Source organism: Clarias gariepinus, chromosome 16 (assembly GCF_024256425.1).
Source record: "Clarias gariepinus isolate MV-2021 ecotype Netherlands chromosome 16, CGAR_prim_01v2, whole genome shotgun sequence".
NCBI classification, from domain to species: Eukaryota; Metazoa; Chordata; class Actinopteri; order Siluriformes; family Clariidae; genus Clarias; species Clarias gariepinus.
The window spans coordinates 20,619,874-20,908,231 of record NC_071115.1 but is presented as its reverse complement, the minus strand read 5'-3'; the positions used below and the strand labels follow the sequence as shown (position 1 = coordinate 20,908,231).

The following is a 288,358-nucleotide window of genomic DNA, read 5'->3' as shown; positions in this document are numbered from 1 at the left end:
TTTTAATCTTATTTACCTAAAGCACAACATGACCTTTCATAATGTGGGTAATGTAAATATGTTTAATTAATGCGCTACTTATGTCAAAATACATGCACAAGAAAATACATTTTTGATTATTGATTATGAATGCGTCTGGAAAAAACAGCAAGAAGACTGACTCAAATTTAAATTGAAATTTTATTTGTCACATACACAGTCATACAAAGTACGGTATGCAGAGAAATGGTTGGTCAACTGCCCGTGACCTTAAGATAGAGACAATGAATAGAAAATAAATATGAAAAGGAAAACAATGTTAATTTGACTAAGAAAGAATAAAAATAAAATATAAAATTAAAAATAAAACAACACTATACAGTACAAAACATACAATATAAGAAAAATGTATAAAAAATAAGAGACAGCTGTACTGTACAGGACAAAATATACAATATAAGAAACATATATGAAAAATGTCAAAAATAAGAAACAGTTGTACAATACAGAGATATAGAGTTGATGGACTTTTGTGGAAATGAAGTTGAATATAAATTGAATATAAACGGAAATGCCACATATTTAAAATGTTTAAAGTGACTTGTGCATCCGAGTAACAGAACGTCCAGGGGGTGTGCAAATATGCTTGAAAGTAACATATTTAAAGTGTTTAAAGGGTAATTGGGTAATTTAACTAATATCCACGAATATGTTGTGCAGTGGCCACTAGTGTAAGTGAATGTCCAAAATGTCCACAGTGAGTGCAAAAATCATGTGTGTGAATGTGCAAAATGGGTCAGTACTGTGTGGTGTACTGATTAAGAGACTGTATCGCCTGCGGGAAGAAGCTCCTCCTCAGTCTCTCTGTGTTGGTCTTCAGGGAGCGGAATCGCTTTCTTGACCTCTACAGAGAGAACAGTCCATTGCTGGGGTGGCTGAGATCCTTCACAATTTTCCTGGACTTGGTTCCGCACCGCTTGCTGTAGATTAAGTGCAGGTCAGGGAGCTCGGTGCTGATGATGCGCTCAGCTCACAATATTAATAATTTATTGATAAATTTGTGGTTTTATTATATATTTTTTGCACATTAATCTGACAAATGTGGCACATTCACTTTTTCTGGTGCATACCCATCTGTTTTCTGGCTACGCGAGTGTTACACATGATAAAATTTAAAGGCTCATTGTATTAATGTTTACTTTGCATAAATTCGAAATGCAAATAAGAAATGCCTACATTTAATTAAAATTTTAAATTTGTACTGTGAATTTTTGTGAACTGTGAACTCTGATGATTCGTTCCACAACCCAAAAATATTCATATAAAAATAATTAATACAAAAAAAATAAAACAAATTTACCTGCACTTTACCTTTGAAAAGAATCGTGGCTGTAGTGATTGAGTCCATAGAGAGAGAATGAGGAAGAGTGATGCACACACAGACACGCACACACCAGTTTACTTATTATTATTAATTCAGTAAACTGGTATGTGTGAGCGTTGTCCTACACACACAAACATGCATACAAACACAAAATAAAAGCTGCTTTACGTGCACACACATGGTCACAGTGTTCTAGTAAACAGTACAGGTGCGCACGAATGTTGACTGAACGAGTTACACACGCGCACTGAGACCGAGTATGGAAGACGATCACCCACGAGAGAGAAGAACCATTGGCTCAGTTGTGATCACGTGATACTCGGCACCCTTCCTGACACAACTCTCCCATTTTACCCAGGCTTGGTACCGGTACTGCATCCAGCAATGGCTGGCAGGCAAAACACCTAACACTGAGCCACCATATATACAGTTCCACAATCCAAAAATATTTATATGAAAATAACTAATACAAAATGTAAAGTAAAATTAAAACAAATTAACCTGCACTTTTTTTTTTAGAGACAGGAGGGAAGCAGGGCGAACTGCGCATGGATAACCTTACCAACCTGCACTTTACTCTTTAAAAATAATCACTCCCGGCAGGAGACAAGGAGGAACGGGGTTATTGTGTAGGCGCACACGCACGGATGTTGACTTTACCTAGACTGTAAACCAAGCTTGCGAGGAGATTCCAGGGGTCTTCGTACGTCGATTGACACATCCGAGATGAATTGACACATCTAAGATGAGATCATCGTGCTAATTACGATCTGGTTAAGTCGGTTCTTAGAACTCACCTGTTGTTGATGATTAGTATAGCTGGATTGAGTTGTCTAGGATTATTGCGCGTTCGTGCGTTGGTTTAAAAGGCGATATGCATCGACAGTAGAAACACTGATCACAACCCCTTTGATTGGGTAACGAAATGGAAAAAGAGCGGCTCAACTTTTTTTTGTAACACGTGTTATGTGCTGAAATGCCCCCCTGCCATGGATTGCCCCCCCTACATAATCGCTATCAAATATTATATTAGAACATAAATTTATAGGGTAATGGTTTACAAATTACATGAGACAATAAAATAAAATAAGCAATATGAAAATAAATGTTGTATATAAAAAAATAGAAATATTATGTATACTTTTATATTGTTTATTTCGTCCAGTTTATCATTATAAAATATTTATTTTTAATATACATAAATATTTATTTGCATATTTTTGACAAACCCATGAGAAATAAATGTTACAAACTAAACATTATACAAGAACTTGTATTAATGGTCTTGACGGCTGTCTCGTGCCTAGGGTTTATTATAATAGTAATATCATATTTGATAACAATAAACCTATGAATTTATGTTCATACAGTAGTTAATCAATTGGAATGGTTATTACCGTCGCGCTTATTTTAAAGTCATTCGTAAAATGGCCGCCAGGTGGCGCAAAGTGACATTTTCGCTTGTTGCAGTAAATACAATAGTGACTGTTATATAGCGCATCTCTGTATCTATTTATTATTTAAGTTCTGGATTATTAGGTACTTTAAACACATTGTTGGGTTGCTCATGTTGGCTCATATGAGATTTTTACAAATGAACACCTGGTTGGGTTATTTTGACCCAACAACTGGTTTATTCATTATTCTTTTGTTTCTCCAAATATCAGCCTGCAGAATGTTCGAAATGTTACCGTTATTGTGCCACAGGTGTAGTTTTAAGAGCTGTTTAGGCAGGAATGCGTGTGTATACAGCTCAAAACCTCCATCAGTTATTAAAGATAGCGTCTATTTTAAAAAAATGCCCAGCGATTTCGGAACTTCAGGAAATCTCCCGGTGCTCTGCGCATAACACCGGGCCAACTCATGTCGGAAAGAATTTATAAATGGTTTCTAAACGTGGGCTATTGTTTTTTACTTATAATATTTGTTAATTTAATTTAAATGAGGTTTGGGCTCAGGACTTCGATTCGGCGTTGTGATTCTCCTCTTTAATTTACTCCATAGTTTTAATTAGCGCTCAGCCGCATGCATTAGGTTTTTCAGAGCGCACCGGCAGAAGTAGACTAATGATTATGAACGTGTCGGGAAAACAGCAAGCAGACTGACTCTGACCAATTAAAAAAACGTTTGCGTTCATTTTCTGACGCGCTCAAGTTCACCAAAAACAATACAGAACAGCGCACCTTATTTGCTTTTAAACATTTACAATATCATTAAGTTTTTTCGTTATTGTGAGTGCGCTTAAATAAAAGTTGAGTCTTATAAAGGCCATGTAGTCTTATATAGTTTTATTATATAGTTTTTGCACATTAATCTGACAACAGTTTTTTCAGCCTGTCACGGCATGCGCCCAAATCAATATCGCTCCTCGCTCACTAGTTAGGCGGCCTCCCCTTCAGACATGCGAAGCAGCAGGACCGCAGAATTACACACGACTGGTGAGCTATCGAGGACAAATGGAAAGCGCCCCAGGGACTTCAAAGGAGCAAGAGGTGGGAGGAGCCGGTCCTCAACCGCACGCATAGAATTTTTTTGTGCTAAATAATATTTATGCAGTATAATAATTCCTATTAATCCTGGTTCTTTTAGTGTCACTATAGTGCTTTACAATGCCAGACAACATTCAAATACAAATTATTCACCCTCCCCAGGTGTGAATCGGCTGTTCTCACCCATACATTCAGAGAAACTGAAATGCACTTCTCCCCACTTTAAAAACCTCTTGAATCTGAGGCTCTTCTGGAGACTTTCAGTGATTTTAATTTGTGTAATTTTAATCTTCTGGATTCTAGATTCTAAAGTTGACATTGTTACCTTTAATCCTTGGAATGGAAGAACTTGAGATTTTCCTTATGATAGCGTAAATTGCATTGTTTTTAATCAGTCTATACACAATAATATTCTTTGGTATTTTTATTTGTTTTTAAAAACAGGTATGGGGGCTATCTTGGTTTATTAATCTCCGTGCCTGGTTTAGGTTTAGTATTCAGTTGTAATATAACAGATGCGCACTATCATCACACTTAAATACCTTTTATTGGGGGTTAAGTGACTGATGTGCCTAACATTTTGCAGCTGAGCCTTTCTTTCACTGAAAACGACCGCGACACACCTCTCTCTCTCTCTCTCTCTCTCACACACACAGAGCCGACCAAATCATTAGCACGTCCCTTCCCCAAACAGCACAGACATTTACTTTCTATCCATTTACTTAGGCTACATCTGAACTGAGTCGTTTGCATAACATGGGTCGAACCCGTTACAAATCATAACAGCATACTGCATTTCATTCTCATAATAATGCAAAAACACAAGCAGGGCTGAATGACCGACATCTGCTGACGAAGTAGAACGTCCTAACACTGTTTTAATTTTATGGTCATTTCATTCAGTTAATAAATCTACTATAAATTTAAAGAACACAAGAAATGAGATGACACAAATCTCTACACGCTTTTTTTCTAATTACAAGTAATAAAATCTAAAGGCTCACTGTGTTAACATTTATTGTGCCTAAATTTGATCCTAATAAGATTTGATTTAATTTGAATTCCAGTGGCAGCTAGAACACCTAAAACAGATGCAGGATTATTTTTTATAATCTAAATAAAATGCTTTTTTAAACGTGGGCTATTGTTATTTACTTGCAATATTTGTTAATTTAATTTAAATGGGGTTTGGTCTCCGGAATGTTGAGCATCATGATCCTCTTCTTTACTTTCCTACGTAGAATCAGCGTTTAATCGCACACATTTTTGTAAATTCGTTTAATGTTTAATAGTAAATAATGACCCCCGTTGCGCTGTACCTCCGCTGGGGAAACTTTATGAAATACAAAAGTTTAGGACAGTTATAATGATCTGCCACGGCGTGCGCCTGTGATGGGTGTGCGCCCAAATCTACTATCGCTACTCGCTCACTCCGTATGCTCCCGGAATAGGCGGCAAAGGGACGGAGCCGCCTATTCGTGCCGGCTGGCGATAATTAACGTTAATATGATCTCGGGCTTGCTCAGCATTATAAAAGCAAGGCGCGGAGTTTTGTCTGAGGTCTGGGAAGTAGATGATGTGATGGAGAATATGAAAGAAGCATGTCAGTGGGGCGATGTGACGTGGCCCAGGGACTTTAAACAAGGACACTAAAATTCCGCCCTTTGATCTCCGCGCTGAGGACGGCGCGAGAAAGAGCTGCGCGAGCTCCCGCGGCATCTTCACTCCCGCACCGTGCCCACCTTTGCAGCCCCGCTGCCGAAAAGAGAAAGGCTGCAAGGACGTTTTATATATATATATATATATATATATATATATATATATATATATATATATTTGTTTTATTTATTTATAGTTTTTGCATTTTTTTGGAAAAATTTAGTAAGGACGTAGAATTTCAAGAATGTTATTAAAGACTGCAGGAAGAATAAAACAGAGCCGCTTCCAGTTTTTTTTTTTAAAGCATCTTAAAATTAAGATTTTATGTCTATTTTAAAAACAAAAAAATTCTTCATTTACATGTCTTTTCATGTTTTAATTAGTTTTTATATGCAAAAATATAACTCAATTGTTGAAAATCGTCAATATTGGTAATATTTTTTGGGATGGATTATCTGCATTTACATTATTTTTTATGGGTGAATGTGTTTTGCAATCTTAAATTTCTCCTTAAGAGCACACCTCCAAAACGGATTAAACTCATATCAAGGTACTCCTGTATGCAAACCTATTAGGTTTTTTTGCTTTTTTTTTTTTTACTCAAAAACTTTGTTTGATTTTGACAATGAAAAAAAATATATAGTTACCATTGGACCAGGAGTGTGAAGTTGGCTTGCTTTCACTAATTTGTATATATCATTATTTTTCTGGCACCACTAAAGAAGCATTTTAAGGTGGATAATCTGAAAAGGAAACTGATGTGGTACCAGCAGTGGTATTTTTGTTATACGACAGTATAATGCTATTTTTTTTATTGATACAAATTATAAAATCAGATGTTTCTTGTCCCTAACTTTTTCAAAAATATTTCAGAAGCAACACGCAGAGCAATAAAACAGGCAGAGAATGAAGACTGTGTTGCGGTGGATTTGGAAAATGTTGAGAAAATATTGCCTCAGCTGGTAAGTACTGTATATTTCAGGTCACAATAATTTTCAACGTTAAAGAGGTTATAACAACAGTAAAATACATCATCTTATTTTTTCTCTCTATACCATTATTAAACTTTAATAACGAAAAATTATGACTACTACTACTGTTAAAGATGCAGAATTACGTTTTGCTGCTCTATCAAAATAAACATCAGTCTTAAATGTGTTTTGTTTAAATATGTTAAGTGTAGACATGAGAAGACCAACTTAATTTTTTATGGTAAGCTGATGTAGTAGACCAGCTTCAGTGGCCTGGGTTTTCAGGTTTTGTTCACAGTTTGGTGTAAAGTTGCATTTGTTCACACCACTATTTCCATTAAAATATTTGAGAATGACATTAAAAACATTCAATTTCACTTTTGTCTTAATACTTTTGGCAATATCGTAATTGAAGAAATGTATGGGAAGCCAATTAAGTTTATTAATAAGAGTGAAAGCTAAGTAATGTGATTGTTTTTCTAGCAAAGTAAGTAAAAGTTATTACAGTTTGAATTGATGGATAATACTTCAGTTGCACTTTGTATTTTTTTCATGGGACTTGACTTGAGTATATCCTGTATTTGATACTTAAATATACATCTTACATTTTTTTTATAAAAAATCTGTACAGTGGTACCTTCACACAAACTTTTTGTTTTAAAAAATTTCAACTTAATATTTGAAATTTTGCAAGAAATTAGCATGGGCATGTTAAGCATTTTTTGGCATCTATGAGCAACCAAGCTGAACCAAGCCAAGTTAACCGCTTTAGCATCATGGGCATTTTGTGAAGCTTTAGCATCATGGGCATTTTGTGAAGAGCAACAAGTGTCTATCACCACAGACAATGGAACTTTTTTTGGTTTTGATTTACGTTAGTTTTTATTTATTGTTATGACTGGAATTAAGGTTAGTTAATCTTTATTTTTTTCATGTTGTCTGTTTTTAGGATAATTTATTATAGTTTTGTTTTTCAAGCAGTTAGTAATACTGTGTACAGTATGCTATTAACTAGAGTTGAGGTTAGTTAATCTTAATTTATTTTGTTTGTTTTAAAGACAATTTTGCTACAGTTTTGTTTATTAAACTTAATACTATGTTATTTCATATTGATCAGTGAAATGTTTTGTTATGCACTTCTTGTGCACTGAATACATTTAGAATGTATGTATGTTTGCTTGAAAAAGCAAAAACAGTTGCCAAAATCGCAATCGCAATATTCGTTCAAAAAAATCACTATGATTTTGTCCATATTGCACAGCCCCATTGGAAAGCCAAGCAAAGCGAGTTAATGTATTTTTTGTTCATTTATTTTTTTTTATGTATTTTTTTGTTTATTTTTTTATGCATTTTTGTATGCAAAATGTTTTTTTTTTGTTTTTCTTTTGCATTTTGTGCAAGAAGCAAGCACAGCTGCAAGAGGAAAAGGGAGCCACTATCACTTTTGTTTTTAAAGCAGCTGGTGCCAAGAGGTTTAATGTCTATTTATTTCTTATTTTACTTAATTTACATGTCTTTTCTAAATGTTTTGATAGTTTTTTTTTTATATTGAAAAAATATATGAATATAGTATTGAAAATTGGTAATATTGGTAGTATTTTGGGTAATTATTTGGATTATCTGCATTTACGTTATTTTCTATGGGAAGATGTGTTTTGCGAAATGAAATTTCAGTATTCACCTCCAGAACTGATTAAATTTGTGAGGTACTTTTACTCCTGACATTTTACATAGAGACTTTATTTTTCAGCTAATGATCACACAACATTGCGTTCATTTTCTAATCTAATCATATGTGTTTACACTGTTTTTTTTATTTATTATTATTTATTTATTTTTTATAAATTTAGTCCTGTCCAACCTCCAAATGGCACAGTGGTAAAGTAACACTGCAATTACAGCACCAGTTTGTTTATGGATGTATTATAAATTCCGGGGGTTTTTTTAGGAATAGGAAATAAATATGAAAATTTAAATAAGGGTAAGTTTAACTAGGGAAGAAATATAAAATATACAAATAAAAGTTAAAAATAAAATAACTGTACACAATATAGAAAATATATGGAGAATATATGAAAAAATTTAAAACAATAAGAGCAACCGAATAAATGGTAATAAAAGAATAGTTGTCCACAAAACTGTTTTGTGACAAAAAATTTAAAAAGTGTGAGTTAACTACAATTCATGTAATTTATTAAATCCAGAAAAGAAACTTTATTAACATTAATTCTAAAAATATAACCTTATAAAACCCATTAAATGCGTTTAAATGCACTAAAATTTAAACTCGATTTGTAATAATGTACATTTGTTACAAAACAGTTCCTGAAGTGGTTGGCAAGCAAAGACCAATAAAAGATGCCTTGCTAATCTTGTTTAGCAACACAGACTTGAGAGAGATGCACTGCAACCAAGCACACCAACTTATCCTTACTTTCAGTTGGCCTTAAACTTATAGAGAACAGCTGAGATGGTGGCACAGCAGTAGCATGCAGCAGCTTCTCTGGAGCCAAAATGGTGCTACTTTGTGTTGTAGCATGTTTCTTTTACACGGTATATGGACATCGGTGTTCGTATAACCACCGCCAGGCAAACATCTCCCTGGAGAAAAAAACATAATGTCTTTGTTTTCACGACTCAGCGGCAAAGTCTGCTATTCAATTATTTTCCATGGTCTTTGTCTCAGTGCACCTATACAGAATTAAAAAGTTATGGAAATAAGTTTTGTAATATGTGAGGAACTATATATAACTTACAAATATCAGTTTGTCACTGATGAGTACACACAGAGCGACGGTGGCAGGGGAAAAAAATCCCTGAGATGATCATTGATTTTTCTCAAGATTTCTTCCTACTGAAGGGAATAGGGAATCCATTCTCACCTGGATATGTCAGACCGATCGTTGGCAATTCAGGAGTGCCATCCGTAGCTTGACAGAAAGAGCAAGAAATAAATAAAAGTTATGTATACTATGTCTCATAACCAATATGGTCAATGTATATTTTGTGCAGATGCAAGCTTTTCTTAATGCAATGTTCCAACAAGGAGCCTGCACCCTTTGACCAAACAAGGCATGACAGATTATAAAACACTACCAGTTCACTCCGGGTACCATGGTGAGAGACCATGTTGTGCTTTAAAGTTCAAAAGTATTAGTAGTATAGTAGTATTTTAAAATCATTTTGAAATTTTACTGGGAGCAGGTGCACTGTGGACAAGATAGGAGTGATGTGCTCATATCTTCTTGTTCTTGTGAGAACTTTGGCTGCTGCCATCTTGACTTACTGAAGATTGTTACACACTTCCAAATATTTTCTTTTCTTTTCTTTTCTTTTCTAAAAAAAAAAAAAAAAAAAATCTTTAATTTTTTTTGTGAAGCTGCTTTGGGACAATGACTATTGTTAAAAGCGCTATATAAATAAAATTGAATTGAATTGTTAATGGACTTAGTAGAACGTCTAAACAGTAAGGCATTAGTTCATGCTTTAGTTACCCGTTTGTTGGATTACTATAATGCCTTACTGAATCTTGTTGATGCACTTAGTATAAAGTTCAAACATTAAGGCATTAGAGTAATTCAATGTACAGGTAACTAATGCATGAACTAGTTGTTCTTTTTTATATACTGACAAATTTTTTATCTTGGCAATATTTCTGAGATTAAATACGACTTATAATAGTAATATCTAATGAGCTACAATCGAAGACTGGAATTAATAATCACACAAGGTATTTTACTGTTGCACATGAAAAAACAGGGCCATTCAGATTTGCTGTATAATCAGAAAGCTACCATCTAGCTGCATGTGGTCCTAGCACAAGTACTTCTGTCTTGCCAGAATTAAGTAGAAGTTAATTAGCATCCAGTGTCTAATGTCTTTCATGCATTCAACTTTGTTAAACTTGTATCTCTCTTGGCTTAGCTGGGATAACTGTCATCAACAGTGGAAACTTTTTAAGTTGAGTTTTTAAATTTGGTGACTGTGGACTGTCATTCCAAATATTTTGAATGCGATTTAAGTCTGAGTGCTAACTAGGACGTTCAGAGACAGTGACCTTTTTATCCTGTGTACTTTGGGTCATGTGGAAAGGTAAACCTTTTTCTCATTGACAACTTTCTGGCAAAGGGCAGCTTTATTTTGCCTCACCCATTTTTCTTCTATCCTTACAAGTATTTGAGTCCCTGCTGCCGGGGAAACCCCATAACAGGATATTACCTCCACTATGCTTTACTTTAGGAATGGTGTTATATGGGTGGTAAGCTGTATGGCATTTCCGCTAGGCAGGGTGTTTGGTGTTGTAGTCAAGCGTTTTTGCAAAGCTCTGTCGTGATTGCATGTGGCTTATTTTTTTAAACCCTCTTGTACAATCCATATTTGTAGAACATTTGTAATATTTTTACAACTATACAATGACCAGTCCAGTTTGGAGTGACATACTGATCCAGGGAGGGTCTGTGTTGTAACAACTACAGTAGTTGATCAATTGGAATGGTTATTACCGTCGCGCTCACCGCCGTGTAAAAACGTCAGCAGCCAAAATAAATCAGTTGCATTTTAAAGTCATTCGTAAACTGGCCGCCAGGTGGCGCAAAGTGACATTTTCGCTCGTTGCAGTAAATACAATAGTGACTGTTATACAGCGTATCTCTGTATCTGTTTATTGTTATTTAAGTTCTGGATTATTTTAGGTACTTTAAACACATTGTTGGGTTGCCCATGTTGGCTCATATGAGATGTAGTTTACAAATGAACACCTGGTTGGGTTATTTTGACCCAACAACTGGTTTATTCATCATTCTTTCGTTTCTCCAAATATCAGCCTGCAGAATGTTCGAAATATTACTGTTATTGTGGCACAGGTGTAGTTTTAAGAGTTGTTTGGGCAGGAATGCGTGTGTAAACAACTCAAAACCTCCATCGAAATGCAGATAATCCAAATAATTACCTCCACCAAATGCAGATAATCCAAATAATTACCCAAAATACTACCAATATTACCAATTTTCAATACTATATTCATATATTTTTTCAATATAAAAAAAAAACTATCAAAACATTTAGAAAAGACATGTAAAAGAAAAGTCGGAGTTATTAAAGATAGCATCTATTTAGAAAAAATGCCCCGCAATTTCGAAACTTCAGGAAATCTCCCGGCGCTCTGCGCATAACACCGGGCCAACTCATGTCGGAAAGAATTTATAAACGGTTTCTAAACGTGGGCTATTGTTTTTTTACTTATAATATTTGTTAATTTAATTTAGTTTAAATGAGGTTTGGGCTCAGGACTTCGATTCGGCATCGTGATTCTCCTCTTTAATTTACTACATAGTCTAAATCAGCACTCATGAAGTTTTCCATGAAGTTTGATTATGGATGCGTCAGGAAAACAGCAAGCAGACTGACTCTGACCATTTAAAAAAACGTTTGTGTTTATTTTCTGACGCGCTTAAGTTCACCAAAAACAATACAGAACAGCGCGCCTTATTTGCTTTCAAACATTTACAAAATCATTAAGTTTTTTCGTTATTGTGAGTGCGCTTAAATAAAAGTTGAGTCTTATAAAGGCCATGTAGTCTTATATAGTTTTATTATATAGTTTTTGCACATTAATCTGACAACAGTTTTTTTAGCCTGTCACGGCGTGCGCCCAAATCAATATCGCTCCTCGCTCACTAGTTAGGCGTCCTTCCCTTCAGACATGCGAAGCAGCGGGACCGCAGAATTACACACGACTGGTGAGCTATCGTTGCTAATGGTCCCGGGCGTGCACCCCGCGCTATAAAATACTTGGGGTTTGTTGGGTTAAAGTGGATTTTACTACGCTCTGTGTATGCAACACGCGTGCAACAACGCGGAAGTGCGGCATGCAAGTGGGGCAAATGGAACGCGCGAGAGGTGGGAGGGGCCGGTCCGGCCATCCGCGGAGAGCAGAGTCAGCGCGAGCGGACGAATGGCCATTGCACTTACACCGCGTAGTAAAATCCACTGTAACCCAACAAACCCCAAGTATTTTATAGCGCGGGGTGCAAGCCCGGGATCATAATAAGCCGTGCCTTTATTCCGTCATGCCATGTGGGCATTATAAGATTTGTATTGAAAACTTCTAACTAAAAAGTGGCAGCTGGCACGCCTAAAAATAGACGCAGGTTATTTTTTTTATAGTCTAAATAAAAACCCTCCGCTTTAATTTCCTAAAGTCTAATCGACACTCAACCGCACGCATAGTTTTCCCGAGCGCGAGGAATTTTTTTGTGCTAAATAATAATTATGCAGTATAATAATTCCTATTAATCCTGGGTTGTTCTTTTAGTGTCACTATAGTGCTTTACAATGCCAGACAACATTCAAATACAAATTATCCACCCTCCTCAGGTGTGAATCGGCTGTTCTCACCTATACATTCAGAGAAACTGAAATGCACTTCTCCCCACTTTAAAAACCTCTTGAATCTGAGGCTGACTTTCAGTGATTTAAATTTGTGTAATTTTAATCTTCTGGATTCTAGATTCTAAAGTTGACATTGTTGCCTTTTTAATCCTTGGAATGGAAGAACTTGAGATTTTCCTTATAATAGCGTAAATTGCATTGTTTTTAATCAGTCTATACACAATAATCTTCTTTGGTATTTTTATAAAAAAAACGGGTATGGGGGCTATCTTGTTTTATTAATCCTTGTGCCTGGTTTAGGTTTGGTATTTAGTGTGCATCTGTTATATTACAACTAAATACCTTTTATTGGGGGTTAAGTGACTGATGTGCCTAACATTTTTCAGCTGAGCCTTTGTTTCACAGAATAATCAACCACCGCGACACCCCCCTCTCTCTCTCTCTCTCTCTCTCTCTCTCTCTCTCTCACACACACACACACACACACACACACACACACACACACACACACACACACACACAGAGCCGACCAAATCATTAGCACCTCCCTTCCCCAGCACAGCCATTTACTTTCTATCCATTTACTTATATCTGAACTGAGTCGTTTGGGTAACATGGGTCGAACCCCTTACAAATCATAACAGTCTACTGCATTTCATTCTTATAATAACGCAAAAACACAAGCGGGGCTGAAAGACCGACATCTGCTGACGCAGTAGAACATCCTAACACTGTTTTAATTTTATGGTCATTTATTTCAGTTAATAAATCTACTATAAATTTAAAGAACACAAAAAATAAGATGACACAAAACCCTACACGCTTCTTTTCTAATTACAAGTGATAAAATCTAAAGGCTCACTGTGTTAACATTTATTGTGCTAAAATTTGATCCTAATAAGATTTGATTTAATTTGAATTCTAGAACAGTGGCAGCTGGAACACCTAAAATAGATGCAGGATTATTTTTTATAATCTAAATAAAAATGCTTTTTTAAACGTGGGCTATTGTTATTTACTTGCAATATTTGTTAATTTAATTTAAATGGGGTTTGGTCTCCGGAATGTTGAGCATCAGGATCCTCTTCTTTACTTTCCTACGTAGAATCAGCGCTTAATCGCATGCATAAAGTTTTGTAAATTCGTTTAATGTTTAATAGTAAATAATGACCCCCGTTGCGCTGTACCTTATGAAAAAAGGAAAACCTTATGAAATACAAGTTAAAGACAATTATGATCTGCCACGGCTTGCGTCTGTGATAGGCGTGCGCCCAAATCTACTATCGCTACTCGCTTACTCCGTAGGCTCCCTGAATAGGCAGCAAAGGGACGGAGCCGCCTATTCGTGCCGGCTGGCGATAATTAACGTTAATATGATCTCGGGCTTGCTCCGCGTTATAAAAGCAAGGCGCGGAGTTTTGTCTGAGGTCCGGGAAGTACGTGATGTGATGGAGAATATGAAAGAAGCATGTCAGTGGGGCGATGTAACGCGCCCCAGGGACTTTAAACAAGGACACTAGAATTCCGCCCTTTGATCTCCACGCTGAGGACAGCGCGAGAAAGAGCTGCGCGAGATCCCGCGGCATCTTCACTCCCGCACCGTGCCCGCCTTCGCAGCCCCGCTGCCGAAGAGGAAAAGTGTGGTTAGGTTTTTGCGTCAGCGAGAACTCGCGCCGGCCATCGACAGCGGGAGAAGCGCTGCCTCCGCGTGCTCAGTTCTGCCACTCCGCGCACCAACACTTATCGTCAGCTGTGTGCCCGCATGCCAGTGTGGCACAGCCCCCGGAACTGCACATGCACAACCTTTATCCCTTTCTTTCCATTCTCCCTCCTTTAACCCTTTCCTTCCCCATTTTACCTAAATAATTTAGCTTTTTCCCCGTAAGACCTCGCCTCGTGTCCGTGCTTTATGGTGCCGTCTGTGCAACATGGGTCGAATCCGTTACAGATCATAACAGCCTACTGCATTTCATTCTTATAATAACGCAAAAACACAAGCGGGGCTGAATGACCAACATCAGCTGACGCAGTAGAACGTCCTGACAATGTTATAATTTTATGGTCATTTACAGTGGTTAATCAATCGGAATGTAGGTCCTACCGTCACCGCGCTCGGCGGTACCGTTTCGCTTTGTGCGTTTGCTGGCTTTTACCGTTGAGTGGCGCTATATAACTACAGGCTGACGCCTCATGCCTTAGTTCATTCTCTGCTGGATTAATGAGACACAGAGTTTTAGAACTGCACGTAGTAGCGGATAAAATCAAGTAAAACATTGTAGTTAAACAAATTTATAATCACAGAACTAAAATGACGATACAAATGTAGAATTTAAATTAAATTAAATCTTATTAGGATCAAATTTAAACAAAATAAATGTTAACACAGTGAGCCTTTAAATTTTATCACGTGTAATTAGAAAAGACGCGTGTAGGGTTTTGTGTCGTCTTATATCTTGTGTTCTTTAAATTTATAGTAGATTTATTAACTAAAATAAATGACCATAAAAATTATAACATTGTCAGGACGTTCTACTGCGTCAGCTGATGTTGGTCATTCAGCCCCGCTTGTGTTTGTGCGTTATTATAAGAATGAAATGCAGTAGACTGTTATGATCTGTAACGGATTCGACCCATGTTGCACGGGCGGCACCATAAAGCACGGACACGAGGCGAGGTCTTACGGGAAAAGGGTAATTTATTTAGGCAAAATGAGGAAGGAAAGTGTTGAGGGAGGAAGAATGGAAAGAAAGGGATAAAGGTTGTGCATGTGCAGTTCCAGGGGCTGTGCCACACTGGCATGCGGGCACACAGCTGATGCTAAGTGTTGGTGCGAGTGGCAGAACTGAGCACGCGGAGGCAGCGCTCCTGCACGCTCCCTCGTGACGGCGCTTCTCCCGCTGTCGATGGCCGGCGCGAGTTCTCGCTGACGCAAAAACCTAACCACACTTTTCCTCTTCGGCAGCGGGGCTGCGAGGGCGGGCACGGTGCAGGAGTGAAGATGCCGCGGGAGCTCGCGCAGCTCTTTCTCGCGCTGTCCTCAGCGCGGAGATCAAAGGGCGGAATTCTAGTGTCCTTGTTTAAAGTCCCTGGGCCGCGTCACATCTCCCCACTGACATGCTTTTTTTTTTTTATATTCTCCATTACATCACGTACTTCCCAGACCTCAGACAAACCTCCGCGCCTTGCTTTTATAATGCGGAGCAAGCCCGAGATCATATTAACGTTAATTATCGCCAGCCGGCACGAATAGGCGGCTCCCGTCCCTTTGCCGCCTATTCAGGGAGCCTACGGAGTGAGGGAGTAGTTATAGTAGATTTGGGCGTACACCCATCACACGCGCACGCCGTGGCAGATCATCATAATTGTCCTAAACTTGTATTTCATAAGGTTTTCCGAGCGGTGGTACAGCGCAACGGGGGTCATTATTTACTATTAAACATTAAACGAATTTACAAAACTTAATGCGTGCGATTAAGCGCTGATTCTACGTAGGAAAGTAAAGAAGAGGATCCTGATGCTCAACATTCCGGAGACCAAACCCCATTTAAATTAAATTAACAAATATTGCATGTAACAAAGGCTCAGCTGAAAAATATTAGGCACATCAGTCATTTAACCCCCAATAAAAGGTATTTGAGTGTTATGATAGTTGTAATATAACAGATGCGCACTGAATACTAAACCTAAACCAGGCACGGAGATTATTGAACCAAGATAGCCCCCATACCCGTTTAAAAAAAAAAAAATACCAAAGAATATTATTGTGTATAGACTGATTAAAAACAATGCAATTTATGCTATCATAAGGAAAATAACAAGTTCTTCCATTCCAATGATTAAAAAAGGTAACAATGTCAACTTTAGAATCTAGAATCCAGGAGATTAAAATTACACAAATTAAAATCACTGAAAGTCTACAGAAGAGCCTCAGATTTAAGAGGTTTTTAAAGTGGGGAGAAGTGCATTTCAGTTCCTCTGAATGTATATGTGAGAAAAGCCGATTCACACCTGGGGAGGGTGAATAATTTGTATTTGAATGTTGTCTGGCATTGTAAAGCACTATAGTGACACTAAAAGAACAACCCAGGATTAATAGGAATTCTTATACTGCATAAACATTATTTAGCACAAAAAAATTCCTCGCGCTCGGGAAAACTATGCGTGCGGTTGAGCGCTTTTTAGACCATAGGAAATTAAATCGGAGGGTTTTTATTTAGACTATTAAAAAAATAACCTGCGTCTATTTTTAGGCGTGCCAGCTGCCACTTTTTAGTTAGAAGTTTTCAATACAAAGCTTGGGTTACAGTGGATTTTACTATGCGGGGTGAGTGCAATGGCCATCCGTCTGCTCGCGCTGACTCTGCTCTCCGCGGATGGCCGTACCGCCCCCCTCCCACCTCTCGCTCATTTGAAGTTCCTGGGGCGCGTTCCATTTGCCCTGCTTGCATGCCGCACTTCCGCGTTGTTGCACGCGCGCTGCATACACAGCGCGTAGTAAAATCTACTGTAGCCCAACAAACCCCGAGTATTTTATAGCGCGGGGTGCAACGATAGCAACGATAGCTCTCCAGTCATGTGTAATTCTGCGGTCCCGCTGCTTCGCATGTCTGAAGGGGAGGCCGCCTAACTAGTGAGCGAGGAGCGATATTGATTTGGGCGCACGCCGTGACAGGCTGAAAAAACTGTCAGATTAATGTGCAAAAACTATATAATAAAACTATATAAGACTACATGCCTTTATAAGACTCAACTTTTATTTAAGCGAACTTACAATAACGAAAAAACTTTGTGATTTTGTAAGTGTTGTGATTTTGTAAGTGTTGTAAGCTGCGCTGTTCTGTATTGTTTTTGGTGAACTTGAGCGCGTCAGAAAATTAACGCAAAGGTTTTTTTAAACGGTCAGAGTCAGTCTGCTTGCTGTTTTTCCCGACGCGTTCATAATCATTAGTCTACTTCTGCCGGTGCGCTCTGGAAAACTCCATGCATGTGGCTGAGCGCTGATTAAAACTATGGAGTAAATTAAAGAGGAGAATCACGATGCTGAATCGAAGTCCTGAGCCCAAACCTCATTTAAATTAAATTAACAAATATTATAAGTAAAAAACAATAGCCCATGTTTAGAAACCGTTTATAAATTCTTTCCGACATGAGTTGGCCCGGTGTTATGCGCAGAGCGCCGGGAGATTTCCTGAAGCTCCGAAATCACTGGGCATGTTTTCTAAATAGCCGCTATCTTTAATAACTGATGGGGGTTTTGAGCTGTATACACACGCATTCCTGCCTATACAACTCTTAAAACTACACCTGTAACACAATAAACAGTAATATTTTAAACATTCTGCAGGCTGATATTTGGAGAAAGTAAAGGATAATGAATAAACCAGTTGTTGGGTCAAAATAACCCAACCAGGTGTTCATTTGTAAACTGCATCTCATATGAGCCAACATGAGCAACCCAACAATGTGTTTAAAGTACCTGAAATAATCCAGAACTTAAATAACAATAAACCGATACAGAGATACGCTGTATAACGGTCACTGTTGTATTTACGGCAACGAGCGAAAATGTCACTTTGCGCCACCTGGCGGCCATTTTACGAATGACTTTGAAATGCAACTGATTTATTTTGGCCGCTGACGTTTTTACGCGGCGGTGAGCGCGACGGTAATAACCATTTCAATTGATCAACCACTGTATTTCAGTTAATAAATCTACTACAAATTTAAAGAACACAAGATATAAGACGACACAAAACCCTACACGCGTCTTTTCTAATTACATGTGATAAAATCCAAAGGCTCACTGTATTAACGTTTATTTTGTTTAAATTTGATCCTAATAAGATTTAATTTAATTTGAATTCTACATTTGTACTGTAATTTTAGTTCTGTGATAATAAATTTGTTAAACTACAATGTTTTACTTGATTTTATCCGCTACTACGTGCAGTTCTAAAACTCCGTGTCTCATTAATCCAGCAGAGAATGAACTAAGGCATGAGGCGTCAGTCTGTAGTTATATAGCGCCACTCAGCGGCAAAAGCCAGCAAACGCACAAAGCCAAACGGTACCGCCGAGCGCCGCGACGGTAGAACCTACATTCCGATTGAGTAACCACTGTACCTTTCACTTCTTAATAATAGACTTCACTGTGCTTCTAGGCAGTGATACATCTTTTTAATTTTTCCTTGACTTGTATCCATCTCCTAATGTTATCCCGGAGAGTTTTTGACAGTGCCTTCCACCTATAGTTGAATATTGTGCTTCAGTTTGTGACATGGAGCCTGCCACAGTCAGCAGCACGCATAAGCAACCCATTGCAATCAAAAAGCTAGCGTGGATGGGTGCACACAGCTGCGCTACAAACTCACGGCTGCATACTGCAGTTGGTACACACGCATCATATGCTGTCTTGTTAAAAAAAGGTTACTGTTTGTGTTTGATACGGCATTATATTGACTTTCTTACCAGAGTCTTCCGGATACTTTGATTGCGGCAGCATGCATCATCACCAGGGCATATGGGGGAAATTAGGGGAAAGAGTCCTGAGTGCTTTTGGTTTATTATACGCGGTTTTCCCACCCTGAGCGTGCGCATTGCTGAATCAAGAAAAAAACATTGTTTATAACCGAAGGGGTGTATATACTCATATTTGTGCATTGTCTGCATATTGATATATTCTGCAAGTGTATGAAGTGGTGAAAGTATGATTTTGCAGAAATCAGTGTTTGCAGTTTAAATATGTTTAACTGTCTCTGAAATGTGTGTGTGGGTAAATGGGGACAGTGTGAAAGCAATTAGGCTTGGTGATGGTACATTTAAGGAGGCTGAGCCTCTTACATATAAGGCCATTATCGACTGATGCCTCAGAGGGGTCTTTGGTTGGAGTTAGAGATGAGAAACTGGGATTCATTGACGGATTCGACTTCTTCTGAATCACTCACTAAACGAATCCGGGTTTTTTGAGTCCTTAGTCACTTGAGTCAGTAGGGATTGTGACTGCATTTTTCAGTGGAGCGGTCCCTCCACTCACTAGAGCTAGCAAGTGTTAAGTATTTGAGTGTCTTTGACAAGGGCCAAATTGTCATGGCTAGATAACTGTTAGAGCAACTCCAAAACTGCAGCTTTTGTGGAATGTTTCCAGTCTACAGTGGTGAGGACCTACCAAATGTGGTCCAAGGAAGGAAAACGGGTGAACCATTGGTGGTTCATGGGTGGCCAAAGCTCAATGATACAACTGGGAAGTGTAGGCTGGCCTGTAGTCCAATACAATGAAAAAGCTCATATGGCTCAAATTGCTGAGAAGGCTTGTACTGGTTCTAATAAAAAGGTGTCAGAACACAGTACAACGCCTGTGTATTCCATGCTTCAAAGAGTCCATTATAGTTCCTGTCTCAAAGACCTCATCCTGGTTCTGTCATCTATTATCGCCCTGTAGCCCTGTAAAGTTGTGATGTGCTTTGAAAGGATGGTCAAAGACTTAATCATCTACTCATTACCTGACACACTGGACCCTGGACACAGGCCACTTTTGTGTCAGTGGATCTCCTACTTCTTGAGTGCCAGCCTACAGGTAGTATGGATGGCCTAGGATGTGTTGTGTCCTACGTGGACTACTAGCTTCACCAACATTATTAAGATTGCTGACAACACTGTTGTGGGTAGGCCTGATCATTGACACCAATAAGACGGCCTACCTGGAGGTGCTTTAAAATCTGTAGAACTGGTGACAGAGGAACAACCTCCTCTCAAACATCAGCAAGACAAAGATGTTGATAGTTGACTTCAGCACAAAGCAGGAAAAGAGCTAACAGAACCTTTATTATTGAGATCCCATTGGAGAGGTTGCATAGCTTCCGGTACCTCAGTACTCACATCATTGAGGACCTGTCATCATTCTCCCACATTTAACACTGTGGTAAAAAAAGGCCCAGCAGCATCTTCTACTATCTTTGACACCTGAGAGAATTTGGAGTGCCATCCAGGGTTCTCAGGAACTTTTATTCCGGCAACATAGTGAGCATCCTGACAAAAAACATCACAACCTGATTTTGAACCAGCATCTTGCAGGATAGACAAGCTCTACATAGGGTGGTGCGATCAGCTAAGCACCTTTTCTGCACAGAGCTCACTGACCTGCAATCAATTTACAGCAAGCAGTGCTGGACCCTTCATGAAAATAGTGAATGACCTCAGGAAGGAACTGTTATCTCTGTTGCAATCAGGAAAGTGCTTCTGCTTCCTGAAGGTCAACGTAGAGAGACTCAGGCACTCACCCAGAAAACAAGATAGGACTAAACAGTTTGGACTTGCTTTGTTTCCTTCACATCTGTGTTGGAGCACATAACATTACTCACCACATTGCACATTTGCAAATGGCTTATATACAGATGTGGCCATTAAGAATGCGCGTGTTTTCCCGCGAGATGCTGCAATTTAGCAGGGCGTGCCACAACTTGCCGCAAGCAACATTCGGGAATTTAAATAAATGTGTTGTGCTTCACTAAATATCCGCCAGATGGCGCATGGAAGGACTTTATCCAAAAGCCAGACCAAGTACAACGAAGAATTGTGTATAATTAGTTAGCCTAAAACAATATTTTTTCCAATGCTGAAGCAAACATGAATTTTATTTTGTTTTACAACAGATCTTTAATGATGAATGTGTGTATATGTGCTTCATATTATTTTTTTTATGTATGATTTATTTATAACAAATACACAACACAAAAAAAAACACAATCACACAAGACAATAAAAAGATACACTACAATAAAAAGTTATGGAGAAAATTACAGGAACAATAATATTGGAATGAATAGCATTATAAGGACAAGTGAAACAGAGTACAAAGGAGGGAAAAAGAAGAAAAGAAAAAAAAGAAATAAAAATAAGGGGGGGGGGGAGCACAGACATACATGCCAAAGTCTTCCTAAACTACTGCAGAATCGGAAGAGAGATTCAACATAATTAAGAACAGGTTGCCAAATTTTAGAAAATTTAACCTGAGTACCACGTAGTGAATGTTTAATCTTCTCCAACTTCATAAAAGTAAGGGCATCTTTTATCCAGAGAGATCGAGTAGGGGGGTTAGAGCCCTTCCAGTGCATTAAAGTAACACGGCTTGCCAGGAGAGTAAGAAATGCAACAAGTTCAACAAAGTAAGAGGGCATGGAGTATCCACTGGGTAAACCCCCAAACAGGCCAATCAAAGGTTCCGGAGGATCTTAACTGAGGTAATGACTGACAGAGAGTCAAAGACAAATGTCCAAAATGAGAATATAACCGGGCATGACCAAAACATATGGATGAGATCAGCAGGATCACAATGACATTTATCACAGTTAGAGACAGTGCCAGGATATATACGAGCCAGTTTACTTTTGGACCAGTGGATTCTGTGCACCACTTTGCACTGCAGAACTCCATGACGAGCACAGATAGAAAAGGTATGTATTCTTTTCAAGACTAGCTGCCAGACCGAAGGACTAATATCAATACCAAGGTCTATGGATCAAACATATCGCAGACCATCTGAAGCAGAAGAATGAATTGAGAGGGCAATAGAATATAATTTTGAGATCGCACCATTAATGTTAGGATCCAACGTAAGAACAGAATCAAGTGGGTTAGAGGAAGGAATAGCAGGGAATGTGGAAAAGTTAGTTCGAATAAAATCCCGGGCCTGTAAGTATCTGAAGAAGTGAGTGTTCGGTAGATGAAAAGCATCTTTTAATTGGTCAAAAGAAGCAAAGATACCATTAATGTACAGATGCTCTACTGAAACAATCCCGTAACCTTTCCAAATTCCAAAGGTTTTATCTGTAAGAGAGGGAGGGAATAAAGGATTTAAGTGTAGGGAAGATGACAAAGGTATGGCCTGGAGTCCAAAATGTCGCCTAAATTGGGTCCAGATCTTAAGACTGGCTTTAACTATAGTATTTGTGGAATATGATGGAGCATATAGTGACAACGGAAGACACAACAGAGAAGTAAGAGACGAGGGAGCACAAGAGGCAGCCTCAATTTGCAGCCACGGTGGTGGTTTATTGCTAAAACACCACCAGTACAAAATGGAACGAATGTTTGCAGCCCAGTAGTAAAATAAAAAGTTAGGTAATGCTAAACCGCCCATATCTTTAGTTTTTTGAAGGATATCTTTCCAGATTCGGGGGACCTTTTTATTCCATATAAAGTGAGAGATGCAAGAGTCGAGTGAACGGAAAAAAATGTTTAGGTATATAAACAGGCAGGCATTGAAAAAAGTATAGAAATTTAGGGAGCACATTTATTTTGATACAGTTTATGCGGCCGGCTAAAGATAAAGGTAAAAGAGACCAACGTTGGGTGTCGTGAGTCACTTTGGCCTGAAGTGGGGAGAAGTTAGCTTTAAACAGATCCTAATATTTTCTAGTGACTCAGACACCTAGATATTTGAATGTTTCCAGGGAGACCTTAAATGGTAATAAAGAGAAAGTATAAGACAAAGCTGTGTCATTAAGGGGCATAAGTTCACTTTTGTGCAGATTCAATTTGTAACCAGAAAATTGGCCAAAGTTCTTCTGCAAGTCCAGAAGTGAAAGAATGGATCGATCCGGGTCTGAGATAAACAGTAAAAGATCATCTGCATAAAAAGACAATTTATGCTCAGTACATCCTTTGAAAACACCCTGAATCTGACTGGTTCTAATGGCAACTGCTAAAGGCTCAATGGCCATGGCAAGGCAAGGGAGAAAGCGGGCACCCCTGCCTGGTTCCACGCTTCAGAAGGAAATAGTCAGAGAAATTATTATTTGTACGAACCCGGGCCAGGGGGGATGAATATAAGAGCTTTATCCAAAAAATAAATACATCACCGAAGCCAAACTTTTTAAGAGTAAAAAACAGATATGACCACACGGTCAAATGCCTTCCCTGCATCCATTGAAATAATAAATTCGGCTATGTTTAAAGATGAAGGCGAATAAAGAATATTTAGTAGCCGTCTGACGTTATGAAAAGAGTGGCTGTTTTTAACAAAACCAGTTTGATCTGGGGAGATGATTGATGGCAAAATAGCCTCTAATCGTCTTGCCAATATCTTTGCTAATAAATTTACATCAGCACAAAGCAAAGAGATAGGACGAAAGCTACTACAAAGAAGGGGGTCTTTATCTTTTTTAAGTAAGACGGAGATGGTGGCTTGACGCAGTGTGGTGGGCAAAATGCCAACCTGTAACGATTCATTAAACATCCTTAACAATAAAGGGGAAAGTTTGTCCGCGAATGTCTTATAAAATTCCGCAGGGAAGCCATCAGGTCCAGGACACTTTCCATTTTGCATTTCCATTAGAGCGCCTTTAAGCTCCTTGACTGTTAATGGTTCATCTAGTCTAGCTGACATTACAGGATCAATAACAGGAATGTCCAAAGGTCCAAAAAAATTGTTCAGCTGACTCTCATCAAATAGGCACTCTGAGGTATAAAGTTAAATGTAGAAGTCCCTAAATTGGTTATTAATGGCTTGAGGATTTAATGTAATACCAGTATTAGTTTTAATTTGCGTAATATTTCGTGATGAAGCTGATTGACGAATTTGATGAGCAAGCAGCTTACTGGGCTTGTCTCCAAATTCATAAAAAGTATGATGTGTTTTTTAATCAATTCTACAGCCTTTCCAGAGGACATAACATCAAACTCCGCCCTTTTAATGAGCACATCTTTAAGATCGGGGTCCGGTAAGTGTGCATATCTAGTTTGTAGCTCTGATATAGTCTTAGTGAGAGAAGCATGTTTTTCTGCTGTGAGCTTAGTTTGAAAAGCAGAATAAGATATTATCCTCCCCCGTAGAAAGGCTTTACATGATTCCCAAATTGTCGATGCAGGTGTATCAGAGTTAACATTTGTGTCAATGAAGAGATCTACACTGTCATTGATAGCTTTGATAAAGTCAGGGGTAGTGAGAAGTAAAGGATAAAAGTGCCACGGGGAGCGTGACAAAGGTTTGCCTGGGAGTGAAATGTCCATTACGACTGTAGCATGGTCAGAAATTACAATGGGATTATAAAAGCATGAACTGACTGCGGAGAGTAATTTATCATCAATGATAAAGTAATCTATTCTAGAAAAGGTGTGATGAACCCGAGAGAAAAAAGAGTACTGCCTGGCATTAGGGTTAAAATAACGGCAGACATCAAAAACTACATACTGCTCCATGAACGTTCGAATAATTTTAGCAGATTTTGATGCAACATTTTTACTAGATGTGCGGTCAAGAGTAGTATCAAGACAACAGTTAAAGTCTCCCCCAAGAATAAGTTGACTGGATTTCAGATTGGAGAGAGCAAAAAAAATTTTTTTGAAAAAGCATTCATTGTCCCAGTTAGGGCCATATACGTTTGCCAAAGTCAAAGAGAAGCCATCTATTTTACCTACAACAATTATAAACCGTCCATTCGGGTCAGATATAACCTTGGAAACAGAGAGTGGAACTGATTTATGGACGAGTATTGCCACACCTCGAGCCTTACTTGTGGAAGAAGAATGATACAGCTGACCCACCCATCCAGTGCGAAGTTTAAGATGATCTGAAACCTTAAGGTGGGTTTCCTGTAGAAAAGCAAGTTTAGCGTTCAGGTGTCTCAGGTAAGATATGATTTTAACATTCCAGCTAACACATCTCAAAGCACCGCCTGGAGCCATATAGGTATGGGGGGCAAAGATAGTATAATGCTGCTTAGGCAGAAAATATGCCTACCTGACTCGATCTTTTAGAGAGATACCCTAGATCTAAAGACTGGTGTTGCAAGAAACACAAAGGAAGGATACATGGCTAGGTTAGACATAATTAAATCCAAATGAAGCACACAAACAACAATTGACAAACATAACACAAAGTACCTAATCAACCAACAAAAATAATCTACCCCCCACCCCAAACCCTTCCCCAACCCCAAGTTTCCAAACCACTGACAAAACAGTATCCAACAACAGGAACGAAAAGAGATCCACTGACACAACCGTCAGTAAAACTTACTACTTCCTAACTTTAAATGCTCTATACCCACATTTCAGTAAATTTAGATAATTAAGTTAAACCTTAGTAAACATTATTGAACATCAAAGTTGAAACTGAAACCTCAAAAAGAATAAAAAATGAGAAGGAAAAAAAAGGGGGCCTCAACATCAGCACTCCTGGAAAAAGGATAGAAACCATTTAACTTGTTAACTTAAAATTGTAACATGTTATGAATTAAGTAAGGCAAAAGCAGTGAAAACACTTGGCCCCAGTGAAAAGCCCCAAGGAGAAGAACAGAAAAAGCAATGTTAATGTGAAGGCTCTCACATGTTCTTAACAAATGTAGCAGCTTCCAAAGGGGAGAGGAGCCACTTCTGCTCTCCATTGGGCAGTGTGATGCGAAGTCTAGCTGGGAAAAGTAATGCTGGTTTATACCCGCCCTTGTACAGCTCGTTAATGGAGCTTTTATACTCGGCCCGCTGTTTGACCACCTTAGGACTGTAGTCGTCGTAGATGCGAAGTTTATGTCCGTTGTAGGTCAGATTGCGTCATCTGCGAGCTTCGCGAATAACCAAGTCTTTGGCTTGAAATCGGTGGAATCGCAGGATGACAGGTCGAGGCCTCTCTCCTGGAGCAGGTTTCGGGGCAAGGCTCCGATGAGCTCGATCCAGTTCAGGGGGCGAAGCAAGAACGTCCTTGCCGAAAATGTCAAAAATAAGCTGGGAGAAAAATATGGTTGGGCGCGGACCTTCAATCTGCTCAGGTAATCCAATTATTCTAATATTTTGGGGCCTGCTGCGACTTTCCAGATCCGCTAGTTTAGCTTTAAGAAGGTCATTTTCTGCTTTCAAACTACAGCTTGCGCTTTCAAGTTTTTAAAGACGCTTATCAGTTTCAGTTGTGTTATCCTCCAGCGAAGTAATTTTTTTGACCAAGATCAGAAATTGAGGATTTTATACTGACCAGTGTAGATGACAACGAGTCAAAAGATGACTTGAAATCAGTTGCAAGGGCCGTTCGATGCTCGTCTAGCAACAGGCTAATCTCGGCCATGGTAATGCTACTGGATGGAGGAGAATCCCCGTCCTTTTCTGCAGTTTTCGCCCTCGTCTTCGACATATTCTCAAAAAAGAGCGAACTAGAAGAGCCTGGTACTGGTTATTAGGAACTTAATACGTAAAGTGTTGAGGTTTTAATAGGTTAACTGAAAACTTATTTGTGGGAGCGAGCAAAACGCACGCCGCACGCCTCATACCGGAAGTCCCCTACTTCACATTTTTATAATGATAAAATGAGATGCCCAAAATCGTGCTTTAAAATTCCTAATAAGTTTCTTATATAGTTTTTGTAATGTCTTAACAGGGACAAAACAGGTAAAGACATGGTAGTGGTCTTGAAATTAATTTAATTTTCTGCTAGTAGGCTATCTGATAGTGTTAACTATGCGAATGTCCTGATTCGTGAATATTCAGTTCAATTAAATTTTATTTGTATAGCGCTTTTAACAGTTGGCATTGTCCCAAAGCAGCTTTACACAATCAAAAGAATTATTTAAGTTTGTATGGAATTTGAATGTGTATGAATCAAAATGGTCAGATAGTCCTTAATGAGCAAGCCGAGGGTGACGGTGGCAAGGAAAAACTCCCTGAGATGGTAGTAGGAAGAAACCTTGATAGGAACCAGACTCAACAGGGAACCCATCCTCATCTGGGTGAAACAGAGAGCAGGAATTGATCCTCATTCATACTGTGTTAGTTGGCAGGCAGTTCAGCAAACCAGTTGATGTTAATATGTCCAGTTAGTTATTGAAAACTCAGGTAGACTTGAACTATCGAACTGTCAAGTCCTCAGAGAAACAGCTGCCAACACCAGTCGAGGCCACAACCGTCTTCTAGGTAGCGAGGACCGTCCCCAGACACGAGACGCATCCCAAAAAGACACACGGGGCATCCATACGACGAGATCTCCAACCAGAAGCGGGGCACCAGGATGGGTCAGACAGGTCCAGAATGCAGAGGGAGTCTGGATCACTAGCAGCTCAGGAACGACATGTGTAGCTCGACTGAGAAAGGAAAAGAGAGAGAGGGAAGAGAAGGAACGGGAGAGAGAGCAGAAGAGCAGAGACAAGTTAGGTCTGGTCACAGTCACATAATGTATAATGTAAATGTATATTTACTGTAGAGTGCAAGCAGAGGCTCCGGCAGGACTAACTATAACAGCATAACTAAAAGGGAGAGCCAGAAGGAAACGCTGACATGAGGGCTCCCTGACATGAAAGCAACTAATCGCCTCACCGTCAACAAACCTGAGTGATCAATGAGAGTGGGGAAGACAGCTTCTAAACATACCAGTTCACCATAATACTCTACGTCCATGAGTCCCCCAGATCTGCTCTTTTACCTAAGGCAAATCTATTTATAAAAATGCTTAATTAAATAAATAGGTTTTTAGCCTAGACTTAAAGACTGAGACTGTGTCTGAATCCCAAACATTACAGTGGAACCTCGGATTACAAGCATAATTCGTTCTGGAAGCGGGCTCGTATTTCAAAACACTTGTAAGTCAAAGCACATTTTCCCCATAAGAAATAATGGAAATTAAAATTATTCGTTTCACAGCCCAAAAAAAATAAATACATAAAAATAATTAACACAAAATATAAAGTAAAAATAAAACAAATGAACCTGCATGTTATCTTAAAAAAAGTAAAAAAAAATCCCGACCAATAAGTGTTTCCATTTATGCGCACAGACGCTGTGTTTTTTTTTTTTTTCTCTCTCCTGCTCTGCTGAGTGTGTGTTGTGTGAGCATAATTTGTGAGTGAAGCACCCCTTCCCTGTTTCTCTCACACGCACACACAAACACATTAAAGGTGAAAGAGTGTGTGAGAACCGGCACGGTGTCAAATTACGCGCAAGCACACACAACACACACACTTAAAAACTGACACACACTAACGACGAGTGTGTATGTGCGAACCTGCGCGGTGTCAAATTATGTGCGCGCACACAACACACACACTCTGCAGCGCAAGACAAAGAAAAACACATAACACACATACTCAAACACTGACACAGTATAGGCGAGAGAGAAAGAGAGCGTGTGTGTGTGTATTAGAGAGAGAATCGGCGGTGTCAAATTATGCGCGCACACACACAACACACACACTCTGCAGGGCAAGAGAAAGAAACACAAACACACAGATTGATTATACCAGTAAGAGACGAGCAATAAGACCCAGCAGGGGAGATGAATACCCGCAGCGCCAGAGAGAGAAAAACCGTTGGCTCAGTTGTGATGACGCGACGCTCGGTGTTAAAACAAGAAGCGCATGCATTATACATGATACTCGGAGCTCGTAAACCACGACAACGCTTGTTTTTTAAGTAAAAATTTATTTAAAATCTTTGCTCGTCTTCCGGAACACTTGTAAACCGCATTACTCGTAATCCGAGGTTCCACTGTATTTGGAAGACTATTCCATAACTTTGGGGCTTTGTAAGAAAAAGCTCTGCCCCCAGCAGTCGTTTTCATAATACGCAGTACTGATAAGCAGCCTGCATCCTTTAATTGAAGTAGGCGTGGTGGATCGTAAGACACTATCAGCTTACTCAGATACTGCGGCACGAGACCATTTAATGCTTTATATGTCAAAATTAGTATTTTAAAATCAGTGGGAAATTTCACAGGGAGACAATGAAGTGAAGATAAGATAGGCGTGATGTGTTCGTATCTTCTAGTTCTAGTGAGGACTCTCACTGCTGCATTCTGGACTAGCTTGTTTATGCACCTAGTTGAACAACCAGACAGTAGGGCATTACAGTAGTCCAACCTAGAAGTGATAAAAGCATGAACTAGTTTTTCTGCATCGTTAAGCAACAATATATCCTGGTATATATATCCTGGTAATAATATCTACATGAGCTTCAAATGAAAGACTGGAATCTATAATCACATTAAGGTCTTTTACTGTTGCACTTGATTGAACAGAAAGGCCATTTAAAGTTACAGAGTGATAAATGGTTGCCATTTGTAAAAAAAAAAAAAAAACATTAGAACCTTTCAGTGTATTTTTCATCTTTTCTAGCTTAAAATTTTTTTTTTTTAATCTTTAATCCACTGAGAGATTGATGGACAATTAACGGACTTCCAGTGTAAAAGTATTGTATGTCTGGCCAACAAAGATGAGAAGGCGACGACGTCTTTATGTTTAGAACTTAATGGAACTGAAGCATCTGTAATGCCAAATATAGCAGTTAATGGACATGGCCTTAACTGTACCCCAAGTATAGTGGACGTGAGATAAAAAAAAACCTGTTCAAAAGTTGTGCAGGTTTGGGCAGAAAAAGAACATGTGACTTAAGTTACAGGGAGAGGCATGGCACCGGTCACATCTGTCCTCAACATCAGGGAATATTTTAGCCAGCCTTGATTTGGAATAATGGACTGGAATAATGTGCAAAACCTTAAACTAAATAAGACTGAGACGGGCACAGGAAGAGCTGGAGCATATTCTGTCTATAGCCTTCCCCCAACATTGAACTGCAATCCCAGTTCATTTTCCCAAGCAGCTCTGGTTTTAGCGATTTTACAATCACCATAAGATAAAATAAAATTATAGATTCTTAATATCACACTTCGCTGAGATGGATTAAATGTGATCAGATTTTTCCAGGGCTGCCTGGGAGGTATAGAAGGAAAATTAGGAAAACCATTGGATACAAAGTTGCGAACTTGCAGGAAAAAAATTAAATGCAGGCAGCTCATACTCCAAGGACAGACTAGCAAAACTTTTAAATACTCCATTTTCATACAAATTATAAAAATTTGTGATGCCTTTGTCGTGCCATGATAAGCACTGGGTTATCAGTGTATTGAGCGGGTTTGATCGGAAATGAAGTGCAAAGTAGAGCTAATATACAGGATGGTTTACAGGATAGTAACTCTAATTTGCACCATGGGGATTCAAATGAGTTTATCCAAAAATTAAATTTTATTAATTTATAAATTAATTTTTTTAATAAAATTCAAGTGCAGCCCAGTAGTAAATTTGATAATTAGGCAGAGCTAGTCCACCACTAAGTCTACATCTCTGTAGTAAGGTCTTACGGATTCTAGGAGGTTTCCCAGCCCAAAGAAAATAGATTATGATTTTATCTAAGGAATCAAAAAAATACTTAGGAAGAAATAAAGGAAGTTATTGAAAAAAATAAAGAAATTTAGGAAGAATGGTCATTTTAACTGCATTGATTTTTCTGGTTAAAGAAAGAGGCAGATTGCTCCATCTCTGAATATCAGATTTAACATCAGCAATAAGAGAGGAGAAGTTGGCATGAGAAAGGTCAGACAGAGAACGAGTCACTGTAATACCGAGATATTTAAAGCCTGAACAATTGAATTTAAAAGGCAGGTTTAGATGCTGAAGTTGTAAAGCACTATTATTAACCGGGTAGTATTCACTCTTATGCAAATTTAGTTTATACCCAGAGAAGGAACCAAAATTATCCAAAATGGTTAAAATAACAGGAATAGGGGCTGCAGGATCAGTCACATATAACAACAAGTCATCGGCATATAGGGATAATTTATATTTTAACCCATTAGAGGGGGATGGGTTAAAGATCTAAGCTTAATAGACAATGGTTCAATAGCAAGGGCAAAAAGCAGTGGTGACAGTGGGCACCCCTGCCGGGTACCACGCACAAGAGTGAAATAATCAGAGCTTATATCATTTGTATGAAGTCTAGCTTGCAAGGATTTGTAAAGGAGGCGAATCCAAGAAATAAATTTATCACCAAACCCAAATTCCTTTAATACTGCAAACAAGTATTCCCACTCAACTCTATCAAAAGCTTTCTCAGCATCCAGTGAAATTACAACCTCAGGAGTTACAGATGTTTGTTTGGAGTAAATTATATTAAAAAGTGTACGAGTATTAAAAAACAAATGCCGTCCTTTTATGAAACCGGTTTGCTCCTCAGATATAACATGGTAAAACATCTTCTAAACGGGATGCAATTACTTTAGCCAAAACTTTCACATCAGCATTCAGCAATGATAATGGCCTATATGATCCACACTGAAGGAGAATCCCTTCCCTTTTTAAGAAGAGGAGCAATTGAGGGTTGGTTAAAGGTAGATGGTAATGAGCCCTGATCAAAGGATTCATTGAACACACCAAGAAGCAATGGTGCCAATTTCTCTTGAGCAAGGCCCTTAACCCTCAACTGCTCAGATGTGTAATGAGATAAAGAAATGTAAGTCGCTCTGAATAAGAGCGTCTGCCAAATGCCCAAATGTAAATGTAAATTTATCTATAAACTTTTTATAAAATTCAATTGGAAAACCGTCTGGACTTGGAGCTTTATTAGACTGCATTGCCTTAATTGAAACTATGATTTCTTCAAGAGATAATGGAGAATCCAAGTCCCTTACAGATATTGTATCAATAACAGGAATATCAATACTTCGAAGGAGATCATTCAATTTTATATCATCTTTAAGGCATTCAGATTCATAAAGGGAGGGGTAATATGATTTAAAAACTGCATTGATCTCTATAGGACCAGCAGTAATAATATTTAAGTAATTTTTAATTTGTGGTATTAGGCGTGAGGCATGCTGTTGTTTTAGCTGTTGTGCTAACAATCTACTTAATTTATCACCATATTCATAATACGTTCCCCGAGTCTATAACAACATACGTTCTGTTTCTTTTGTTGAAAGAAGATCAAAGATCAAAGTCAATGCGTTGCTTGTACAACTCGGGAGAAGGATTAGATGCATAAATATGGTTGAGTTTGCTAAAAGCTGATGTGAGTTCGTTGAGCCTAGTCTTGCGACTTCGATTTAGAAAAGCAGAGTATGAGATGATTTGCCCTCTAAGATAAGCCTTGATAATAATAATAAATAAGAAGTGGACTCAGGATGGTTAAACAACAAAAATTCATCAATAGTGTTGGAATTGAATGTACAAAACTCTTTGTCCGCTAAAAGTAGTGAGTTAAACCGCCAAGACGATGGGGTCTGTTTATGCGTTGATAATTGGATATCCAGTGATAAGGGAGCATGGTCAAAAATCACAATACTTAAATAATCTGAAGAAACAACAGAAGGATTAAGATGACTGTCAATGAAAAAAAAATCAATTCCAGAGTATGAATAATGCGCCTGAGAAAAAAAAAGAGAATATTTTTTATCTACAGATAAAATTTATCATTACGGAATCTCCATGGGTCTACAAGGCCATTCTGTGACATAAAATCAAAAAATATTTTAGACATGGCAGACTGGGACACAACACGAGAGCTAGACCGATCCAAAACTGGATCAGAAACACAGTTTAAATCTCCCCCAAAAATTATCAAGTGGGTGTTTAAGCAGGGAAGGCTACTAAGTAATTTATTCGCAAAATCTGGATCATCGAAGTTTGGAGCATATATATTTACCATCAAAACCTTGGTCTGAAATAATGTGCCTGCAACAATAAGATACCTGCCATTTTTGTCAGCAATTATATGGCTGGGTGAAAATTTTTTGTTAACTATTATGGCCACACCCCGTGACAAAAATTTTACCTACCCAGGGATGGAGAAGCCTATGATGATCCTTAACTTAAAGATATGTTTCTTGTAAAAACACGATCAGTTTGTAAACATTTCAGGTGATTAAATACCCTAGATCTTTTAATTGGGTTACCCATACCTCTAATGTTCCAGCTAAAAAAATGGATAGGTGTACAACTCACAGCTAAACTTGGGCCTACATAGGAATTAGCCATTTATCCAAAAAATGTGAAAATGATAGAAATTCGCAGAGCCAGAAGGATGACACCCCCTCCCCTCACATGCACACACACTCACAAACGCACACAAAACACAAATCTAAAGTCTCCATCCTAACAAACCTTAGGAGACAGCAAAATAAACTAGCTAAAAGAAAAGTCGCTCTCACAGTAACTGTGACCACGACTCGGAGAGTGAGCCCGATGTAGAAGGGAAAAGAAGAAAAAGAAAAAAACTAAGGAAAACATAAAGGCTCCCACAGATTAAATACAGTAGAACAAAAATAATGCGCAAATGGACGTATCCTCATCCCCAGCTTATAATAATGTATAGGTAAATAATAACCATCTTGAAAGTAAAAGAAGAAAAGAAAAAAAAAGAAGATGGAAAAAACCAACAACAACAACAAAAAAACCCTAGAGGTGAATGAATACAATATATTAATCAAAAAACACTAACTTTGCAAAATTAGAAGCTTGTATAGATAGAGGTAGCATCAGAAAATGTAAACAGATCACACATTTAGCTTTTTTAAAAAAGGAGAAAGAAAAGAAAACCCCTATTTAACAATAAAACAGAATTAAGGTTTCCCATAATGACGAACTATTTAAAACACCACGAGTGCAGATCACGCACTCAGTTTGGGTAGTTTTAATGTAGTCCTTTGCTTCATCGGCCGAAAGAAAATCTTTCCCTACACCATTGTAGGTTATCCTCAGCCGCGTTGGATAGAACAGACCGTAGCGCACACCCTCAATGCCACGGAGTTGTCGTCGGACTCCATTAAAAGAAGCACGTGCTTTTGCAATTTTTGCTGTGTGGTCGGGAAAAACAGAAATACTAAATTCCTTTAATAAATCTGCCCTATCAGTGGCGGCCTTGTCATTAGCCAGTTGTGTCTTTACAGCCTGTAATTCTGATTTAAATGTGAACAAGTCATCACCCAATGCAGCACGCAGTTCTGCCTTAAAAATTTCGTTCCTGAATGAGGACAATATTTTGAGCTTCAGCGCACCCGTGTCTATCACAGAGACTGCCTGGTGAACCGTGGGGTCAGTGCGCGGCGAATTACGCGAAGGTGAGGCCGTGACCTGTGGATTAGGCCTCAGTTGTGACTGCGTTGTGCTACGGGTTTTAGTGTTTTTACCGGACATTGTAACCACCTTTAGAGACAAATGTACAAATAAAACTGTTATCAGGGAAGAATGACAGTAAATTTAAAACTGGAAAGCGCAATTTAATAACAATTTTAACAATAATCCTCCGGAGCCTCCCAAAACACGTCCTACTCCATCACAAGCTCAACAGCGCCCCTAGCATCCAATTTCTTATGTCCTGCACACATTGCTCAACTTTTTTATTCTGGTTTATCTCATCAGGTTTTGCTGAGATGTATAACTGTGTGTCATCAGCAAAACAGTGAAAACTAATACCATGCTTACGGATTATGTTGCCCAGAGGAAGCATGTAAAGGCAAAAAAGCAGTGGGCCTAAAACCGAACCCTGTGGAACACCTAACTCCACTAGAGAACATGCAGAATAATCACCATTTAAGTCTACATACTGATACTGATCGGTCAAATAGGATCTGAGCCAGGAGAGGGCTGTACCCTTAATTCCTACTACATTTTCTAATCTGTAAAGAAGAATACTATGGTCAATGGTGTCAAAAGCTGCACTGAGGTCGAGTAATACAAGCATGGTTACACAACCTTGATCTGAGGCCAATAGGAGGTCATTTAATACTTTAACAAGTGCTGTCTCTGTGCTATGATAAGGCCTAAATCCTGACTGATACAGTTCATGTATGTTATTTCTATGTAGATATGAACATAGTTGCTGTGCTACTATCTTTTCCAGAATCTTAGAGATAAAGGGGAGGTTTGATATTGGCCTGTAATTGGACAGCTGACAGGGGTCAAGGTCAGGTTTCTTAATAATCGGTTTAATAACTGCTAATTTAAAAGATTTTGGAACATACCCAATGCTGAGTAAAGAATTAATTATTCTCAACAGGGTTCTGTTATTGCTGGTACTATCTGTTTAAGAAAATGTGTCGGTATAGGATCTAATATACAGGTTAATGAGTTTGCAGAAAAGAGAGATCTAATATTTAACAGTCCTAGCTTCAGATCAGAGGTGCCGGCTGCGCATTCAGTATGATCTGAGTTTGTGGTCTTAATGTTAATTAAATTACTAAAACAGACTTTCTGAGTCTTTCTAAATTTGTTTTTAGCTCGGGGAACAGACACAGTCTCAATATGATGAACCTTGAGTGATGACTCTATGCAGCTAGCAATTCAATTCAATTTTATTTGTATAGCGCTTTTAGCAATTTTCATTGCCGCAAAGCAGCTTTACACAGTCAAAAGAATTATTTAAGTTTGTATGAAATGTGAATTTGTATGAATTAAAATGGTCAGTTTGTCCCTGGCGAGCAAGCCGAGGGCGACAGTGGCAAGGAAAAACTCCCTGAGATGGTAATAGGAAGAAACCTTGAGAGGAACCAGACTAAACAGGGAACCCATCCTCATTTGGGTGAAACAGAAAGCAGTAAATGATCTGCATTTATACAGTGTGTAGGGTGGGAGGCAGTTCAGCTATAATAGCTGATGTTAATTGATGTTAATATGGAGTCCAGGTAGTTATTAAAGACCCAGGTAGACTTGTAAGAAGTTCCAGTCATGAACTATCGAACTGTCAAGTCCCCAGAGAAACAGTTGCCAACACCAGTCAAGGCCAGAACCATTTTCTAGGTAGAGAGAATCATTCCCAGACACCAGACGCATCCCAGAGAGACACACGGGGCATCCATGTGACGAGATCTTCAGCCAGAAGCGGGGCACCAGGATGGGTCAGACAGGTCCGAAGGGGAGAGGGAGTCTGGATCACTGGCAGCTCAGGAACGACATGTGTAGCTCGACAGAGAGAGAGAGAAAGAGTGAAAGGGGAAGACAGGAGGAGAGAGGAAAGAGAAAGAGGGGGGGAGGGAGAAGAAGAGGAGAGATGGCAGTTAGGTATGGTCACAGTCACACAATGTATAATGTGAATGTATATTAACTGTAGAGTGCAAGCAGAGACTCCGGCAGGAGAGACTCTATGACAGCATAACTAAAAGGGAGAGCCAGAAGGAAACACAAACATGAGTTCAAGTTCAAGTAGGCTTTATTGTCACTTCAACCATATACAGTTAGTACACAGTGAAACGAAACAACGTTCCTCCAGGACCAAGGTGCTACATGCAACATAAACTTACAACATAAATTAACAGAGAAGCTAAACTAGCTAGCTAGGAGGCCTAGTTAGCTGGCTAGCAGAGACAAGACAGATATTCCTAACATAAATTACAACATAAATTAACAAAAAAACTAACTAAAGACTAACTAACTAAAAGACTTTCTACAGGTTTTTTTTTTTCCAGACAACAGACAACAACATAAAGTGCACGTGCAAATGTGCAAAACGAGCAACAACAAAGTGACAGTGCGACAACAACGACATATCAGGACATAAAACATAAAATATGGTGTTGAGGTAGTAAAACATAGCAGCAAGAATTGATATTTGTGCAAAAAGTAATGAATATTGTGCAGAAGAGATAAACAGTGAGACATTTACAGATGTGTGTACGATAGTTTGTGTGGGTCAGTGTGTCTGCGCTTGTGTTGATTTGTCAGTCCAGTCACAGTGTTTTGATGTATTGATGTAGTTGAGTTGTAGTAGTTAAGCTGAGTGATAATGTTTGTGTGTGTGTGTGTGTGTTTATCAGTTCAGTCCCTTTATGTTGAGGAGACGGATGGCTTGTGGAAAAAAGCTGTTGCACAGTCTAGATGTGTGTGCCCGAATGCTTCGGTACCTTTTTCCAGATGGCAGGAGTGTGAAGTGTGTGTGAGAGGGGTGTGTCCGATCAGCCACAATGCTGTTGGCTTTGTGGATGCAGCGTGTGGTGTAGATGTCTTCAATGGAGGGAAGAGAGACCCCAATGATCTTCTCCGCTGTCCTTACTATCCGCTGTAGGGTTTTGCGGTCCGATATGGCACAATTCCCAAACCAGACAGTAATGCAGCCGCTCAGGATGCTCTCGATAGTCCCTCTATAGAAGGTGATTAGGATCGGTGGTGGAAGCTGGGCCTTTCTCAGTCTTCTCAGAAAGAAGAGACGCTGTTGGGCTTTCTTGTGTAGGGAGCTGGTGTTGAGGGACATCTCCACAGAGGAGCTGTTGATGCTCAGCGGAGAATGGTCGCCTCGTGTCCTCCTGAAGTCAACAACCATCTCTTTTGTCTTGTCAACATTCAGAGACAGGTGGTTGTTGTTGCACCAGTCCGTTAGCCTCTGCACTTCCTCTCTGTACGCTCACTCGTCATTCTTGCTAATGAGACCCACCACGGTTGTGTCATCAGCGAACTTAATGATGTGATTTGAACTGTGTGTTGCTACACAGTCGTGAGTCAGCAGTGTGAACAGCAGGGCACTGAGCACACAGCCTTGTGGGGCCCCAGTGCTCAGTGTGGTGGTGCTGGAGGTGCAGTTCCCGATCCGTACTGACTGAGGCCTTCCGGTCAGAAAGTCTAGGATCCAGTTGCAGAGGGAGGTGTTCAGGCCCAACAGGCTCAGCTTCCCGATCAGTTGTTGGGGGATGATAGTGTTGAATGCTGAGCTGAAGTCTATGTACAGCATTCGAACGTATGCGTCCTTCTTGTCCAAGTGTGTGAGGGCAAGATGGAGTGTAGTGGAGATGGCATCGTCCGTTGAGCGGTTAGGACGATACGCAAATTGCAGTGGGTCCAGTGAAGGGGGCAGCAGCGTCTTGATGTGTCTCATGACGAGCCGCTCGAAGCACTTCATGATGGTGGGTGTAAGTGCAACGGGACGGTAGTCATTGAGACAGGACACAGTAGACTTCTTGGGCACGGGGACGATGGTGGTGGCTTTGAAGCACGTGGGAACGACGGCGCTGCTCAGAGAGATGTTGAAGATGTCGGTGAGAACATCTGCCAGCTGTTCAGCACATTCTCTGAGCACTCTGCCTGGGATGTTGTCTGGTCCAGCAGCTTCACGTGGGTTGACTCTGCGTAGAGTTTTCCTCACCTCAGCTGTAGTGAGACACAGCACCTGGTCGTTCGGAGGAGGGGTGGACTTCCTCGCCGCCACGTCGTTCTGCCTGTCGAACCGAGCGTAGAAGTTGTTTAGCGCATCTGGGAGGGAGCCGTCACCGTCACAGGCAGGTGATGTCGTCCTGTAGTGAGTTATGGCTTGTAAGCCCTGCCACATGCGCCGTGTGTCGCCGCTGTCCCCGAAGTGATTGTGGATTCTCTGGGCGTGTGCGCGCTTTGCCTCTCTGATGGCCCGAGATAGTTTGGCCCTTGCTGTTCTGAGGGCCACCTTGTCTCCCGCTCTGAAGGCACAGTCTCGGGTCCTCAGAAGTGCACGCACCTCCGCAGTAATCCACGGTTTCTGGTTGGGTCGTGAGATGATGTTCTTGGAGACAGTGACGTCATCGGTGCACTTGTTGATGTAGCTGGTCCCTGATGACGTGTACTTCTCCAAGTCAGTGAAGTCACCGTCAGTTGCAGCCTCCCTAAACATGTTCCAGTCAGTGCTCTCGAAACAGATGGCTCCTGCTGGCCAGGTTTTCACCTGCTTCAGAACCGGTTTTGAGCGCCTGACGAGTGGTCTGTATGCTGGAATTAGCATAACAGAGATGTGGTCTGAGTAGCCGAGGCTCTGCCCGATATGCGCCGGGGATGTTTGTGTAAACAAGATCCAGCGTGTTTTTCCCTCTTGTTGCAAAGTCCACATACTGATGGAATCTAGGAAGCACTGACTTGAGATTTGCATGGTTGAAATCTCCGGCATCAATAAACAGTCCGTCCGGGTGTGTATTTTGCAGTTCACTGATCTTTGTATACAGTTCCCATAGCGCTTCCTTAGCATTAGCGCTATGTGGAATGTACACTCCGATAATGAAAACAGTGGAGAATTCCCGTGGTAAATAAAAAGGTCTGCATCTAACAATCACAAACTCCACTAGCAATGAGCAATAACTAGAAACTAGCACAGAGTTCTTGCACCATTTTGTGTTGATGTAAACACACAAGCCGCCACCGCGAGTCTTACCGCACAGAGCTGCATTCCTGTCGGCGCGAAACGAGGCTAGCCCGTCTAGCTGAATAGCGGCGTCCGGTACTCTGTCGCTAAGCCATGTCTCCGTGAAAACAAAGACACAGCAGTCTCTAACCTCACGCTGTGTAGCCTGCTGAAGTCGGATGTAGTCCAGTTTATTGTCCAGGAAGCAGACGTTGGATAGGATGATGGACGGGAGAGCCGGCCGGCTAGGGTTTGTTTTTAGCCTAGCACAGACTCCCGCCCGCTTGCCGCGCTTCCGCTTCCTCGCGCACCGCTTCCGATGACCCTTCCTCCGGCCGCCGGCATCAGGCAACGCCGAGGCTTTGAGGCCTGGTTCGCGCAGCAAGCCGAGGTCGCGTAGCTTTTCCCGCAGCTCATCGTGGATGTTGTTACCCGGGTTGTTTAGGAACAAAAGTGTCTGGCTGTTGTATGAACGGACACCAGTCGCGACGGTATCCATACACGGAGTAAAATAAACGCGTTACACACAAAACGTAAACAAGCATGAGGGCTTCCTGAGATGTAAAGCAAACAATCACCTCACCGTCAGCAAACCTGAGTGATCAATGAGAGTGAGGAAGACAGCATCCAAACAGCATCCAAAAGCGAGGACTCTCGCTGCTGCATTCTGGACTAGCTGAAGCTTATTTATGCATCTAGCTGAACAACCAGACAGTAAGGCATTACAATAATCCAACCTAGAGGTGATAAAAGCATGAACTAGTTTTTCTGCATCGTTTAGCGACAATAAATTTCTTATCCTGGCAATATTTCTGAGGTGAAAGAATGCTATCCTGGTAATATTATCTACATGTGCTTCAAATGAAAGGCTGGAATCAATAATCCCACAAAGGTCTTTCACTGTTGCATTTGATGGAACAGAAAGGCCATCTAAAGTTACGGTGTGATCTAAAATTTTACTCCTAGCTGTATGCGGTCCTATGACTAGAACTTCTGTCTTATCCGGATTTAGCAGAAGGAAGTTAAATAGCATCCAATTTCTTATGTCCTGCACACATTGCTCAATTTTAGTAAGCTGTTTTTTCTCATCAGGTTTTGCTGAGACATATAACTGTGTATCGTCAGCATAACAATGAAAACTAATACCATGCTTACGGATTATGTTGCCCAGAGGAAGCATGTAAAGGGAAAAAAGCAGTGGACCTAAAACTGAACCCTGCGGAACGCCAAACTTCACTAGAGAACATGCAGAATAATCACCATTTAAGTCTACATACTGATAACGATGGGTCAGATAGGATCTGAGCCAGGAGAGGGCTGTACTCTTAATTCCTACTACATTTTCTAATCTGTGAAGAATAGCGTGATCAGTGGTGTCAAAAGCTGCACTGAGGTCAAGTAATACAAGCATAGTTACACAACCCTGATCAGAGGCCAATAGAATGTCATTTACTACTTTAACGAGTGCTGTCTCTGTACTGTGATGAGGCCTAAATCCTGACTGATACAGTTCATGTATGCCATTTCTATGTATATATGAGCATAGCTGCTCCGCTACTATCTTTTCCAGAATCTTAGAGATGAAGGGGAGGTTTGATATTGGCCTGTAACTGGACAGCTGACAGGGGTCGAGGTCAGGTTTCTTAATTATTGGTTTGATAACTGCTAATTTAAAAGATTTTGGAACATGACCAATGCTGAGTGAAGAATTAATTATTCTCAACAGGGGTTCTGTTATTGCTGGTACTATCTGTTTAAGAAAATGTGTCGGTACAGGATCTAATATACAGGTTGATGAATTTGAAGAAGAGATGAGTGAAATTAGTTCATTCTCTTCAAGGGGAGTAAAGTATTCCAGGTTCTGATCTGACATGGCTAGATTAACATCTGCATCAATTACATTGTTCGGTTTCAAAACCTCAATTTTATGCCTAATATTTACAATTTTATTATTAAAAAAGTTCATGAAGCTTACTATTGCATGATGATGATGTGGAGATTTCTGCAGTGGTCTTATTTCTGGTTAATTTGGCTACAGCATTAAATAAGAATCTAGGATTATTTTTATTATTTTCTATAAGAGTGGAGAGATATGTTGATCTAGCTACACTAAGAGCTTTTCTATAGTTCAGGATGCTCTCCTTCCATGCTATTTGAAATACTAGTAATTTAGTTAGACGCCATTTACGTTCTAATTTCCGAGCGGCCTGTTTTAAAGTGCGCATGTGAACTAGCAGACAGTTGGTTTAGCCTGTCTGTCTGCTCCCTTGCCTGGGCTTAGAATTGTCACTGATTAACTAGGCCTCTTCTGAAACTATGAGCTATACTACAAGAAATAAGAGCAGCACCTTTTCGAGTGGGATGGACACCGTCCCACCCTAACAGGCCAGCTTTGCCTTCAAAGGTCTTCCAATTATCTATGAAGCCCACGTTGTTTTGGGGGACCACCTGGACATCCAGCGGTTGACATATGCCAGCATGTCTTATGTAAAACGTAGAAATGTGTCGTCATCATCAGAAGACATAAATGAACAATATATGTATTATCATTATGTAAATATTATTTTATGAACACAAAGTGCTTTAGGCTTTTTAAATAATCATCTTTTTTTGCTGTTTTTGTCCAGCATTAAACAATTATTTTATCCATTATTTAACCACGGCTGGAAATAATAGCTGGAATATGATGTGATTGTGAATTTATGACTTAAATAAAGCGGTTCGGCTTTTTTAAAGTACTTTCACTTTACAAAAGGAAGCGTTTTGATCGAAAGGCAGTATATACAACGCGACAGCGCGCTCAGTTACCGTAATCCCTCTTCTCACCTTTCATGTAGGTCTGCTCGGTCTTGTTAATTCGTTTTAAACCCCTCAAGTCTGTGAATTCCCCCATCAGCGAAACCGGTTTGATAACTTTACACCCATCATGAATATAAGGTGAGAAGGGGGATTACAGTAACTGGGGGTTCTGTGGGTGTTCACCTCAGAGTGCGCTGTCGCGTTGTATTCAGCGAATAGACTAAAATAATCATATTTGCTTCAGCATTGGAAAGAATATTGTATTAGGCTAACTTAATTAAAGATTATTTACTTATGTATTCTTTGTTGTACTTCGGCTTTTAGCACACTTGCGCGGGCATCTTTAAATTGTAACAGAAAATAATAGTGGGCTGGTAGGCACGTTATTTTTTATATATTAAACTTAAATGGCTGAATAAGGTTAAACATAAACAATAAATTAATAATTGCATTTGCTTTACATTTGAGCACTCGTGTACATAGCTTTTTCATTGTATATACGTACATATCATATATTTGTGTCTAGTACTGTTTTATTCATATTTTACAACATTACATGCAGTTTGTAATTTACTTGCGATTGTACTTTTAAAATGTAACCTACGTATCTACAGTATAAGCATATTTAACTACTTCAGCAGTGAATGAGAAATTTGGTCGGTATGGCTTTTAGATAAAGTTCTTATTTGATATAATTTTATTATTTAATTCATTACCTTATTATAAATATGATTCTTATTCTCTATATTATTGTCGAGTAGTCCTCCAGAGCAAGGATTGTGTCAAAATTCTGTCAAATCTCTTCTCACCTTAATTTACGATGCGTGTGAAGTTATCAAACTGTGCGTGCTGTTGGACTTTTTAGATGAATTTTAAATTTATTTTTATTAATGGCAAGGTGTATTATAAAATAAAGACCTGTTGTTCAGTTGTTTCCTGCATGGTGTATCTGCACAAAGAGATTGTGTGTGTGTGTGTGCACGGAGAGTTTGTTTGTGTCCGCGCTCGCGTCTTATACTGTACTGTAAGTGTGTATGCACGGAGAGTTTGTGTGTGTGTTTGTGACGTTATCTTCTCCTTTAAATGTGCTTCCAACCAACCAACCCTGGCCTCCAAACCCAGAAGGCTACTTGTCATAGCCAATTCAATTCAATTCAATTCAATTTTATTTGTATAGCGCTTTTAACGATTTACATCATCACAAAGCAGCTTTACACAATCAAAAGAATTAAGTTTGTATGAAATGTGAATGTGTATGAATCTAGTAGCCTGTACAAGCCAATCCCTTCCCTCTCCAAAATAATGTGAATGTCTGCAACAATCACTAACCATTAAAATGTCAAGAATGTAATTAAATACGAATATATAAATTAGATTTTCTTTTTATACATAATATTTTCATTATATAAACTCATGTTAGGATACTTTTACTAAGCTGAAGTACCATTTAAAGCTATTTATTCATCTATCTCTTATTTGCTTGCTTACTTACTTACCAACTAGCAAATGCTTCAGTAAAGGGCTCTAAAACAACGGCAATATGAATGTCAATGGAATATTACAGAACGTGCTAGTTGACGCCTATGCAGCAGTCACTGACCATTAAAATGTTGAATTTGAATTTTTTTTTTGTTTGTTTTTCACATTGAGTTAAATTATGCAGCACTTTTAGTATTTATAGCAAAAGCAACCCAACAGTGTGATTAAAGTACCTGAAGTAACAGATTTTTGACCCAGCATAAACAACCCAACGATGTGTTTACAGAAACCCAGCATTTTTTTAGTGTACCACTACTACTAATGAATGGAGAAAGCGCAGTCAAAGCCCGGGGATTTTGCGTGCTGTTTCATCTGCTACGTTGTATTCAGCGAGTAGCATATATATTTGTTTGTTTGTTTCATTTCATAGTTTTATCGATAAATCTGCACATATCTGCGCACACGTTTATCAGCCTTTTGATCAAAAAGCCACACCCGTAATTTACTTTCACTTTGCACAAGGCAGTGTTTATTGTTTAGTGTATATTTAAAGCGCATAAACAGAATAAAACAATGTTTTAGGCTACCATATCATACATTTTTGTATTATTTGTTGTACTGTGCATTTTTTGCACACACGTGGGTGCGTTACAATATTAATAAGTATAATAACAATAATAAATTCGGAGCACTACTACTACTAATAATAATACTGAATGAAGAAAGCGCAGTCAAAGAAGTTTCATCATTGAAGGAGACAAGAAAATAAAGAATAAATACATATCAGTATTTACAGTTTGAGCTCGACACGTTTATGAGCTCTGCTGCTTGCTGTCAAGCTGTCTAAGAGAGATAACACATTTTCAGCTTCAGTAGACACACAATACTTCAGATTGAAACACAACTGCCCCCTACAGGTAATGAATGGCATTTTCACAGCTTGCCGTGCGCAGCCGTGGCAAGTCGCAGGTTCCCTTTTCTCGAAACATGCGTTCTTAATGGCCAGATCTGTACAAATATTTCTGGTTCTTGTTTACACATAAATGACGACCAACATGACCAATAACACTACTGCAGTTATTTCATTTTATAATTTATCATACCCGCCCACCATGTTTAACCTCTTTTACCTTTTAATATTGCATATTGTCTGTTTTGCACATTTTGTTTAATTTATACATTGTATACATTCCAATTTTAATTTTGTAATTGTAACTTTCTTATTGCAGTAAAATCTTTATCTTCTTATGTTCTATCTTCCTTTCCCACACAGTCATTTCACCGCATATTCACAGCATTTCACCGCATATCATACTGTGTATGGTTGTGTGCGTGACAAATAAAATTTGAATTTGCAGTAGTGACCAGTCACTTTCGAAAGTTTACGACCATTGTTGTGTAATTAAAAATATTGAAAACCTTGAATTTCATCTACTTTTTCATTGTTTTTGTTTCATTTTAAACATGGGATCAAAATAACATGAATTTAAAATCTTCTTGCAGCTTTTGGATTTCTGATTCCCAGCTAAAAGTTGCATAAATTACACCATTCAAATAGCCTGGACGTTTGGGATCAACCAGAGAGCCTGGACGTTTGGGATCAACCAAAGAGCCTTTGGAAATAAACATGGCTGTGACAGATGCAAAAGTATTTTACTGTAGTTGTTGTATATACACAAAATATTAATGAATGTAAACAATACAGTTAATCTGTTGTAAATTTGTCCATTAGGCTAAACCTTCTGTGGCTAAAAATGCAGCTATTATATTATTTAACCCATTGAGCTCTAAGTTTAAAAATCACTTTAATAGATTAACTGTGCTTGTCTTTAAACAGGTGCTTTTGCCAGCCTTTGCATATTAAGTCCTTGGGGAAGAATTTATAGCAGTGTAAATTATACCTAGTGTTGCTAGGGTTCAGTTTTTTCATGTTGTACATCTATAGGAATAATTTTTAAAATCTCTTTGGAAACTGACTTTCCAGCCTGCCAAAAACAATGTAAATAGGGGTTAGCAAATGTTTAGTCCATGTACAAATAAAGTTTAAGTTATCTGTGTCAGGCCTATTTGCTTTGGTTGGAATTTTGTATATACACCATGTTTAAGCAAGTCCTCCTAGTCGTTCACTGTGTTGGGCCACATTGCAAACTATATAATACTATGATAAGTAATTTATTTGTGTACCTTGCGATAACTGGTGCAACATTTTTTGTTGTTGCAAAAATCCAACTCTTAATATCTTACAAAAACCAAGACTTGATTTACAGCTATTACATATGAATATACTGTATTTTATGCATTAACAATCAGTAATGGATTACTTAACATTGAAAAGCAGAATTTACACATTCCAGTGGCAAGATTTCTATTTGCCATGAAATTATATTTAAATCATTTAATAACCATCAACACAGTTACACATGGTATAATGCATGTAAAGTTTTAAAGTTGCGTAGTTAAATAAAAAAACTTAAAAACAAGTCACTGTCTGTATGGTAGTAATTTCTATGTGATTTCACTTACTTTTAGGTACCCATTGGAACATAATAGTCATTTTCTGTAGTCAATTTGAGAAGTGCTTGCCTGGGAATCCAAGCTATACATAGGATGGGGAATCGTACGTGCAAAATCTAACCATATAAGGCCTCCTGGAATGTGCTTGCCCAGGAAGGTGAGGTATACATAGAACGGGGGAATTTAAAGAAACTCAGCTGTTGTGGAACATCACTGTATACTGAATACTCCATTGTATCAGAGGGTATTTAAACGAAAAGCGTTCAGAGTTCAGTGTGACACTGCAGTCTCCCCCGGCCGTTATTGCATGATAAATAAAGGTCGTTATCTTCTGAAAACCAAAGCCTGAGTCTTCAATTAATTTCCACGACATCTGTCAGCTGTGCTATGATAAGCTTTTTTTTTGGTGCCAGGAGAAACACAGTCAAAAGCACATATCTGTCAGAAAGGTCTCTGTTTACTTACAGCAAAAAAAAAATTGTGTTGGGGGAGAGGGAGAAAAGAGAGAATGAGAAGGTGAGCATAGGAGCGTTAGCACTTTAAAAACAGATGCAAGAGAAGACAGGAAGGTAGCAGCATGGAAGATTTAACACATTAATTTTAGATCTATGAGGAAGAGAGTAGAATTAACTACTTTTTATATAAAAGAATTCATGTTTAACTATACAAAACAATCTGGAAATTTATCAGTTAGAGACTGATAAATTAATACAGTAAGTGAATAATTCAAGTTATTGCTGCTAAATATTAACCAGTCTGGGTCCTTGGTATTATTATATTATGTTAAATAAATCATGGCACAGTAAAAACAAAAAAAAAGTATGTGTTTGCCTGTGGTTGTGATCGGAAAGGAAAGATCGGAAGAGGGCCGCAAATTGTTTTAAAGAAAAAACAGACAATGCATTATTTGGGCACTGGGTGTATTTTATTTCATTTCATTTCACCTTTTAGGTAGAATACTTATGGAAAAATGGAAAAACCCTGCTTGATTTGGAAGGAAACATGCTCAGCTTGGGGTGAAAAATGCGCTTCTCTCTCTCTGCATTTTTCTGTCCTTCTGGAGAGGCGGAGCTTATTAGCCTGTCTTTTATCCAGCTGTCTGTTAGTGCAGACACGTTCAGATTGTCATAAGCAGCAGAATTAAGTTTGGGAAGATAATGGATAAATTCATTACACAAATTGTGTCGTTGTGACAATGCGTCGTCAGCTCCTCCTGTTAAGAAGTGTAAAATACGAAAGTATGACATTGGCTATCTTCAGCTTGGCTTTAGGGTGGCTGGGACAGATGCTAAACCGCTGCCCCAGTGTGTCATTTGCGCAGATCTACTGGCAAATGATAGCATGAAGCCATGCAAGCTGAAGCGCCATTTAGAAACTAAACATCCAACACTTAAAGACAAATCTTTAGATTTTTTCAATTTTTTTTTAAAGTTATCTGGCCTTGAACAGCAGAAACGCAACCTCAGCAAACACACATCAGTGTCCAACAAGTGTCTAGAAGCATCGTACTACGCCTCTAAACGTGTGGCTAAATTAGGAAAACCTCACACCATTGCCGAGGCGCTAATCTTACCTGCTGCCAAAGATATGTCAGGTTATGTTTGGAGAAAATTTCGCTCAGCAGATTAGTGACATCCCCCTTTCTAACAACACCGTTAGCCGCCGCACATGTGACATGGCAAGCGAAATTAAAGAGCAATTGCTAGTTAACATCATGCAAAGCCAGTACTATGCCCTACAGCTTGATGAGACAACTGATGTTGCAGGACTAGCACAGTTGCTTACCTATGTCAGATATGTAAAAAAATGCTAATATTGAGGAGGACATTCTTTTCTGTCGGCCCCTTCCAGTGCACACTAGATGAGGCATTGTTTAAAGTTCTGGATGGATATTTACGAGATGCAGGCATGTCATGGAATAAATGTGATGGTATTTGCACGGACGGGCCCGCTCAATGACTGGGACAGTTAGCGGCCTTGTCACTCGTGTCCAGAATATAGCTCCATTAGTTAAGTGGACCCACTGTCTTATTCTTTGTGAATCTTGCGCATCAAAGAAAATGCCTGAGTGTCTTGAAACAGTTTTAAAGCAGGCAGTGCAAATTGTCAATTTCGTTAAAGCACGCCCATTAAACGTACGCTTGTTTTCCTTGCTGTGTTCAGGAATTGGGAGCCGAACATGAGCAGCTCCTTTTTCATACTGAGTTCGCTGGCTCTCCAGAGGTCGGGTTTTACATCGCCTCTATGAATTACGTTCCAAAGTAAAGACATTTCTTGTAAATGTGAAGTCCGACCTTGCGCGGTACCTGGATGACCCCCTTTGATTAGACATTTTCGATAGGCTGAATTCGCTGAACACATTTATGCAAGGGAGAGATGCCTTGCTTCTTTCAGGAAAAAGTCAGTGCATTTGTTGGCAAACTAGATCTTTGACGTGATCGTCTGATTAATAAAAATGTTGACATGTTTCCCAACTTCGCTGACTGTGTGCAAGAGACAGTAATAAATATCTGAACCGCGAATTGCGCTTCTTTGTAAAAATAAGCAAGCGCAGGTGTCCCACTGATTTCTTTAACGGTGTCATGGCTGAGACTCAGACGCACCCTGCGTCCCAATTAGTATAATATCTGCCTACTGAATAGTATTTAGGGCGGATAGTATGCGAATACTTGTAGAATGCAACGAATTAAATGCAGCATACTTCACACTTAAAATAATACTTACACGTTATTTAGCATTTACATGTTACAACAGATACTACTTTTAGTTCTGTTGTTCAAAATAGTTACAATATTAACATGTTCCATAACTGTCTAGCCATCTGTCATTGTATATAGTTGTATAAAACTCATAAACGTTATTTTAAAAATCATAATTAAGTATAAAAAAACAAAATACAAAAAGTAATAAACAATTTGTCTCTGTCTATTTATATAGTTTTCTTAAACTTGTAATAGTTATTTAAAAAATTATAAAAGCTAAGAATAGTACAGTGGAACATCGGATTACGAGCATAATTCATTCCGGAAGCGGGCTCGTATTCCAAAACACTCGTAAACCAAATTTTCATATCCATAGGAAATAATGGGAACTTAAATTATTCGTTCTACAGCCCAAAAAAATAAATACATAAATATAATTAATACAAAATATGAAGTAAAAATAAAACAAATTAATCTGTACTTTACCTTAAAAAAATTAAAAATAAATCCAGACAGATAAGTGTTTTCGTTTGTGCACGCAGGGTGTGTTTGTAAAATGTGCGCACACACACACATTAACGGATAGACCGTTTTTAAAACCGTTTAAAAATTAGCAAGGAACATTTTAAGTCACACTCATTTGAGCGCATACTAACAGGATCACTGTTGTAAAGTAAAACAACAACAAAAAAACAAATTAAACAGCTCCTTACCTTTAAAAAACAATCGCGACAGAGAAGAGTTTGTGTGTTTGTTTGGCAACCTGAGAGGAGGGGGGCTGAAGGGGGGCTCGCTCGCGTTTACAGCCCCCTTCTCTCAGGTTGCCAAACAAACGCACAAACTCTCTGCCTTACGCAGACACAAACACGCACACTCAAAAACACTGCAAGCACTAAGACCCAGCAGGGGAGACGATAGGTCTCGGCTTTACAGCTCCCCTCCTCTCAGGTTGCCAAACAAATACACAGACTCTTCTCTGTTGCGACTGTTTTCAAAGGTGACAAGCTGTTTAATTTGTTTTTTGTTGTTGTTTTACTTTACAGTAGTGATCCCGTTAGTATGCGCTCAAGCGAGTGTGACTAGAATAAACAATTTAAAAAAAAGGTCTCTCCGTTAATGTGTGTATGTGTGTGGGTGTGTGCATGCACATTACACACACACAGCGTGTGTGTATGTGTGTATTCACCCAGCAGGAGAGACCATTACCTACAATTCCGATGCAAAAGAGAGAAAAACCGTTGGCTCACTTGTGATGACGTGACGCTCGGTGTCAAAACAAGAAGCGCATGCGTGAAACATGATACTCGGTGCTCGTAAACTGAGACAATGCTCGTTTTTCAAGTCAAAATTTATTTAAAAATAGTTGCTCGTCTTGCGGAACACTTGTAAACCGCGTTACTCGTAATCCGAGGTTTCACTGTATAATAAAAAAATACAAAAAAGTTAAAAAAAATATCTATTTAATCAAAGGATTTATAAGGTGTGTGTATGCGGTGGGATGATGGGGCTTTAGTTCCAAAAGGTTGAGAATCTCTGCTTTAAGGGTTTTGCAAATGCACTTGAAAATACTGTTTTTGCAAGAACTATTCCAGAAAAACTGACTTCCATGTCTTGAAATAACAACTGACTGTTGTTGTAGTTGTTACATAATTACCTAATTCCATATGTGTTATTTCATAGTTTTGAAATCCCCAGTCAAGACTAGTGCTGGAACCATTAACTTTGTAGAAATAATGTGGACAGGCAAAAATCATGAATAAAGATCACTTAAACACTTGCATGGTAAAAAAAATCACTAGTAAAATAACATAGCTTTATAGTGTAACTAAGAGCATTTCCATACATGCTAATTCTAAAAAAGGATTGAGACTAAACAGTTCCTTGGCCATAAGAAAACCCCTGGTTATAGTGAGGCTAATCAGAAAAAAAGGCTTAAATTTGCTAGGGCGCATAAAGATGAACTTTGGAGCAATGAAAAAAGCTGTGGTCTCAGTCCAGATTGACCGTATTCCAGATTGCATGTACCCGGTGCATAAGATCTCTAGCAGTGTTGTAATCTCACATTCTCTATTTTACACTGTAAAACACTGTAAATTTGAACAGCTGTATAAACTTAAGCAATCATGGATTTATTACAACCTCCATTTACGTTTGAATAAATCTAGTATGTTCCAAAACTTCAATAGATCATCATCATGAAGATCAATAGCATCTGTACAAACTGTTTACTGTAGGTCAAAAATAATACATTAGACTATCTACACAGATGTGCGTTTTCAGATTAATACCACTGGAACACATTTAACTTTTTTACAAGTACAACTAATTTGTGAATAGGGCGTTCCAGAATAGATGGATTAATAAGTTGTTGACCCCTTTTTCTATTTGTATCATGGCTTTTATCACCATGCCATCATCATCTATGCAAACATCAAGGACTCTTCCAAGTCTCCACACATTATGATGGATACCTTCTTCTTTGATGATAAAGTATATCTCCAATTTCCACATTTTGTCTTGAAGAATGCCAGCATTGCCTGAGGGTGAGGTTTTCCAGATATTCTTTCCTTCATCTACCCCAGAATTGTTCCGTTAGATACTGGAGTCTGCGCCACCTTTTCCTGGCATACAAATCTTCAGCCACAAATTTTCCTGGTGGAGGCAGTGGGATAGAGTAACATGGTTAGTAAGTGGTTTGGGGTAAGTGGCTCTGGACTTTTGGGGTCACTGATACTGTCAGTAGTGAGTGGGCAGTTATTTACAATTGACATGGCTTCAAGGGTTATTTATAATTGACATCGGGTGCATTCATCATGAAATCACATTGCGTTTCTGCCAGATAAGCAGTTAGTCTGTCTTTTTTGTAGTTAGTGGCTACAGTTGAGAGTTTACCTTGCTGCGTCGCTGGTTTCTCATCTAGGGTGACCTTAAAGGGGTCATCCAGTCCCATTTTTCATTAAATGTTAATATGATTCTTTAGGGTCCTAATGAAAAGTTTGTAATATACCTTAATTAAAAATTCTCAATGGTTGTGTAAAAAAAACACTACTTTTACCTGGTAAAAAATAGCTTTGTTCTCAGCAACCTGTTTCAGTACATGCTCCTTTAAATGCTTATGATCTCTGCTGAGCCCACCCCCTAGTTATGTGGGGCGTGTCTTCACAACACACGTGGGGTATAGCCACGGGAGTGTAGTCCAGTGCGGGCAATGCGTTGGACTGCATTACCCACAAAGCAGTGCGGGCAATGCTTTGTGGGTAATGCAGTCCAAACTGCGAAACGCTGAAATATAGAGCCTGAGCCTGTTTTCTTAAGTAGTTTTTGGTTTGATTTAAGTACGGAACCCACCCGGAAGTTTGTAATATCGCCTGACAACGCAGAAATTAAAAGAATGGACATGCATCGACTCGATTTGTTTTTCTCATCACTGCATGGGCATTAACGGAAATTAACGGACTGTTATGCTGAAGTGGGCAACAACAAAAAAAGCGGAGAAGGTTACTAGAGATACGAACGTGTTTTATGTGTTTACTGATGTGTTTACATGACTTCTTAATCTTTGACAGACATCGTTATAAACCATCTAACGTTACAAAGGTAAGCATAATATAGTTTTCCGACTACGTACACAGTTTGCAACTAGACAACAATGCATTGTTTATTATAAACGTGCAATTAGGAATTATATAGAGACGGATGTACACAGAGAAGACGACATAACCATGTTCTATGAGAGTGTAAGTTAACTTACACTCCGCATTCATCGTGATTATTAGAAAAGGCGATCTGCAAAGATTCATAGAAAAAGAAATTACACTCACCGAGCCTGGTGAAGATGAAGCAGGAACACGAAGCGTTAGTACAGATCCATTTTTTAGGAGCTGCTTCCTAGTAAAACCTGCTTTATATTGACCTGCATTTATAAAGCAGTCTGGTGAAAAATGATTAGCGAAAACATAAACGCATTTAGGTAGATCGGCGGAACCGTTAGCTTCAAAACAAAATTCAGTGGCGCAGATGTCGGTAGTGAATGTTCGCTATTACACCCAACAACTGCACACCACACTCGCTTAGGCGACATTTTGCTCCATCGGCGAAAAACAATGGGCGACAGCTTTTTCTCACTCGGGGCGGGTCTTTGCTAAAACACCAGTGTCAATCAACTATAGTAGGAGCGGCCTCTGTCGGTGTGGCGTCACATCGACAGGCATTTGAGATTGGCCTGATTTCAGAAGGGGCATCTTATTTTAATAAATGAAAATAAAATCACTGGGCAGCTCTTTATCATTGTAAAGTGGTAGTGTACACACTCTCCTAACACACATTTCAGTCCAAACAGCTTGAAAAATGCAAGTAGGACCGTATGAGCCCTTTAAAGGAAAGGGTGTCACATTCCACTTTATTCCCAACACATCTCGACTGGGAATTTCTCATAATTCAGATCTACATCATGAATTGCTCTTTTAGTGTCAAGAATTGACTCCAAGATTTTTCTGTTGTTGGAGATGAACTTGCGGAGGCGTAATTTCCCTTTCGCATACACACTTCGCGCTTCTTTTACTAGTTGGATGACTTTGTCCATAAAGTCTACACTGATGAGGCCATCATCAACAAAGAAATTCTTTCTCATAAAGCTGGCTGCTGACGGAGACTTTTTTATTTTGGCTAGCAAGATATTTTATTCCAACATTTGCACAGCCTGAAGAGGATGCTGCTCCGAAAAGGTGGACCTTCATACGATATTCCCTTGGCTCTGAAGTTGTATCACCATTTTTCCTCCACAGGAATCGAAAGTAGTCTCTGTCTCCTTCGTTTACATGGAACCTGTAAAACATTTTTTTTTTTTATATCACAGATAACTGCAATCGGGTGTTTGCGCCTCTGCCAGAGTGTGTCATCAGACCTGAGAATTTTGTTTTTCATGGTTTGAGAGTCCTTCCTTCCATGAGCTTTTTACTAAGGAGAGCCTTCCGTCTGGCCACTCTACCATATAGGCCTGATAAGTGGATTGCTGCAGAGATGGTCGTCCTTCTGGAAGGTTCTTCTCTCTCCACAGAGGACCTGTGGAGCTCTGACACAGTGACAATTGCGTTCTTGGTCACCCCCCTGACTAAGGCCCTTCACCCCGGATCGCTCAGTTTAGATGGCCGGCCAGCTCCAGGAAGAGTCATGGTGGTTTCAAACTTCTTCCACTTACGCATGATGGAGCCCACTGTGCTCATTGGGACCTTCAAAGCGTCAAAGATCTTTCTGTAACCTTCCCCAGATTTGTGCCTTGAGACAATCCTGTCTAGGAGGTCTACAGGCAATTCCTTTGACTTCATGCTTGGTTTGTGCTCTTTGTAAACTTTTTTCATGTTGTCATTATGGGGTGTTGTGTGTAGAATTCAGAGAAAGAAATGAATTTAATCCATTTTATAATAAGGCTGTGACATGACATAAAATGTGGAAAAAGTGATGTGCTGTGTATACTTTCCGGAGGTACTGTGTATATATTGTTGAAATTTTTGCAGATTAATTAAAAACTTACAAAGAAATGAAGGGTCTATAATTTTTATAGGTTTATGGTAAAGGATTGAGACAGAATATTAACCCAAAATCCAGAAAAAGCACATGATACAAATGTTATAATTTAGGTTGCATTTCAATGAGGGAAATAAGTGTTTTATCCCCTACCAACCAACAATAATTCTGCCTCTCACAGACTGGTTATGTGCTCTTGTGGTATACATATTACATACTAATTTAAGAAGGTGGTATGTGTATAAAAGCCACCTGTCCACAAAATCTCTATCTTCCATTCAAACTTCACCACCATCGGCAAGACCAAAGATCTGTCAAAGCATGTCAGGAACAAGATTTTAGACCGGCACAAGGCTGGAATGGGCTACAAGATTATCAGCTAGAAGCTTGGTGAGAATTAGACAACTGCTGGAGTGATTATTTACAAATGGAAGAAATACAAAGTAACCATTAATGGCCCTATATGCAAGGTTTCACCTCATGGAGTAAGAACAATCATGAGAAAAATGAGGGACCAGCCCAGGACTACACAGGAGGGGCTTGTGAATGATCTCAAGGTAACACAATAGGCCTGCATGGATTTAAATCCTTCAGTGCAGCAAGGCTTCCTCTCCTCAAGAAGACACATGTACAGACCCGTCTGAGGTTTGCCAATGAACAGAGAAGGACTGGGATAAACTGCTGTGGTTAGATGAGACCAAAGTTGAGCTCTTTGTCATCAACTCGACTTGCTGTTTTTCGAAGGAAGAAAAATGCTGACTATAACATTAAGAACACAGTCAAGCACAGAGGTGGAAACATTATGCTTTGGGGCTGTTTCTCTGCTAAAGGTACAGATTGATTTTACTGCACTGAGGGGCCAATGGATGAGGTCATGTGTTATAATACTTTGGATGAGAACCTCCTGAAGATGGGTTGTGGATGGGTCTTCCAGCATGAAAATAAACCCAAATATACTGCCAAGGCAACTAAGGAGTGGCTCAAGAATAAACACATTAAGGTCATGGAGTGGTCTAGGAAATCTTCAGATCTTAATCCAATAGAAAATTCACAGAGAAAGCTGTAACTTCGAGTTGCCAAGCGACAGGCAAGAAACCTTAAACATTTAGAGAAAATCTGTAAAGAATAGTGGATCAAAATGCAAAGATGTGTGCAAACCTGGTAAACAACTACAAGAAACATCTTCCCTCTGTGCTTTTCAGCAAGGGTTTCTCTACCAAGTACCAAGTCATGTTTTGCTTGGGGATCAAATACTTATTTCCCTCATTAAAATGCAACTTAATTCATAACATTTGTATCATGTGCTTTTTCTGGATATTTGGATGATCAATCCTTCGGATTGACATCTCAATCCTTTACCATAAACCTATGATAAAAATTATAGACCCTTCATTTCTTTGTAAGTAGGCAAACTTAGAAAATCTGTAGGGGACCAAATAGTTTTCCCCCCACTGCATAAAAAAACCTATAAGATATTAAATTATATATATATATATATATATATATATATATATATATATATATCAAATTAATAAGATCCTAATTGGCAGTGACAAGCATAACATAAAAGCTGATAATCGCTTTCAAATACCTGTGAAAACACTGCCGTCCACCGGCCATACACAGTCTGTTGCCCAAACAAATAAACAGACTTTCTGTTTTATATATGGATGTAAACACCATCAAATATGCGTCAGGTAATAATTTTTGGCTTTTATATATCTATTTTTTTAGATAATTGTTTCCACAATTGTGTATTTGAATTGTAAGTATTTGTTAATTCTTTAAATTGGGTGACTACTGTTTTTAGGTAACAAGAAAGGATATATATGTTTTGTAATAACTTTGAGCGATTTAGTTTTTATTCTAATTAAATACTATCAAAAGCATGCATTAAATTTTGACAAAACATGACAAAAACACCCCTTTTATTAGACAAAAAAGTTTTTAAAAATAAAGTGTTTTTTTTTTGTTTTGTTTTTTTCAAATTAAAAACGTTTGTCCCAATTCTCAAAAAAGACTGAAATGTGTTAGCATGGCTATAGTTCAGTAAAGGAAAAGCTAAAGAACCAAGACATTGTAGAGATAGCAGTAGAAATTCATAGGATTAAAGAAGAAAAGGCTAAACTGATCCAACATGTGATTTTTACCAGATAAAGTCTGCATTCAGGAAAGATGGTTAAGAATTAAAGAAATTTGTCATCCTAGGATACAATCAATTAGGACTGGATATATGATAGACTTTCAGTATTTACAGCAGAAATAATTGCAATAATTTTGGGCTTACAGTGGATCGAAGAAGTAAGTCCAGAAAGACTAGTAATATGCTCAGACTCTACTGTGGCACTCAGTAGATTGAATGAGAAACCAAAGAATGCTACAATAATGCTAACGATTCACAGAGCTGTGGGATGTAAACCAGGGATGTAAAGTGCTACAAAAGAAAAAAAAAAAAAAAGTTCAAGTGAAGGAAAAATGTGAAATGTGAAGTTAAGTGAGAACACATATAGTACTAGGAATAGGGATGGAACAAGAATATGTAGTGATATGGACAGACATAAAATAATTGACAGTCATAATTTATTATAACCCTTATGAAAAATTATGGGTATGGAGATTTTAATGGGCATGTAAAAACCATTCCTAAAAGAAAATGTGAAGGGTAAAAAGAGGATAATCTTGTAGGGATGACAGAGACATGTAGAGACATGAACAGACCTTTTAGATTAATGAAAAGTTCCCATAACCAGTTTTGTGGAACAACAGGAAGAACAACAGAAACAGGAGAAGTATGCGGGATTAAGTAAGGAAAGAGGATAAGAAAAGTATGGAAAATGTACTTTTGAATTGTCTTTATGAATGCCCTTTTCACCTCTTCCAAATTAAAAAGAGAACAGCTCAAGGCAAGGGTGGAATAAGGGAAGTCTTCCTATACCAACTACATTAACTGTGAATAAGTGGGAGGTTTTTAACTGGGTCACATATTTCCAAAAAGACAGAACAATACAGGTCAGATGAAAAAGAAATGTCACTACATGTAAATACATTATAGAAAAAGGGCCACCACCAGAAAGTGTAATAAGACCAACCAGGTCAAAAGAAAAAAAAAATCACCCACCTAGAAAATTATGGCAGTAGTGCTGGTAAAGAGAAGGGACTCAGAAAACGAACTTTGGGTAGGTGGGGGATAAGTTTGCAGATAGCAAAGGGGGTCAAGGCATTAAAGGTTATGACAATCACAGGTTTTAAGGTATTTCTGGGTATCAGAAATGAGAAAGTAGATAAAATAGCAAAAGGAGAATATGATATTGACATTGATCTGTGAAAGTCTGATGTATGGTATGAAGTTTTAAGTTTTATTGTCATATAGAAACATGTTCCCCCGTACAATGAAATTCTTCCTTTGCTGTCCCCCTAATAAATGCCACTAAAAAGTTTTTAAAAACATAAGCATAAAATAGACTCAAATAATACAAAGAATAGGTATATAAACAAAGATATATATATCAAACATAGAATGTAAGCCAGAAATATGAATAAGTATTAAGTATTACTGTTTATATATAAGTGGTAAAGTCCGCAGTATGTAAAAAAGAAAGTTCGCAGTGTGTGTGCAAAAGGAATACTATGAGGAAATGGCAGGAGAAACAAGAAGACAAAAGGAACAAAATAGGAGATACCTGTATAAGTTGCAAAAGAAATGAACAGAGTGAGGATGGGCCACATTAATCTCAACAGTACATCGAACGCTACAGGTGGCTGCCAGGAAAAGGAAACTATAGAACATGTTCTTATGTAATGTAAGAAATACAGTACAGAAATAACAAAGATTATCAAACAGCTACAGCAAGCAAAGATGGTAGGAAGTAATTTAAAACTTATCCTGTGTACTAGAAACTGGGAGCAGATGTGTGGATGTAAATATACTATTGGAATATCTAAGAGATTCGGTTTAAATTTTATAAAAATGAAGAGACAGTTAAAAAATAATGTCACAAGGGGGCGCTAATGCAACAAGATGCCAACCACCGTTAAAGACGAAGAAGACCACGCTGATAGAGAAGTTGTTGCTAAAATGGTCAAAGACAGTCGAAATAAATCTTCAAATTTCTCCCATCATCAAACAGAAGACCGCAATCCAAGGTATGAACTGCAATCCGTAGACAATTATCTAGCTATAATGAGAGATGGTGTTCTGAGTAATATCCGAAAAGTTGGCACGTGTTTGATCTCTTCAGAATTGCGCATTATGTAAGGAATTAACGTAACCACAAAACGGATTGTGCAATTATATGAAAACGACTCAACACGCGAAACATTATTTACGATATTTAGTTTATTATTAAACAATGTTGTAATTTATTGATTTGTATTAGTAAATATTTAATAATCTGCTACATATTTAAGACTCCTTGCGTAAAATTCTTGTTTAGCGTTGCTATAAAAACAATAACATGTTAGAACAAGCATATTATTATTATTATTATTATTATTATTATAAATCAGGGTTCGTCATCTCCAGTCCTAGAGGGCCATTGTTCAGCACAGTTTGGTGATTCTTTGCTCATACACAAATGATTCAACTAACCTGGGCCCGGTTTCCCGAAAGCTTCTTATCGCTAGGAAGTATGGGGCGATATCCCGGACAATATTTAAAATGAATTGCAAATTACATTACATTTGCAATTGCGTTTCCCATATGTGGCCTCACAAAAGTGTGCTATGAGTTAAATGCAATTGCAAACTTTGCATTACCGTTTGCTGTTTCGCCTTCGTGAACGCACTCTGACTGCCAAATATTAAATAAAAAAGAAAAGTCCATTTGTATTTCCCATGTCTTACAAGTCACGAACCTGTCATATTTAAATACCAAAATCAATGACCCCGTTTGCTTTTTCACTTTCTCTGCGTCGCGCGTCAAGCCGGGCCAAAATTCGAACGCAATTCCTAATCCATTTGCAATTGCATTTCCAACACGTTACACGGAAACCTGTCAATCAGCGTCAGGGGCGGGATTGTGTGGGGAGTGACGTCACTCGCAGTCGCCGAACAAGAGAGGGGGGATTTGAGCAATGGAGGTGAACCGCAGTAAAGTGTTATGCGCTAAAATGCCCCCTGTCACTGATTGCACACCCACAAAATCTCTATCAAATATAATAGGACATCATAATCAAATTCATATTATTATTATCAAAGCTCGATATTATCAAAGTCTATGGTAATGGACTTTTTATTTGAAATTTGGCAGTCAGTGTGCGTTCACGAAGGTGAAACAGCAAACTGTAATGCAAAGTTTGCAATTGCATTTGAATTATGGCACACTTTGTGCGTCCACATATGGGAAACGCAATTGCAAATGCAATTTGCAATTCCTTTTGAATATTGTCCGGGATATTGCTCCATAAGGAAGTTCTTGAATTATACCTTAACCTCTCTCCTAACGTTATGGCGGGATTCCCGAAACGTTCGTACTCTAAGTAAACCTTAGGTAAGTCTAAGTCACACGTTCGTATGGTTGGTCTGGACCAACCTTAACTCACTCTTAGCGTTGTTTCAGCTCAAGACGCTAGTCGCCGCCAATGTGCAGCAGTCTTTATAAATCACGTTATCAAAGTAAAATTAATAATGGAATATATACTGTAGGCCTGTTTAAGCATTTTATTTTATATCAGAACTAATAGTGGTTTTTAATTAGCCTATTTCATAATGTGACTAATGCATTCAAAATTAATCACTTTTAATATTGAACAGGTGGCAAGCAATTTGGCTCTAAGTGGCTAAGATCGTATAAATGGGTAATCATGGTGGCGTCCAGAAAGCAACAGATATGGCAGCGATACAGCATGTTGTGCTAAACCGAAGACTGTGCCGCCAGCGGAGCCGTGTGGTTCATGTAAATCTTTTCATTAGGCAAAACTTCAGCCCTTTTCATATTTTGACTGATGTGGCTATTTTTAAAAAAGTTTCTATATTTACCAGGTTCTCGCTACAACGGCATGGTGACAACTTACGTACGATATATCTTAAGAGTCTTCTTAGCGCACTAAGAGTGCATTATTGGGAAACCGGGCCCTGTTAATTACCAGGTTCAGTGGGTGTGATTAGGTGTTGGACACTGGCCCTCCTGGAATGGAGTTGAAGTACATTGCGATAAACCATTGCTTCACTTAGAGCAAATGTCTGTTTGATTAATTCTGATTCTGTTCACCAGGGAAAAATTTTATTGTGATGACTAATAATAATATATAATAATAATAGTAATACATGGCATCATAACTCAGCAGTCCAAGGATTACAGATCTCGATGCACTCACAATCTTGGACTGAGTGCATTCACTTCACATTTGCAGGTTATACATTTGAAAGTTATAAAGTCCTAAAAGCTCATGAACAGTTATGAAGTTGTCTTAAAACTTTAAGTCACGCGTGCACATGTCAAGTGGCACTCGTCTATTTTGGCTTAGTTATCAAGCACAACTAGGTCTGCAGCTAATAATTTTTTTTGATTGACTTATCTGTCAAATTTCCCCCTATTAGTCTTATTATTTTTCATGATTGAGGAATAATTTTCGAGGTGGATGATTAATCCTTTTATTAACTGGCCAGTAAATCATAACCCTATCTTTGATGTTTAATCTTTTAAACATTTATCCAAACATTTTGTCATAAAATATTTATTTTACAAATAAAAAAATTCACACATAAAAAGAAAATAAGTAATTACCTTTTTATTTTAAAAGAAACACAGACACAGAAATGCCTCTTCATGGAAAAATATATTTAAAAAAAATCTAATGAATATCTACTGCTTTGTTAATTGAGTCATCGGCAGTGGCATGGAGAATGACAACATTTTGGGCAAAGACCACTTTAAATAAATGTTTTCATTAAATTAGGTCAGCACCTTAAAACAGAGTATACACTCACTCACTTGGACTTCAGGGGCTGTTGTTTTTCAAACTTCAGGAGATCAGCAGTTTCTGGTGACAATATGGAAGTATAATAGTGCCAAAATTCCTCAAAGCAAAATAGCAGATTGAATTACATGAACTGAAAAAAAAAAACTTGTTGCAATAAAAATGTTTGAATTTTTATGCATTGCAATCTGATCTGAATTGAAAAAAATCCTCTGCGCTCGGTAATGTACAGTCTGTGGAAAAATTCTGTACAGCAGCAGAAACAAATTTAGGAAGCAGTCAAACAGCATGGGTTCATCGAGTGACACCAGAGTAACTGCAAAAGTCCGACTTTGTGCAAATATAACTGGTTATAGATTGCACACTGTATATGTTACATACAGTCAGTATACACAGGGTAATGTGAGAACTGACCAGAGTTACTTGTGCAATGATGGACAAAAACTAGATATATAAAAAGGATATAAATATAAAAAATATAAATTACAATAAAGAGAAATGGGGTTCAAACTTCACTCATGCACACACATATGAAACGCTGACATACACATATATGAAACAGTCACACATACATATATACTACTAACTGTTCAAACAACTACATGAAGACTTATGACTTCATACTAAATATTAAACTGAAATGTTGTAATTGCGTTGCATAAAATAATTTGAGAATTTTTTTATTTTATTTTATTCAAACTGACATTAACCGTACTATCCACACTTTACGTTTTTCTTAATAACAAAGTTTTTATGTTTACCTTTATTTATAAGCAATATAAATTTAACAAAGTGTAAACAGCATGTATGTTGTTGCTGCTGCTGAGGAAATTAATCCCATCTGGTTACTGAATGTGAGTGTACTGTACATTACCGAGCGCAGGGGCGGGAAACCCATCGCTCTCGCGTGTGAATGAAAGAACGCCAGCTTTGCTTTAGCGTTTACAGCAGAGGGGTATTTTTAACACATTATACTTTTTATTGTGCAGCTGGCAACCCAGCCTGTTAGTTAAGAGGTCTGCGTTCCGATCGGTAAGTAGTTTCTGAGAAGTAGACTGCACAGGGAGCGGGAAGCACACTTTAAAGTACACTGCGGCACGGACAGCAGCAATCGGCACTCTAGTGCTCTTCCTGTGATATCCCTGATGTGAAGACCTAAATTTTAGCGACTTGAATTTTATTACCTGAATTTTAGCGACCTGAATTTTGTAACCTGAATTTGTAAGATTAAAAAATAATGAAGATTGTATTTTTAAAACTTTTAAAACTGCAATTTAGTAACTTGAATATTTTTGCATTGAATTTTAAATGCTTGGATTACATTTTCACTTTTGAAATATACAATGACAATAAATTGCAGTGGCAAAAATTGCAAACATTGTAAATGCTCTAAGAATTTTTTTTTAATTCGGATTCAATTGCAATGCAGAAAAATTCAAACATTTTTATTGCAACACATTTTTTTCCGTTCATGTAATTTAACCTGCTATTTTGCTTTGAGGAATTTTGGCACTATTATACTTCCATATAACAACCACCATGCGGCAGAGTCGGAGAGATTTTTTTTCTTTCCAGTTGGTCCTTTGATGTGAACATTACCTGAATCTTTTAACTGTATCTGCATGATTTTATGCTTTGTGTTGCTGCCACATGATTGGCTGTTTAGATAACTGCATAAATGAGAAGGTTTAAAGGTTATGGGCAGGTTTATAATAAAGTGGGTGGTAAGTGTAAATATATAATTTTAGGAGTATATAATTTTTAAAAGTATTCCCCAGCAGCCTGAGACTGTCTATCTTGTCACCTATATCCTCTGACAATTCATATAATCATGGTTTTATGGGTTTTACATATGCTAGACCTGGATGTATTAAAAATGCAGATTAAAGGTGAAGAAAATTTTATTTGAATGGTTAATTTTCTTCCTGTATGATGGTGTCATTTACTGTACTATGAAGTGGTAGCACTGTGCTACCATTAGGGTTGGGTATTGTTTTTTTTGTGATATTGGTGCCAAACAGTGCAGTGGAACCTTGGATTGTGAACACTTTGCAAGACAAGCAAAATGTGTAAATTCATTTTAACTTGGAAAAACGAGCGAGGTCCTAACATAGTAGTACGCATGTGCTTTGTCTGCCAAGCGTCATGTGATCACAACTCAGCCAATGGTCCATCGCTAGCGAAGCAAGATGGTGGGTAATTATCTCTGTTTATTATAACATTGTGACTGTGTGTGTGCTGGCTCGTAAAAAGTAAAAGCAAGTGTCATTAGGCAAAGGGTTTCTTTGTTAAAGATCCAGTTTCCAGAGTCTTTAGAAAGGTTCGTTGTTAAAGAAGTTTCTCAACAGTGCAGTGTTTCCCTTTAAGGAGATATAACAGTTGGGTATGGTCACAAGCACACATTGTATAAGGTGAATGTATATTTAGTGCAGAATACAAGCAGGCAGGATTATGATGGCATAGTCATAGCATAGTCACTACTGTATGTTATTGATGTGGAAAATTCTGTTGTGGTCCTATTACTGGTTAATTTTGCTATGGTATTAAATAAAAATCTAGGATAATTTTTGTTATTTTCCAGATTGGCCGAAAAATACATTGATCTAACAACACTATGAGCTTTTTAGAACAATTTAATTTGATGCCATTTCTGATTTAATTTTAAGCAGTCTTTTTTTAAAGTGCTTATGTGATCATTACACCAGGGAGCGAGTTTATCACTTATAATTTTTTTTTTAATTGGAGCTACATTACCTAAGGTATAACGGAATGTTGACTAAATGTTGATGAATCTCTCTGTGGTGGTCAAAAGTAAAATTCATTTATGGCATACTTAATAAAACAACAGAAGTTGCCCAAAGTGCTGTAAATGATAGGAATAAAACAACCAGAATTAAATAAGATCAAATGAAAGCAGATAAAATTAAACTTAACCATGTAAAAAGTAAATAGTTAGTTAGTGATGGTTAATAAAAACTGTAATAAAATAAAATCATACATAAGTATTTGAATTAAAATAAGTAATAAATAAAACAAACTAAGAAGTAAAATGAATTATAAAAGAATAAAAGAATGAAGGCATCGTCACAGATGACCCAAATCTCTCTGTGATTTTGCATCCTCAGTGTCTTGAGATCACATAAGCCCAGTTTGGTGGCAATCGTATAAATTCCCTAGGAGAAGTATATCAAAATCCATTGGGTGCATTCTGGAAATGACCCAATGTAACTTCCTACTGAGAAGAGCCCATGATATGCAATGTGAAGGTTGTTCAGCTCAATGAGGTCTAAATATGTACCAGGTTTTGCATGTATATGTGCAAGTGTGTATGATGTATGCAACAAAATCTTGTTAGGGCTGGGTCATGCCCAGGGCCCAGCTGCTCAGGCATCCTAATGGCAGCAGATTCCACCCTGTCTACAAATTTCATGACTTTCAGACATCAACACTATAATAGCAATTATAATGACATAATAGCCATGACATCATAGTGCTAATGTGATAGTGGTTGGGCCCTAGTAAACATCATGTTAAAAGTTTAAAGTTCATATTGTTGTTGGTCTTCCGGCTGCTCCCAGCAAGGGGGTTACCAAAGTGGACCACCCAATCTGCACAAGTAGATACAGAAAACAACAAATTTACATAACAAATTTCACATAATACATAACCAAAGTACAACAAGTAATAACAGCCTCTCTATTAAGTAATTGGTATTCGTGGTATGATACAAACCAAATTTACATGGAAAATTGTAAAAAAAATAAAATAGATTTTTTTGGGGGGAGACGGATTTGAGCATGTTCACTGGGCAAAACTGTTTCTCTGCAGAGCATGGTGTCTGCCCATCAGTATGCCCTTCTCATTCTTTATATAGCATCTGCCATCCACTGCATTTACTGCCTCCCAACAGTAGTAAAATAAACTGGTTAAGAAGCAGTAGCATGAGAAGGACCTGTACGCTACGGTTATTTGATTGCTGATGACCTCATTCTCCCATACAGATTTTCAAAAAGGGTGGGTGAATATACTTGGGCGGCCTGCCCAAGTATGCTCTTATGTGTGGGGTACACTGCCACTTTTTGTAAATGAAATTATATTGTTGAGACTCAGAAAAAATATGTACACAAATGGAAAATTTTCTTTTCAAAAAATGTATTGCCAAATAAATGTTTTTATTAAATAAATGATAAAACTAAATACAGACGTATTTATATATATATATATATATATATATATATATATATATATATATATATATATATATATATATCTGATACATACATTCAGTTAATTCATAACTGTCCGCTACAGAATTGATTGGCGATGGCCTCATTCTTCCATGCAGATTTTTAAAAATGGTTGGTGAATATACTTGGGCACATACTTTGATTTTTGATCAAACGGCAGATGAAAGCATGCACCAGTATGAGCAGATTTATTATAAAAATGTCGACATTGCATGAGCGTATGCAAGCAAGGAGGCCTACAAACCTTACTCAGTTACACTAGTTCTGTCAGGAGAAATGGGCTATAATTTAAATCATTGTAAGATGTTTACGGAAGGCTACCTGATTTGACCCATGTTAGGCAATTTCAAGGCAATTCTACTAAATACTTACTAATTGTACGTAAATTTCTGCCCCATCGGAAATGTAATGAAAGAAATAAAAGCTGGAAAAAATATTTTTCTGTACTGTTAGCCTGAAATCACAGATCTTTACAAACAAGGGGGATGTGCAGAGCTGTGGCAACTACAGAGGAATAAAGCTGATGAGCCATACAATAAAATGGAAAAGAGTAGTGGAAGCTAGGTAGAGGTGAGCAGCAATATGGTTTCATGCCTAGAAAGAGTAGAGCAGATGTAGTATTTGCTTTGAGGATACTGATGGAGAAGTACAGAGAAGGTAATAGGGAGTGGCATTGTGTCTTTGTACATTTAGAGAAATCGTATTACAGGGTGCCGAGTGAGGAGCTGTAGTGTTGTATGAGGAAGTCTGGAGTGACAGAGAAATATTTTGGAGTGGTGCAGGACATGAGAGCTGTAAGAAAGTGGTGAGATATGCTGTAGGTATGATAGAAGTTGAAGATGGGTCTGCACCAAGGATCGGCTCTAAGCCCCTTCTTGTTTGCTCTGATGATGGACAGATGAGGAAAATCTAGGGAGGTGAAGGTACGCTCTGGAAAGCATAGAAATGAAGATTTAGACAGAATACGTGTGTGAATGAGAAGGACCCAAATGGAATGGTGAGGCTACAGAGGTAAAGAAGCTGCAGGATTGAAGTACTTAGGGTCAATGATCCAGAGCAATAGAAAGTGTGGAAAGGAGGTGATAAGGCATGCACAGACAGGTTGGAATGAGTGAAAAAAAGGATCAGCTGTGTAATGTTTGTGAGCATATTGGTAAAAGAATGCTGAGGTTAAAACTGCCAAGCAGAAGGTCTAGAGAAAAACTAAGGAGGAGATTTGTGGATGCGGTGAGAAGGGACATGAAAAGTTGTATTGGTGGGGAGAAGAGGATGGGGAGGGTAGGGTTGGATGAAGGCAGAGGATTTGCTGTGGCGACCCCTGAAAGGGAACAGCCGAAGAAGTTGATTAGTGTAAAATCTCCACTTCCTAAAGTAGTGATCCTAACTGATCAAATACAAAGAATTTCTTAACTTTGTATAAACCATTCAACAAAAAAAAGAAAATGACAATCCTTGGTAAAGTGTTTGCCCTATCATCCGGAGATCGCTGGTTCGGGTTCCGGTGATGCTGTAACCTCTCACAGCCGGAGGCCTCGAGAGGGCTAAATTGGCCGAGCTCGCTCGGCTGGCAGGGATAAGGGGTATTAGTGCTCCCACATTAATTGCACGGCTCTACACCATTCGGGGCGTCTGAAAGCTCGCGCACGCAGAGGGAGCGGATAGCCCCAACGGTGTGTGAGCGAGCAGATCGAAAAAAAGAGGTCGACTGGTGTCACGTGGTTCGGAGGAAACGCGTGACAGCCCCTGGCCCTCCTGGCGAGATGAAGATAAGTAGCCTTAATGTGGAAAGCCCCCCTAATGACGGGAAGGGAATTGGACATGACTAGATTGGGGAGAAAATCAGGGAAAAAGAATTGGACAAGACTAAATTTATTTAAAAAAATGTTTAAAAATGACAATCCTTATTCACAGTCTATAATGTAATGTAAAAATGTCATCACAGTGTAGTGCGGCCACATACGTAGGTCATTGTTTATACAGCGGGGAAATAATTAAGGGCTTATAAAGCACACCTGCGCCGGGAAATGAAACCAATAGGTTTTAGTTGGGTCCGGGGGTTAAGCTATCGCAAGCATGCATGGCCACTGCGCGAGGGAATCTCGATGACATGTCGGGTCATGTGATCCGACACTAAAGAGGAACCGGGAAACTCCTCTGGGAGGATTCATTAAAGGGACAGCGCTTTGTTTATACAAGAGAGAGAGTGATTTCTATGGATTATCCCATTTTCTGGATTTATCATTGCCGGACTCCGTCACAACGCCTCTTGCTCCGTTTTCGTGCTCCCTGACTGAATCGATCATACCGTTAAGACCGAGCCATCTCTCCCGCCACACACACTCAGTAATAAACCGGACTATCGACATGTACCTTCATCCACACACACTATATATTGTTTTTTTGGTGCACCTTTTTTGTTTTTTGTCACTTAATACACTTTGGGTTTTGTTTAAAATTTTCATTTGTCTTTTCTTGTTCCGCTAGGTCTACACCACATCAGAAGTTAGATTCTAGACCCCGTTTTAGTGTAACTAGGGTTTTAAACAAAGCTGATTGTTACAACAGTGTTTTAAATGAGGACAGAGAAAAGTACAGAGATACTTTTTTTTTGGTCACCTGTCATTTCTTGTTGCCTTTGTACTGTTCTCCTTGCATCTACTCATGCAATTTAGCAGCCAGCCAAACTCCATCCAGAAAGTACAGAAGAGTCAGGATTCATCTTAGACGTTTGATAAGATGCCAGGTACCATATGAATTAAGAGTAGAACTAAAAAAAAATAGCAAATAGACAATAATCAGTAGGCAAAGAAAATGGCAAGAAATATTGATATAGTGGGCTAAGCTAATAGTTAATGACTATCCCCATATTACATAAAATTTAAGCTTTGAATAAACGTGATATTACAAGTATATGTTAATATATATAATTAAGCATTATATAATAAAAAAATTAACTTACAGATGATGTGTTTATAAACACAAAACAAAGGATGTCATCCAAACATTGGACTGAAACTAACCGCATATAGAACTGGACTGGTCTTTTTTCTCTCTCAAGCAACTGCCACTAGGGGGCAGCAAAATCGCATCAACACAACAAGTCTGGAGCAGGACACTCCCAGCCGGACATCCTAAGGACGTCCTATCTAATTCCTAATGTCCTTAGACAACAGAAGAATAACCTCTGTAATAGGTCTGAGATCTTCTCCCATGCTCGGTCTCAATGCGTGCATCACTCGTATAGTCAACATTCAACTAGTACTAGTTGAAAATAATACACACACACACCAGTTTACGGTAAGTATGAAAGTCGTTGTACACACCAAGCTTAGGTTGCTTTGACAGCAGCCGCCTTCCCCACCCCCTTGTCTGCAAGCTAGTGTTTGTGTGAGCGTTTGGTTGAGTGAGGGTCTCTATCCGTAAACTGGTGTGTGCATGTTTGTGTGCGCACGCATGTGTGTGTGTGAGAAAGTTGTCCTACACAGCAACCCCCTTTGTCCTCTGCTCTCTCTGGAATTGATCACTACAGCCATGTTCAATTTCAAAGGTAAAGTGCAGGATAATTAGTTTTATTTTTATGTTGTGGAACAAATCGTCTAAGTTTTCATTATTTCTTATGGAGAAATTTGCTTTGATATACAAGCATGCTTCCGAAATGAATTATGCTCGCAATCCAAGGTTCCAGTGTATTTATTTTATAAAATGTAATTTAGGTCTGCAGCTTGCACTTTACCATTCCCTCATAATTTGCTAGAACAAACAGAACTTGTAAAGACTAGTAAATGTTTACACTTTATTAATCCCAAAAAAGAGCATAATTTAAATATTACATACATGAAAAAAAACTAATTCTGTTAAAAATAAGTAAATAAATATGAATTATGTACACATCCTATGTATTAATCCATGCTTTTAAAGAGGTCATGCTTTGTGCTTAATCATTATTGTTTAAAACTGTCAAAGTAAGGTTGAAGTGATGTAGCTCATGCCACTGTGCATCATATCATGGTCCAATTAATTGATTATGAATTTGGTATACTGTTCATTACTTTTATCTAAATCGTTTTTAAGGGTTTTATTTTTAAACTTCAGCAAGACATTGAAGAGGAGAGATGATGTACAACCTCGACTGGAAGAACATCTGGAGAAGATACCTTTTCGACTCCGTGCAATAATGAAAAGTAGAGAGAAAATGAATATGGCATGCAGTAAACAGAAGAAAATCATAAGAGGTATGGATATATGGATTAGATGCCCAAGCAATAACTTTTGTTTAGTTTGGTCTCCTCATTTTATGTTCCTAGATAGTTTCCTTAAATGGTCAAAAAAAATTAAATGGCCACCTTCATTTTTGGCAAATCACAGGTATTAAAAGTTGTACACTTGGCATCTTTGTTAGAAATTAGCAGAAAGAATAATCTTAAATTGATAGTGGTTTAAAAGTTTAAGCTGTTTTCTAAAACTGTTTGACAAAATACAAAATTACTATACCTAAAACATTAAGTACTTTCCAGAAAACTGAGCAAAAGACGGAGCTTGAATATTCAGCACTTTCCAGGAATTCATGATTTAATTCTCAAAAAGTGAAACTTCCATACATACTAGATTCAGGACTAGTAAAAGCTAAATATTTCAAGGCTTTTCGGTTTACTTTTGGTGAATACGTTTTACAGCTCATAAAAATCAAAAATCTAATATTACAATACATTTTGTGATACATTTATTGCATTAATGTTTCATGCAACAGAGGTGATCAGCCTGTGGCACTGCTGAAGCTTTATTGAAGCTTAGGTTGCTTTGATATTAGCCTTCAGTTAATTTGTATTTTTTTGAGAGCCTGGTGTCTCCCATTATGTTCTAGACAATACCCCATAGAGAATAGTGTCAGGCAAGTTGACAGAGTAATGACTGATCAGCAAAACAGTTAGTGGGAGTCCTACTAGAAAAGAAAATTGGTATCTCCATAAAGCTTGTCAGCAGACAGAAGCATTGACTTTAAACTTGGTAAAACACAGTGGGCTAACACCAGTGGATGACATGGTACCTCAAATCGTCACCAACTAAAAACTTCACACTGGACTTCAAGAACTTTCTACACACTCTGGGGCCTTGATTTTTAAATGATGTGCAAAATTTGCTTTGATTTGACAAGAGGACATTAGACTGTTCTTCTCCTTGTCCCAGGTATGAGGATTTTTACCTTGTCTCTGGTTTAGTAGTGGCTTGACAGTTGTTGTCCCTGAATTCATCCGTAAGTTGTGGTTCTTGATTCTTGAAGCACTGATTCCAGTTTTGCCTGTACATTGGTTTGAGCTCACTTTTTCAATGATATGACAGTAATGATATTTTTAATTCTACATGACGTATCAGAAAACATAAATGCACAGTTTAAGTACTGTGTATGCATTGGGGAAACAAAAAAATATGTAAGTTGCACACAAGCTGTATATGAAATCATCTCTGAAACTTAGAGGTAACATTTGAGAGGAAGAAGAAAACGCTTAAAACCTCAAAGACTTGTTTCTGTCTAGGAGAAAAAGAAAAAATTAAGAATAAAAGAAAACTGTTGTCAGTTGCAACTGTTTTGAAGTATGATATGCAGTGAAATGCTTATACGACCACCAGTGACCTTAAAAAGAGAATTAAAACTTATAATAAGAAATAAATATGAATAAAGGAAATAAAAGAAATACGATAGAAAATAAAATTTAACTAGGATAAAATAAAAATTTTAATAGAAATATACTGTACATAAAAATAAAAATAGAAATATACTTTACATAGAACATTAAAAAAAAAAATTAAATTTGGTGAAAGAAAGATGGTGTGCAAATGTGCATTAAAAGTGACTTATTAAGGTGCCTTATTAAAGTGTCTTTGTGCAATGGTCCAGAATGTAAACATAAACATGTAAGTGTAGATGTGAGTGTAGATGTGTGTGAATGTGTCCATAGTGTCCATGGATGTTAAAAGATTGTACTAGATCTGCATGGTGATGTGGTTGAGAGACCTTATCGCCTGCGGGAAGATGCTCCTACTCAGTCTCTCTGTGTTGGTCTTCAGGAAGCGGAATCGCTTTCCTGACCTCAACAAAGAGAACAATCCATTGTTGGGTTGGCTGAGGTCCTTCACGATTCTCCTGGCCTTGGTCCAGCACCGCTTGGTGTAGAGTGAGTGCAGGTCAGGGAGCTCGGTGCAGATGATGCGCTCAGCTGATCGCACCACCCTCTGTAGAGCTCGTCTGTCCTGCATGGTGCTGTTCCCGAACCAGGTCGTGATGTTTCCCGTCAGAATGCTCTCTATGGTGCAGGAGTAGAAATTCCTGAGCACCTTGGAGGGCAGTCTAAAGTCTCTCAAAGAGTACACCAGGGGGCTCAGAACACAACCCTGGGGGGCTCCAGTGCTGAGAGTGAGTGAGGCTGAGACATGTCCGCCCATCCTTACTGCCTGTGGTCTGCCAGTTAGGAAGTTGGAGATCCAATGACACATAGATGAGCTGAGTCCCAGGTGCTCCAGCTTGGTGGTGAGTGTGAAGGGAATTATGGTATTAAATTCAGAGCTGTAGTCGATGAAGAGCATTTTAACATAATTCCCTTTCCTAGTGTCCAGGTGAGTGAGTGATGTGTGTAGGAGATGGGAGATTGCATCGTCTGTGGAGCGGTTTGGGCGGTATGCAAACTGTAGAGGGTCCAGTGTGTTGGGTAGTAAAGAAATGATGAAGTCTCTGACCAGGTGCTCAAAGCACTTCATTACTACTGAGGTGAGGGCTACAGGGTGATAATCGTTGAGAGAAGCAGGATGAGGTTTCTTCGGGACAGGAACAATGATGGACTCTTTGAAGCATCTGGGGTATCACCGACAGAGATAAAGAGATGTTGAAAATCTCAGTGAACACAGGTGCTAGCTGGTCTGCGCAGGCTCTGAGAATACGTCCTGAGATGCCGTCTGGTCCTGCTGCTGTCCTGGTGTTCACTCTCTTGAAGGCTCTCCTCACGTCATGCTCGGAGATGATGAGTTTCCGGTGCTGGCAGTGCCTTCCTGTCTGCAGCCGTTGGCACCACTAGCATTAGCACCACTAGCATTAGCATCGCTAGCGTCTTTAGCTGCAGCCTCGAAGCGAGCATAGAAGGTGTTGAGCTCGTCTGCCAAAGTCGCATCTGCGTTCGTCATACCGGATGTTGGTGCTTTATAGTCCATTATTGTTCTTAGTCCCTGCCACAGGCTCCTAGAGTCACTCTGTTGGAGTTGTAACTCTAGTTTTCTCCCTTAGCGCTGCTTCGCCTCTTTTACCGCTTTTCGGATGTTATATGATGCAGCCTTGTATGGTTCCATGTCCCCCCGATACAAGTCTGTTGTAGGCAGCGGTGCGAGATCTCAGAGTGTCGCGGATGGTTTTATCCACCCACGGCTTCTGGTTGGGAAACGTTTTAATAGTCTTTTTCTCCACGGTATCATCCGCTAGTTTCCCGATAAATCCCACAACCGCTTCTGTAAACACGCTGACGTTACATCAGAGCTGTTTCTGAACATGCCCCAGTCTGCGTCATCGAGTGCGTCCTGTAACGCGGCCACTGATTGGTCCGTCCAGCGCGCGACCTCCCTCTGAACCGGAACTTCCTGTTTCAGCCTTTGTTTGTATTTTGGCATGAGGAAGATGGCGGCGTGGTTGGATTTACCAAACGGTGGACAAGATTGTGCCTTGTAGCCGTCCTTGACTGTAGTGTAACAGTGGTCCAGTGTCCTTTCGCCCCTGGTGGGGCAGGTGATATGCTGATAAAAGTTCGGCGCTGCGCGTTTGAGGTTGGCACGATTAAAGTCCCCCGCCACAATAAGCACAGCGTCCCGGTGTTGTGTCTGGTACTGTGTGAGTGCTTGTTTTCCAGTTTCCAGTAAACATCATTTATACAGTGTCAGTGAAAAAATAGGTTGCTTACCATCTACATCAGTGTCACGTTGGTCTGTTAGGTCAGACACAGCGCCGATGGATTCAAGTGGCGAAAGAGTTGAGCTGTCATTCTCCACAACATCCACAGGCTCAACGATAGATTTTGTCCTGAGTATTTCATCCAAAGCGTTATACCAGGGAAACTTGTCTTTCTCTTTCCCAGAACTTTCCGTCTTGCATATTGTGCAACTGTACGAGGATAGCCTTTCTCCCTTATCTGCTTACTGAACAGCGCGTAAATACAGTGTTGTGGACAGTTGCTTTTGGATATGCTCATCCCACCATATATCTATGAGGCACTTAATTTCTTCGGCACTCCACGTTTGTCCGCGGTTTGATTTAATCGCGAGTCGATAGCTTGAAAAATTTAATGGAGTCAACAGGAAGTGAAAGGAATTTTACCCACAACCCCATATCTCTTATACCCAAAGTGCATTAAACTATACCATTTTGTCAGATTTGGTTTGGTTGCTTTCACACCAGACGAACCGTACCAAAGTAGAGCAGATAAAGTGGTCCGCAACCACCCCTTCAGGCAGGTCTCGGATTGATTGATTTGATGCACACCAAAGTACCGAGATTGCATTCACATCAACGCAAACGAACCAGATTGCATTCACATCAACGCAAAGGGACCAAACACGTTTGGTGTGCACCAAATCCAGTAGGTGTGAAAGCACTCTTAGTTCATTTAGTCATTTTGCTAAACAGATTTAGTAAAGTACACATCTGACATGACATGAGGAAAAAAGTGATATTTATTCTTTTTTGTAGCTTTTAAGCCCAAAGCACGGACAGAAATCTGTGAGCAGGAACACATCAGAGTTCCACACTTTCGGAGGGGAAAGCAAGAGTCAGAGACCGCTTATCTGCGGCGCATGTCACAAGAAACACAGTATGTTTCCTTTCTTACCAAAAATCAGCCAGAGAGACATCCTGAACGACATCTGGGGAAGAAGGCGACAACTTCAACCAAACAAATAAAAAAAAAGTTAGTGGCATACTGATTTTTTTGTCTACATCGGCTTTTTAACATTTTCCCTCACTTTTGTTGTTAAAGTCTTTGTATTGCTTGAGGGTATTTATTTATTTATCCATTTATTTTTTTTGGAAAAAATATTGTGTGCTCATTCTAAAGGTTTAATGAAGAAAGACTGCTTAATGTGAAAAAAGTCAAGCAACCAGAGAATGTGGGGAAAAAAGCAAAATTTGAAGGCAAGTACACACAAAAAAAGCTCCATAACATTACATTAATGTAATATACAATCTGATTTTATGTCATTTTTTTCCCCCTTTAAAGATAAAGTACAGTTTGGAGAGGTTGCCTTGGCACCTCCATCTCTGACTGTCAAACCAAAGAAGGCTCATGTAAAGTCTCAGGTAAGCCACAACAGAAGTCTTCATTTATGGGCCTGTAATACCAAAAAAAAAAACCCCACTGTGTGTATGAACATATTTAATGGTAGTATTTTAATTAGTTCTTTTTACCATATATATTATTTTTAATATTTTATGCTTGGTACATTTCTCCAGAGAGCTTCCAGTGGCGTTCTTCTGAGCTCTCTATGTGGCCCCACTGATGTTTCAACATCCAAGTGCTCTATGCCAAGGCAGAAGATAATTGAGGAAGAACATGAAAGAGTGGTCAACATTTACCGTCAACTAAAGAAACAGAAACTAGAGCAAAAAAAGAAACAAAAGACCAGGATAAACAAATTCTTACACCCTCAATAAATTTGTAAAAAAAAATATTTATAGTTATAATGTTGCATTTCAGCTGCTGGTACTCCATGTGGTTTGGAAAATTTCTAGTTTCCATGTAGACCTAGTGTAATAAAACATGTATATGCTTAAACATTGTAATTATTATAAAAATATTGTTTAAAAAAAAACATTTGCCTCAAGTTTTTGTTTTAATTGCTAGGGATGCTAGGAACTGGATTTATGAGTCAAAAATACTCCTGTTTTAATGCTGAGTGCACGTCATCACAACTGAACCAATAGTTATTCACTTTCTCACGCTGCTGAATTCTGGGCAATCGAGTTGTAAACATCCAAACGTGTGTATGCTGTTTACAACTGCGCCGAGACCCAGTGAGCGCATAATGTTTTATTTAATTTTAAAGTGTTTTACAGTAGGTACTCCGAATGCCTATTACCACCGTAAGTAGAGTCAAAAATCATATGTTGTATCAACGAAATACTACATATGATGAATTTCACATCCGAGTACTTTATCCAACAAACATGAAAATTATATTCACGAGTTAAAAAACATTGGTTTAATTTTGTTTAGATAGACTCTGTATCTGCTTGTTATTATTAAAGAATAACAGCACAAACAACAGCACAAGGGCTTGTAAAAAATATATATATTTCGACAAGAATTAAATTTGTTACAGTTAAAGGAATCACATTTTAATTATAGAAATAACTAACAACAAATAGAGGAAACTGTCAGAATAGAAAATAAGAAAGAAACTAATGTTTTACATACTGTACATACTAATTATGTATAAATAAAGTGTTAGAAACTAACAAATTAAATAAAATAAAACAAAATGTAATAGTGTAAATGTCTGTGTGCAACAGTGGTCCTCGGTGAGCGTAAAAATTTGTTCACTCTGTCCTTGACCCGCTTGCTGTCACCGTTAGTCAGGAAGGGAAACTTCTGGGCCACTTTCACCATCAGGAAATGTCTTAAGTTCACTGGCAGTCCACGTTTGCCTCTGGAATCCAGTTTGTTGTAGACAGCCTGCGGTACCACAGTGCAGAACAGCAAGCAACCGAGCCGATCTGGCCGCCCTGAAAAATTTCAGCAACTCAAGAAGCTCCATAGTGGGAGAAGTAAACGGAGGTTCGGGGTGGCAGCTTATAATGGAAGCTGTGGCTAAAGACACCAACCGAGTATGGTTCTTACACCCTGTGTTCCATTATTTTAGATGAACTGGAATTTGCTTTTTTTAGACTATTTTTATACAAACACTCTTCATTTCAGGAGCTCAAAAGTAATTGGACAAATAAACATAACCCTAAGTAAACTGTTACTTTTCAATATTTGGTTGAGAATCCTTTGCAGGCAATGACTGCCTGAAGTCTGGAACCCATGGACATCACCAAACGCTGGGTTTCCTCCTTTGTGATGCTTTGCCATGCCTTTACTGCAGCTGTAAATCAATAAACACAAGTGACCCAGTGCCATTGGAAGCCATGCATGTTCATGCCATCACTCTGCCTTCACCATGTTTTACAGAGGATGTGGTGTGCTTTGGATCATGAGCTGTTCCAAGTCTTCTCCGAACGTTCTTTTTCCCATCATTCTGGTACAGGTTAATCTTGGTCTCATCTGTCCAAAGAATGCTGTTCCAGAACTGGGCTGCCTTCTTCAGGTGTTTCTTGGCAAAGTCAATTCTGGCCTCTCTATTTTTGAGGCTGATTAATGGTTTGCACCTTGTGGTGAATCCTTTGTATTTACTCTCATGAAGTCTCCTCTTTATGGTAGACTTAGATACTGATACACCTACTTCCTGGAGACTGTTCTTCACTTGAGTGGATGTTATGAAGGGGTCTTTCTTCACCATGAAAAGGATTCTGCGATCATCCACCACTGTTGTCTTCCAGGCCTTTTTGAGTTTTCAAGTGCACTCTATTGTTCTCAGAATGTACCAAACTGTTGATTTGGCCACTCCTAACATTTCTGCTATCTCTGATGGATTTTTTCTTTTTTTTTCAGCCTCAGGATAGTCTGTTTCACCTCCTTTGAGAGCTCCTTTGACTGCATGTTGTGTGTTCACAGCAACAGCTTCCAAATGCAAACGCCACACCTGGAATCAACTCCAGACCTTTTAACTGCTTAATTGATGACAGGTTAATGAGGGAAGAGCCCATGCAGCCTTATTTTTTTTCAGCCTTTTGAGTCAATTGTCTAATTACTTTTGGTCCCTTGAAAAGAGGCGGCTACGTCTTAAAGAGCTTAAGTTCTACATGCTCCAGGTTGGATGTGAATACTCTCACATTACAGCTGAGAGTCTGCACTTTAATCCCAATTTTTGCTTATATAATTGTATCTTGAATATGTTTTCTTAAACAGCTAAAATAACAAAACTTGTGTCACTGTCCCAATATTTTTGGGCCTAACTGTACTTCCTGACCACTGGGTAGGGTCCCAAAGTCAATGTGAATGCTAATCTCAAGGCCAGGCTGTGCCTTTGTCTCTATAATAATGTAAAGGTTTGGGTGATACTGTCAGGCTAATTTGATCAGTACCTATGCATTTGAAAGCCACTGTTATGCTAATGAGATCAGGGGAACTTCCATTACCAGGCTGATTCCTGTACATTTACATTTAGGCATTTGGCAGACGCTCTTATCCAGAGCGACTTACAAAAAGTGCTTTAAAGTTTACATCATTGGATACATACTTACACTGGGTTAACTAGGTTAATAACTAAGTGCCATTAGTCCAACACAACTGGGATTTTTTTTTTTTTTTTTTTTAGTTCAAGTACTGGAGAAGTACTACACTATGCTTTGTTTAGATTGTCTCTACGTCTTTGTATCCCTCCCTCTTGTAAAGTATAAACTCTCCAGAGCGTTTTTAGTCAAGACTTGGATGACGACAGCAACGCTCGGCGAGTTCTCAATAAAGAGTAACTTTTGCTTGAATGATATCCCAACGTCTCCTGGTCTCTGAAAAAGTTCCCAACATGATCATCTTTAGAAGGTTTTGCCGAAGGTGGTACAGCGCAATGGGGGTGCTACTAGAATGTAAAAATGTAGTTTGTTAAAATGTTATTATATTATTTATTAAAGAAAATTATGATGAAGATAACAGCCTTCTGCATTTCATTCTTATAATACCGAAAAAATAAGCGCTGATGAATGGCATCATCTGCTGACGCAGTAGCACATTCTGACAATGTTTGAATTTAATAGTCATTCTGAAAACTAACGCTGGCTGTGATGTCTCTGTAGTGGTTAAAACAGCGGATATAATTTATTTTGGGTATTTCGAGCAGGCGTTCTTAGTACAGTTATAGTATGGTATTGCGGCTGTGTAACGCATCCTGTACTGTGTTCCAGACTCTGGTGGAGGCTGTTGATGTTTATTTTAAAGGTTTTCTAGTCTTTGAACTACAACAAAGTCTTCCCACCTGGGAGTTTCTCCAGCATACTGTATATCAGATTGATGGACATGAGTTTTTCAGCCCACATTTAATCAATAATATTTTACATTTTTTTCTTGTTCTTAATGTTATTTTGAAGTAAATTAAATGGTAATGGTTAAAATTGTAAAATAAGTAGTTTAATGGTTTAAATAGTTAAAATAAATAGTTAAAATATTAAGATGGGGAATGTTTGATGTCATGTGGGCATTATAAGATTTGGATTGGAAACTTCTAAATAAAAAGTTTCAGCTGGCACGCCTAAAAATACATGCAGCAATGAGCATTTACTAGCATCTGAACAGAGTCATTTTGTAAATCACTGATCAATAGCTCATGATATTTAAACAATTTATTGATACTGATGTTTAAATTTACAGGCTTGTCACTGAATGATTTACCCTGATAAAGAGCCATATAAGAACAGTGGCAGCTGGCACTATCTACAGGGTTCGTACGGTCATGAAAAACCTGGAAAAGTCATGGAATTTTAAAATGGCAATTTCCAGGCCTGGAAAAGTTTTGGAAAAATGAATAAACTCAAAGTTTTGGAAAAGTCATGGAAATTTGTTTTTAAAAAATATCTGTGTACTTGAATTTGTTTAATTGATAATATTGGTTTTCAAATTGCAATAATTTCTTCGTTCGGGCGATCAGTCACATCACGTGTTCTCTGCTTGGGGCAACTCGGCTGCAGCTGAGCAAAAATAAACAATGCCGGGAAAATGTCACTTTAATAATGTAAGTATAATGCATGGCTTGAAAAAGACCAGGACCCGGGACGAGCAAAATGTAGACTTTGCCATAAAACGTTCGACATTTCGAACATGGGAGAAGCAGAGATATCTAGCCATGCTAAATGTGCAAAGCACCAGTCTGCTGCTGCAGCTGCGCAACAGTCAGAATTGAAAACCTCACTGCAGAGGTATTGTGGGTGCTAAAAGTGGCTAATTCTCCCTATTCTTACAAGTCTTGTGAAGACATAAGCCAGCTTTTTCCGGTCATGTAACTGTAATTTTGGACTGGCTCCTTATTTTAAGAAACTGACTTTGGCTAGTGTATCAAAGCAACGAGTAAATGTCATGTTATTTGATGAAAGCCTGGACCACTATTTACAGGCTAAACAGTTAGACATGCATGTCAGGCTATGGGACGGGTCCGAGGTGAAGACTAAATACATCGGCTAAGAGTTTATGGGCCATTCATCACCTCAAGGCATCGTTGAAAAAATCAGCAACTTGCTTTCTGAGACCGGAATCAAGAATCTTGTCTAAATCTCAATTGTCGGGCCAAACGTAAAGTTTATGGGCCATTCATCACCTCAAGACATCGTTGAAAAAATCAGCAACTTGCTTTCCGAGACCAGAATCAAGAATCTTGTCCAAATCTTATTTGTCGGGCCAAACGTAATGTGGGAAAGTCACTAATCAACATAGATTTGTGCAGGTTGCACATACTACATAATGCGTTCAGACATGGATGTAAATCCGCTGGATGAGAAGTTGAACACGGACTCTCTAGTCTGTATTGGCGTCGTGTGTGAAGAAAAAAAAAAAGTGAAGTCGTTTGATGAGGTGAAGATGCGATGTGCTGATCATCTATTTCCAGTAAAAGTGGAAATATTTAACAGCATTGCGAGAGAAATCGACCCCTTCCTCACCATGTATCAGTTGGACCAGCCCATGCTGCCTTTCCTTTCTCATGACATGTACAAACTGATCAAAGGTAAGGATAAACACATTGCAGTAATTAGAAATACATGCAAATATATTAAATAACATTGTCATTTTTTTCATTTTGCAACTTATCTAGAGCAAGATATTGCATAAGTTTAAGTAGGTTAAAAAAAAGAATAGCATGTTTTTGTGTTTCGAAATGCGAGACACGCGGCAATGGAATGAATTAAACTCAAAGTCTAGAGAAGTTTTTTTTATTTTTTATTATTGAGCGACACCAGCAGACATGACTTTAAATACTCATAGAGATAAAAATGTATGTGTGTATATATATATATGTTATTATTTAAATTAATGTAAAAAAGTAATTGTTTAGACTATATTTCATTTGTCTAGTGTTAGTTATTGTAATGTTCCTTCTTGAAGTCCAATAAATTAATTGATATTTAAATGTTTACAAAATGAAACTGTTTAGCTCAAAAGATCATTTAGAACATTTAATTTGATTGTAAATTTGCAAATTAAGTGATCAAACTGCATAATAAAACTCTTTTTTTTTTTTACTTTTTTGCAGGCCTCATGGGATGATTTCTGAAAGAAAAGCACTTGCAAGAGGCCACATCTACACTAATTTAACAGCATTATTTTTGCCCTGAAGAAGGCCAGAGAGGCCGAAACATGTTGGCATGTTTTTAATGGATAGCCAAGTTTAAAAAAAGGTTTTTTAAACTTATATTCCTTGTGAGTGCCTCAGAACTACTGTTTCTTAAGTCATGAATATTTACATTTAAGTCATGGAAATGTAATGGTAAAAATGTGTACGAACCCTGTATCTAAAAATAGATGCAAGATTATTTTTACAAACTAAATAAAAATGCTTTTCTAAACATGAGCTATTGTTTACTTACAATATTTGTTAACTTAATTTAAATAAGGTTTGGGCTCGGGATGTTAAGCCGTAATCCTCCTCTTTAATTTTCTGCGTAGTCTAATCAGTGCTCAACTGCATGCATAAAGTTCTCCAGAGCTCACCAGCAGAAGTAGACTAATAATTATGAATGCGTCAGGAAAAACAGCAAGAAGACTGACTCTTATCATTTTATTAATCCATTGATAAGTGATATTTTTTTTCTAAATTCTAAATTGGTACTGTAATTTAGTACTGTGATTGTAAATTCGTTTAAGGTTTCACTTGTATTTTAAATAGTTTTGCCGGCGGTGTTACAGCGCAACGGGGGTGCTACTGGGATGTAAAAATGTAATTTGTTAAAATGTTTTCATTATTAAATAAAATTATGCTGATTGTAACAGCCTACTGCATGTCATTCTTATAATAACGCATAAATTATTAATATAATATAAATTAACGTCCTGACAATGTTTGAATTTCATGGTCATTTGGTTTCATTTATTCCATTTAATAAATCTGCTACAAATATATATATTTTTTTCTAATAATTTTTGGGGTTTTTTAAAATTTTCTCCCCAATTTAGTCGTGGCTAATTTCTCCCCGTCACTAGGGGGCTCCCACATTAAAGCTACTACTACCATTTAGTCGGGAGGGCGAAGACTATCCCGTGTTTCCTCCGAACCGCGTGACATCAGCCGACCTCATCTTTTCGAACTGCTTGCTTCACGCACCATTAGGGGCGGAGTAACACACTCGGAAGAAAGCGCTAGCCGCTCCGCGTGCGCGAGCTCACAGACGCCCCTGATTGGCTGTAGTGAGCCCCCTGAGAGAGCTCGGCCAATCAGCTCTCTTTGGCTGTGAGAGGAAAACAGCATCACCAGCGAACAGGGTTCGAACCAGCGATCCCCGAGGGATAGAGCAACACTTTATCACTGCGCCACTTGGAGACCAAAGCTGCTACAATTTTAAAGAACAAAAAGTATAAGATGACATAAAAAAACCTACACATGTAGCTTTTCTAATTACACATGATAAAATCTAAAGGCTCACTTTGGTAACGTTTACTTAAATTTGATCCTAATAAGATTTAATTATATTTTAATTTTAAATTTGAACTGTAATTTTAGTTCTTGATCATGAATTCATAAATGTTTCACTTTTCACATGCTACTACGTGCAACTCTAAAGAAACTGTGGCTCATTAATTCTTGAGAGAATGAACTAAAGCCTGAGGCGTCAGTCTATACTTATATAGCGCCACTCAGCGGTAAGAGCCAGGAAACGCACAAACCCAAATGCTGCTGCTGTGAAGCGCGGTGGTAAAACCATTATTTCGATTGGGTACCTACGGTATTTATTTTTGTTTCTTTACTGCGCTTTAGTACTTTAGTGTACTGCAACAATGACTCCTGCGAAGAAAATTTTGAAAAAAAAAGGTGGTAAAAAGGAGATGATCACGCTGGAAGTTAAAAAAGAAATCATTAAGAAGCACAAACAAGGCTTGTGAGTGGCTGACCACACAAAGTTTTATAGAAAGTCTATGACAGCGATATGCAGTATTAAAGCAAAAAAAAAAAGATGCCGGTCTAGCTGCAGCAAAAGGAGTCACGCAGATATCAAAGCAGCGGCCACGTCTCTTGGATTGTGTAGAAAAGTTGCTTCTTGTGTGAATAAATGAGAAGCAGCTCGCTGGTGATACCGTGACTGAGCAACTTATCTGCTAAAAGGCAAAGATTGCCGACCTCGTAAGCAAACTGTCATGTACGTCGACAGAAAATGTAGACGGCTTTAAGGCGAGCAGGAGCTGGTTTGATAACTTTAAGAGGAGAAGTGGCATCCACAAGTGTTGTAAGGCACGGAGAGGCTAAGGCAGACGCTAAGGCAGCTGACGAGTTCGTTTCAGAGTTTCATAAACTCATGGTTTGTGTGTGTTACTGCTCATCCTTCAGGCCTTAAGGACGACTTACTGGAGAAATTTGAGTTCATTTAAGTCAAGTTCCTTCCTCCCAACACAAGTCCACTACTTCAGCCCATGGATCAGCAGGTCATTTCAAATTTTTAAAAACTTTACACTAAAGCTTTCGTTTCAGCGATGCTTTGAAGTGACAGAAGGAACAAAACTTACCCTCAGAGTTTTGGAAAGATCATTTCCACATCAAACACTGCCAAAGATCATTAATAAAGCTTGGAATGGGATCACCAAGAGAACACTTAATTCTGCTTAAAAAAAAAAAAAAAACTGTGGCTTGATTGCATTCTTCGACATGACCCTGAGATGTTTGTTTATAAACAGGTGTTCCCAGTTGTCGTTTTTTTGTCCTTAGAAAAGACTATGGGACTGGAGGTGAATGAGGACGACATTGAGCTGAACTGATGGATCTGCACTGTGAGCAACAGCAAGAGGTTATGGAGGAGATCTCGTCTGAGGAGGGAGATAAAAATACAGAGGAATCCCTAACTTCCAGTGAGATTAAGGAGGTGTGTAAAATGTGGGAAACTGCTAAATCACCACCCAAATAAGGCTGTAGCAGTGCGCACTCTGTTTAATGACAATGCAAAGTTCCATTCCCGTGAGATTCTCAAAAGGAGGCAAAAGCAGGTAGGTTTCTGGTAAGAGTTACCCAGAAAGAGAAAGAGGCTGGTGAGCCAACAGACAGCAGTGATGAGTAAATAGTAATAGTGAAAGTCTTGGTTTTATTTACAGTATTTTATTTTTACATTAAAAGTGGAGCTTATTTTTGTACTTAATTTTTAAACTGTATTCCTGGGTCATACTTCATTAATGACAATCTTATTTTTAAAAAATACTGTAGATACAAATTATATATCACATGTTTTGGGCTTCACTGACAGAATAAGTAATAAATATTCTTTAAATTATACTAAACTGTGCTTAGGCCATGACAAATCAAGTCATGGTCAAGGATTGCCTTTTATTGTACACTACATCTAACCAATAATAGAAAATACTAAATTATCATACCCAGTAATGATGCAGAAGTAGGATTTGCACAAAACAAAACTAAACATATTTACACTAGCAACATAATCAACATTTAATGACAGTTATTTAAAAAAATGGTATATAACCATTTTTCTTTTGACTCTGAAACTGAGTGATCAATAGAAAATCATCAATAAATATTGAGCTGTATTAAAAACACAATGTTTAAATTTCTACCTTCATGTTATAGGATTTCAACTAACCTTTAATTATTAGATTAGACTGAATTGGGTGGAAATTCTTAACCTCTCATCAGCTTTCTAACAAATTTTCTATAGTTTCTTTAGTATAAAGAACCAAACAAAAGAGAAGAGTACTTTAAAGAAAAAACTATTTAAAGATGTGAATAAAGAAATTGTTTACCCGTAACTGTAATTACTGTAATGTAATGTAAATGGGTCATTCTACAGAAAAGGTTGAATTTGTCATAAAAATCTCCTTAATGTTTTTTTTCTTTCACACCTAGAACTTAATTGATAGCAACAACTTTTAAACTTTATAAACCCACAAAAAATAGAGCATATTCATGTTTTTTAGACATTTAAAGAATGTAAGTCTTAAATATAATGTAAACAATAACAACTATTTTTAATATAAATTTCTTTTAACTACAACCTGGATATTTAGTTAAAGGCAGAATAGAGAAATAAAACCAAAAAGTAATATATAAATATTTTAAGCATGTTTTAAATACCACCGTATCAACTATTCATTGTAATTTTTTCAAACAGTAATTGAAAAATATTCAAACAAAAAATAAATGATATTACCTTTAAAATTTTATTAATTGCATGACCAATCAACTGAATATATTTTTTTTTTTTACTAAATTAAAAGAAATACATTTAAACTGTCATAAAAACAAACTATATAGTAGCACCAATGGTTGTGAAACACTAATGGCGAGCAGGTAAAGATTATAATATTGGGTATTAACTGGGGCAATTTCAACTACTCTTTTCAAACATTTAATAAAAAAAAAAAAAAGGATATATAACCTGTATATTCAAGTTAAATTCCCTTTCTGTTGTTTTTGAAATCATGTTCCAGGTCTACCTAGGATCTTTCTGGTTCAGACTAGGGGTCAAAATTAGTTTCAGTGTTTCACTTATTTGATAAGGTATTGATATTATTGTGAATGAGCTGAACATGAACTTGGCCTTTAACCAAATGCTTTCTTACATTAAAGTAAGAAAATGTTCAAGTTATGTGTCTATTATGCTAATTTAAATGATTTTGACATCAGCAAAACCAAGTGATTGATTGTTCTTTCCACCATATTTGTACAATGATCCAGATATAGTCACTGACTCACCTAAAATGGACATGAGATGTGGTAGGTTCTTAGAGTTGTTCTAATTTTTTATCAGTTTGTTTCATGCCTTAGACTTTGTTGTGGCCAAAATAGAAAAAGCAAAAATAAGTTTACAGCTCTCGCTTAAAGGTGATGGTATTCCTTGGTGATGGTATTCTGTTCCAAAAAGAGTACAGGCCGGTTTTGACAAAAGACAGCCTTAAGCTCCTATCTTATAATAGGTAAAGTAGCCTAGTTTCCAGTTCTTTGGACAGAGCAATCTCTCATTAGCAGCAGTGATAACAGAAATAAGGTACAAACTCCACAGAGTACTGTTATCATCTGCGAGGTAAGGTATTCCATGAATTTCTCAGAAAGCTTTTTAAAGAGAAGGAAGCTTCCATTTGTGACATCAATTTTTTACTTGAAACCTTAAAAGGAACCAGTTTCAACAGGGAATCCATCCTCATTTCGGTGATAACAGATAGCAGAGATTGTTTTGCAGTCATACTGGGTGTTAGGTGGCTGGAAGTTCAATTCAATTAAATTTTATTCATATAGCGCTTGTAACAATGGTCATTGTCTCAAAGCAGCTTCACAAAATGATAATGGAAAGGTTATGGAAATGTGTAGGAGAAAGTAAAAATGTGTAAAGATCATAATGATCAGATAGTCCCTGCTGAGAAAGTCAAGGGCGACGGCGGACAGGAAAAACTCAGCAATAGAAAGAAACCTTGAGAGACTCACCAGGGAACCCATCCTCATTTGGACCATAACAAATAGCAGAAATTGATCTGCAGTCATACTGAGTGTTAGACAGCTGGAAGTTCAATGTCTAAGTTAACATGGAGTCCAGTTCAGTTTGACACCAGCATGATACCAGGATAAGTCAGATAGGTGCAGTGAGCAGAGGGGGTCTGGATCACTGGGAGCTCAGGAGCAGCATGTGTAGATCCAAACCATCATGAAGCAGAATCCAGCTGGAGGTAATTCTTCTCTGGATGCCTTAAGATACTTGCAGGGTTGGCCTCTGTGTACTGGAGCTGGCACAATCTCCAGATGCCTCGGGTTGGTAGAGAAAGGAAGAACAGGTGGAAAAGAATTAGCGTAGATGCCGTTCAGGATATTAGCAGCACTAGATGAAAGTGTGCATTTAAAGTACAAGGTCATGGACCAATCACTTAACTGTCAACTAACCTGAGTGATCAATGAGAGTTATACTGCTCCGGAGGCAAATCCGTTTACAAAAATGCTTGGCTAAATAAGTAGGTTTTTAGCCTAGACTTAAACACTGAGACTGTGTTTAAGTCTAGGCTAAGAACAATAATTGAAAGACTATTCAATACCTTTGTAAGAAAAAGCTCTGCCCCTGCTGTAGTTTTCATAATACGTGGTACTGACAAGCAGCCTGCATCCTTTGAAAAAAAAGAAAAAACAGAAATATTTCTCTGTATCCTGGCATACACATAATTCATCCCATAACCTCATACTCCAGTACATTTAAATGCACACACTCATCTACGCACCTCCTGACTCATCCCTGTGCTGACCTGGACTCCATGATAACTTGGACAACTTCTGTTATACTGAACTTCCAGCAGCCTAACACACATGATGTCATTATATAATTTCTGTTATCTGTTATCACCCAAATGAAGATGGGTTCTCTGTTGAGTCTGGTTCCTCTCAAGGTTTCTTTCTATTGCCATCTTGGAGTTTTTCCTTGCAACCGTCGCCCTCGGCTTGCTCATTAGCTGTGTTGAGGGACTAATTACATTACATTACAAAACTACTGTCTTCAAAAAGAAATCTGTTACATTACAGCGTTACTTTCTGATAAAATTAACTAGTTAGAGTACTTTTCCATTGCAGAAAAATAAATACTACTTTGTGATTCCTCATGCATGTTGTTTTAGTCAAGACCTTTGTAATTATTCTACCATCACTCAGCGAAGTTTGGCCCATAATCTGTTAAATACTAATACCCCATCTCACCTACGCGCAGTAACCATAAGTATGGTTCATCAAGATTCACCGCGAGTTTTGCCGCTGTGGTTAGGTTTTCATCTTTCTGCGCGTTGGTCCTCGCATAGTCGAACCGAATAGGTGAGTATGACCCTAGTATGACAGCAGGTATAACAGACGGGGGCGGGTTATCGAGGACAGGGCTTGTAGGATGACTTTCACACACACAAACACAAATTGTCTGAATAACGGATTACATTTTTGAAAAAGCAACCAAGTAACCAAGCACTTAAATGGCGTACTTAACGGGTTAGATTACTTTTAAAAAGTAATTCAAATACTCTAATGCATTACTTTGCTTATTAGGGGCAATCTCACAATCTCATTATTATCTAAACACATTTTTTTCACTCATACACATTTCCATAAATTTTCTTTTTATTTTGTGAAACTGCTTTGAGACAATGACCATTGATAAAAGCACTATATAAATATAAGAAGCTAAACACAAATCATTTGCGATTTTAAGATATTGTTTTCCTGTAAGAATGCGCATATTTGAGCTGACACCACTTTTCTAATATTTTTTTATATAAACAGAAGGTTTGAAATCGGTGTGTAATTAGTTATTTTATTTTATTATGATCTAGGGTAGGTTTTTTTAAGAATAGGATTAATAACTGCCAATTTGAGAGATTTAAGTACGTGACCTAAATATAGTCAAGAATTTATAACGTTTCGAAGCGACTCTCCAGCTATACGCATCACTTCTTTTAGTAGTCACTAAAGTTAGAATTGGATCTAACAAATATGTTGTTGATTTAGCTGAGGTGATACGTTTGTACAGCTCTTTCTGTCCTATACCTGTAAAGCATTGAAAGCGGTTGGACATCCAATATTTTCTTATATACTTAGATACTGTAGATTTTTTTTATTTAAGTTTTCACTACTAAACTGTGATGGAATACTATCTGCAGATACAGTTGTGTTTAAAATAATAGCAGTGTGTTTAACAAAAGTGAGTGAAGCTTCATATTCATATAATAACTTTAAATTTAAATCACACAAATGCATTGGACACCCTGCACGTTCTATTCTGAATCACAACATGAAGAAAAATGTGCTAAATGTATTATTAGTTTACAGAAAGTGAAGAAAAACAAATATTATTCTGTTAAAAAAAAACAGCAGTGTCATCATTCATCTTTACAAAGTGATGAATTTACAGTTTAAACAAAATTTTTTGAAGTTTAATCTTTCTTGTGCATCTCTAAACTAATATTTAGTTGTATATCCATGGTTTATGAGAACTGCTTCACATCTGTGCTGCATGGAGTTAACCAACTTCTGACACCTTTGAACAGGTATTCCAGCCCAGGAAACACCTTCTCCGCCTCCATGCTTCAGTGTCTTCACAGTGTATTGTGGCTTGAATTTAGTGTTTCGCGGTCACCTAATAAACTGTCTGCAGCCTCTAGACCCAAAAAGAACAATCTTACTTTCATCAGTCTACAAAATATTGCGCCATTTCTCTTTAGGCCAGTCAATGTGTTCTTTGGCGAACTGTAACCTCTTTAGCACATCTCTTTTTTTTTTTTTTTTAATTGGACTTTGCGGGGGCTTCTTGCTAATAGCTTTCTGGTTTTGGTCTCTATTTTAAAGCATTTTATATCATTTTAGCAGAGCAGCCTATCATTTTCTACACTTCTTTGTACGTTTTCCCATCTCTAATCAACTTTTGAATCAAAGTACGCTGTTCTTCTGAACAATGTCTGGAACAAACCATTTTATTTCATTTCAATTAGGCTACGTTTACACTGTTAGGTAAATGTGACCCAATTCAGATTTTTTGCTCATGTGACACATATCGGATATGTTCTATGTCCGTGTAAACAGGAAAAAAAATGCATGCGTTCCAATATTTCAAGATCGGTTTCAGGCCTAATTCATATGTGGAAATAAATCAGATATGTGCTAATGTGATTGTTGTGTAAACAGACATCGGATTTCCTGAGGCATTGTGTTCTGTACATCATTAAAACTGCGACTTCTTCACGGTTTAATGATGTAATGTTATTCTCTGGTGGAAGCGCGTGTGGAATTATAACATCGCAGGTGACATGGAAAAGGGAAAGCACCCAGGCCTCCTCCCCTCCTTTTTTAATGCTTATTAGGGCTAAATAAAATTAAGAAATCAGTATTTGGTGAATGAAGCATATGCGCAGGCTGCAATTATGCCTTTTTTTTCTCCTCCTTCGTTTTAAAACCATGGTAAAGTTTCGCGAACTTTGCATATATCGCAGAGCGTCAAGCATACTTCACCTTTGTCTATCTTGGCTAGTGTGTAGCGCAAGAATCTCCATTTAAATATGCTCAATGCTTCAGATGGCATGGCAAGTGTAAACACGTGTATCGGATATGAGTCATAGTTGAAAGAACGTGTAAACAGATGGTCAAAAAAAATCATATATAGGCAACAAATCAAAATTGGGCATCGAGATCTGCAATGTAAACGTAGCCAATGTAAACCTGCATATCTTCGGACTGTGGGAGGAAACCCACCAAGCACGGGGAGAACATGCAAACTCCATGCACACAGAGACGGAAATCGAGCCTGGCTGGGAATCGAACCCGGACCCTGGAGGTGCAAGGCGACAGTGCTAACCTTCAAAGCAGCAGAAATTATTCGTTAACCTTCCCCAGATTTGTGCCTCGAGACAATCTTGTCTCAGAGGTCTACAGACAATTCCTTTGACTTCATGCTTGGTTTTTGCTCTGACATGAACTGTCAACTGTGGGACCTAATATAGACAGGTTTGTGCCTTTCCAAATAATGTCCAATCAACTGAATTTACCACAGGTGGACTCCAATTAAGCTGCAGAAGCATCTCAAGGATGATCAGGGGAAACAGGATGCGTTTGTGCTTAATTTTGAGCTTCATGGCAAAGGCTGTGAATACTCATGTACATGTTCTTTCTTAATTTTTTTATTTTAAATAAATTAGCAAAAATCTCAAGTAAACTTTTTTCATGTTGTCATTATGGGATGTTGTGTGTAGAATTCTAAGAAAAAAAGGAATTTAATTTATTTTAGAATAAGGCTGTGACATAACAATATGTGGTAAAAGTGATGCGCTGTGAATACTTTCCGGATGCACTATATCTGTGGGAATACAAACCATAAAGAGACACCTGTCTGCCAACGTCAATGAATGGCCATGCTTTTATTTTATTTTAGACACACACACACACATATAATATTATATATACAGTGGTGTGAAAAACTATTTGCCCCCTTCCTGATTTCTTATTCTTTTGCATGTTTGTCACACAAAATGTTTCTGATCATCAAACACATTTAACTATTAGTCAAAGATAACACAAGTAAACACAAAATGCAGTTTTTAAATGATGGTTTTTATTATTTAGGGAGAAAAAAAATCCAAACCTACATGGCCCTGTGTGAAAAAGTAATTGCCCCCTGAACCTAATAACTGGTTGGGCCACCCTTAGCAGCAATAACTGCAAGTAAGCGTTTGCGATAACTTGCAACGAGTCTTTTACAGCGCTCTAGAGGAATTTTGGCCCACTCATCTTTACAGAATTGTTGTAATTTAGCTTTATTTGAGGGTTTTCTAGCATGAACCGCCTTTTTAAGGTCATGCCACAACATCTCAATAGGATTCAGGTCAGGACTTTGACTAGGCCACTCCAAAGTCTTCATTTTGTTTTCCTTCAGCCATTCAGAGGTGGATTTGCTGGTGTGTTTTGGGTCATTGTCCTGCTGCAGCACCCAAGATCGCTTCAGCTTGAGTTGACGAACAGATAGCCGGACAGTCTCCTTCAGGATTTTTTGGTAGACAGTAAAATTCATGGTTCCATCTATCACAGCAAGCCTTCCAGGTCCTGAAGCAGCAAAACAACCCCAGACCATCACACTACCACCACCATATTTTACTGTTGGTATGATGTTCTTTTTCTGAAATGCTGTGTTACTTTTACGCCAGATGTAACGGGACATGCACCTTCCAAAAAGTTCAACTTTTGTCTCGTCTTTTTGCTTAAAAGTGGTTTGCGCCTTGGAAATCTGCCATGCAGGCCATTTTTGCCCAGTCTTTTTCTTATGGTGGAGTCGTAAACACTGACCTTAATTGAGGCAAGTGAGGCCTGCAGTTCTTTAGATGTTGTCCTGGGGTCTTTTGTGGCCTCTCGGATGAGTTGTCTCTGCGCTCTTGGGGTAATTTTGGTCGGCCGGCCACTCCTGGCCGGCCTTTACCAGGCTGATAGATCTCAATTACTTTTGTTCTCATTTGTTCCTGAATTTCTTTGGATCTTGGCATGATGTCTAGCTTTTGAGGTGCTTTTGGTCTACTTCTCTGTGTCAGGTAGCTCCTATTTAAGTGATTTCTTGATTGAAACAGGTGTGGCAGTAATCAGGCCTGGGGGTGACTACAGAAAAACTCAGGTGTGATAAACCACAGTTAAGTTATTTTTTAACAAGGGGGGCAATCACTTTTTCACACAGGGCCATGTGGATTTGGAGTTTTTTTTTTCTCTTAATAACGTAAACCTTCATTTAAAAACTGGATTTTGTGTTCAATTATGTTATCTTTGACTAATAGTTAACGGTTTTTGATGAGCAGAAACATTTAAGTGTGACAAACATGCAAAAGAATAAGCAATCAGGCAAATAGTTTTTTCACACCACTGTATATATATTATGTGTCTGGAGTGACTGGATAACCTTACCAAGCTACCTACTGCTGATCTTTATTGCTGACGTAACTTAATTTCTTCTTCACTGGTGTGTAGGACTTGCTTGCTTTCAGCATGAATTCAGGGCTTAAACCTTTTTTTCAAAGAGGTTTTACTTGCAACTTTATTGGCCAAGCTAAATTAAATAAGTAAACAAAGTATTTAACAAAGTAATATTTTGTATGTATTTATTTTGGTTTAATCTATTATTAACCCTGTACTGCTACTATTACTACTACTAAAATAATAATAAGCTCCTATGGGTCTGTAAGGTTCCATCTGCAAAAAAAAAAAAAAAAGTAGTGGAATACACTGAAGAAAAACCGAGGGCTATACAACTATCGTTTTATTTTGTCAACCAAGTGCTCTATGACTGAGAAATTGGGTAAAAGGAAAATTAAATTGTGTGAAATTTTACATTTGTAATACGCAAAACTAATTATTACATTAAGTGTAAAGTACACTCTAACCAGGGGCGTTTTTAGGATTTTCAGTTAAGGGGGATGTTTAACACATATTTAGCTTGTTCAGAATCAGTACTCAAATGAGTCTTCTTGATCACACGTTGTTTACCATATAAACATTTTTCTATGTACAGGTACAATCAGAAAAATGGTACCAGAAAACAGCATATACCTTTAAACTTGCATTGATTAGCAATATAAACAACACACCTTTGAGGCTGGACAATGGAATAAATTGTGTAGGTGCTAATAATGTTAAACATGTATCTGTTAATTCTTTGACAATACTGCTGCTTTTTGTTGGAAACTGGCAAACATAAAAAAATGTGAAAAATAGTTTCTGATGCAATGACTTCAATCAATGTTGGGAACACAGTGTTAATGTGCCCAAGAGGCTGCCCTTTCAGATAGTAGAACTGAACAGAGAACTGTAGATGGAAGGTTTTTTTATAAGAAAAACTTGAAAAACCTTCCACCTACAGTTAAATATAAATTTTTAAACTTTGATCATTATGTTATCTAGTTTAATTTAGTATTTTAGCTACATAAATCAGACAGTAGGTTCTCTATTCAACTTCTTAAAATTTTTTAGCTACTACTAGGCAATTTTTTAGCTACTACTAGGCTATTTATTCAAATTCATTAATATAGACAAACATTGTTATAATGTAATTAAACAAAGCATCTTTTTAATATCATTCTTTTTTGTTTCTATTCCTCAAAAAAAGTAAGTTTTTCTAAATCAAAGTGACAAAAAACCCTACTCTAAGAGTAACATTATTTAATACAATACAATATTTATAAAAAAAAAAAAAGAATTTTTCTATCTCTGTAAATCACATTGCTATGCAGTTAAAACGAGTGCACTGAATGCTGTCTGTCACTATTTTAATCAATTATTTGCATAACTCCATGGTAGTTAATGCCATATGCACTGTGCAATGTTTTATATAGACAGTTAGCTTTTCCAATTAAAACAGCAACGGCATAATTGTTTTATAAAGTAGACTATAGGTTCATAGAGTGTATATTAAGGGCTTCATTTTCACCAGAGGAAACAGCTAGTGTGATGAGGGTGAACACAACGAAGATTTAACTGATGAATCCCTCATGACATTTTGTAAACTGTGTTTATGAGACAGGACTGAACTTATACAGATATAACAATTTATCGAAAAACACACACCTTGCCTTAATCCTTGCTCTGTGACGGCGAATTGAAGACGGGGAGGAGCCGAAAGAGCCGAAGTCTGCCGCCGACGCTTTCATATCAAATTAATTAAGTAATTAAAAATGGCCTAGCGACGCCCATGACTCTAACAGATGGATGAAGAGAATTTTAAAACAAGTCAATTGTTAACATTAGATACTATGCTTGCTAGAAAGCAAATTGGTGACTAGAGATGCATTTTTGCAAGTAAATGTAAAGTTTAATTGTGTAATAAAGGACATTCTGTCCAATGTCATACATTGATTAAAGCTGGGTCTCTTGCTTAGTAAGCAGCGACACTAATTGCTAAACCACAGCTGTATTGCTATGGCCATGGACATGCTGTGAAATCCTTGCACATCATATTGTTTATTCACTCAGTTCTTTTCATTCATTTGTATTTGTAGTTTAAATTTATTAAACACAGTTGAACCTTTGATTGTGAGCATAATTCATTCCAGAAGTGTGCTTGTATATTATAGCACTCATATTTCAATGTGAATTTTCCCATAAACTCTGATAATTTGTTCCACAACCCAAACATATTCATATGAAAATTATTAATACAATATATACAGTAAAAAATTAAAAAATTAACCTACACATTACCTTTAAAAGAATCGTGGCTAAAGGAAGACGAGAGAGGAGAGAAGGGTTACTGTGTAGGATGACTTTCACAAACACATTCACTAACGAAAAAACTGCTCTGTCAGGAAATTTCTTTAACAAGGAACCTCTCTAATGCTTTATGCGTGCACACATGGTTACAATGTTAAAATAAACTGTACACACGCGCATGGATGTAGACTATACAAATGATGCACACGCACTGAGACTGAGCATGGGAGATGTTTACTCATAATCCTGCAGCGTGCAAGAGAGAAGAACCATTAGTTAAAATGTATTTTAAAATTTTGCTTGTCTTGCAAAACTTTGCAATCCAAGGTTTACTGTACAGTAAAAAAAAATGACACAATAGCTGTATAAAAAAGAAGCATGTGGGATCTCAATGAGCACAATAGAGCTGGAATGATATTGACATGTTAAAAGAGATAGGAGATAAAGCAGATTTATATTTATTGTAAAATAATATAATAAAACAGATAAAACAAGAACAATAGTGTGCTTATGCAATCACAGTCATTAGTTATGTTAATGTTACCATGCTACACTACATCAAAAATCATCATTTGACTTATAAGCTCCCCTCAAAGTTTTTATGGTAATTGCATTTATTTAAATTTTCTCCTTACCTCCTGGACTTTCAGCAGGTATATCCTGGTCCTTGTGGCCACCAAAATACTTTTCAAACCAACTGTAAAAAATTCCTTTGCTGATTTGATCCATAAACCTGCATCACTGGCTTGTTCTTTACATTCTGATCAGAAACTGCATAAGCCATTCCAATTGCCCTTGGCAAGAGGGCAAGCATTAATGTTGAGCACCGAGTGAGCATAAGTTTATATGATTGATTTGAAAAAGTGGCAGAGAGAGCTACTAGTGTGTCACACAGTAATAACATAGTCTGTATATGAACTGGACAAACATTCTGACATACCCAAAGGTTGTCTGAAAAACAACAAAAAAAAGTTACATAAAATACATTTGTTATATATAGAAATCTAGCTATAGAGACCAAAACATGTTTATTTCTGTTTCTAGTTGGCTTCCAGTAGTGTTGGTCATTTTAACACTGGGGTCTATGGGGACTGACTCACTTTTGGAGCATGTTTCCGAACTTCCACACTGGCCTCATTAATCGCCAATCAAAGGTTTATGGAAACCAGTAATTCAATTCAAAAAGTGTATCATATATTCATTGCACACATTCAGAATAAATATTACATATATTAATTAAAACCTGAGCTTCCATAACACCTCAGCTGTGCCACAGACTGATTGCCTCCATGTCCGCTGCATTGCTGCAGTAATTCATGCAAAGGGATCCTGATCAAGTACTGAGTGCTGTACCTGTTGTCTTCAATATTCTAATTTTCTGAAATACTGAATTTGCGTTTTCATTAAATGTAAGTCATAATTATCAAAAATTTAAAGAAATATACACTTAAAATATATCAGTCTGTGTGTAATGAATGAGTTTCACTTTTTAGGTTGAATTATTGAAATAAATCATATTCTAATTGTTTGAGAAACACCCATATATATGTGCATCATAGTGTGCGAAGACAGTTGTGTTTGCCAAGGACCATGGATCAATGTGCTTGATTGGCCAACAAACTCGCTGGACATAGACGTAACAACGCAGAAGAGCTGAAGGTTGCTATCAGAGCAACCTGAGCTTTCGTAACACCTATACAGAATATTCATACATATGTCTTTGTGCACTGTACAATTACAATATCTTTCATTGGAATTAGTGGGCACGAACATGTTCCAGCATGACAATGGCCCTGTGTACAAAAAGTAAGGTCTATGAATAAGATCAGAGTAGGGAGAACTTGGGTGTCCTACTCAAAGCCCAGACATCCTTTGCCAGGGCTTCCAGATGGCGACTAAAATGGTCACCAGTAGGGATGCACCGAAATTTCGGCCGCCGAAAATTTTCGGCCGAAATAGCATTATCGGTTTTGGCCGAAACGTAAGAAACCGCGAAAATAAAAGCCGAAATTGTCGCCACGCCTCTTCCATCCTCCCGTCTCGTTCGCGCTGTCATTACGCATCAAACACGGAGTATGTCGGCGGTTTGGAAGCACTTCAAAGTTTCAGATGAGGACAGCAAAGTTGCAATAATTTTAATTAATTTGTAGTTTTTTTAATACAAACAAAAAGAAAATATTTTAAACATGTTTTTTAATGAAGACATTTTCGGTTTCGGTATCGGTTTTTGGCCAAGTGCATCCAAAAATTTCGGTTTTGTTTTCGGCCCAGAATTTTCCTTTCGGTGCATCCCTAGTCACCAGTGCGCATAGTTTTTAATTTGCGACTAGTTTCATTCAGTTTCATGCGGTCACCATCACAAAAATACCCCACAAAAATACAGCAATCTTTAACATTTTAACCTGTTGCATCCATTTAATCCTTTTGTGTCGCCCTGCCTTGAATGAGAGTACAGGAGCGTGTAAACATAATACAGATCTAATGACCTACAACTGTCATGCACTTGTGAACATTTTGCAAGCATTTGCTACTAAACACAACTCTTCTGTACCATCACCCGCACTCCTACTGTCGACTTAGCAGTTGGTGAAGTCAATTACAAAAGAACAGAAGATATTATTTTACCACTTAATTTGGTAATATTTTTTGATTGGTGTTGGAATGATGTTATAAATATCCCTTTTTACTTTTTTATTCTCTGCAGGTTTTGAAACTTGCTCAGTGCCATGATAACTAACCAATGTGACATAGCTTAGCCAACGTTAGTCATGGAACATCGAAAAATGACAAATTAAATTTCTGACTTTTCCCCCACTTAATGCCCATGTCCAAACCCTGCACCCTCTACATTAAAAACCATTGACACAGAGACTGGGTCAACCAGGTAAATATCTTCTGTATATTCATCCCAGCCAAACTCAGTCAGTATTTAGTCATCATTATTAAATGATATAAGCACAGCACTTCTAATTATGCTTTGTGTACCCAGTTCCAGTTTAATCAAGCTTGGCTCCATAATTTTGCTTGGTTACATTATAAAAATTATTACATTTTAGCTATAGAAACTTTGATTTTGCTTATAAATATTTTGGATCTACAAGCCAAGGGCTCTGTTTTTTTTGTTTTTTTTTAACTGGACTAAATGCCAATTGTACACAAGGTTGTGCCATTAGTGCCAGACCAGCTATTAGCAACTAAATTGGCAACTTCTCACACCCATGTTTCCATTCTAGTGAAAAACCTTTCCAAGGGTGTGTTTTTTTTGTTTATTTGTTTGTCAACAGGTTTTTGAAGGGGGATTCAATTTAAAATAGGTCATAAATATGGATCTGGAGATCAGACATTCACTAATTCGGCCACATGGTGTATACTTAATGCTGCAGAGTGCAAATTTAAAGAGAATCTATTGTTTTGTATGTAAAAAATAAATAAAACAAACAAATGCAAGTTTTAGTTACAAAAAGTCTGCAGGCAAGAGGTAAGTAAGTCTATCAAAATGAATGTCCATTTCCTTTGCTATCTTGCTTCATATGGCTAGTAGCTCTGAAAAACACTTTCTATTTCATATTAGGTTATCACCTTTTATTGCTAATATTGTGTTTTGTGATCCAGCCTCTACTACAGTATTCTATTTGTTTACAATAAAATATTATGTATGAAAGAAAACATCTGTTTATCATTGTAGTGGTAAGGACTGAAAATGGGATTGCCACACCATTTTAGTGTTAAGCTGTAGAAATGGAATCCTGACTAAATCACACCAAGACCTTTAAAAAAATGATAATCTGCAAATTCAATTTAAAAAGCATTTTTTAAATTTAAATATTACATTTCATGAATCACTTTATCTTTGCTGTATCGTAATGTATACAAAAACTCAGTCAGGTTTTATTTTGCTTCCATAATACTAAACTTGTATTTGCTCATTAAGGTAAAAAGGCATATAAATGATGAATTAAATAATCAACAGTACCACAAATCACTCAGCAAGGAAGATCAGAAATACAACACAGTGTATGTTCTACTGTCTTTTAAACAGTTTCTATTTTAACAATTGTCAGCTGGGTATCGTGCAAAGGAATTGTCTCAGTGGAAGACTGACTTGAAGATCTGCAGGCTTGAATAGATCTCTCTGTGTTTGATGAGCCCATTTCCACTGACTTGCTGTCCATCCCTGCATAAGTGTCTGTGTGTGGCTGTGTGTAGCTGACAATCTCAGGTGTGAATGTTTGTGTGTGAGTCTGTGTAAATGGTGGTGACTGTGTCTGGGTGAATGAAAGAGGGTTAGACGTTTGAAAGCCATTTACCCCAGCAGAACTCAGACTGTCCAGTGAAAATGGCTCAACGTTACCTAAAGTGGAATCATTGATTTCATTGTACCTGGATTGGGCTTGGCTGCACAAACTGTTGCTTTGGCTGGGGGTGAAGGTGCACTGGCTGTAGGAAGCTGAGGACAATGGGCAAGGGGGCACTGTGGAAGCTGTACTGTGCTGAAAGGCACAGGGTCCTTGCTTAGATGCTAGCTGCTGCAAGGTGCTGAGGATCTGTTTTTGGACCTGAGTCTGTTGGTTCTGTTCCCTTTCCAGGCGGCCCTGCTGCTCTACCATCATCCTGAGAGCCAAGCCAAGGCTGCGTACTTCAGATGCCAGAGATTTTATATGTTCCTGCAATGCATTTATTGTTCCAGTGTCCATATTGCTGTGCTGGCATGGAGAGGACTGCTGCTGACTGGTTAAAGCCTGGGCCCTTATGGATGAACTGGCATTCTGTGCCCCAGTATTTGACTGGCCCGGCACTGGAATTCGAATACCAATACGGGGTGACTGTTCTGTAGCGCGGGTGGGCATATTTGTCCGTTGCTGAAATCCTTGTCGATAAAGGTTCGTTCCCGGTTGGAGTCCCCTCTGGAAAATATAATTACGTTTGAAAAAATATCAAATTAAGAAGCATTCCATAAGCATTAAAGAAAATGGGGTTATTTGTTAATATTGGGATAAAATATGTCTTTACTCACCACAGGTCGGGCAGATGTGGGGCTGAATGAGGTTGTTTGAGGTAACATGACCTTCTTCTCTTCTGAATAAGGGAAACATGACTGATCTTTTCTTGCTAACGGCGAGGTTTGTTGGGCTGATTGAGTGCCACTGTCCCGTACCTAAAAGAAAATTCTTAGGTTTGTCACTATACACATAATTTAATAAAAAAAAAAAAAATAAAACAGCCACTGTCCTTCTGAGGACTGTCACACCTGCTTCCCTTTATCATGCATGCAAAACCCAGAAACATTTATTTTGTTTGTTTGTTTTTTTGTCTATAAAGTGATCTTTTACATGACATGCTGCTTTATTTTCTGGCCTCCAGATATTTTCCTGTAAGATTATTATTATTTTTTTTTTTTTTGCTGGAATACTAATTCAGAATTCCTGAAATTCAGTATGTACATAATGAAGTCAGTAAAAAAAAGAAAGACTTTCGCACAGTACTATGTGCTCACATGTGTCTTTAAATGACTAGCAAATGACAAAAGAAAGTGTAAGGCATTCTTTACCACCCAAAAAGCATGGCAATTTAATTTAATTCAATTCAAACGTTATTTATATAGGACTTTATAACTACCAAGGAGAACCTATGTGCTGGATAAATTGCAAAATGCAAATAAAATTTTAATCAACATAAAAGTAATAAAATATGGTAATATAGAAGTAAATAAAAAAAATGCTTCAAAAATTAAGCATTAAAACACTACAGTTGATTTAAACATAAAAAGCAGGAGACTAATACCCTCTACTATAAAACAAGGGCCTTGGTTAATAAATATGTTTTCAATTTAGTATTAAAGGTAGAGAATTCCTTTGAATGAGTAGGTTGGGAATTCCAGAGCTTAGGAGCTGCCACTGAGAAAGCATAGTAACCTCACAAGTAATATCTTGTTAGGCAATTTGAGCAGTCCATGATTAGAGGACCTCAGAATTCAGCCATGGGTGCGTAGATGGATAAGTTCGTTTAAATAAGTTGGGGCCATACCAGACAGAGATTTAACAACAAATATTAAGATTTTGTATTGAATTCTGTATTTTAGTGGAAGCTAGGGGAGAGAGGAAAGGACCTGGGTAATGTGTGCATGCTTATTGGTACAAGCCTGGCTGCAGCATTCTGAACCAGCTGTAGGCGATGGAACGAGGACTAAGTAATGCCTAAATAAAGAGAGTTGCAGTAATCCAATCTGGAATTTATATAAGCATGAATGGGTTTTTCCATGTCTTTTATCGGAATAAAAGGCTTCACCTTTGATAAAAGATTGAGTTAAAAAAAGCTTGTTTTTACAATTGACGTTTCTTGCTTAGCGAAATTGTCATCAAATATGACGCCTAGGTTTCAAACCTCGTTTTTAAAATCTGGTACGAGACCCCTAAGGTTAAAATTTAGCTCCTCCTGCGTACTTAAAAGTATGCATTCACACTTATTTTCATTAAAACATAGAAAATTACTAACCAACCAATGTTTATTGATTTTTTTATTTATTTAATTCCTTCCCATTACTAGGGGGCTCCAACATTAAGGCTACTACTACCACTCAGTCAGGAGGGCCAAAGTCTATCAAATGTTTCCTCTGAACCTTGTGACGCCAGCCAACTGCATCTTTTCGAACTGCTCGCTCACGCACAGAGTGTGTTTTGACCGGCAAAACGCACTCGGAGGACAACGCTATTCACTCCTTTTACTTGCGTGAGCTCCCAAACGGCCCTGATTGGCTGTAGAGCCATGATTAATGTGGGAGCACTAAGTACCTCGTATTCCTCCCCTCTAAGAAAGTTCGGCCAATCAGCTCTCTTTAGGCCTCTGTGTGCGAAAGAGGTTACAGCATCACCCAGGAATCGAATTTGCTGGATGATAGAGTGAACACTACCACTGCGCCACTCAGAGGCCCACCAGCCAATGTTTAATGTCAGTTAAACAGCTTAACAAGGAGTGCACAAAGTGAATCTGGTGTTACAAAAAACATATAAATTCGATGACATCAGCATAGAAGTGAAATCAAACATTGGATTTTCTAATGATATTAAACCGGAGGTAGCAGATATAGGAAAAACCACACCAGTCCAAAGTATCGATCCCTATGGTAAAACATAGAGTTGCAAGACCCTCAAAAATGAGATGTGACCGAATCTCACAGAAAAACTTCTGTATGACATAAAAGATGTGAACCAATCAAGCACTGCACCCCGGATTCCAACCTGTTTTTTTAGCAGAGAGATAAGTATCTTGTGGTCTATGGTGTCGAAGGCTACTGTGAGGTCAAGGAGGATTAACACATAACTGGGTAGCCATTATCCTCTTGCTAGCATTATATCATTGTGAATCTTTAATAAAGCACACTCAGTGCTGCGACGTGTTCTAAAATGATATTGAAATTTCTAAAGTATTGGATTTTTCATTAAAAAAACTGTTGCAAGTGATGAAATATAAACTTCTCTAGTATTTTAGAGAGGAATGGTAAGTGTGAAATAGGTCTAAAGTTGGTTTAAACAGAAGGATCAAGATGGGGCTTTTTAAAGAGGGGAGTGACAACAGCATGTTTAAACACATTTGGAACATACTCCAACTTAAGATGGTCTTTAAAAAAGGCTACCAGGCAAGGACCCATACAACTAAAAACCTCCTTTAGTAGTCCGGTCGGTACTACATCTAGAGGAGATGATGTCGGCCGTAAGGATAAACCAATGTTGTATAGATTGGAAAGAGAAACCGGACTGAAATATTCAAAGACAGTTGAGCTCAAAGAAGCCTCTGTGCTCTCAGGGACCTATCCTCTAATATAAGAATATATACGCATCACTGATGCAGAGCATCCCCAGAGGGGAGAGAGTAGTGATTGGTGCAGACTTCAATGGACATGTTGGGGAAGGGAACAGAGATGATGAAAATGTGATGGGCAGGTTTGGTTTTCAGGACAGGAATGTAGAAGGACAGATGGTGGTGGACTTTGCAAAGAGGATGGAAATGGCAGTGGTAAATACTTTCTTCCAGAAGAGGCAGGAACATAGGGTGACATATAAAAGTGGAGGCAGAAGCACTCAGGTCGACTACATCTTGTGTCGACGTTGTAACCTGAAAGAGATCAGTGACTGCAAAGTGTTGGTAGGGGAGAGTGTAGCCAGACAACACAGAATGGTGGTGTGCAAAATAACCCTGGTGGTGAGGAAGGCGAAGAGGACAAAGGCAGAGCAGAGGACAAAGTGGTAGAAGCTGAGAAAGGAAGAATGTTGTGAAGTCTTTAGGGAGGAGTTGAAACAGGCTATGGGTGGTCAGGAGGTGCTTTCAGTTGACTGGACAACTACAGCCAATGTGATCAGGGAGACAGGTAGGAGGGTACTTGGTGTATCATCAGGTAAGGGGAAAGTGGACAAGGAGACTTGGTGGTGGAATGAGGAAGTCCAGGAGTGTATACAGGGAAAGAGGCTAGCTAAGAAGAAGTGGGACACTGAGAGGACTGAAGAGAGTAGACAGGAGTACAGGGAGATGCAGAGTAAGGTGAAGGTAGAGGTGGCAAAGGCCAAACAAAGAGCATATGAGGACTTGTATGCTAGGCTAGACAGTAAGGAGGGAGAGGGGGATCTGTACAGGTTGGCAAGGCAGAGAGATAGAGATGGGAAGGATGTGCAGCAGGTTAGAGTGATTAAAGATAGAGATGGAAATGTACTGACAGATGCCAGGAGGGTGATGGGAAGATGAAAGGAGTACTTTAAGGAGTTGATGAATGAGGAAAACGAAAGAGAACAAAGAGTAGAAGAGGTGACTGTTGTGGAACAGGAAGTAGCAAATATTGGTAGAAGTGAGGTGAGAAGGGCGTTGAAGAGGATGAAGAGTGGAAAGGCTGTTGGTCCTGATGACATACCTGTGGAGGTATGGAAGTGCTTAGGAGAGGTGGCAGTAGAGTTTTTGACAAGTTTGTTTAACAAGATCTTGGAGAGTGAGAGGATTCCAGAGGAATGGAGGAGAAGTGTATTGGTGCCAATTTTTAAAAACAAGGGAGATGTGCAAAGCTGTGGCAATTATAGAGGTATAAAGCTAATGAGCCAGACAATGAAGCTGTGGGAAAGAGTAGTGGAAGCTAGGTTAAGGGCAGAGGTGAGCATTTGTGAGCAGCAATATGGTTTTATGCCTAGAAAAAGTACATCAGATGCAGTATTTGCTTTGAGGATGCTGGCGGAGAAGTACAGAGAAGGTAACGGAGTTGCATTGTGTCTTTTTAGATTTAGAGAAAGCGTATGACAGGGTGCCAAGAGAGGAGCTGTGGTATTGTATGAGGAAGTCTGGAGTGGCAGAGAAGTATGTTAGAGTGGTGCAGGACATGTATGAGAGCTGTAAGACAGTGGTAAGATGTGCTGTAGGTGTGACAGAAGAGTTTAAGGTGGAGGTGGGTCTGCATCAAGGATCAGCTCTAAGCCCCTTTTTGTTTGCTCTGGTGATGGACAGGATGACAGATGAGGTAAGACAGGAGTCCCCATGGACTATGATGTTTGCAGATGACATTGTGCTCTGTAGCGAGAGCAGGGAACAGGTGGAGGAACATTTGGAGAGGTGGAGGTATGCTCTGGAAAGCAGAGGAATGAAGGTTAGCCGCAGCAAGACGGAATACATGTGTGTAAATGAGAGTGACCCAGGAGGATCGGTGAGGCTACAGGGAGCAGAGGTAAAGAAGGTGCAGGATTTTAAGTACTTGGGGTCAACGGTCCAGAGCAACGGGGAGTGTGGAAAGGAGGTGAAGAGGCGAGTACAGGCAGGTTGGAATGGGTGGAGAAAAGTGTCAGGTGTGTTGTGCGATAAAAGAGTATCAGCGAGAATGAAAGGAAAGGTGTACAGGACAGTGGTGAGACCAGCGATGCTCTACGGCTTAGAGACAGTAGCGCTGAAGAAAAGACAGGAGGCAGAGTTGGAGGTAGCAGAGCTAAAGATGTTGAGGTTCTCTTTGGGAGTGACAAGGATGGATAGGATTAAGAATGAGTTTATCAGAGGGACAACCCACGTTAGATGTTTTGGAGATAAAGTCAGAGAGGCCAGATTGAGGTGGTTTGGGCATGTTCAGAGGAGAGATTGTGAATATATCGGTAGAAGGATGCTGAGGTTGGAACTGCCAGGCAGGAGGTCTAGAGGAAGACCAAAGAGGAGATTTATGGATGCAGTGAGAGAGGACATGAAGTTAGTTGGTGTGAGAGAAGAGGATGCAGAGGATAGGGTTAGATGGAGGCAGATGATTCGCTGTGGCGACCCCTGAAAGGGAACAGCCGAAAGACAAAGAAGAAGACTGATGCTATTTTGTCAACAAAAATCTGTAAATGTTTCACAACAATCTTTGGAATTTAAGGCTGGACAAGTTAGTTGATGGTGAATTACAGGACTTATTACATTAAAAAGCACTTGTGGGTGATGACAGTTATAGTTGATGATTTTTGATAAGATTTTGCAGTTTTTACGCCTTCCTGGTTCAAAGCCAGAGAATTTTGATGCATTTGGAGATGTGGAGCCTGTCCTTTTTCCATTTATGTTATGCTTTCCTGCAGTGTCTCCTTAGGGTATAAATATGTAATTTATCCATGGGTCCTGTGATGATTCGTAGGGGCAATTTTGTCCACAATATTATAGCAAGTGGAGTAAAATGAGCGAAATGAAATCATCTGGGTTCAGAGACAGATCTGTGCCAGTTTAAAAAAGCCATAGAGAAAACACCTGGAATTTGCGTTGAAATAAAACAGCCATACTAAGCAGGTAGAGTCGACATGTTGGGTAAAGAATGAGAAAGGACATTAAACAGAACTGCGAAGTGAAACAAGAAGAATATATCACCCACGTCCCTAATAGTGGGAGAGAGGCCTAATGAGATCAGCAAGTCCAGGTTGTCCCATTACATGTACTGGCACTGTAACTGACTGAGTGAGGTTAAATGAGTCTAAATGAGGTTAAAATCAGATAACAGAAAAGTTATTTTTCAAACAGCAGACATGAATATTAAAATCCCTAAAAAATAAGCAGTTTATCATATTTTATAAGAACATTACTATACCTCCTCTTTGGCCCTTCCATTTGCCTCCTGACTGGAAGCTTCATGTCCGAGATTCTCCTACCAATATACTCACTCTCCCTCCTCAGAACATGTTCAAACCATCTTATCCTAGCCTCCCTTTGTCCCCCAAAGCTCCAACATGAGCTGTCGCTCTGATGTACTCTTCCTAATCCTGTCCAACAATGTCATTTTCGAAAAAAAAAAATCTCAACGTTTTCAGCTCTGCTACCTCCAGCTTGCCTCCTGTCTCTTCTTCAGTGATGCTGTCTCTAAACCATACAGTATGGCTGGTCTCACCCCTGTCTTGTACATCTTCCCCATTATTCTTGCTGATTTCACACAGAATTCCTTATCTTTCCCACACTCTCCATTGCCCTGGACTGTTGACCCCAGGTACTTAAACTCCTGTACCTTCTTCACCTTTCCACCCTGTATTATCTGTTCAACTTCCCTCTCTTTAATTGTAGAACTGTTGTGTAGCATGGGTGTTAAGAATTAATATACATGTAACAAGTTCTGACAAAATGAAAATGTTTCCCTGTCCATTCCTGTTATACTGTTTTTCTTCTTTTTTTTGGCACTTGTATTTTTAGGGAAAAAACACAATAAAAATTGTTTTGAACTTGAATGAATGACTGGGCAAACATTATTGGTTTTTTCTGCATCATCTCAGACTAGTATACTAGTCTCAGTATAAAGCCACCAATAGCTGCAATCTAAGGATCGGGGGAGAAAGATTTTCACCCACCGCATCAGTCCACCTGGAAGCTGTGGTCGGGGACAGAGCAATAAGGACAATCTAAGGTAATTTTAATCTTACTAGTACTCCACCTCACTTGACTCTGTGATGATGACGTCGCCTCCATAGTTCAACTGGGGAAAGACGAAACAGTTGAACCAGCATGGCCGTTAGCACATACATGAACAGTGGCAGCGGCATCCCTGAATGTGTATGTGTAAGAGCCGATGCAAAATACTAAAGCGAAAACGGTAGAGGGAATATTTAAGAGGGTAGGCACATCATATATGAGTAGAGAGTCTACTGGAAGAAGTAATAGTATATGAGATATATGGCGAAGAAAAAACACGAAAAAAAAAAAGTGACTGTTGCTGCTCGTGGAAGGTCATCCACATTGAGTAAGTCACACTCCTAATTGGACTGCCTATTGCCTTGTTTACAGCTTATTCAATGTCAATGTCAACATTTATTTCCACACAGAGTCGCATTATTTTTTCTCCAAGATCTTGTTGATATTGATATAAGGAGAGTCAGACAACTGCATAAAGTTTTCTCCAGCACATCCCAAAGATTCTTGATAGGGTTTGGGTCTGAACTTCGTGGTGGCCAATCCGTGTGTGTAAAAATATCATCTCTTGCTCCCTAACCCATTCTAACAATTTAAGGCAGGTGAATGCTAGTGCTGATTGATGATGTCAGTGATCTACACATATAGTCGTGGCCAAAGGTTTTGAGAATTACATAAATATTGGAAATTGGAAAAGTTACTGCTTAAGTTTTTATAATAGCAATTTGCATAAACTCCAGAATGTTATGAAGAGTGATCAGATGAATTGCATAGTCCTTCTTTGCCATGAAAATTAACTTAATCCCAAAAAATCCTTTCCACTGCATTTCATTGCTGTCATTAAAGGACCTGCTGAAATCATTTCAGTAGTCGTCTTGTCAACTCAGGTGAAAATGTTGACGAGCACAAGGCTGGAGATCATTATGTCAGGCTAAATGGGTTAGAATGGCAGACTTGACATGTTAAAAGCAGGGTGATGCTTGAAATCATTGTTCTTCCATTGTTAACCATGGTGACCTGCAAAAAAACCTGTGCAGCCTTTATTGCCTTGCATAAAAATGGCTTCACAGGCAAGGACATTGTGGCTACTAAGTTTGCACCTAAATCAACAATTTATAGGATCATCAAGAACTTCAAGGAAAGGGGTTCAATTCTTGTTAAAAAGACTTCAGGGCGTCCAAGAAAGTCCAGCAAGCGCTAGTGCAGAGCTTGCTCAGGAATGGCAGCAGGCAGGTGTGACCATGGCCATGGCCAAACACGGCCATGAATAAAGAATGGTACCAAAATACCCTCTAACAGCAACTTCTTCCAACAATCCAACAACCATTTGGTGAAGAACAATGCCTTTTTCCCCCAAGTGGCTCGGGGACCAAAACGTTGAAATTTTGGGTCCATGGCCTGGCAACTCCCCAGATCTTAATCCCATTGAGAACTTGTGGTCAATCCTCAAGAGGCGGGTGGACAAACTAAAACCCACTAATTCTGACAAACTCCAAGAGGTTATTATGAAAGAGTGGGCTGCTATCAGTCAGGATTTGGCCCAGAAGTTGATTGAAAGCATGCCAAGTCGAATTGCAGAGGTCCTTAAAAAGAAGGGCCAACACTGCAAATACTGACTCTTTGCATAAATGTCATGTAATTGTCGATAAAAGCCTTTGAAACGTATGAAGTGCTTGTAATTATGTTTTAGTACATCACAGAAAGAACTGAAACAAAGATCTAAAAGCAGTTTAGCAGCAAACTTTGTGAGAACTAATATTTGTGTCATTCCAAAAACTTTTGGCCACAACTGTAGACACATGAAGGCAAAAAGTCACATGAATCACGATCTGTTTTCATTTAAGTTGCATGATCCTGTCTGAAAAACAGATTCTTTCATTCAGATAGCCCTGCATCAAATTTGGGTTAAAAAAAAAAAAAAATCAGATTTGAGTCAAGCTACTAATGTAAATGTAGCCTATAAAATTATGTTTGAAAACAATGAAAATTACAGATGCGTGACTGTAAAACACTGTTTTCCAATTTTTTGTCTGATCTGCTGTTTTTGATTCCAGCTAATTCCGATATTATTTATTTCTAAGAACAGAATTTATTTCATTGATAGCATATGCAATGTTTAAGCTTTTCTTTCATGGAAAAAAATATTTTCTATGTTCCTAATAAAACTAAGACTATTAAATACCTTTTAAATTTTCTCCAAACAGTACAAGATTACAGGAATTTGTACAGGATCCTTTTCTGTTGTCCCACTTGGAACACATAAATATTAATATTAAATATTTTATAAAATAAAATGTATTATCAAAATCACTTTTATATACTATCATACTCCGTATTTAAGGAAATTACATAAGATGTGCCTGCGACCTCATTCGCGTAGAATTTAATTGGATGGGTAGTTAAAAAATGTTGTTGGTCTTTCAGCTGCTCCCAGCAAGGGGTCGCTACAGCGAAATATCCAGGCCGCACTACACCTTGGCACAGGTTTTACGCCGGATGCCCTTCCTGACGCAACACTCCCATTTTATCCGGGCTTGGGTAAACACTCCCATTTGCATCCAGTGGCTGGGGTTTTTTGGCACTGGCTGGGAATCGAACCGGGCCTTCCGCATGGCAGGCGAAACACCTACCACTGAGCCACCAATGATTTTTACACTTTTATTATATAAAATATATATGCAATCATTGCCTAAGGCCCAGGGTCTGTGCCACTTTTTTCATTTTCTTATTTTTGTGGTAATTGTGTAATTGCTGTGGTTTTTGATTTGAAATTAAAGACACGCCAAAATTACATTACTTCTGCCATCTAACCACTTTTTTTTTTTACCATTTACAATGAACACTATTGGCTGGCTATGCAACTTTTGTATCATTTGTTTATTTACCTACTTTATTGTTTTAATTCCTCTATTATTCCCACCAAAAATACTCAAGACATCCACTTACCATCCACTGCAACAGGAACACCTGTACACCTGTTCATTTATGCATTTTTCCGATCAACTACCATCATAAGCACAAACTCACCAAAAACAAAGGTTAGGTGATTCATTTATTTCTTCAACTGTTCATATGGGTGAGCCTGTGCCCATGATTGTTTTCTGCTGTTGGCCATCCACTGATAATTTGATGTTTTGTTCATGCCAAGAGGCTTTTCTCCTCACCATGGTTGTAAAGACTATTAATTACTATTTTCCTTATTTTTCTTTTTATTTACTTATTTCTTTATTTATGCACATTTTAGTGTGAAAATGCCATGGCTGCAACAACAATACTACAGTTAAAGTCACAAAAATCACATTTTACCCCCATTCTGATGTTTGATAGGAACATTTATTCTTAGTTACCCATATCGGCATGATTTTATACACTGTGCTGTTTCCACATGATTGGTTATCTGCATAATTGCATATATTAGCATTTTCATAGATGCTTCTATTAAAGTGGACAGTAAATGTAGAAATTGATTTTTTTTATACATTTTTACTGCCCTCCGGGGTGCTCAGGAATTTCTACTTCTGCACCAAAGAGAGCATCCATAAGGAAAACATCACAACCTGGTCGGAAACAGCACCATGAAGCACAGACGTGCTCTACAGAAGGCGGTGCGATCAGCTGAGCGCATCCTCCGCACCGAGTGCCCTGAACTGCACTCAATCTACAGCAAGCAGTGCTGGACCAAGAACAGGAAGATCGTGAAGGAGCTCAGGCACCCCAGCAATGGACTGTTCTCTCTGTTGCGGTCTGGAAAGCGATTCCGCTCCCTGAAGGCCAACACAGAGAGACTGAGGAGGACTTCTTCCCGCAGATGATAAGGTCTCTCAACCACAACACCACACAGGACTAATACCATTTTCTACTGTAAAACATCCACAATCATGTCATTGGCTCTTCACACTCATCCTGAACACATTCATGCACACTTCATATTTATATTTAATTTCTTGGCTCATTGCACACAAGTCACTTTCATAAGACACTTTTATGCATATTTGACATGGGATTCATTTCCATTGTTATGCTGATGATACCCAATTATATATCTCAACAAAACCATACGAAATAACTAAGTTTTCTAGACTGAGTGTGTCCAGGACATAAAAGATTGGTGACAAGATGAAAAGATTTTGGTGGGGATAGGAGTGATTTTCTATTTTAAGAACATTGATAAATTGCTTACTCCTGCTTCTAAATGTAGGGCCAAAATTGCATTACTCTGATCATTTTTGCCCACTTTGATTTACATTTAGATGCTTAGTAAACACTGGTTTTGTACACCAAATATCTTCCTACCAGTTATTGAATAACCAGCCCCAGTAGATCATTTGAACATAATGTAAAGTTCATTGATGTGTATACATTTTTACAGTTTTTTAAACTCCCTTACATCGAACGAAAATGTTAATACATGCAGTTTCCCCTTTTTCCCCTTATTTACCTAGCTAAATTTTGTTTTCTATTGCAATTCTTTTTGTTCCACCAATATTCAATTAGCTTATGTAAAAACTGAAAGGACTACATACCCTTGCTCTGTGGAACAAAGCCTTGTCCAGGAGCCTTTTCCGAGCCACAAGTACTGGGTTTGCAGGTGAGGGTGTGTACCTTCTTCTTGAAAACATCCCAGTCATTGCTCCTGAGCCAATTCCTGAACGTACTGTTTGAACAGCATAATGGTGGGTATTCTGTGCCAGTGAGGTCACACTAACTATTCGTACATCCTCGTCCTTTCTGTCTCCCTGCTGCGGCTCCTGACTAGCTGGGCTTGCTCCAGGTCCCCTGGGTTCTGAAACTACTCCACTCTGCCCTGAGGAGTCAGAAGGAGATGAGAAGCCAGTAACATGGGCAGCCTCACGAATCAGATTTCTTAGTTGCTGGTCGTTCCAGCCACTGTGTCTCGTTTCACCTAGCCCCATTTCCCTTGATCCTGAAGCTACTGTAGATCCATCATTCTTTGGCACGAAACCATCGTTTTGTCTGCCTCGTCCATTAAACTCCTTCAGGAAAAGATAGATTGCTTGTGCAGATACTTTGATGTTCTCCAGCTCTAGCACAGCTTTGATTTTGCGGAAGCTCAGACCCGCTTCACGCAGTTCCACCACCTTGCGCTTAGCAGCGTCGTCCAGCCTGCCCATGATTCCGAAGTCTTTATAGAGTACAAAAATTTGAGTTTGCCTTACGAGGTTGCAGCTAAGATAGAGCGGTACATATGACAAATTAGCATGTTAAAAGAGACATATCTACAGTAACCAGAACAGTTGTGATAAACACTAACATGTGCGCTTGGATGTGTTTTTCGTAACGAGGATTTGATGAATAAAATAAGCACAAGTTTGTTAACCACTTAAGAAATCTTAGCCCGCTGGCTAAAACGGTAACTTACCCTGGTGTCCGTCCGTCAGTATTTGCTTCTGTTACTCACTTACCTAGTGAGTAGGAAAAGATACATGTGTGTGTAAAAAAAATAGTTACTTGTGTCTAATGTACATATTTAGATAAATAGCCTAAGCGATGAGAAACATAAGTCTCATAAAAAATGTCGCACGATATGTGACGTCATCTCATTGATTACGTCAACAAAAGGCGACACAAGGTTGAACGCTGAACTTGAACAGAGACGAAAAGGGGAAACTGCATGTATTAACATTTTCGTTCGATGTAAGGGAGTTTAAAAAACTGTAAAAATGTATACACATCAATGAACTTTACATTATGTTCAAATGATCTACTGGGGCTGGTTATTCAATAACTGGTAGGAAGATATTTGGTGTACAAAACCAGTGTTTACTAAGCATCTAAATGTAAATCAAAGTGGGCAAAAATGATCAGAGTAATGCAATTTTGGCCCTACATTTAGAAGCAGGAGTAAGCAATTTATCAATGTTCTTAAAATAGAAAATCACTCCTATCCCCACCAAAATCTTTTCATCTTGTCACCAATCTTTTATGTCCTGGACACACTCAGTCTAGAAAACTTAGTTATTTCGTATGGTTTTGTTGAGATATATAATTGGGTATCATCAGCATAACAATGGAAATTAATCCCATGTCTTCTAATGATGTTACCCAAGGGAAGCATGTATATTGAGAACAGAAGTGGTCCTAAAACTGACCCTTGTGGGACCCCATATTTCACTGGCATTACACCAGACGGTTCATCATTTAGATCTACAAAATGGTATCGATCAGACAGTTATGATCTAAACCATTTTAATGCCTGTCCCTGAATACCTACGTGATTTGTAAGCGATCTATGAGAATATTATAATCTATAGTGTCGAATGCAGCACTAAGATCAAGTAAGACTACAGTAGTATTGAGATGCAGCCTTGGTCCGAAGCTTAAAACAAGTCGTTTGCAATCTTAACTAGTGCAGTTTCTGTACTATGATGGGGCCTGAAACCTGATTGGAATTCTTCAAGGATGTTGTTTTCCTGCAAGAATGTGCATATTTGAGCTGATACTACTTTTTTTATATATATTGTTTTGATATAAATGGAAGGTTTGAAATCGGTCTGTAATTTGTTTTTTTGTAATTTGTAATTTTGTCCAAATTAGGTTTTTTAAGAAGCGGCTTAATAACTGCCAATTTGAAAGGTTTAGGGACGTGACCTAGATATAATGAGGAATTAATAATGTTAGGAGTGGCTCTCCAACTGTATGCAGCATGTCTTTTAAAAATGTGGTTGGGATTGGGCCCAACAGGCACGTTGTTGTTTTAGCCGAGGTGGTTATACAGCTCTTCCTGTCCTATACCTGTAAAGCACTGAAAATCTAAATGTGAAGCTTTAGGCTGATCTGAATCATGAAAAACTATTAGAGGTTGAACCTCCGTTATTTTCTTCCTGATATTATTGATTTTTTATTAAAGAAGTCCATAAGGTCTTCACTTCTAAACTGTGATGGGATACTCTCTGCGGATTGTTTTGGTTTCTTTCTATCAGTTGGCTAAGATGCACGGTCCTAGCAGTTTTTAGAGCCTGTCTATAGCTGCACAAACAGTCTTTATACGCAATTCTAAAAAACTTCTAATTTAGTTTTTCTTTATTTTCGCTCGAGGTTACGGGTTGCTCTCTTTAGGGTGTGAGTATGACTGTTGTACCATGGTGCAAGTGTTTTTATTCTGATGGGAGCAACAGTGTCTAATGTACTGGTAAAAATAGTGCCTATGCTGCTAGTTACTTTATCTAGATCATCTGCATTTATGGGTCTAATAAGAAATTGGGACAGATCTGGCAGATTACTTGTGAATCTGTCTTCAGTAGTCGGATTTATATTTCTAACAAATTGATAACGTGGGGAGACACAGCTAATCTGTTCTACCGGTAGAGTATATATCAGGAGGTGATGATCTGTGATATCACTTTGAGGTAAGATCTCTATATATTGGAGATAGCTATACCATGGGATATAATTCTATATCCCTCAAATCTAGCGTATGATTAAAGCTGTGATTTTGTTTGACCCTAAAGGAATTTAGTCCATAAATGTGAGTGCTCAAGCATCGTTAGCATCATCTACATGAATGTTAAAGTCTCTTACTATCAACACTTTGTCAGAGTTAACCAATAGGTCTGATAGCAGATGTCCAAATTCTTTAAGAAAATCGACATATGGCCCTGGGGTCTGTACACGGTGGCCATTGTAAAATATAGCAAAGGTTTATTATGTACGTCATTGAGTGCAACATTAATGAGGAGCACTTTAAATGAGTTAAACCTGCGCCTTGTTTTCTGAGTAACAGTGAGCACATCATTGTAAATAGTGGCAACACCACCACCGCGACCAGTTAGACGGGGCTTGTGCTTATAGAAATATCCTGACGGAGTAGACTCTTTCAGACCAATATATTCATTTGTTTTAAGCCAGGTTTCAGTGAGGCAGAGTGCGTCAAGGCAATAATCTGAGATTATTTCATTAACAATAAGTGCTTTGGGTGCAAGGGATCTAATGTTGAGAAGTCCAAACTTTAGAGGTAGATTTCGATTATTTATTTGGCCTTTTTCTGATTTAATGGTTATCAGATTGTTTCGGGCAGATTTAACGAATTTATTCTTTTTTCTCACTATTCAGGGAACAGACACAATTTCTATAGAACAAGCTATGTGTGTGCGTCTATCAGTAAGGTGAGTTGTATTGTGGCTGATATCTAAAGAAACTAAGGTATGACTTCCCGCCAGTCAGATGGTTCGTAGTGTCCTGGAGATGTTGTCAGAGAGGACTGCTGCTCCAGCTCTGCTAGGGTGCAGGCCATCAGTGTGGTAGAGCCTAGGATGCTCCCAGAAAACATTCCAGTTATCAACAAAGGGTAATCTCTGTTGTTGACACCAAGATTGTAACCATACATTAAAGGCAAATATTCTATTGAACCTCTCGATTCCTCGCTGAAATGTGGGAAGCGGTCCAGGTATGACGATTCTTGTTGTGGGTGATGTGCTGCGGACCTTCTCAAACAGTCTCCTGAAGTCCTTCTTTAAGATCTCCGTCTGCCTCAGGCTGGTGTCGTTCTTGCCAGCATAAAGGACCACAGCTTGAATGTTCTTCCTCAGGGCCACAGGCATCTGTGGAGCAACATCAAGAACACATGCTCCAGGTAAACAGCGTGTGTGCACCTTACCTTTAGTCGTGGTAGCACGCACGTGCCGGACGATGGAGCCTCCGATGACCAGCGCGTCATGTGCCATCTCACGGAGAGGAGCGAAGCGGTTTTGGGTCGCGATCTCAAAGACAGGTGGCGGCGGAGTTGGAGAGGTCCTCGCCCGGGGCATGGCGCGCGTCTTCTTCTGCTGCTGCTGTATCCAGGCCATGGGTGAAGGAAACCTGGGCAGGCCGCGTCTTTTGTGCATTGGACCTGGGCAGAGAACCATGCGGGGTTTAAGTTGTCTGAGAAATTGTGTCACGACGAGAATTTACCTGGAACAGGTGAGCGTTGGTCCGTGACGATTACAGCGTGGCTTTCCGTTGCTGTAGCCGGGCCAGCTTCACCTGTAGGTCGCGGACCAGCTTCTCCACGGCCTCCAGCTCCAAATCCACCGAGTGCAGCTCCTCACCTGCACTCAGAGGCAAAAACACAACCAACATGGTGTCTAAAAACGTAAATAATCTGTGTGAAAAAAGCGTAAACAAACCAGGCAGCCAGGCTAATGGGCTAGCGATGCTAATGGAAAAGGCGTCTAGAAGCGGTGTGCTGCAAAACAATTAAAGCTTAACGATATAACAGGGGTTTCGAGTGAAAAAAAAAAAACAGTCTGCATTGCTGGTTTCCCAGGAGTTGGAGAATTCGTCCTAACGAAAACACTGCTCTTTCGGGTAACTTCTTTAACATGGAACCTCTCTAATGACACTCGTCTTGCAAAACGCTCACAGATCCATGCACTCCAAGGTTCCACTGTACTTAATATTTTGTCTAAATTTTAATAATGTGCGCATTTAAATAGTAGTATAATAAAATTCATCTTAGTATGACTTATGTGTTTGCTTTGGAAGACTGGAAAATTGCCTTGTCCAATTGTCCAACATAGCAGTCTATGTTGATTCTTTTTTGCCTCCCTAATTGGGTTGCCAGAAATTTAAGTCAAGAGTGTGCAAAAGTTAACTGTGCATGCAACTTTGTTACGTAAGACAGTTTGTCTGAATTTTGGTATATGTTTTGTTAATAAATGCTATAAATTTTATAATGGGTAGCAGTTAGGGTCGGGTACCGAAACCCAGTGCCAAAATGGCACTGGTACCTATATCGGTATGTACTAGACCCGAATCAGAGCGCAGATTTCAACATCTCACCAATGAAAAAAAACTTGTCTACTGAGAAAATGCACTTTTGCTATTATAATAAAAACGATCCAGGCTGAAGGCTATATAGAGCTTTATAGCATTAAATTTACATTTAGGCATTTGGCAGACGCTTACATGCAGAGCGACTTATAAAAAGTGCTTTGAAGTTTTCGTCATTAGATAGATACCTACACTGGGTTACTAGGTTACTACAGTAACTAAGGCCATGTCCACACATAGCAAGGTATTTTTTAAAAAAACTGAGATTTTTATCTCCAGTTTTGACCTTTCATCCACATGCAAATGCAGTTTTGGTCGTTGGAAATTGAGCTTTTGGAAAACTCCATCCAAAGTGAAGATTGGGAAATTTTTGGCTTGTTTTAATCACCTAGTGCAGTGCAGACAGCGAGTGTGCTTTTGGACAAGACCTGTCGGACATCTACAAAACGCAACCGGTAATGACGGTAAATTTCTGGCTTCTGATTGGCCCCCTGTTGATTAGGGATGCTCCTGACAGTTCTTAAAAGTGCTTTTTGCGTTGTGGACGAAGATATTTTTAAAAACATAGACCGTGTAGATATAATTATTTGAAAAAACTAAGTAAAAAAAAAAAATCCATTTTAAAAAAATCCCCAGCTACTTGTGGACATGGCCTATCCCAGGAGGCTTAGGGCAGGGTACATCCTGGACAGGGTGCCAATTTATTGCAGGTCACACAGGCAATTTGGGAACGCCAATTGGTCTAATCTGCAGGTCTTTGGGAGTAAATCAGAGTACCTGGAGGAAACCCATCAAGCATGGGGAGAACGTGCAAACTCTATGCACACAGAGATAGGAATCAAGCCTGGTTTGAACCCAAACCCTGGAGGTGCAAGGCGACAGTGCTAACCACTACACCACCCTGACCCCTTGCTATACACACACACACACACACACACATTATGGCTCAGAATTGTGCAGTAGAGGGTTACATATCCTTTTTTTTTAGCACAACCTAGGCAATATGGTAAACTGAATTTTATTCAATTTTAAGCAACTATGCAAACATGACTTAATTTAAAAATGAAATGGGTTGCAAGACAAAGAAATAGCACACCAACTCCTCGCTCTACTCCTGTAATTATTTATTTGTATATTATTGTAAGTTTGCTTATATTGTATAACTTCTGTTTAACTGTGTATAATTATTTGTATAAGTGAATATTTTATACCTGAATCTTGTACTTTTATATCTTTCATATTGTCCACATTTTTTGTGATACATATTTTTGTGAAAACTCCTCGCTCTACTCCATTCCAGTCGGGGCGGTATCGCACCATTCCGTTGTTTGCTAACCGCCATAAAACATTAAGAAGAAGAAGGTCAGCGTCTTCATCGTCATCATCATCAGTATCGCTAGGAAGTATTTCGCCTTAAGAACATGTGAGTAAAAAAACCTGTTAATTATTTTGAAATTTTGGAATAATCACTTGCTATACAATAGTCATTTATTGTTCTTTGCACGCTGATAGATATAAATAGGCTAAACGATATTCTGCTATTGTTACCGTTTTTACTTATCTGTCCAGCTAGTTAGTTGGCTAGCCCGCTATTTAGCCAAGCTAGATAATGGTTTACCACACTGAAACTTGCTACTTAAAATTTTGTTTAAACATGTAATAATGCGCACGTCAAAATAGTAGTATATTAAAATTCAGGTTATTATGACGTAGGTATTTGCTTTGGACAATTCCCTTGGGAATGAATGAGAGGCGGTCAGCCGTGCGACGCCGTTAGCAATTGTTGGCTAATACATTTTTAGTTTTTTAGAAAAAATCAGACTCGGATTAATTAGCTAAATATAATTGATATAAGCTACTGTTTGACGATATTTGTAATTGAGTTACTACATTTTTAACCGGCGAGCTGAATTAACTGCCGCCGAGCCCCATTTAAAGAAGCTAGGCTTAGCTTTGCGTAGCTGTTGCACACCAGCTGGCTAACATGTGCCACTACTGCTACATAATACGAATAAAATATTTCTTACTCTGTTACGCGTTCTAAATGATATATTAAGCCGATGCCTGAGGCGAATTTTGCTGTGATGTAATACTTTATCGAATACGCAAGTTGTGTACGTTGTTACCGTGAACTTTTCGTAAGAGACATTCACAAGAAAGCTGTAAACTGCACATTTTCGTGATCTAAATTAGAGACTCAACTTACGACTACTTCGACTTGAATAATTTATCAGTTATTTTAATGAATTATATATTGTTTGTATTATGAATCACGCAGTGTTGCAGCTGTTCTTATTTGGCTATCATTTAGCTTTAGGCTGTTTTGGGCATGTACTAACAGTAATCACAATGAAGGTGATTGTTCTTTAATAATTTTCTGCTTAAGCAAACGGCGATGCATAAATCCAAAACCAATAATGTAAAAGTCAATTTAAGAGTAAGCAATATGTAAGATTATAAGAGTTTTAAAGATGGCAGTTGGCAATTAAATACAGTACGAACAAAACTAATATTTACTACTTTGTGAATTGAATTGGGTATGTAGGAAAAGATTGTAAACACTGATACTGGTTGTTGCTGATGTGGAGATTTTATACTTTTTTTTTATATATATATATTTTTTTTAAAAATCCTAGCAGCTGTTGAATTGACATTTAAATGTTCCCACATTTCTGGTTTTTGGACATGATTCATCATCACGCTAATTTTGCCCCAATTCTCTCCCAATATTAGAAAGTGATGATACCTAGTAAGATTTTTTTTATAAATTTTGAAAAAAAGTTAGTATGAAAAAAAAAAAAAAATCAGTGATGGCACCAACTAGGCCACACAACTAAAACAACAGTCAAATTTGGTGGCAACTATTTTGGTCATTGATTTCTACCAGACTGCGTTGATTATTTTTTGTACCCCTAATGTAATTGTCTTGGCAGAAAATAAGTTTATGGGTGTATAAATGTTAACTGTGCATGCAGCTTTGTAAGCCAAGAGGGTTTGTCTGAATTTTTATATGTAATAAGTTTTGGCAACAAATGTTATAACTTTATATTTTCATAATGGGTAGCTGTTTGCCTATATGTGACCTATATATGGTACCTATATAACCAGTATGTACTAGAACTGAATCAGAGTGCAGATTTCAGTGCCTGACTTCGGTGCCACCAATGAAAAAGATTTTGTCTACTGAGGAAATGCACTTCTGCGATATTACTAGAAGTCATTCAGGCTGTAGGCTATATAGAGCTTTATAGCACTAGGATTTTACAATAATGCTAATGCTTTAAAGCTTATATATAGTGTATACACACAATATATAGGGCTCAGGATTGTGCAGTACAGAGTAACGTCTTTTTTTCTGCACAACGTATGAGCTGTTACTTTTTAAAAAAAATAAAAAATCCGTCCAGTGCCGTGTTTCCACATGCGGCCTGTCCAAGTAAACTGTGTGAAACTCTGCCCTGCACCGCACCTTCTGCGATGTGACTGTTGCGCACACCCGCAACGCAGTGTTGTATCATATAAGTATTGGTTCTGGCACCGTTTAGGCACTGGCACTGTACGAAAAGTATTGATTTGGCTCCGGTTTCATAAAAAAATATAAAAAACCCTAAATGATACCCAACCCTAGTAGCAGTAGAGATAAAAACTAACCTGATAATCAGTATGTGTATCTGACTGATATCTGTGCCTGTAACAAAGGGATTTGTAAATGTTTTTATTTATTTATTATTTTTTTTCAGTATGCATTTGAGTGCATAAGGTTTAACTGTGAAGGTAAAACATTTTAAACCTTAGTTTTTAAAGGAAACCAGATCAGAATGGTCTGTTGTGTTCAACTTGCTATAAACATAATTTATGATTAAAGTTTGAGACCTCAGTACATTTAGTTGTAGCTGATCTACCTCGGAAGTGGAAGTTTGAAGCCACTGAACTGAATTTTCAGTGTTTATTAACTAAATATGTTTTCGATTGAGCTAAAGCTAATACCATTTATCAGTAAAAATTAAAACTTGCTTAATAAAAGTAAGAAGTGTTTCTTTGTATACTGTTGATCTCTTTGGTGCTGGTATCTTTGTTTTATCTTAGTGTTGCCCTGCTCATTTTAGCATTTTATGAATTGAAGTCGATGCAATAATGGCATGGAAAACACAAACATTTGCAGAACAGGTTGTCCTTCATGACTTTATGAGAATCTGTGCTCTAAAGCCTGCTTTTCTAATCATATTCACATATAATATGAGCTTTTACGTATGTAATATTTATTAATCTTTTAATTCCCCAGGGCTCCATCACCTACCAAACGCAGGGAGCGGTCGGAAGATAAACCTCGAGAGAGGGGCAAAGATAAAACTGTGGTGAAGGAAGGTGCTGAGAAAGAAAGAGGAAGAGACCAGAACCGAAAGCGACGCAGCAATTCTACTGGGAGCAGCAGCAGCAGGTCAGATCTTTGTAGTCTGTCTGATTACAATTTTCCCATATAGCTTTTGTTACTTTGTCCTTTTTCAGGTGCATGTATTCTCAATTTAGGTCTAGGTCCAGTTCTAGCTCCAGTAGCAGCTCTGGTTCCAGTTCAGGTTCCTCTAGTGGCTCCAGCTCCTCTTCAGGCTCTAGTCGCTCTGGCTCATCCAGCTCATCACGGTCATCCAGCTCTTCTGGCTCCTCAGCTTCACCTAGCCCGAGCCGGCGTCGGCATGACAATCGCAGACGGTCGCGTTCAAAGTAGGCTTGTCATTAGATTTTTTGTGTTGTACATAAGTTTTTAATTAAAGTTGATATTGATAGTTTTTATATCATAACTGAGAATGCGTTTAACATGGATGGGAGACACACAGCTTGTATATAGAAACGTCATATTTGACAGTCTATTTTTTGATTTACTCAATAGAGTACATGATTTGTATGAAAACTTGATCATCCTTCTCAAATGAGCTTAGAATTAATACTTGTATACAAGTGAATAGTTGAGTCATGTGAAAAACATATTTTTTTTATGGTACACAGTAACAGTCATGTTTTCATTCTTGTATCAATTTTTGCACCTATTTGCTTGTTAAATAATTTTTAGTCCATGTTATTTAACACTGATATCAATTTATAGAAGCTAATTAGCGGCAAATGCAGATGGGTTAACTGCTTCAATTTAGCTTTTACTTGCTTTTTTATGCAACATTTGTGGGCTGTGAATGTTTTGTTTTAAAAATGTAATTAGTTGGTTAATAACTTTTTATGCAATTTAAAGGTCTAAATCTCAAAAGAGGGTTGAGGAAAAGGAACGCAAAAGAAGGAGCCCTAGCCCAAAGCCCACCAAGCTTCATGTTGGAAGACTGACTAGGAATGTTACCAAGGTAAGGTGCACAGACAACAACTGATTAAAACTGGATGAAAATCACCTCTTTTACTGATCTGATGTCTCTTGACTGGCTGGTCACATAAACAATACCATTGTGATAGCGCAAAATTCAAGTCTACAACGTATTACAGATTTGCAATATGCAAAGTTTTTTTTTTTTTCCTAAAGCAAAACCATATGAGGCAACGTCTGCCAAAACCTTTAACACAGCAAACCTTATTCGTCAATTAAGGACAACACAGCATGAGTAACTTAAATTGATATTTGCAAAGTCAGCCCTCACACAACCACCTATAGCAGAAGCTCTCAAAAATCTTAAGCCCAGAGAGTAAAGAGACTAAAACATTTATCACAAACATAATTATGAAGAAATAAAGACTGGGTCCCGCCTCTGGCTGTGGCTGCCCTGATTTACCCTACTGCTCCATGCGTGTCACTATTCAGCACGGCTGTCTCTGTCTCTTAAAAATGCAGAAATTCTGATAGAAGAAATGCCTGCTTTTGATTCTTAATATGTAGCTATGGTTTGGCTCAATAAATACAAAGTGACGTATGTCTGTGTTTATTTAACAGTGTTTAGTGCAGAGTAGTGCTGCACAATTAATGATATCGCAATCGCGATGTCAGCCTATGCGATTACATTACAGCAAATGTTGTGATTATATTAAATAAACAAATGCGTTCGCGGACGTAACAAGACATTCATTCTAAGAGCTGTATGGCCATTTCTTATGTCAAAGGTAAAAAATAACCAGTCAGACTCGTGTAGCGCGTGCTGGTGGTCACGTGACTTTCCGCAGCGCAGTGTGAAGACGGAAAAAAATGGATACAGAAGAGACCGACGCTGAACTTGTGCCCAGAAAAAATGCAAGCTCTGTTATTTGGCAATATTTTGGTTTCAGGATATCGGACACTAAGCAGAAAGAGGTACTGCGCAAAATTGGCAAAACTAAAGTCGCTACATCACATGGCAACACGACAAATTTATATCAGCACCTGAAGCAACACAGAAAAGTATGATAAATGCATGGCGGTAAAAGCCAAGAGTAGTAAAAAGACCAAACAAAGCACAACCCAGTGTGAGCAAAACAAAACAACACATTATTACAGATGTGTTTGTAAGTCTCAGTAAGTGACGTAGCGACGTTGAACTTGAAATAACTCCAGTGAAATTCTTTTTAACTCCTACGGACCTTTGGTCAAGCAGGACGACGGAGACATATATTAGCCTAACCGCGCACAATGAGTTTGAACTGAAAAGCCGTTGCCTGCAAACATCGTATTTCCCTGGCGATCACAGCGGAGAGAACATACTGTAGCCGCGAGTTTAAGAGAGGCACTGGCTGCATGGGACCTCTGTAAGGATGGTTTGGTCGCAGTCGCAACAGACAACGGCACAAACATCGCCAAAGCGGTGGCGCTTAATCACTGGACTAGGTTACTATGCTTCGGGCATAGACTTTATTTGGCCATCGGGAAGTTAAATTAATTTAATCTTTTCATATTTAAAGCCACTTAACTGTATGTTAGAGAGGACAGCTATTAACAGATTTATTTAAAAATTAAATGGAAATACAGTGTATGAGAGTGTATGACTCTAAAATTAATGTTTAACCCTGTAAGACCCAAATATAGAAAAAAACGAGCAAAAAATTTTTTGACCTCTCAGATATTGTTTTAGGAGGCCTCTGATGTAGGAATTAAAGATTTTTCACATTTTTTATTTTCTAGTAAGTTTTTAGGGAAATGTTGTAATATTGCAACGTTGGGCCTAGTTGTGAGCAGAATGTCTGTATTTGTACTCACTTTGCCTGAACTGGTATACAGAACATTTAAACATTTATTTGCAGGGTTGTTCACTTATTTAGCCCCATAGCAGTATATATCATAAGTAATAATCACACAACAATCATATTTTTTATGAATAAGCATTTATTAATAACATTTTTGGAAATAATTATTTGGTCACATTCAGTGTGGTTTGAATAAATGTGTTTATTTGCAGTGATAATCCCTAAGACAGTTCTTTTCATCTGAGAAGCACAGACGAACATTGCACTTGCTACACAGTGTGTTTGTGTATCCATTGTTGCAGTGTCTGCAGCGACCTCTCTTTGTCTTTACTGGGAAATGTGCAATCATGTCTTTGCGTACATCCAGTGGGGGGTGGTCCGATGACCTCTTGGCTGGGGGATTCACATCTGATGAGGATGGTCTCTTCTGAGGATCCAAAGGGCTCCCTGATGATGTGTTGTGCGTGTTCACCAGGATGAGAGAGGATGCAAGTTGTGCCTGAAACTGTCGCCTGTTCAGTATCTCTTTCTTAGTCATCTTCAGAGCTTTACAGTCCCGCTTGTAAAGGAGCCAGCCGTTAATTACAGCAAGGATGATGGTGTGCCAGAAGATGTAAATGTACCAGCGATGAGATTTCATGGGAAACTTGTACTTGGCAGCAAATGAGTCCAACAAATCCACACCCCCCATGTGTTTGTTGTAGGTACCAACAATGTAAGGCCTCTCAACATCAATGATGGTTTTAGTGGCTTTGTCCCACCGCTGAATTTTCTGCACAGGTTCTGGTCCAGCAAAGGATGACACAAGTGTGACCGCTCTGTTGTCATACCATTTGACAGCACAAATGTTGTGGTTCCCCTCCACTCTGACATCAAAGCTTCCTCTCCCCTTTTTCTTCAAGCTCTTCTCATCTTCAAGGTTGCAGTTGGGTAGACGTACCTGCCTCGCTGTTCCCACATAATGAATTCCATGCTCAAGAAGCTTGACCACGAGTGGGACACAGGTGAAGTAGTTGTCTGCGTAGATCTTGTAGTTTTGACCCTTTGGAAGTGTGGAGGCGAGCTTTATCACAACATCACCTGACAGTCCAAGTTCAGATTTCGCTTGTCGTTTTCCATCTACACTCCCTTGGTAAACATCAAAATCACAGAGCATGCCAGAGATTCCAGTTCTCACCCACAGTTTAAACCCCCATGGGTGTGGCTTGCCACGCATATATTGTTTGATGTTACTGAATCTCCCCTTGAAAGGAATCATCATTTCATCCACAGAGTTGTGTTCTTCAGGTACCACCTGCAGGCATCTTTCCCTAAATGAATTTAGCCATGGTCTGAGTTTCCAGAGTTTGTCCTTCTTTTCCATCTCTGACACAGTTAAATTGTTTATAAAGTGTAATGAAGTCAACAGAGATTGGAATCTGTTCCGGGACATCACATCAGAAACAGGGGTGTACCGTGTGTCTGTCTCCCAATACATACGGACTCCAGACATTTGCATTAGGCCCATCTTCAGGTACATGCCAAGCATCATCTCAATTTCCTTATTATTGGTGTTTACAGATGTTCCATTTTTTTGCAAGCTGTACTCATTTGTGTTTCTTGTCAGAGTCTCAATCATATCTTCCGTCACAAACTTTTGGAAGTACTCCAGTGGGGTCAGAAGGGAGGTGGCATCATTGGTGATTTCTGAACCAGAAAAATCTGTATTAGGACTGATAAACTCCTTTTTCAACCAACGAAACCTGTCACGGGGCACTGTGTGTTTTTTTGGTTGGGGCGTGATGTCCACATCATCATTAGCTGGGCAGTCAATGGGTTGGTGGTTTTCTTTGTCCATTTCACCTACTTTCTCTCTCCATTTTGGACTGCAGCAATCACATCCTGCACACTGAATAGATGACCTTTCTGTATTGGTGGCATTCTGAAACTGAAAAGGTTTGGAAAAATGTAATTAAATATGTGAATAACACATATAGGTCTTTTATTGTAGCAGATAAACAAAGAATAGACAGGGTGGTAGACCATGTATCAAGGGTAGAGAGCTAAGTATTATCCATCAAAGTATAACCATTTCAATGCAAATGCTGATCAAAATTCCACTACATTCAAACAATGCTGTCTAATTGGCCTATTATAGTCTACTTATCGTACTAAAAGGGACACATGCATCCCCCCAGAGCACTAACAGGTTCACATTCAAGACCATTCACATCTGTCCCTAAACAATGCAACAGGCTACCACTCTGACCCAACGTTGTAGAATTACAACATAGACATAATAACCTCTAAATCAAATTTTATCAATGTTTTCTAAAATAACTAAATATGTATATGTTCTAGACATTGTAATAAACATAGAAAAAAATATTTTAGAGATTTTACTTACTTAAATCTTGACAAATCCAGGCGTGCAAAAACAGGAGATCAGCTCAATGCGAAGTTTGCAAGTAGAGTAAGTTCACGGCAAGATGACCAGACCTATAAACACTTTTTCCATCCAATAGCATCATGAGTACAAACAATAGGACCCATTAAATATGTAAATGTGGTTTTGAGGAAAAAAAAACATTTGCTGGCCTTTTTTTAGAATTGTTAAAAGTGATGTTGTAATTCTGCAACAGTGGGCTTTACAGGGTTAAAGGACACTTTTCTTTCCTTTAATCTCTTCATCATTAGATTAAAAATGGTGAGTGATTTAATAAGAATACCAATAAAGTATATGTTACATCCTCCTTAAATGTCCCTGTTTTGGGACAAAATGTAAAAAAAAAAATTTAAATGGGTATTTGTTTTATTTATCTGTACTTTTTACTTTTTAATTTTATTTTAAAGTTAATTTAATGTAATTTAATTCAATAATGTAAAGATGTTACTGTTATTTAAATTTGTACAATTTTGTTTTAATTAGAAAACATTGTTCATTTGTTCATAGTTGCTAGATTGCACTGTACACCATATCTCAGTTGAGAAATTTAAATTTCTGCATTATTAGTAATGTGGGTGGATTTTCCTTGATAACAAGCAAGTTGAGTCATACCACTTGTTTATCGTATCGCAATCGTAAATCGCAATTTTGACCTTAATAATCGCAATATGACATTTTTCCCAAATCGTGCAGCCCTAGTGCAGAGTTTCAATTTATTTGACAGCTTTATTCTATGTGCTGCAAAGTTTACAAGTAAGTATTCCAAGGCAGCCACATTTTATATGAGCAGTACTTCATTTTGAGAGCAATTACTCTTCCTCCACTCTTTTTAAACACGCGCATGCACACAATGAAAACGCTGGTTTATCAGAAAAATAAACAAGAAATCTCTAAAACTCGATAGAGAAAATGGATTTTTAACTCCTCTAATGAGACTTGCTTTTGCCTAACATGCGCGCTGTACACACACGCATACAGACACAATAAAATGTGTTTTCCACACACACGTGGTCACATTGTTATAGTAAACAGTACACGCATGCACTAATCAACAAATGTTGATTTTACCAGTGAGCTAAGACCCATCTTAGGGGAGAGACGATTGCTCACAATTCCGAGAGAGCAAAACCATTGGTTCAGTTGTGATCACGTGACGCTCGGCGTCAAAACAATAGGCGCATGCGTGATACTCGGTACTTGTGTATCATGACATGATCGTTTCCAAGTCTTTTTCCAAAATGTATTAAAAATCTTTGCTCGTCTTGCGGAACACTCACAAACCGCGTTACTCGCAATCTGAGGTTTCATTGTGTAAACAAAGAAATAGATTGGTCTGTACAGTGGCCAGAACTTGCTCTTACAATGATATCTTTGTTTCATACTTTGGAGGACCCGTAACCAGTCTCAGAGAAATTTTTGTACATCTGTTTAGACGATTTTGTTACACCATCACGCAAAACTGTCTTGACTGAATTTAATTAAACTTTGCCAATCTTTCTGTATTTTCCTGGAGTTAAATCTGTGCCATAAATTAAATTAAGGACGTTATGGACAGTTTTGTGCCTGATTACCTCACGGCAGCCATCGCTTTTTTTGGATAAATACACCGCAACAGAGCCAATCAACACGATAGTTTACATACGTGGAATACACAGAAACTACCATAATGCCCTGTACAAAGTGTCCAAATCCTTATGGAACTCACACACATGTGATCTTACAGCATGACTTACTCCAAAAAAAGTTTGTAACTTAAAAAAAAATTATCTTCAGACATGTATGTTTTATATGTACAGTGGTGTGAAAAACTATTTGCCCCCTTCCTGATTTCTTATTCTTTTGCATGTTTGTCACGCTTAAATGTTAACCGTTAACTGTTAGTCAAAGATAACATAATTGAACACAAAATGCAGTTTTTAAATGAAGGTTTACGTTATTAAGGGAGAAAAAAAACTCCAAATCTACATGGCCCTGTGTGAAAAAGTGATTGCCCCCCTTGTTAAAAAATAACTTAACTGTGGTTTATCACACCTGAGTTCAATTTCTGTAGTCAACCCCAGGCCTGATTACTGCCACACCTAGGGTTTCAATCAAGAAATCACTTAAAGAGGAGCTACCTGACACAGAGAAGTAGACCAAAAGCACCTCAAAAGCTAGACATCATGCGAAGATCCAAAGAAATTCAGGAACAAATGAGAACAAAAGTAATTGAGATCTTTCAGTCTTGTAAAGGTTATAAAGCCATTTCTAAGGCTTTGGGACTCCAGGGAACCACAGTGAGAGTCATTATCCACAAATGGCAAAAACATGGAACAGTGGTGAACCTTCCCAGGAGTGGGCGGCCGACCCCAAAAATAAAGTGGCCAAAATTACCCCAAGAGCCCAGAGACAACTCATCCGAGAGGCCACAAAAGACCCCAGGACAACATCTAAAGAACTGCAGGCCTCACTTGCCTCAATTAAGGTCAGTGTTCACGTGAACACAGTGTGTTGTGGCATGACCTTAAAAAGGCGGTTCATGCTAGAAAACCCTCAAATAAAGCTGAATTACAACAATTCTGCAAAGATGAGTGGGCCAAAATTTCTCCAGAGCGCTGTAAAAGACTCGTTGCAAGTTATCGCAAACGATTGATTGCAGTTATTGCTGCTAAGGGTGGCCCAACCAGTTATTAGGTTCAGGGGGCAATTACTTTTTCACACAGGGCCATGTGGGTTTGGATTTTTTTTCTCCCTAAATAATAAAAACCATCATTTAAAAACTGCATTTTGTGTTTACTTATCTTTGACTAATAGTTAAACGTGTTTGATGATCAGAAACATTTTGTGTGACAAACATGCAAAAGAATAAGAAATCAGGAAGGGGGCAAATTGTTTTTCACTCCACTGTACATGTATGTATAAAGTCATTGTTTGTTCATTCTTCCTGCGGGAAGGTTAAAACTAGTTTGTCTTATATGTTCACTGTGGTGCTAATAAAGCAGTCACATGGGATGCCACTATCATATAAAACAATGGTCCTTAGAGTTTTTACATTTATAATAATAAGGGTCAAAGGTTTGATTCCTGCCTCAGGTCTGCATGCATGGAGTTTGCATGTTCTCATTGTGCTTTGAGGGTTTCCTCCAGCGGTACAAAAACGTGAGGTTTGGCTAATTGGCGTTCAAAAATTTCAGCATGCGATGCATTGACTGGTACCCTGCCTCTTGCCCAGAGTCTCCTGGGATAGGGTCTAGTCCCCTATGACCCTGTGGCATAGAAGATGAATAAATGAATGTGGGTGATTCCATCTCAAATGAACCAGTGGAAGAGAAATTTTCCACCATCACTTCTCAGATTTTGCTGATTTTTTTCACCAATTGTTGGTATTGGCATGAAAATAAAAACCCCCAATTTTTTTGTCCCAACTCCCGCTCGTTAAAAAATCTTGATTTTTGGCCTCGACGCGCTTTAAGACGTGCCACGCTCCTTTTTGAAATCCTCTTTTCCTAGATAACTCACTTGCTGTATGTCATATGGAGATGAAACTGGGTATATTTATGTAATTCTTCATGTAGATTCAGATTCTGCGATCAGAATTTGGCTATCTCTTGTGGTTATGGAGATATTTCTGAAAAAACATTTTTTAGGGGTACCCCTTTTCGAAAATAAATAAAAACCAGAGGTGTGTTATGCCCTGTTTTATAGAAATCATCAAAAATGAATTGTCCAGGTTTTGCAAATGTTTTACGATTTGATACACATTTTATATACAGAGAATGTACATGGATCTACACAATAGGCCTTATCTACCAGTAAATGTGTTATTTTATGGTGGTACATGTAAGATACATGTATCCTGTAACTAAACCATTCAGGTTCATACTGATCAGAAAGTTGAATCATCTCCAACCAACTCCATGAGTGACCTCGCACTCAAGGAACTTGAGGATGATTGCATCATCTTTTTCTTCGTACTAATTGAGTGTGTTTCATTTATGTTAATTCTTTTACTGAATCTTTCCAATGTAGTTTGTTGTCTTAATCACAATCTGATTACCAAGACTTAATGGCAAAACTTGTCTGTTCTTTGGATTCTTGTGACTATATGTTGCACAGGCGTGAGCAGTGGCCCCCAATCAAAACTATCTAATTATCTTAAATATTTTTGGCCATATTGACCTTCCCTAATTATCACAATATATATTTGAACATTTGCGATAACGATATAATTGACGATATGATTGACACGAGACAAAATACTTTACAATTCCAAAACTTTATTAGTGCAGAAAAACCCATCAACTTATTTTCTATTAACTAGCAGCTGTTTGTATGTGCATTAAAGCTATATAAAATTTTAACAGTGCAAATGCAAATTCCTTGCTGACAATTTAACCAAAAGGCATTTCCAGTGGAAATGGGCTGACATATCCTGAGCATAACCATGTATAATATACACAAAACTTAAAAAGAGTTGCTTTGCAACATAAAACTGCAGTGTGGTAAATAAATAGGTCAAATAATAAAACTCTTGAGTAAAAACAAAACAAGCAAACGAAAAACATGGATAAATTATGCTACGGCTCATGGAAGTTTTTCACGTACTTTAACAGCTTTGTTGTACTCAAACAAGTGCTTCTGCTTTAAATTATAAAAAAGGTTTGTGGTGTTTCCTCCCTTCGCCACAACGACCCGCTTGCATGTTATTTTCTACAAAAAATAGTGCTTTGTTGGGTATCTGACAGGCGAAAACCAAACCAGTTCCACACTACTGAAGTTGCACCATTTTTACAAACCAATTCTGGTTCATCAACGATCTGCTTTCGCCCTTCTCATTCTCCGCCGCCGCCATGCTTTTTCCCCCATAAAAATGTATGAAAACAAAGGCACTGCGCATGCGTGTTTTACCCCTATTCAATCGCGATATTTCACTTTCTTATTATTGCCTAACATTGTACTGGTATTACCGTGAAAGGTATAATATGGCCCAGCCCTAATCTTGATGGTATAATAGAAAATGCTGATTTGGACCCAGATGACACTGTTCAGTTCAAGCAGTAGAATCATGAAAGCCATGGCAAAATTTCTGACATGTCTTTGTGTCTGATTTTATTATGAGACTGTTTTTATTATGTATAGCTCATCACTATACAGCCAAGGCCCAAGCTGTTTATTTAAAAGAACTCCAAGAGAAACAGTCTTTGACTAGATATGCATTACAGAAGAATTTAAGGTTACTTTTACTTTGAAAGGATCAGATTTTATGAGTATGCATTAAGTATTCTACAGATATTGCAGTACATTTCTGTATGTCAAATCATAAAATGTTGCAAAACCTGGACAATTCATTTTTAAAGATTTCTATAAAACAAGGCAAACACAACTCTTGTTTTTATTTATTTTCAAGATAAGGTGATGTGAAGTAACCCCTATTTTTTGGAGTGACATATATACATGCAGACCTTGGGTTCTGGGGGGTCGAAAAGGGGTACCCCCAAAAAATGTTTTTTCAGAAATATCTCCATAACCACAAGAGATAGCCAAATTCTGATCGCAGAATCTGAATCTACATGAAAAATTACATAAATATACCCAGTTTCAGTGTGAGTTATCTAGAAAAGAGGATTTCAAAAAGGGGCGTGGCACGTCTCGAAGCGCGTCGAGGCCAAAAATCAAGATGGCTGCCATTTTTTTAACGAGCGGGAGTTGGGACAAAAAAATTGGGGGTTTTATTTTTTATGCCAATACCAACAATTGGTGAAAAAATCTGCAAAATCTGTGATCATGTGGTGGAACCCACTGGTTGATTTGAGATGGAATCACCCATGTTCATAATAATTTTTTTTTTTTTTTTTTACAATTATAAATAGTAAATAAATAACACGCACACCTGTGATCATCGACCTGTTATCGGTATTGTTTGCTTGTAAACAGAATATAACTTACAAGCCAACCCATTCTTGTGTTATTAGGATCACATTCAAGAGATCTTCTCTACATATGGGAAGATTAAGATGATTGACATGCCATCGGACCGATGTCATCCAAACCTGTCAAGAGGCTATGCCTATGTTGAATATGAAAGTTCAGAGGATGCCCAGAAGGCACTGAAACACATGGATGGAGGTAAATGTTTGTTGCAACTTTACTTTGTAGTGTGTTTTTGCTAGGGATGCACGAATACCTGTTTGTAAGTTAAAGTACTATTTGGGTTGTCCATTTGAGTATTTGCTGATATTGAGTACTGATAACACTATCTGCTGTTGTCCCAGAGTAGAATGTGACACAGTCTGAAACGTATCATTAAATAGGGGTGCAAGGATGGATCAATAATCAAATTGGTTGGCATCCAATTAAATTGTTGATTTGTTGATTATGCCATCATGCTTGATTGATTCTTGCACAATCTGATAGGTAGGCTTACTGGAGCGAAGTAAATAATAGCATTATAATACTTTCACGAGCAAAAATCTTCGAGAAAAGTTTCACTCTTAACTCAAGCAAAACAGTCACTGGAATCGGAGGAAAAGACTTTGTAGCCAGAGTCAGGTTAGTGGGGAAGGATTCACACTTAAAAAAAAAAACTTGGATAATTGGCGAGTGCTTGTTGCAAGTTGGGTTTTTATTTCTAGTTCTCTTAAATAAACCTTTTAAAATTAAATACTCTTTATTTAAATACGCTTTCCAATAGGCATTTTTGGGAGCACTTCAATTTCGACTGGACAACCTCACCTCCTCTTGCCTCACCACAGCAGAACTCTCAGCACAGGAGTTTCTCGGGGATGCCTCTTGTGCCCATACGCAGGGAAGGGTGGGCTCAAGCATGATACAGCATACTCGGGAAGGGATCGAATTGGATATAACATACAATTGTACCGGAACCACAGAAATGGGCCGCTGTTTAGAATATAATGTCATCAGTGCCATCTTTCTTCCTGTGTATGTAGCACATGCCAGTCTCATCCTGCACACCCATAGCTGATAAAGTAGCAAGGCATCCAAGAACACTGCTTTACATTATTTTGTAAAATATCTATTATTAGGCACAATGTGCGGGTTGATTTCCTTGATTTTTAGTTTTCCTGTTTAGTTTTCTCGTCAATTGTTGATTCTTAGTGACTAACAGTTGGCTAGCTGTCCAACGTTAGCCTACAAGTTTCTGGATAAAAAAATATTAAATTGTTTAGCCCTGTAAAGAGAGACTATCTTTTCCCTGACTAGCTTGGTTCCTATCCACTGAGAGAAGTGGGTTTAACCCCTGCAGCTTAAACCCATTTGGTCCTCTCAAAGTCTCCTAAACTGATGCTATTTAGGAGGTAGTTCTTTACAATGTGATATGAGTCTAATACTTTTATTCCTAACACTGCTGCATCAATTACAAGAATAAAAAACGTTTCCTTTTGCCTGCAACAGTCCAGCAGTGGGATTTTGTTTGTTAGCAACAGGCCTGGCACAATAACGTGGCCTTTTTTTTTCTTTTTCTTTTTTCTTTTTTTTTTACCCGGGGAGCACGCCTCCAAGATGCGCTGTTGAGCCCGATTGACCACTTCAGTTAGCTCTTCACAGTATTTAAGCAGTGTGCTAGAAGTCAACTGTCTGTCAACAAGTCTGTTATGGCATCCTCCCTGCCACCCCACCATGATGGAGCTTAAACAGTTGCAGTTTTAAAGTTTGATATTGGCATTTATCATGGTTACATCAAACAATTTCTTGAAGTGAGTTCCATGGTCTGACTGCGTATATACTGGAGTTACCCAGCAATGGAAAATCTGTGGTTTTTGTTTTGTTATTTATTATTGGTGATAATGTGCATTGTTGAGTGGTTTAGTTTGAATGAGCTTCACAACAGGGACATGGCTGGTGAGCACATTAATAAAAACTAAGCTATCCAGAAAAAACACCTAAAACATACTCGTTTTTTTTTGGCCATCAGCAACTTCCACTAGCACTTGCCATTATCCAAAAGCTCACAAATAAGTACAAGCAAGTATATCAGGACATTTCTGCTCTGCTTTCCCTGAAGTAATTAATAGATATGCAGGACTAGATACACAGGTGAGCTTTATTTATCTACTTCGAAAGGCAGAAATATTAGGGAGCATATAGCAGTTAAATTCAGAATTTTTATTTTTTTTGTCTTCTGCATCAAAAATGGCAATCTCAATGTCTCCAAGATATTTGAAAACTTGCCATTTGATTTACTTCTGCAGGACACGCTTACAGGGTGGGTGAAAAATTAACTAGGCAATATTTAAACGGTAGAGAACTTGTATCACTGGAGAAACACCCCATTTTGCTCCAACTGTGTGTGCGTGGTTAGACCAGCATTTTTTTCAGGACGTTGACTGGGACGATGCGGACATCATGAATGGCTGTCAAGCAATCCTTGTATGACCCAAACTTGCATTCAATTTGGGTGCGCTAAACGGCCAAAGAAGTCAAAACCTGTTTTATACAGGTACGTTTTATAAACTAGTTATATTTTGAAATCTTTTTCCCCATCAGGTCAAATAGATGGCCAAGAAATCACAGCGACGGCTGTTCTCACTCAAAGGATGCGTCCTGCCCCACGCAGGCTGTCCCCTCCACGTAGAATGCCCCCTCCTCCACCAATGTGGCGCCGTACTCCACCCCGCATGAGAAGAAGGTCAGTATTCTTTCCTTGGATTTATTAACTTGTAATAAAAGGGGCATACTAGTCAAACTTGGACATTGATAAAAATAGAATGTGTAAAAAACCTTTAAGCACAGTACTGTGATGAGACTTGAAAATCTCCAGACTTTAATAAGCCACAGAAGAAGAAGGCCAATGTATATGTGAATGACCATCATGACTGAGGTGGTTTGGAGCTCACTGTAGTCATTCCCCTAAACATTCAGCAAGCCAACTTTAGCCAACTTGTGAAAGAAACTGTCTGTGAGAACTGTACACATCACCCTTCATGAATTGACACCCTTTGTATAATTCTGCACATTACAGAAACTCAGCTGGAAGTTATTGCCACATTCCCATACAGTCCTGAACTCGCTCCAAGTGATTTTCACATGTTTAGGCCGTTGAAGGAGTTCCTCTGAGGCCATTGTTTCAGACTTAAAGCAGGCGGTAGAAGCATGGCTCTGGCATACTGAAAAAAACTTTTTACCTTGTTGGTATCCAAGTACTAGTGAAATGTTGGGATAAGTGACTTAGTGTAGCAGTGGTTTAGTTAGAGAAATAAAGGTGTTTTTTTATTTTTCATAGCCAAAACTCCCAGTTTGACCTGAGCGTCCCTTTTAGTTTTGTATAATTTAAATGTTTCTAATCTCACATATTTTCCATGACCATTATATAATAGACGTGTTTTACAATTTAAAACTGTTTTATTGCTATAATTTGCAACTTATAAGTTTTTGTATTTTTTCAAAAAAACTAAACATAGGTCTCGGTCACCACGCCGCCGTTCACCAGTAAGAAGACGCTCTCGCTCTAGATCTCCAGGCCGCAGGCGCCATCGCTCACGTTCTAGCTCCAACTCCTCACGATAAAGTCCTACTCAAGAGCTGCAAAAGCCTGTTCAGTGTCTCACCTTTGTTTACAGCAACAAAGATGACATCTTACTCTGTAGTTTTAAATGGACAGTACTCACTAATTTTGTTCTAAGTAATAAATGAATCCTTGTTTTTTTGTTATGTTTTAAAATTTGGTTTCTATGTAAAATTTCTGCCATCATTCAGTTGAGTAATTAATTGTGCATCAGTTTTTGTGCATATGGAAAATTTGCTGTTTTTTCAAGTATTTTTTTCTTTCTGTTTTAAGTAGTTTTTAAGATTACTGGAACATGATTACATGTCTATTGATTAAAATTATGTAGTATGTGTTGATCATAGTTCAGTCCACAATCACTTTTTTTATAGACTAAATGGGTACTGCAGAATAAAATTGGCATCTTTTTAAAAATTAGATTTGCAGCAATTATCTATTAGATCTTTCCTATTTGTATACTTTTCATAATTCTGCAAATTACATTTTTAGTTGCCTTATAAATGCAGCTTGTTCAAAACCCTGTTAAAAAGTAGGTATGTTGTGGCTAAGATATGTGGACACTCCATGTGATGCTATGAGCTTTCTGGACATTCCATCTTAAAATCATGGGCATTTAAACACTACTCTAGCTGGTGCTTAGTAGCGCATTTGCATTATGCAGTTTTCTGCATGTGTACCTGTTTCATACTGCTCCTGCCACACAGATCAATTCATTTGCATAGAACTTTTATCAATATCACTAAGCAGCCTTACATAAATAAAAAAAATCTGGATGTAAATTTTTAAATTGTAGGTTAAAAAACATGCAGGACAAAAGTTAAAACTTCCTGACATAACCTCAGGAGAACCCCCTTGAAAGAAACCATGCTCAAAAGAAAACCCATCCTCATTCAGTTTATACCAGATGGCATGAGGATAAATAAATCTATTCTAAGACCATGTTAAGTAAAAAGTTTAGTTTTGTAACAGGGAATGTGTTTTATTTAACATGGTCTTCTTTCTTTCTTTCTTTCTTTTTTAAGTTGACACTGATGACACGGGTAAAATTATATGTGGCAATATCATGCTCTTACAGTTATTTAAAAGATTGCAGTCAAGCCATCAAAGGGAAAAAACTGTTTCAACAATGCAATTCAAAACAGAAAACGGGCAGTTTTGGTGTTACATTATTAAGCACTCTTTCTTTGCTTTGTGTGTCTGTGTGGTCTACCACTTTGTGGTTAAGCTACTGTTGCTTTTAAACGTTTCTATTTCACAATATCACATTTTTTTTGGGGGGGGCGCGACGACGACGACGACGACGACGACACAACGGGCTTTTGGCAAAGGTTGTATCCTATGTACCTATCCTCGTATCTATGACTTTTTCTAAGTCTAGTGTTGGTAATTACCTTGGGATTTGGAGGGGTGCCGGCCTACTGTGGAACATATGGCGGTATATTGTAGGGTAGAGGCTATCTGTCATACAGCTTGGTCATCGATGCTTTTCATAAAATTTATATGCCAGAGGAATCGAAAATGGAAACACTCCTGAAACCATTTGCCATTTACCCAAAGTTTTAATGGCCAGAGTTAATGTGCTGTTTTAACAGTATTGCGTGTAGTAAGTATATTAATAGGCAATATGTTTTGCCCTCAATCTTGAGCCACTTAAACAGAGATATAGCATATTGTACAGCACGACCGCTTGAGGTCTCTCTCAGCTATGGGCGGGAAAAACACGGGTACTGCGAAACTAACCAGACACAGACGAATTCATTCCGCTCAACAGCTTCTGTCTGCATCTTAAAGGGTGTGAATTAGTACTTTCGTATTCGCATCCATATAGTGTGGTTGTCACCGGTCTGGATCCTGGAATTTCCTAACGTGCGACATTTCGAGCGGTATCATTGACGCTACTTCTGACAGTCGAGAGCAGAATTCCAACTGAAAATATCGTAGCTTTCGGCGTTTATCACATTAAAAGATCTGAATGTCCAGCATGGCTTCGGAGGAAGAGACGAACAGACGCTGGCTTCGGGTGTTTCTGGACAGACCGGGGAATGGGTGCTGTGCTGACTGCGGTGCCCCAGGTAAGCTTTTGCTAACCAAATAGCTCAAAAACTGCACCAGTCGGGTGGAGCGTTGGCTGTGGTTAATGTCGAATGACATTACACATGCACAAAAGAACTCGGCACAGAACAGAATAACGTTAACTATAAACATGCGGAAGCAGACGTTTAGACGTCGCATATTTATGTAGGCTGCAATTTAGCTCAAGATTCCAAACCATTATTTGGTACATCTTTCCATATAAGCAGATTAGGGCAAGACACTGTAATCGGCACCCAACAATGTCAATCTTTGTTGTGAATTACAAAGAAAAAGATCCATCCAGATCTTATCTACGAAGACCGCGCCTAATACACATCTCACCGAAAAGTTGGCCTTATTGGTCAGACTTCCTTCTCTTTTATCAATTATGTCTATTAACATTACTAAGCGCCTAGATGCCATGTGTAAATTAGGGTAGAACTCAGCAGAGTCTCCTAAAATTGTTGAACTGTATGCTCTAGTGCATTTTCTCTGTAACCATTGGTACTGATGTGTTAAAAATAATAGCAGTGTGAAAAAAGCGAGTAAAGCTCCATATCCATATAATAACGTTTCATTTAAATCACACATGCATTAGACCCTGCACGTTCTATTCTGAATCACAGCATGAAAAAAAATGTGCTAAATGTATTATTAGTTTACAGAAAGTGAAGAAAAACAAATATTAGTCTGTTCAAAAAATAGCTGTCATCATTCATCTTTACAAAGTGATGAATTTACAGTTTAAACAAAAATGCTTAAAGTTTAATCTTTCTTGTGCATCTCTGAACTAACATTTAGTTGTATAACCATAGTTTCTAAGAACTGCTTCACATCTGTGCTGCATGGAGTCAACCAACTTCTGACACCTTTGAACAGGTATTCCAGCCCAAGAAACAGCATTTTTAATGTCAGCTCACTCATTGGATTAAGGTCTGGAATTGGGCTGGCTACTTCATAACATTAATCTTGTTGGTCTGGAACCAAGATGCTGCTCGCTTACTGGTGTGTTCGGGATTGTTGTCTTGTTGAAACACCCATTTTAAGAGCATTTCCTCTTCGGCATAAGGCAACGTGACCTCTTTAAGTATTGTGATGTACTCAAGTTAATCCATGACCTCTGAAATGTGATAAATAGGCATAACACCACAGTACGAGAAGCATCCCCATATCATGATGCTTGTCCCTTCATGTTTCACCGTCTTCACAGTGTACTGTGGCTTGAATTCAGAATTTGGGAGTCGCCTAACAAACTGTCTGCAGCCTCTAGACCCAAAAAGAACAATCTTGCTTTCATCAGTCTCCAAAATATTGTGCCATTTCTCTTTAGGCCAGTCAATGTGTTCTTGCTAATAGCTTTCTGGTTTTGGTCTCCATTTTGAAGCATTTTATATCATTTTAGCAGAGCAGCCTATCATTTTCTGCACTTCCTTGTATGTTTTCCCATCTCTAATCAACTTTTGAATCAAAGTATGCTGTTCTTCTGAACAATGTCTGGAACAACCCATTTTATTATTAGAGAGAAATGCACAGAACAACCTTTTCTGCATTTATCCTTGAATTTTTTTATCCTTGAATTTGTTTGACACCTGTTTTTCACAGAATATTTTCCTCTCTAATTGAACTCCACACTGCTATTATTTTGAACATGCCCCCTTTCAATTAATTATTCAATTACACAGAAAACAACAGACCCAACAGTCATGACTTGCATTCACCTGATTCTATTATTCCACTACACCTACAAGTAAAATATTTACCATAAAGAAATATAATTTCTTTCCAAAACAATTGATCTGTTTACTGATGTTGGACTGCTATTATTTTGAACACTACTGTATAAAATAAAGATGCTGTTAATATGAATATTTTGCACAACAACTAATGACTAATTCTTTCTTCACCGAAATTGTAGTTCATTTACCTGAATTTTTCCATTAAGGAAACTCCACAATGGTCACTGAAATAACTTGAGAGTGACAATACTAATTTCCTATATAAATAAAAGAAAGGTTTTGTTTGTACATTGGTGAGAACTCACTCTTTCAGTGCTATCTTTACATTTCATACATTGTAGGACCAGAAACCAGTCTCAGCAAAAAAATCTGCCTGTATGTCTGTATATCCATATGTCTCTTCAGACGATTTTGTCACAGCATCACACAAAACTGGTATGACCAAATTTAATAGAAGGGTTCAATCTAAAACTCACCATAATTAAATCAAAATGTTGAGAAGAAGGGACATTATGGGCAGTTTTGTGCCAGAGTACCTCACAGCAGCCAACACTTTTGGGTCGAAGCGCTTTTGCCCTCCAAGTGGGTGTGGTTATATGCATCACTCAACGGAGCTAATCAACACGATAGTTTAACATAAATTTGCGGAACACAAAGAAACGACCATAATGCACCCAAATTCTCACTAAACACAAACAACTGTGCGACACAGCATGGCTTATTCCAAAAAAAGTTATGTACATTTTGAAAAACGAATCTTCAAAAATGTATAAACAGATCATTGTATGTTTATTCTTATTGTAGAAAGTTTAAAACCAGTGAAGCCTGCTGCTAATTAAAGCAGTCATGTAAAGGGCCACTATGAGGTTAACATGGACTGTTAGAGCAAATATATCTGACGAACCCAATCTGACGTTTTTATGTGCTCTAATCAAAATGTTGAGTAAAAGTGATGTTATAAACCTTCATGTGCCTGATGTAATAATCTACTTTAAAAAGGGAGTGTATTTGGCTGACGACTTAGCATAAACAAACCGTTTACAAAATCAGATTTCTTTATATTAATAAGTTTAATAGGCTTAGAGTTTAGCACTGTCGCCTTGCACTTCCAGTGTCCGGATTTAATTCCTGGCCAGGTTCGATTCCCGCCTTTGTGTGCATGGAGTTTGCATGTCCTCCCCGTGCTTGGTGGGTTTCCTCCCACAGTCCAAAGCCGAAGGGCTGAAATTCAAGGGTTTAACAAGAATATTGCATTAACATTTATTATTTTTTTAGAGTTCTTTTATTTTCAAATGCTCAAAAGTAATTGGACAAACGAACAATCATAAATATTAGATTTTAATTTTCACTAACTTGGAAAGCAAAACTTTGCAGTCATTGAAGAGCTGAAGTCTGGAATCCATGGAGGTCACAAAATGCTGCAATCTCTACCTTCCAGTGCTTTGCCAGGCTTTTACTGCAGTCACCCTTAGTTGCCTATTGTTTATGAGTCTTTCTGCCTTCAGTTTTGTATGTATTATTTGGCCCTTTAAGAACATACAATTTCTTTGCCTTGTGTTGTTTTTTGCATGATGTTTTTGTTCATTATTCATCATATGCAGCATTTCACTCAGTCTGAACAGAAAGTATAATTCAATACACTTTAAAATGCATCCTTTTACTTCTTTTAGCAGTTATGTCATCAATAAACACCAGTTGCACTGACAGCTATACATGTCCATACCGCAAAATTGCCTTCACCAAAATTGACGGTTATGTGACGTGCTTAGGAAACCCCATATTTCTCTCTATTAATTAATCTTATGTTGGCCTCAATTACTTGCATTCATTCCTCTTCGGACTACCTATTGACAATTCATATAAACAGTTACCAAAGGCAGATTAAACTCTTCTAAATAATGCCAGACCATTTATCCCCTAAATTTCAGTCATGATATATCCTAACTAAGAAACAACCTAAATGTGGCCATCAAGTTGTTTAATTACTTTTAAGCCTGTGTAAATGGAAATAAATGGCTATGATTCCTAAATGGTTAATGTTTTTTTTTTTTATTTAAGCATAATGCTCCAGTGTCATTAAGTTTTACATTTAAATATTTCCACATATGTTATGTATCTAGGCTACTTAAACACCCATGTTTAAAGGTGAAAGGTACGTAGATTATATATTTATATCTTTAAAATGATATAGATTAGAATGTTTTTATGGTCAAGGAACTCATTAATATGCATGATATCACACCAGATGTTGCCCATGTCCCAAATAACTGTCTTTTTTTAATGCCTCCTGCAGGTGTCCAGTCGGGCAGGTGTAAAATAAATATGATGTCTTTTTCATTAGTCACTTAATTGGAGGCTTTGTTCGTAACTGTACGGGAGTTGAAGTCGAGATGAATTGAAATCAATTGAGTTGACCCCGAGCATCACAAGATCACAACTGAGCCAATGGTTTTTCTCTCTCTTGTGCTGCGGAATTGTGGGTAATCGTCTCCCCTGCTGGGTCTTAGTGCGTGTCTCTCACTGGTATAATCAACATCTGTGCACGCGTGTACTGTTTACTATAACACTGTGACCTCGTGTGTGCGTGTAAAGCATCTTTTATTTTGTGTGTGTGTACAGTGCGCCTGTACTGTTAATTAAGACACACGTGTGGGTGCGTGTAAAGCAAAAGCAAGTCTCATAATGAGGTTAAAGATCTATTTTCTCTTTCTCTCTCTCGCAGCCTGATTCCGTTATGTGTGCGCACGCGAGTCATTGGGCACTGTGCTCCTTCCCTCCTCCTCTCGCCTTCACCCACCCCCCCCTTCCTCTCGCCTTCACACACAAACACACACACATACACACACTTTAACGGAAACACTGCTCTGTCGCGATTCTTTTCAAAGGTAAAGTGCAGGTTAATTTGTTTTATTTTAACTTTACAGCAGTGAGTCTGTTAGTGTGCGCGCAGTTGCGTGGGAAAGAGCTGCTCGAGCTCCTGCGGCACCTTCACTATGTTCTTTAACAAGGCTATGGTTCTTTAACAAGGGTAAAAATTCTTAAGGTGTGACTCTTGGAAAGATGCTATGCTGTTTTTCTTTTAAGAGCTCCAATTAAGTGTTTGCAACAACAGATTATTTAACTTGGCATAGTTTTTTACACCATATGGCCTTTCTGACACAACCGTCCAATTTATTTCTGGCTTGGGACTGGCACTAAGATTACCTAGCAACGTATTGGCTGGGTTTGGGCATTCGCAGATGAAAGCCTACTTCTGAGCCACCAATGCCCATTTATTACAGTGCATCCAGAAAGTATTCACAGCAGATCACTTTTTCCACATTTTGTTATGTCACGGCCTTATTCCAATATCGATTCAATTCATTTTTTTCCTCAGAATTCTATACACAAAACCCCATAATGACATGAAAAAAGTTTACTTGAGATTTTTGCAAATTTATACAAAAAAAATTTAATTGAGAAAGTACATGTTACAGAAAAATGTCTGCTGCTTTGAAGGTTCAAATGAGCACAGTGGCCTCCATCATTTGTAAGTGGAAGAAGTTCAAAACCGCCAGGACTCTTCCTAGAGCTGGCCGGCCATCTAAACTGAGCGATTAGGGAGGAAGGGCCTTAGTCAGGGAGGTGACCAAGAACCTGATGGTCACTTTGTCAGAGCTCCAGAGGTCCTCTGTGAAGAAAGGAGAACCTTCCAGAAGGACAACTATATGGGGTCTATATGGTGGCCAGACGGAAGCCACTTCTTAGTAAACGGCACATGGCAGCCCGTCTGGAGTTTGCAAAAGGCACCTGAAGGACTCTCAGACCATGAGAAACAAAATTCTCTGGTCTGAGGAGACAAAGATTGAACTCTTTGGTGTGAATGCCAGGCGTCATGTTTGGAGGAAACTAGGCACCGTTAATCACCAGGCCAATACCATCCGTACAGTGAAGCATGGTGGTGGCAGCATCATGCTGTGGGGCTGTTTTTCAGCAGCAGGAACTGGGAGAATAGTCAGAATAAAGGGAACCGTGACTGCAGCAATGTATAGAGACATCCTGAATAAAAACCTGCTCCAGAGCGCTCTTGACCTCAAACTGGGGCGACGGTTCATCTTTCAGCAGGACAGCGACCCTAAGAACACAGGCAAGATATTAAAGGAGTGGCTTCAGGACAACTCTGTGAATGTCCTTGGCCCAGCCAGAGCCCAGACTTGAATCCGATTTAACATCTCTGGAAAGATCTTAAAATGGCTGTGCATCAACGCTTCCCATCCAACCTGATGGAGCTTGAGAGGTGCTGCAAAGAGGAATGGGCGAAACTGGCCAAGAATAGGTGTGCCATGCTTGTGGCATCATATTCAAAAAGACTTGAGGCTGTAATTGCTGCCAAAGGTGCATCAACAAAGTATTGAGCAAAGGCTGTGAATAGTTATGTACATGTGATTTCTTTTTCTTTTTTTTTTATAAATGTGCAAAAACGTTTTGTCATGTTGTCATTATGGGGTGTTGTGTAGAATTCTAAAGAAAAATAATAATTTAATCCATTTTGGAATAAGGCTGTAACATAACAAAATGTGGAAAAGGTGATTTCTGGATGCATTGTAAATAATTTTTTTATTTTTATTACAAAGAAAAAAATTAACAAAAATTATACACAACAATATACAAAATTTTTAATGGCATCCAATATTTCATGTGTAAATCAAAAATGTTTACGTTTCTGATGAGGTTTATGCAATAAGTGAATAGGATGCACTCAGCTGTACCTCTGGAAGATTGTGAAAAAGCTAAACTAAGAGTGTTAATTTAAACAATTCAGTGACGATGTGAGAGAACAGTCACAGGAACCTAACTAAAGTAAAAAGCCTTGAAAAATGCCAGTCAAAGGTGGGGATCAAAAGAGGACGCAAATGACACAGGCCTGATGCCTTGGTGTAATCTGAAGAAGAAGCTAATTGGATAACAGGTCAGATTTCAGAAAATGGTGAGGTGTTTGTAGCCATAGTGCCATGTGGTTTACTGTAGAAGTAACCACTGTACTCAGAGGATAATTTAAAAGGAGAACTTGCAGCACTGACACTTGAAAATTAAGGAACGATAACAACACTTACAGATCAAGTGAACATAGAAAAACAAACCCTAAAATAAAAAAAACAGCTCTTCAGATAGTCTACAAGGGCTGAAAAATAAAGTCAAAAACCTCTTGAAGAAGCCTAGACCAAGTTGAACATTTAAAAAGCCAGAACCAGAGAATTACTTTAATAAAAGAAATTAATAGGATAAATGTTAAAATGTTAAAAGAATTGCTTAACCTAGGAGTAATATACTGAGCCCATAGAGACCTACGAAAACGCCCAAAAAACATGGACCAATCACAACACCTGTGCAAATACATTACTGTCGGTATATAAGGCTAAATAACAGAGAGCCATGTCAATGAAAATTTTAACTTTCCAGGAATAAGGGATTTATATCTTTAGGAATACTAACAGCGGCTTAATGCTGAGCTGCTGAGAGAAAGATACTCTGCGAAAAAACAGAAGTTAAATTTGTCCTTTTGTATCCAGCCAAATTATGAGTTTCACACAGTAGCACCGAGGAGATCTTTAGAGATCCAGAAGAGGCTTATTGATATGCAGAGCAAAGTTTTGAAACCCCAGCTAAATTTTGTGTGGAAGTCGTACTTTCACGCGCGCATGTACTGTTTACTACAGATGGGGCATTTAAAAACGAGTGTTTTTTTTCTGCGGCATGACGCAATTCTTCCCGCTGACTGCTGCGCTATTCTGCGAGTGCGTGCCTTGCAATTTTCATCCAAGTCTTGTACTTCACAGAATTCCCACCAGGTGGCACATGGAAGAACTCTGCCAGAGCACATTATACGTATAATCATTCAAAGTCTGCAATGTATAGTGTAGTCTATATGCACATGTAACTTAGTGATTGTGTGAAAACAGCTACAATAAATTCAAAACAAATAGACACAGTTCTTATATATTTGTCTATTTGTTCAGAATTTTACACCAAGTTTCTTCTTTGGGTTCTGACAAAGTCGCGTGCATTTTCGGAAGCAGAGCCACGCAGGTTTTATGTGACGGACTGATGTGAAATAAATCAAATATCTATATATAATAATAATAATATTGTTGTTGTTGTAACAGTGTTTTCAAAAATACACATTACATTAATGTTGGCAAACAGCGTTTAATCTCATCTCTGGAGGAAACATTACTCCCTTATGATATTTTATTAACTGTATTTATAGTGAAGAACTGAACAGATGTAAATCTATCAATCTATCCATAAACACACACCTTGATCTCCATTTCTCACTCTGCGCTGCTACTGTCTGCTGAGCTGATTGAAAAATGGGCAGAAAGAAGTGAAGGATCAAAATTTCCTAACGAAGCCCATGCATTTGCTTATGGGCAAACATTATTTATAGGAATGTGACAAATTCCATTTGCATTAAGTACCTCATTTCCAAAATAAATCGGCAATAGGAGAGAAGTTTTGTTAATATATATATCAGGACCAGATGGCAAACCAAGAGCAGATCGTTTTGCTGTTCATCTGTTTAAACGGTTAATTCCTCTTCGCGTCTATCAGGACTGGGGAGGATTTTGATGCTTCCAGGGGAAAAAATGCTTTGCCCCACAATGTGCGTCGAGCAAATTTCATGCCATAGCCCACGACTGAAAGCAAATAAGATAGAATTAACGAACTACTCAGAAAGAAACGATTAAGTTTTCCTCTGTTTTAAGGTGTTGTGCAACAAGCACTGTTTGATACTTGCTTTAAATTCTATACTGTCTTGTGACTATGTGAACAAACTGACAAGACATACAGGGCATACACAGTTCCTATCAAAAAACAGATGATAACAATGTTTAAACATTATAATTGATATTTAACTAGTTTTTCCAGAAAAAGTCAAACAAAATAAAAGTAGACGAAGTAGCAACACTATGAGTGAAAATGAGTAAACTCGGGCCAAAAACCACATAAAAATAAACTATACTCAATTCATTGCGAATGTTTTATTTAAAATATATTATTATATTAAAATGGATACATTTTAACTACAGATGGAGTACTTTTAAATCTAAAACAAATAAACTAAACTATAGTTTGCAACTATTTAAATTATGTAAAGCTCTCATCGTTTAGTGTTTCCTCTTTTAGTACAGACCTCAAGATTTTTTTAACTGACCTTATCTGCCTACCCATATTCCACCGAAGTGAGACCCAGCAGGAGGATTAAGTATCCATTGTATCCCTTTTTGCATGAGGACGCCTTCAATTTTTGACTGATTCCATTGTTGGATAGCTTTACGCAATTCAGTCTCAGCGCCTATGAAGTTTGTTCCATTATCACCTCTCATAACTGACACCTGGCCTCTTCTGCACATGAAGCGTCGAATAGCATTTAAGAGGAGTCTGTATCTAATGACTGCGCAACTTCAATGTGCACGGCTCTTGTTGTCAGACAAGTAAACAATACGCCATATCTTTTAACATTACTTCTACCCCGTTTGACCTCGAAGGGTCCAAAATAGTCTACCCCTACGTTAGTTAACGGTGGGTGATCTGGTGTTATTCTATCACGTGGCAGTTCTGAAATTTTTTGTTCACTATTCTTTGCTCTGATCTTTCTGCATGTCACACAACTGGACAGAAACTTTCTCACAAGGGAATTTGCTGTCGGAATCCAGTATTTCTGCCACAATTTTGAAAGCATATAATTCCTTCCACAATGTCCAACCTGTTCGTGAGTGTTTCTTAGGATTAAAGTTGTAATGTGTGAGTCTTTGGGTATAATGACAGGGTGTTTTGCATGCTCGGGCATTGCAGACCTACCAAGCCGTCCTCCAACTCTTAGCACTCCATCCTGCAGCACTGGATCTCGTTTGGAGAGACAACTGTTTCTTTTTACGGATGCATTACCCTTTTGTAACATGGAAATTTCGTCTTTGAATTTTTGGTTTTGAACGAACTTAATGACTTCGTTTTCTGCCATTGTTAAGTCCTTAATTGTTAGAGACTTATGGTGTTCTGGTATTGAGTTGTTTGCCTGTCCCTTAATCCTTTTTGTTCTCTGTTTAAGCATGTCTTTAACGCAAAGAATCCAGGCAACGGATCTTTTTAACTTATACCAGTCAAAGTAATAGTTAATCAGTTTACTCACGGCATCTGTGCTCTCTGTAGTCTTTACGAGGTTCACTGAGGCTGAGTGTTTAATCTCAATCTCATCCTCCTTCGTCGACAGATCGTGAATGTTCTCAGGCCATTTACTCTCTGTTTTTTTAAGAAAGGGGGACCATGGATCCAATTGTTGTTTTTCATGATTTTTTCACAGGAAACTCCTCTGGAAGCAGCGTCAGCTGGGTTTTTTGAAGTGTTGACATACCTCCACTGCTGTGGCTTGGTTGACTCTTGTATGATGGAGATTCTGTTAGCGACAAAGGTTTTAAAGCGAAGTTTTTCATTAACAATGTATCTCAAGACACATTTGTTGTGCTGTCGGTCCAAAACACAGAGTCCAGCAGTTCTATTTCCAGTTGACCTTTCAACATTTTGTCGTTGTTTACAGCAACCACTGCCGCTGTCAATTCCATTCGGGGGATAGTAGTTTGTTTCAGGGGCGCTACGCGAGAATTCCCCATCATGAATGCACAATGTGTGAGTCCATCAGCATTTACTAACCTAATATACGAGACAACTCCATATCCCATTTCACTTGCATCTGAGAAGTGGTGAAGTTGTGCTGTAGTTGTAACTCCAGAGTCAACTTGTTTTACGCATCTTGCTACACTAAATTCAGACAATTAATGCAACTCTTGTAGCCAGGCCCTCCATCTTTTTATAAACTGTTCGGGAATGTCATCGTCCCAAGTGAGTCTCTCTTTACATAACTGCTGCATTAAGATCTTAGCTGGCAGTATGACTGGTGCAAGGAAGCCTAAGGGGTCATAAATTAAACTAGTGACTGACAAGATTCCTCTTCTAGTCACAGGCCGCTCTTTTAAACTAATCTTAAACTTGAGCGTGTCTGAATTAATACACCACAGCACCCCTAGAGCTCTCCCAACAGGGAGTGCGTCTTTACTCAAATCCCTCATGTCTTTGATTCTTTCACTATCAGGGATGTAAGTTAGTAATGTACGACTATTACTTGCCCACTTGGTGAGGTGAAACCCTCCACTTGCGCACAGTTTGGTGAGATTATTATATAGCGCAACTGCTTGACTATGACTAGAGACAGACTTCAAGCAGTCGTCTACATAAAAGTTTTTAAGTACTGTGTTGACTGCCTCGGCAGATGCATTGCTGCGGTTTTCTTCTGCTGTTTTCCTAAGGGCGAAGTTAGCTACACTTGGAGATGATTTTGCACCAAACAAATGAACGACCATTTTATACTCAACCAAGTCCTGACTCACGTCTTCATTCGGCCACCACAGGAAACACAGCAAGTCTGTGTCCTTTTCCGGAACTTTAACCTGATAGTACATGGCTTCCACATCTGCCATCATGGCAACTTCCTCTTGTCTAAAGCGTGCGAGCACCCCAATGAGTGAGTTTGTCAGGTTGGGTCCCTGCAGAAACTCGCTATTTAATGATATTCCCTGATAGCTGGCAGCACAGTCAAAGACTACCCTTAGCTTTTTCTTTTGAGGATGGTATACACCATGGTGAGGTATATACCACACTTGCCCGTCTTGTCGACTTAGGTGAGGTGTGGGGACCTTGACTGCATGACCCTTTTCCAACATCTCGTTCATGAAGTTTAAATACTCTTCGTGAAAGGAGCGGTTATACTTAAACTTCCGTTTGAGGTTCAGTGCGCGCTGCATGGCTGCGCTTCAGTTATTGGGCATTTAAATAGCTGCTTTCTTAAATGGGAGGCCGATGTAGAAGTGATTATCGGTAAACTGTAGAGAGTTAGTTACAAAGAGTCTAAAACTGATAGTCCTCCTGTGACAACTCAGCTTTGTCATCACAATTCCGTTCAGGAAAATCATGGTTGTACTGTTGTATCAGCATTTGTTCTACGCTTTCGATGGAAACTCTGTTGACTGCAACGCTCACTTTGTCTCACTCATTGTCACATGTGCCTTCCTCGACCGACTCTCGAAGAGGTCCATTTATGGTCCATTCAAGAGCGGTCTTTACTGTTTATGGCCTATTGTGCCTGCTGTTAATTACTCGCCATGGTTCTAGGAGCCTGTGCTCTTTGTTACCTATGAGAATTTCAACTCCAGCATTAATGTGAGGCAGTTTTACTTCGCTGAGGTATGGCCACTTATCGATGTCGTGCTGTTGTGGAATGTTTTCCACTGAGACTGGGATACTCTTTTGTGTGAACACTTTGGGGAGTTCAACAAAGGTGTTTCCTTTCAGACTACTAACCTCTAGGTCAGTAAGCACATAACTTTCTACTTGTTTCCTCGCGTTCATGGTGCTTAACATGATGTCAATTTTTTTACCTTGTACGTTTAAACGCCTTGCTAATGACTCTGTGCAAAAGGTAGCAGAGCTGCCTGGGTCCATAAAGGCATATACTTCTACTGTCTTGTTACCTTTCTTGGACTTTATTTTAGAAAATACAGTCATCTCCAGCCCCGGTACACGCACTCGTTTCGTGACTGACTGTAGCAGGCAGTGTTTGAACTGGTTCGGCTTCGTCAGCCTTTACGATCGCTTGAGCTGTGTCTTGTGCTGCAATATGCAGCATGCGAGGCTGTTTCTTTGAGCACAACTGACATGTGATTTTCTTTGTGCAGTCTTTGCTTAAATGTCCTTTTACTAAACAGCCAAAGCAGAATCTATTCTTTTTTAGAAAGTCCAATTTGACCTTATATGTCTCATTGTTAAACTGGTGGCATTCATCTAGGGTATGATCTTTCGCACAGGATTCACAAGGTTTAGTGAAGGCACTAATAACTAATGCACTACTACTCTTTACTGTAATTGAGTCTTTATGATTTTTACCAACCTGTTTTACGCCGGTTGCAAAGCTGCTACCTCTCTTTCCTTCCATTTTTTGCTTGAATTCTGGAGGGGATTTGTTGCGGTGTTTTTTACCACTAGTCGAAACGTTCAGGTCTCCAAAAAGTGGGTTGGACATTACCTTTGCTTCTCGTTCTACGAATTTCATCAGCTGCACAAACTTAGCTCTTTCCTTATTGCGCTCCTCGTACTCGTATACGTGGCTTCTCCATTTTTCACGCAATTTGTAGGGCAGTTTTGAGGCAATACTCCTCAAGTTGGTAGCATTGTCTAGCTCATCCATGTAATCGATGCTTGACATGGTATTGTAACATTTTACTAGAAACAGGGAGAAAGTTGTCAGCGACTTTCCCTCCTCTGACTTTATTTCCGGCCAGTTGAGTGCCTTTTGCATCAGCGTTGTAGCGATTATTTGTCTATTTCCAAACTTGTCATGTAACAGTCTCATAGCTTCTGCGTAACCACGATGTTCTGGCATGAGCTGGCAGCTTGTCACTAGGTCCCTAGGCTGTCCTTTAGTATACTGCTCAAGAAAGAACAGCCTTTCCAGATTGCTATCAGTTTTGGTTTCGATGGCATGTTTAAAGGCTCTTACAAAGGACGTGAACTCTAGAGGGTCACCATAGAATGGAGGAACGTCGCGCGGAGGTAAGGAAAGTTGCCTCTGACTCTTCGCAAACATTTCTGTAAGATCTGCCTGAAGTGGCATCCTACCCTGAGGCTCCACTATTTCAGTGTTGTAAAGTGAATGTTCGTTACCTTGGGTGGGCCGTCCAATTAGGGTGCTTGACATTATGGGTTTGGCACTCACGGGCATGCTTAAGTGGGTTGCTCGGAGGCGTGATGGCAGTTCGAGGTATTCCATCGGAAGCGCATGCACCACGCGTTTCGATGGTCACGTCCTGTCTTGCAGGACCTTGTCGTTCTTCACAACCCTGATACACTTTTATTTTTGCATTAACCTTTGCAAGCTTCGCTTCGAATTCCAGCCTTTCCTTTTTAACCTTTAATCGTGCTTGGAATTGTGCTTCCTCTATTTCTAACGCCTGCCGTTGCTCTTAGATTGCTGCTTCAGCCAGCAAGGATGCTCTGTTAGCTTCTGCCTGTTTTAGCCGAGCTAAGGATGCTGTAGATGTTGAGGACCTTTTGGATGCTGCCGTCACTACGCTTCCGTGCTTGTTAGGCGCGAGCGTCCTTGATTCCACCATTGACACACTGTCTTCTGATAAAACTCCGTCGTCGAATGTTTGAGGCAGCTTAGAGCGGTTCTGAGTTTCTGTAATCCACGTCTCTACCCTTTTCCTGAATTCTGTGGCGCACAGCAATTTAGACATATACCAGTTTTGCCGATCATGTTCGCGTTCGTTTTCGTTTAAGTGCAATCGCACATCCCTATTGCTTTCAACAAAGTTCTCTAGTAGCGCCTTGTATTTTGTATGGTATTTGGTTTCAACGTCATACAGATTGCAGGCATCGTACATAAACAACTCTAATTCACCAGTTAATGCAGTCAATTGACTCCACTTGCCTTCTCTGGCGTTCTTTAGTTCGTGAAGCTTGTCTGCGGCTTCCTTGTCGTCGGGCGCCATCACATGCTCAGGTTCGGCGACAGCAGCGTTGTCCTCGCCGTTTGACATAGTGAAATTTAAAGCAGGCAAGTCCGTTTATCGCTTTCGGTTTCGGTTGCTCGTTGGCAGTCGATGCGCGTTTTTGAAGTCGCACGTGCGCTCTTCACACTCTTAAATTACTTAAATTACTTCAATCTTCGCAGCAGAGCAAGCTTTTGACTTTACTGTAGGTGCATGTTATTCACAAGTCCTGACGTGTGTCTTTTGTTACACAGTTTTACTGACGACTTCAGACTTTTCGTTGATTTCTTTGTCTCTTGTTTATTTTCAACATCAGAGTACAACGGTTGTTACAGTTTCTTGCATAAATCCACTGTAGTCACGCCAAATCTCTTGCTGTGTTCTGTAGCTTCGATAGATTACAGTTACAACAACTTATTTTACTGTATTCCTTTTAGATTACTGTCTCACGGTCAAAAGCTTGTGTGCTCCACACCTTTCTGTATCCTTCCGTGTCTTAACAACAACTAACAACTGACGTGCGTGATAGACATGAAACTACATAACTGTGGGATGATGTCACAGAACAACTCATGAAATGATGTCACAATACAAATTATAAGTATGATACTTAATGCTTAATGCTTAACTAATAAACTGAAATAAGATAAACATAACAACAAATCACAAGAATGAAATATGGCCCTTACAATCGTGTAAAAGTTGTATAGTTTAAGTGCTTTTGTTTAAACTGTTTGCTAACTTCGGGACAGTCGCATTACATTGCGCAATCACCTCATGAGCGATAGTGATTAGTTAAATGGTGCTAATTTAGATTATCTTCATTTACACGGTGCGAATAACAGTAGAATATTACATTTAGTGATTGTTGTGGTTTTCAGCGAATGCAAATAACAGTATATTTGTGACTATTAGCTTTTTGCATTTCTACAGTTTTTTTATAGTCCACTACAAAGTTAACTTGTAATTTACTTATGCACACATCATTTTATTATACAAAATTACATTTTTTTTGCTGTTTATAGACAACTGAATATATCAGTGAATATATCAGTGAATTTTTTAAACTATATATATATATATATATATATATATATATATATATATAGACTGTATATATTTATACTGTATATATTATATACTACATTTCATTTAAGGTTTAAAATTTAAAAATTAAAGATTATTAAACTCTATATGTGGCTTTTGCATTTTTAAAAGTTTATTTTTATACATAAATAATACCCTGATTTATGGGGTTTTTTTATTGTTATAAGCAAAATAGCTAATTAAAGAAGTGGTTAGGTTTTATCCGATTAATCAAAAACATAATCGCCCAACTAATCGATTATCAAAATAATCGTTAGTTGCAGCCCTAGTTCAAACCAAAACCAAAGCATCCTTTAAAAGTTCATGTTTGGGGGGCAATATCCAGGCTTGGACCAGGACCGATTGCAATATTTGAAGGGATAATGGATCGGTCTTTCTTTGAGAAGTTTTTCATAAAAGAAACCGCCGCCCCATATATCAGGGATCACCAACATTTTTTTCTAGGGCAATGACCTGAAGCACACTGCTGCAAGAAAAGTAATTGCCGCAGAGGGCATTAACTGGGTCAAGACTCCAGCTGAATCCCCTGATATGAATCCCATTGAAATAGTATGGCATGCAATGAAAGACTATATTAGAAAAACAGCAAAACCAACTACAAAGACCGATTTAATTGCTGCCATAGAAAAGCTCTGGTTTAAAGAACTAAAAGATACAATATGTAACAACTACATAAATAGACTGTTTAAAGTTTTTCCAGTCATGGTTACGAATCAGGGTGGACATACCGGAATTTAATAGATGTTCAAAACACAAATTAGAGTGTAATCCGTCTTAATCTGTATTTCTGCCTATGTAATCACTCAATAAAAACCTTACAGTAATGAAAACGTGGTCTGGTTGTATTAAATAGAAACATAAGTAAAAAAGCCTCTTCAGCTTGCTCTTTTAGTTGGAAAATAGCATATATTAAACTGATTAAACTAGCTAATGACAAGATTGTGAAAATGATGGAGAGTTATTACAGATCGTCTAAGCACCGGTCGAACCGTTTTTTACATGTAAATTATATTTCGCACCTCATTGGGGGAAGAGATGGCGAGAAGAGATTAAGTCAAGAGCATACTTAAACCTTCCCCCAATTTAATCCACTAACAAACATCATGCAGTTTACAGTATATTGAAGCTGTGAAGCAATCAAGGTACAATATTAAATCAGATCAAAACAGATCAGTGTATTAAAACTATTATAGTATGAGCAGGCTCCTGTTTTGCAAATCACTTTAGATGAAAAACATTTTTCGGCCAGGAAAGCATGGCAGCGGGCTTGGTCTCGGACACTTAATTCCACCGTGGGGGTGGGGGGTGGGAGATGGATTCAGCTAAATGATTTGTTGACAGTGGGGGGTATTTTGAGCACAAAAATGAACAAGTTTTATTTTAAACTTACAATATCAGTCTAAAAATATATCACCATAGGAGCACGGCTCGGGAGCTGCAGCAGAAGCATGAAAGGCTCGCACTTTCACTTAACAAAAGGCAGCGTTATGATCAAAAGGATGATAAACACGTGTGATTTATCGATAAAATGCAGACACATACCCCCAGAAATACAACAAACAAATATATAGGCTACTCGCTAGATAAATGCTGATAAATCCAATTATTAAGTCTGATTATTAAGTCTGATTATTAAGTCTGATTTAACAGCTATCATTAATCTTTTTATCTTTTTTATTTTAGGCAGAAATGTCAGCTCTGTCTTCTTAATTCATCTAAACCTAAACCTAAACCTCCCTACAGTATTTGCCAACAGCGCACATAGTGTGATAACTTCACACCTATCGTGAATGAAAGGTGAGAAGAAATTTTGCAGAATCTTCTAACACAGTGCTTGCTCTAAAGGACTATACTCGACAAAAATATATAGACTAAGAATCATATTTATAATAAGATAAGTAATTAAATAATAAAATTATATCAAATAAAAACTTCATCGACCAAATTTCTCATTCCCTGCTAAAGTAGTTAAATATGCTTATACTGTAGATATGTAGGTTACAGTGTAATAGGACAATCGCAAGTCAATTACAAACTGCATGTAATGTAAAATATGATTAAAACAGTATTAGACACAAATATATGATATGGTAGTAAGTGCATTGAAAAAGCTATTTACACATGAGTGCTCAAATTTAAAGCGAACGCAATTATTAATTCATTGTCTTTATTTAATATTATTCAGCCGTTTAAGTTATACAGTAGGTAGACAAGCGGTATGTGACTTTTACCGTCGCTGCGCACAGCAACTGCATTTGGGTTTTTCAGCTTTTACCGCTGAGTGGCGCTATATAACTACAGACTGACGCCTCAGACCTTAGTTCGTTCTCTCCAGTATTAATGAATCACAGCTCGTCTGGAGCCGCACATAGTTGCAGATAAAATCAATTGAAACATTGTAATTAAACAAATTCATAATCACAGTAGTAACATTACAGTACAAACTTATAATTAAAATTAATTTAAATATTTTTAGGATCGATTTTAAGCAACGTAAACTTAACACACTGAGCCTTTAGATTTTATGTGTAATTAGAAAAGCTACACGTGTGGGGTCTTGCGTCATCTTATATTTTGTGTTCTTTAAATTTGTAGTAGATTTATTAACTGAAATAAATGAAACTAAACGACCATAAAATTAAAACACTGTCAGATTAATGTACAAAAACTATATAGTAAAACTATATAAGCTACATAGCCTTTATAAGACTCTACTTTTATTTAGGTGCGCTCACAATGACAAAAATGATTGCGTATAGAGTGATTACAACCAATTCAATTTATGTTATGATAAAGAAAATCTCCATTTCTTCTATTCCAGTAAAACAGTAATAATGTGAATTTTAGAATCTAGAATCCAGAAGATGAAATTTGCAGAAATTTAAAAAGAAGCCTGAATCACTGCAGGTCTTCAAAATCCTGGTCTTAAAGTGGGGAGGAGTGCATTTCAGTTTATCTGAATGTAAGTGGTGAAAACAGCTGATTCACACCTGGGGAGGGTGAATAATTTGTATTTGAATGTTGCCTGCCATTGTAAAGCACACATGGTAACACTAAAAGAACAACATCCCAGGAGAAATAGGAATAAGAGCCTTTGATTATACAGCATAAATATGATTAAATATTACAACAAAATTTCTCCGCGCTCGGTAGATAAACAACAATAGCCCACGTTTAGAAAAGCAGTTTTATTTAGACTATATAAAATAATCCTGCATCTATTTTTAGGCGTCACAATGGCGAAAAAACTTTACAATTTTGTAAAATAATTAAAGCAAATGCTATTCTGTATTGTTTTCGGTGAACTTGAGCATGTCAGAAAATAAACTGAAACTCCGTGTATACGTAAATTATTAAAATGGTCAGAGTCAGTCTCCTGGCTGTTTTTTCCCCAACGCATTTTTTTTTACTTTATGCGTGCAGCTGAGCGCTGATTAGACCACGAAGTTGAAGACGTGGATCACGATATGTCACAGCGTGCGCCTATGATGGGCGTGCGCCCAAATATACTATCGCTCCTCGCTCACTCCGTAGGCTCCCTAGATAGGCAGCAGGTATGTAAATGGACGAAGCTGCCTATTCGGGCGATAATTAACGTTAGGATCTCGGGTTCTGCATTATAAAAGCATAAAGGCTCGGGAAGTTCGGGAAGTATGTGATACAGTGGAGCAGGACAGAGTGGCATGCGAGCTGGGCGATGTGATGCCAAATTTTTTCTGTAAATCTTCACAAGGTTTTCACACACTGTTGCTATTTTTTTGACCCATTCCTCCCAAAATCTTCTCCAGAGCATCCAGAGACTGGCTGGGCCACTCCAGGACCTTGAATTGTTTCTTACAAAGCCACTCTTTGGCTTTGTTAGCCCCAGATCGATGGAGATTATCAGTGGTCTTGTATGTCTTCTGTTTACTAATAATTGCTTCTACAGTTGATTTCTTCACACCAAGCTGCTTACCTATTGCAGTTTCAGTCTTCCCAGCCTGGTGCAGGTCTACAATTTTGTTTCTTGTGTCCTTTGACAGCTCTTTGGTTTTAGCCATAGTGGAGTTTGGAGTGTGGTTGTCTGAGGTTGTGGACAGATGTCTTTTACTGATAACAGATGCCATTAATACAGGTAACGAGTGGAGGACAGAGGAGCCTCTTTAAGAAGTTGTTACAGGTCTGTTGTTACCCCCTCGCTCATCGTGGGGAAGGCACAAAAGGAAGTCGGATAACACCTGGAACAGCACTGAACCACAAAAAGTGGCGTGGCGCCACATCTCACCGGTACTAGCGAGAACGAGTCACACACCGTCCACCTGTGGATGGCTCACTGATTCAGACTACCTCGAAAGACCACCTGCACCCAGCTCACCAGAAGCTTCATTGTGTACCTGTATCTCTGCGTCACCGGCGAGCACCCGGACCCGCGCCACAGAGCCACGACACCTTCAGAAACCTTCAAAAAGACTGCGGAGCTGGTGGACTGGTCAAAGCGGGACTGGAGCTTTATCCTTTTTCGTCTTCTGTTGGGGGAAGCACAGCGAGCGTACTTTGCCCTCCCTGCAGGGGACGCGGACGATTATGAGCTATTAAAGTCCGAGATATTATCATGTTGTGGCACGACACCTTCAGAAACCTTCAAAAAGACTGCGGAGCTGGTGGACTGGTCAAAGCGGGACTGGAGCTTTATCCTTTTTCGTCTTCTGTTGGGGGAAGCACAGCGAGCGTACTTTGCCCTCCCTGCAGGGGACGCGGACGATTATGAGCCATTAAAGTCCGAGATATTAGCACGTTGTGGGCTCTCCAGTGCCCAGGCGGCCCTAGAGTTTCACCACTGGGCATACGATGCACAAATCCCTCCCCCGCTTAGCTTAACCGCTTGCCCCACATCGCCACCCACTGGCTGCAACTGAAAGTACTCTCCGCAAGAGAAGTCACAGAGCGAGTTATAATGGATAAAATAATGCGTGCTCTTCCGAGGGAAGAGCCTAAAGCAATTGGAATGCGAGCCCCTACCTCCCTTTGTGACATGACGGAAGCTCTTGAATGTGCGCTCACGACTTTTTCCCTTGGACCAGAAAAAAAGAGATTTCCGAAGCGAAGCCCTCTCCGATATGTCCCTCTACTGCGACGTGAGTTCCCACCTCCCCGGCCACAGCGACCAGAAACTCCCCAAGACTAGCAAGTGCCCCCCAAACTGGAACTCAGTAGGGCCTCGACCTTTAAAGGGCTCTGGGCAGGTGGCCAATTACTGGAAGATGGACCCCCCGGCCCCCACCCACTGGGTCCGGATAGGCGGAGTACTGCTACCGGCACTCATCGATAGGAAAAGCGCTGTCACCTTGGTCGTCCCTGCCAGGGCGCAGCAGTGTCAACCCCTCCTGATCACCTGTGTACATGGTGATCGGCAAAAGTGCCAGCGGCCCGCTTTACAGTGGAGGACCTATGGGGAAAGTATGCTATAACCTCAGGAGTTGTACCTAACCTTCCTGTTCCTCTCCTTTTAGGGAGAGACTGGCCGGGTGCACTACCTGACCTGAAACCGGAAAAGAAACAAAAAAAGTGGTAACCCCAGCGCAGGCCAAAGCCAAGGCCTACCTTCCCCAGACCAGCGTGGCTGGCACAAATGGCAGGGGAGGAAGCGGACGCAGAAGCAGAAGGTGAGGCGTGCACTTCTTCTAACCCATCTTGCTCCCTGTCTCAATAGATTAAAAAGGACAGCAGCTTCGCACAACTCTAGTGTGAGGATATACGTCTCTGACACTATTGGGTTCAAGTATGCAAGATAGATGCGAGGGAGAAATCGAGGGCGACGAGACTATGCGGCCCGCGTCGTATTTCTTTAAAAAAAAAACGGCTTACTGTAGTATCACACTGATTGGAGATAATTCCTCATCCTATTATCTGCGTGCCGTTTGAACGGATTGGAATGGATATCATCGGCCCGCTCCCAAAGTCGGCAAAGGGCCACAAATATATTTTAGTTTTGGTACCACAGTAAAGTAAAGCTACCACAAAAAAGCCTTAAGTCCAGCCCCATAGTGACGGTACCTAAGCCTGACGAATCAATACGTCTATGTAATGATTTCCGCCGATTAAACCAAATTACACAGTTCGACGCCTATCAGTCGGATAACACCTGGAAAAGCACTAGACCACAAAAAGGGGCGGGGCGCCGCATCTTACCGATACTAGCGAGGACGAGTCACACAGGTCGATGGCTCACTGAAGGAAGACCCCTACAGTGCATACCGGTGGGTGAAGAATGTATATAGGAGACTTATCCGTTTATCTTCTACCCACAGACTCTGACTACCTTCGAAAGACCACACGCGCCCAGCTCCCTAGAAGCTCCATCTCGCACCTGTATCTCCGCGTTACCAGCGAGCACCCGGGATACACGCGACAGAACACAGAGCCATGACAGGACTCTCCCTCACCATCGCCCTTTACGTGCACAAAGCACGTAACCTCACGTCATTTACCTGTTGCACTAACTAAACAAATAATAAACGCTGCATGTGTAAGTTCACCACATCTTTGTCTCGTCATTTTCGAACCTGCCCAGAGCTTTACAGTGACTAAATATTTTCCACCATAATTTGCAAATAAATTCTTTAAAAATCATAAAATGTGATTTTCTGGATTTTTAAAATTTATTTTGTCCCTCATAGTTGAGGTATACCTATGATAAAAATTACAGGCCTCGCTCATCTTTTTAAGTAGGAGAACTTGCACAGTTGGTGGTTGACTAAATAGGCCCAACTGGGACAATCCTGTGTTTTTTTGGAAAAGTGCTGTGAGAGGATGTAGGATGTGGACCCTCAGAGGTTGCCAGAACTGAAACTGACAATTGGTGGTTGACTAAATACTTTTTTGCCCCACTGTATATCAATCTGCAAAAATGTCTTTTTTTTTTTTTACACCAGACAAAAAGGTAGTTTTTCCTTTCTTACATGTTTGTGGGCCAAACTGGGACAATCCTGTCTTTTTTTTTTGGAAAAGTGCTGTGAGGGGATGTAGGATGTGGATCCTTAGAGGTTGACAGAACTGAAATCTAGGTGTTTTTAATAATATGCCTCATATATGCTTTGTATATATATATGTACACACTACCGTTCAAACGTTTGGGGTCCCTTTCTAACTCCATGATCGTTCCTGTATTTTATTTCTTTCTACATTGTAAAGGAATGCTGAAGGCGTCCAAAAAATTCATTAATCTCCTTTGAACAGTTGATATTGAGATCAAGCCTGCTGCTTATGCTCTGTAAAGACCTTATAATGCCTCTTATCTGAGGTGCTGTTAATTGGTCATTTTTCAGGCTGATAACTCTAAATGAACTTCTCGTCTGCGGCAGGGGTACTTTTGGTCTCGCCCTCATTATGGTGCTTGAGGGATTTTGCAAATTTGCAAATGCACTTGTGGTATTTTATAGTTTTGAAATCCCCAGTATTGTTGTAGAATGTAGAAAATAAATCAATAAACAAAAACAAAGAAATTTGCAAGTGACCATAAACTTTGAACGGTAGGGTATACTCAGCAAAAAGGGAAACGTCCCTTTTTCAGGACTGTGTATATTAATAACAATAATGTTGTAAAAATCCAAATAACTTTACAGATCTCTATTGTAAAGGGTTTAAACAATGTTTTTCATGCATGTTCAATAACCATAACCAGAAAGTAGGCATGTGAGGTCACAGTTCTAAAAGCGCAGGACACTAAAGAGACTTGTCTACCGACTGTAAAAAACACCCAAAGAAAGATGCCCAGGGTTCCTGCTCATCTGCGTGAACTTGCATTAGGCATGCTGCAGGAAGGCATGAGGACTGCTGATGTGGCTAGGGCAATAAATTGCCATGTCCGCACTGTGAGACGCCTAAGATAGCGCTACAGGGAGACAGGAAGGACAGCTGATCATCCTTGCAGTGGAAGACCACGTGTAACAACACCTGCACAGGATCGCTACATCCGAATATCACACCTGCGTGACAGGTACAGGATGACCACAACAACTGCCGGAGTCACACCAGTCTTATGGTGTTGACTCTTTTAGTGTTCATACAAATATTTACACATTAAGTTTACTGGAAGTAAAAACAGTTGAAAGTCAGAGGACGTTTCTTTTTTTGCTGAGTATATATACTCACCTAAAGGATTATTAGGAACACCATACTAATACGGTGTTTTAACCCCCTTTCGCCTTTAGAACTGCTTTAATTCTATGTGGCATTGATTCAACAAGGTGCTGAGAGCATCCTTTAGAAATGTTGGCCCATATTGATAGGATAGCATCTTGCAGTTGATGGATATTTGTGGGATGCACCTCCAGGGCACGAAGCTCCCGTTCCACCACATCCCAAAGATGCTCTACTGGGTTGAGATCTGTGAACTCATTGTCCAGCCTGCACAGTGGTAACAAGGCATGATGGATCCATGTTCTCATTCTGTTTACGCCAAACTCTGACTCTACCATTTGAATGTCTCAAAAGACATCAAGACTTATCAGACCAGGCAACATTTTTCCAGTCTTCAACTATCCAATTTTGGTGAGCTTGTGCAAATTGTAGCCTCTTTTTCCTATTTGTAGTGAAGGTGAGTGGTACCCAGTGGGGTTTTCTGCTGTTGTAGCCCATCTGCCTCAAGGTTGTGCATGTTGTGGCTTCACAAATCCTTTGCTGCATACCTCGGTTTTAACAAGTGGTTATTTCAGTCAAAGTTGCTCTTCTATCAGCTTGAATCAGTCGGCCCATTCTCCTCTGACCTCTAGCATCAACAAGGCATTTTCGCCCACAGGACTGCCGCATACTGGATTTTTTTCCCTTTTCACACCATTCTTTGTAAACCCTAGAAATGGTTGTGCGTGAAAATCCCAGTAAATGAGCAAATTGTGAAATACTTAGACTGGGCCGTCTGGCACCAACAACCATGCCACGTTCAAAATTGCTAAAATCACATTTCCTTTCCATTCTGACATTCAGTTTGGAGTTCAGGAGATTGTCTTGACCATATATTTTCTGTATATATATATATATATATATATATATATATATACAGAAAAAGAGAGAGAGAAAGGTGGTAATATTCTGTTATGGGTTGTTTCTCTGCAATCGATACTGGAGCACTTGGCAGGATATAATTAAAATGGATGGGACAAAATATTGTCAGAATCTTGTGGAAAATCTGCTGCCAGATTTACCTTCAAACATGACAATGACCCAAAGTACACAGCAAAACTGACCACACAGTAGTTGAAAAAGAAAAAGGTTAATGTCTTTGACCGTAGTCCACAAAAAGGTCATCATTAAATTTAACTCAACTTAAGCAGTTCGGCAAAAATAAGTGGGTGAATAGCTGTGCAAAGCCTTGTGTGCCATTGCGATGTTTGTGTTATAACTTTCATATGGATGTTTAAAGTTAAACTGAGCGAATACAGCTGAAAAAAAAAACTAAATGTGTCTCTTCTTTTCAGGCTGCTAAACAACATAACACACACCAACTACCAGTTAAAAAAGTTATAAACAACCCAGAATATGTTTTATATTTTTGATTCATTACAGTAGTTTTGATGACAGCTTGGCACACTCATGGCTTTCTCTCATTAGAGTCATGAGATGGAATGTTTTCAGGTTCACAGGTGTTCTTGTCAAGAATGAATCTGTGACATTTCTTGCCTTCTTAATGTGATTATTGACTATTAGTTGTCCTGTGCAAAGGAATTGTGGGTACAGAAGCAAGTAGTGTACAGTAGTTGTTGTAGCAAGTTGGTGCTGTACAAATCCATATCATGGCTAGAAAATACAGAGAAAATACAGTCATGTATCATTGTCAACATATCATTGTTTTAAGAAATGGAGGTCAGCTTATCTAAAAAATCTCAAGAACTTTCAATGTATTCCCAAATGCTGACACCAAACCAATCAAGCACTATGATGAAACTGGCTCATCCCAAAAAAGGAAGACCAAGAGCTACCCATGTTACAGAGGATAAGTTTATTAGAATGATCAACCCTAGAAACCACCAGTTTACATTTACATTTAGGCATTTGGCAGACGGTCTTATCCAGAGCGACTTACAAAAAGTGCTTTAAAGTTTACATCATTGGATACATACTTACACTGGGTTAACTAGGTTAATAACTAAGTGCCATTAGTCCAACACAACTGGGAAGAGGGTTTTTTTGGGGGGGGGGGGGGGGGATAATTCAAGTACTGGAGAAATAAAAGCGTCTTCAGTCGTCGTTTAAAGATAGTCAAAGTCTCAGCTGTACGGACATCTAGAGGAAGTTCATTCCACCACCTAGGTGCCAGAACAGAAAAGAGCCTGGATGAATGCTGCCCTCGATCCCTGAGAGATGGTGGAATGAGGCGAGCAGTGCTGGAGGATCGGAGGGAACGTGGTGCAGTGGGTGGTGTGATTAGAGCAGAGAGGTAAGTGGGTGCTGGGCCATTTTTAGCTTTGTAGGCCTGCCAGGAGTGAGTTGCAGTAGTCCAGTCTTGAAATAACAAGGGACGGAACAAGCACCTGAGTAGCCTGTGAAGAAAGTAATGGGCGAATTCTTCTGATATCGTAAAGAAAAAATCTACAAGAGCGAGTAAGGTTAGCGATGTGTGGGGAAAATGATAGATGATTGTCCACGGTTACCCCAAGGTTGCAGGCAGTGGTTGAAGGAGTGATTTGGTTGTTGTCCAGGGATATCACAAGGTCTTGACATGGGGATGAGTCACAAGGGATAAACAACAGTTCTGTTTTACTGAGATTGAGCTTCAGCTGATGAGCAGCCATCCAGGTTGAGATGTCTGCCAGACATGCTGAGATCCGGGTGGACACCTGAGTGTCAGAGGGAGGAAAGAAGAGAGTAAGTTGGGTGTCATCTGCATAACAATGGTATGAAAATCCATGCAATGATATGACCTTACAAAGAGACTGGGTATAGAGGGAGAACAGAAGAGGACCAAGTACTGAGCCCTGCGGGACACCAGTAGAGAGTCAGTAGATTATTCAGAGGAGACTGCGTGAGTCAAGCCTTTATGGTCAAATTGTGGCAAAGGAATCATCCTAAATGTGTTCTTCCTAAAGCATGGAGGTGTAATGATGTGGGCACACTTTGCCGGCAACACTCTTGGTGACTTAGTTAAACTTGAAGGGACAATTAACCAGCATGGCTAACACAGCATTTTGCAGCCACATGTCATTCCATCTGCACTTATTGGAATCATCATTTGGTTTCCATCAGGACAATGACACCAAACACACCTCTGAGCAGTGTAAGAGCTATTTGTCCAAAAAGGAGTGTGATAGAGTATTGCATCAGATAACCCTGCCTCCACATAATTACTTGACCTTAGCCCACCTGAAGTTGTTTGGGACGATTAGGACTGAAGAGTGAAAGAAAATCAGCCAATAAATACTGGATACTTCTGAAAGCTCTTTCAAGATTGACTTATGATTTATCGTAATATGGTAATATATGACTCATGATCTTAATACTTAAGATTGCCAAGAGTTTGCCGTGGTGTCATTAACGCAAAAAGTGGCTATAGAGTATCTATGCAGTTCAGGTAAGGCAAGTTGTGTGGCCAGTCAAGGACAGTAATATCATAGTCAGCAAACCAGTTGCTGGTTATTTTGGCAATGTGGCCTTATGTGGCTTATCTTCCTTGTGGAGGGTGTTGGTGACCATTTTCTGTATGATTGTCAACTCGGCCATCATTGGGGGCATTAGTGCTAGGAATGCACATATGCACACAGTTTGATACTGTGATTATACTCATACTTGTACTACTTTATTGAAAACTGCAGCTGTCACGTTATGACAGAACCTAAGCATATTGTGTAGGCCCCTGCAAAGTATACAAGGCCCTTTCTCCACTAACATGTCAACGCAAGTGTCAATGTTAACTATATTTCACCATAAGGACTATATGAAATATCCTTCTCGGAGAGGATAAAATAAAAAAGTAAATTGCGGTAACAAATTCAAATTCTCTTTGTCACGTACACAGTCATACACAGTATGATATGCAGTGAAATGCTTTTTCGACTGCCAGTGACCTTAAAATAAAAGCTTAAACATAAGAAATAAATATGAATAAAGGAAATACATTAGAAAATAAAGTAACTGGTAAAATATACTGTACAAGTAAAAATAAAGATATATTGCAATAAAAGAAATATGGTAAAAAATTAAATTAACTAGTAAAATATACTGTGTAAAGTAAAATAAAATAAAAAATACTGTACAACAGAAATGAAGAAATGACTGAGGTGTGCAAATATGCATAAAGTGACTTCTTAGAGTGTCTTATTATTAAAGTGATTTGTGCAGTGGTCCATAAATGAAAGTATAAGTATATAGTGCAAAAAGTGTGCACGAATGTGTCCATAGTGGCCATGAATGCCCAGTCAGTGTTGGATGTAAAAGAAATTATATTAGTCCTGTATTGTGTTGTGATTGAGAGACCTTATGGCCTGTAATCAGGTAAATGTGTGCTCACCCCTCACCATATATGATGCCAACATTTACAGTAAGGTTAAGTTTATGTGCTGTTTTCTAGTTTTGCCTGTGATATCTTAATTATACCATGCCTGACCTCTGTACTGTAAGTTTTGTGACCATGATTGTGACTCACATTTTTAACTGTTTGTTGTCTTTACCATTCATTGTACTAATGCTTATATGCAGTTGCATTTGTTTACATCTCTATCAACATGACAATCTCATGGTCTGTCTGTGTCTTGCTCGCATATCAGCTGCTTCTAGGGCTATTCAATTCAATTCAATTTTATTTGTATAGCGCTTTTAGCAATTTTCATTGCCGCAAAGCAGCTTTACATAGTCAAAAGAATTATTTAGGTTTGTATGAAATGTGAATTTGTATGAATCAAAATGGTCAGTTTGTCCCTGGTGAGCCATCCGAGGGCGACAGTGGCAAGGAAAAACTCCCTGAGATGGTAATAGGAAGAAACCTTGAGAGGAACCAGACTCAACAGGGAACCCATCCTCATTTGGGTGAAACAGAAAGCAGTAAATGATCTGCATTTATACAGTGTGTAGGGTGGGAGGCAGTTCAGCTATAATAGCTGATGTTAATTGATGTTAATATGGAGTCCAGGTAGTTATTGATTCTATGTTCTTTGACATTGTTCCTGACAAAAGTGAGAGTAGAATACAACTATTTATTAAATATGATGAACATAAATTGGCAATTGGTTATAAACTGCAACTCAGAAAAGATAACGGGGCTGCCAGTGAATTTGAGTTCATATTTGTACGCACAAAATTTAACTCAAATCACTACCTCACAGAAACCTGCCCTTAAAAATAATAAAGAAGCAGGTTTTACATGTCTGCCTGATGTCTCTCATCGGTTTAACCAGGTTGTTGTGGACTTTATTGTGCTAGGAAGTGTACTACAAGCAATGCAATTTCTGGGATCACACTCTAAAAAGCAATAGCAGGTGCATTTGATGATCTGTTTCAGAAAAGTGAAATTCTAAAAAGTTTTGCTTTGCAACAACCACAAGTACTTACAAGTACTGAGATACACATACTCTTCAGCTACCCAACTGGAAATATTCATCTCTTATAATGCCAGACAATAGAATTCTTGATTTTATAAACATTATTTTTTTACTACAGTTCTTTTTTAGAATTATAACTCTTTTGTAGAATCTTAGAGCCAATTTCTACCACATATATGGCACTACAAATGTGTCAGTTAACTATTTATGTTCAAAGAATATGCTAACAAAACATATTTTGAAGGTACATTCTATTTTGTGGAAACTCATTTTATAATTTTTGATTAAAAAAGGGATAAAGGAAAATATTCTCATTTTAACTGAGTGTGTGAGATAAAGGCCATTTTCCAAAAAAAGTCAACTGAGTGCGGTTTATAATTTTTCATTTTAAAAAAATTATATTTAAATTATAAATTTTTAAATTATAAATTTTAAATATATAAATCTTAAAGCCATTTTTTACTTAATCAAAACAATGCCATAATTTAATTGCTATTTCCTGTGATGGATAAAAAAATATGATTTGTAACAGTTTCTAAAAATAGAAATATCTGTTTTTGCAAATTAATCCTTCAATCTTTTCTATTCTATTTCAAAATGTGGGCTATTTGACTGATGGTTGACTAAAATTACCTAAGACCATCAGTCATTGCTGTAAAGGGAACAGATATTAACGGAAACAACTTCAATGTGTCAGTGCAACAGCCATTAAAGTTATAATTAACAAAGAAACAAGTAAAATTAAGTTAAACATATTCCAGTCTTTATATTCAAGCATATTTGTAAACTTTTACATAATAAGTGCAATATGCATGCATGTTCTTGGATATTATGTTGTGTTTTGTCGGGAGTGCACTGGAAGTTGAGAAAGCCACTGAGCTTTAACACGAACTTTTATTTAATTGCCTCTGGTCTTTGGTAATAAAAAAAGTTTCAGTAACTATGTTCTACAGTTCTCTTACCACTTCCTGACCTCTAGCTTATTCTCTCTTTTGGCCCCCTATGTGTTGTGTGGTTTAACTGAAGGAGGGCTTGAAATGTTTTGAGATACCCTCACCTTACATACATGTGCTCCTTTTCTTTCATTCATTTATTCATTCATTCATTCATTCATTTATGTAACTCAATGTGCATTGTCTGTGGCTTTTAGGTCCAGAGTGGGCATCTTTCACTTTGGGTGTCTTTATGTGTCAGTGCTGCTCAGGAATCCACCGTAGCATTCCTCAGATCAGCAGAGTCAAATCTATCTTCCTTGACCCCTGGGAGAAATTAGAAGTAGAGGTAAGTACATGAGCTCTTTAATGCAGTTCTTATATATATGCAAAATATAATGCAGGTTGTCTCCTACTTACGAATGAGTTCCGTTTCAGGACTGCATTTGTAAGTCGGATTTGTTCTTAAGTCCGACAAAGTCAGTCTTACACGCCTTTAACATGAATATACAATGTAAAGCATACCAACCCACTTAACTAAATCTCTGTCTCCTTTTCCCACACTGCCATCATGTGGCCAAAAACCATAACCATGACTTAGGAAATGAATCTCTCACACTGAGACATCACACAGTGTTGTCTCTGCATCCTTAAATTGCAAGGGGAATTCCAGATGTGTGAGGGGGGTGAGAGGGGAGAGATGGGGGTTATTATGTAGGATGACTTTCACACAAACACACACAACCGCACTCATGTTTACTGATCCTAGCAGACCCACAGCCTTAGATGTCTGCTAAATGCAGTCCTTGGTGTGAAGGCCCCCTGCTAACTCGGTGAGGCATAGTAGCCATAGACCTCGATTCTAATGCCACCTCTCAATGTTTGGACTAGGTTCACACACATCGAAAGCTAGTTTGGCAATTTTATTAAATGTCATTGATAATGTGACATATAGGGTGTACTTTAGTGCATTTCAGAGACTACTTGAATCAAGTAGTGTTCAGACTGAGTTTAGACCGAACTCCATCGCTTTGCTGGTGGTTTTACCAAAAAAAACCCATTATACTCTGATGTATGCTGTCGCAATGTAGGCCAAAACACTACACCGCCTAGGAATTGTCCTCCACTGGAATGTTCATCATTAAATTGGACAATTGGAAGCATATGTTGTATAGGGTGTCTTCGTATGCTCTAGCATTGCAGTTTTCGTTCATTCGACATAAGCACAAAAGCACAAACATGTTCTTGTATGACAGAGCATCAATGTCCAAAGTGAGGGCCAGGAAGACATTCAACCCCACGTGCTTGGAGTAACTGAAATGAATTAGAATTCTGACTGCACCCCGAATTTTTATTTGTTAATATAGCATGCACGCAAGCACTCACTCACATTAGCCTTTGCAAACGGGTCTGTGTACACACACTGCTTGATGCAGTCTGCCCTACTTACCCTACTGCTTGTATAAATACACTTTTTAACTTTTGGCTTTTGTTAATCACACATTTTATGTGAATGTTCTGTTGTACCTCATGACATTTCCATGCCTGTCTCTCTTTAGTTGATGTCCTCCATTGGAAACAGTGCTGCAAAAGCCAAATATGAGCAGATGGTGCCAGCCTTTTATTACATGCCAACACACACGGACTGCCAGTGAGTAAAGAACTATGTACTGTGTTCTTTATGTGCCTTTTATCGTCTTGGTTATCCATACTGAATTATGCAGAAGAAATCTTACAACCAAACAGAATGATTTTATTAAGAAATATGGGCTTGGAGTAATATTTACATTAATCAGAATGGCATTGCAGGTATTTTGTTTGTCACATGAATGTTTGAGTATTGCAGAAACTGCTCATCTCCTGAGATTTTCATGCGCAGCTAGGGCTGGACAATAATTCGATATTAACATATATCGCAATAGAATTTTTTTCAATAACTGTGATATGATTTTTAAACACATTTCCGATATTTCGATATACATTTGAATATATATGAGCCAATGAGTTTTTTCTCTCTTGCGCTGCGGAATTGTAGGTAATCGTCTCCTCTGCTGGGTCTTAGTGCTCGTCTCTCACTGGTATAATCAACATCCGTGCACGCGTGTACTGTTTACTATAACACTGTGACCACATGTGTGTGTGAAACAAATTTAATTTTGTGTTTGTTAGCGTGTTTGTACAGCGTGCGTATAGCAAGTCTCATAGAGGGTAAAGATCTATTTTTCTCTCCTCTCGTGTTTCGCGACAGAGCGGAGTTTGTGTGTAAGGCAGAGAGTGTCTATGTCTATGTGTGTGCGAAGCCGAAAGGAGTTGGTGGTGGGTGGGTGCTGTGTGTGACAGACACACACTCACTTTTACCCGAAAGAAGTTGGGGGTGGGTGGGGGCTGTAAAGGCGAGTGTGTATGTGTATGTGTGTGTGCGCGCGCTTCTGCTAATTCTACTAATAAGCTGAGTCTGAGAGTTTTAATTATTTGATAGTTTATTTCACATTTCTTGTTTGAAAAGGCTAAATACAAATAAAAAGTGAACCTTATTTTTTTGTACTGTTTATATATATAATTTTAATAGGAGGAGTCTGGAGGTATTATAGACTTTGCAAATTCAGTTTGCAGACATCCATTGTGTGTGTCCTCTGCAGTTTTTTCCTAAGGCTTTTCAATATTGTCCATATCGATATCGGAATTATATCGTATCGACCAAATTTAAGATATCGTGATATAAATTTTTGCCATATCGTCCAGTCCTATGCACAGCAGTCTCTAATGTTAGCAGTGGACTGAGGCCGATCACTGTTCAGATGTGTATGGGGTTTTTGGGAACTTTCATTTAAAGTGTTTTATTTATTGTGTAATATTATGTATTTTACTATAAAAATAACTATTCTAAACATAAATACACAAATACTGTATAATTAAGATCTGAGAAGGTATCATAAACGTAAAACTTGTATTGGAAGTCTACATGTGCAACATATTTCATTGTTTTATTATTTCATGTAGATTACTGTATAAAGAAACAGAAACCAGTAGAATAGCCTGTGTTCAACCGAACCGCAATTTTTTTAAATTTCTTAACTAGCATCAAGGGGCTCTCACAAATGGCGAAATGTGATTATCTAAAATCTAAAATGTGACTGGCCTAATATACTCACTTGTTACAATGGGGAGCATATGGAACAAGGTCAATGAATAACAAAGCAAACTTTGAACTGTGTCAATGAATAACAAAGCAAACTCTACACCAAGCATTTTTAAATAAACACAGACATCAGTATACTGCAAGCCTATCAAGCTCTCATAATTTCTGACAGTCTGTTCCTCCAGAATGGCAATCTTGTGATAGCAAGTTTTTGAAGAGAGATATAATCCAAGGATTTGCTTTGTAGCAGATTAAGGAAGATTGTCAACTATTGCCACACCATCAGTCTGTGGGTCACAACTAGAATAACAGTCGGCTCAATTATGGTTAGGGGTAGAAAATAATAGAGCACTTTGATTGGCCATTTATTTGCTAAAAGCATCTTCCCCAGAGGGCTTGTTTTCTCTCTCCAGGAGAATCACAGAAGCAGTAGTACACAATGGAAGTGTTAATGTTTTTCCGTAGGTGTGGTAGGAGGTGCTTAAGTATAACAAAAACAGCTTGACACTAATATGCTTTTATTGCTCAGTTGCTGACCACATAACCTGAGCTGGTTGGTAATGCCAGACTTACTTGTGCCAGATTTGCTTGTGCTGATTCCATGTGTATTAAACCACCTCTGTATGGGACTGACTATGGATGCAGCAAGCAGCAAGCAGCAATTCAATTACCCTCTAAAACAGGAATGGCCTCCTCTTCATCTAGTGGCTTCTTAGACTTTTCTGGGCCTGAAACAAATCCACTCATCTCCAGGATGAAGCAAATTCAAGATGGGCTGCCACAGGGTAATGACTTAAATGATGGTCCTATATGGCTGAAATAAAACTCAGATTAACCATGTGACCGGGGCACACTCAACACAAATATTCATCAACACAAATATTCATCTTTGTACGTGCTTGTAGATACTTTTGTTTCAAACCTCTAATGTAGACTAAATAAGCTTCACCATCTATCAAGCAATATGTTTCTGCTCTAAAACATTCTTAGGCGTGCCTTGTTAACCATGCATTAAAAGAAGAAAATACATTAAAGCTGAAGATATGACATCCAGCTTTGCTAAACAGAAATGGTGTAAGAAAGTTTACCTTTTACCAGTGTAACAGGTTCGACCCTTGTTTGCACGGGCGGCACCACAAAGCATGGACACGAGGCAAAGTCTCACGGGAAAAAGGGTAATTTTATCACAAATAAATGGGGAAGGAAAGGGTTAAAGGAGGGAGGATGGAAGGAAAGGAATGATGTGCACATGCAGGTCTGGTGGGCAGTGCCCCGCTGGCACGCAGGCACAGGCTGGTGAGCGATGGCGGGAGGCAAAGTGGCAGCTTGGGCCGGTGTGGACAGCAGCACGGACTGGCCCCTCCCAGCTCTTTCTGTGGGCGCGGCCTTAGACGGCAGTCCTTTGGCAACTGGACGGCTTTCCCTGGCTGGGAACAGGGGCTGTAAGTTGTAGCTCCTAGCAGCCTTTTCTTCCTTTGCAGCAGTGTAACGAAATCTGGCTCTGTATGAGAGTTGAAAAGCTGCGGCAGTCAGCTTGTGGCTGCCCTTGTTGCGAAGATCAAAGGCGTACTCACCTCTTTGAAGTCCCTGGGGCTTGTTCCATTGCGCCATGTGCATGCCACTCTTTTGCGTTGTAGCGCATGCGTCACACTCTTAGCTCAGTAGTCCAAAAGACCCTGAGCTAAACCCCCCCGCTGTCTTTTACAGCACAGGGAGAAGCCCGGGATCCATTAACGGAGATGGCTCACACATCCTTTGCACACCTGCAAAAGCGAAGGCCGTCTAGCTAGTGAGCTTCGGAGTGAGCGATATTTGAGCGCATGCCCATTACAGTCGCACGCCGTGACACCAGCTTCTAAAATTGACCCTGTGTGCAACAAGAGGAAAAATTTGGAAGTTGGTTTGTCCCATTCAAATTAATGTAGAAGGCCTTACATTATCATGCAGAGATCATGGCCGTGACAATTGTTAGTATACGATTTTTAGTGCTAGGGACCTGGTCATTCAAATTTTATCTATTTGATGGTTGCATGTGGATTTAGCAAAATGTTCTTTTTGGAAAGCCAATTATAGTAGAACACAAATACAATGCTTGCCCAGTTACTCACTGTGACAACGTTCTGCCCCTTGCTATTAAAGAATAAACAGTGCTTAGGGTTTTTGTGATGAAAAAATGTCTAGAAACACCAAGAATATGAAATAAGTATGTGCCTTGCCCCTCACAGGCTGCTGCGGGAACAGTGGATCCGGAGCAAATATGAGAGAAATGAGTTTATTTATGTGGAGAGGCAAGAGCCATACTCAGCAGGTGGGAAACTATTCTAACTCCTCTCCTTATCTCTCTGTGATTAAATCTCTTACAAGCTTGTTGACGTGTGTGGGTCATGTTTGCATGTTGCATGGCATGTTTGTTTGGGTTGTTTTTTTACATGGGTTGGTTTGGAGTTTAATTAAAAAGATACATTTCTTTATAAATTGCATTTTTAAAAATATTTGTATTCCAAAGACTTGTATTCCAAGGCATTAAATGCAGATGAACGCAGAGGTCTCTGCAACATATTGCAAATCAGCAAATGCTTTTTGTGCATCTTGGCACTTTACCTTTGTGTCGTGTTGATATTGACCAGACAATACAGTACGTGTGCTGTAAAGGCATCAAAGTATGAACAGCAGAAGAGTTCTTTTTGGATAATTAATTACGATCAATGCATTTAAATAAAGAGATCTCGTTTATCATTTGTATACAGTACTGTGTAGACTGTGAGGTCCCTATAAAAATACAGAACTAATGCATTGTGCATATACAGGGAACAGGAACAAACAGGGGACAAAGTGAACAAACAAACAAAGTGAATTTTTACACCAGGGAAATGGTATGTACACCAATAGCTATGAAGCATTAAGGTTCAGAATAAAAGTAGGCTTAGGGTATTGCTTCCACATTTTAATTGCATTTATGCAGTTTTACAGATTTGCGGGTGGCAAGGGAAAACTCCCTGAGATGGTAGTAGGAAGAAACCTTAAGAGGAACCAGACTCAACAGGGAAACCATCCTCATTTGGGTGAAACAGAGAGCAGGAATTGATCTTCATTCATACTGTGTGTTAGTTGGCAGGCAGTTCAGCATAACAGTTGATGTTAATTGATGTTAATATGGAGTCCAGTTAGTTATTGAAAACTCAGGTAGACTTGTATGAAGTTCCAGTCCTGAACTATCGAATAGTCAAGTCCTCAGAGAAACAGCTGCCAACACCAGTCGAGGCCAAAACCGTCTTCTAGGTTGAAAGAACCATCCCCAGACACGAGACGCATCCCAAAGAGACACACAGGGCATCTGACGAGATCTCTAACCAGAAGCGGGGCACCAGGATGGGTCAGACAGCTCCAGAGGGCAGAGGGAGTCTGGATCACTGGCAGCTCAGGAATTACATGTGTAGCTCGACAGAGAGAGGAAGGAAGAGAGAGGGAGAGAGAGGGAAGAGAAAGAGCAAAAGAGAGAGCAGAAGAGAAGAAATAACAGTTAGGTCTGGGGTCCGTTCTTCGTATGTCGCTTGACACATCCGAGATGAACTGACACATCTAAGATGAGATCATCGTGCTGATTACGATCCGGCTAACTCGGTTCTTCGAGCTCACCTGTTGTTGATGATTAGTATAGCTGGATTGAGTTGTCTAGGATTATTGCGCGCTCGTGCGTTGGTTTAAAAGGCGATATGCATCGACAGTAGAAACACTGATCACAAGCCCTCTGATTGGTTGACGAAATGGAAAAAGAGCGGCTCAACTTTTTTTTGTAGCACGTGTTATGTGCTGAAATGCCCCCCTGCCATGGATTGCCCCCCCTACATAATCGCTATCAAATATTATATTAGAACATAAATTTATAGGTTAATGGTTTACAAATTACAAATTACATGAGACAATAAAATAAAATAAGCAATATGAAAATAAATATGTCGTATATGAAAAAATACAAATATTATGTATACTTTTATATTGTTTATTTTATAATAAAATTTGTTTCGTCCAATTTATCATTATAAAATATTTATTTTAAATATATATAAATATTGATTTGCATATTTTTATGACAAACCCCTGAAAAATAATTGTTACAAAATAAACATTATACAAGAATTTGTATTAATGGTCTCGACGGCTGTCTCATGCCTAGGGTTTATTATAATAGTAATATCATATTTGATAACAATAAACCTATGAATTTATGGTCATATATAATATTTGATAGCGATTATGTGTGTGTGTGGGGGGGCGGGGGGGGGCTGAGAGTCCATGGCAGGGGGCATATACTTTTCTTTTTCCACGTGAGTCAGTCGTGCTCTTTAACCAATCAGATGTGACCTCGCCATTTCAACCAATCATTTAGCGCAGGCTAAATCCTGTTTACAAGAAATAAACCTGCTCCCGAGCAGGTTCAAGCTTACGGATATGTTGCTATGACAACAAATGCGAGAAGCGCATCAAAGAACGAAACAATCCAAGATCAGGACAAATCCACAACAATCAAATCCAGCTAACTGAGTTAGCGGCGTACGAAGAACGGACCCCTGGTCAAAGTCATATAATGTGTAATGTAAATGTATATTTACTGTAGAGTGCAAGCAGAGACTCCCGCAGGACTAACTATGACAGCATAACTAAAAGGAAGAGCCAGAAGGAAATACAGACATGAGGGCTCCCTTAGATGTAAAGCAACCAATCACCTCACCGTCAACAAACCTGAGTGATCAATGAGAGTGGGGAGGACAGCATCTAAACATACCAGTTCACCATAATACTCTATGTCCATGAATCCCCCACATCTGCTCCTTTACTTAAGGCAAATCTATTTATAAAAATACTTGATTAAATAAATAGGTTTTTAGCCTGGACTTAAACACTGAGACTGTGTCTTAGTCCTGGAAACTGTTTGGAAGACTATTCCATATATTTGGGGCTTTGTAAGAAAAAGCTCTGCCCCCAGCTGTAGTTTTCATAATACACGGTACTGATAAGCAGCCTGCATCCTTTAATCGAAGTAGGCGTGGCGGATCATAAGACACTAGCAGTTCACTCAAATACTGTGGTGCGAGACCCTTTAATGCTTTATATGTCAAAAATAGTATTTTAAAATCAATGCGAAAAATTAAAGGACAATGAAGTGAGGATAAGATAGGCGTGATGTGCATGTATCTTCTGGTTCTAGTGAGGACTCTTGCTGCTGCATTCTGGACTGGCTGAAGCTTGTTTATGCACCTAGTTGAACAACCAGACAGTAGAGCTATACAACAGTCCAACCTAGAGGTGATAAAAGCATGAACTAGTTTTTCTGCATCGTTTAGCGACAATATATGTCTTATCTTGGCAATATTTCTGAGGTGAAAGAATGCTATCCTGGTAAAATTATCTACATGAGCTTCAAATGAAAGGCTGGAATTTATAATCACACCGAGGTCCTTTACTGTTGCACTTGATGGAACAGAAAGGCCATCTAAAGTTACAGAGTGATCTAGAATCTTACTTTTGGCTGTATGCAGTCCTTTGACTAGAACTTCTGTCTTATCTGGATTAAACAGAAGGAAGTTAATTAGCATCCAATCTCTTATGTCCTGCACACATTGCTTAACTTTAGTAAGCTGATTTATCTCATCAGGTTTTGCTGAGACATATAACTGTGTGTCGTCAGCATAACAGTAAAAACTAATACCATGCTTACGGATTATGTAGCCCAGAGGAAGCATGTAAAGGGGAAAAAAGCAGTGGGCCTAAAACTAAACCCTGTGGAACTCAAACTCCACTAGAGAACATGCAGAATAATCACTATTTAAGTCTACATACTGATACCGATCGGTCAAATAGGATCTGAGCCAGGAGAGGGCTGTACCCTTAATTCCTACTACATTTTCTAATCTGTGAACAAGAATATTATGATCAATAGTGTCAAAAGCTGCACTGAGGTCGAGTAACACAAGCATGGTTACACAACCTTGATAGGAGGTCATTTAATACTTTAACGAGTGCTGTCTCTGTGCTGTGATGAGGCCTAAATCCTGACTGATACACAGCAAAAAGTCCAGTGTTAAATTAACTCCCACAGAGTTAATTTCAACACTTTTTCTGGGTTTATATAGCTCCACACTCTTCAGAGTTAAATCAACACTTTTAAAAGTGTTAAATATTTAACACGATGTCAGAGTTCTTTCTTCAACTCACAAAACAGAGTTAAAGTAACATTAAAGCGTTAGAGGAACAACACTGATTGGAGTTACATTTTTACTCTTTGATGTGTTAGTTTCACTCCCTGTAGGGTCATTCATTAAAGTAGATCTGGACCATGAATCTAGTCCCAGCCCTTGTTCTCATTTTTACCACCTGATTGACAGGTAGAAAGAAATCAGTAATACTCAGACCCTAATATCCATGATTTAAAAAAACCCTGCCTTAATGTATTGACTGAAAATGTTAAGAATAAATTCCAACAAAAAAATAGCAAAAATTAACATTTTTTTTTGTATTCATACAATTGAATTAAAACATTGTGAATGCAGGTAAAATATACAATCTTTCATCTGAAACATTGTATGAACTTTGAATATCAAAAGGTTTATTAACTTTAAACTCAGACATTTCTATTAGAAACCATTCATTAGTGTGTACTACTATGAAGGCATGGTGATGATCATCAAACTTCTCTGTAAACAGCTTTTTTGTCAATAAGAATATGTGATCAACCAAAAGTATTTCACTTATTTGACAAAACACTGGCATGCCTTCCTCTATTGCACTGCAAACAACAAGTCCACCTTTATACTCGACACCATCAACTTTAACCCAACTAGTTGAGAAAGCATCTTTTGACAATATCATTTCAAGCATTTCACTGTTGACCACATTCACATCTTCGAGTGAAAAAGATTTAATTGGCCCATTCTCATTTTGTTTGAGGGTGAAGGTTTCCCAGTGATAAGCAATGGCCATCTGATGCTTTTTTGCAAGTGATTTTGTTATGTTTTTGAAATTTTTAAAATAATCTTTAAACACCTAATTTTTGGCTTCAAATCTCATAGACACATATATAATAAAGGGCCAATCTTCCTTATAGAAGCCTTATATGACCCTTTATTATATATGTGTCTATGAGATTTTAACATAACAAAATCACTTGCAAAAAAGCATGGATCATAAAATGATGCTTAGGCAACAAGTTTCTATGTGGATACAAGTGCTTAAATAATGTGGGGGCTTCAACAATCAAATGCTTTAAATATATGGTCATACCCAGAGTGAGAGTGCAAATTCCAGTTTTTGTTTTCTTCATGAATTAGATCACCAAACAACAGTGGGATGTTTTTCACCAGACACAATGTCTGAACAGAATGTAAACCAATGCCATTGCCAGCACTCTCCAAAACAATCTTTATGGGACGTTTTTTTCATTCTAAAAATCCATAATCAAAACTATAGATTCTAGAAAGCAAGTCCTGTTCTGAAATATAGTGGTCTGTTAAATATTCAAAAAGCAATTTTATTTCATGCTGGGCCACACCCTCCAAAAGATCGTGCATTATGTCAAATGAATAGTTGTTAGAAACATGAAAATACTTCAATGAATTAAGTACTGAATTTTTTTTCAAACCATATACTGACTTCAATTGTGGGTTTTCACAGAGAGACTTGCAATGCATTTCAAATATATATTTTCCACAAAGGATCACCTTTGGGTCCCCTTACTGTATACTGTTTGACAATCATTCTTCTCAATCAAACAAAGACGACAAAAATAACGGCTACTAATGTCTCATTAAAACCAAGAATTATGTGCATTTCAAGATTATCTTCAGTAATCTGTGAGACTGTACCATATATCTGCTCATCAGAAAAGGGAAGACTCAGACCTTGATTTTCCAGTATTTTCAAATAATTTATCAGTGGTTCCAATATGACATCAAAACCATATTTATGTAAATCTTGTGTGTGAAAAAGCGCTAACAAATGAATGTTCATCAAAACTGAGTTAAATTTTGGGGGCAAGTTTCTTAACACAAAATAAAGACAACCAATTTTATGAATGCCACGTTTGGTTCCCAGGGTATTGGCAGTTTCAAAATCATCATAATATACTTGAATTTGTAATGCATGTCTTTTTGTGCTAAACAAAGGGTGTGACTTAAAATAACTTTCATCAGAAAAATCATTGTAAATGTCAGGTTCTGATTTATACTCTTCTCTTAATAAGGCACAAATGTCTGGATTTCTGCACATAAACTTCAAGGTTTTTAAAACTGGTACATAAATAAATGTATCCTTTACTGGTACTTGATCATAAGTGCCACATTTTGGATTTCGCCTGTTGTCATATCTCATTCCCAATGTTTTTTCAACTGGTTCAACAACTCCCCACTTTAGGTTGAAGTATTTATTTCGTTTCCATTCAGTATTGAGACCTATAATAATAAACCTCTAATTTTTCAAAAGATTCTGTTATCCTAGATATGTTGGGGTCATTCATAGGTAAAGCTGAAACAGCAGTATGCTTTGCTTGTGAGCAAAGCTCACTTGTTAGTTCCTCCAAATCTCCTACAATTGAGGATACCAAACTGTTAGATATTCCACTACCCTGTAATTCGGCCACAATGGATGCACACATTTCTTTGGTTGGATCTTTAAGTCTTGGATCACTGGTTTTAGAAGAAACAGTGGAAGAGCTACATTGATTTTGGAAACCAAATTGGTCGTCCAAGTCATGTGTCTGATATGAAGATGCAACTGGCTCACTATAAGAACATGCAACTGTTGAAGCTTGAACAATTTGCTGAACATTGCTATGAACGTTATTAAGGTGCTTCCGAAAACCTGCAAATGTAAGCAACTGACGTCTACACCCTTGCTGAACACAAATTAATTTGAACTTGGGTCCAGGATAGTAACCATGTGTAACTCTTAAATGTGAAATCAACTGGACACTGCTAGAATACAGTTTCTGACACATGAAACAGGTCAGCATCGTTTTATCCTATTACTCACACACTGAAAGGCCTATTGACTAGTTCAGGAGTTTGGCAATTCCCTAACTCTGGGTGACTCCTTTATTTTCCCCACATCAATGTTATACACTGTTGTACACTATACACTGTCTGCAGAAACGTGTAAAAATTCACTAATGCAGCATCATAAGACAAATTAAATACAAAATGTGCTTTAAAAAGCTCATTAAAGGCTCCAAGGGAGCGGTATGCCTTGCATGGAATGAGATGCTCATCCATGGAGATATAGAAGCTGTCAATCTTGTTTTTCTGACGCACAACAGCAAGGAGGTATGGTTGCTGACCCTGCTGGATGCGGACATGCTTCCCTAAACTGCAGCATGACTACGGTTGAGACAAGGAAACGTAACATTAGACAAGAATATTGAAAGTGACTATTTGTCATTGTAAACACACACAACGAAATGTGACCTCTGCATTTGGGCTTGTAGAGCAGAAACCTGGCCTTATGGATAGTGTTTCATTTGTTAATGTATGTAATTAACGAAATAAGTTATAAGTTAGAACTCCTATACGTTGCTTGAGCCAGTTGAAGACATAGTATGTGTGTGCTCATGATTAAGACAATATTTCCTCAGTTTCTTTTTTGCTTGTTTTATTTCTTTTTACAATCTGTAAAAAACACAGCATAAATAACCTATATGGAACCACTTCAAAATCCAGCATCTTTATGGCAAGCATGGTAACTCACAGTGGGATTGTGAGTTCAAGTGCAGAGCTCTTGACAATTATATTTATTGTAGCCACAATAAATGTGTCAATCACAATGAAGGGCTCAGCCCTACTCAGAAAGTGACAATATCAAATTTCTTATGAAAGACTACAAGTCTCTCAACTGCTTCACATGCGCTAATTTTGGGAGCCTTTGGTCCCCCAGGGGTTGGTGGAAGGAGATGTAACAGCAACAACAGGGAGGCCATTTCTTGGTCGTAAGCTGAGAATAAAGATTTATAAGAATTAACTGAAAAATAATAAAGTTGAATGGGGAGGCATTATAAAATTTTAAACAGTATTGTTCATTTTTATCCAAAATATCAGACCATCAGAGATCCACATAATTCGCATAAAGTAAAAATAATATTCATACATGCTTTCGTTCCATAATTTGAAATCACTTTGTAATGAAAATGCAGTAAATTATAGCAACGATAAAGCAGCTGTAACTGCTTCAAAACAAACAAAATAAATACAACTTACTTGTTGCCCCATGAAGATCACTTCCAGGGAGATTTTCTGCTGATTCAATCAAGCGACACAACTCTGGCACTGAAGTAAGCCGTTTAGCCTCTTTTATGACATTTGGCTTGAAGAAGACATCCCATTTTTTAAGCAGCTTCAAGGACGTGTCATCATCAAACAGGAGAGTGAAATCATGATCCACCTTAAAGAAAGAAAATACCAAACTAGTACTTCAGAAATATGTACATATGTCAAGCCATTCTAAACACTGTATTACAAATTTATCAATCCTTTTGTATCCAGGAATCTTGGGAAAGTTGTGAGGATATCAACACTTGTGCATGGGTCATTAACAAGATTCTGACGGTACTGAAAGGTCTCTCTCATCTTCTGAAAAATAACGGTGTTGTCTGTGGTATGGTTGAGCAAAGACATGGCCTCTTTGCAAGCATCACCATCAAGCTGCCTTTCAACAGTAACCATTCTTTGGAAATTTGGGCCTCCTGGAGAAGCGTCAGTGGAGATTTTGTTTGCAGTGCAGATTCTTTACAAATCCTCCTTCGGAATGTCTTTAGACGCCAAGAAAAGGAACCTGTACTACTTGCACCAACATAGAAGTGTTCCTGAAAGAACCAATAATAAATATCATACTTGGCTCATAAACAATCTAAGAGAACTTGAATGTGAATATCACAATACGAAAGGGAAAGAATAAAAATCACAATGATTTAATGACAATTACATAGCCTTTCTTGGTATGGATCCTTGAGGGAAGGGAACAGTGTTAATATTCCTAGTGCATACTCTTCTCTGATTGCTTTACTAGGATGGAGCCCTGAGAGAAGAATATTAAATTATTAACTGAAACTTTTACAATTGGCATGCAGTTATTTGGCACAAATGAAAAGAATATAAAAGCATACTTATCCATGACTATCAATCATGTGATTCACCAGTATGTTAACCAGTTGTCTTCTTGTTCCATTTGTTAAGGTTTCTGTAGTTTGGTACTCCTGTAGTACCTTTGGTACTCCTGTAGTACCTTTTTACCACCAGACTTGCTTTGAAGCACATTTTCAATCAACTAATAAAACAAAAGCCATAGAATACAAAACATGGTGATAAAGTTTTTCTAGTTAGTTAGTTAGTTAGTTAGTTAGTTGTTTTTGGCTAATGTGATGGCCAAGCTGAGGGTGACTGTGGCAAGAAAAATCTCAATGATGACAATAAGAAGAAACCTTGACTCAATAGGGAAACCATCCTCATTTGCATGATAGCAGATTAATTTGCAGTCATACAGTGTGTTGGACAGCTAGTAGTTAATTTTTCCTTAATATTCTGAAAGGTGACTTTAACCTCTATCAAAGTTATTTTATTTTAAGATACTTGTGATTTTACTCAAGTATCACTTATATGTACTTTATACAAGAAAAATTCTAAGCTGAGTTGTTTTTACCTTATGGTTTTGTAAAATTATAAACATGTACAAACGCTTGTCTTTACTGCGATGTATTCATTGTTTTTTTTATGTGCTGCTCTATGAAAGGTTTAATAATTAAGTGGGAAATGATGCACACACCACCTTACCTCACAGCACTGTTTAATTGTGATGGGTGCATTTGATTTACTGTTTTTTAAAACTCCCGAAAGCATGTTACACACATCTTAAAATGTCAGAGCCCAGATTTAATCAGATCTTGTCTCACCGATCACAAATTCTGCACTTGTCTTAAAGGTGCGACAACAACATCCCCTGATTTTACATCTAGGCTAAGGTGCAATGATGGTGCAATATGCACCTTAAACAAGCTGTATAATTATTATTTTGCAGTTCTACATAGAGCATCAAGGGCACTTTCACACAAGGCATGATTGATGTGTACTGTGCCCAGGAATTATTGCTGGCCATCATTCACATTTTTATTATTACTATTATTTTTTTTCCTATACTTGGGTATTTTCAGTCTTCGATACAGCAGGTGGCAGTATGCACCACCGTTAACACTAGACCGCAATTTTTGGTCATTTTGACCGCAATGGGGAAAACACAAGGTAAATTTGACTATGTTCATTCACTTAGGCTTTTACTAAAGGCTTTAGGTAGGGGTCTGTCAGACAACGGTAATTTATCTTCAGTCTGTCGAATTCAGCGACGTGGAATCATCGCTGTGCTTGTTGTAACTAAAAAAACGCTGCAATTTCTTCAAAGTCTTTCCACTCCGTCACCACTGAAATCCGACACGACACTACGTTAGGCTACGTCTTGACTAATTTGCATATCGACGGTAATTGGATGTTTATCCAATCGAGGGCTCAGGGGAGGTGTGTGTGTGTGTGTGTGTGTGTGTGTGTGTGTGTGTGCACTTCTTGTACTGTTATAAAAATTCTAAATGTAAACAAACAAAATACAGCTCACAGGTAAACGGAAAGTGAAGTTGTTCAGCTGTTTAGTGTCACTATGCAGATGTTACACTCAGTGTAGTTTCCTAAATCTTTAGTTTAGTTCTCATTGAGTGGCCACACATCACTTCCACATTTCTCTCGCTTTAATTACATGATTCTTATGTGAGCATAAACAGTGAAACATTCCGCAGGTTTATAATACACCTCAGCCAAGTGAACCACGTTCCCGCTGATTAGACGCTGACGTGTGGTCAGTTGCCTAGCAACACTGAACGAAACGAGGCATAATCATGGTGTTTGCTTAGGTTATGACATAGCACAGTTTATTATCTGCTGTGGTAGATCTGATTTATTCAAATTCAATATTGTTTTAGCAATAATTTCACGGAAGCGAGTTCAGAACTAAATCGCTGCTCCTGATCCATCTGAGACGTTCAGAAGCTTTAAATAGAATGAACAAACTAATGAATTTTCTCAAAACGATATAAAATTAAGTAGAGCTTTCCTTTTTGTTATAGTACGAAGCGCCTTGATGGACAAAGGAGGAGAAAAAAAGGGCAAAACAAAGTCATGGCAAAAACTTTGGGTTATAATGCAAAACATGACTTGTTTTTTTTCTTCTGCCGTTTTTTCCCTCTTCCTTTGTCCCCTTAGAGACTCTGTAGTAGGTTTTCTCAGTTGAATATGAAAAAATATATATCGCTGATTATCAACGCGGGAATGAATGGCGCATTGTCCAAGTGCAAGTTGATCTTGGAGCTAAACTATTTGCTTTGGGTGAAAGCGCCATCTAGCGATCACTGTGTGTCAGCAACAGCTTCCAATTTAAAACATTAGGCAGTCAAAATGACCGGTGAATCGCGTTATAAGTAGGTGACACTGGTGCGGCGCTTCTAGTATTAAACACAGAGAAGAAAAAAATGAGCAAGTCAGTCTTTGTGCTATGCCTAATATTATTAATAATTCTGAAAAAAAAGTCTAGATCAATGCTGTTGTTTGCCTTCCATATATATTAGCTATGGCTATGGTGGTCAGATGATGAGATTGGTGCATGCTACACACACAGATTTTGAAGTGCACTGATGATGAAGCAGTAGTCAAATTCTTTGTTCAGGTACGATTGACTTAGCCGAAAATGCTTGTACTCTCACTGGTCAAAATGAAGCAGACTTCATTGTTTGAAAGTAGTGTTGTCACTGTTTTGTATCTCAAAAAGATAATGTAAATAAACACCTTAAGACAACTTAGCAATCATGCCTAAGGTAAGAAATGCATTTTGCTTACATGCAGTTCTCACCTGAAAATGCTAGAAAGCTTAATGATAATAATAATAACTTAGAACTTTGTTAATCCCAGAGGGAAATTGCTTCTTTGCATATCCCAGCGTAACTGGGGTCAGAGCGCAGGGTCAGCCATGATATGGCGCCCCTGGAGCAGTTAGGGTTAAGGACCTTGCTCAAGGGCCCAACAGTGGCAACCTGGAGGTCTTTTGATCAGTAACTCTTTTATCAATTTGGTTTGGTGCCTCTTTTATTTTTACTGCCTAGTCAGCATCATGTACATGACCACAAACATAGACCTTTACCATGGGTAAGAGTAGGCCAATATGGTTTGGTACTGTGTACAATTCAGGGGCAAGTATGCAGTACTGAAAAAAGGGGAGGGCAGCTGCACGGCAAAACCCACATTTAAAACCAGTGATGGAAGGACTTGCAGCAAGAAAACAAATTGATTCATCAGCAAAAAAACACATTTGACGTTATGTGATCTTAAACATCACTCTGTCTTCTCACTAGTCTTCACATTACTTCATCCCAAATCGCCTCTGAACTGTCTGTGTGTATTTCGATCTTTTACACCACTAGTTAATGTGCGTGCGGGCTTTTACCAAGAAGATGATAGGATAATGACTCACCACACCACTCTGTTCATGGCCAAAGCTAGCTAGCTTCAAACACAAGGGTGAATCCCAAATCTCATGAACACTTGAACAAGAGCACTACTATATGTGTGGAACAAGGGATTCTACACCCCACACTAGCCTTCTATTTTATGCTATTTGGGAATCAACCTTGAAAAAGTTAGATAAGGAAGGCTTTTCTAAGGAGAAAAAAGTGGAGACATAAAAAGGAACTTACAAGATTGACAGAACTGTCTACCACCACCGGGACTTTTTCCTGATTTTCACCCTAATTTAGTCATATCCAATTCCCACCCATTACTAGGGGGCTTCCGCATCAAGGCAACTGCTATCAGATTTTGAATTGAATTGCTTACTCCAGCACCGCTTGGGGTGGCAAAACACACTTGGAGGACAGTGCTATCTGCTCTTTACACTTGTTTGAGCTCACAGATGTCCATAATTGGCTGTAGCTAGCTAGCTATAGCTCTTTCTAGGCCCCTGGAGAGAGGCTACAGCATCACCTGGGAATTAAAGTAGCGGTCTCTGGATGGTAGGGCGAGCACTTTACCACTGCGCCACTTGGGGAATTATGCCTTGTGTGTACTGTATGTATAAAGAGCTAGCAGTGCATTATCGCAGGCTCACTGCATGCTTTCCTGGAAGCCATAAGCAGTAGTTTGTAATTTTACTTGATGATATCTGAACATATTTTGATAATTTTATGACTTTTTTAAAGGGCACCATGTCACCATAAGAAAAGCTACAACAAATGAATGTACACATGTGCATCATCAACATACTATAAGCCCTTAATTAAACAACTGTTTAAACAGTTAAAAATGTAATTGTTATAGTGCGTTTTATTTAGAAAAAAACATAGCTCTACCATTTACTCAAGTTTGCTTCTAAGGTGTCTAGGTATTGATGTCTATGGTGGGGACTGACCCATTAAAGCTGCAGAGACATCAAACATGTCTGTTGTGAGGTTTGAGACTCAAGCCCAATCCCAATTCTACCCCTTAGCCCTACCCCTCCGTTTGGCGCGTTCACGTGAAGGGGTAGGGGTGTCTCATTTCTCTTTTGGTTGGAGGGGTACGGGTAAGGAGAAGGGCCAGATAGCCCTCCAAACGAAGATTTTTCGGGACCTCACTTCAAACGATGGGCTAAGTGAAATTTTCATGATGGCTGCTCACTTGAGCAAGCAGACCCATATATGTAACTAATTTTTAGGGGTAGAAAATAGAATTGGGATTGGTCTTAAATCACACAAACTTTTCACCCACAAAACTGATATGTAATGATCTGCCAATTATCGCATTTCTGTGAGATTAAAATCAGCAGGTGTTAATGAGAGAAAATGTAAAAATGTGTATCTTTTTTTCTGTGGACCCTAGAGAACGAAAACACATTTAGTCTTTTTGTGAGCCCACAACATGCCTCATCTGGACTTATCTCTTTTAAATAACAAGCTATACTGTATATCAAGACTGTCCTAGGTGGTAAAATTAAATTCCTGCAGGTTGTTTATACAGTCACTGACTTTATTTCAGATAAAGATTAAAGATGAACCTTTTTACCTACAGTAACATTTGAATTACCACTCCATTTATCTGAAATTCTAAAATAAAACCAGTGTCTCTTACTTTCTGCCAGCTGACCAAAAAGAAGAGAACACAATGTGCGTTCAGCACATTGGTCAGCCCTGCTGCAGAGCAGGGTGCCTTAACGCACTGTGGCTGGCAGTTGCCGTTCCCAAAGGCCTTTGAACTGCACCATTTTCACCTGCTCATTAAACCCACACCTCTTACTTTCCTCACTGAGAAATTAGCTTTCCTTCTTTTTTCTTTTTTAAAATAAACATGGACTTTATTTCTAAAGTGTTGTCCCTGTATGTGTTCAGGCCTGCCTCACTAAAAGGCTTTACATTGGTGGAGAATGCAAGCAGCTGACTTAGACCGAGGGACTCGGCCAACCTCGGACCAGTCCCTCAGGCATCTTCTGCAAATTATTAATCAGCAGTAATCCAAAAAAAGTGTTTTTAGGAGTATTATTTTCATTCTCTTGCTCACAGAAAAGACATGGCGAGCTTACTTAACCCTTATCAGTGAAGAAACAAAAGATCCAATGGCCACTGAATTCAAACCAGCCAAACTTGTATCAGGTAAGGTTTTTGTACCTCATCCTGGTACCAAGAGAAAAACATCCTGGCAGACATATCGGTTTTGATGGGATGTGCTGTTACTCTAGCTTGCCCGTCGGTCATTCCAGTAAATGTGTGGCTGTGCAATCCTCTCCTTACCACATGTATCCTTGGAGATCGCTGGGAGGTGGACCCGCATCACATTAGAGGACCAGTGGGGAAAGTATTCCGTTACTGCTGTGATGCTTACCCTGTCTGTCCCTCTCTTGCTGGGGCGATATTGGCTTAGGCTGCAGGCAGAGAAGATGAAGAAGCAATCTCGCCGCCACCAGCATGGCAGAAAATCCCAGCTGGCATGGATGGCTCAGAGTCAAGGCCATGGCACACACAGTTTAAGGGTAAGCAGATGTCTCTCTCTTATAAGGTTTTTCCTGACTTAGCAGGTAACATGAGATGGTACATTTGTCCAACGGCAAAAGCAAGATGTTTGTTGTTGAAGAAGCATGTTTAAAACACTGCTGGGAACAAATGCAAGTAGTAAACGTAAAGATGGAGGTCATCCAGGCCAATGTCATACTTCCCTATTAATGGAGAGAAGAAGAGACTACATGGAGAGAAAAGGGGAATTGCGTGATTTCCTGCTGGGTCTCAATGGAAAGGTTGATGTCATAATGCACCTTGCCCACTCCCACCCTCTTGGTAGTTATCTTGTGTGCAAAACACAATGTTGAAAATCAAGGATCACTTTCATTAGAAGGATTCAAAGCAGAAGTTAAAAGTTTTTTGCTTTGGCTTTGTGTCCTGCAAAACTTTTGTCAGTGGTGTCCCGAATGTTAGAGGACAGCACCCAAGAAACCAAACCCCTACCCCACTGTATCCAATTTGTTCCCAGGTAATTAGTAGTTTCAGACTTCCTTAAGGTGTGAATTGTGGGCAGGGCTTAGCTACATATATTGAAGGTCTAGCTCAAACTTTAGTGTGCTTTAGTTTTCTATATTGGATTTTTCTCCACTGGTAAGGTAGGTTTTTAACTTTTGTACTGTTTTTGAAACACATTGATTCTTACTGTATACTGTACCTAGTTTTTGTTGTTTGGTAGTATTGATTGGAGTGTGATTAAAGTCGGTCTAAAGCAATTTGTTCCCAGGCAATTAATCAAGAGTAGTTTCAGGCTTCCTTAAAGTGTGAATTGTGGGCAGGGCTTAACTCCATATATTGAAGGTGTCAAGAATCTAGATAGCAAGTGCACAGAGAATTGACTTAAACTCTTGTTTACCAAGGAATTAAAAGTTTTTATGGAAAATTACCTCAGTCTAGGATGTGTGTTCAACCTATCTCTGTTAGTTATTACAGACCAAGATGCTTTTACTCACACAGCAGAGGCAGATCTCCCACCAACCTCATCTACCCTTCAGTACTGTCTCATTGCACTGGTGGTAGGTGGGCTCTGGAACTGCCAATCTGGTGTAAAGAAAGCAGATTTTATCTCTGCCTCAGCTGCTCTTCCCCAGTCACAGATATCACTACTATTCCTCTTCATAAATCTGATCATTACCTGGTATCCTTTACCATAACCCATCCTATTCTATGTAAACCTAACCAACAAAATGTCTATTTTACCCGCAGAAACCTTTACCCTGTCTCCCCTTCCTCTGTGTCTTCATGCACCCTATCATCCCTCCCAGACCCAGACTCCTTCTCCTCTCTACCACTAGAGACTGTGACTGAAACTTTCCTCTCCTCTCTCTCCTCCTCCTTTGCCTGCTGTCATCTAAACCAAGGAAGACGTCTTGTCCTGCTCCTTGGCTATCTGATGTACTATGCAACAACAGGAGAGAATTAAGAACTGCAGAGAGAAGATGAAAGAAATTACAGCTTGATGCAGATCTCGTCTCTTACCAGACTCTTCTCTCTAAATTCTCATGTGATGTGACTTCTGCCAAAACTACCTTCTACAGAAAAAAGCTGGAAGCCTCTGCACATGATCCTGGCAAACTCCACAACATCATCTTCTCACTGCTCAACCCACCGACTCATCCTGCCTCTTCCTCTCTGACTGCTGACAATTTTGCCGATGGGAAAATTGCAGCAATCCGCCAGTCCTTCGCTCCCAACCAAACTTCTTTAGCAGAACCTCAGGACCTTTCCTTCCGTCCCTTAGCAGAATTCTCCAACCTGTCATCTGATGAGATTCAGCAGATCATCTCATCATCTAACCCCACCACCTGTTCATTAGACCCTATCCCTTCCTCAATGCTCCAGGCCATCTTACGAGACCTCCTTCCCTTTACCACAACCATCATCAACCATTCCATATCATCTGGTCATGTTCCTGCTGCTTTTAAGAAGGCAAGGGTTATTCCCTTCCTTAAGAAACCCTGCCTAGACCCATCAGAAGTTACCAACTATCGGCCGGTATCACTTCTTTCTTTTATTTTCAAAATTCTTGAAAGGACTGTTTATAACCAACTGTCTCTTTATCTCTCACAGAACAACCTTAATGATCGCAACCAATCTGGATTTAAAGTGGCACATTCCACAGAGATTGCCCTTCTGTCAGTCACTGAGAAGCTCCATGCTGCTAGATCTGCTAAACTGTCATCTGTCCTCATCCTCCTGGACCTGTCAGCTGCATTTGACATGGTGAACCACCGGATTCTATTATCTATTCGAACAAGCCTTAAAATTTGTGGAATAGCGTGGCAATGGTTTGCTTCTTACCTAGAAGATAGGTCATATGAGGTAACATGGAGGGGATCTACATCTGCCCCACATAGACTCTCTACTGGTGTCCCGCAGGGCTCAGTACTTGGTCCTCTTCTGTTCTCCCTCTATACCCAGTCTCTTGGTAAGGTCATATAATCGCATGGATTTTCATATCATTGTTATGCAGATGACACCCAACTTACTCTCTCCTTTCCTCCCGCTGACTCTAAGGGTCCCACCAGGATCTCAGCATGTCTGACAGACATTTTATCCTGGATGGCAGCTCATCAGATGAAGCTTAATCTGAGTAAAACCAAACTGTTGTTTATCCCTTGTGACTCATCCCCAGGTCAAGACCTTGTGATATCCCTAGACAACAACCAAATCACTCCTTCATCCACCCCCTCTCTGTCATTTTCCCCACACATTGCTAACCTTACTCACTCTTGTAGATTTCTTCTTTACAATATCATAAGAATCCGCCCATTTCTTTCTTCACAGGCTACTCAGGTGCTTGTTAAGTCCCTTGTTATTTTAAGACTGTCCTACTGCAACTTACTCCTGGTAGGCCTGCCTCTGTCCATGATTTGTCCTCTGCAACTGATCCAGAATGCAGCAGCACGTCTCGTTTTTACTGTCTCGTCTGCACTGGCTTCCTGTAGCTGCCCGCATCAAATTAAAAACGCTGATGGTGGCCTACAAAGCTAAAAATGTCCCAGCACCCACTTACCTCTCTGCTGTAATCACACCAAGCACTGCACCACGTTCCCTCCGATCCTCCGATCATCTCTTAGGCATTGAGGGCGGCATTCATCCAGACTCTTTTCTGTTCTGGCACCTAGGTGGTGAAATGAACTTTCTTTAGATGTCTGTACAGCAGAGACATTGACTATCTTTAAACAACAGACGTATCTGTTTCTGCAGTACTTAGACCAATCCCCCCCCCCCCCCCAAAAAAAAAATTCCAGTTGTGTTTGACTAATTGCACTTAGTTAGTAACCTAGTTAACCCAGTGTAAGTATGTATCCAGTGATGTAAATGTTAAAGCACTTTTTGTAAGCCTCTCTTGATAAGAGCGTCTGCCAAATGCCTAAATGTAAATGTATCCTGTTTAAGTGCATCGAAATGGTCCTGGCATGCTTCCAAACATCTTGTTTATGGTAGACATGCCACCCACTACCCTGAAGCCACCCCAAAGGACATAAAAGGCTTTGAAAAGCCACATCAAAGGACATTGCAAAAGAGCTGGTATTACTCTTCAGCCACATGGGTCTACCGACAGAGCTTCTTATTGACCAAGGTACTACTTTCATGTCAAAACTATTGGCAGATATTTTTTGGCTGTTGCAGATCAAGTACAGTGGTTAATCAATCGGAATGTAGGTCCTACCGTCGCCGTGCTCGGCGGTACCGTTTGGCTTTGTGCGTTTGCTGGCTTTTACCGTTGAGTGGCGCTATATAACTACAGACTGACGCCTCATGCCTTAGTTCATTCTCTGCTGGATTAATAAGACAGAGTTTTAGAACTGCAGGTAGTAGCGGATAAAATCAAGTAAAACATTGTAGTTAAATTTATAATCGCAGAACTAAAATGATGAAACAAATGTAGAATTTAAATTAAATTAAATCTTATTAGGATCAAATTTAAACCAAATAAATGTTAACACAGTGAGCCTTTAAATTTTATCACGTGTAATTAGAAAAGACGCGTGTAGGGTTTTGTGTCATCTTATATCTTGTGTTCTTTAAATTTATAGTAGATTTATTAACTAAAATAAATGACCATAAAAATTATAACATTGTCAGGACGTTCTACTGCGTCAGCTGATGTTGGTCATTCAGCCCCGCTTGTGTTTGTGCGTTATTATAAGAATGAAATGCAGTAGACTGTTATGATCTGTAACGGATTCGACCCATGTTGCACGGGCGGCACCATAAAGCACGGACACGAGGCGAGGTCTTACGGGAAAAGGGTAATTTATTTAGGCAAAATGGGGAAGGAAAGTGTTGAAGGAGGGAGAATGGAAAGAATGGGATAACGGTTGTGCATGTGCAGTTCCGGGGGCTGTGCCACACTGGCATGCGGGCACACAGCTGACGATAAGTGTTGGTGCACGGAGTGGCAGAACTGAGCACGCGGAGGCAGCGCTTCTCCCGCTGTCGATGGCCGGCGCGAGTTCTCGCTGACGCAAAAACCTAACCACACTTTTCCTCTTCGGCAGCGGGGCTGCGAGGGCGGGCACGGTGCAGGAGTGAAGGTGCCGCGGGAGCTCGCGCAGCTCCTTCTCGCGCTGTCCTCAGCGCGGAGATCAAAGGGCGGAATTCTAGTGTCCTTGTTTAAAGCGCCTGGGCCGCGTCACATCTCCCCACTGACATGCTTTTTTTTTATATATTCTCCATTACATCACGTACTTCCCAGACCTCAGACAAACCTCCGCGCCTCGCTTTTATAATGCGGAGCAAGCCCGAGATCATATTAACGTTAATTATCGCCAGCCGGCACAAATAGGCGGCTCCGTCAATTTGCTGCCTATTCAGGGAGCCTACGGAGTGAGGGAGTAATTATAGTAGATTTGGGCGTACACCCATCACACGCGCACGCCGTGGCAGATCATCATAATTGTCCTAAACTTGTATTTCATAAGGTTTTCCGAGCGGTGGTACAGCGCAACGGGGGTCATTGTTTACTATTAAACATTAAACGAATTTACAAAACTTAATGCGTGCGATTAAGCGCTGATTCTACGTAGGAAAGTAAAGAAGAGGATCCTGATGCTCAACATTCCGGAGACCAAACCCCATTTAAATTAAATTAACAAATATTGCATGTAAATAACAATAGCCCACGTTTAAAAAAGCATTTTTATTTAGATTATAAAAAAATAATCCTGCATCTGTTTTAGGTGTTCCAGCTGCCACTGTTCTAAAATTCAAATTAAATCAAATCTTATTAGGATCTAATTTAAGCACAATAAATGTTAACACAGTGAGCCTTTTGATTTTATCACTTGTAATTAGAAAAAAAGCATGTATGGATTTGTGTCATCTTATTTCTTGTGTTCTTTAAATTTATAGTAGATTTATTAACTGAAATAAATTACCATAAAATTAAAACAGTGTTAGGACGTTCTACTGCGTCAGCTGATGTCGGTCTTTCAGCCCCGCTTGTGTTTTTGCGTTATTATAAGAATGAAATGCAGTAGACTGTTATGATTTGTAACGGGTTCGACCCATGTTACTCAAACAACTCAGTTCAGGTGTAAGTAATGGATAGAAAGTAAATGTCTGTGCTGGGGGAGGGAGGTGCTAATGATTTGGTCGGCTCTGTGTGTGTGTGTGTGTGTGAGAGAGAGAGGGGGTGTCGCGGTCGTTTTCAGTGAAACAAAGGCTCAGCTGAAAAATGTTAGGCACATCAGTCACTTAACCCCCAATAAAAGGTATTTGAGTGTTATGATAGTTGTAATATAACAGATGCGCACTGAATACTAAACCTAAACCAGGCACAGAGATTATTGAACCAAGATAGCCCCCATACCTGTATAAAAAAAAAAAAAAAAAAAAGAATATTATTGTGTATAGACTGATTAAAAACAATGCAATTTATGCTATCATAAGGAAAATAAGTTTTTCCAGTCCAATGATTAAAAAAGGTAACAATGTCAACTTTAGAATCTAGAATCCAGGAGATTAAAATTACACAAATTGAAATCACTGAAAGTCAGCCTCAGATTCAAGAGGTTTTTAAAGTGGGGAGAAGTGCATTTCAGTTCCTCTGAATAGGTGAGAACAGCCGATTCACACCTGGGGAGGGTGAATAATTTGTATTTGAATGTTGTCTGGCATTGTAAAGCACTATAGTGACACTAAAAGAACAACCCAGGATTAATAGGAATTCTTATACTGCATAAACATTATTTAGCACAAAAAAATTCCTCGCGCTCGGGAAAACTATGCGTGCGGTTGAGCGCTGGTTAGACTATAGGAAATTAAATCGGAGGGTTTTTATTTAGACTATTAAAAAAATAACCTGCGTCTATTTTTAGGCGTGCCAGCTGCCACTTTTTAGTTAGAAGTTTTTAATACAAAGCTTATAATGCCCACATGACATGACGGAATAAGGCACGGCTGGTGATGATTGGGGTTTGTTGGGTTACAGTGGATTTTACTACGCGGTGTGAGTGCAATGGCCATCCGTCTGCTCGCGCTGACTCTGCTCTCCGCGGATGGCCGGACCGGCCCCTCCCACCTCTCGCTCCTTTGAAGTCCCTGGGGCGCGTTCCATTTGCCCTGCTTGCATGCCGCACTTCCGCGTTGTTGCACGCGCGCTGCATACACAGCGCGTAGTAAAATCCACTTTAACCCAACAAACCCCGAGTATTTTATAGCGCGGGGTGCAAGCCCGGGCAACGATAGCAACGATAGATCACCAGTCATGTGTAATTCTGCGGTCCCGCTGCTTCGCATGTCTGAAGGGGAGGCCACCTAACTAGTGAGCGAGGAGCGATATTGATTTGGGCGCACGCCGTGACAGGCTGAAAAAACTGTATCAGATTAATGTGCAAAAACTATATAATAAAACTATATAAGACTACATGCCTTTATAAGACTCAACTTTTATTTAAGCGCACTCACAATAACGAAAAAACGTTGTGACTTTGTAAGTGTTGTGATTTTGTAAGTGTTGTAAGCTGCGCTGTTCTGTATTGTTTTTGGTGAACTTAAGCGCGTCAGAAAATGAACGCAAACGTTTTTTTAAATGGTCAGAGTCAGTCTGCTTGCTGTTTTCCCGACGCGTTCATGATCATTAGTCTACTTCTGCCGGTGCGCTCTGGAAAACTCCATGCATGCGGCTGAGCGCTGATTAAAACTAAATTAAATATAAGTAAATTAAAGAGGAGAATCACGATGCCGAGTCGAAGTCCTGAGCCCAAACCTCATTTAAATTAAATTAACAAAAATTATAAGTTAAAAAACAATAGCCCATGTTTAGAAACCGTTTATAAATTCTTTCTGACATGAGTTGGCCCGGTGTTATGCGCAGAGCGCCGGGAGATTTCCTGAAGCTCAGAAATCACTGGGGCATGTTTTCTAAATAGCCGCTATCTTTAATAACTGATAGAGGTTTTGAGCTGTATACACACGCATTCCTGCCTAAACAACTCTAAAAACTACACCTGTAACACAATAAACAGTAATATTTCAAACATTCTGCAGGCTGATATTTGGAGAAAGGAAAGAATAATGAATAAACCAGTTGTTGGGTCAAAATAACCCAACCAGGTGTTCATTTGTAAACTACATCTCATATGAGCCAACATGAGCAACCCAACAATGTGTTTAAAGTACCTGAAATAATCCAGAACTTAAATAACAATAAACCGATACAGAGATACGCTGTATAACGGTCACTGTTGTATTTACGGCAACGAGCGAAAATGTCACTTTGCGCCACCTGGCGGCCATTTTACGAATTACTTTGAAATGCAACTGATTTATTTTGGCCGCTGACGTTTTTACGCGGCGGTGAGCGCGACGGTAATAACCATTCCAATTGATCAACTACTGTAGATCTGCACGTGTATTTACCATTCTCAGGCCGATGACCTGGTGGAGCATATCAATAAGACACTTAAGATGATGCTATGGTGGTTGATAGAAGTGGAGGTAGAGGTAGAACACTGGCAAGATTTCAAAAATATGCACACACAATTTGTCTTTGATAGTTTAAATTAGTTTGTAAAATAATTGCCTGAAACAAAAAAAGTCGATTGACCTGTGGCTGAAAATATTTTAGTTCACAATTTTAGTCACCCAACCTCCAAAGAACTGTCACACTGGTGCTACTGCAATTTAAGGTTAAAATGCTTCATCAAGCATGGTGATGGTTTGTACCCACATCACCAACACCACGGTGTCTTAACACTCTTCCAAATCCACATGGTGCAGGAGTTTCTCAAACTGGTTGTGTGCTGGGGGTATGGAGGATGGATAAGATTGGTTGTCCTGAGTTACAGTGGGAAGCCTGTCTTTTGCTGTAAATATTGGGTAAAGGCCTTGAATCCAGCATGCTGAAAAAAACAAAGGCAATGCCAGCATGACAAATGTTAAGCAAAAAATGTTAACCCCTTGTTCACATTTTCCAGCAGCTCTGAGATGCCTTCTGCCAGTGACTGTTGGCAGAGGAATGCTGAAAAAATTAATGACCTGGGGACATGCGGAAGGAGTTTGTCGCATGGCTGCCATGGGAGACAGCAGTGTAGTTCCAGTGTCATTAAACAGCATCACTGACAGAGTCAACATGACTGGCTGAGAGACTTTTTGCAGCACATTAGAAAGCCGGCAGTCCCATTCTGCAACCTCTCTCTTGCATACTTTGCTTCTCCTCTCCCTGTTTCCTCTCCTTGGAAATAAGGGGTCCTCCATTTGAAACCAGCCCCCCTTTTTTTTTTTTTTTTTTTTGCTTTTTTCCCCTTCCCAGGAAGCAGCCACACTGATTTAGATTAATTCCATGCCCCAATCTTTCCTGAATTGTGCAGGAATGTATGCCTTGAGTACAGAAAGGGTACACATCAGGTGTTGGTGGACTTGGGGTGTAACCAAGCCACAGTTTATAAAAGCTTGATTCAGTGCGGGATTTTAAGGAATGCATAATTCGTAAAGGTGAGGTGCACAATTTCTTTTAGTTTCCACCACAATTTAATTCTGCAGGACAAATCATAAAGTGGAGGAGGTACTTAATACTTACCTCAGGCATCCACTAATCAATTAATTAAATTGAGGAAATGCTTGTGGATGGTTGATAAATTATGAGAAGGCAGGCTGAGAAATGGATAACTTTAAAGAATTGTGGAAGGGTCTGCCGACTTCAGCTTCTTATCGGGAGTGAGGGAGGCTCCACTCCTCCTCTCATGGGAAGTCCCATTTCTGTGGATTTCCCTTGCGCAGTCATGCAGTAAGACCCTGAAACACACCTTTTGATCAAGTAAGATAAATTAATGGACATCAAATTCAGCCTTATGTTGCATTTTTTCATTTGTATTTTAGCATTATTAAGGGTAGGCTATACTGAGTAATGGAGGACACTTGCACTAACCGTCACCGTCTATGCGAATTCTGAGGCTTAATTTTTTAATATAGATTTATCAACCCGAGCTCTTGGATATACTACCTCTGATCTTTCACGTGTTTTTACTTTACTAACATGGTGACCGACCCTTCATTTTGATGAGACTGGCCTTTTGTTCTTTGTGATTATTGTTATGGAAATTATCACCCCAGGTCTTGAAACATACAGGCATTTACCCTTTTCACTACTCTTTCCATTAGGACACCTCTGCCTGGAAATTTCATCACTTAATTCCTTCTCTTAGGCTGGTCTCTCAAACTTGTTTTGGCTCAACATCAGACTTTGGTGCTGACATCTTTTTGCCCCCCTATTTTAAGAGATTAAGAGGATTTTAATACAGTTACTAAATCAGATTAAGCACCTGATTTTGGGTCATACCAGGATACCCGCCCTACCAGGGTCTGACAGAACAATATCTTTAAGTCATTCAAATAAACTGCATGGGTACATTTCTTTGTCCATATCTTCTAAATCAAAATTTGAGGCACTGCTTTCATGGCATGTTCACAATTAAATGAAATTAAATTCAGTTTTATATGTGTAGTGCCTTTAACATTGGGCATTGTCACAAAATTATGGATATAAATTAGAATAAGAAAAAGTTTGTTCCTGAAAAAAAAACTTCGTATATTTCCTGATTTTACTCCCGAAGGTGCAAAGCGCAGATCAGCATTCAACAGAGCAAGAGAATTACTTCGGGATAAGCCAGGAGTGCGGTATGGAACATTATTCCCAGTAAAGTTGAAAGTAACTTTCAATGGCACAGAGACGGTGTTTACTGACGCGAGAAAAGCCGAAGAATTCGCAGAGTTACATTTTGGTGCTGGCAGTAGTGGTTAATACTTGCTGCATCACTGTGAGCAACAAATAAGATAACATTGATTCAGTGTTCAGGTTTAAGGATACTTATATTGTTATTATTATTTATTTATTTTTACATTTAAAGGTATGTGCTTCTTTGCAAAAAAAAAAAAAATACCTCCTACGATGTTTAAAAGTCTATAGTGGCTGTTTACACAACTGCTTTTTATAAGTCTATAAGAAAGTCTTTAATTTTCTAAATGGTGATTCTGGATTGCAGAACATGTTATTTGTGAAGCTGTTTCAGGCTTCTGCCGTCAGAAGTGTTTAATAAGTGAAGTAGTGACTGTTTACGTCTGTTGATGGGTTTGTTTTTGTTTAGTTTTTTTCCTAATACTTCCTTAGTGGGGTCGTGCCTTACTTTAAAGGGTTCTCAGTATAGGCAAGACATTGGGGGTGTTAAGGGGTGGGTAATGTTGGGACATTCATTTTCATTTTTTTTTTCAATTCACACGGTGGTGTCTTCAGCAGTTGGATATGAACCTGCACTATACAGAATAACATAATGCAATCAGAGAAGGGGAGACAATTTACTGTGGTTTCTTGGAATGTTAAAGGGCTGAATTAACCAGTTAAAAGGGGTAAGGCGTTAAAAATCAATTTAAAATCATTATCGGGTGACAATTTTTCTTCAAGAAACACACTTAAATAAAAATTAATATATTAAGCTAAAGTGTAGGTGGACTGGTCAAATGTACCATGCTACATGCGCAGTTAGGTCAAGAGGAGGGCCATTCTCTTCAGAAAAGGCACACCGTTAATTCTTAAGTCAACTATTGCGGATAAAGAGGGAAGGTTTTTAATAATAGTTAGAGAATTGTACTCCTTACCCATAACTTTGGTAAATATTTATGGGCCTAATACGGATTCAGAAGTATTAGATACTATTAAGAAAATGAAAGGTGGCAAATCCCCTGGTCCAGATGGCTATCCAAGTAAGTTTTATAAAGAATTTGGCGATATCATATCCTCTTATTTATTTAAAGTGTACACTCAAGCATATAGGAGTGGCAGGTTACCTCCTAGTTTAAATGAAGCCATTATAACAGTCTTACCTAAGAAAAGGAAGGACCTAGTAGAAGCAAGTAGTTATAGGCCAATATCACTTTTACAATGCGACCAGAAAGTCCTGGCCAAGGCTTTATCCACTAGACTTAGTTCTGTAATGGAAAAACTTATTCATACTGATCAGACCGGATTTATTCCTAATAGGCACTCATCTTCAAATCTCAGACGTCTTTTTAATATAATTTATTCTCAAAACATACACTCAGACGATCCAGTCATTGCTTCTCTTGATGCAGAGAAAGCTTTTGACCAATTAGAATGGCCTCATCTTTTCGCAGCCCTAAGAAACTTGCGCAGGGATTCTTACAAACAGAACTCTTTCTCCTCCATTCAGTCTACATAGAGGTTCTAGACAGGGCTGCTCACTATTGCCTTTGCTCTTTGCCTTGAACCCCTTGCCCAGTCTATTCGGTCTAATCCCAACATACATGGATACAGCACAAAGAATACAGTAAGCAAAATATCATTATCACTAAACCTCAAAATACTATTTCAACAATCTTAGAAACAGTCTGCCATTACGGTACATTTTCGGGGTTACAGGGTCAACTGGTCTAAAAGTGAATTAATGCCTATAAAGGTCAGAGATATTTCTGTTTTCCAATCACTTCCTTTTAAAATAACACAACATAAACTTTAATACTTGAGAATTGAGGTCACAAAATATTTTCAGTCATTATTTAAAGCTATTTTTTCCCCTTTAATGACTAAATTGCAAAATAATATTCAGTTCTGGAGATCCCTTCCCATCTCTTTAGTAGGAAGGGTTAATATTATTAAAATGATCTTTCTCCCCCAAATTCTATATCTTTTTTAAAACATCCCAATATTTCTACCAAAGACTTTTTTTAAACAACTAGATTCCATTATTATACCATTTTTGTGGGATTACAAAGCCCATAGAATAAGTAAAGCACACCTTTGTAAACCTAAAGCTGGGGGTGAAATGTCCCTTCCAGATTTTGCCCTTTACTACTATGCTTGTGTGTCATAATATGGCTAGATCATATGGTAGCACACTCAACTTGGATCCATTTGGAAAGAGAGGCATGTAGCCCTTATGATATTGGTGCAGTCATACTGTCTCCTATAAAGATAGACAAGTCAGTATATAACTACAACTGTATAATTCATAGTACAGTTCGTATTTGGAAGCAAGTCAAATCAAAATTAGAAATTAAGTCTTTCCTTTTACCAATCAGGGGGAACCCATTATTTATCCCTTCTACTATGGATTCTGCTTTTACACAGTGGAAGGAGTTAGGTGTTCAGAATATTGGAAACCTATTCATAGATGGCATGTTTGCATCCTTTAGACAGTTGCAGGATCAATATGGTCTGCATGCAAGCAACTTTTTTAGATATTAGCAAATCAGAGACTACGTAAAAAAAGTATATACCTTGTTTTAATGAGGCTAATCCTGCTAGGTTGGATGATCTTTTGGGGCTTGGGGATGGGGTCAGACATCTGATATCAGTAATTTAACAACTCTTTGCTATCAAAGAACTTACCTTCGACAGAGAGTTTAAAATTGCAGTGGGAGCAGGAATTGGGGGGCGGGGGGATATGTTGAGCTATGGACTGATGCATTAGAGAATATTCATACATGCTCTGTCAACTCTAGGCATTGCCTCATTCAATTTAAGATTATCCATTGACTCCACTCCACTAAAACAAAATTACACAGACTTTTTCCAGATACCTCCCCATTTTGTGACAAATGTCAGACAGAGTTAGCCACTCCCTTACATAGTTATGTGCTTTGTACTAAATTATTCTCATTCTGAATTAAATATTTAAAACTCTGTCTGATATTTTACAAAGTGACTTAAAGCTTGACCCACTTCTTGTGATATTTGGGATTTCTGATAAAATCATGTAATTGATTAAGGTACTACATTTGGAAAAAATTTTATTCCTTATGGTAAAGAAATTGGACAAATTTGACAAGATCTGGTCTCCTCTTCTCCTTCATCTTAAAAATGCAGGCTGAGTAACTGAGTGGTGTTGACCGCATCATCAGTGTGGCATGATATTTTAGTCCCTAGGGTGAGGAGGGAGGTAAGGGGTTGTTTTGTTCCTTATGTTTGTGGTGTATGTATGTTTATTTTTACTTTGCTTTTTGTTATTCAGTTTGTTTACTTTTGTGTATAACAAAAATCTTGGTATGTAACAATATCTGTTGGATTATTTCAGTGAATACCTTAATGAAAAAGATTTAAACCCCCAAAGTTCAGTTGAGACTTATATTAAGTTACGATATACTTAGAACAAATTTAATTCTTCTCTTTCCCCATAATTAGCTACAGTATATGGCTAACCAGAACTAGCTGTATGTATGGCACAGTCTCAATATGGTGGAAGTCAAGTGACAACTTAGTGCAGCTAGGAGACAATCAAGTTAGGCGGTTTGTGTGCTCCCTGGCCTAAGCTCTGGAAAGTCACAGATTAACTGAGCTACAGTACGTACACAAGAAACATGAACAACAACCTCCTGAGAATGGATACCATACCGCCCTAACAGGCCAACTTTTTCCTATAAGTTACTCAAGTTAACTTCCAGTTATAAAGCCCACATGTTTTTGGAGCACCAACTGGACATGAAGCAGTTCAACAACCATAACCTGCTGTAAGCTTTGCCACCACAATGCATTACTGGCACCCCAGCTACCAGACACTAAAGACCTTTAACACAGTAGATGTTTTTGCAGCTTCTCTGCATCATGAAGGACTCCTCCCACCTGAGTCACTTACTTTTCCAGTAGAAAAGGCACGAGAACATTCACACCAGAACCAACAAGCTCAGGTACAGCTTCTTTCCTACAATTATCCTGCGAAACTCTACACTACAATGGTAAATTTTTTTACCTGAAATCATTTTACAACTCTCTTATTTTGTATATTTTCTATTATCCATTTATACTTAACTAATCTGCTACTGTTTTGTTTATTTAATGTGCATATCTTTTAATAAATTTTATGAATAATGCTTGCTTATTTCATGTATAAAATGTGCTTTTCTATTAAAGCAATGCAATTATCAATTTCATATATACAGTATAATATACACACAGTACCATTTAAAAGTCTGGACACACCTTGTTAGTCAATGTATTTTCTTTATTTCTTTATTGTTTAAACAGACAGATATGAAATGCTTTCCCTTTTGTGAAAGTTCACAAATTGATTGTGTCTAAATTATACTGCTTTTTTAACCCTTTTTATTGGGACATTACCGGTTTGTTTTAGTTTTATTTCATCGCATCTTCCATTTTTGCCCCTCCCCCCTTTTTTTTTGAAGAATGTGTTAGCTTTTTTGTCTAAAACAGCAAGCAGAATCCTTTCACGCCTGAGCCTGGAGTAACTAGAGCGGTTAGTACTAGCAACAAAACTGACTACGGTATGTTAAACACTTATCATGGCCAACAATGAGCTCATTTCATGCATGGAGTAGGGGTTGTTTAGTCATTCTTCGTCCATTGTTAGTAATAACTTTATCTGTGATCGGTGTTTATTAGTTTATTTGAAAGCAGTGTTATTTGTGTAGGGGAAGACTGAGAAGACTAAAAGAGCACTGATTATAGGAGATCCTATGTTGAGGCGTGTGAAAATAGCTAGGACTTTAGAGGCATCAGTGGTTGTAGCTGTATCCCGGGAGCCAGGGGATTGAACATAGGAGGTAATCTCAGGGCCTTAGGCCAGCATAGGTTTTTCAAGATAGTTGTACATGTTGGAGCTAATGATATAGTCAGAAAGACTTTGTAAAGCTGTTTAAATTAGCAAAGGCGATGTCCAATGAAGTAATATGCTTTAGCCCCCTTCATATTATGGCATCGTGACATAGCTTAAAGCAGGTTGTGGTCATTGAACCTCTGAATGTTCAGGTGCTTCTCTGAAAACAATGTGGGCTTTATACAGTGGTGTGAAAAACTATTTGCCCCCTTCCTGATTTCTTATTCTTTTGCAAGTTTGTCACACTTAAATGTTTCTGCTCATCAAAAACTGTTAACTATTAGTCAAAGATAACATAATTGAACACAAAATGCAGTTTTTAAATGAAGTTTTACATTATTAAGGGAGAAAAAAAACCTCCAAATCTACATGGCCCCGTGTAAAAAAATGATTGCCCCCCTTGTTAAAAAATAACTTAACAGTGGTTTATCACACCTGAATTTTCCCAATTCCCAGGCCCAATTTCTGTAGTCACCCCCAGGCCTGATTACTGCCACACCTGTTTCAATCAAGAAATCACTTAAATAGGAGCTACCTGACACAGAGAAGTAGACCAAAAGCACCTCAAAAGCTAGACATCATGCCAAGATCCAAAGAAATTCAGGAACAAATGAGAACAAAAGTAATTGAGATCTATCAGTCTGGTAATGGTTATAAAGCCATTTCTAAAGCTTTGGGACTCCAGCGAACCACAGTGAGAGCCATTATCCACAAATGGCAAAAACATAGAACAGTGGTGAACCTTTCCAGGAGTGACCGGCCGACCAAAATTACCCCAAGAGCGCAAAGACAACTCATCCGAGAGGCCACAAAAGACCCCAGGACAACATGTAAAGAACTGCAGGCCTCACTTGCCTCAATTAAGGTCAGTGTTCACGACTCCACCATAAGAAAGAGACTGGGCAAAAACGGCCTGCATGGCAGATTTCTAAGGCGCAAACCACTTTTAAGCAAAAAGAACATTAAGGCTCGTCTCAATTTTGCTAAAAAAACATCTCAATGATTGCCAAGACTTTTGGGAAAATACCTTGTGGACCGACAAGACAAAAGTTGAACTTTTTGGAAGGTGCTTGTCACGTTACATCTGGCGTAAAAGTAACACAGCATTTCAGAAAAAGAACATCATACCAACAGTAAAATATGGTGGTGGTAGTGTGATGGTCTGGGTTTGTTTTTTTGCTTCAGGACCTGGAAAGCTTGCTGTGATAGGTGGAACCATGAATTCTACTGTCTACCAAAAAATCCTGAAGGAGAATGTCCGGTCATCTGTCAACTCAAGCTGAAGCAATCTTGGGTGCTGCAGCAGGACAATGACCCAAAACACACCAGCAAATCCACCTCTGAATGGCTGAAGAAAAACAAAATAAAGACTTTGGAGTGGCCTAGTCAAAGTCCTGACCTGAATCCTATTGAGATGTTGTGGCATGACCTTAAAAAGGCGGTTCATGCTAGAAAACCCTCAAATAAAGCTGAATTACAACAATTCCGCAAAGATGAGTGGGCCAAAATTCCTCCAGAGCGCTGTAAAAGACTCATTGCAAGTTATCGCAAACGCTTGATTGCAGTTATTGCTGCTAAGGGTGGCCCAACCAGTTATTAGGATCAGGGGGCAATTACTTTTTCACACAGGGCCATGTAGGTTTGGATTTTTTTTCTCCCTAAATAATAAAAACCATCATTTAAAAACTGCATTTTGTGTTAACTTGTGTTATCTTTGACTAATAGTTAAATGTGTTTGATGATCAGAAACATTTAAGTGTGACAAACATGCAAAAGAATAAGAAATCAGGAAGGGGGCAAATAGTTTTTCACACCACTGTATACAGTTGAAGGCAAAGCTGGCCTGTTAGGCCAGGATGGTGGCCATCCCACTCTGGAAGGTGTTGTTTATATTTCTTGCGGCGTAGCTCATAGTCTCAGTACAGGCCTAGTTAATTGAATGTCTAGAACCCAGGGCCATTAGCTCATCTCATTTAAAGTCTATCTTAGTAATAATGAATGTACACTGTCATGCTACGATTTTAATCTGGAGATGGAAATGGTTCCAGTTGTTTGGAAAACATCTCGGCTGGTCTCAGTTCATAGAAAGAACAACCAAATGACCCCCCCCCCCCCCTTAGGAACAGAAAGACTGGTTCTGGCCTACCCTTTTCCCCTGGTGAAAACAGCACTTGACCCCTTGCAGTTTGTACATCAGGACCATATAGGGATGGATGATGCAGTGATTTACCTTTCATACAGAGCTTAGTCAAACCTGGACAAACAGGGCAGCATGGTGAGGATCATGTTTTTGATTTCTTTAGTGTTTTTCACCCCATTCAACTGAGACTGCTAGGGGATAAGCTCTGTGCTATGCAATTTGAACTGTCATATACTGGATCATGAAATATTTAATTTGTAGACCACAGTTTTTGCGGCTCAAATACTGTGTACCAGAAATGTACACAGAGTCACTAGTTTACCCTGTCCACTACTGTGTCCACTAAAGTCCACTATTGCACATATATCCTCACCAACAAAGCCGATGTCAAATCAAGGAGACCTAATTATTATGTACAAATCAATGTGAAATTTTACTGAGGGCCAGTGCAGTGTGGATAAGATAGGAGTGATGTGTTCATATATTCTGCGTCTAGTGAACTTCTGGACTATTTAGAACTTGTTTATTAACTTAATAGAACACGCAGACTGTATGGAATTATAATCATAAAAATAATATAATCCATCCTGGAGGTCACAAAAGCATGAACTGTTTTTTTCTGCATCATTTGGTGACAATATGTTCCTTATCTTTGCAATATCACCCGAGCCCTTTGATTAAAGTAAAAATAGCAGATCATAAAAAAACTAGCAGTTCACTCAGGTATTATGGCGCAAGACCATTTAGTGCTGTATACATACTGCCATGTTTACTTAATCAAAGGGCTCAGGCGGTTTGTCCATAACTTGTATTATGGAAATGATTGCAATGGGGCTGAGCTTTTCTTACAATGCCTCAAAGTTATGGAATAGCCTTTGAATCAATGTTCAGGACACAGCATCAGTGTTTAAATCTAAACTCCCCCAGCTCTTAAACTTCAACAAGCCATAATTTATGATCCTGCCGCAAAGAAAGAAAAGGCCGTTACTCAGCCCGCCCTTACCTCTGCTACTTCTACTCTTCTTAACCCTTTTCCTACCACATTTATCCTAAATAAATTACCTTTTTTCCCCATAAGACCTCACATCCCTCCCGTGCTTTATGGTACCGCCCGTGCAAAAAGGGTACACCAAGCCTTTTGTGAATAGATTTGTCTAAAATGTAGATAAACGTCTAAAAATATATTTTCTTGTTTAAATTAAAATTTACATTTTATTTGTCACATACACAGTCATACTTCGTACGATATGCAGTAATATGCTTGGACAACTGCCCGTGACCTTAAAATAGGGACAATGAATAGAAAATAAATATGAAAAGAAAACAGAAGGTAAATTTGACTAAGTAAGAATAAAATAAAATTAAAATTAAAATAACACTATACAGTACAAAATATACAATGTAATTCAATTCAATTTTATTTGTATAGCGCTTTTAGCTATTTTTATTGCCGCAAAGCAGCTTTACACAATTAAAAGAATTATTTAAGTTTGTATGAAATGTGAATTTGTATGAATCAAAATGGTAAGTTTGTCCCTGGTGAGCAAGCCGAGGGCAACAGTGGCAAGGAAAAACTCCCTGAGATGTTAATAGGAAGAAACCTTGAGAGGAACCAGACTCAACAGGGAACCCATCCTCATTTGGGTGAAACAGAAAGCAGTAAATGATCTGCATTTATACAGTGTGTTAGGTGGCAGGCAGTTCAGCTATAATAGCTGATGTTAATTGATGCTAATATGGAGTCCAGGAAGTTATTAAAGACCTAGGTAGACTTGTAGGAAGTTCCAGTCCTGAACTATCGAACTGTCAAGTCCCCAGAGAAACAGTTGCCAACACCAGTCAAGGCCAGAACCATTTTCTAGGTAGAGAGAATCGTCCCCAGACACCAGACGCACCCCAGAGAGACACACGACGAGATCTTCACCAGGATGGGTCAGACAGGATGGGTCAGGGGGGGGAGAAGAAGAGGAGAGATGGCAGTTAGTTGGTCACAGTCATACAATGTATAATGTGTATGTATATTAACTGTAGAGTGCAAGCAGAGACTTCGTCAGGACTAGGTACTGCGGCACGAGACCATTTAATGCTTTATAGGTCAAGATATAGTATTTTAAAATCAATGCGAAATTTCACAGGGAGCCAATGAAGTGAAGATAAGATAGAGGTGATGTGCTCATATATTCTGGTTCTAGTGAGGAATCTCGCTGCTGCATTCTGGACTAGCTGAATTTATGCATCTAGCTGAACAACCAGACAGTAAGGCATTACAATAGTCCAACCTAGAGGTGATAAAAGCATGAACTAGTTTTTCTGCATCGTTTAGCGACAATAAATTTCTTATCCTGGCAATATTTCTGAGGTGAAAGAATGCTATCCTGGTAATATTATTTACATGAGCTTCAAATGAAAGGCTGTAATCAATAATCACACCAAGGTCTTTCACTGTTGCATTTGATGAAACAGAAAGGCCATCTAAAGTTACGGTGTGATCTAAAATTTTACCCCCTAGCTGTATGCGGTCCTATGACTAGAACTTTTGTCTTATCCGGATTAAGCAGAAGGAAGTTAATTAGCATCTAATTTCTTATGTCCTGCACACATTGCTTAATTTTAGTAAGCTGTTTTTTCTCATCAGGTTTTGCTAAGACATATAACTGTGTATCTTCAGCATAACAATGAAAACTAATACCATGCTTATGGATTATTTTGCCCAGAGGAAGCATGTAAAGGAAAAAAAGCAGTGGACCTAAAACTGAACCCTGCGGAACGCCAAACTCCACTAGAGAACACGCAGAATAATCACCATTTAAGTCTACATACTGATAACGATGGGTCAGATAGGATCTGAGCCAGGAGAGGGCTGTACCCTTAATTCCTACTACATTTTCTAATCTGTGAAGAACAATAGCGTGATCAATGGTGTCAAAAGCTGCACTGAGGTCGAGTAATACAAGCATAATTACACAACCTTGATCAGAGGCCAATAGGATGTCATTTACTACTTCAACGAGTGCTGTCTCTGTACTGTGATGAGGCCTAAATCCTGACTGATACAGTTCATGTATGCCATTTCTATGTAGATATGAGCATAGCTGATCCGCAACTATCTTTTCCAGAATCTTAGAGATGAAGGGGGGATGAACTGGACAGCTGACAGGGGTCGAGGTCAGGTTTCTTAATTATTGGTTTGATAACTGCTTATTTAACATAACCAATGCTGAGTGAAGAATTAATTATTCTCAACAGGGGTTCTGTTATTGCTGGTACTATCTGTTTTAGAAAATGTGTCGGTACAGGATCTAATATTTTATGAATTATTAATTTTATGCCTAATATTTACAATTTTATTATTAAAAACGTTCATGAAGTCCTCACTATTGCATGATGTTGTTGTGGAGATTTCTGCAGTGGTCTTATTTCTGGTTAATTTGGCTACAGCATTAAATAAAAATCTAGGATTATTTTTGTTATTTTCTATAAGAGTGGAGAAATTTGTTGATCTAGCTACACTAAGAGCTTTTCTATAGTTCAGGATGCACTCCTTCTATGCTATTTGAAATACTAACAATTTAGTTTGACGCCATTTACGTTCTAATTTTCGAGCGGTCTGTTTTAAAGTGCGCGTGTGATCGTTATACCAGGGAGCAAGTTTCTTATCTCTACTAATTTTTCTTTTAACTGGAGCTACATTATCTAAGGTATAGCGAAATGTCGACTCTAAATCAAAGAAAAATGTATGAAAAATATAGAAAAATAAGAGACAGCTGTACTGTACAGGACAAAATATACAATATAAGAAACATATATCAAAAATATCAAAAATAAGAAACAGTTGTACAATACAGAGATATAGAGTTTATGGTCTTTTAAATATAAATTAATTATAAACAGAAATGCCACATATTTAAAATGTTTAAAGTGACTTGTGCATCCGGGTAACAGAACGTCCAGGGGATGTGCAAATATGCTTGAAAGTGACATATTTAAAATGTCTTGATAGGGTAATTGGGTAATTTAACTAATGTCCACGAATGTGTTGTGCAGTGGCCACTATTGTAAGTGAATGTCCAGAATGTCCACAGTGAGTGCAAAAACCATGTGTGTGGATGTGCAAAATGGATCACTACTGTGTGGTGTACTGATTAAGAGACCATATCGCCTGCGGGAAGAAGCTCTTACTCAGTCTCTCTGTGTTGGTCTTCAGGGAGCGGAATCGCTTTCCTGACCTCAACAGAGAGAACAGTCCATTGCTGGGGTGGCTGAGGTCCTTCACAATCTTCCTGGCCTTGGTTCAGCTCCGCTTGCTGTAGATTGAGTGCAGGTCAGAGAGCTCGGTGCGAAGATGCGCTCAGCTGATCGCACCACCCTCTGTAGAGCTCGTCTGTCCTGCATGGTGCTATTCCCGAACCAGGTTGAAATGTTTCCCGTCAGGATGCTCTCTATGGTGCAGGAGTAAAAGTTCCTGAGTACCGTGGAGGGCAGTCTGAAGTCTCTCAAGCGTCTGAGGTGGTAGAGACGCTGTTGGGCCTTTTTTACTACGATGTTGATGTGACAGGACCATGACAGGTCCTGTGTGATGTGAACACCGAGGTCTTTGAAGCTCTCCACTCTCTCCACTGGGCTTCCATTGATGATGGGGGTCTGGTAGTTCCTCACCTGCTTAGTGCTGAAGTCCACTATCAACTCCTTTGTCTTACTGACGTTTAGAAGGAGGTCGTTCCTCTGGCACCAGTTCTCCAGATTCCCAATCTCCTTCAGGTAGGCCGACTCGTTGTTGTCAGAGATCAGGCCCACCACGACAGTGTCATCAGCAAACTTAATGATGGTGGTGGAGCTGGTAGTGGCCACACAGTCATGCGTGTACAAAGAGTAAAGCAGGGGGCTCAGAACACAACCCTGGCAGGCTCTAGTTCAGAGAGTGGGAGGCTGAGACATGTCCACCCATCCTTACTGCCTGTGGTCTGCCAGTTAGAACATTAGAGATCCACTGGCACAGAGATGGGTTGAGTCCCAGGTGCTCCATCTTGGTGGTGAGTGTGGAGGGAATTATGGTATTGAATGCTGAGCTGTAGTTGATAAAGAGCATTTTAACATAATTCCCCCTTCTAGTGTCTAAGTGAATAAGTGATGTATGGAGGAGATGAGAGATGGCATGATCAGTAGAACGTAGAACTGTAGTGGGTCAAGTGTGTCTGGTGGAGATGAAATGATAAAGTCCTTGACCAGCCGTTCAAAGCACTTTATCACTACTGAGGTGAGGGCTACAGGGCGATAGTCATTGAGAGAAGCAGGATGAGATTTCTTCGGGACAGGAACAATGATGGACTCCTTGAAGCATGTAGGGATCACCGACTAAGATAAAGAGATGTTGAATATCTCAGTGAACACAGGTGCTAGCTGGCCTGCGCAGGCTCTGAGAATATGGCCTGAGATGCCGTCTGGTCCTGCTGCTTTCCTGGTGTTCACTCTCTTGAAGGCTCTCCTCATGTCATGCTCATTGATGATAAACGCGTTTCCGGTGCTGGCAGTGTCTTTCTGTCTGCAGCGGTTAGCGCCGCAACTTTAGCTGCAGCCTCGAGGCGAGCATAGAAAGTGTTCAGCTCGTCTGCCAGAGTCACGTCTGCATTCGTCATACCGGATGTTGGTGTTTTATAGTCCGTTATTGTTCTTAGTCCCCGCCACAGGTTACAGTCACTCTGTTGGAGCTGTGACTCTAGTTTCCTCCCGTAGCGCTGCTTCACCTCTTTCACCGCTTTCCGGACGTTATCTGACGCAGCTTTGTACGGTTCGATGTCTCCTGGCGCAAATTCCGTGTTGTAGGCAGCGGTACGAGATCTCAGAGTTTTGCAGTTTAATCCACCCACGGCTTCTGGTTGGGAAATGTTCTAATAATCTTTTTCCCCACGGTATCACCCGCTAGTTTCCCAATGAATCCCACAACCGCTTCCGTTAACATGCTAATGTCATCATGTTGGAGCTGTTTCTGATCATGTCCCAGTCTGCGTCATCGAGTGCGTCCTGTAACGCAGCCACCGATTGGTCCGTCCAGCGCGCGACCTTTCTCTGAACCGGAACTTTCTGTTTCAGCGTTTGTTTGTATTTTGGCATGAAGAAGATTGCGGCATGGTCGGATTTACCAAACGCTGGATGAGATTGTGCCTTGTAGCCGTCCTTGACTGTAGTGTAACAGTGGTCCAGTGTCCTTTCGCCCCTAAGGTGACAGGTGATATGTTGATGAAAGTTCGGCGCTACGCGTTTGAGGTTGGCACTGTTAAAGTCCCCCGCCACAATAAGCGCAGCGTCCCGGTGTTGTGATTGGTGCTGTGTGAGTGTGAGCTGTGTAAGCAGCTCGCATAAGGCAGTGTCCGTGTCCGCTTGTGGTGAAATATAAACGGCGTTGATTATGACCGATGTAAAATCCTGAGGTAGATAAAAAGGATGACACATGATGGACAGTAGTTCCAGGTTTGGTGTGCAGGAGCGTGAAAGAGGAACAACGCTTGCGCTGTTGCACCAGCTGCTGTTCACCATTAAACACACGCCACCTCCCCTTGACTTCCCCAAGTCCTGTGTCCTGTCCATGTGGTGAACCGAGAAGAACTCGGCCGGCTGGATGGCGTGGTCCGGCACTGCTGGGTTCAGCCATGTCTTGGTAAAGCAAAGGAGATTGCGGTCCCCAATGTCTCTCTGGAACTTTATCCTGGCCCTGAGGTCATCGAGTTTGTTTTCCAGTGACTAGATGTTGGCGAGCAGAATACTAGGCAGAGGTGTGCAGTACGCACGGGCTCTCAGCCTGTTCCTGATGCCGGCTCGTTTTCCTCAGGGCCGCCGCTTCGCATCCTTTGTTCTCCCTCAGGATCTCACTCGGCCAGCTCGGGCGTTAAAAACGTTGAATTGTGAGTACATTGTATACCAATAGAAACAAGAGTGTCTCTATTATACCTATTGTACTCAATGGTGATGAATTAGCCAGTTTAAAGTTACTAAAAGATAGCTTAAAAGACAAAAACAAAGTAAGATAGGTCGGAGCAGTTGTGACGGCAGCCGACCTCACTGGCGCCATCTTGGAATTTAAATGATTTAAGTATATCAATGCTTTCAGTTGACAATGTTTGCAGAAATATAATGTTTGCAGATAAAAAAAAGTAATATTAAGCAACAGCATCAAGTGATGTCATTCTTCTGTCTGTCACACATGTTAAACCCACTGTTCTCTCATTTTTTTAATGTTCTCTATATAAGTGTCATTTATGTATAGTTGTCACTGTACAAAAAAATTCACTTTTCCGCAAAATGAGCAAATTTTTTAAATAAATTTTGCCTCGTTAAACAAGGGGGTCTTGGTTTACGATTACCAAGCATCATCAAGTATCATGCTTTGACGTAATCACAACTGAGCCAATGGTTTCTATCTCTGGCGTGCTATGGAATTGTATAGTAAACCTTGTGCTTGTACTGTTTACTATAACACTGTGACCACGCGTGTGAGAGTAACGCATCTTTTATTTTGTGTGTGTGAAAGTTGTCCTTTTACACATGTCCTTTAACATGCGCCTGTACTGTTTATTATAACACATAATAATGCGTAAAGAAAAGGCAAATGTCAGTAGAGATGTTTCTTGTTAAAGATCCTGTTTCTCCCTCTCTGTCAGAAAGCTCTGAAACCATGATTAGTATATGTGCGTGCATGAGTGTGATTAGAGAGTGTGTGCCTCGTCCCTCCTTCTCTTGTCTTTACACACACAAACATACTGTGTAAAGCTAAAGAAATAAGAGGGAGGGCTACTATGTAAGACGAGAGGAGGGAGGGAGGGGGTCAATCCTCCTCTCCTCTTACTTTAGCTTTATACACACACATACACTAATGGAAACATTTTCTTTTCTCAAAGGTATAGTGCAGGTTAATTTGTTTTATTTTTACTTTATATTTTGTATAAATTATTTTGTTTTTGGGTTTTAGGTTGTGGAATGAATAATGTGAGTTTTCATTATTTCTTATGGGGCTAATTCACTTCGATATACGAGTGTTTTGATATGTGATATACGAGCACACTTCCGGAATGAATTATGCTTACAATCCAAGGTTCCACTGTGTATATAAAACCATTGCAAACCCACCATCTTTCTTTCCTTCTATTGTTAATTGCCTACTTCATACCTTTCTTGTGACCCCTGCTGTTACTTTTTTCACAGGTTACCGGGAAGGGTTTTTATGGAAACGAGGGCGGGACAACAGCCAGTTCCTGAGCCGGAAATTTATTCTCTCAGAGCGAGAGGGAGCAATGAAGTATTTTAACAAGCATGATGTAAGTCTTTTTGCTTTTTACCCACTATCTTAGTCTTAGTCATCTAACTACAAGAGTGTGTCAATGTGTGTGGAAATGTTGAAAATGTTGACATTCGCACCACCACAGAATTTAAAGTCTTGTTTTTTTGCTGTTAAAATTCTAATAGGAGCCTAAGTAGGATATGACAATTTTTCTGAAAATATGGGACATCCGTGATCACCACATTTCTTGTACGTGAATGTGCTAATGTCGAGCTTCATACATTAGGCCCTTTGTTGGAGCCCGTTGAGATTAGGAGTTCATGATAATAAAATGTTATATTTATACAGTAGTTGATGTCTAATCTACTTTAATGTAAACTTAGTAACAGTAATAATCCTTGTGCTTCTTAAGCCTGTTATAGCTGTATCAAAGTCAATAAACACTTAACATTTTTGTGTTTATCTAATCAGGAATAAGTGCAGTAGCAGTACAATGCAAACATTTTGCGGATATTTAGGTCATCTTTACATAAAATATCAAAATAGGAAAAAGTTTAATTTTATTACTGGTTGGGGCATAGATTATTTAATACTAGATGGGCTTAGTTGAGTATTTTAAAAAACTAAAATGGGTGACACGATTTTAGCAGGTAGAGTCTTAAATTTAAGGACACTAGGAAAAACTTAAGGTCTATATAAATAAAAGACAGATTTTGTCTGTACATTGGACACAACTCACTCTTTCAATTATATCTTTACAATTTATACATTGCAGGACCTAAAACTAGTCTGTCTGTTTGTATGTATGTATGCCTGTCCAGCCAGTCATCTGTCACAGCATTTTTTCTCTTACTCATTCAGCACTTTGCCTTGAGGTGGCCGTGGCTATACGCATCACTTAACAGAGCCAATCAACACAACAGTTTAACATATTAGTAGACAGTAGATAGCCCCACCAATTTTCAGTTAGGTTCAGGTCTAGAGAATGAGAGTGTCATAACCCGGCAGACCATGTCTACACTATGAACTACACTATATTGCCAAAAGTATTCGCTCGCCTGCCTTTACATGCATATGAACATGAGTAAATTCCAATAAATAATCCATAGGGTTTAACATAATGTTGGGCCACCCTTTGCACCTATAACAGCTTCAACTCTTCTGGGAAGGCTTATCACAAGGTTTAGAAGTGGGAATTTTTAACCATTCTTCCACAAGCGCATTTGTAAGGTCAGACAATGATTTTGGACAAAAATGTCTTGTTCACAGTCTCTGCTATAATTAATCCCAAAGGTGTTTATTGTTTTTAGTTCAGGACTCAAACTTGCTCATCCATGTCCTTATGGACCTTACTTTGTGCACTGGTGCACAGTCACAATGAAACAGGAAGGGGCCATCCCCAAATTGTTTCCACAAAGTTGGCAGCACGAAAAATGTCTTTGTCATTAAAAGTTCCATTCACTGGAAATGTGGGGCCCAACTCCTGACAAACAACCCCAAAAACTTGAACTGACCTGCACAGAGTCCTGACCTCAATCTGATAGAACACCCATGAGATGAATTAAAGCAGAAACTGCGAGCCAGGAATTCCTAGTGTCTGACCTCACAAATGCGCTTCTGGAAGAATGGTCAAAAATTCCCATAAACACACTCCTAAACCTTGTGAGAAGAGTTGAAGCTGTTATCACTAGAAGCGCTGCGCCAGTGTCACCTACTTATAATGTGGTTCACCGCCAATTGTTTTGAATGGGAAGCTGTTGCTGACACAATGATCGCTAGATGGCAAATAGTTTAGCTCCAAGATCAACTTGCATTTGGGACAATGCCCCATTCATTCACGCAGTGATAATCAGCAGTATTTTTTTTTTTTTCATATTCAACTGAGAAAACCTACTACAGAGACTCTAAGGGGACAAAGGAAGAGGAAAAAATGGCAGAAGAAAAAAAAACAAGTCATTTTTTGCATTATAACCCAAAGTTTTTGGCATTACTTTTTTCTGCCATATTTTCTTCTCCTTTGTCCATCTAGGGGCTTCGTATTATAACAAAAAGGAGAGCTCTACCTAATTTTATATCGTATGAAGAAAATTTATTAGTTTGTTCATTCTATTTGAAGCTTCTGATTGTCTTAGATGGAGCAGGAGCAGCGATTTAGTTCTGAACTCGCTTCCGTGAAATTATCACTAAAACAATATTGAATTTGAATAAATCAGATCTACCACAGCAGATAATAAACTATGCTACTGTATGTCATAACCTAAGCAAACACCACGATTATGCCTTGTTTCGTTCAGTGTTGCTAGGCAACGGACCACGCACAATCTGCGGGAACGTGATTCACTTGGCTGCGATGTATTATAAACCTGCGGAATGTTTCACTGTTTATGCTCACATAAGAATCATGTAATAAAAGCGAGGGAAATGTGGAAGTGATGTGTGATTTTGGTAACTACACTGAGTGTAACATCTGCATAGTGACACTGAACAGCTAAATAACTTCTCTTCTTAGTTTACCTCCGGAAAAAGCTGTATTTTGTTTGTTTATATTTAGAATTTTTATAACAGTACAAGAAGCGCGCGCACACATATATATATATATATATATATATATATATATATATATATATATATATATATAGAGAGAGAGAGAGAGAGCGAGAGAGAGAGAGCCGAGGCCGGCTCTATTCAGGGGCAAGAGGGGGCAGCGCCCCTCAAATAAATGTATAAATGTCTGCACATGTTAATATATTCCTAAAATGAATACATTACAAGTTGATAAACTGATCTGCGGTAGCGAAAAAATCAGCTGAAAAAGGGACATATACGGTATTAGATCTGACAGACCCCTACGTAAAGCCTATAGTACAAGCCTAAGTAAATGAATATAGTCAAATTTACCTCGTGTTTTCTACTATAAGATTATCATAAACCAAATCTAAGCTAAGCGTTACATTTTTAAGTTCTTGTCCTGTTGGCAGGAATCCACTATAGTCAAAGCCTATGGTAAATTAGTAAATTTGACTATATAAATCTACTTAGAGCGGTTCATTTACTATAAAAAAATTAACAAATAATAATCCGTTCTTTAGCCCATCTGCTTTAACTTATGTTTTTTTTTTTATTATTCATAAGACAACCTTTCAGTTTTGTAAATATTCTAGTTACAGTGTGATAAGTTTTACTTTAGGTTCAACGTTTTTGAGAATTAGAACATCCAGCTAAGATAAATGTTATGTCGTTTCTTGATAAAATCTGGATTAAGGATATTTTATTTTATTTTGTTCTATTTATTTGTTTTATTTGTTTCTGTCTATTTGTTTTATTATTTATATTTGGAATTTTTATAACAGTACATGAAGGTAACAGTTTGGTATGTGCAGTTAGCGCCCTTGTAGAGAATAAACAAAAATACTTGCAAAACATCAGCATACATTGGAGGGAACTTCTGAGGTGGTCAGTGATTGAGGGCACAGTCGTTCAAAGGGGGCTGTGATCACACCTACAGTTATTTTGTTCTAGGCCAGGGGTCGGCAACTGGCGGACCGCGAGATGCGTTCATCCGGACCACGACCATTTTGACTTAATAAAAAATACATAAAAAATAAAAAATATATATACACTGTATATAGCAAACTCTATTTTGTAATGAAATAAAATTTATATCAGGCACGTGAAGGTCAGCTCAGTAGAGCCATTTGGGTCCTACGGCGCCACGGGTTGCTACTACAGTTACCAGGTGAACCGTTACGTTTAGCTGTGCATTGATGCGTGCATTGAAGAGAGCAGAAAGCAAGAGCAGCAGACAGACAGCAAAAAAAAATTAAAAATCACGTTTAAAAATTAGAAAAGTTGATTCCGAGATGAATGGGTGGGAAAATGTGCACTCATTCTTCCTGCATAAAGCTCTACGAGGCCAGTGTGTCTTATTTGCTCGGACTCTGTTGCGGTTGTCAAAAGTGGAAACATTAAACGCCATTACGAAGCTAAACATTGACACTTTAAAGAAACTTACCCCCAGCAGTCTATGGTAAGGGCAAGGAATAAATAAGCTTAAAGTGCAGCATGAGCGATCTACACAGGTCCTCTCTCACTCACTCACCGCCCGGCAATAAGCTTATGAATGTTCACTGAGAATACAAGGGATTTTAGGAAAACATAACAAGCCCTTTACAGATGGCGAAATAATAAAGGAGTGCATGGAGGCTGCTTTTGTCTTTAATCTCAGTTCAGCAGAAAAAAACACTTTAGTTTCCCCTTTAAGTTGTTAATGTTGAAATTAATTTATGTTCTGTGCAGAATTAAAGATGAAGGCATTTTGCACAGTTTCCTTCATCATATTTTTGTCAGACATTGTTACTGGTTTATTTAAATTATTTTGTAAGCAACATAAAGGACAAAACAGAACAGCATTAAAATAAGATCCAATTTGTGAAGGATGTAAATTTATGTCTGTTTATACATAAATGTTATCTACACCTAAAGGTCTGAACCTTAGCTGGTGAGGAGTGTTCATTTACCGTACCTTAAGCAATTTTAGTTGAAGACCCCTGTTCTCCCACACGGAAAAAACCTATATAAAACATATATGTTTTAATATAGGTTTGATATAGGTTTTTAATATATGTGACATATATAAAATTGGCCGTTTTCCTATATTATATGTACATATATGTACATATATGCGTGCGTGCATATATGTACCTATAGACATATATGTGACATATATAAAATTGGCCGTTTTCCTATATTATATGTACATATATGTGTACATATATACGTGCATATATGTACCTATGTGCATATATATGCACCTATATTTTTACCCAGATATTAGTAAAATTATTAAAATCCATAGCTGTTAGACAACATAAATAAAAGCCCAAAATGTAGAAATTTAATTTTTTTATTTTTTTAAGAACAATCAAATAGTAAAAGAACAAAAATAAGACAAAAAAACTCAGGAAGAAAACATATATATATTTTGAGGACCTTCTCAGCTTCGTGAGCTTTGAATTGATAGATGTGCCTGTCTGCCCTCGGGTGGCTGCCGGCCACTTCTTCAATGTAGCATCTAGAAAAGACAAAAATAATAAGACAGTATAATAATAATAAATGATTATTTATTAAAACGTTTATAAACATCTGTAAACTCCATAAGGCATTAGCTTAGCCACCGGGAAATATCATGTTTGTGCTACATACAGAAAGGCAGCATGTTAGCATGATTTACCTAAACTATGTAAATGGCATTGAAAGCCAATGTGTCACACAAGCTGACAAGAGCTAGCTGAAGTGAGGAAAATATTTACTAATATTAGTTTAATATTATCAGAATAAGAGTTATATAAGACTTAATAACTTACCCAGTGTGTCCTCCTGGATTCTCTCTTCAAAATGCTCCCGTTCGTCGTCAGGGCCACACAGTCTTCTTCTGAGGTAAATGTAAACTTCTCCCACTTTCCAGAACATTCTGAAGAGTTTCCTTGTCCGGGGGCGTGGCCTAGTATGTAAATTAGCCGGACTAATTTCCGTGTGATTGGCGTGTGGGCGTGTCCTGCCTCGGGTCATTAGCAGATAATGCGACAGAAATTCTAAAATGTGTTTTTTATTTAGTTAGTTCTTAGTTATTGCCTTGATAATAGAAAATATGAGCGCATCATGTATGACAGTTGCCAAAGTGAGATATGAGCTAAAATGACCAGATCCTGCCATGAGCTATATAGGAGACATATCTTGTATGTACATATAGGGCTTATATGTGGATATAAAGAAGCAATACAGGAGACCTATATGGCCTGTATATGCACATATATGCACCTCAATTTTGCCTATATGCAGCATATATATTATCACATATATGCATATATACTGCATATAGGCTTCATATATGCAAATATATCCCCATATAGGTGAGAATAAATGCGCATATATACTGCATATAGGCCTTCATATATGCGCATATATCCTCATATAGGTCAGGATATATGTGCATATATACTGCATATAGGTGAGGATATATGCGCATATATCCTCATATAGGTCAGGATATATGTGCATATATACTGCATATAGGTTTCATATATGCGCATATATCCTCATATAGGTGAGGATATATGTGCATATATACTGCATATAGGTTTCATATATGCGCATATATCGTCATATAGGTTCTTTCCATGTGGGCTAGGCTGTCGGTCAAATATCTCTCCACTTGAAATGGAAGCACAAAATGGAGGGGCAACATGCAAAGGATTTCAGCATCTCGACGCACAGTATACTAAGCTGATTATAAAGTAGACACTGTTCTCGTGTTTACCTTGTACTGTACAATGTATATTAATTTTTTTAATGAATTACTGTAAATAAAGTACATATGCAGTTGATTTACCAGTAAGGACTTTTCAGTTTTTTTGTGTGCTAAACTAAACTTCAGAGTCAAGTAATAGCGATTTTATTTAAAAAGTTTTTTTATATATATATATATATATATATATACACACTCAACAAAAATATAAACACAACACCTTTGTTTCTGCTCCGATTTTTCATGAGATGGACTTAAAGATCTAAAAATCATTCCAGATACACAATATTACCATTTCTCTCAAACATTGTTCACAAATCAGTCTAAATGTGTGATAGTGAGCACTTCTGCTTTGCTGAGATAATCCATCCCACCTCACAGGTGTGCCACATCAAGATGCTGATCTGACATCACGAGTAGTGCACAGGTGTACCTTATACTGCCCACAATAAAAGGCCACCCTGGAATGTGCAGTTTTGTCTCCCAGCAAAATCTGATATGTTGCTCGTGCATTGAATGTTCATTTCTCCACCATAAGCCGTCTCAAAGGCGTTTCAGAGAATATGGCAGTACATCCAACCGGCCCCACAACTGCTGGAGTCATGAAAAATCGGAGCAGAAACAAAGATGTTGCGTTTATATTTTTGTTGAGTGTGTGTATATATATATATATATATATATATATATATATATATATATATATATATAAAGTGGTGTGAAAAACTATTTGCCCCCTTCCTGATTTCTTATTCTTTTGCATGTTTGTCACACAAAATGTTTCTGATCATCAAACACATTTAACCATTAGTCAAAGATAACACAAGTAAACACAAAATGCAGTTTTTAAATGATGGTTTTTATTATTTAGGGAAAAAAAAATCCAAACCTACATGGCCCTGTGTGAAAAGGTAATTGCTCCCTGAACCTAATAACTGGTTGCAGCAATAACTGCAATCAAGCGTTTGCGATAACTTGCAACGAGTCTTTTACAGCGCTCTAGAGGAATTTTGGCCCACTCATCTTTACAGAATTGTTGTAATTCAGCTTTATTTGAGGGTTTTCTAGCATGAACCGCCTTTTTAAGGTCATGCCACAACATCTCAATAGGATTCAGGTCAGGACTTCGACTAGGCCACTCCAAAGTCTTCATTTTGTTTTTCTTCAGCCATTCAGAGGTGGATTTGCTGGTGTGTTTTGGGTCATTGTCCTGCTGCAGCACCCAAGATCGCTTTAGCTTGAGTTGACGAAACAGATGGCCGGACATTCTACTTCAGGATTTTTTGGTAGACAGTAGAATTCATGGTTCCATCTATCACAGCAAGCCTTCCAGGTCCTGAAGCAGCAAAACAACCCCAGACCATCACCCTACCACCACCATATTTTACTGTTGGTATAATGTTCTTTTTCTGAAATGCTGTGTTACTTTTACGCCAGATGGTGGAGTCGTGAACGCTGACCTTAATTGAGGCAAGTGAGGCCTGCAGTTCTTTAGATGTTGTCCTGGGGTCTTTTGTGGCCTCTCGGATGAGTTGTCTCTGCGCTCTTGGGGTAATTTTGGTCAGCCGGGCACTCCTGGGAAGGTTCACCACTGTTCCATGTTTTTGCCATTTGTGGATAATGGCTCTTACTGTGGTTCGCTGGAGTCCCAAAGCTTTAGAAATGGCTTTATAACCTTTACAAGACTGATAGATCTCAATTACTTTTGTTCTCATTTGTTCCTGAATTTCTTTGGATCTTGGCATGATGTCTAGCTTTTGAGGTGCTTTTGGTCTACTTCTCTGTGTCAGGTAGCTCCTATTTAAGTGATTTCTTGATTGAAACAGGTGTGGCAGTAATCAGGCCTGGGGGTGGCTACAGAAATTTAACTCATGTATGATAAACCACTGTTAAGTTATTTTTTAACAAGGGGGGCAAACACTTTTTCATACAGGGCCATGTAGGTTTGGATTTTTTTTCCCCCCTAAATAATAAAAACCATCATTTAAAAACTGCATTTTGTGTTCAATTATGTTATCTTTGACTAATAGTTAAATGTGTTTGATGATCAGAAACATTTTGTGTGACAAACATGCAAAAGAATAAGAAATCAGGAAGGGGCAAATAGTTTTTCACACCACTGTATATACACTATGTGTTTGATTGACACAAAAATGTGGGAAAAGATTAAGAAACACATTAAGATTAAGAAGCGGAATCTGAACGAAACAATGTTGATAAGTTCAAGCTTTAATATATAAACTGCTTCAAAGTCTTTCCACTAAGTGACCACTGAGTGTGGCAGTGGCGGCTACTGGTCTGTCAAATAGGGGAAGCTCATTTTTGGCCTACATCATAAAATTGTCTATTTATTTAAAAGTAAATTCTGCCCTATGTTCCTTTTTAAGAAAATGGTCTGTGACCCTGTCATACCAACTAGGCGTCTTTTCCAGTGACTGGAACTAGGCTGCTTAAACGGCCTTGGCCCATTGTGTTTCGGGTGTAGGACTTGAGCCGCTTTAAACAGAAGAAGCTCCTTTCTACACCTGCAGATGTAGCTCCAATTGTTGCCACTAATGAGAACAGTTTGTAAAGCTGAGGCATTGCACTGTCCAACTCCATGTCTTTAAGGAACACCAAGTAATCACACAGCTTTCCCCTGTTACCCTGCAAGTACTGATCTGAATACAGGACTTGAAGTTCTGACCTCAGTCTCCCTGAATCAAAGTGATGGCCATAACTTTTCAGGACACTTTGGAAGGCCTCCTCTGGAAATACTTGTCTCATGTCATCAAATTTCTCTGGATTGGCTAATTCTAAGAAGAGCATGCTTTCCAAATTTGAAAAACGTCGAGAAATCTGCTCCAAGATGTTATCAAGGATGGCCATGTACAGATTTCTGTATCGCTCTTGGGGATCATGTAATTGGATCAAACGGCGCTTTCTCATGGGCTCATCTCGTGGGTCTGATGTAAGATTTGCTGTTTTGGCATAAACGGTTTGGAAAGCCCCCTCTGACCTCTTCTCTTTGACAAATGCAAGAAGAGTTTCAATTCTTTTCTTGCAGTAAAGAACATCCATCGCCCTCTGCTGGACAATATCAAAGACCACATCAGTCTCAGAGAAGATTTGTTCATATGTGTACAACATACAACATCCTCACAAAGCCTTTGGCACAGTCCAGTGTATCACCATCCATTGTTGTATCTGCAGTGATGTCCCGTGATGTGAAATTCCATCGAGTAGGAGCGTTTCTGGGCAACCTTGAACAGCCTGCAGACTCCAGAAAAGATGTCCTCTTTGTGGATTTTGGAAAAAATGTGGCAAATCCAGAGAGTGATGCAAAAAAGATTCTGCACTCAGGCAAGCATTTAGCCCCCTGTGACAGCACCAGATTCAGTCTGTGTGCATAGCAATGCACAAACATTGCACTGGGGGCTATTGCTTTCACTTTGGCCTGCAGACCATTGAGATCTGAAGCCATGACAGCAGCCCCATCATAGGCCTGTGCCACAAGCTTATCCTTAAAATTGTAGCCCTGCATCTTCTCATTTAATATTTAAAAAACGGACTTGGCATCTCGCCCACCAGAAACAGAAAAAAAATCCAATAAAGCGCTCCTGAATTTTACCTGCACTATCCACATAGCGAACAATGACAGAGAGTTGGGCACGGCAGGATATATCAGTTGTTTCATCCACCTGCCATCCAAAAAAGGGAGCATCCTGAATTTCATCTCTGATCTGATCAGAAATGGTGGCTGCAAGAGCAGAGATCAAGTCATTTTGAATAGTATGGGACATACCAGAAAACACAGTTGAGGACTCGAATTATGTGGACAGGACAGAGTCATATTTAGCTAATGTTTCTGTGAACTCCCTGTAATTCCCCTTGTTGGATGATTCACTACTCTCATTATGTCTCCTAAATGACGGCTCCTGCCGCCCTAGCAAGGATGTCGCATCAATAAGGCAGTTTAGGAAGGCCCTGTTTTGTTTGACTGTTTCATTATGTTTAGCCACTTGAATGCGAGCACCTTAATTTATTGCATGCTCAACCCTGATCCTTCCCATGCAACTTAATCTTGCACATGCACTCACATGTTCATTGCTCTTTTCATGTCTTTTATATGCCCTGTCAAAGTTAGACAGATCTCCAAACCCCACCTTTGACCAAACAACACATCCGTGAGATGGTTTCTTCAAGAGGCATGGCCAGCAGTACATTTTATTTGTCACAGCACTTCCAGTCAGCCAGCTAACTTTGTCATACCAGGAGAGCTGAAAAGACCCTTTTTTCCCTATCTTTTGCACTTAATCAATCTTAGGTGTTGATCTGCCCTGCTGTTTAATTCTAAGTTTTTCCTCGTAAGGAACACTTTCAAATGGCTTCGCCAAAATCAGGTTGACAATATTAGCACTGTCTGCCATCGTGTGCAGTTTCACCCACGACGCTAGCCTAGCCTACTATATGAATGAATAAAAAAATATTAAACTCTGTAAAAGTGAAACAAGGAATGTGGTGTATAATTGTGTAAAATGTATGATAAAAAAATCAAGCAATTTCGCCAAGCAAATATAAAGAAATAGGTTGCAGCAGTTATTTAGACTGAACTTGAGAAATCCGCGATGGGACTGAGCGCGAATAGCTTTGGCGATTCCTTATAGTACAAAATCACTGTCAGTCAAACGGAGATGCAATCTTTCGACAGACCCTCCAATCATCATGCAGAAGCTCGGAGTCCAGGCCAGCCCACTCCTCATTTGCTCCTCATTCACCCCCAGAGACGCTGAGCGTCCGTGGGCAGGACATAATCGCAGCGTTTATCCAATGACCGTCTAGTTTCAAAGCACTGAAAAAAAACGTTTAAAGCAGCAGCCTTGAAGTGAGTGGACGCTGGGCTTCAACGGGGAAATGCACTGTGACGCTACGGGAATGTATGAGAAGAAAATCAAGTCAGCCGACCTGCCATATCTAACTGATTCTGAACGAACTCGTCTTTGGGATGAACGTTTTCTAACGCATTTTTAGTCAATAAAATGTTAATACAATAGTACATAATTTGACCATCAATTTTGTGACATTATAGGGGAAGCTAAGCTTAAAGTAATTACCACTGGAGTGTGGATACAGACCAAACTGGTACCTTCTTGTATTTCTTGTTACTGCGCTGCCCCCTCCTGCCCCTGAATAAACCGGCCTCCATTATATACACACACACACACACACACACACACCTATCTATCTAATCTATATATATATATATATATATATATATATATATATACTCAGCAAAAAAAGAAACGCCCCTTTTACAGGACTCTGTATTTCAACAATAATGTTGTAAAAATTCAAATAACTTTACAGATCTTCATTGTAAAGGGTTTAATCAATGTTTTCCATGCATGTTCAATTAACCATAATCAATTAATTAACATGCACCTGTGGAATGGTCGTTAAGACCTTAACAGCTTACAGAAAGTAGGCATTTAAGGTCACAGTTCTAAAAACGCAGAACACTAAAGAGAATTGTCTGACTGTGAAAAACACCCAAAGAAAGATGCCCAGGGTTCCTGCTCATCTGCGTGAACGTGCATTAGGCATGCTGTAGAGAGGCATAAGGACTGGTGATGTGGCTAGGGCAATAAATTGTCATGTCCGCACTGTAAGACGCCTAAGACAGCGCTACAGGGAGACAGGAAGAACAGCTGATCATCCTCGCAGTGGAAGACCACGTGTAACAACACCTGCACAGGATCGGTACATCCAAATATCACACCTGCATGACGGGTACAGTAAAACGCTACAATATATACACTGTGTTCCAAATTTTTATGCAAATTGGATGTAAGTGTCATAAACATTAAATGTCTAGTTTTTAAATTAAACTCATGAATGGAATTGCGTCTCAGGGCTCTTTAGATTACTGAAATGAATCTCAGACACCTGTGATAATTAGTTTGCCAGATGAGCCCAATTAAAGAAAAAGTACAGAAGAAGGTTGTTCCACATTATTAAGCAGGCCACAGGTTTCAAGCAATATGGGAAAAAAAAGGATCTCTCTGCTCCCGAAAAGCGTCAAATTGGACAAGGTATGAAAATATTAGATATTTCACGAAAACTCATCGTACTCTGAAGATATTTGTGGCTGATTCAGAGCACAGACAGGTTCGTGCAGATGAAGGCAGAAAGAGGAAGGTTTCTGCCAGAGAAATTCATCAGATTAAAAGACCAGCTGCTGAAATGCCATTACAAAGCAGCAAACAGGTATTTGAAGCTGCTGGTGCCTCTGGAGTCCGGCGAACCTCAAGGTGTAAGCCTTGTAAGCCTTTAGAGGCTTGCCAGTTTTGCAAAAACCTATGCATAAACCTGTGCATAAACTATTAGGCTACCCCTAACCAATGCTCACAAGCTGAAAGTTGCAGTGGGCCCAGGCATACATGAAGACTAATTTTCAAACAGTCTTGTTTACTGATGAGTGTCGTGCAACCCTGGATGGTCCAGATGGATGGAGTAGTGGATGGTTGGTAGATGGCCACCATGTCTCAACAAAGCTGCGATGTCAACAAGGAGGTTTCGGAGTTATGTTTTGGGCCAGAAGCATGAGGAGAGAGCTGGTAGGCCCCTGTAGGGTCCCTGAAGGTGTAAAAATGACCTCTGCAAAGTATATTGACTGACCACTTTCTTCCATCGTACAAAAAGAAGAACCGTGCCTTTTGTAGCAAAATCATCTTCATGCACGACAATGCACCATCTCATGCTGCAAAGAATACCCCTGTGTCATTGGCTGCCATGGGCATAAAAAATAAGAAACTCGTGACCTTAACCGCATTTAGAACCTATGGTAAATCCTCAAAAGATCTATAAGGGTGGGAGGCAGTTTGATTCAAAACAGCAGCTCTTTGATTTCAGTAAATAAGACCTCCTAATCCTGCAAATTCAACAAAAGCCTATTTTTAGTTCTTTACAACCTATAAAATGTTTTACCGTTGTTGTGCATAATAATTTGGAATAGTGCGTTATCAGTTTTTTATTTTTAAAATAAATATTTTCATTAGGAGGTTAGTTCGATAAAATTCTAATTATACCCTAATAGTTGATGACTATAAAATTATACTAACTGTTATTTGCATATGAAAATCAGAGAAAGATATAATTTGCTTAATAATTTGGAATGCATTTTGTATGTATATATGTGTATATATGTGTATATATATATATAATCATGCATCTTTATACATTTGGAATCTGCGTCTACATTTTCTGTTATATGTATAGAATTAGTATTAGCTGAAACTCATGATGTCAATGGTGTTAGGGTACTTATGTAGTGATAATTATTTTCTGTTTGGACGGTGTTATTCATATTCTCTACAAGAGCGCTAACTACCCAGACCAAACTGTTACCTTCTTATACTGTTATAAAACTTCTAAATATAAACAAACAAAATACAGCTTTTTTTCTCAGAGGTAAACGGAAAAGTGAAGTTGTTCAGCTGTTTAGTGTCACTATGTCATAAACAGTAAAACAACATTGACTCATCGCTGTGCTTGTTGTAACTGAAAAAACGCTGCAACTGCTTTAAAGTCTTTCCACTCTGTGACTGCTAAAATCCGACATGACACTACGTGACTACTATTAGGCTTGACTCATTTGCATACAGACGGTGATTGGATGTTGTGTGTGTGTGTGCGCGCGTGTGTACTTCTTGTACTTTTATAAAAATTCTAAATATAGACAAACAAAATACAGCTTTTTTTTCCTCAGAGGTAAATAAGGAGTGAAGTTGTTCAGCTGTTTAGTGTCACTATGCAGATGTTACACCCAGTCCAGTTACCTAAATCTTTGGTTTAGTTCTCATTGAGTGGCCACACATCACTTCCACATTTCCACATTCCTGAAAAGGAATGTGGTCCATTGCCTAGCAACACCGAACGAAACGAGTGCTGTTTGCTTCGGTTATGACATAGCATAGTTTATTATCTGCTATGGTAGACCTGATTTATTCAAACCCAATAAGAAAGCTTTATATCCTCAGGAGGGGTCATGCATTCATAATGTGTGTTAGTTGGCAGGCAGTTCAGCATAACAGTTGATGATAATTGATGTTAATATGGAGTCCAGTTAGTTATTGAAAACTTAGGTAGACTTGTATGAAGTTCCCGTCCTGAACTATCGAACAGTCAAGTCCTCAGAGAAACAGCTGCCAACACCAGTCGAGGCCAGAACCGTCTTCTGGGTAGAAAGAACCATCCCCAGACACAAGACGCATCCCAAAGAGACACACGGGGCATCCATGTGAGGAGATCTCCAACCAGAAGTGGGGCACCAGGGAGGGAGTCTGGAGGGAGCAGAGGGAGTCTGGATGAATGGCAGCTCAGGAACGACATGTGTAGCTCGACAGGGGGAGAGAGGGAAGAGAAAAAGCAGGAGAGAGAGCAGAAGAGAAGACATAACAGTTAGGCTAGATGCATCAGAAACCAAAGTAATGGATGTCCAGTTTTAAAGGACAATAAACTCCTGAACATGCAAACTTCATGCACACAGAGACGGGAATTGAACCTGGCTGGGAATCAAACACAGACCTGGAGGGCAAGATGACAGTGCTAACCACTACTTCACCGTGCCACCCAATTCAATTCAATTTTATTTGTATAGAGCCTTTAACAATGTTCATGGTCCAAAAGTAGCTTTACACAAAAATAAAAAAAAATGAAAATTTGTATCAAATGTGAATGTGTATAAATCAAAATGATTAGATAGTCCCTGATGAGCGAGCCGAGAGAGATGGTGATAAGGAAAAACTTAGATCCCTAAGAAATAATTACATTGTATATAAATAAATTGGTTGGGGATTAGGCTCTTCTCTGTTGGAGTTTGGAGCTATCCTCTTGCTTGGATGGATTTTCTCTCAGAGTACAAATTGTGTGGAGCGTGTGTGATTTTGGGTGTAAAACCTTATAATTGTAAAGTTTTTCACAACAGACCGCATTCTTCAACTTTATACAGTGGTTACCTAATCGGAATGTTGGTTCTACCGTTGCGGCGCTCGGCGGTAGCATTTGGCTTTGTGCGTTTGCTGGCTTTTACCGCTGAGTGGCGCTATATACCTACAGACTGATGCCTTAGTTCATTCTCTGCTGGATTAATGAGACACGCTCCTTTAGAACTGCACGTAGTAGTGGATAAAAACAAGTAAAACATTGTAGTTAAACAAATTCATAATCCCAGAACTGAAATTACAGTACAAATGTAGAATTCAAATTAAATTAAATCTTATTAGGATCAAATTTAAACAAAATAAATGTTTACACAGTGAGCCTTTAGATTTTATCACGTGTGAATTAGAAAAGACGCGTGTAGGGTTTTGTGTCATCTTATATCTTGTGTTCTTTAAATTTGTAGTAGATTTATTACCTGAAATAAAGGACCATAAAATTATAACATTGGCAGGACATTCTACTGCGACAGCTGATGTCGGTCATTCAGCCCCGCTTGTGTTTTTGCGTTATTATAAAAATGATTGCTGACGCAAAAACGTAACACAAACGTCCTCGCAGCCTTTTCCTCTACGGCAGCGGGGCTGAGAAGACGGGCACGGTGCGGGAGTGAAGATGCCGCGGGAGCAGCGCGGAGATCTAAGGGCGGAATTGTAGTGTGCTTGTTTAAAGTCCCTGGGGCGCGTCACATCGCCTCAAATGCTATCTATTTTCTATCACATAATGTACTTCCCCGGACCTCGGACAAAACTCCGCGCCTTGCTTTTATAATGCAGAGCAAGCCCGAGATCATATTAACGTTAATTATTGCTAGGCGGCACGAATAGGGGGCTCCGTTCCTTTGCCGCCTATTCAGGGAGCCTACGGAGTGAGCGAGTAGCGATAGTAGATTTGGACGCACACTCATCACAGGCGCATGCCGTGGCAGATCATCATAATTGTCTTTAACTGTATTTCATAAGGTTTTCCCAGCGGTGGTACAGCGCAACGGGAGTCATTATTTACTATTAAACATTAAACGAATTTACAAAACTTTATGCGTGCTGATTCTACGTAGCAAAGTAAAGAAGAGGATTATGATGCTCAACATTCCGGAGACCAAACCCCATTTAAATTAAATTAACAAATATTGCAAGTAAATAACAATAGCCCACAATTAAAAAAGCATTTTTATTTGGATTATAAAAAATAATCCTGCATCTGTTTTAGGTGTTCCAGCTGCCACTGTTCTAAAATTTAAATTAAATAAAATCTTATTAGGATAAAATTTAAGCACAATAAATGTTAACACAGTGAGCCTTCAGACTTTATCACTTGTAATTAAAAAAGAAGCGTTTCATCTTATTTCTTGTATTCTTTAAATTTATAGGAGATTTATTAACTGAAATAAATGACCATAAAATTAAAACATTGTCAGGACGTTCTACTGCGTCAGCAGATGTCGGTCATTCATCCCAGCCTGTGTTTTTGCGTTATTATAAAAATGAAATGCAGTAGGCTGTTATAATCTGTAACGGTTCGACCCATGTTGCACGGGCGACACCATAAAGCATGGACACGAGGTGAGGTCTTATGGGAAAAGGGTAATTTATTGAGGTAAAATGGGGAAGGAAAGGATTGAAGGCGGAAGAATGGAAAGAAAGGAAAAGGGATAAAGGTTGTGCATGTGTAGGTCCGAGGGGCTGTGCCACACTGGCATGCGGGCACACAGCTGACGATATCTGGCAGTTGGTGGAGTGGCAGAACGGAGCACACGGAGGCAGCGCTCCTGCACGCTCCTTCATGGCGGAGCTTCTCACGCTGTCTTAACACAAAAACTTAACACAAACGTTCTTGCAGCCTTTTCCTCTTCGGCAGTGGGGCTGCGAAGGCGGGCACGGTGTGGGGGTGAAAATACCGCAGGAGCTCGCGCAGCTCTTGCTCATGCGGCCCTCAGCGCGGGGATCAAAGGGCGGAATTCCAGTGTCCTTGTTTAAAGTCCCTGGGGCACGTCACATCGCCTTACTCACATGCCACTATCCTATTCTCCACCACATCACGTACTTTTCGGACCTTGGACTAAACTCCGCGCCTTGCTTTTATAATGTGGAGCAAGCCCGCAATCATATTAACGTTAATTATTGCCAGCCGGCACGAATAGGCGGCTCCGTCTCTTTGCCGTGTATTCAGGGAGCCTACGGCTATATCATCATAATTATCTTTAATAGTAAATAATGACTCCCGTTGCGCTGTACCAACGCTGGTAAACCCTTATAAAATACAAGTTAAACATTAAACGAATTTACAAAACTGTAAGTAAATAACAATAGCCCACGTTTAGAAAAGCATTTTTATTTAGATTATAAAAAATAATCCTGCATCTGTTTTAGGTGTTCCAGCTGCCATTGTTCTTATGGCTCATTGTTCTTATGGCTGTCAGAGTAAATCATTCAGTAATAAGCCTGTAAATTTCCATGTAAAACAGTTACATCTGTATGAATAAATTGATATGATGAGCTACTGATCAGTGACTTATGTAAACAACTCAGTTTAGATGTAAGTAAATGGATAGAAAGTAAATGGCTGCACTGTTTAAGGGAGGGACATGCTAATGATTTGGTCTGCTCTGTGTGTGTGTGAGAGAGAGGGGTGTCGGGGTCGTTAATTATTCAGTGAAACAAAGGCTCAGTTAAAAAATTTTAGGCACATGAGTCACTTAACCCCCAATAAAAGGTATTTCTGAGTGTTATGATATAATAGTTGTAATATAACAGATGCGCACTGAATACCAAACCTAAACCAGACACGGGGATTAATAAACCAAGATAGCCCCATGCCTGTTTTTTAAATAAAAATACCAAAGAATATTATTGTGTATAGACTGATTAAAAACAATGCAATTTATGCTATCTTAAGGAAAATCTCAAGTTCTTTCATTCCAAGTATTAAAAAAGGTAACAATGTCAACTTTAGAATCTAGAATCCAGAAGATTAAAATTACACAAATTTAATCACTGAAAGTCTCCAGAAGAGCCTCAGATTCAAGAGGTTTTTAAAGTGGGGAGAGGTGCATTTCAGTGGGGAGGGGGGCGCCCTTTATCTTCACAGCCCCAGGGAGCAAAGGCTCTGCTGTGCCCTCTCGAGGAGTCCCTGGATCACTGGCCTTAGAAGAGATACATGAAATACGGGGTTTATTTTCATATGTGGGGGAAGTTTAAGTTTAAAAGAGACGGGGTTGATTTGTGCGACTATGATAAAGGGGCCAATGTATTTTGGTGACAGTTTACGACATGGAAGATGGAGGTAAAGGTCCGTGTCGAGAGCCATACCCGATCACCGCCTGGAGCGGAGGACCTTCTCTCCTTCGTCTATCGGCAAAACTTTTGAAGCGAGAGACTGCTCGGGAAATGTGTGTGTGTGTGCGTCTTCCCACACTCTCTCCGCTTTTCGAAACCACTCATCCACCATGGGTACTTCGGTGGACGTGGCATCCCAAGGACAGAGCGGAAGTTGATACACGAGTATGCATTGGAACGGGCTTTGGCTACTTGAATAGCTGACGGGAGAGAGCCAAACGGGATTAAATGACACCCCTTCGAGAACCGATCTACTACGACCAAAACCGTAGTGTACCCTTTAGACACCGGTAGGTCCGTTTACCAACTGGGAGGCTACAAGGATTTTTGTAGTAGCACAAACTGCACAAGATAAAACTACTGTCTTTACGGATTCCCTCATCCTAGGCCACCAGAACTTATTCTCTATATTTTAAAAGTGCGTGTCACGCTGGGGTGTCCGGAATAGACATTGGTATGTACCTCAATTGTGATGCCGTCACGAAGTGCCTCAGAGCTGTAGGTTCGATTGCGGGGACACTCGGGAGGTGCGCGATTATCACGCCCTTACAGAGAAATCTCCGCATCAAGATCCCACATCACAGGGGCAACTAAAAGTGGTGCGGGCAGAATAGGTTCGGGATCTACTGTAGGTGTAGGAGTAGGATGGTAACGTGCACGTCTGCCTTCTTATTTTTTGATCCCCGCCTATAGGTGATGTGGAAGTGGAAACGCGTAAAGAACAGCGCCCATCGGGCTTGTCGGGTGTTTAATCTCTTTGCTTGTTGGATGTATTCTAAGTTTCGGTGATCGGTTAGGACTATAAATGGGTATTTGGCTCCCTCTAGCCAGTGTCTCCACTCCTCTAATGCCGCTTTAACTGCGAGCAGCTCCCGATTACCGATATCATAGTTTTGTTCAGCAGGTGTCAGTTTTCAGAAAAAAAACGCGCAAGGATGAAGTTTCTCAGGTTGCCCATGGTGTTGCGATAACACCGCCCCGATCCCTACCTCGGAAGCATTTTCTTCTACAATGAACGGCTTCTCGAGGGAAGCCGTAAAATTGGTGCAGTGGTGAATGACGTTTTTAGTTTTTGGAAAGCGATCTCCGCGTCGGCGAAGAGCGCTTTCAGTTTTGAAGGCTTACCCTACAAAGTAATGAGGTGAGGGGTGCTGCCACCGAACTAAAGTTTCTAATAAATTGCGATTAAAAATTAGCGAACCCAAGAAAACTTTGTAGCGCCTTTACTGACCTGGGTTCCGGCCATTTGGTTACCGCCTCCCCCTTGGATTTCTCCATCTCGACCCCCAGTGGCCCTATGCGATAACCGAGAAATGCGATCTCCCGTTTATGGAATTCACATTTCTCTGCCTTCGCATACAGCCCGTGCGCGCGCAGATGCGAAGAACAGCGTTTACATGACTGACATGCTCGGAATATGACCTTAAGTATATTAGAATATCATCTAAGTATACTATGACACAACGGTTAAACATATCCCAAAACACGTCATTTATAAACCCCTGAAACACCGCAGGTGCGTTTACCAGCCCATACATTACATTATATATATAATGACCGGATGAGGTGCTAAACGCCGTCTTCCATTCGTCACCCTTACGCACACGAACGAGGTTATAAGGGCTGCGGAGATCGAGTTTTGTGAATATGGAGGCACCGCAGAGTTGGTCGATAGCGGCTGGAACCAGTGGCAGTGGGTGCTTGTACTTTATTGTAACTGCATTGAGCCCTCTATAATCAATACAGGGCCTTAAGCCTCCGCCTTTTTTTTCTATAAAAAAGAAACCTGCCGAAGCTGAAGACGTGGACCTGCTGATGAGACCCTGTCTGAGAGCCTCCTCTACATATTCCTCCATCACCCTGGTCTCCTCCAGGGATAATGGGTAAATATGTGCGTAAGGCTGTGTTTTCCCTGGCAGGAGCTCGATCGCACAGTCCCACGGACGATGCGGAGGAAGTCTCACTGCTGCCCTAACGCTAAACACATCTTTAAAACGTGCATACTCTGGTGGCACATTAATGGACACTTTGATAGTGGCTTGGACCGTAAATGTTAATGGTTTACATGTCTTATCACATCTCGGGGACCAAGATCGGATGCGAGATTTTGCCCAATCAAAATTCGGATTATAATAACTGAGCCAAGGGAGACCCAGGACGACGGAATGGTCCACGTGAGGGAGATCAAAGAATTTTATCTCCTCTGAGTGGCCAGGAAATGTTAATCGGAGAGGCGCAGAAATTTCTTTAATTGGCGATTGTTCCAGAGGATGGCCATCCAGAGCTTTAACAGATATCGGGGACGGAAGATTCGACACGGGAGCTTGCAGCGCGGAAAGGATAGAAGATAATATGAGGTTACCAGCCGACCCGGAATCTATTAAAAGAAAAACAGACAAAGTGTTATTATTAAATGAAAGCTGTGCAGGTAAACAAAAAGGTGAATGTGTGCGAGGTGGGGTGCGGAGCGTTACTTTTAGCAACGGGCAGGAGCTGACTTTGTCTTTCCTCCCCACAGTACAAGCATAACCCGGCACTCATTCTTCTTGCACGTTCGTTGGCGGTCAGGTGCGATGTGCCCATGTCCGTGGGCTCGGTGGAGGACCCTTCGCGCTCAGGGGGCTGCAGCTGGTGAGGACTCGTCTTGCGGCGAAGATCAGGACATTTAACTAGCCAAAGCGAAGGACGTCGTTGCTGGCTGCGTAGGTGCTGATCAAGTTTGATCGCTTAGGTGATGCATTCAAGAAAAATCAGCGTCTCTGCATGCAAGTTCTAATTGGATCTCAGGGTTCAAATCATCCCGAAATCGAGCCAGCAGGTTCTTGTCGCACCATCCGCTTTCAGCAGCCAGAACTTGAAATTTTACTCGCATATTCGGCCACAGGTGTGTTTCCTTGTTTAAGCCTTTACAGCTGCTGTTCTCCCATTTTACCCTGGTCGGGATGGTCGAAAACTGCGCAAAGGGCCTTGAGAAAACGCTGATATCTAGCAGTGGTGGCGCCTCCAGTGCTCCACACGGCCGTAGCCCAGTCCAGAGCTCTTCTGGTGAGATGTTGCGTCACGAAGCTCACTTTCTGGACATCCGTCATATTCAGGAAATCTACAAGGTATAGTTAACAAGCTAGCAAAAAACGTTTACAACCCTCCGGGTCACCTCTGTACCTTTCTGGAGGGGCGGGCCGTGGGAGAATAGGTGCGCCAGATGCCTGCGGAGCAGCCGGGGGTTAATTACCGCTGCACGCCAGGTCGTGCACAGCGCGTGCGAGGCTGCCAATCTCTTGCTGTTGAGTGCGCAGGTAACTGTGTAGACTGGCGTTGTCACCTTGTAACCTTGACCTTGATGAAAACGTGCCTGTCTTTACAGGCCTTACCCCGACCCTGCAGACTCTGCTCGGTCCTGAGGAGGAAACACGAACACGTTGTGAGTTAGTAGCCAGCAACAGACTAACATGGTGATAACAGTGAACAGGCGTGACTCTCCGGGTTTGACTGGCTTAAATAGAAACACAGGGGAGAGACACAGGTGGACATGATTAGTGCTGGGGAGACATACCGACGTTCACACACTAGGGGGGGACAAAGCTGCGGCTCAGTAGTCCGGAGACCCAGATCTTATTCCCCTGGACTGTGGTGGTACAGGTGGACGGTAAAGCACACACAGCGACACTAAAAGACCCAGGATTAATAGGAATAAGAGGCCCTAATTACACTGCATAATTATTATTTAGCACAAAAAAATTCCTTGCGTGTGGTTGAGAGCTGATTAGATTATAGGAAATTAAAGCGGAGGATTTTTATTTAGGCTATAAAAAAATTAACCTGCGTCTATTTTTAGCCGTGCCTGCTGCCACTTTTTAGTTAGAAGTTTTCAATACAAATCTTATAATGCCCACATGACATGACGAAATAAGGCACGGCTGGTGAGCTATCCTTACTAATGATCCCGGGCTCTCCCACCTCTCGCTATGAAGTCCCTGGGGCGCGTTTAATTTGCCCCGCTTGCATGCCGCACTTCCACGTTGTTGCACACGCGTCGCATACACAGCGCGTAGTAAAATCCACTGTAACCCAACAAACCCAGAGTATTTTATAGCGCTGGGTGCAAGCCCGAGATCATTAGCAAGGATAGCTTACCAGCCGTGCCTAATTCCGCAGTCCCGCTCCTTCGCATGTCTAATGGGGGGGCCGCCTAACTAGTGAGTTAGGAGCGATATTGATTTGGGCGCGCGCCGTGACAGGCTGAAAAAATTATTGTCAGATTAATGTGCAAAAACTATATAATAAAACTATATAAGACTACATGGCCTTCATAAGACTCAACTTTTATTTAAGCGCACTCACAATAATGGAAAAACTTTATGATTTTGTAAATGTTTAAAAGCAAATAAGGTGCGCTGTTCTGCATTGTTTTCGGTGAACTTGAGCGCATCAGAAAATAAACGCAAACGTTTTTTTAAATGGTCAAAGTCAGTCTGCTTGCTGTTTTCCCCAACCCATTCATAATCATTAGTCTACTTCTGCCGGTGCGCTCTGGAAAAATTCATGCGGCTGAGTGCTGATTTAGACTACGTAGGAAATTAAAGAGGGGGATTACGATTACGATGCCGAATCGAAGTCCTGAGCCCAAACATCATTTAAATTAAATTAACAAATATTATACGTAAAACAACAATAGCCCATGTTTAAAAAAACATTTATAAATTCTGTCCGACATGAGTTGGAGCCCCGGTGTTATGCACAGAGCGCCGGGAGATTTCCTGCATTTTTTCTAAATAAACGCTATCTTTAATAACTGATGGAGGTTTTGAGCTCTATACACACGCATTCCTGGGTAAACAACTCTTAAAACCACACCTGTGACACAATAACAGTGATATTTCAAACATTTTGCAGGCTGCCATTTGGAGAAACGAAAGAATAATGAATGAACCAGTTGTTGGGTCAAAATAACCCAACCAGGTGTTCATTTGTAAATGACCCACTACATCTCATATGAGCCAACATGAGCAACCCAACAATGTGTTTAAAGTACCTGAAATAATCCAGAACTTAAATCAAAATAAGGAGATACAGAGATATGCTATATAACAGTCACTATTGTATTTACTGCAACAAGCGAAACTGTCACTTTGCGCCACCTGGCGGCCATTTTACGAATGACTTTGAAATGCAACTGATTTATTTTGGCCACTGACGTATTTACACGGCGGTGAGCGCGACGGTAATAACCATTCCAATTGGGTAACTACTGTATGCCACTGTTTTAATGTAAATTACCTGAACATAGCATACCTGCAGTACCTTCATCTGCCTACACTTTTTGAAACACTGATATAAAGTATGCAATATTACTGTTTTTTTTTTTTTTCTAATTTTTATAAAGGCTGCCAATAGTTCTGAAGTTGACTTTCTATTTCTGATGCAGGCTAGGGAGCCCAAGGCCTTAATGAAGATCCAAACAATTAATGCCACCTTTCAGCCAACAAAGATTGGCCACCCTCATGGGCTCCAGATCACCTACATGAAGGACAATAGCACCAGGAATATTTTTGTATACCATGAGGATGGAAAGGTTGATTATCTGTTATGATTCATTTTCTAAAATAATGTAAAAAATATCTTACAGAGTGCTTAATGTGAAGACATTTTTCAGTGATATAACTATTACATGTCGCATATAAATGTCACATATTTAATAACTGGAACTTATTTGTGTAGTTTATGTTTTGCCATGAAACATCGAAAAAATATGTAAGGATTTGTTTAGTATTAGTCACTAATACAGTGGAACCTTGGATTGCGAGTAACACGGTTTGCGAGTGTTCCGCAAGACAAACAGAAAACTAACAAGTCTTTGTTTACTAATACCGGTTATATATCTAGCACGCATGCGCTTCTTGTTTTGATGCCGAGCGTCACGTGATTACAACTGAGCCAATGGTTTTTCTCTCGCGCGCGCTGCAGAATTGTGGGTAATCGTCTCCCCTGTCTTAATGCGCATATTATAATTGTATACTTGTATAATAAACATCCGTGCATGCGTGTACTGTTTACTATAACATTGTGACTATGTGTGTGCACATAAAACATCTTTTATTTTGTGTTTGTCTGCGTGTGTGTACAGTTAATTTGTTATTTTTTCCGATAAAACAGTCTGTCCATTGATGTGTGTGTGTATGTGTGTATGAAAAACTCAAATAAGAGAGTAGAGGTTACTCTGTTATTTTTACTTTTTTTATGTAATGTGCAAGTTAATTTGTTTTATTTTTACTTTATATTTTTAATTATTTTATGATTTTTTTTTTGGCTGTTTTATTATTTATTACTATTATTTCTTATGGGAAATTTTGCTTGGATTTACATGTGTTTTGAAATATGAGCCCGCTTCCCGAACAAATTATCTTGTTCGTAATCAAAGGTTCCACTGTACAGGCAAAAAGTCTGGTATGTATTTTGATGTATTGTATGTGTTTTTAGGAAATAGTTGACTGGTTCAATGCGATACGGGCTGCTAGGTTTCATTATTTACAAGTTGCTTTTCCTGGAGCCTCTGATACTGAAGTAAGTAAATGACAATACAATGCAACAACGTTTACATTGCACAATTAATTAACAAAAATACTAGAACAGTTATTATTCCATTTCCCCAGGCCAGTTCTCTTTATGGGAACCTGAGGTTTTGTGGTTTAAGCATTGTTTCAGATAACTCTGTGACTTTTTCACATTCTGTCTGTAAAGTCTAATGAACTGCATTTTCCCCATTCTTGTTTAGCTAGTGACCAAACTGACAAGAAATTATATTAAGGAGGGTTACATGGAGAAGACAGGACCAAAGGTTGGAGCTTTCTAATTGCTGATCTAAGGCATTCTGATTCAATGTTTTATTTTTATTTTCAATGTTTTCAACATAGTATAAACGCAACACCTTTGTTTCTGCTCCGATTTTTCATGAGATGGACTTACAGATCTAAAATTTATTCCAGATACACAATATTACCATTTCTCTCAAACATTGTTCACAAATCAGTCTAAATGTGTGATAGTGAGCACTTCTGCTTTGCTGAGATAATCCATCCCACCTCACAGGTGTGCCACATCAAGATGCTGATCTGACATCATGTGTCACGCTTTCAGTGCGCCGCGCTGATCAAAGACCGCTCTTATCTGCTGACATTTCCCTTCTCACGCTGTCATGCTCTCCACCACGCTGGTTTGTTTTCCTACGCTGTCATCTCTCCCCCTCATCTCTATCCCCGGACCGCCCCGCCGACACACCGGCTTCTCATCTGGCGCTGATTTCTTCCGGCTTATAAGGAGGCGCGGTGCAAGAGCGCGCTGCTGGATTATTGTGTGTTTTTGCCGCAGTTTTCTCGCGTTCAAGTTCATGATTTCTTTTTCACGTTACCGACCACGCTTTGTCCCCGTTTTTGCCTCTCGCCTCACGCTTAGGATTTATTATCACACTCGGATTTAACGGCTTTAAACTTTTGCTTTCGTTTTTCGACTACGGCTCTGCTTAGTGTTTGTTTTGGCTCGTCGCCCCCGCTGACGGATTACACGGCTTTGGACTTTCGCTCTCGCCCCTTGACTACGACCCAGATTCGCCCTTCTACTGCTACACTGCTCCTTATCTCTTTGCTCTGCTCGCCCAACGCCTCACAGAACCACCTGCCTCTCTGCACCTGGATCCATCTCTCCGCCTGCTCGTTCTTACTTTGTGACAGAATAATCCAGCAAGTTATGGATCCAGCAGAGTACGACAGGATGAGAGTGGCTCTGGAGAACCAGGGCACTCTGCTCGGGAAGCAGCAGCAAGAGCTCCTCACCACCAGGCAGACTCTCGCCAACATCACCACGGAGATGCAACATCTCCGATTAGACTCAGCACGGTCCACAAGCACTGAAGCCCAGCGCGAACCACGCTTGCCAGCCCCACCCACCTACGCAGGGGAGCCAGGTACATGCAGATCTTTTCTCTCCCAGTGCTCACTAATTTTTGAGCTACAAGCCTCCACCTTCTCCTCAGAACGGTCGCGGGTGGCTTACATCATCACCCTCCTTACAGGCAGAGCCCGAGAGTGGGGCACGGCCCTCTGGGAAGTTCGTGATCCATGTTGCTATGACTTTGGTGCCTTCTCCAAGGAGATGAAGATGGTTTTTGACCGTTCTCATATTGGCAGGGAAGCTGGGAGCAGGCTGTTGAGGCTCCGCCAGGGAGCCCGCTCCTATTATGATTACGCCATTGAATTTCGGACCTTCGCTGTCACCAGTGGGTGGAACATCAGGGCCCTATCTGACACCTTCCTCAAAGGTTTGTCAGAGGCAGTCAAGGACCAGCTGGTCTCTCAGGAGCTTCCCACCGACCTCAATGAAATCATGGACCTCGCCGGCCGGGTCGACGCGCGTCTCCGTTCAAGGCAGGCCTCCAGAGGACTACTCTCTGCTCGGAGACCCTCCTTTCCCAGAACATCTCAAGAACCTCCTTCTCCGAGAGAGCCCAAGCAGGAAGGGCCTATACAGCTAGATAAGACCCATATCTCCGAGGAGGAGAGACGGCGGCGCCGCCAGGAGGGAGCCTGCTTTTATTGCGGGTCCTCAGGACATGCACTCAAGACCTGCCCATTAAAGAAGAGACGTCCTCTAGTCAGACTGGGAGCACTAGGAGGCACTCCTCCAGATAGACTCCCAGAACCTCGTCCCCTACTCCCCGCTACGCTAATCGTCGGCGGTAAAGCTCACGGGATTCAGGCGCTCATTGACTCCGGTTCTGACCGTAACCTTATCAGCACCGCTACAGTCAGGAAGCTAGAGGTTTCCTGCGCTCCTGTTGAACCTCCACTCTCGGTTCAGGCCCTAGATGGCACTCCCCTACCCGCCATCACACGATGCACCCTCCCACTTACCCTAAGGACCTCAGGTAACCATTTTGAGGAGATCAGTCTGCTGGTCATTGATAGATCCCATGCCGCTGTGGTTCTTGGTTTGCCCTGGCTTGCCCTTCACTGTCCTCAGATTGACTGGACTAAGCAGACCATCACGGGCTGGGGCTTCTCATGTTCCAAATCTTGTCTTCTCTCCGCTCTTCCTTCTGCTCCAGCTAAGCCGGAGGACCCTCCGGACATCTCTAATGTTCCTGCTGAATACCACGATCTCAAGTTAGTCTTCAACAAGGCTCGGGCTACCTCACTCCTGCCTCACCGACCCTATGACTGTCCTATTGACCTCCTTCCCGGCACCTTCCCTCCAAAGGGCCGTCTCTACTCCGTGACGCGCCAAGAGCAAGGAGCCATGAACAAGTACATCACGGGGGCCCTCGCCGCTGGCATCATCCGCCCGTCCTCCTCACCCACAGGTGCAGGTTTCTTCTTCGTCAAAAAGAAAGACGGGTCCCTTCGCCCATGCATAGATTACAGAGGGAACCGTTACCCCTTACCACTCATGTCCACAGCCTTCGAGCTTCTCCAGGGAGCCACAATCTTCACTAAGCTAGACTTACGCAATGCATATCATCTCGTCCGTATTAGATAGGGTGACGAGTGGAAGACCGCCTTCAATACCCTGACCGGGCATTATGAATCTTTGGTAGTGCCTTTTGGACTTACCAATGCCCCCGCCATTTTCCAGAGCCTGATTAACGACGTACTCAGAGACTTTTTGAACCTCCATGTATTTGTCTATTTAGATGACATCCTAATCTTCTCTCACGACCTGGAGGAGCCACGTTCGCCAAGTATTACAGAGACTTCTCGAAAACAACTTATTCGTCAAGGCGGAGAAATGCCAGTTCCACACGACGACTACCACTTTTCTAGGGTTTGTCATCTCCCCCTCGCAGCTGGAGATGGAACCGGCCAAGGTTCAGGCAGTCTCCAACTGGCCAACCCCAGCCTCGCGACGAGACCTCCAACGATTCCTTGGTTTTGCCAATTTCTACCGCCGGTTCATTCGAGGATACAGCTCTGTCGCCGCCCCATTAACCTCTCTGACTTCCTCCAAGACGCCCTTCTGTGAGGAGTGAGGAGGCAGAGAGAGCCTTCGCCAAGCTCAAGAGAAGGTTCACCTCAGCTCCCATACTAATCATCCCCGACCCTTCCCACCAATTCGTAGTGGAGGTGGATGTATCAAACACTGGTGCCGGAGGCGTCCTGTCCCAAAGGTCGCCACAGGATAACAAACTGCACCCCTGTTCCTTTTTTTCCCATCATTTATCCCCGGCTGAGAGGAACTACGACGTGGGCGATCGAGAGCTACTAGCCATCAAGCTAGCGCTAGAGGAGTGGAGGCACTGGCTGGAGGGAACCGAGCTCCTGTTTCTAGTATGGACTGATCACAGGAACCTCGAATACCTACATAAGGCTAAGAGGCTTAATGCCTGACAGGCTCGCTGGTCCCTTTTCTTCTCCCGGTTCAACTTTGTCCTGTCCTACCGACCAGGCTCCAAGAACACCAAGCCTGATGCTCTATCACGCCAGTTTTCATTTCCCCATGACCCTACGCCGCCCGACACTATCCTACCCTCGCATTGTCTGATAGCAGCCGTAGAACTGGACATTGAGGCTACGGTTAAGCAGGCACTGACTCAGGAGCCTGGCCCAAGCAATGTCCCTCCAGATCGTCTTTTCGTTCCGCCTCGTCTACGCTCCCAGGTCCTGAAATGGGGCCATGGCTCCAAGCTGTCCTGTCACCCAGGCTCTGCTCGGACACTCTTTATCCTTTAACAGCGCTTCTGGTGGGGAGGGACGTTTTCAGCTTTGTGGCAGCCTGTGACATCTGCATCCGCTGCAAACCCAACAACCGCCCACCGGCCGGCCTTCTCAGACCCTTACCCATACCTCACCGGCCCTGGTCGCACGTCTCGCTGGGTTTCGTAACGGGCCTACCCTCATCTGATGGGAACACGTGTATCATGACCATCGTTGACTGTTTTTCCAAATCCGTCCACCTGGTTCCACTCCCCAAGCTTCCCACCGCCAAGTAGACTGCTGAGCAGCTAATCCTTTATGTCTCCACGGTCTCCCCTCTGACATCGTATCAGATCGGGGCCCTCAGTTCACCTTACGCTTTTGGAGAGCCTTTTGCAAGCTCCCTCCATTGGCCCATTCACAATAACCAAGCTAATCAATCCATGCGCTGTCCGACTTTTACTCCCTTCATCCATGCGACGCATTCATCCCACCTTCCACGTGTCCCAGCTACGATGCATCGCAAACTGTCCTGCTTAGTGTTTGTTTTGGCTCATTGCCCCCGCTGACGGATTACACGGCTTTGGACTTTCGCTCTCGCCCCTCGACTACGACCCAGATTCGCCCTTCTACTGCTACACTGCTCCTTATCTCTTTGCTCTGCTCGCCCAACGCCTCACAGAACCACCTGCCTCTCTGCACCTGGATCCATCTCTCCGCCTGCTCGTTCTTACTTTGTGACATTATGAGTAGTGCACAGGTGTACCTTATACTGCCCACAATAAAAGGCCACCCTGAAATGTGCAGTTTTGTCTCACAGCAAAATGCCACAGATGCCACAAGCATTGAGGGAGCGTGCAATTGGCATGTTGACAGCAGGAATGTCAACCAGATCTGTTGCTCGTGCATTGAATGTTCATTTCTCCAGAATATGGCAGTACATCCAACCGGCCTCACAACCGCAGACCACGTGTAACCACACCAGCCCAGGGCCTCCACATCCAGCAGGTTCACCTTCAAGATCGTCTGAGACCAGCCACTCAGACAGCTGCTTAAAACAATTGGTTTGCATAACCAAACAATTTCTGCACAAACTTTTAGAAACCATCTCAGGGAAGCTCAACTGCATGCTCGTCGTCCTCATCGGGTCCAGCCCGTCGCCGTAACAGACTTGAGTGGGCAAATGCTCACATTTGATGGCGTCTGGCACGTTGGAGAGGTGTTCTCTTTACGGATAAATCTCGGTTTACATTGTTCAGGGCAGATGGCAGACAGTGTGTGTGGCGTCGTGTGGGTGAGCAGAAAATGTCCCAGTTCTTGCATGGCCAGCATACTCACCGGACATGTCACCCGTTGAGCATGTTTGGGATGTGCTTGACCGGCATATACGACAGCGTGTACCAGTTCCCTCTAATATCCAACAACTTCGCACAGCCATTGAAGAGGAGTGGACCAACATTCCACAGGCCACAATTGACAATCTGATAAACTCTATGCGAAGAAGATGTGTTGCACTGCATGAGGCAAATGGTGGTCACACCAGATACTGACCGGTTCTGAGTCCCCAGACCAATAACGCAAAAAACTGCACATTCCAGGGTGGCCTTTTATTGTGGGCAGTATAAGGTACAGCTGCGCACTACTCATGATGTCAGATCAGCATCTTGATGTGGCACACCTGTGAGGTGGGATGGATTATCTCAGCAAAGCAGAAGTGCTCACTATCACACATTTAGACTGATTTGTGAACAATGTTTGAGAGAAATAGTAATATTGTGTATCTGGAATGAATTTTAGATTTTTAAGTCCATCTCATGAAAAATCGGAGCAGAAACAAAGGTGTTGCGTTTATATTTTTGTTGAGTGTATATCAAAACTAAAGACATTGAATTTATGACATAACAAATATCACCACTAGAATGGCTTTTCATCTAAAAACCATCTCAATTGACCTTAAATTGGGTGGTTGAGGCCAGGCCATAAGATCCGCCACTCCATTATTTTCTTCTTGAACAAATAGCTTTTACATAAATGAGAGGTGTCATTGTCCTTTTGAAAAACAAATAATGGTCCCACTAAGGCCAAACCAGATGAAATAGAATGTGGCAACACAATGCTGTGGTAACAGTGCTGTTTAAGTGTGCCCTCAATTTTGACACGGTCACCAACAGTGTCACGTGCAAAGCAACCCCCACACAATCCAGACATTCTGTTTACTGTCTCTACCTCTAACAAAGACATGGCTGTTAGAACCATAAAAGGTGATGGTTGCAAGGAGAACTCTCTTGAGATGGCAATAGGAAGAAACCTTCAGAGAATCCAGACTCAACAGGTAACCAATTAGATGTAAATCTTTTAGATGATAATGGATAGCAGGAATTGTTTTGCAGTCATACTGTGTGCTAGGTGGCTGGAAGTTCAGTATAACAAGTTCAAGTTCAAGTTCAAGTGGGCTTTATTGTCATTACAACCATATACAGTTAGTACACAGTGAAACGAAACAACGTTCCTCCAGGACCAAGGTGCTACATGCAACATAAACTTACAACATAAATTAACAGAGACACTAAACTAGCTAACCAAGAGGCCTAGTTAACTGGCTAGCAGAGACAGGACAGAGAGATCTAACATAAATTACAACATAAATTAACAAAAACTAACTAGCTAAGTAACATTTTTACAGACAACATAAAGTGCACGTGCAAATGTGCAAACAAGAGCAACAACAAAGTGACAGTGCGCAACCACGACATAACAGAACATAAAATATGGTGTTGAGGTAGTGGGTAAACAAACATTCCTTAAAACAGCAGCAAGATTTGAGGAATTAGTGCAAAAATGTAGTTCAGTAATGATCATTGTGCAAAAAGATTGTTAGAAACAGTGAAGCATTTACAGGTTGGTGTGTACGATAATTTGGTGGTGTAGGTCAGTGTGTCTGCACTTGTGTTGATTAGTCAGTCCAGTCTCAATATTTTGAGGTAGTTGAGTTAAGCTGTGTGATAATGTTTGTGTTTGTGTGTGTGTGAGTGTGTTTGTGTTTATCAGTCCAGTCCCTTTTTGTTGAGGAGACGGATGGCTTGTGGAAAAAAGCTGTTGCACAGTCTGGATGTGTGTGCCCGAATGCTTCGGTACCTTTTTCCAGATGGCAGGAGTGTAAAGTGTGTGTGAGAGGGGTGTGTCCGATCAGCCACAATGCTGGTGGCTTTGCGGATGCAGCGTGTGGTGTAGATGTCTTCAATAGAGGGGAGAGAGGCCCCGATGATCTTCTCCGCTGTCCTCACTATCCGTTGTAGGGTTTTGCGATCCGATATGGCACAATTCCCAAACCAGACAGTGATGCAGCCGCTCAGGATGCTCTCGATAGTTCCTCTATAGAAGGTGGTCAGGATCGGTGGTGGAAGCTGGGCCTTCCTCAGTCTTCTCAGAAAGAAGAGACGCTGTTGGGCTTTCTTCTGTAGGGAGCTGGTGTTGAGGGACCAGCTGAGGTCCTTCTCTAGGTGGACACCCAGGAATTTGGTGCTTTCGACGATTCCCACAGAGGAGCCATTGATGCTCAGCGGAGAATGGTCGCCTCGTGTCCTCCTAAAGTCAACAACCATCTCCTTTGTCTTGTCAACATTTAGAGACAGGTTGTTGTCTTTACACCAGTCTGTTAGCCTCTGCACTTCCTCTCTGTACGCTGACTCGTCGTTCTTGCTAATGAGACCCACCACGGTCGTGTCATCAGCGAACTTAATGATGTGGTTCGAACTGTGTGTTGCTACACAGTCGTGAGTCAGCAGTGTGAACAGCAGGGGACTGAGCACACAGCCTTGTGGGGCCCCAGTGCTCAGTGTGGTGGTGCTGGAGGTGCAGTTCCCGATCCGTACTGACTGAGGCCTACCGGTCAGAAAGTCCAGGATCCAGTTGCAGAGGGAGGTGTTCAGGCCCAACAGGTTCAGCTTCCCAATTAGTTGTTGGGGGATGATAGTGTTGAATGCTGAGCTGAAATCTATGTACAGCATTCGAACATATGTGTCCTTCTTGTCAAGGTGTGTGAGGGCAAGATGGAGTGTAGTGGAGAGTCGGATGGAGTGTAACAGGAGATGTGTTTAAGATAATATGGAGTGCAGTTCGTTATTGAAGGCTGTTTGTTAAAGGTAATTCTGAAATATTAAGCGACTGCAATTACAAGTACTCAGAGAACAGCATCAGCCAAGGTCAGGATCATCTTCATGGGGCATCCATGCAAAAAGTTCTTCAACCAGAAGCGGGGTACCAATATGAGTCAGACACAACCAGAGGGGCTCTTGATCACTGAGAACTCAGGAGTGCCATTTCTAGCTTGACAGAGAGACATGGAGAGAACGAGAGAGAAAAAATGTCACATTCACATCAGTCACATAATATATAAGATGAACGTATATTAAGTGCAGAGTGCAATTAGGAACTCCGGCAGGACTAACTATGACAGCATAACTGAAAGGGACAGCTAGAAGGAAACACAGACATGAAGAGTGGGAAGGAGAGCATCCAAACATACCAGTTCACCATAATATTTTACATCCATGAGTCCCCAGATATGCTTCTTTACCTAAGGCATATCTATCCACAAAAGGCTTTGCAAAATAAATAGGTTTTCAGCCTGAACATTAATTGGAAGGCTATTTCATAACTTCGGGGCTTTGTAAGAAAAAGCTCTGCCCCCTGCTTTAGTTTTCATAAGACGCGGCTGTACTGACAGCAGCCAGCAGGTGTGACCAAACTTTCGACTGGTTGTGTGTGTGTGTGTGTGTGAGAGAGAGAGAGAGAAGTGAATAGCGGCATGTTGAAACATAAAAAAGTAAATCAAATAATGAACATAAATGCTTTATTAAATGAAGCAATAAATTAAATAAATATTATTGTGTTTAATTCTGGCCATATTATGTTTTTCTTCTAGCAAACAGAGGGTTTTAAAAGACGCTGGTTCACCCTGGATGACAGGAGAATCATGTACTTTAAAGATCCATTGGTGAGCAGCTATTTATGATAATTGTTTCTAAACCAAATTGTTGCTTTAAAAATTTAATAAACTACTTAAAGTTTAATTTGGTGGCAGTGAAGCTTAGTGGTTAGCCGCACCTGTTTGTGAGTGTAGACTTCATCACTTTGTACCAGGCTGGGGGTTTAATACAGATTATTATTTTTGTGTACAGTAGCAACCTAAATTAGTCATGTCCACTAGATGGTGCTGTTGTTCTAAGTGGTGTACAAGCTGCAGTCTTCAAACTAATTTATTGTTGGTATATTTAAATTGTGGTACTCCTATCCATTTAACACCTTTTTAAGGCGGACAACCTTCGGTCTACACTGTAGCTGGCGCTATAATGGTGTGTATGATTCCTTAAAAGGAAGTGAATAAGCTACAAGATTTTCTTTTGTTAATTTGTTTAATGATTGCACAATTATTTAAGGCAATAAGTAACCTGGCGTTGGAATTAAAAGTGTTTTTTTGCTAAAATTATCTGTGCTGTAGATAAAATTTATACCTGTGTGAGTCACGTGATAGCGCGAGCTGGAAGTGTACGTAACCGGTAGTGGGAGAAAAAAGTTACGGGAGAAGTCAGAGAAATACGAAAGACCAACGATAAAGGAACAAACGTTTATCTGCAATTGTAATCTTATTTTACTACTGGTCAACAGGCGCACACGGTAAATATAATTTTTGAAGCTGTTACTGCCTCGTTACATACAGAAAGTGCAGTTTATGTTTATTATTGTGATGAATGTAAATTTAAAATTTTGTATTTGTTTATTTTAGTTTTCACGGTGTTCCATCAGCGTTTCATGACCTGTGTGAAAGAAATAAATGTCTGTGGATATCAGTTTGAAGCGTGAAGTCCTTTTGAGCAGACCAGAGTAGTTACAGTGAAAACATGACCTGATGCATTATACCGAGGCTACCACTTCCCTCTGCACCCACACGACGGCGCCAGAGTCGCATCCTGCAGCGAGCTACAGGCTTCAGAGTTCAAGGTTTCATCTGTGGGAGCGAGACCAAGCCCAAATGCACGTCCTAAGGTCAGAGTAAATGAATTGCCTCAGCTACTGAAGGATACACGAAGCAGGACATTACAAAATGATTTCCCATTATAATTCTTTGTTACGAAATGATAACCAAATCAACCACGAGCTTCAAAAAGAAGGTGAATTATGTATGGAAGCAGTTGTAAGACCAAAAGAAAATGTAAAGTATTCTGTTCCTGATCATTCTAAAGAGGGAATAAGAAAGTTCTCCCATGAAAAGCATTTTACACCTAAGATGCAGGAGCTAAAAGACCAAGAATCAGCCCAAAGGGAAAGAAAGTTCCAATCAGTCTATAATAAATGGAAATGTAAAGTAAGAGACACTCGCACAAGATTAAAGGCAGCATGTCCAGAAAGGGATTTATGTAGCATGATGGATGATGTTGAAATGCTTGATTCCGAATTGAAAGAATTATATAACAATTTTAGAAAGCAAATGGCCCCAATTCAAGACATTCTCAGAAAAGTTGATGCATGCTCTGCTGTAACTTTAGACTTGTTGCGTTTAATGAGAGTATGGCTAACAGGGGAAGAAAGTGAGTTTGATGCTGTACAGGAAAAGGCAAGACTACGCATGCTTCTTGACAATGAATATGCCAGATCAATATATGGATCTACTGCCTCCAGAGTAACGACCCGCAGTTCTCATTCTGATCAGCTCTCAGAGACATCTAGCATCTCAAACAAGAGAGCAGAGGCAGCCGCACAATTAACTGCAAAGAAAGTTGAAATCGAAATGGAGGTAGCTATTGAAGCTCACCGTCAACAACTGAAAAGGCTTGAAAATCAAAGAGACACTGAGGTAATGCAAGCAAAGCTGAAGGTCTACACCGAAGAGGAGATCAAAGAGAAAAGTGAGAAGTATGCACACAGCAAAGTAAGTCCTAGTCTATCCTCCTCCTACATTAACTGTGATGATCATTTGGTCACAAAAAATGAGTCAGCCATTGTGCAGGCAGTTCAAAAGTCAATAGCTCTTACTCGCTTACCTGCTCCAGAGCCTACTGTGTTTTATGGTGACCCTTTAAAGTTCATAGAGTGGAGCACAAGTTTTAAAGCTCTTATAGAGAGACGATGCTCAAATCCCGCAGACAGGCTATTTTATCTGCAAAAATACATAGCAGGAGAGGCAAAATCTACTCTTGAGGGAAGCTTCTACCGTAAAGATGAAGAAGCCTATAAACAAGCATGGGAAAGGCTAAATGCAAGATATGGCCATACTTTTATAGTGCAACGTGCTTTCAGGGAGAAACTTAACAAGTGGCCAAAAATTGGTGGAAAATAATATTTCAAACTGAGAGAATTTAGTGATTTTCTGCAAACATGTAGTGATGCAATGGCTTACACAAAAGGTCTACTAGTGCTAAATGATTGTGAGGAGAACCAAAAGTTGTTAACCAAACTCCCAGATTGGATAACGTCCAGGTGGAATTGCTACGTAACAGAACAACTCGATCAAGGCGAGGACTACCCAAGCTTCAAACAATTTGCTCCCTTTATTTCTAAGGAGGCATGTATAGCTTGTAACCCTGTGTCGTCTTTACACGTCTTAAAGTCACCTGCAGAAAACCCGGTAAGAGAAACAAAACGCACAAAAGCAAATGCCTTTGTTATCAATGTAAAAACACCTCAACCAGACACCTCAACCACCACAACTATGTCTAATGTAGAAGAAGTTATACAAAGAGACACTGCTAAACAAAGAAAAAGAGACATACCACTACAAAACTCAAGCATAAGCAAATGTCCTTGCTGTGGAGGAAACCACACCATACATAAGTGTCCAAAGCTAATGGAAATGTCTGTGAATGATAAGAAAAAATACATATACAGTATGAAAACAATCTGTGCTTTGCATGTCTAAGGAAAGGTCACAACTCTAAGGACTGTAAAAACAGAGCTATGTGCAGCATATGCGCAAGCAGCCATCCAACTCCGCTGCATGAAGATCGCTCTCCAGCAGTCAAACCTACATGAAGCATAGCTGAAGAAAATATGTCCTCATTATCTTGCTCTGTGGAAGGAGGTGAGAATGGGAACACGTCAATGATTGTACCTGTGTGGATCTCAGCAGCTAATGCTCCTAATACTGAGACCTTGGTGTATGCTTTATTAGATATGCAAAGCACCCACACATTTGTTGATCAGGAAGTGTGTGAAAAGCTGCAGGCAGCAACAGAGCCAGTAAAACTAAAGCTTGCATCCATGGCCAAAAGAGACACTATTGTGAAGAGTCAAAGAGTGCAAGGACTTAAAGTCAGGACTTAAATTGACCTACCTCCAGCTTACACAGGAGACTTTATTCCTTTAGAGCGAACACACATTCCTACATGTCAAACAGCTAGCAAGTGGAAGCATCTAGCAAATGTAGCTCAAGAGATTCCCCCTTTAATGGATTGTGCAATTAGACTGCTAATTGGCTATGACTGTTCCAGAGCCCTAGCTCCTAGATAGGTCATCACTGGAGGTGATAACGAGTCTTATGCTGTTAGAACAGACTTAGGCTGGAGCATCGTAGGAGGGCCACCACAGTCTGTCAGTGCAATGTATGTAACTGGCTTATGTCACCGTGTGTTTGTGAAAGAGATACATTTACATTTTAGGCATTTGGCAGACGCTCTTATCCAGAGTGACTTACATTTTTTATCTCATTACACATCTGAGCAGTTGAGGGTTAAGGGCCTTGCTCAAGGGCCCAACAGTGGCAACTTGGTGGTTGTGGGGTTTGAACCTGGGATCTTCCGAACCGTAGTCCAATGCCTTAACCACTGAGCTACCCCTGGCCCCCCTGTAACTCCATCTACCATTATTAAGATACTTGAGTCAGATTTCGCAGATACCAAGCCAAGTGACAAGGAGGCATCACAAGATGAAATCCAGTTCCTTCAAATACTAAAGAAAAGTATCTATGAAAATGAAGATGGTCATCTTGAAATGCCGCTTCCTTTTAAAGCACACCCAAAGCTCCCAAACAACAAAAGCTTGGCTCTAGTTTGTTTAAAGCACCTCAAAAGGAAACTGGACAAAGACCCCAAGTTTAAAAACGACTATGTAAGATTCATGGAATGAGTTCTCAGTGATGGTGATGCTGAAGCAGCAGTTACACAGCTAACATCTGGAAACGTCTGGTACATACCACATCAAGGTGTTTATCACCCGCGAAAGCCAGGCAAGATCAGGGTAGTATTTGACTGCTCCGCAAAGTTTAAAGGGACAGCATTAAACGATCATCTGTTAACAGGGCCCGATCTTACAAATGGACTGATAGGAGTGTTATGTCGCTTTTGCAAGCACCCCATTGCGATAATGCGATGTGGAGAAGATGTTTCATAGGTTCCATGTCAGGGCAGAGAACCGAGACTATTTGAGGTTTCTATGGTGGGAAGATGGAAACACAGACTTAGAGCTCACGGAATACCGCGTGAAAGTTCACCTATTTGGGGCATCTTCATCTCCCGGCTGCGCTAATTACGATTTGAAACATCTGGCCGATACACATGAACAAGAATACGAGTTAGCAGCTATCTTTATTAAAAAGCATTTCTATGTGGATGACGGCATTGTAAGTGTGGAAACTGTAGAAGAGGCAATTGCACTCGTAAAAGAATCTCAAGCTCTGTGTGCTAAGGGAAAGCTACACCTTCACAAGTTTCTTTCCAATAACCGAGACGTTCTCGACTCAATCGAGGAAGCAGAGTGTGCAGCTAAAATAAAGGATGTTGACCTTAACTACAATGACCTTCCAGTGCAACGAGTACTAGTAATAAAATAGGATGTGGAAAATGACAACTTTTTCTTCCAAGTGACACTTGATGAAAAACCACTAACACGACTTGGGGTTCTTTCTGTTGTAGCATCTCTTTATGATCCCTTAGGGTTTTTAGCCCCCTTCATTTTGGAAGGAAAGAGAGTGTTACAAGAGATGTGTAAAAAGGGTATAGGGTGGGACGACCCACTACCTACTGAACTGAAGCTGAGGTGGGAGAGTTGGATGAAAGATCTAGAAAATCTCAAAATGATTCAGATCCCTAGATGCTTTAAGCCCAAGAACTTTGGTGAAGTGCAGAGAGTTGAACTTCATCACTTCTCTGATGCAAGCAGTCAGTATATAGCCAGTGCTCCCACATCAGATTGCTGAGTGAACATCAAGTACACTGCACTTTAGTCATGGGCAAGGCAAGGGTTGCACCAACCAGAATCTCAGCTGTAACCTCAGCTGCAGTGAGCTGCATGCTAAAAAGAGAACTAGAGCTCAGAGTTGATAAGGAATACCTTTGGACGGACTCACAAGTAGTTTTTGGGTACATTAACAATGAGGCTAAAAGATTTCATGTTTTCGTAGCTAACCGTGTCCAGAAAATACGTCAAACTACAAGCCCAGTTACGTTGACACGGCAGACAATCCAGCTGATCACGCCTCACGTGGCCTCAAAGTAGCTGACCTTATGAACTCAAACTGGCTTTCAGGTCCCAAGTTTTTATGGGAAAGGGAGATAGTAATTGAGCGACGCACGCCAGAGCTGTTCGTGGGACATCCGGAGGTAAAGGCTATTCAAGTGCTGGATACTAACGCAACACAACAGTGTGACATTATCGAACATTTGTCATGGTTCTCAAAGTGGACCACTGCAGTTAATGTTGTTGCAAGCATCTAACGAATGGCTAAACAAATAAAGACAGTAGAGTTTCCAAATGTAGAACAAAAGAGACAATCCGCAATAACTCTTGTCAAACTTGCACAACAAAACGCCTTTCAGGTATTGCGAAACAAACTTAAACAGAAAACAGGAAAGCTACCCTGTAGCAACAGGCTTTATCAGCTTGATCCATTCCTCCAGCATGGTACAATGAGAGTTGGAGGGAGGCTGAGAAATGCATGTATGAACTTTGAGCTAAAGCATCCTGTAATACTCCCTAAAGACTGTGTTCTTACACAACTTATTTTTGCTCACCATCATGACAAGACACAGCATCAGGGTCAGGGTCAAACCTTAAATGAAATCAGAGCTAATGGATTTTGGATTGTTGGAGGAGGTAAAGCAGTAGCTTGTCTAAGTACATAAGACAGTGTGTATGGTGCAGGAGAGCTTGTGCACCTCCAGAGGAACAAAGAATGGCAGATCTGCCTAGTGATCGCACTGACCCTTTACCACCTTTCACCTACGTGGGTATGGACTGCTTTGGCCCTTTTAATACCAAACAAGGTCGCAAAGTTTACAAGCGCTATGCTCTTCTTTTCACATGCCTTAGCTCTAAAGCAGTTCACTTAGAGATGCTGGAAGACATGACAACTGATGCGTTTATCAATGCCTTACGCTGTTTCATAGCCACCCGTGGAGCTGTCAGACAAATCAGGTCAGATCAGGGATCTATCCTCATGGGAGCAAAAAATTAAATGGCAAAAGCTCTACAAGAAATTGACAAAGACAAAATGACTATATACTTGGCAAATAAGCAGTGCGACTTTCTTATGAATGCACCAAGCTCAAGCCATGCTGAAGGCGCATGGGAGCGTCAAATCAGGACAGTAAGAAGTGTACTGAGTAAAGTTATTGCGCAAAGTGCTGGAAGGCTGGATGATGCATCCTTAAGGAACTTTCTTTATAAAGCCATGGACATTAAAACAGTCGCCCGCTCACGGTTAATAGCATCAGTGACCCCTCAAGTTTAGAGCCCTTAACACCAAATCATCTGATCACCATGAAAGACTCTGTACCACTGCCCCCACCTGGCAGGTTCATTCAAGAAGATCTGTATACAACAAAACGCTGGAGAAGAGTCCAATATCTGTCAGAGCAGTTTTGGAACAGATGGAAAAAGGAGTATTTTTCTAACCTTACACTCAGACAGCGATGGCATGTACCTAGACGCAATGTGAAAGTCAAGTTTGTGTTTAACAAAACATCAGGTTGTTTCACAAAAAAAATTTAAACTGTTGTCTGAACCAAGATAGACATTAGTATTAGAATATATTGTATTAGTTTAAACCTGGTGTGTTGATTCGAGCTATTTCACAGAGACTGAAAACAGGTAGAAAGCTTCGCAACATTATACCAGAAGCAAAGTACAAAAGAATTAACAACAACATGTTGGACAATACATTACACAGTTTAAACTAAACAACACAGAAATTGTACAGTGGAACCTCGGATTACGAGCTTAATTCGTTTCCCATAGGAAATAATGGAAACTTAAATTATTCATTCTACAGCCCCAAAAAATGAATACATAAATATAATTAATTAAAAATATAAAGTAAAAATAAAACAAATTAACCTGTACTTTACCTTAAAAAAATGTAAAAAATAAATCCTGACAGATGTGTGCGCACACACACACACACACACACACACACATTAACGGATAGACTTAGCAAGGAACATTCCTAGTCATACTAACAGGATCATTGCTGTAAAGTAAAACAACAAAAAACAAATTAAACAGCTCCTCATCTTTGAAAACAATCGTGCAGTGTTGCCAACTATATTTAGCGACTTTTCAAATCCCTCTAGCGAAAATTTTTTTAAAAAGCGACTAGCGACAAATCTGGCGACTTTTTCTTGTGTTACTGGAGACTTTTGGAGACTCTGATGTGTCTGTACTGACTCTTCTCAACATGCCACAGCAGCTGCCGCCGCTGGCCCCTCCCCCGTCCCAAAGCACTCACAGACAGGCCTGTCCTCTCGCAGGAGTTCCCCCCCCCCAGCTGCAGTTACAGCAGGAGATGCTCACTCCTACGAGTCTCGACTGCAATTGAATTGCCCATGCGCGAATCCGCCGTTAAGTGATCCCGCCCTGGCTTGTAAGCGGGATGTAAATTAAAAATATCCTGTTCCGATGCATATTAAAAAATGTTCTTCGTCTAAAATAAATTGCTGCACAAGAATAAATCGCTGCATTTGACTTAAACAGCCTCATTACTTACCTCATCCACTGTGTGTGTGCTTCTCTGTGACTTTAGCATAAACATATAGCTCGCTAGTTCATCATGTCTCAGTCAAAACTATACTCTCAGAAATTCAAAAAGGAGTGGGAATCAAATCCTGAATTCAATGGATGGTTGAAGCCTTTTATTGGAGATAATACACGGGCATACTGCCTGTATTGCAACACTGATTTTTATGCCAAACTTTGCGATATAAAAAAAACACGTCAACTCAGAAACATACACAAAAGGCAAAGCCTTACAATAGTTTCACACAAAAAAAACTGCCATTTATGGTAAAAAAAAAATACTCTTTAAAAAAAGCTGAAGCCACCATTGCATTAGTTATCGCTAAACACTGTTCTATGCTGGCATGTGATCACATTGGAGAAGCAGGTAAAGCTGCTTTTTCACACTGTGCAGCGTGCATTATGCAAATTACGTGATGACGTCATCTAGCGACTTCTAGCGACTTCTACGACAGCCAATAGCTACTTTCCTTACTGACGAGTTGGCAACACTGCAATCGTGACAGAGAGGAGTTTGTGTATTTGTTTGACAACTTGAGAGAAGGGGGGCTGAAGGGGGGCTCGCTCGCGTTTACAGCTCCCTTCTCTCAGGTTGCCAAACAAACACACAAACTCTCTGCCTTACACAGACACAAACACACACGCGCACACGCACACTCAAAAACACTGCAAGCACTAAGACCCAGCAGGGGAGACGATAGGTCTCGGCTTTACAGCTCCCCTCCTCTCTGGTTGCCAAACAAACACACAAACTCTTCTCTGTCACTACTGTTTTTAAAGGTAAGGAGCTGTTTAAGTTTTTTTTGTTGTTGTTTTACTTTACAGCAGTGATCCCTTTAGTGTGCCCTCACGCGAGTGTGACTAGCGATGTTCCCTGCTAATTTTTTTAACGGTTTTAAAAATGGTCTCTCACAGCGTGTGTGTGTGTATTCACCCATCAGGAGAGACAATTACCTACAATTCCGCTGCAAGAGAGAGAAAAAACGATGTTACTCGGTGCTCATAAACTAAGACAATGCTCCTTTTTCAAGTCAAAAATTATAAAAAAAATTGTTGCTCGTCTTGCAAAACAATTGTAAACCGCATTACTCGTAATCCAAGGTTCCACTGTACTTAATTACAAACTAACAAAAAAAAATTATTTACCTAGATCTTATGTTAATCTCTTCTTTGTCTCCTAGACAAAAATGAAACATCTTTGAGACTTGAATGAGATTTAGGTGTTTTATGCATCTTGTCTTGTGTGTGACTCACATGTGCAGAAATGAGCAGTGTTTAAGACTTGAATGAGATTTTAGCCGTTTTCTTAATCTTCTCATACGTGTTTTAAATATGGCTCATTACCTCTAAATTTCAAAGATAGTTAATTTTTGTCTTGTGTGCGACTTAATGTTTTGTTTTCTCAAAGCAGTTTTTTCATACACATAAAATATACAGTATTTGTAAATTGTGCATTGGGTTTTCTGATATGTCATGTAGAATTTAACTCACATTACTTTTAAAAAGTGTACATTTTACTACTACCGGAATGACAATGCAAAAATGTAGAACTCAAAAATGCGCATATCGGTATATATGATGTCCTTTATATAAAATATATGTTTGCTGACAGAGAGGGTTTTTATCACGTATTTTAGACTGCATAGTTAATGTATGCATTCTTCTTCTTTTTCTTCTTATTATTACGGTCACATGTGATCTTATAAATCTGTTCTTTTTCTTGCCTATACAATCCTTTTTAACATTTTCGCTCAGTCGTGTGTGTATAGTTAGTTAAAATTAAATAAAAGTGAGTTCTTTATATTAAAAAATATATTGTGTTTGTAAGGGTTGCCCAATAGAGGGCACTGTTTGTGTTGTAGTTTTTGTTGGTAGACTCAGTTTTCCAGAAGGCATCTCGGTCAGGTACATGACCGAACAAACCCTTCCGCTTGTATCGAAGTGCGCGTTCGGGCTCGGCTGGAGCGAAGGAGGCGGTTAGGGAGGAGGATGGCAAGACAATTGTATTGCAAGGCGGTTGGCAAAACCTGGACTGTGAATGGACAGGAAAATGCTGAGGGAAGTGACGAATCAGGAAATGAACTAGGAGGCATGGAAGTAAGTGGCAAAAGTTTTGAAAAATGGGATATGGTTAGGAGTAATAAACGGAAAAAAAAGCGACGGAGTAAATCAGATGAAAGTAACTCTGACAGGGGATCAACTGTAGAAGAAACAAGAGAGGAATACCAAGTGTTTGCAAAATTTATGCATGATGGAGACTTATTTGAAGGTATGAATCCAATACTGTTGACAAAAGCGTTAAATAAAGAAATTGGAGAAATAAAGAGTGCTAAAATACTTGGAAACGGATTGTTGTTGATTATTTGTAGAGACTCAAAACAGCAAGAGAAAGCAATCAAAATGAGCAGGATAAATAAAAAGAAAGTGGAATGTTCTAAGGCCAACAGGAGGAAATTTATAAAAGGAGTGGTTACAGGAATCCCGATTAATATATCGGTAGAAGATGTAAAACAAAACATAACAAATGCAAATGTAAAAGAAATCAAACGTCTGAAAACAAACAGGAACGGAAGTTTAAATGATAGTACCTCGATTATGATCACCTTTGAGGGGGAAGTTCTCCCAGTAAAGATATACATTGGATACATGTGTTACAATGTAAGGCTATACATACCTCCACCACTCAGATGTTTTAAATGTCAGAGGTTCGGACACGTAGCGGCGGTGTGCAAGGGGAAACAAAGATGTGGTAAATGTAGTGGAGAACACGAGTATGGTAAATGTGAAGAGGGTGCCAAACTGAAATGATGTAATTGTGGAGGACAGCATAGCACAGCATATCGTGGCTGTGAAGTTAGCAAGAGGCAGGCTGTTGTACAAAGAATTCAAATTCAAATTTTATTTGTCACATACACAGTCATACACAGTACGATATGCAGTGAAATGCTTAATTTCATACTCAGGGAATCAGCTATACAGAGGCAGCAAAGAAGGTTTCAGGGGATATAAAAATGGCAAAACAAAATGAAAGTGTTCAAAACAAATTGGGAAAATGTCAAGGATGTGATAAGTTGAAAGAAGAGACTCTGATAGTGAAGAAGAATGATTTTGTATTGTTTATGGCGGAAATAATTAACTGTTCTGCATAGACGAAGAGCCGAAATGAAAGGATTAAAATAATTGTCAAATCAGCAGAGAAGTATCTAAATGTAAAAGAGTTGCCCTGGGAAACAGTCAGAAATACCCTTAATGAAGAAACCCAATCCTTTCAGACATGGGCTGGATCAACATAATGGTGTTGTCCATTATACAGTGGAATGCAAGAAGCCTAATAGCAAATGGTCAAGAGTTTAAGAAATATATAGATGATTTAGCAGACAAACCTAATGTAATATGTATACAGGAGACATGGATAAAACCACAGTTAGATTTTAGTATAAACGGTTATAATGTAGTTAGAAGGGACAGAGAATCTGGCAGAGGAGGAGGAATAGCAACATTTATACAGAATGGTATGAAATATAAGGTAGAACAAATAGCTTTAAATTTTGAGTTAATTAGAAGTAAGATATGGACTGAAAGAGGTTGTATAGATATAATAAATTATTATAATCCATGTGAAAAACTGAGTCAAAGTATTTTAGAAGAGGTTGTGGGATCACAACAAAATAGCGTAATATGGTGTGGGGATTTTAACTCGCATAATTCACTATGGGGGGAGCAAGAGTACTGATGCAAACGGCCTACTTATTGAAGAATTTATTGATGATAAATATCTAGTATGTATTAATAATGGAGAAGGAACGCGATATAATAATATACATAATACAGAAGCGGTTCTTGACCTAACATTTGTATCTAGTTCAATAGCAGGGATTAGTACTTGGGGTGTATTAAAAGATAATACTGTAGGGAGTGACCATTACCCGATAATGATTAAAGGTGGTACAAAAATATGTTTTGAAAAAGAGAATGGAGTTCCTAGATGGAAACTAGAGAATGTAAATTGGGAAGGTTTTAAAGTAATTTGTGAAAAAAGATTGGTGACTCTTAGAGAGGAGAATCAAAGGGATAAAGATGTATTTAATAATAAATTAGTTAATGAAATTATTCAGTCAGTAGAGGAAATAATACCTAAAAGCACAGGGGTTAGACATCCTAAGAGTGTACCCTGGTGGAATAATGAATGCAAAGAAGTTATAAAAGCAAGAAATAAAACATTTAGGAAACTCAAAAAACAACATTCTCTGGAGGCTTTGATTCTATATAAATGGGCTCAAGCAAAAGTTAGGAAAACAATTAAAGGGATCATACAGAAACAATTTTCATTAAATGTTAATATGATCTTTAGGGTCCTAATGAAAAGTTTGTAATATATTTAATTAAAAATTCTCAATGGTTGTGTAAAAAAAAACACTACTTTTAACTGGTAAAAACTAGCTCTGTTCTCAGATTAATGATGGCATATTGGGACAGTCTTCAAGGACAAAATGAAAAACATCCTGTCAAAAGTATATTAAAAGAGTGCTGGAAACACAATGAAACAAAATACACAAGTTTTGGGTGGATAGGTGATGCGAAAGCAAGAAACGTAGGACTACATCAATTGCAGTATAGTAATACAGTCCCACTCTTTCCCATTCCTCCCTGGTTATTTCCTTTGCCAGCAGTAGATCTTCAAATACAGAAGAAGCTAAAAGACAATTCTAATAACATTCCAATATAGTATATAGTGCAGAAGTATTTTGAGGAACATTTCCCACAGTCACTGGTTGTATTTACAGATGGATCCAAAGATCCTGAAACAGGATGTGCAGGCGCAGCAGTGTATGTACCAATGTGTGAGGGCTATGTTAAGAAAAGAGTAACCAACCATCTTTCAGTATACACTACAGAGTTACTGGCAATATTACTGGCCCTAAATTGGATAGAAGAAATGGAAATACATAATAGTGTTATTGCATCTGACAGTTTTTCAGCACTTGAAAGTATAAAATCTGGTAGCTAGGATGGATATTGTCTATAATATATTTTGCAAAATGTACGATCTGAAAGTTAAGGGCATATCTACACAATTCATTTGGGTTCCTGCTCATACTGGAGTGGAGGGAAATGAGAAGGTGGATATTCTGGCTAAACAATCCCTAAGAATAAAGGAATTAGATCTATGTATTCCGTTAAGTAAAGCCGAAGCGAAAGTATACATCAGGAAATATACACAATCCGTTTGGCAGACATATTGAGATGACCATGAAACAGGCAGACACTTACATAATATACAAAAATCAGTAGATGCCGGGAGAATAGGGAGTAGGAATCGAAGGGAAGAAAATATTATTACACGCCTTAGAATTGGACACACTGGACTTAACAGTACATTACAGTATATAGAATTGTCAAGCACACGACTGGGGAATGTAGACACTGTAATCAACAAGAAACAGTTGAACATGTTCTACTCCAATGTAGCAAATATAACAAAGAGAGATATCGTCTCTTTCAGTCAATGAAAAAGGCGAATCAGCAGGACTTTTCTTTATCTGGTATATTGGGGAAAACAGCTACAGTAATAAGATATATGATGATATTATCAAGTTTATACAAGAATGTGAATTAAGTAAAATAATATAGAATATACATAATGCATTTCTATACCCATCATATTAATAAATGCATACATCCTGATCCACACTCCAGTCCAGTCGGTGGCGGTAATGCACCATAAAGCTGGTCTGACAACCGCCATAAAACACCAGAAGAAGAACACCTCGGTCAGGTAGCTCATTAATCTCGTTATAAATAGCTGGTTGTTCTGGGAAACTGGGTCAAGCATTCATTTCGGTTCTGTTAAGTGGGTTTTATTTAGTCTGGTTATGTTCTGTTTTAGTTTATTTAATTATAGTTGGCCTTTTTGTTTCTGGAACTTTAAGTTAAGTTTATATTTGTCTTAAGTTAGTAGATCTCTTTGTATGGAAATATAATAGTGCCAAAATTCCTCAAAGCAAAATAGCAGGTTAAATTACATGAACTGAAAAAAACGTGTTGCAATAAATGTTAGAATTTTTCTGCATTGCAATTTGATCTGAATTGAAAAAAATCCTCAGAGCATTTACAATGTTTGAAATTGTTGCCACTGCAATTTATTGTGGTTGTATATTTCAAGTAAAAATGTAATCCAAGCATTTAAAATTCAATGCAAAAATATTCAAGTTACTAAATTGCAGTTCAAAAATATTTTCAAGTGTTAAAAATACAATCTTTATTATTTTTCAATCTTACAAATTCAGGTTGCAAAAATTCAGGTAATAAAATTCAAGTCGCTAAAATTCAGGTCTTCACATCCGGGATATCACAGGAAGAGCAGTGGAGAGCACTGCGGCACGGACAGCAGCAATCGGCTCTCCACTGCTCTTCCTGTGATATCCCGGATGTGAAGACCTGAATTTTAGCGACTTGAATTTTGTTACCTGAATTTTATTACCTGAATTTTGTCGACCTGAATTTGTAAGATTGAAAAATAATGAAGATTTCACTTAAAATATACAACCAAAATAAATTGCAGTGGCAAAAATTTCAAACATTGTAAATGCTCTAAGGATTTTTTTTTTTAATTCAGATCAAATTGCAATGCAGAAAAATTCAAACATATTTATTGCAACACGTTTTTTCAGTTCATGTAATTCAACCTGCTATTTTGCTTTGAGGAATTTTGGCACTAATATACTTCCATATGTTTGTCTCTGTGTCTCCTAGCAGGATTAGCCTCTAGGAGAATTAGCCTTGTGTGTTTACCCTTATGTGTGAGTAACCTCCTGTGCCTGTGTAGTTCTTAGTCTGTATAAATACTAACCAGTGCACTACTAACCTGCTTAGATCTTAGTCTGTTTAGTCTTTAAGTCTGTCTAGTCTCCTTGTCTGTTTAGGTACTAACCTGTTTAGCCACTAACCTTTAGAGTTCTTAGTCTGTTTCATACCTAGTCTGTTCATCCCTTGGGTCTCTGGCTACTAACCTGTTTAGTAATTAGTCTGTTTAGCTACTGGCTAGCTTAGCAGCTAATGTGCATAACAGCTAATAGGCCTAGGGATGTCTGTCTTGTGTGTGTTTAGCCCCTTGCATGTATTGTCCCTTGTATTTAGTCTGCTGGGCTGTTTAGTGTGTCTTGTCTGGTTTGTATCCCCTGTCCGTATTGTATTGGTTTGTGCAATCCCTAGTCTGTGTATGTTTAAGTGTTTTATCAATTTTGTTTATAGCACGCTCCAAAGTAAAGCCTACTTTCTTTGTTTAAGTTTTTTGTTTCTGTTATGATTAAAAGACACTGTTTGCCATTATCCCCCTCTGCGCCTATGCCTTGCCACACCATGCCCACAGTCCGACAACTAACAGTTCGTGACAATTTTGAAAAAATGCCACTCTATATTGCACTATCCTGACTCATATACAGTATATTTATTAAAACATAATGCAAAGAATAGCTAGAAATTCTTTGGGCTTTAAGGGCTTGGGTGCTCTTTAGTGCCATCTACACTAAAGAGAATATTTTAAAATCTAGCTTCTTTCTTTTTTTTTTTTTTAAATCCAACCACCAGTTATATTATCACCAGTACACCCAGGCGTCCCAATTTGCTCAAGATGACTAACCTTTAACAAATGTGTTCACCTTAATGTATTTATTAAAATTAAAGTGGCAGATAGAAAACGTGCTTAACATTCTGTACAAATGTCATTACCAATAAACAACTAAAATAAAATATACAGATTTTATTATCGAAAATGAGTGGTTATAAATAGCTTATAGGTTTGGCCTTAAATGATAAAAGATTTCTGTATACACTTATCATTTAAAGCCAAACCTATTTTTGATTATACATTTATGACAAAATGTTCAAAAATTTTTTCATGACCAACCCAATTAATCCTACAGGACATATAGATTCTAATAAATATATATTTTTCCACAATTTCTCTCACATATGCTCTAAGCCTGCAAATGTTTAAGTGGCCAGTGTGTTAGAGAAATGTGCAGGGCATAGGCAGGCCTCGGAGTCAAGTCAGCAAAAACAACTTTATCGATCATTTATCCAGACCTTGCGGTAGTGCACCACCTACTTTGCCTGCCGCGGATAAAGTGAAGAAGACCAAGATGGCAAAGCGGGCGGTGAAGGTGGGTTTTACTTTTTCGCTACGAATTTAAAATTCATTACTATTGACAATGAGTCAAAATGTAAGTTAAAACCACAGAGTCTGTGGTAAAAAACAAACAAACTGTGGTATACTTAGCTGAAAGGTACACAGCTTACATTTGTTCTTAAATTGCAAAAGGAATTCAAATGCTACCTGTGGGTAGTTTAGCATGTGGATTAGCATATCTAGGTAACTAACATTTGTGAAAGTTTTTTCTTTTATTGGTAAAAACCGGTTACAGTATTATTATTAGGCATGCCCTAAGTTAACCAGTGTGGTTTGACATATTATTGTTACTTTTTACTTTTTTTTTAAATAGTAAGTTACTTTATGATCAGCTTTTGAAAACCAGTAGTGTTTTTTAAGGCGGCACGGTGGTAGTGGTTAGCACTGTCGCCTTGCACCTTCAGGGTCCGGGTTCGATTGCTGGCCAGTCTCAATTCCCGTCTCTGTGCGCATGGAGTTTGCATGTTCTCCCCATGCTTGTTGGGTTTTCCTCTGGGTACTCCGGTTTTCCTCCCACATTCCAAAGACATATAGGTAAGGTTAATTGACGTTCTCAAATTGCCCGTAGTGTGTGAATGGGTTTGTGAATGTGTGTATGTGTGTGTCCTGCGATGAATTGGCACCCTGTCTTGTGCCCTTAGCCTCCTGGGATAGGCTCCAGGTCCCCGCGACCCTGCATATAGGATAAAGCGGTATAGAAGATGAGTGAGTAGTTTTATTTACATGTTACCAGAACATGACTTTAGAGACCTTGATTAATGATGTTCTATAAATAAAGTCCAATATGTTTGTTTGTGGAAAGATTATTTTGGTAATAATATACATTTTACTTTAACAGGGTTCTTTTCAGAAGCATGCCACCTCATGGGACCAAGAATCTCAACAAAGAAAATGCAGGAGAATGTTCCAGAGTCTCCATCAGCACCACATCATCAGTCAGGTAAGCACCAGCCCATGAGCAAGCTCAAGCCCACCTCTGAACCTTCAAAAAGTTGGGAATGGAGTGGCTGAATGGTGTTTAGGTAATATATATAATATTTGTTCCATTAGATACTAAGCAACTTCAGGAATTGCAGACTTTGGACAAACTGGTTGGACATCCAACACAAGAGCAGACTGATGTAGTGAGAGAATTTTCCTGGCATTGGCCTGTTCCTGTAGCCCTTACATACAGCAAGCGACCAATTTTTCTTTAAAATTTAATCTCCCTTGTCTGATTCTTTTCACTGAAAGATTGTCACAATGGTGTGGCCTTTGTGTAACTCCTGTATAAATCGTACTTTGAGTTCGAGCAGTGTGACACTTAATGTCTTTGTCAGGCTGGGTGACATTTTGTATCATTTAGTGTTTACAATATGTCTGTCATATTGTAATTGTATAGTGGGAATTGTAAATTTATTACACTGTATGCTGTTAATTGAGGATTTTTGATATGTTTAATAAAACTATAATATTTCTCTTTTGTGTTTCATGCATCTCATTTATATCTGGCTTTAATCTTATTATGGTCTTATATTTGGCTTATTTGCTTCTCCTTTAAATGCAGTTCTGTTTCTTATATACATCTCACATTTCTCAAATGTTTCTTAACTATGTCTCAGGTTGTGTCTCTTTGTTTCTCCTAAGTCAGCTTTAGGAGAAAAATACAAAGTCAAGTTTGTAATGAGACAAACAAGTTTGTAATGAGTCAATTTAGTCTCATGAGACAAGAAAAAGCTCATTCTGAGCAACAACATTTTGCTTTGAGGTACATTATTACAACGATTATTTTTATTATATGAAAATATGCCAAAAATAAATTAAAAAACAAAGTTTAAATAAGTCTGCTTTGGAAATTACACCAACCTTTCACTTAAAGTATATTTTCCTATAATATATTTATAAAAAGTGTGCTATAATACAATTATTTATGTTTAAAGTTTAATTTCAAAAATTGGTAAAAGTATCATATTATACTTTTTACATATTAATTAATGGTACAACTTTTTGTTAGTCTATTTGCAATGTACTATTAAAGTTGTATATAATAATATCACTCAACAAAAATATTAACGCAACACCTTTGTTTCTGCTCCGATTTTTCATGAGATGGACTTAAAGATCTAAAATTAATTCCAGATACACAATATTTCCATTTCTCTCAAACATTGTTCCCAAATCAGTCTAAATGTGTGATAGTGAGCACTTCTGCTTTGCTGAGATAATCTATCCCACCTCAAAGGTGTGCCACATCAAGATGCTGATCTGACATCATGAGTAGTGTACAATAAAAGGCCACGTCTGGCACGTTGGAGAGGTGTTCCTTCACGGATGAATCTCGGTTTACATTGTTCAGGGCAGATGGCAGACAGCGTGTGTGGCGTTGTGTGGGTGAGCGCTTTGCTGATGTCAATGTTGTGGATCGAGTGGCCCATGGTGGTGGTGGGGTTATGGTATGGGCAGGCATCTGTTATGGACGAAGAACACAGGTACATTTTATTGATGGCATTTTGAATGCACAGAGATACCGTGATGAGATCCTGAGGCCCATTGTTGTGCCATACATCCATGAACATCACCCCATGTTTCAAGGATCTGTACACAGTTCTTGTAAGCTGAAAATGTCCCAGTTCTTGCATGGCCAGCATACTCACCGGACATGTCACCCGTTGAGCATGTTTGGGGTGTGCTTGACCAGCGTATACAACAGCGTGTACCAGTTCCCACTAATATCCAACAAGCCATTGAAGAGGAGTGGACCAACATTCCACAGGCCACAATTGACAATCTGATAAACTCTATGCGAAGAAGATGTGTTGCACTGCATGAGGCAAATGGTGGTCACACCAGATACTGACCGAGTCCCCAGACCACCAATAAAGCAAAAAACTGCACATTCCAGGGTGGCCTTTTATTGTGGGCAGTCTAAGGTACACCTGTGCACTACTCGTCAGATCAGCATCTTGATGTGGCACACCTGTGAGGTGGGATGGATTATCTCAGCAAAGCAGAAGGGCTCACTATCACACATTTAGACTGATTTGTGAACAATGTTTGAGAGAAATGGTAATATTGTGTATCTGGAATGGTTTTTAGATCTTTAAGTCCATCTCATGAAAAATCGGAGCAAAAACAAAGGTGTTGCGTTTATATTTTTGTTGAGTGTATGTATATATATATATATATATATATATATATATATATATATATATATATATATATATATATTTTAATACACAAAAGTGTATTTTTTTTTTTTTTACTAGGGTATGCACCACCAAGTCACTATCAAATGATGAATAGTGCAGTAAATTGCAGTGAATAGAAATTGAAGTAATATTAGAGACATTGTCTTAAGTCCTGCTACCCATTTTACCTTAGCAATGCTAATATGTAACATTTTGCACAGGATGCGTATGCACGAGGGGAGGTGTTCATTGGCAGTAAGGAAAGTGGCTACACAGTAGTTGCAGGCCTACCCCCCTCTACACAGGGCTACCACTGGCAGTTTGGGATCACCATTGTGACACCAGACAGAAAGTTCCTCTTTGCTTGTGAGAAAGAGGAGGAGCAGAAAGAGTGGATAACTGTATTTCAGAGCGTCATCAACAGACCTATGCTGCCACAGGAGTATGCAGGTAATGTTGCATTTTATTTTTTTAGCCTTTTTAGTTTAAAGTCTTAGAATAACGAGCATTGTTATTAAAAGAATAATGTATTATTTTTCATATTCTTCAATCTAAATTGTGGTGCATATAAGTACATTACAGCAGGTGTTGGTTGTGTTAAGTTTTTGGCCATTGCACATTGACCTCTGTTATGCAGAAGTTTAATTAATTTTTTTTGCATTCGGCAAGTTCTGTTTTGCCAAGCAGCTAATTATGGGGGAACATTGTTACAGTACATTTGTACAAAATACATTATAAGTTGAAAGATAGAACTTGATATACTGTTAGGTCCATATATTTTGGAACAAAGTTTTTTTTTTTTACATTTGACCTTCGTATGCCACCACATTGAATTTAAAATAAACACCTGAGATGTGAGTGAAGTGTAGACTTTCAGCTTAAATTCAAGGTGTTTGACTTAAGTGTGGCAATAACCATAGTTTTATGTGAAATATTAGGGGTTAGTAACCTTTGTGATGCACACTGAGATTTAAAGGGAAGTTAAATAAAGGTCAGTCGAGTTGACATGAATTTTTGTCTCTAATTATTATTATTATTATAATCTCTAAATCTTATTATTTGGGTACTAATATCTCAGCTTTATAATTGCCGCCAACTGAACATGGTGTCAGTAATGCACTAGAAAACAGTAAGTGTAACATGCAGCAATTTAGCACGGGAAGATTCGACAGAAAAAAAAAGGACGAGCTGGATTTGCGAATTTGAATTTAACAAGAGGCAACAAGAACAGGCGAGTCAGTAGATAGCTTCCACACAGCTCTACATTGCCTAGCAGAGCATTGTGGATTTAGAGCCCTGCATGATGAAACTTTTTATGTGGTGGGCCTGAGAGACAAACGCTTATCAGAGCAGTTACAAATGGATGCAGAGTTGACTTTAGAGAAAGATATCAACAAGGCTGAACAAAGCGAACAGGTAGAAAGCAGATATACTGTAAATGCTTAAAGCAGATACCGCCAATACTTAGCTTGATAGTGCGCAAGTAGGACAGTGCAGTAGTGTGCTTCCAAAGAGAAATGGCAAGATACAGGACAGGTATCTAGTTAAGGAAACTCAGCAGGGAACACAATGTAAGCGGATGATCTATGTGGAGATATTAAAGGACATAACTATCAACAGAGAAAGAGAGAGGCAGTGTGCAATCATTGCAGAAAAAAGGGTCACTATGCAAAACAAAGAAAGCAGGTGAAGCTAATACAGCAACAGTGACTGAAGACAGTGATGACGGGGTGGCATTTTGGATGCTCTATCAGAAGACACCAAAGGCATTCAGTACATAACAGAAATAAAAAATCACAAAGCATTGTTCAATATAGATACTGGAGCTGATGTCACTGCTATTCCAGCAACACTGTATACTCTCAGGGTCATTTCAGTAAATTTAAAAGTTCTGTAACATTTTGTATGGGCCAGGAGGGGCCCTGCTAAAAGTAAAAGGCAAGTTCAAAACCACCATCAATAAGAATAAAATAAGCACAGAAGAAGAGGCCTATGTCATGGATGGGCTGCATACACCATTGGTAGGTGGGCTAGATGCCATGGCATTGAAGCTCATAGCCAGACTTGACAGTATCAGCATGGATTCCGAAGATACTGCAAAATGTAAGTTCCCAAACTTTTTTCTGGAATACACCACAGGAGGTAGGAATGACGCTCAATGACAAGTGTGAGTTTTCAAAGAGCAAGATAAACTTCTTATTATTCAGGTGTCAGAGGTCAGCACGGACCCTGACAGATGAGCGCTGTCAAAGCAATGACAGAGCCCGGAAATGTGAGTGAGGAGAGGCACTTCCTGGGGATGACAAAAAACCTGGGGAAATTCTTGCCTCATCTGGCAGAAAAAAAATCGTCCTGTTAGGGATCTTCTAAAAAAAGTCTAACATGTGGGCCTGGGAGCCAGACAGTATCAAGGAAGAACTGACAACACCTCCTCGTCTTGCATTGTATGACCCAAATTCTAAAACATTTGTCTGACTCATCTTCCTATGGCATGGGAGCTGTGCGTCTGCAGGACAGAAAGACTCAGACTGGAAACCTGTAGAATATGCTTTAAGAGCACTCAGAAATACAGAACAACGATATGCTCTGATTAAAAAGAAAGCATTAGCCACAACATATGCCTGTGAGAGGTTTAAAGAGTTTCTTATTGGGAAAAAAACTTCCATATTAAGACTGATCACAAGACGTCGGCCCCTCCGCTGGATTTAAAGGGTCTTGATCCACCCCGCATACAGTGCATGCAAAAACTCATGAGGTTCTTTTACAGTATCTCACAAGTAGTAGGTAAAAATACTGCCACTGCAGATGTGCTCTTCAGAGCTCCTATAAGCAACTGAGCAGAAGGTCAACAGGAGGATAAGATCAATTTATATGTAGATTCAGTAATAGAAAGTCTCCCTGCTACTGAAGTGACTCAGAGAAATACAGTCACATCAGGACAAGGACACTATACTCCAGCAGCTGAAGAAATACTGCACAGAAGGCTGCCCAGAGAATTTCTCCATTGAAAGAACATTTCAATCCTGTTTGCGATTCTCAGGTGAGCTCACAACTCAAAATGGTCTATTACTTTATGGCTGTAGTTATTCCAGCAGCACTCAGAGCTGACATACTGGCCAACACCTGGTAATCACCAAGTGTAGAGAGGGGGCCAAGCAGTCTGTATGGTGGCCAGGTCTCAGCAGCACAATAAAGAATTGTGACCAATAAAGTTGTAAAAAAAAAAAAAAAAGCAAAAGAAACAATGCTACCTACTAATTTCCAATCAAAATTGTGGTTATTGTGGATTACTTTTTAGGTATTTTGAAGTGGCCAAATTAGGTAGTACAATGTCGGAAGGAGTGATTGAGCACTTTAAATTTACTCATCATAGAATACCAGATTGGAGGGTAGTGCGTTTTTTCCCCCTGGAACCATCATCGTTCACCGAATCTGCCCAGTTCTGGTAAATGTTGAACGGAATCAAACTTTTAAACAAACCAACAGCAAATTGCTGCTCCTTTGATCTGCTGGTTACAGCGGGGCGCCGACTGTGAATCAGTGTAGCCTGTAAAAGCCAACATTAAAAGCATTTAATACCTTTAGCACACCACTGACATGTACAGATTGCGCAATGTTGTTGCAAGAAAAACACATACCGTTTTCTTTTTAACGAGCCAGGTGGTCACACTTTCTTTTGTGCTTTGAGGCAAGTTGTTCTCTTTTCCAGAATGCTGTACAAACAGTTAAGAGTTAGAATACAAGTACAATAAAATCTGAGTGATAAATAAAGTCAGTAGAAAAATCGGTAACTGAATAACTACTATATATTATTAAAAGGCTTTCTTACCCTTTGTTTTTTGCCCGCACAAACGGCAACATTCGTCATGGAATAAAACTTCTTTGCCCCCATTTTTGTTGCTACAGTAGTACTATCCGTAGGAACTGAAAATGCCTACGGTTATTTCTTTCAGTTTCTTTTATACTGTAGCTTGGGCCCCCCCCCCAAAAAAAAAAAAAATTAACACATTGGTGTGTTAATGTCCACACCAATCACTAACTAGTAAAATGTTGGATTTTAATTAAAATGCCACCATTGTTTACCCATATGTATGTGTGTGTGTGTGTGTGTGTGTGTGTAATACAAATATATACAGTCGTGGCCAACAGTTTTGAGAATAACATAAATATTGGAAATTTGTAAAGTTGCTGCTTAAGTTTTTATAATAGCAATTTGCATATACTCCAGAATGTTATGAAAAGTGATCGGATGAATTGCATATTCCTTCTTTGCCATGAAAATGAACTTAATCCCAAAAAAACCTTTCCACTGCATTTCATTGCTGTCATTAAAGGACCTGCTGAGATCATTTCAGTAATTGTTTTGTTAACTCAGGTGAGAATGTTGACGAGCACAAGGCTGGAGATCATTAGGTCAGGCTGATTGGGTTAGAATGGCAGACTCGACATGTTAGGAGGGTGATGCTTGAAATCATAGTTTTTCCATTGTTAACAATGGTGACCTACAAAGATCGCGTGCAACCATCATTGCATTGCATAAAAATGGCTTCACAGACAAGGATATTGTGGCTACTAAGATTGCACCTAAATCAACAATTTATAGGATCATCAAGAACTTTAAGGAAAGAGGTTCAGTTCTTGTTAAGAAGGCTTCAGGGCATCCAAGAAAGTCCAGCAAGTGCCAGGATCATCTCCTAAAGAGGATTCAGCTGCAGGATCGGAGTGCCACCAGTGCAGAGCTTGCTCAGGAATGGCAGCAGGTGTGAGCACATCTGCACGCACAGTGAGGCAAATACTTTTGGAAGATGGCCTGTGTCAAGAAGGGCAGCAAAGAAGCCACTTCTCTCCAAAAAAAAAAAAAAAAATCAGGGACAGATTAATTTTCTGCAGAAAGTATGGTGAATGGATTGCTGAGGACTGGGGAAAAGTCATATTCTCCAATGAAGCCTTTTTCCAATTGTTTGAGGCATCTGGAAAAAGGCTTGTCCGGAGAAGAAAAGGTGAGCTCTACCATCAGTCCTGTGTCATGCCAACAGTAAAGCATCCTAAACCATTCATGTGTGGGGTTGCTTCTCATCCAAGGGAGTGGGCTCACTCACAATTTTGCCCAAAAATACAGCCATGAATAAAGAATGGTACCATGGTACACCCTTCAACAGCAACTTCTTTCAACAGTCCAACAACAATTTGGTGAAGAACAATGCATTTTCCAGCACGATGGAGCACCGTGCCATAAGGCAAAAGTGATAACTAAGTGGCTCGGGAACCAAAACAGTAAAGTTTTGGGTCCATGGCCTGGAAACTCCCCAGATCTTAATCCCATTGAGAACTTGTGGTCAATCCTCAAGAGGCGGGCGAACAAACAAAAACCCACTAATTCTGACAAACTCCAAGAAGTGATTATGAAAGAATGGGTTGCTATCAGTCAGGATTTGGCCCAGAAGTTGATTAAGAGCATGACCAGTCAAATTGCAGAGGTCCTGAAAAAGAAGGGCCAACACTGCAAATACTGACTCTTTGCATAAATGTTATGTAATTGTCGATAAAAGCCCTTGAAACGTATGAAGTGCTTGTATTTATATTTCAGTACATCACAGAAACAACTGAAACAAAGATCTAAAAGCATTTTAGCAGCAAACCTTGTAAAAACTAATATTTGTGTCATTCTCAAAACTTTTGGCCACGACTGTTATCTCATGGGTGAACATGACTAAAATACATCTTAAAATTACTGCCATTTTAATTAAAATCCAACATTTTAATGGTTTTTGAGCGGTGCAGTAATTTGGTCATGTGTACCCCATGGGTGAACACGATGATTTGAGAATTAACTTACACACGAATATACGTATATAATATATAAATTATTATAATAAATGGTGTAGAGGTGTATAATAAACCGAAAGGAAAAAAAGATGGACAGCTATTTATTAAATTATATATAAATATAATAATTATATTATTTTAACATTTCCATTCCATTTCAAGTAAATTTTTTTCAGTTTAAAATCAGCATGGAAAAAATTTCTGCCCATGTCACAACTGAAGAAATTTTGTAAATTTTACTCATTTAGAGAGACTAGGTTCTACTGCCATGCAATTTCCGTAAAGGTAAAACTGTTTTCCTTAAAATGATTTAGTTTAGCTGAAAATATTGACTTGATTTAATTTACAATTAAATATATATTTTGTCTTACATTTAAATAAGTTATCCTATGTTTCTTACTCATTATTATAGTAGTAAAATTTACTTAAACATGTTAGGTGTCACTTTGTTGCCATATATTTTTTTAAGTAAACCCAAGGTCAGATTTTAAGGGTAGAATAACATTATAATGAATAGAGGAATCTAGATTATCCACAACCCATTCTCACTTTCCACGTCACTATGACATACATAAATACAGTCCATCCACACGTACAGTAGAAGCATTTCAAAATGACCAAGATCAGTAAGCTTAATTCTCAAGACATCAGGACAATGAAGTCTGCTGGAAATTCCAGTCGCGAACTACACCGGCATCTGAAATCTGTTGGTGTAGAGTTAACGTTGAGCACCATCAGAAGACATTACAAAGAACGGACATCACGCAAACGCAACCCTCGCAAAATTAATCGGTACGTAGCTCTGTCTTATACTGTACTGTCACAAATTATACACTGTCATGTGTTTGTTAGGCTTTAAATGTCACATATGTAAATTAACGTTATGCACTTATTTTACAGAGCCGTTGTCGCAGCCATAGAAACCATCACTAGGCAAAACGACAAAATAGTTGCAAGCTCTGAAAAAACACATGTGGCGTGACAGTTGAGTGGACATCAGTGAGAGATCAATTTGGAGAATCGGGCAAAAACTTGGTTGGAGATATAGAAAAACTTTGCATTGTCCCATGATCTGTGACAAAAATAGAATGATACGTTTCCAACAAGCCCAAACACGAGTTGATGAAGGGCAAAAGTTTCACAACTTCATTTTTATTGATGAAACTATGGTGGCTTCGATCGCTTTGCCACAATGTCCTTTCGTAAAACAGGGAGACAAGTGATCGAACCCAAGCCGAAACATCCTCTTAAAATTCATGTTTCTAGACTTGGACCAGGTCCTATTGCCATCTTTGAAGGAAAAATGGACAGGTCTTTCTTCAAAGAGACGATTATAAAAGGAACCGCTGTCCCATACATTAAGGAAAACTTTGGTATTCATCACCGTTTTTTCCAGGACAATGACCTGAAGCACACTGCTGCAAGGAAAGTGATCGCTGAAGAGGGAATTAACTGAGTGAAGACACCCGCCGAATCTCCTGACATTAATCTCATTGAAATGGTGTGGCATGCTCTGAAAGACTATATTCGAAAAGAAGCAAAACCAAATACAAAATCTGATTTAATTACTGCCATTAATAAATTCTGGTTTGAGGTACTTACAGAAAAGGCATGTAATAAATACATAAATAGGTTGTTTAAAGTACTTCCAGTAGTGGTTAAAAATTAGAGTGGACACACAGGAATGTAACTGAAGACTGCATTTATGACCCAACAAATAAAAGCTTTGAGATGATATATTTGCCGTATGTTGTGTTTATTTGATTAAACTTAAACGTAAAGTGAATTCCCCCATCAGCGAAACCGTTTTGATAACTTCACACCTATGGTGAATAAAAGGTGAGAGGGGGATTACAGTAACATGGTTTCTGTGGGTCATCACCTTAGAGCGCGCTGTCGCGTTGTATTCAGCGAATAGACTAAAACAAAATCATGTTTGCTTCAGTATTGGAATCAATATTGTATTAGGCTAACTTTATTAAAAATTATTAACTTTTGTATTTGTTGTACTTCGTCTTTTTTTAAACAGAAAATAATAGTGGGCTGGTAGGAATGTTATTTTTCATATAACTTAAACGGCTGAATGAAGTTAAATATACACAATAAATTAATAATTGCGTTTGTTTTACATTTGAGCACTCGTGTAAATAGCTTTTTCATTGTATATACTACCATATTGTATATTTGTGTCTAATACTGTTTTATTCATATTTTACATTACATGCAGTTTGTAATTTACTTGCGATTGTACTGTTAAAATGTAACCTACAGTACGTATCAGCAGTATAACTACTTTTAATTTAACTACTTCAGCAGTGAATTAAAAACTTGGTCGGTCTGGCTTTTAGATAAAGTTCTTATTAGATATTATTGTATTATTTAATTAATTACCTTATTGTGAATATGATTCTTATTCTCTGCTGTATATTCTTGTCGGGTATAGTCCTTCAGAGCAAGCATTGTGTCAAAAGATTCTGCGGAATCTCTTCTCAACTTTCATTCAGGTGTGAATTTATCAAACTGTGTGTGCTGTTGGCAAATACTGTAGGAGGTTTAGATGAATGAAGAAGAGAGCGGACGTCTCTGTCTAAAATAGAAAAAAATAAAATAAATATAAATGGTTAATGATAGCAATTAAATCAGACTTAATTGTTGGATTTGATACTTTTTATTTACTGTATGGACAGTCGTATTATACTTTCTCTGTTATTTATCTCTCTCTCTCTCTCTATATATATATATATATATATATATTCTCTAATTATGACTTGAATAAATTGGCTCACATCGGAGTGCGCTAGCATGTTGGAAAAAGACAGCGTTTATCTAGCGAGTAGTCTATATATTTGTGTTTGTAGTTTTGCATGTCTGCATTTTTATTTTTATTTTTATGTCTGCATCGCATGGGTTTATCATCCTGTTGATCAAAACGCTGCCTTTTGTTGAGTGAAAGTGCGAGCCGCGGGTTTATACACGCCGATGAATTAACTGCACGGTCTATCTGCACTGAGAGATTATGTGTGTGTGCACAAAGAGTTTGTGTGTGTGCACGGAGAGTTTATGTGTGTGTTTGTGGTTTTATCTTCTCCTTCAACATGCTTCCAACCAACCAACCCTGGCCTCCAAACTCAGAAGCCTACGTGTCATAGCCGATAACTGCCCCTTTAATCTTTGATCTGCCCCTTTTGAAGTTGTAATAGTGTGATCATGGTTACGACAAGAAATAAATATTTATATAAAGCACCTAAATAATTATTTTTTAAAAGGTAAAAATCATTTTGGCATTAATATATTTGCAATCAAACAATATTTTCATACGTGTGCATAAAAAAAATTGCATTATTTTAAGTAACAAATTTTTGTGGTCTAAAAAATATTTTTTTAACATGATTCTTTTGGATACAGTTGGCCTATTATTAGGACTACCAATGTCCCTGAGTATCATTTGTATAATGTTTGTTTTCTGTTTTTGTCAAATGCAGTGGAGGCACACTTCAAGCATAAGCCGTGATTGCTTCTCAGAATCAAGATCTCAAAGATGCCATGGAAGCTTGTAGCAATGCACAGCACCAAAGCCTATAATTTTCCACAGAAAGAGACAGCCACGAGACAGCAGCTCCAGAACACTGACTGGGCTAGTACAATGACTGTTCAAACACTGCTTTAAAATACTGTGCAAGAGCACATCCAAGTTTAAACCCAGCTTCGTCTAGTAAATAAATGGTCTTTCCTGGCAAAAATGTCATTTGAAAGTGACATTAATCAAAAGTAACACAAAAATGACCCAGGTTGTTTTCATGAAACTTAAATGAAAAAATATATATGCACATACACCAGACAAAGAAAATCATAAAACCAATGTACACACACCTACATTTAATTTTGACTTTATTTGACTTCATAAGGTCCTTTTGAACATAAGCCCAGTAAAAAATGCCTCTTCTCTTGCCTGGGTACCACCTACAAAAATCCAAAAATAGTCAATGCAAATGACCTTATACATACTTAAATGTTGGGTGCAAATTCATTTTTGAGTACAGTAGCACTTGCAGTGGCACAGAAAAGGGCGAAAAAGATATGGTATAAGATGGTATATGTTGGGGAATGCAAATAGAATATTGCATTCAAGATCAAAGAACATAGGGCATAACTATATTTCTAAATAAATAAATAATCAAACAAACAAACAAAAAAATAATTATTTCAAAAATACTAATGGTTAAAAAAAAAAAAGCTCAGTAAAAGTTTGAATTGTGCGAATCTTTTCTACTCACAGTCAATAAATTACTTCCATTGTGGGTAGTGATGTAAACTGGTTAATTAAGTTTTTAGTTAGCAATGTTGTGGAGCACAAACAAATACCTTTCGTCTCCCACCAAAAGTATAAGTCTCCCACAAGATGCAGTGATCCCACTTGTGACAACCAACTACACTAGGCACAACCATAACAATAAGTGGAGTCATTTGCTCTGACTATAATGGTGAAATCAGACATTGCTGCACATTGCATTTTTATGTTTGCCTCTTCATTAATCATGTACTGGATTCTGATGTTTTGAGAATAATTTGACAATTTGATCAGTTTGATTATGCCAACCGAAACAGCCAACATAAGGAAATTCAAAAGGAAAATGAGGAACGACTCTTGGGAATTTTTATTTGATTATTAACCATACATTAGAGCAAGAAACTCTTTGTGGTTTCTTGAAAATATATTCTTATTTTATCCTCATTATGTTGCCTATTAATAGATCAGTAAACATATAAAATTACTTCACAGCTATTTGCAGCCTGTAATTGCCCATGAATAAGATTGATATGTAAATATTTACTAGGGAACTAAACTGTAGATTAAAACCAATTCATTAAATGAAGAATAAATTAAGAAATAGGCTAATTACCCAGTATTTACAAATAAAGAAAAGAAACTCATAAATGTTATAATGTTATGCTTTAATTCTTATGTCAAAGAAGCCTGTATTAGTTGTTATTTAGCTGCTTAATTTGATATGAAGTATAATGAATGATCATTTGCACTCTGTGTGTGTGTGTGTATTACTTTGCAAGTCTTTGGCACCATATTATCAGTACATCTCATGTCTGCCCTATAACTTTAAAGTAAAGTAGTTTCTGTCTTGTAATATCTTGCTTTCTTTACAGGAATGTAAATATTCTTCCGTGATGTTATTTATTAATTAATTTTAAGATATATTTGAAAATAATAAATGCTTTTGTACATAGAAATACAGACATGGAAAACATACTATATATATATATATATATATATATATATATATATATATATATATATATATATATATATATATATTTGGTACCTAAGACACGCTTAGGGTGATTTTAGGGGTTAATTTTCTGCTAATTTTGCTGAATTTCCCACCAAGTATTTCTTTATAAATCCTGGTTTATAATTCCTTATTTGTGAAAGGATGCATATGGCCTTTTCAGTGCAATTTATTTTTTGTGTACTTCATACTGTGCAGTGGAAGAGTGAGAGCAGATCAAAGAAATGGGATAAAATATTCACTGAAGTACCATTCAAAACTTCTGTAGCCTCTATCACCTACAAAGCTTCCAGTCCAAAGTGTCCAGTAGACACTAGCCTTGTTTGTTTGTTTGTAATTCTTAACGTGTTGAGCACTGAAAAAGGACATTAAAGGGACAAAATGGACTATATAATGAATAAATACACATTAGAAAATTGTGAAGCTTTGTGTATATTCTGTGATTAAAATTTATTTAATAAGAAATGTGTGCCCCAGTGTATGTTTTGTTAACTGCTTTTTACACAGAAGTTGCACGCAAATACAACTACTTAAATAGTGAATATCCTACTGTCCTATATCCTAATGAATGTACTACTTTTGAAGGTCATTTGCATTACATTTAAGTGCACTTCATTGATTTGCATTCATCATGAGTAAAGGTTTTTTAGACAAATTTTCAAGGGTTGTAATCTTTCTTTTCAAATTTTGCAATTGCAATTTACACTTTTTAAGCAACTTGTGCATGCATCAAATAGATCATAATTTATTACTGGGATGCATGTCAAACTTTTTCATTAATTATTTAAAATAGCAAAGAAAAAGTGCCTATAGAAATGAGACAAATGTGTAAACACTATTTTTGTCATTTGGCAAAATTTTGAGAATAAGCTTCAGTTACATATTCATATATACTGCATAATTTAGCTTAGATTCATGTATCTTAAGTCACATAGACACATCAGTTACATCACACTAAACAGTGCCTGTTCAAATTTTAAATTGAAATAATGATGATTATTTACCAGTTAACATTAAACCATTTTTTTTTTTCATATCAACATACAGGTGCATCTCAATAAATTACAATATCATCGAAAAAAGATAATTTATGTCAGTAATTCGATTCAAAAAGCGAAACTCATATATAGATTCATTACACACAGACTGATATATTTTAGGTGTTTATTTCTTTTAATTTTGATGATTATGGCTTAAAGCTAATGAAAACCCAGAAATCAGTATCTCAGAAAATTTGAATATTGTGAAAAAGTTGACTATTGGGACACACTCCCAAGTAAACACACTTCAATGGTGTCATACTCTAATCAGCTAATTAACTCAAACACCTGAAAAGGTTTCCTAAGTCTGGAGGAAGATAGGAGGGGCACAGAATCCAAATTGTTTGAGGTCCAGTGTAAGATTTGCACGGTGAGTGGTGGTTTTGGGAGCAATGTCATCTGCTTTTGTTGGTACCCTGTGTTTTATCAGGTCCAAGGTCAGTGCAGCCGTCTACCAGGAAGTTTTACAGCACGTCTGCTGACCAGCTAAAAGGAGATGTCGATTTAATTTTTTAGCAGGACTTGGCACCTGCCCACACTGCTAAAAGTACTAATACCTGGTTTAAGGACCCTGTGTTTAAAGACTGTGCTTGATTAGCCAGCAAACCTGCCCGACATATAATATATGAGTTTCACTTTTTTATTTAAATTTCTGAAATAAATAAACATTTCAATGATATTCTAATTTGCTCAGATAAAAAAAAAACAAAAAAAAAATGCTATCAAAAATGACATTATGATTTATAGAAATAACAGAATTATGGAAAACTAAATTATCAGCCATCATTTGAATTTAGAAGCACAAACAACAGTTTTTTTATCTGCACTCAGCTAGAGTGATTCAGATACTTTTTCTGGAATATTAATAAAAATAATTACATGGACTATTAGTTTTAGTGATTATTCCAGGAGTGGGGATAATGCACAATAACACTACTGGAATGCTGATCTCCATGTATCATTTAGGTCCAAGGTGTTATACAATTGTTTATTACACTAACTATCAATCGCCGCTTGGGAGAAAGTAGGTTGGTATGAAAAGCAAAACTCAGGAAAGAGCAGATATGTGCCAAAATGCACATTCAAAACTAGCCACAGATGCAGTTTAGCAAGAAAACACATTTCATAAGGTTATGTCATTTTAAACAATACTTTTCTTAAGTCATTTTGATTTGCTTGCGTGTTGTTTGGTTTCCGCCTAAGCCAAGCTACAAAGCTAAGCTTCTAACTCAAGGCTGAATTTCCACTGTGGACACTCCTTTAAATCTTGTAAGTTTTTCTTTCTCTTTGTCACCAGCTCTGCTAGTTGCAGTTAGTTAATTCTGCCACTTGTGGAAGACTAGTCATGCTGTTGTGCTGGTTACCTTCAGCACTTAGGCTGTGTGCTATTGTGTGCTCTGAATAAATTACATGCCAAATCTTAAAACCATATAGCAATAAACAGCAACAAATGACAAGTAAAAATCGTTTTTTGTAAAGCAGTGATTTACAATAAATGTATTTTTGTTTGAAATAAATTTAAACAGGAGTGCTCTTGCCTGAACGAATCACTATCACAATAACTGTACAAGTGACAGTGAAGACATGCACAGAATATGTATTAATACAAATATACAGGTCCTTCTAAAAAAAATAGCATATTGTGATAAAGTTCATTATTTTCTGTAATGTACTGATAAACATTAGACTTTCATATATTTCAGTTTCATTACACACAACTGAAGTAGTTCAAGCCCTTTAATTGTTTTAATATTGATGATTTTGGCATACAGCTCATGAAAACCCAAAATTCAAGAAATTAGCATATTTCATTCGACCAATAAAGGAAAAGTGGTTTTAATACAAAAAAAGTCAACCTTTAAATAATTATGTTCAGTTATGCACTCAATACTTGGTCGGGAATCCTTTTGCAGAAATGACGGCTTCAATGCGGCGTGGCATGGAGGCAATCAGCCTGTGGCACTGCTGAGGTGTTATGGAGGCCCAGGATGCTTCGATAGCGGCCTTAAGCTCATCCAGAGTGTTGGGTCTTGCGTCTCTCAACTTTCTCTTTACAATATCCCACAGATTTTCAATGGGGTTCAGGTCAGGAGATTGGCAGGCCAATTGAGCACAGTAATACCATGGTCAGTAAACCATTTACCAGTGGTTTTGGCACTGCGAGCAGGTGCCAGGTCGTGCTGGAAAATGAAATCTTCAAAACACAGTGGACCAACACCAGCAGCTGACATGGCACCCCAGACCATCACTGACTGTGGGTACTTGACACTGGACTTCAGGCATTTTGGCATTTCCTTCTCTCCAGTCTTCCTCCAGACTCTGGCACCTTGATTTCCGAATGACATGCAAAATTAGCTTTCATCCGAAAAAAGTACTTTGGACCACTGAGCAACTGTCCAGTGCTGCTTTTCTGTAGCCCAGGTCAGGCGCTTCTGCCGCTGTTTCTGGTTCAAAAGTGGCTTGACCTGGGGAATGCGGCACCTGTAGCCCATTTCCTGCACACGCCTGTAAACGGTGGCTCTGGATGTTTCTACTCCAGACTCAGTCCACTGCTTCCGCAGGTCCCCCAAGGTCTGGAATCGGTCCTTCTCCACAATCTTCCTTAGGGTACGGTCACCTCGTCTCGTTGTGCAGCGTTTTCTGCCACTCTTTTTCCTTCCCACAGACTTCCCACTGAGGTGCCTTGATACAGCACTCTGGGAACAGCCTATTTGTTCAGAAATTTCTTTCTGTGTCCTACCCTCTTGCTTGAGGGTGTTAATGTTGGCCTTCTGGACAGCAGACGGGTCGGCAGTCTTACCCATGTTGCGGTTTTGAGTAATGAACCAGGCTGGAAGTTTTTAAAAGCCTCAGAAATCTTTTGCAGGTGTTTAGAGTTAATTAGTTGATTCAGATGATTAGGTTAATAGCTCGTTTAGAAAACCTTTTCATGATATGCTAATTTTTTTAGATAGGAATTTTGGGTTTTCATGAGCTGTATGCCAAAATCATCAATATTAAAATAATTAAAAGGCTTGAACTACTTCAGTTGTTTGTAATGAATCTAAAATATATGAAAGTCTAATGTTTATCAGTACATTACAGAAAATACGTTTTGTGTGTAGCGCGTTTACTTTTCTATGTGTATGGATATCTTTGCAACGGGTGTCCATACATACAACAGCCAGACACTTTTCAACCTAAATAACCCGGTTAATGATATTCACGATGAGCTGCGGGAAAAGCTACGCGTCCTCGGCTTGCTGCGTAAACCAGGACTCGAAGCCTCGCCGTTGCCTGATGCCGGAGGAAGGGTCATCGGAAGCAGTGCGTGAGGAAGTGGAAGCGCGGCAAGCGGGCGGGAGTCTGTGCTAGGCTAAAAACAAACCCTAGCCGGCCTGCTCTCCCGTCCATCATCTTATCCAACGTCTGCTCCCTGGACAATAAATTGGACTACATCCGACTCCAGCAGGCTACACAGCGTGAGGTTAGATACTGCTGTGTCTTTGTTTTCGCTATTCAGCTAGACGGGCTAGCCTCGTTTCGCGCCGACAGAAATGCAGCTCTGTGCGGTAAGACTCGCGGTGGCGGCTTATGTGTTTACATCAACACGAAATAGTGCAAGAACTCTGTGCTAGTTTCTAGTTATTGCTCATTGCTAGTGGAGTTTGTGATTGTTAGATGCAGACCTTTTTATTTACCACGGGAATTCACCACTGTTTTCATTATCGGAGTGTACATTCCACCTAGCGCTAATGCTAAGGAAGCGCTATGGGAACTGTATACAAAGATCAGTGAACTGCAAAATACACAACCGGATGGACTGTTTATTGTTGCTGGAGATTTCAACCATGGAGTCAGTGCTTCCTAGATTCCATCAGTATGTGGACTTTGCAACGAGAGGGGGAAACACGCTGGATCTTGTTTACACAAACATCCCCGGCGCATATCGGGCAGAGCCCCGCCTCCACCTCGGCTCCACCTCGACTCAGACCACATCTCTGTTATGCTAATTCCAGCATACAGACCACTTGTCAGGCGCTCAAAACCGGTTCTGAAGCAGGTGAACACCTGGCCAGCCGGAGCCATCTCTGCTCTTCAGGACTGTTTCGAGAGCACTGACTGGAACATGTTTAGGGAGGCTGCAACTTACGGCGACTTTACTGACTTGGAGGAGTAGACGTCATCAGTGACCAGCTACATCAACAAGTGCAACCGATGACGTCATTGTCTCCAAAAGCATCATCTCACGACCCAACAGAAATCGTGGATTACTGCAGAAGTGCATGCACTTCTGAGGACCAGAGACTCTGCCTTCAAAGCGGGAGACAAGGTGGCCCTCAGAACAGCAAGGGCCAAACTTTCTCGGGCCATCAGAGAGGCAAAGCGCGCACACGCCCAGAGAATCCACAATCACTTCAGGGACAGCGGCGACACACGGCGCATGTGGCAGGGATTACAAGCCATCACAAACTACAGGACGACATCACCTGCCTGTGACAGTGACGGCTCCCTCCCAGATGCGCTGAACAACTTCTATGCTCGGTTTGACAGGCAGAACGATGTGGCGGCGAGAAAGTCCATTCCTCCTCCAAACGACCAGGTGCTGTGTCTCACTACAGCTGAGGTGAGGAAAACTCTTCGCAGAGTCAACCCACGTAAAGCTGCTGGACCAGACAACATCCCAGGCAGAGTGCTCAGAGAATGTGCTGAACAGCTGGCAGATGTTCTTACCGACATCTTCAACATTTCTCTGAAGCGGATGGTGAGGACAGCGGAGAAGATCATTGGGGTCTCTTTCCCCTCTATTGAAGACATCTAAACCACACGCTGCATCCGCAAAGCCACCAGCATTGTGGCTGATCAGACACACCCCTCTCACACACACTTCACACTCCTGCCATCTGGAAAAAGGTACCGAAGCATTCGGGCACACACATCCAGACTGTGCAACAGTTTTTTTCCACAAGCCATCCGTCTCCTTAACAAAAAGGGACTGGACTGATAAACACAAACACACAAACACACACACACACACAAACATTAGCACACAGCTTAACTCAACTACCTCAAAATATTGGGACTGGACTGACTAATCAACACAAGTGCAGACACAATGACCTACACCACCAAATTATCGTACACACCAACCTGTAAATGCTTCACTGTTTATCTTTTGCACAATGATCATTACTGGACTAATTTTTGCACTAATTCCTCAATTCTTGCTGCTGTTTTTAAAGAATGTTTATGTTTACCCACTACCTCAACACCATATTTTATGTTCTGTTATGTCGTGGTTGCGCACTGTCACTTTGTTGTTGCTCTTGTTTGCACATTTGCACGTGCACTTTATGTTGTCTGTAAAAATGTTATACTTAGCTAGTTAGTTTTTGTTAATTTATGTTGTAATTTATGTTAGGTCTCTCTGTCCTGTCTCTGCTAGCCAGCTAACTAGGCTACTTGGTTAGCTAGTTTAGTGTCTATGGTAATTTATGTTGTAAATTTATGTTGCATGTAGCACCTTGGTCCTGGAGGAACGTTGTTTCGTTTTACTGTGTACTATATATGGTTGTAATGACAATAAAGCCTACTTGAACTTGAACTTGATGTCTGGTCACTGACCACAAAAACAAAAAAATAAAGATGAAGGAAAGAAGTGCACACCACTATGAAAGAAAGGGCGGATTGTGCACATAATAGTATCATAAGCATATGGATACAAGTGGGTAGCATAAGAATGGTGTCAAGTTTCTTTTAATTGTAGAAATGTAATATTGCTTTTATCATGTTTACTTCTCCACATTGGTCCGTGCAGCTTAAATGTACATTTTAAAAAGGTGTATAGAATTTTACAGGCATTAAAAAAATCAATTACCCTCAATCAAATCACACATAAAACATAATATAAATGAATGATCTTCACTGTGTACGAGGGTCCCGATGTTGCATGTGATGTTATTTACTCTGTCACTGCCAGACTACAACCACAACATTCCAATGCTTTCATAGCCATCTAAAGAGAATTCAACTATGGTTCACTTTCTTCTGCACTGCCAACTTTTTTATTAGTTTGTAAACTGTAAAACCAAAGAAAATAAAACTTTAGGGCCTCCTGGTGGCGCAGTGGTAAAGTGCTCGCCCTATCATCCGGAGATCGCTGGTTCGATCTCCTGGTGATGCTGTTTCATGGAGTTATCCAGAGTGCACCGGCAGAAGTAGACTAATGATTATGAACGCGTCGGGAAAACAGCAAGCAGACTGACTCTGACCATTTAAAAAAACGTTTGTGTTCATTTTCTGACGCGCTTAAGTTTACCAAAAACAATACAGAACAGCGCAGCTTATTTGCTTTCAAACATTTATAAAATCACGTTTTTTCGTTATTGTGAGTGCGCTTAAATAAAAGTCTTATAAAGGCATGTAGTCTTATATAGTTTTATTATATAGTTTTTGCACTTTAATCAGAGTCCTCATCTGTTACATTTTTGAGGACAATAGTTTTTTTTCAGCCTGTCACGGCGTGCGCCCAAATCAATATCGCTCCCCGCTCACTAGTTAGGCGGCCTCTCCTTTAGATATGCGAAGAAGCGGGGCTGTGGAATTAAGCACGAATAGTGAAGAAGAGCTCTCCTTGCTAATAATCCCGGGTTCATCCGCGCTATAAAATACTCGGGGTTTGTTGGTTTACAGTGGATTTTACTACGCGGTGTGAGTGAGACGAGCGCACACAATGCGGAAGTGCGGCATGCAAACGGGGCAAATGGAACGTGCCCCAGAGACTTCAAAGAAATGCCAGCGCGAGCGGACGGAGGCAGGAGCTGCTGTCTGCGGATGGCCGTCGTACTCGTATTTTATAGCGCAGGGTGCAAACCCGGGATCATTGGCATGGATGAGCTATGTCCAGCTCTGTACCAGCATGTCATGTGGGCATTATAAGACTAAAAAGTGGCAGCTGGCACGCCTAAAAATAGCCGCAGGTTAATTTTTTTATAGTCTAAATTAAAATCCTCCTCTTTAGTGCCTCCTATTCCTATTAATCCTATTGTTCTTTTAGTGTCACTGCGTGTGCTTACAATGCCAGACAACATTCAAATGCAAATTATTCACTCTCCCCAAGTGTGAATCAGCTGTTCTCACCTATACATATTAACCTATACGTTCTCACCTAAAGTGTTTAGGTAAAATTCCACCTATACAAGTGTGACAAATATGCAAAGAAAAAAAATAGGAAGGGGCAAATACTTTTTCATGGCACTTCACGTGTAGTCAGATTGTTCCACTGGGCTGAAACTGTAGCAGGTGGAGTTAGCACTTTTCAAATCACACTTACTATACACTGATATGAATAACTTTGAATGATGAATGCTACGTTAATATGATCTCGGGCTTGCTCCACATTATAAAAGCAAAGCGCGGAGTTTGGTCCGAGATCAGGGAAGTATGTGATGTGGTGAAAAATAGGCAGTGGCGGTTCTACACTGAATTGCTCCGCGGGCGAGATTCCCTCCCGCCCCACCCCCGTCAGCGCCACTTCTAACCAACCAAACCCCCTGTCTGAAGTCTGCTCGGTCTTGTTAATTTGTTTTAAAACCCCCAATTCTGTGAATTCCCCCAGCAGCGAAACCGGTTTGATGACTTCACACCTGTTGTAAAGGTGAGATGGGGGATTACAGTAACTGTGGGTGCGCTTCACCTCGGAGCGCGCTGTCGCGTTGTATTCAATGAATAGACTAAAACAAAATCATGTTTGCTTCAGCATTGAAAACAACATTGTAATAGATTAACTTTATTAAAGATTATACACTTTTGTATTCTTTGTCCACACACGTGGGCAATTTTTAGATATTGATCCTTTCTCGATGCAGCGAATTTTCTGAGCAAATTAATAATAATTTCCATAAATGAAAAGGAGGAAGAAGAAAAGGTTACGCGAAAATAAGAAAAAGCTTTAGAGGTAAATGCTGTGAAATGCTTAAAATGAACAGATTCTGCCTATAACAGGTCAGGGACAGTGAGGCTGGATCCAGCACCGCACCACATCCCACATCATAATACATGCTGATGATGACCAACACGTCTCCCCTGATCTACCAGAGCCAAGTAAAAAGAATGGCAATCAAACAGAATAAAATTAGTAGCAGCATTAACTTGTGCTAGTTATTATGATGGTGGTCAATATTAATTGAAATAATGTTTCTCAGCATTATTTCGTGTTAATATTGACTACCATAATAATTAAAGAATAAAATAAAAAATATTGTCTTTATAGATTTATATGTTGTTTGTCTTGATGTTCTTTTTTTTGTTTGTTTCTTTGACCCAATATATGTTCAGTGATACTTCAAATAACATGTTTAAGTAGCATTGATTTCTGTATTGTGTTATATTTTTATACTAGTAACTGGTGTTAAAAATGTATCTCTACATTAATGAGCCAATGTATTATGGTGTGGGCTGCTGTGGGCCAGGAAGTCCAGGGCCACATTTTGGTCCCAGTCCGCCCCTGTAATAACGAATGGAGAAAGCGCAGTCAAAGCCCGGGGATTCTGTGTTCCGCGGGGGCCAGTCGTGAATAGCTGACACTCAGTGACAGCCAATGAAATTAAAGCATTTTTGCCGCTTTCCACGTGGTGTGGCGTTGCTTAAATAATATCCGTATAATATCCGTATATCCTATAAAATCGTCCAGACCCTGGTTCGAATCCCGCTCTGGGTGAAAATGTAATAAAAGTGAATCCTTTGTTTTACACTTTTTGCTTATGATAATCATTAAATTATAGCAACTGTGAGGTAAGTGCTAATGTGTTTCATAGCTTAAGCAAAAAAAAATTCTCAATTGCAAACATGCATTTAGTACTGAAGCATAAGTTTATAATGTAATGGCTATATCTATGGCATTTTAGCAAATAGCACCAGCATCTTGAACACTGGCTGGGAATCGAACCCGGGTCTCGGGCGAATCACCTACCACTGAGCCACTAGTACCCATCTGCATCTAAAGCGCATAAATACTGTTATAGGCTAACGTCATTCAATTCAATTTTATTTGTATAGCGCTTTTAGCAATTTTCATTGCCGCAAAGCAGCTTTACATAGTCAAAAGAATTATTTAAGTTTGTATGAAATGTGAATTTGTATGAATCAAAATGGTCAGTTTGTCCCTGGTGAGCAAGCCGAGGGCGACAGTGGCAAGGAAAAACTCCCTGAGATGGTAATAGGAAGAAACCTTGAGAGGAACCAGACTCAACAGGGAACCCATCCTCATTTG

The 288,358-nt window shown here is 39.2% G+C and overlaps 4 protein-coding genes and 1 pseudogene across 10 annotated transcripts; 4 read left to right on the top strand and 1 right to left on the bottom strand.

The window, feature by feature from the left end:
• The first annotated feature begins 58,760 nt into the window (after positions 1–58,760).
• Positions 58,761–76,737, top strand: ccdc137 (coiled-coil domain containing 137). Of its 2 annotated transcripts, none has more exons than XM_053514456.1 (6): positions 58,761–58,900; positions 69,993–70,153; positions 74,641–74,857; positions 75,005–75,081; positions 75,167–75,246; positions 75,400–76,737. In XM_053514456.1, the coding sequence occupies exons 1-6, from the start codon at positions 58,776–58,778 to the stop codon at positions 75,598–75,600; spliced, it is 861 nt and encodes a 286-aa protein (XP_053370431.1). In that variant the 5' UTR covers positions 58,761–58,775; the 3' UTR covers positions 75,601–76,737. The 2 variants fall into 2 exon arrangements, with proteins under 2 accessions (XP_053370431.1, XP_053370432.1); XM_053514457.1 differs by having other exon boundaries at positions 70,014–70,153; positions 75,400–76,733.
• A 21,983-nt stretch (positions 76,738–98,720) lies between these two features.
• On the bottom strand, positions 98,721–112,750 carry LOC128544214 (uncharacterized). 2 transcript variants are annotated; one of them, XM_053514258.1, is made up of 4 exons: positions 112,177–112,750; positions 111,320–111,939; positions 99,943–100,083; positions 98,721–99,832 (listed from the first exon to the last, which is right to left on the bottom strand). In XM_053514258.1, exons 2-4 carry the CDS (start codon positions 111,926–111,928, stop codon positions 98,960–98,962), a joined length of 1,623 nt encoding a protein of 540 aa, XP_053370233.1. In that variant the 5' UTR covers positions 111,929–111,939; positions 112,177–112,750; the 3' UTR covers positions 98,721–98,959. The 2 variants fall into 2 exon arrangements, with proteins under 2 accessions (XP_053370233.1, XP_053370232.1); XM_053514257.1 differs by having other exon boundaries at positions 111,320–111,983; positions 112,177–112,747.
• A 5,135-nt stretch (positions 112,751–117,885) lies between these two features.
• Positions 117,886–136,054, top strand: rnps1 (RNA binding protein S1, serine-rich domain). The gene is made up of 7 exons (XM_053514259.1): positions 117,886–117,990; positions 120,850–121,005; positions 121,095–121,286; positions 121,807–121,912; positions 132,087–132,240; positions 134,620–134,761; positions 135,534–136,054. Coding segments are annotated over exons 1-7 (858 nt in total). The 5' UTR covers positions 117,886–117,988; the 3' UTR covers positions 135,640–136,054.
• A 902-nt stretch (positions 136,055–136,956) lies between these two features.
• LOC128545117 (arf-GAP with dual PH domain-containing protein 1-like) lies at positions 136,957–278,064 on the top strand. Of its 5 annotated transcripts, none has more exons than XM_053515488.1 (11): positions 136,957–137,709; positions 167,790–167,920; positions 169,131–169,222; positions 172,936–173,018; positions 213,207–213,319; positions 237,323–237,469; positions 238,375–238,458; positions 238,670–238,732; positions 247,504–247,575; positions 267,161–267,389; positions 276,248–278,063. In XM_053515488.1, the coding sequence occupies exons 1-11, from the start codon at positions 137,610–137,612 to the stop codon at positions 276,274–276,276; spliced, it is 1,143 nt and encodes a 380-aa protein (XP_053371463.1). In that variant the 5' UTR covers positions 136,957–137,609; the 3' UTR covers positions 276,277–278,063. The 5 variants fall into 5 exon arrangements, with proteins under 5 accessions (XP_053371463.1, XP_053371465.1, XP_053371464.1 ...); XM_053515491.1 differs by lacking the exon at positions 136,957–137,709 and adding an exon at positions 187,669–187,777 and having other exon boundaries at positions 167,802–167,920; positions 276,248–278,064; XM_053515490.1 differs by lacking the exon at positions 237,323–237,469.
• On the top strand, positions 271,231–274,455 carry LOC128545118 (uncharacterized; annotated as a pseudogene).
• Positions 278,065–288,358: the final 10,294 nt, after the last annotated feature.

Excerpts from the sequence above, each read along its gene's own strand:
- ccdc137 (XM_053514456.1), top strand. The coding sequence starts at position 58,776 with ATGCCAACCACCGTTAAAGACGAAGAAGACCACGCTGATAGAGAAGTT. Across the intron at positions 74,858-75,004 it reads ACCAAACAAATAAAAAAAAA|GTTTAATGAAGAAAGACTGC; the intron begins GTTAGTGGCATA and ends CTCATTCTAAAG. Across the intron at positions 75,082-75,166 it reads GAAAAAAGCAAAATTTGAAG|ATAAAGTACAGTTTGGAGAG; the intron begins GCAAGTACACAC and ends CCCCCTTTAAAG.
- rnps1 (XM_053514259.1), top strand. Across the intron at positions 121,006-121,094 it reads ACTGGGAGCAGCAGCAGCAG|GTCTAGGTCCAGTTCTAGCT; the intron begins GTCAGATCTTTG and ends TTCTCAATTTAG. Across the intron at positions 132,241-134,619 it reads ACTGAAACACATGGATGGAG|GTCAAATAGATGGCCAAGAA; the intron begins GTAAATGTTTGT and ends TTTCCCCATCAG.
- LOC128545117 (XM_053515488.1), top strand. The coding sequence starts at position 137,610 with ATGTCCAGCATGGCTTCGGAGGAAGAGACGAACAGACGCTGGCTTCGG. Across the intron at positions 167,921-169,130 it reads GGGAGAAATTAGAAGTAGAG|TTGATGTCCTCCATTGGAAA; the intron begins GTAAGTACATGA and ends GTCTCTCTTTAG. Across the intron at positions 238,733-247,503 it reads TGGAGAAGACAGGACCAAAG|CAAACAGAGGGTTTTAAAAG; the intron begins GTTGGAGCTTTC and ends TTTTTCTTCTAG.
- LOC128544214 (XM_053514258.1), bottom strand. The coding sequence starts at position 111,928 with ATGGGCAGGCTGGACGACGCTGCTAAGCGCAAGGTGGTGGAACTGCGT. Across the intron at positions 100,084-111,319 it reads CTTTGTTCCACAGAGCAAGG|GTACGGGACAGTGGCACTCA; the intron begins GTATGTAGTCCT and ends ATTTTCTTTTAG. Across the intron at positions 99,833-99,942 it reads CCACATCTGCCCGACCTGTG|AGGGGACTCCAACCGGGAAC; the intron begins GTGAGTAAAGAC and ends TATATTTTCCAG.